General features: G+C 36.0%; 4 protein-coding genes across 4 annotated transcripts; 2 read left to right on the forward strand and 2 right to left on the reverse strand.

Moving 5' to 3' along the window:
- Positions 1-40286: 40286 nt before the first annotated feature.
- Positions 40287-66643, reverse strand: LOC123525235 (protein mago nashi homolog 2). Its single transcript, XM_045304106.2, has 5 exons — positions 66505-66643; positions 50700-50758; positions 44592-44702; positions 43797-43879; positions 40287-40974 (listed from the first exon to the last, which is right to left on the reverse strand). The coding sequence occupies exons 1-5, from the start codon at positions 66596-66598 to the stop codon at positions 40875-40877; spliced, it is 447 nt and encodes a 148-aa protein (XP_045160041.1). The 5' UTR covers positions 66599-66643; the 3' UTR covers positions 40287-40874.
- Positions 66644-66788: 145 nt separating this feature from the next.
- LOC123525234 (WD repeat domain-containing protein 83-like) lies at positions 66789-83271 on the forward strand. Its single transcript, XM_045304105.2, has 7 exons — positions 66789-66948; positions 75668-75892; positions 76916-77028; positions 78098-78230; positions 79482-79590; positions 80861-80975; positions 81438-83271. Exons 1-7 carry the CDS (start codon positions 66870-66872, stop codon positions 81582-81584), a joined length of 921 nt encoding a protein of 306 aa, XP_045160040.2. The 5' UTR covers positions 66789-66869; the 3' UTR covers positions 81585-83271.
- A 10224-nt stretch (positions 83272-93495) lies between these two features.
- On the forward strand, positions 93496-152266 carry LOC123525231 (serine/threonine-protein kinase RIO1-like). Its single transcript, XM_045304102.2, has 15 exons — positions 93496-93641; positions 109684-109724; positions 116954-117087; positions 117884-117980; positions 119305-119383; positions 120217-120403; positions 122996-123138; positions 126714-126800; positions 128771-128908; positions 139637-139740; positions 142009-142181; positions 144811-144903; positions 146767-146820; positions 147543-147779; positions 151519-152266. Exons 1-15 carry the CDS (start codon positions 93577-93579, stop codon positions 151627-151629), a joined length of 1743 nt encoding a protein of 580 aa, XP_045160037.1. The 5' UTR covers positions 93496-93576; the 3' UTR covers positions 151630-152266.
- A 5248-nt stretch (positions 152267-157514) lies between these two features.
- Positions 157515-194580, reverse strand: LOC123525873 (uncharacterized). The gene is made up of 9 exons (XM_053538044.1): positions 194425-194580; positions 175775-175984; positions 174329-174489; positions 173459-173662; positions 173038-173219; positions 170729-170903; positions 162701-168433; positions 162143-162301; positions 157515-161722 (listed from the first exon to the last, which is right to left on the reverse strand). The coding sequence occupies exons 2-9, from the start codon at positions 175981-175983 to the stop codon at positions 161568-161570; spliced, it is 6978 nt and encodes a 2325-aa protein (XP_053394019.1). The 5' UTR covers position 175984; positions 194425-194580; the 3' UTR covers positions 157515-161567.
- Positions 194581-206324: the final 11744 nt, after the last annotated feature.

The raw sequence follows: 206324 nt of genomic DNA on the forward strand, positions 1-206324 counted from the left end.
TTTTTGAATTATAAGCATTTTGTCAGCAAATCAAGGGAAACACCCTGCTTTTACTGGAACAAGGAGAATAACAGTAAATGTGAGCGAAGTCAAGGACTAATTGATAATTATGTGTTGTTTGGAGATTCTAGTTATATCAAGAGCTTGTAGAACACTTGCATGAATTAACTGACAAGGAACAGAAATTATTTGGTCACTGCCTACTGGACATTTAACGTATTGATCTTAAATCAGTAATCATGGGTGGGTCATTTACCAGTCTTAAATGACCTCCGTATCAAATGTGATCTTAGACCAAAGCATAATCTAGTTTTCTGGCAAAAAATATTCTATTGTCAATGTGACATTGACCTTTGACGTACTGAACTCAAAACCAATAAGGGTCATTTGCTGGTCATGACAAATTTCCCGGTCTCATGATCCTAGGCCCAAGCGTTCTCCAGTTATCATCCGGAAACTGATTTGTCTACAGACCGACCAACATCCATCATCAAACATTAATATTTAAAATATACCCGGACCCCCTCCTTCGAATGAGGGCAATTAAATTTCAAAAAAGAAGATGGCCATGTCTCCCTAGTACCCAATGCATAGTCGTAATAGGCAAAAAGTCAATAGAGGATAGGAGCGAAAGACAAAGAGACACTAATATACGAAATAGAGATCATCTACTTGGCATGTCCAGTCACCCTATGAAGTTACAAAATTCTGGGTCAAATGGTTCTCAAGTAAACCGTGTTCCATGTTCAGGTCTCTGTGACCTTGATCTTTGATCGAGTGTGTCCAAAATCAATAGGGGTCATCTACTTTGCATGTCCAATCATCCTATGAATTTTCAACATTCTGGGTCAAGTGATTCTCAAGTTATTGATCCAGAAAGAGTTTTTCCAACTTCATGCCTCTGTGACCTTTCCCTTAAGCCAAGTGACCCCAGAACATTAAGGGTCAACGACTTTGTAACTCCTATCATCGTGATTGAAGGTTCTGGGTCAAATGATTCTAAAATTACTGGTTGGAAACTGTTTTTAAAGTTTTGGTTCTTTTGATCAAGTGATTCAAAAATCAATAGGGGTCATCTACTCAACATGTCCAATCATCCTATGAAATGTCAACATTCTGGGTCAAGTGGTCCTCATGTTATTGATCAGAAACGGGTTTCCATGTTCAGGCCCCTGTGACATTGACAGGTGATTATTTATTTTTTTTTTTCAAATGAGATCTCATCTTGGTAATAGCAGGCTATGAATATATTATACATAAATTACATAGATAAAAGACACTTCAGAATAGTTCTTAAACTAAAAGCAACCATAAAAGAATATTTACAATGAAATTAAATGTTTCATTCAATTTCAAAACAACCAAAACAACTACTACTATCTCCAGTATCAGCACACATCATGATCTTTGGGTCGCATTCAGTCATTTTTTCAGCTGTAGATTAATATAATACGCTTCATAATCATGACAATATGCATCTTTTAGTGTTGTTAAATCTCTGGTCCTTTGGGATCATGGAGTCCATTCAACATATGTAACAAGAAATATCTTTAAAAATGATGGTCGGCGAATTGTAATAAGGAAAGAAGTTTATGAATTTTTCATCTAACATTCATCTTTCATCTAACATTTTTCAAATTGCAAAACTAAACACCGCACTTTAACCATTTAAATGGTTCTCTTTTAATTTTTTTCAAAGGTTTCGTAGGGTTGCAATTTTGTTTCGTTTATCCTTAGACAAATAATTACAGCAGTAGTTTGATGAAGATTCATGAAGCGGTTCATGAGAAGAGGTCATTAAACGTGTTTATATTTTTAGCTAAATTGGTCCCTATCCCCATTTGTAACAAAATAGCAGGAGACCTTACGATATTGTTACACATCGAGTTTGATAAAAATCCATTACATTTTAGTGGTTAATGCGAAGAAAGGCATATCTACTTTTAGCTATAGTGGTCCCTAATAGGGCCCAAGTTCCTATATAAATAAATTTGGAGGAGGACCTTATAATGATGCTCCAGACCAAGTATGACAAAGATCCACCAAGCTGTTCATGAGACGCTGTATAAAGGCATTTCTAGTTTTTCAAATGTCCCAGCTGAACAAAGTTGGCTGCGAGCCTAATAAAGATGCTACAAAATCAAGTTTGATTAGAATACATGAGAAAAAATCAATTAAAGGATTTTTTTATTTATTATTTTTATTTATTTCTAAAATAGGCCAACTGGTCCCGCTTTAACAAATAGCATATTCGCTATTCATGAATCTTAGGACAATGACGTCACACCTATAAAAAAGTGAAGGTCAAGCAAAACATACAATTGTAATTTATTTCAATATTTCTATTTCATAAGCGAAGTTTGACCGTAGTCATATCACATAGATAAACTGTATGCAGCGTACCTTCATTTCAATGTAATGAGATTCAGTCATTATATAGCATATATATAATAAAACAGATTTCAACTGAGTTCAATATTTGCATACCATACTAAAGAAACATATTCATATATAATAAATCAGTTAAATAATTTGTAACAAATATATCAAAGCAAACAAGTACTCATTTTAATATGCAATCTGAATAAGTCACAAAAGCAAGAAGCTTTTTTCATATACAGACGACAATTGTAACAAGGAAAATCTTTTAAAAAACACTTCTCTACATAAAAGACTCTTATCACACCCTTATTCATGTGATACGCAGACCGTATTCAGCTCTTTCTTTAATTTGATATATGTTGGTATTTGAACAGGTTTTTATCATATTTATTAAACTTACTTATCATTTTGAGATATATCAATATTCTTGCTAAATATACTGAGCCAAAGTCAGCTTTAAAACTGTGAACAGCGTCGTTTAGGATAAACGCTTTGTCTACATTTCACTCAGCGTAGCACAATCAACAGAGTGAAAGAAATTGACACTCTCATCCAATTAGGCAGAGTGTTACATAAATCTTCCATTTTGATAAATGAGCCGTGCCATTGGAAAATCAACATAGTGGCTTTGCGACCAGCATGGATCCAGACCAGCCTGCGCATCCGCGCAGTCTGGTCAGGATCCATGCTGTTCGCTAACAGTTTCTCCAATTCCAATAGGCTTTAAAAGCGAACAGCATGGAGCCTGACCAGACTGCGCGGATGCGCAGGCTGGTCTGGATCCTTGTTGGTCGCATACCCACTATGTTGGTTTTCTCATGGCACGGCTCAAATTATCTATAATGCGTTATCAAGTAGTTTGATTTGCAAACTGAAGTCACGTGGCATGGGTAACGAAAACGAATTTAGACGGCGTTCGCCGAAAAAAAAATTCTTCGTTGACAGAGGTTACCCACATGATGTGTTAGACCGTGCCTTCCAAAAAGTAGTCAATATATCTCAGCAAGAAGCTTTACAGACTCAAGTTGGGGACAAAAATAGTGTAATTCCTTTTACTATTGTGTATGATCCAGCACTTCCACGTATTGGTAACACTATTAATAAATACTGGAATATTTTGAACCTATCCAAAAGCTTTACAACTAAATCCGTTTATGAGAATTGTAAACCTGTTGTTGCTTATAAACGTCCGAAAAATTTACAAGATTATTTGATAAGTTCAGAGTTCAATAAGCAAAGTGATAAACTTTATCTCTCAAAGAGATGTAATGGTAGCCGATGTTCTCATTGTACCAATATCGAAACAGGTTCAGAATTTACCAGTCAAATGACTGGTCAAGCATACAGTTTACACCATAACGTAAACTGTAATAGTAAATGTGTAATTTATTTGATTACTTGCAAAAAATGTGACAAACAGTATGTGGGGCAAACTAAGCAACCTGTATGAACAGTCACCCATGAACAGTCACCGATTTGATATTAATAGTTTTACTGACCCTACCTTTTCCTCAATGGTTGCATCACATTTCAATTTACGTGATCATTGCTTGAAGGACTTCTCTTTTATGCCTATTATTATTCACAGTTATTTACAATAACTGAACAGACGCTTTGTAAAGGGAGTAAACTCTAAGAGAAGCTAGTGCGTACATTGATGGGGGCAGTACGTTTGGGGTTGGAAACTGATACAGCTAAACATACTATGGATTACATTGTATCTATAATGCTACAAGAAGAGGTTATTATGGAAGAAACAAGATGCAGATGCCAAATATCAGTCTGCGCAGAAATACATACATACGTCCCTGGCAAAGCATTTCAAAAATAAAAATCATGTATTAACAGCACGTGAATTGCCTTGTTTGCACTCGACTTTTCTCCCGTTTATACATGGGCGGATCCAGTGAAAAAAGTAGTTTTGATGCAAGAATTGATATTAATTGACCAATTAACTATTTGTATTGATCTATATATATAGATATGTAATGCCGAGTATATTGTAGTTTTTTCTGTTTTTTAGGAAATAAGTATAGGAAATTATGTATAAACATCATCCGACATTTTACTCGGTTTGTTAAATTCGTTTAAAGAAACGTTATTTTGAATTCATTTAACATTGTAAATAATGTAGATCTAAACTTTGTATACATTTTACCGCCTTTTTACGCGACGTTGTTTAACGACGTCACGTCCGTTGTTTTTATTGTTATTCTTCCCTGATGAAGGCTTAACGCCGAAACGTTGGAAGTTAATAATTATCTATGAAAAAACGCTACACGTGTTGTTGTTGATTTTTCCTGTTCATTCAACATATGTATAATAGAGTTCTGCTTAAGCCGGTGTAATGAAGTATTTCGACCCCCATAGAATAACGACCCCCCAGTCATTATTCTATAGAAAATGTGACTCCTTTCCTGTAAAATATTGACTCCCCTTATAGAAAACTGACTCCCTTTGAAAGCTCTATAGAATAACGACCCCCCGGTCATTATTCTACAGACAAACTGACCCCTCCAAGTAAAATACTGACTCCCTAAAGATGACTCCTTTCGAATCTCATAGAATAACGACCCCGGTTATTATTCTATAGAAAAAGTGACTCCTTCCATGTAAAATACTCACTGCCGAAATTACTACATTCGAACTCTCATACAATATCGATTCCCGGACATTATTCTATTTAAAAAAGTTACTCTTTCCGTGTAAAACACCGGCTCCTAAAAAGACTTTCGACGATAATATCTATTAAAAAGTGATCCCCACCAAACCTAACGGACAATTTAACTAGATCTACAACTCTAATACCTTCCATTGCCAATAGTTAACATTTTGATTGTACTACTACTACTGGTGCCGCTACTTCTATTGTTATTACTGCATGTACTTCTTCTTCTTCTTCTACTACTACTACTACTACTACTACTTCTACTACTACTACTACAACTGCTACTACTGATACTACTATACCTGCTTCCACTAATACGTCTTGTACATCTACCTCTTCTTCTCCTGCTGCTATTGTTGCTGTCACTTATTCCTCTGCTGCTGCTGCTGCTGCTGCTGCAACTGCCACTACCACTGCCACTACTACTACTACTACTACTACTACTACTACTACTTTCTATTGTTGCCGCTACCGTACTTTACTGCCACTGCTAAGTATTGCAACTTCTATTAATACTAAGTTCTATGCTAGCAGTTTCTTGTGCAGTTTTCTTACCGAAGTTTGCAGGGATTATTGACACTGGTGTGTTATGTGAACGTATTGTGAATTGTTATTTTCCTGAAAAAAATGTATACACCAAGATACAGCGTCTAGAAATTGAATCCCTTTTCCCGTTGCGGAATGCTCTGATTTCTGTGTCATGTGATGGTATCTGGGGCTAATGGTCAAACGGAAGGACGGATGGACAGACGGACAATGGCAAATCTATATGCCCCCCCCCCCCCCTCCCCCGAGCGGGGGCATAAAATGCAGCAATTAGGCCCTAGATACATGAGTTATCACTAAATTTGACCAAATGACCGGGGGTCGTTTTTTTTATGGGAGTCAATATTTTTCGTGAGGTTCAGTTTACTTCACGTGGGGGAGTCATAGTACTATGATCTGGAGGTCATAATACTATGACCGGGAGTCACTTTTTCTATAGAATAATGACCGGGGGGTCATTATTCTATGGGGGTCGAAGTACTTCATTACACCGGCCCGCTATTGTATAATTATCCGAGAAGAAATCGTACGCCAGAATGTGAAATATTTGGGGACGAAAACACCGCAAATCTACCGGCGATTGAAAGGCGAATTTGTTAAAAATAATGTTAAATTTCTTTCGAATAGCACCCTCTCGTGTTCTATAAATAGAACATATAGCAGTTATACCATAATGCAATGCGCAAATTGCGGACAAGGGAGCGTTTTCTCTACATAATGAATCATCAACTATCTGGGTATTAAAAAAAGTAACATGCCACCAGTATAAAATTGTCGCACCTGTTAACAGAATAAATAAAAGAGATGAAACTATAAATAACTAATTAAAGAAATATATTGAAACGAATGTAAGGAATATACAAAACATACAGACATATTATTTTAACAAAACGATTCAAAACGGACCTATGTAGGGATAATACACGATTTTTTTGTGTATTAACGTCTGCAGATGCCCGCGGGATTGTTTGTGACCGAGACCGAAGGTCGAGTTCACAAACATATCCCAAGGGCTTCTGCAGACGTTAATACACAAAACAAACGTGTATTGTCGCTATTCTTGCATAAAAATATATTTCACGACGATTTATGTATTGTTTTCATATGTGATGACTTGACGATTCCGGTACATTTTTTATTTACCATTCCAGTTGTTCTTGGAAACGGTAAACATGTTTTTAATATCCGTATCCAGGGCCCGGAAATAAACAACACTATCAAAAGCACATCCTGAAGGTTTTTAAGCGATTTTTTTTTTATCTTTTTTACAAACATAAAATGACCAATAACTGTTCATATCATTTCACAATTTGGTGGACTCGATCACAAGTTCAAGAATAATAACTTTACATTCGAGTTATATTGAGTACGGACACGCAGTTGCAGTACGGATGAGTACAAACGTAGTGTCAAGTTTCCAAGCTGTTTATTTAAATTCTTCGAGAGATTAGATAAAAATATACTGATAGATACTTAACAAAATCATAAATATGATACCTAAAAACAAGGAATCGCACAGGTAAACACACGATTCTTTAACATTCACGGTTGTCTACAAAATCTGAATTGACGCAGAGTTCTAAAAGGGGAGTAAACAAGGGAAGAAACGAGTACGAACAATGTTGGGGGTAGCGCATTTGGCGTTAGTTACTGATACAGTAAAACATTCTACGGTTTAGATTGCATCTTTAATGCTTCAAGAAGAGGTTTTTATGAAAGAAAAAAGACGCAGATACCAGATGTCAAACTGCGCAGAATCACATATACGTCCCTGGGAAAGCATTTCAAAAATAAAAATCGGGTATTAACAGCACGTGAATTAAAATCTATCTACAATCACTACACGCATTTCACTTTAAACAACTAATTCACACAACACAAGACACAAACTTGATTATGATCCCCGATGTCAGCTGTGGTCGGTGTGGACCCGTCAAACATTTCCTTATTAAAAATACACATAGTTTATTTAGTTTATTTACATCTCATCAACACAATACAAAGAGGTCGTACATAAAACATATATAAAATAAATGTGTTGCCACTCATAAATTTGAGTTATAAGAGATGGTTCATTTCTAATTTTAACTCAAATATTCTAACATACAGTATGAAGGCATAGATACCCAGATCCCAACTACAGTATATAGATATTAAAGTATAAAAAGAGCTGCCCATAAGACAGCGGGCTCAACTTTTCCCAGTGCTTGACTCTGAATTAGAACTTTGCCAGTTAAAAAAAAAAATCTAAGTCAGAAAGGGGGAATTACTCTGTCAAAATTCAAATCAAAGTTATGGGATTTGTTTCTATTTTAAGATTTGGAAGAAAATAATGGTGTTGCATTAGATTCGAACATGTATCAGATAACATCTAAATGTTACTATCAAAAGTCAAATATCTATAATTTATTATGTCACACTAAGGGGTCATTTGTAATAAAACACAACAGATTATATTACAGAGGTGTTAATTGTTTCAACGAATAACTGAATGTGTGGCCGAAAATAATAATGTTTATTTTATGCTAAATAATGAAATACTGTATTCTATCAGTTAAATATATTCATATTTCATCACTCACACTGTGCAAAATGAAATCTATATTTTCACACTGTGAGAGATATAGCTCCGCCCCCTCATTACATTGTGTATGAATTTTAAATTATTTGCTTAAAACAGGATGAAAATTGTAACCGCACTTTGTTCTTTATAGTATATTTCTCGATTCAAATTATTTTACTTAAAGAGAATTTCATACCGTTATGAAGCAAAAAATAAAACAAAATGGAACTTTATGTTGCATGCATCTTTATAACGTCACAGCACGTCTGACGTCATGTCTGTTTACACGCGTCTGTTTCCCGCGCTGAGATTAAAATAGTTGCAAAATGCACATCTCAACGTAACTGAGCATAAAATAAAAAGAAAATTTGTTTGTTTTTCGTAACTATATAATATATCTAACCTCGAAGTGAGAAAATTTTCACATTTTCACATTTTCACTCGCGCTACGCGCTATTGAAAATATTTGAAATTTTCTCACTTCTCAGTGAGATATATTCCATATTCACTCAAAAGAAACAAATATCCTCTATGTATGACAGTTTACTTTAAAATATACATGTTGTTCATCACATTTCGGAATTTCAATTATACCCTTTAATGATATGACAACTACCAGCTGGAACGTATTTTTTTTTTAATTTATTAAATCAAATTGAAGTGTAAACGTTCGTATTTTCGGGAAACTTTTTAAGTCGTGCAAATAAAAAATTATTAACGTAAATATTATGAAATGATCGTATCTTTCTCTTTAAAAAAATATATAGGATAATACCTCATCTGTTGATTTCATGTAATATATCTTTTCATAAACCTATTTCTATGCTACGCAGTTCAGCGGATACACGGGCGCAATTTTATCCGAAAATAGAACGCACGCCTAGCTACTAATAAGCTTTGATAATGTGGCAGTTGAGTCCAGTAAGTCCAGGGGTGTTCAATGATAATCCGTCATAGATCCATTGTAAAACAAATATTGGATTTACCTGTATCAGAAAATAAACAGTGTCGATTGTATTTAGGTCAACTGCCACATTATCGAAGTTTATTAGTAGTTAGATGTTTTCTGATCATGTGACCAAAACAAGCTCTTTGGTGTTGTTATAATAATAAAATTTCGATTAACATTTCTAGCAGGAACTAAGTTTTAATTTAAAATGTTTACAAAAGACGCAACTTGGTTTTAATACCAATTATAGATCAACGCGGATAGTGCTGAATAGAAGTACTATATATATTACTATTTTTGTAGATTATTTATAGTTTATTTTGGTCACGTGATAAAGAATTGTTTTGGTCATGTGATCAAAGCAAGCATGCTCATTTTCATGCGCGTTGTTTTTGTTATAAAATATAGATTACGACAAATTTATACTTAAGCAGTGCATTTTTTGATAAAGTTTAATCTCAGAAGCTTTCTGAAAGTTAAACAGACTTGAATTACGTAAAATATATGGAGGACATGGAACTATACTTGTTCTTCGGTTTAGGATAAGAATTTTGACCGTAAATTTGTGGTATGGGAAATCTGTGGTCACGCTTCACTGCCCACATTCGCTGCCCACAAAAATGGTTGGAAAACATTAGACTGAGAGCGAGTTAATTAGCAGCTATAAAATCAACATAAAAACTTAACTAAGTGCATCATTTATATAAGTAAATTGACGTCTTATGTTTATTAAAAAGCAGGCTAAAATTTTACTCACATTGTTTTTTTTTGTAAAAAGAATTGTAGTTTATCAGCAAATATCTCTAAAAGAAGAAGCAAAAACTATGACTATTTCTTCTATCATCATACAGACTGCATTCCTAAAGAACATTGCATTCATTTTCAACAGCATTTATAGAACATATCTCTATCAACTGGAAGACCTTATAGCTCCCTGTTTCAAGTCTGAGTGGAGCTACTCCACATCTAAATTACAATGTACTGATCTATGGCTTTTTGACATATTCAATGTACAGTACATTTCAGCATTAAAATGTCACTTAAAGGTACAGCAAGTCCTTAGTTTGTTTCCACCTCTACCTGAAGTACCATGGTGAGACTTTATACTATTCAACCAATCTCGTTTATATTTCATAAACATTTTTAATTCAATATGTTTAACAGTGTTATGCTTTGATATAGGAAGCCGTACATTCTTGTACTGCTGCAAATTACATTTATGAAGGTATTTGCACACACAGTTTTCCAGTGTTCTTAGAGTTAATGGCACAGGGTGAATAAAATCTACAGAAGATATTTTATCCGAACCAAGCAAAGTAAAAACAGACTCGGCTTGACTGATTTTGATCACGAGAGGAAATGACATATGCAACACCCCTTACGCCCCTTGCACCTCTAATTTGAATGGGCTCCATATTTCAAAAGATCCAGGAAATGGACAAGGAGACGTTTACAGCCGCCACTCTGCAATTTACCATTGCTGTTGTGACAGTTGATAAAATCTGTAGACCCTTTGGATGTATAGAACACAAGCAAGCAAAATAATATCAGACTCGGTTTAAGAAACCATCTACCTATTCAACTGGCAATGTCATTCATGAGAAAATATCTTTTGATCGGGAAAGATGAAAAATTAATAAATATTTTTCCTTGGTGTATGAAAAATATAAATTCGTACCTCACTGACTTTAGTTGTCCATGAAATTCCCGAGTTGATTCGATATCCTATCGGAATCTTACACTACCGGCAAGTCTTTCCAGCTGCTTTGCTATGTAATCCCGCTTGGAGTAATGTGTCTTCCTCGTGGTGATTCGCTTTTCCGTTGAAATGATACATGTATATCATATGTAAAATAGAAGACTTGTATCTGTATTATGAGATGGAACGATATGAGCATGGAACTTATGGCCACGAAAACTGAAAAAAAACACGAAAATTAATTAGGTATACAAGTTGTCGGAGGAAAGCATTTTGTAAGGTTTAAAATGTCACGAAAAAGCATGGCATCATAGATCTTAGTTAATTAAATGAACAAATATGTCTGATTAACAAATAAACCAAACACACGTCTTCTGATTTTAGCTGATTGGAGGACATTTCTTTTCTGGGCATGTTTCTGTAAGTTTTGAGCATGGTAATTTTTCTGGTAACCATTCACAAGAATATTTTATTGAGTGCATGGACATTAAAGTTTATTCCTTTTTAATATACGATATCTATGCTTTGATATGTAGCAAAATGAGACATTTGCTACTTTGATAGATGCAATGTCAATTGTTCACCGTTGTATACTGAAAGCAACTGGTGAACAAATTGCTACTGAAATCCTAAATAAGTTTCAGAAAACAGAAGATGTAATTAAGATGTTCCAAATGCATGACTATCACGCGATATGTACACGCACGTTGACGTCTTATATTTCTTCATTGATGGAAAATATTTTTACAACAAATGCTCTTCTTGATATTGAAGCAGTCACCCAAGTACTTTTGGACAAGTATTCGGTCGGTTCCTTTTACACTTTCGTAAAAATGTTCTCTTATCAGTACATACTGCCTAAATTTGATACTGTAAATTGTACTAAAATTAGCTTGTAACATAATAATTATGCTGGATATTTAATACATACATCCGACTGTTTTACGAAAATCGGAATACTATGAGTAAGTAGACGATATTATAAATGTGTGTCAAATATTTTTCACAAAAGTCAGAATTTCGTAATTTCTTTTCACTTCAGTCGTTATCTTACATTATACACACATGTATAAATAAAGGCATAAAACCATTTTTCAATTTCTATATTTAGTTGCTTAGAAAAAAGTTTCATTTTTTTCATTTTACTAAAATTGTATAAAACAAAGAAATGTTATGTTTCTATATATATGATCAATTTTGTTTGCTTACTAGATTTCCGATACTCCTTTTTTACTGTAAAGCATATGTATTTACAATTGTTCCGAATGATATGATACTAAACCATCTTCGACTAAAACAAGGGCGAAAAAGATATTTGCAACACACTGTATTTGTACCTTTTATAGTATTATTGGCATGTGATCAATGTTTTCAAGATGGCATTTGTATGGTGGCATATTTCTTCCACGAGATAGCTAAGTAACTGTAACGATAATTTGTTAACTTTCCAGGAAATGTGTGCATTTTTTTCTGAAAACATTTCGCGTTAATACTTGGAACTGCCACGTACGGAAACGTTTATGGGCCTCCCAATGTCGCGTTAGATAACGCAAATATCGACATATTTTCGCGAGAAATCAACATATTATCACAACAAGTCGATATATTTTATTGACTTATTGCATTCATTTTTTCAATGTTTAATAATTTTTCTCGAGATCCGCGTAAGCTATAAAAGATATCTCGACATAGTATGGCGATATAAAACGCCCCTTTCTTGATTTACTAATGTGAGTTCTCGTAATATATTCTTACACAAAACTGCTGTTCTTGTCACTTTTTGGGGGCGTTTTAACAAGAGAGAAGACGTGTGCTAACAGAGAGATTTTCGCGCTCATGTGCTGTTATAACACCTTTGTAGGGATAACGCATGTTTTTTCGTGTTATAACACCTGCAGAATCCAGAGGGATTGGTTGGTGCCCGAGCCCATTAGGGCGAGGGTACCAACGTATCCCGAGGGATTATGCAGATGTTATAACACGAAATGAACATGCGCTAACGCTATTCTAGCATAAAACGCGTAAAACTGATAAATGAATACAATGTCATTCAACGTCATTAAAATTCCACGAAATGCGCGGGAATGTCTGAGTTTTTTTTTACGTTGACGTCATTTCGTTTTGAATTATCCGTTTTGGGGCCGAATGACGTTTACGCTTTGCCACAGAACGCGCATATATAAAAAGGTGTTATAACAGCACGCGAGCGCGAGAATCTCTCTGTTAACACACGTTTTCTCTCCTGTTAAAACACCCCCGAAAAGTGGCAAGAACAGCAGTTTTATGCTAGAATTTATATATGCGCGTTCCGTGGCAAAGCGTAAACGTATTACGGCTCCAAACGAATAATTCAAATGGAAATGACGTCAACGTGAAAAAACAACTCAGATATTCACGCGCTTTTCATGGAAATTTAATGACGTTGAGGTAGAATGTATTCATTTATTAGGTTTTTTCCGCGTTTTATGCTAGAATAGCGTTAGTGCATGTTCATTTCGTGTTATAACATCTTCAGAATCCCTCGGGATACGTTGGTACCCTCGCCCTACGGGCTCGGGCACCAAACAATCCCTAGGGATTCTGCAAACGTTATAACACGAAAAACATGTGTTATCCCTACATAGTAATTGCTCTCTTTAGAAATATGAAATTTGGGTTTACAGGCCCGTAGGAAGTATTTTCATATTGGGCGGACATTTTCAATATCATGCTAGTAAGACAAATCAAATAGCTGGAAGTTTAATTAGTAGAATAAATGCAATTTTGGAAATTATTTTGGGAATTGTAGCACTGACCCTGTTCCTAGAAGCATGGCTTACCACCAATATAAAGTGACCGTAGTGCAGTTTAAACTGTTCTTTAACAATTACAGCACTTAGTTTGCAATTTTTGGGAGCGCAATGTCATAAGAAGCGGTTCCTTAAAACCACAGTAACCATGATTCCTTTGAATTCTGACAACACACAAAAGATATATGAATGTACATAAAAACAAGTTCCATATTTCCTGCCTTGAAGAAAAGTATACACTATTCAAGTTGACCACTTATAGTATGTAAGCTCCTAATCCATGTGAGGTGACAGATAGCAGACAGTGTTACAAACACATTGGTCCGTCAAATGCAATGCTACAGATATTTTAGAATATCCAAGCAGTCTTAATTTATTTATTTCCTTTAATCACCTTTTTAAGGAAATCCGACTGTATTCTAGATGAACTTATTTATATTTTTAATTAAAAAAATTGTTGTTATTTTCGGACGTTTTTTTAATGAAATCCATTCATAAAACATAATCATTGTATTTTCTTTTAATTTGAATATTCACTTTTTCTTATGAAATCCACGTTGAACCTAGATCTGCTTTATGAAAAACATCATTTTTGTTATTTAATACAAAGGTTTCTTGGTGTTCATTTATGAAATCCATAAAAATAGAAAAAATCATTTTCAAAGAATTTCTTCTCTTTCACAACATCTGACGGACGTCTGTTGTGAAAATAAAACTGTGGATATTTTACTGTGAGGTTGTTTTCTTTTTTAATTTTCTTTATCTGTTTAATTTGTTTGCTGTTGCTGTTTTGGAAAAAAATATGAAAATATGAAATATTTATAAAAATGTGTTATGTACTAGTGATATGTTATTTGTTCACAGACAAACCAAACTGTGTATGCAGTTATTCTCTGCTTCATACTATCTGTCAACGAGTAGCATTAAAGCACTTACAAGTTGCCATAAACCAGAAATAAATTTTTAGTCTTGCTATAACTAGCAGCTTTACCGAGTCCCTTTATAGAAAGGCAAATGATCCGCCGAGTGAATATTTGGTGCCTAAGTACTCGTAAACTGCCTATACACAGTGAATCCGCATTTTATTCTGAATTACTATACGTTTTTATTTTATATTTATGTTCATTGTTTACTCTGCTTGACAGTCCTCCAGCTTAGCTCAGTAGGGAGAGCGCAGATCTACGGAACGTGGGGTCGTGAGTTCGAGCCCTGGGCGAGGCGTATGTTCTCCGTGACGATTTGATAAAAGACATTGTGTCTGAAATCATTCGTCCTCCACCTCTGATTCATGTTGGGAAGTTGGCAGCTACTTGCGGAGAATAGGTTTGTACTGGTACAGAATTCAGGAACACTGGTTAGGTTAACTGCCCGCCGTTACATAACTGAAACACTGTTGAAAAACGGCGTTAAATCCAAAACAAACAAACAAAACTCTGCTTGACGAGACCCAAGATCCACGCATACATACTGAATCCTTAACCCAACCTCACCTTTCCTACGCCCCTGGTCACTGTCATTGAAGTGACTTTGTTTATATATAGTCGGGTTAAGACGAGAACTTGCGTTAGAAAATCAAGAAAGGGATGGTTTATATCGACATAATATGTCGAGATATCATTACAGCTTACGCGGATCTCGAGTAAAAATGATTAAACATTGAGAAAAGGAATGAAACATGTCAATAAGATATATCGACTTGTTGTGATAATATGTTGATTTCTCGCGAAAATATGTCGATATTTGCGTTATCTAACGCGACATTGCCAGGCCCATAAGGTTTGAAATGTCAAGATAATTTCTGAAAGAATCGAGAAAGCTTATCTAGCTAATAAATGGCAGTTGTGGGCACTAACACAAAGGTACCGAGAAAATAATGTAAATTATCGCAATAATATTTCCAGGAAACCTTCCACTATTGATAAAATCTTTTCAGAAAACTTCGCTTTATCAAGATAACTTTTTTTTAAATATCGCGATAGCTACATAGCTATCTCGTGGCAGAAATATGCCACCATAATGGAGTTTTTAACCGATTCAAAGTAGTTTTACTAAAAAATATTTTTAAATAGAATATTACAAAAAATTAAAAAGGTATGACACTAAACATTGTCATAGTTTAAAATAAAAGATCATATTACCATGCAGGAACATCTTTACCTCTCATTCCGTTTGCCATTTTACACAAACGCTGCCTGTGCTCTTCTGACCGCGGAACTCCCAATGAGCACAAAAATGCATCCCCGATTTGCTTTATATCAGGTCCAATTCTGCATGAAAAATGTCAGCTTTTAATAAATCGCTTTAAAGTAAATGTGATTTTCATAAAGCAGAATAAGTCCAAATATAACTTATAACGTACAGTATTACTATCATCTTGTTCTTCTATGATGAACTTCTAGAATATAGTGTAAATAATCTCAGAGCGCCATTGTAATAATTATGAATCATGGTGCAATATGTGGTGTTCCATTTCAAAAAGACACTGGAGTGCGACATCAGTACTGAACCTTTCAGAAAGTAATGAAATTTTGAATACGACTTGATCCGTGCAGATATGCGGTATGAATGTTTATTTGTGAAGTATTTTATTTTTTATAAAGCTTTGCCCTTTTCAATGTTCCTTAGAGTTCTTTTTATTTGCCTAATACATGTCTTTATGAAACTATGATAAATTGGCAAATTCCTGAAGCTCGTAAGAAGTTAATCTCAATTACAAGTGCAGAAAGAATATATAATCTATCCACCGTGATCAAGATTGGCAAAAATCGGGAAATACCCATAAAAGACAGGACGTTGGGAAATACTGGGAATTCCCAGGAAATACTGCCTTTTACTGGGAAATACTCAGTGATATTTAGTACCTTGCAATAAAAAGGTTTTATAAACATAATTAAATCATTTTTTTTATCTTTATTCATTGAATCTTTTACATTTTAAACAGTAACTGATACACTGGCAAAAGTTATAAAGTAAAAAAAAAATCATCGAGTATTTTGAAGATGAAATTACGAGAAAATAGTAAATTGCAGCATTCAGCTCACTGCATTTCTGTACTTTAACATGTTAAATGTATAATTAAGCCTAGCCACATAGTGGTTTAAATGATTATACAATGTATTGTTGTCGTAACAATGATAAATAACAAGGTGCTAAAATATATCAAAGGATGTCATAATGATCAGACTGATTCAGTGTGTTTAAGTTTGCAACCAAAAATCAATTGTTATCAAGTTAATACCTCGGCTGTTTTCTAGCTAGCTGTTAAATGTATTTTAGCCTTGTTTAGGGATTTGACCATGCTGTACAATGTACAATAGTTATTACAGACTTTTGTATCAAAACTCTTAAATTTAGTAGTCATTAATCAGTTTTGAAAATGAAACCCAAAGATGCTATTTGGCTTCACTTTGATTTGATTGAAGAGAATAGGAAACGGAAGGCCACATGCAAAGACTGCTTATCTATTGTCATGCAAAATTGAACTATTACTATTGTGCTCCCCTTTGCTATGGATAGATATCAAGTGTCACGTGCTATTGCTTTCATTAACAATTTGTCTATAACTATCATTTTATTATAGTGTTATTCTATATTTTAGCCAGTGTTTTCCCAGTATTTCCCACTTTTGCTGTTTTGGGGGGTATTTCCCCCGGGAAATACCGGGAAATACCAATGGGAAATACCACCCCGGGAAATACTTTGCCAGCCTTGACCGTGATTTTAACACTCTCTGCGACGCCTAGGGCCTTTTTCAATTCGCATGCAAAATATCTAAATTGCATATTTTGCGATTAAACTGGTTAGCTAATAACTAAATAAACAGTTAACTAAATAAAAGACTTGTTATAACGTATGTTTCCCTTCTAGGTAGTCGTAGAACACAATGAATCGAGAAATCGAGGAACTTAGAGAGTTGGTAGATCAGCTGAAGGTCGAAGTGAAAGTTGAGCCAATCAAAGTGTCGGATGCACTAAGCGAGCTGATGGAATTTATGGAGGCGAATAAACAAAGTGATAAACTAGTCGTTGGATTTCCTAATTCAAAAGACAATCCATTCACAGAAAAGGGAGGAGCAGATGGGTGTACAGTGATGTAACGCGGAGATTGCTCTCATTCTCAAAAATTGTTATTATTTTCATTTTATCAACTGATTACTACGTCAGTTAAAGTTTTTTTTTAATTTTGTTGAATAGGTTCATTAACAGCCAGGTTATAATACAGAAATACTAACGTGGTGATTATATTTGAATAGTGTAGTTGATAATTTGTCATGAAGAACAATTGTAGTCTAAATATCAGAAGTTGAAACAGTCGAAAGAAAAGAGCTTCCCACTGGTTGGTGGCCACGTATGACACAGTATGATAATGTATATATTCAGTACCTTCATTTACCGCTTTTACAAATTATGTTTATTGAAATTATTCAGGACCATATGGGTCCTCTTGTTTATATTGATATCATAAACAATTGCAGTGAATTGCATATAACTTTGAGTGTAAAAATAAAGAATATTTATTTGAAGGCTTCTGATTTTTTATTTATTTAACTTCAGTGTTTGCCTTGAATTTGTACCAAATGAATTAACTTGAAGGCATACTATAAAGAAATTGGAGAATAAATTTTTCATACTTGTTAACAGCAACCAATTCCTGAAATTTGCATTTTAAAGTTGTGGAAGTTGACGAAATGTTGACATGTGAACACATACACTTAAAGCGGCTTAATAACGGTTTTTCATCTAAACCCTTGGAAAAAGGTAGGTACCTGGGACATGCCAATCAAAACGCAAAATGCCATTCAAAAATTGATTGTGGTCACCTTATGCCATCAGACAATTAACATTCCATGTTGTATTAACTCGGTATTACTTGTGTACGTGTATGAAACGATATTGACTGTGTTTGGATTAAACTGTTATAGGACTGCTAACTGATAAGTAAGACAATTCTTTGAAGTCCGTTTGATGAACCACTTGATACATGAAACACTAAAAAAACCTGAGGGTACAAAAAAGGGTCATTTCGCAACATGTTAAAGCCCTAGAAGCTCTGGCTACTCTCTGGCGGAAGTCCGTTTTATGAATCACTTGATACAGAAAACACAAAAAAAAATCAATCTTGAGAGAACCAAAATAGTCAACAATCTTCTCACACCTTTCCAATATAGCTTCCGTTCCAAACATAGCTGTGAGGCTCAACTATTATCCCTTACACAAGAAACTTTTGACAATCTCCAATCTGGAAACAAACAGGTCTCATTGTAATGGATTTCTCTTAAGCTTTCGACAAGACCGATCATCAACTCCTTCTCTATAAAATCGTGAACTTTGTGTTTACAGAATCTCTCTATCCTGGATTCAATCTTTCCTTAGTAACCGTTCTCAATCTGTAGTAGTTGAAGGCTCACACTCTTTACCAGTCCTTTCAGGGGGTTCCTCAAGGTTCAGTGTTGGGTCCTTGTCTCTTCCTTTGTTTTATCAATGACCTTCCTGACTCTGTTAAAGGTAGAATACGCTTATTTGCTGATGACACTATCATATACCTCAAAATAGACTCGTTAATAGACTCTTACAAAGTTCAAGATGATTTGATAAAATTAAAAGAATGGGAACGTAATTGGTCTATGGAATTCAATCCTGATAAATGCGAAGTAATAGGAATCTCAAAGAAAAGAGGGAAAAAATATCATCTTTCCATATAAATTACTTAATCAAGAACTAAAAACTACAGGAAATGCTAAATATCTTGGGATTACTATTAGTGATGTCTTAACTTGGAAACACATATTGAAAATATATCTTCAAAAGCTAGTAACACTCTCAGATTTATAAAACAATATGTACAATGTAATAACAATAATAATAAAGAAACTGCCTAAAAGCATACGTTCGCCCATAATTAGAATACTGTAACACCATATTGCATCCATTGCAGAAAAAACTTAGTATATGAGATTATTATCATTATTATATTATCATCATCATCATCATCATCATTATTATTATTATTATTATTATCATCACCATCATCATCATCATATTATTATTAGTATTAATCCAGATTTGATGAGTGCCCATTTAATATAAAATATACGTTCAAGGGCGCTTAACAATTAAACATGTGACATATCGCAGATATTTAGGAAAATCACAAAAACATGGCATATGCAATATTAAAACTAAAACTGAATGATATATTTAATGGTTATTTGTACAACATTATTCGGGATGCATGTATTCTTCTATGTTCTAGTGTCTGCCATTTAAGTTTCAAGCATTGATGTTACGTTGCTTTGGTATGAGTAGCCGGAACATGTTAAAATCCTAATAAAGTCTTGTTACTCTGGCTGAACTCTGCCTACTCTGGCCAGCCAGAGTAACCAGAGTTCTGGCTACTCTGGCTGAACTCTCCTACTCTGGCCAGCCAGAGTAACCAGAGTTCTGGCTACTATGGCTACTATAAATAGCCAATTGAAAATAGTTATTAACTTGAAATTCAGTTTTAAACATGCTATTTAGAAAGAAATAACATATTAAGTTTCAAGATCGAATTCAGCTAAGACTGAAAATGTTTTGCGAACACGGGACCTTGTTACTCTGGCTACTCTGGCTGACCAGAGTAGCCAGAACATGTTAAAACCCTAGAAACTCTGGCTACTCTGGCCAGCCAGAGTAACCAGAGCTACTTTAATTAACCACTTGAAAATAGTTATTAACTTGAAATTCAGTTTTAAACATGCTATTTACATAGAAATGACATATTAAGTTTCATAATCAAACTCAGCTAAGACTGAAAATATTTTGCGAACACGGGATCTGGTTACTCTGGCTACTCTGGCTGACCAGAGTAGCCAGAACATGTTAAAATCCTAGAAACTCTGGCTACTCTGGCTGAACTCTGGCTACTCTGTTAGAAACAGCCAGAGTAACCAGAGCAAATGATATCCTTGTGACTCGGGCTACTGAGGCTACTTTGGCTGACCAGAGTAGCCAGAACATGTTAAAAATCTAGAAACTCTGCCTACTCTGATTGAATTCTGGCTACTCTGGCCAGCAAGAGTAACCAGAATTCTGGATACTGGATGAACTCTGGCTACTCTTGCTGAACTCTGGCTACTCTGGCTGAACTCTGGCTACTCTGGCTAGCCAGAGTAACCAGAATTCTGACTTCTCTGGCTACTCTGGCCAAACTCTGGCTGAATTCTGGCTACTCTTGCTAAACTCTGGCTGAACTCTGGCTACTGTGGCTGCTCTGGCTAATTTCACGCACATGATTACTTTTTGATAATACGGCTTTTACGCAAATTTCTTATTACTTGACACAGTATATAGATGTACAGTAATATGTTAACCTATTGTGGTTAATTTGTGCCATTTCGTTATTCCGTTCTGTCGCACCAACACAACGACAAACGTCGTTATGGCGCCCCGTCGAACGTCACTCCCCGCCGAATTTTGCCCCCGCCAAATGTCGCTCCGCCAAACGTGGCCCCGCCGAATGTCACCCCGCCAAACGTTTCCCCGCCGAATGTCGCCCCACCAAACGTCGCCCCGCCGAACATTTTTTAGTCTTTAGTTAGCGGTTAATATAGTGGCTGATTATGAGAATATGTAGCAATCGAGTTAAGTAGATTCAATCACTGTTGGAGATGGGGTCTTTACACAGTCAAACTTATTTACATACTAATCATAAAACTAAGGAGTAGTTGCTAATCGATTAATTCATGCCGACGAAATTAAATGATCTCAAAGTTATAAGAGATACAAAGAATTAATTTAAAAAAAGAAAAACATTAAATCACTGATTTAGACAAAATAGACACTAGATATCGCGCATTTAAGAAATGGTTAGAAAATATCAGACTGGGAGTGAGTTGATACCTTTCAGGTGCAATAAAATCAATTCTGTATTTGTCTAAATATAAACTTAAGTGCATCATTTATATGAGTAGAATTGTCGTCTAATGAGTATTGAAGTTCCATAAGGCGTTTAATTTTATGTACAGTACAGTTAAAGCTACAAAGGGAGGTAATCAAAGACAACAGACTCAATAAAACCTTCTACTTTATTCATCAATATTCAAACTTTTGTCTAACATTATAAATAACAATTATCATACATAGGATTCAAAAAGAAATTAACATATTTTATGTTAATAACGAAAAATGTGGCAGCCAAATTTTAAACAAAGGCATTATGAGCCTTTAAAAAGCAGGTTTGGACTTAATTTCTAATATTACCGTATTTTTTTATTTTTTTTATTTTATTTTTTTTTTTTTTTTTTTTCAAAAGGAACTGTAATTTGTCAGCAGCAAAATCTATGGCTATTTCTTTTATCTTTATACAGACTGTATTCCTAACGAACATGGCATTCATTTTCAATAGCATTTATACTACATAGAACATGTCTATCAACTGGTAGACCTTCATATCTTCCTGTTTCAATTCTAAGTGGAGCTACTCCACGTTTAAATTACAAAGACCTGATCTATGACTTTTTGACATATCCAATGTACAGTACGTTTCAACATAAAACTGTCGCTTAAAGGTACAGCACGTCCTTGGTGTGTTTCCACATCTACCAGAAGTACCATGGTGAAGGTTATTACTATTCAGCCAGTCTCGTTTATATTTCATAAACATTTCTTGTTCAACATGTTTCAGGCTTAGCCCAATATTTTGACAACAAAAATTCAAACAACAACAAATAATAGAAAGAAAGGGTTGTTTTACTTGAAAATTGAACAGCATATACAACATGTATATTACTCTACAAAACACTTGTCAAATTATTGGTATAAACATTGAATTTCGGAAAAGAACTGCATAAAGAGGCCACACTTTCTAACAGTTGAACGATTTTAAAAACTCACTATTTTCAAAGAACTGTTACATATCTTAGTTTTGATGAATTTGCAATAATGTCCCAGTGCTGAAATTTAACATAACTAGGTAGAACTTAGTTTTCAGCAATTGTGTATTTTTATCTCTTTAAAAATGACATTAATTTTTAAAGAGGGACAACTTTTTGAGAATATTTTAAGCATCCAGTGGTACGGGACAGCACGCAGGAACATGTAATGGACATGTTGATTGTTGATAAAGATATAGTTTGTTTACCAAATATTTCCTTGTTTTGATGATATACCCTTAAACCTTAACACTGTTATGCTTTGATATAGAAAGCCTTACATTTTTGTACTGCTGCAAATGACATTTATTAAGGTATTTGCACACACTGTAAAACCAATTCTTATTTCTAGTGGCCTTTGAGTTGGCCCAAAGTGAATAAAATCTACAAATTGAAAGAGTAGACCGCAACCAAGCAAAGTAAATAACAGACTCGGCATGAGGAAATGACATATGCAACACCCCTCACGCCCCTAGTACCTGTTTAAGCGGAACTCTATACTGAATGGGCAGATCCAGGAAATGGACGGGCGCCACTCTTCAATTTACCATTGCTGTTGTGAGAATTGATAAAATCTGTAGGTCTGTTAGATGCATAGAACACAAGCAAGCAAAATAATAGCAGACTCAATTTGAGAAACCATCTACCTTTTCAATTGGCGATGCCATTCATGAGAAAATATCTTTTGACAAGGAAAAATGAAAAATTAATACACATATGTCTCCAACGTGTATATAAAATATAAATTCGTACCTCACTGACTTTAGTCGTCAAATAAAACTTCCTAGTTTGTTCGGTATCCTTTACCGGTAACAGTCTTTCCAGCTGCTTTGCTATGCAATCCCGCTTGGAGTAATGTGTCTTCCTTGTGGTAATTCGCTTTATTTCGTTGAAATGATACATGTATATCATATGTAAAATGCAAGACTTGTGTCTGTATTATATGTTCGAAAAACACGAGCATGGTACAGGGTCACAAAAACTGTAAAAACGAAAATTAATTAGATATATGTTGTCGAAGGAAAGCATTATGTACGGTTTAGTCAGAACAAACATGGCATCATTGATCTTAATTAGTTAATTAACAAATTTGTCTGATTAGCAAATAAACCAAATGCCGTCTTCTCGTTTTAGCTGATTGGAGGACATTTCTATTCTGTGCATGTTTCTGTATGTTGAACAGTGTGATTTGTCTGCTGTCCTTTAATTCCTTGGTAACCATTCACAAGAATGATATCTAACATTGAGTGCATGGTACTTGACAGTCAAGATATAGAATATAGCTTATAGAATTTCATATCACACTGAATACGTTAATTCTATTAAAGGCGGAATTCTCCGTGATTAACAATTCTTCGTTTAATATACGAATACGTAGCACGATGAGACATTACTTCTCCGAGCTCCCTGGTGCGTGCACATCGCGGAGGGGGGACATATGGCGCTAACTGCGTTAGCGCCCTAACTAGGTCAACGCCTGGTCTAGTTAGCGCCACATGACGAAAACCAGGGAGTGTCGCCCTAAAAAGGGGATATTCATCGCCTGAGCTGCATCTCGCCGGCGTGTCATCGGTGTTGGACTTCTCTTCAGAAGCCGGAGGGGGCGGGTCTGGAAGATGCCTTTGGGCATTACTGATATGACTTCCAGAAGCGGGCTTTCCGGACACGGCTGTCTTCGGGAGCGACGAACAACGCAGAGACAACGCGGACGGGATGGTGACCAGACGACCAGGCCGTTTGAAATGAAGAAACTCTAATTGTAGAAACCACATCTAAAAGGACACATATCAACGCAGTCACAACATAACAACGCAGATCTACGATAACAACGCAGTACAGAAAATTGATGAATCATAAAAGGAGGAAGATAATTGTAGTACTAGTCGCCATAATTATGGTTTTTAACCGGTGGCGACTATAAACAAAATCATCACACACACGATGAGACAAATAGATGCAGTGTCAATTCATAACCGTTGCATACTGAAAGCAGCTGGTGAACAAATTGCTAATGAAATCCTGCATAAATTGCAGAAAACAGAAGATGTAATTAAGATGTTCCAAATGCAAGACTATCACGCGCAAAATGTAAACGCACTTTGACGTCTTATATTTCTTCATTGATGGAAATTATTTTTACATCGAATACACTTCTTTGATTTCGAAGCAGTCACACAAGTACTTCTGGACAAGTATTCGGTAGGTTATTTGTACACTTTTGTAAAAACTATACTCATAAGTGTAAACTGTTCTAAAATTAGCTTGTAACAATAATTATGCTGGATATTTAATACAAACATTGCTTTACGAAAATCGGAAAACAGTGAGTAAGTAGACGATATTATACATTTAATGTTTGACGAAAATATTTTGCACAAAAGTCAGAATTTCGCAATTCATTTTCACTAAACAAACCAAATGCATATTGTTACTTAATCTGCGATTGAAACATTCAACATACCTCCAGTCTTTATCTTACATTATACACACACAGTTATAATTAATTCAATTCTCTGAAAAATAATTATTAGTTGTAATTGTATCATTTTTCATTTTCTATATTTTGTTGCTTGGGAAAATGAATGCAGCTGCTTTCATTTGTTTTTTCATTTTACCAAAATAGTATAAAATAAAGAAAATTTAACGTTTTTTTTTCAACTTTGGTTTTGCTAACTAGAAAATATCATTGTATTTTTTCCTCAAATACACTTGCCATTTTACACAAACCCTGTCTGTGCTCTTTAGACCACGGAACTCCCAATGAGCACAAAAATGCATCCCAGACCAGAGACCTGCTTTTTACTAAATCGCTTTATATTATAAAAAATTGTCAATGTTTTTTATTTTCCCGTATCATGACTGAAAATAAAACAGCCTTTGACATTTGATTCACGTTTTAAACAACGGAATATATTGTGTATGCCAATCACTTAATAAGTATTTAAAGCTTTCATTAAAAAAGCCGAATATTCGAATATGGCAAACTGAATATTCGAATATGGATTTCAGTATTCGTTCCCATCCCTAATTGCAATTGTAAATAATCTCAGAGCGCCATTGTAATAATGATGAATCATGGTGCAATGTGTGGTGTTCCAATTAAAAAAGATACTGGAGTGCGACATCAATACTGAACCCTTCAGAAATACGACTTGATCCGTGCAGATATGCGGTATGAGTGTTTATCTGCGATGTCTTTATGAAACTATGATAAATGTGTAGGACTAAAAAAATCTGAAAAACTCAGTAAAGGGGGTTTTGTCCTCCTTGTAAAAAAGATGAACGGGGTTTTGTCCGCCTATGCAAAAATGACCAAAAAGGGTTTTGTCCGCAGGGTTTTTTGTCCGGATCCCTGCCAAATTGGCAACTTCTTGATTCCTGGAGCCCGTAAGACAGTTAATCTCAATAATTGGAAGTGCAGAAAATTCGCATGTAAAATATCCAGACTGTATTTTTTTTGCGATTAGACTGGCTAAGAAATAACTAAATAAACGGTTAACTGAAAAGACGAAAGTAATGTTAATAACACGTTGTCGCAGATAGTGTTTGTGTAATTGAAGCAATCACTTGTCTATAACGTATGTTTCCCTTCTAGGCAGTCGTAGAAAACAATGAATCGAGAAATTGAGGAAATTAGAGAGTTGTTAGATCAGCTAAAGATCGAAGTGAATGTGGAACCAATCAAAGTCTCCGATGCACTAAGCGACCTGATGGAATTTATGGAGGCGAATAAACAAAGTGATCCACTAATCGTCGGATTTCCTAATTCAAAAGATAATCCATTCGTTGAAAAGGGAGGTGGGTGTACAGTGTTGTAACGTGGAGACTGGAAAAACTCCTTTTTTGCTCTCATTCTCAAAAAAGAATTATTTTCATTTTATCAATTGTGGATTGCTACGTCAGTTAAAGCTTTTTAATTTTGTTGAATAGGTTCATTTACAGTCAGGTTATAATTCAGAAATATTTAAAACTAACGTGATGATTATATTTGAATAGTGTAGTTGATAAATTGTCATGTGAAAATATCATAAGTTATGACAGTCAAAAGAAAAGAGCTTCCCGTATGACACAGTATGACAATGTTATTCAGTACCTTCGTTTACCCCTTTTACAATTGTGTTTATTGAAATTATTGTAAATATTTCAATTTTGCATACAATGACAAACAGACCGAGATAAAACAATACTGTGCCAGACATTTTATTCTATGGTCGTTGATTATAGTGTATTCCAGCAAGTATAAAATATGCACAATAAAAAACTAAGTTATACAAGACTTTATCATTATTATATTCCTAGGGTAACATCGCCGCATTTAAAGTACCAAAAATATTTTCCTTAGGTGTCAGAAACGTCCACTTCAACTTTCAAACAGGTTGGAAATGTCGAATAAGGTTTCGGTGGAAAACAATTAATGCGTTTATTATTTTAGAAAGATATAATATATAAAAGAAAAATATCTACAATAGCCTTTTTAGCTCACCTGAGCCAAAGGCTCATGGTAAGCTTTTGTGACCGCTCGATGTCCGTCGTCGGTCGTCAGTCGTGCACCCGTCAACAATTTCTAAAAAAAAAATCTTCTTCTTCAAAACCACTGTGTAGATTTACACCAAACTTCACAGGAATGATCCTTGGGTGGCCCCCTTACAGAATTATTCAAAGAATTGAATTCCACAAAGAACTCTGGTTGCCATGGCAATCGGAGGGAAAAACTTTTTTAAAAATCTTATCTAACACCGCAAGGCGTAGAGCCTCAATATTTGTCAGATGACATCACCTCTATTAAGATTGTTCAAATTATGCCCCTGGGGTGAAAAGAGGCCCCGCCCCGGGGGTCCCAAGTTTAACATAGACTTATATAGGGAAAACTTTAAAAATCTTCTTGTCTGAGACCACAAGACATAGGCATATTTAGTATGTAGCATTGCGTTGTGGTCCTCTACCAAAAACGTTCAAATTATGCCCTTGGAGAAAAAAGAGCCCCCGCCCCGGGGGTCTCAAGTTTTACATAGACTTATGTAGGAAAAAATCTTTAAAAATATTCCTGTCTGAAACCACGACCTGGGCCTTTGATAGTTGGTATGTAGCATTTCGTTGTGGTCCTCTACCAAGAACATTCAAATTATTACACTGGAGTGAAAAGAGGTCCCGCCCCGGTGGTCCCAAGTTTAAAATAGACTTATATCGGGAAAAAACTGTAAAAATCTTCTTGTCTGAAACTGCAATGTCTAGGCTTTTGATATTTGGTATGTTGCATTGCCTAGTGGTTCTCTACCAAGATTATTAAAATTAAGCCCCAGAGTTGAATAGAGGCTATTCCAGGGGGTTCCAAGTTTTACAAAGACTTGTATAGGAAAAAACTTTAAAAATCTTCTTGCCTGAAACTGCGAGGCTTAGGCTTTTGATATTTGGTATGTTGCATTGCCTAGTGGTCCTCTACTAAAAGTGTTCAAATTATGCCCCTGGGGTGAAAAGATGCCCCGCCCCGGGGGTCACTTGTATATGAGTTTTATAGGAAAAAATACTTCAAAAAATATCTGATCATATTTCCTAGACTCTTTAATTATAAATACCTGATGACCCCAAGTAATTAAGGGTCATTTGAATGTGACCTTGACCTACTTTCTTGTTTTTGAAGATACAGCCTTGAAATTTGGATGACATACAGTTTTGCACACCGATCTTAAAACTGACTTTCAGTGACCATGAATGTGACCTACTGACCCTACTTTCTCAATATTTTAGCATCAGTTTGACATTTGAAACATGTAGCTCATATTACTCAGATGAGTGATCCAGGGTCATTATGACCCTCTTGTTTCAAAGTTGGGTAAATCAAACATTGGCATTTACTTTTTTCTTGACAACCCATAAAACTCATCGTTTAACCGGAATATCCCCCAACATAAAAGCTATATGAAACTTCCGTCTAATTTTCTTTCATGATTTTCCTCTGACTTGCAGAACTTTAGACTAATGGAATCTAAGTTCGAGTCTTTAAGAAATAATTGTGTTTAAATTTGCAGTTATTGATTCAACTGCTCTTACTGAGCGCGTTTTCAAATTTTGAGGCATGTTCTTCCACGGTTTATGTAGTCTGTCGTAACAGTTCTAAAAATACATGTGCATAATGAGAATTTAAACTTTTTTCTTGATAGTAGTTTAAATATCTATTCTTGAACTGGCTTTAGAGATCGTTCTCAAAACTCATGGCTGGAATCAAATTAGACCAATGATAAAAAACCTTCTGATCTCTAGACTCAGTTTAATAGCCTTAGAATCTGACCTTACAGCTAATTGACCTTACATCTAATTGTAGAGGATAATTGTAGTACTAGTCGCCATAATTATGGTTTTTAACCGGTGGCGACTATAAACAAAATCATCACACACACGATGAGACATAAATAGATGCAGTGTCAATTCATAACCGTTGCATACTGAAAGCAACTGGTGAACAAATTGCTAATGGAATCCTGCATAAATTGCAGAAAACAGAAGATGTAATTAAGATGTTCCAAATGCAAGACTATCACGCGCAATATCTACACGCACGTTGACGTCTTATATTTCTTCTTTGATGGAAATTACTTTTACATCGAATACACTTCTTTGATTTCGAAGCAGTCACACAAGTACTTCTGGACAAGTATTCGGTAGGTTATTTGTACACTTTTGTAAAAACTATATTCATAAGTGTAAACTGTTCTAAAATAAGCTTGTAACAATAATTATGCTGGATATTTAATACAAACATTGCTTTACGAAAATCGGAAAACAATGAGTAAGTAGACGATATTATAAATTTAATGTTTGACGAAAATATTTTGCACAAAAGTCAGAATTTCGCAATTCATTTTCACTAAACAAAACAAATGCATATTGTGACTTAATCTGCGATTGAAACATTCAACATACCTTCAGTCTTTATCTTACATTATACACACACAGTTATAATTAATTCAATTCTCTGAAAAATAATTATTAGTTGTAATTGTATCATTTTTCATTTTCTATATTTTGTTGCTTGGGAAAATGAATGCAGCTGCTATCATTTGTTTTTTTTTTTCAATTTACTAAAATTGTATAAAATAAAGAAAATTTATGTTTCTTTTTCAACTTTGGTTTGCTAACTAGAAAATATCATTGTATTTTTCCTGTAAAGTATATGTATGTACAGTCGTTCCGAATGTTATGATACTTTAACAATCTTCATCTAAAAACTTAAGGATGAAAAGATATTTTTGTTATTGGCAAGCATCTGTATCTTCAAGATGGTGTTTGTACTATAAAGCCGTTACTTTTACTTGATTCAAATTCTTTTTTTTTCTCAAATACACTTGCCATTTTACACAAACCCTGTCTGTGCTCTTTAGACCACGGAACTCCCAATGAGCACAAAAATGCATCCCAGACCAGAGACCTGCTTTTTACTAAATCGCTTTATATTATAAAAAATTGTCAATGTTTTTTATTTTCCCGTATCATGACTGAATAAAAAACAGCCTTTGACATTTGATTCACGTTTGAACCAACGGAATATATTGCGTATGCCAATCACTTAATAAGTATTTAAAGCTTATATTAAAAAAGCCGAATATTCGAATATGGCAAACCAAATATTCGAATATTGATTTCAGTATTCGTTCCCATCCCTAACTGCAATTGTAAATAATCTCAGAGCGCCATTGTAATAATTATGAATCATGGTGCAATGTGTGGTGTTCCAATTCAAAAAGATACTGGAGTGCGACATCAATACTGAACCTTTTAGAAATACGACTTGATCCGTGCAGATATGCGGTATGAGTGTTTATTTGCGATGGCCTTGTTTTAAAGATTTTTTTTTTATAAAGCTTTGCATTTTTTCAGTGTATCTTAGAGTTCTTTTTATTTGCTTAATACTTGTCTTTATGAAACTATGATAAATCTGTAGGACAAAACCCACTGTCGCCAAATCCCTGTAAAACTTAGTGAAGGGGGTTTTGTCCTCCTTGTAAAAAAGATGAACGGGGTTTTGTCCCCCTATGCAAAAATGACCAAAAGGGGTTGAGTCCGCAGGGTTTTTTGTCCGGATCCCTGCCAGATTGGCAAATTCTTGATTCCTGAAGCCCTTTAATTTCAATAATGCGGAAGTGCAGAAAATTCGCATGTCAAATATCCAGACTGCATATTTTGCGATTAGACTGGCTAACAAATAACTAAATAAACGGTTAACTGAAAAGACGAAATTAATGTTAATAACACGTTGTCGCAGATAGTGTTTGTGTAATTGAAGCAACGACTTGTCTATAACGTATGTTTCCCTTCTAGGCAGTCGTAGAAAACAATGAATCGGGAAATTGAGGAACTTAGAGAGTTGTTAGATCAGCTAAAGATCGAAGTGAATGTGGAACCAATCAAAGTCTCGGATGCACTAAGCGACCTGATGGAATTCATGGAGGCGAATAAACAAAGTGATCCACTAATCGTTGGATTTCCTAATTCAAATGATAATCCATTCGTTGAAAAGGGAGGTGGGTGTACAGTGATGTAACGTGGAGACTGGAAAAACTCCTTTTTTGCTCTCATTCTCAAAAAAAAAAATATTTTCATTTTATCAGTTGTGGATTACTACGTCAGTTGAAGCTTTTTATTTATTTTGTTGAATAGGTTCATTTACAGCCAGGTTATAATTCAGAAATATTTAAAACTAACGTGGTGATTATATTTGAATAGTGTAGTTGATAAATTGTCATGTGAAAATATCATAAGTTATGACAGTCAAAAGAAAAGAGCTTCCCACTGGTTGGTGGCCACGTATGACACAGTATGAGAATGTTATTCAGTACCTTCATTTACCGCTTTTACAATTGTGTTTATTGAAATTATTGTAAATATTTCAATTTTGCATACAATGACAAACAGACCGAGATAAAACAATACTATGCCAAACATTTTGTTCTATGGTCGTTGATTATAGTGTATTCCAGCAAGTATGAAATATGCACAATAAAAAACTAAGTTATACAAGACTTTATCATTATTATATTCCCAGGGTAACATCGCCGCATTTAAAGTACCAAAAATATTTTCCTTAGGTGTCAGAAACGTCCACTTCAACTTTCAAACAGGTTGGAAATGTCGAATAAGGTTTCGGTGGAAAACAATTAATGTGTTTATTATTTTAGAAAGATATAATATATAAAAGAAAAATGTCTACGATAGCCTTTTTAGCTCACCTGAGCCAAAGGCTCATGGTAAGCTTTTGTGACCGCTCGATGTCCGTCGTCAGTCGTCCGTCGTGCACCCGTCAACAATTTCTAAAAAAAAAATCTTCTTCTTCAAAACCACTGTGTAGATTTACACCAAACTTCATAGGAATGATCCTTGGGTGGCCCCCTTTCAGAATTGTTCAAAGAATTGAATTCCACAAAGAACTCTGGTTGCCATGGCAATCGGAGGGAAAAACTTTTTAAAAAAAATCTTGTCCAACACCGCAAGGCGTAGAGCCTCAATATTTGTCAGATGACATCATCTAATGTTCCTCTATGAAAATTGTTCAAATTATGCCCCTGGGGTAAAAAGAGGCCCCGCCCCGGGGGTCCCAAATTTTACATAGACTTATATAGGAAAACCTTTAAAAAATCTTCTTGTCTGAGACCAAAAGACATAGGCATTTGATAGTTAGTATGTAGCATTCCGTTGTGGTCCTCTACCAATAACGTTCAAATTATGCCCCTGGGGAAAAAAGAGCCCCCGCCCCCGGGGGTCCCAAGTTTTACATAGACTTATGTAGGACAAAATCTTTAAAAATATTTCTGTCTGAAACTGCGACTTGGGCCTTTGATAGTTGGTATGTAGCATTGCGTTGTGGTCCTCTACCAAGAACATTCAAATGATTACCCTGGAGTGAAAAGAGGCCCCGCCCTGGGGGTTCCAAGTTTAACAGACTTATATAGGGAAAAAAACTGTAAAAATCTTCTTGTCTGAAACTGCATGGCCTAGGCTTTTGATATTTGGTATGTTGCATTGCCTAGTGGTTCTCTACCAAGATTGTTAAAATTAAGCCCCACAGGTGAGAAGAGGCCCTACAAGGGGGTCCCAAGTTTTACAAAGACTTATCTAGGAAAAAACTTTAAAAATCTCTTTGCCTGAAACTGCAAGGCTTAGGCTTTTGATATTTGGTATGTTGCATTACCTAGTGGTCCTCTACCAAAAGTGTTCAAATTTTGCCCCTGGGATGAAAAGAGGCCCCGTCCCGGGGGTCACTTGTATATGACTTGTATAGGAAAAAATACTTCAAAAATATCTGATCATATTTCCTAGACTCTTTAATTATAAATACCTGATGACCCCAAGTAATTAAGGGTCATTTGAATGTGACCTTGACCTACTTTCTTGTTTTTGAAGATACAGCCTTGAAATTTGGATGACATACAGTTTTGCACACCGATCTTAAAACTGACTTTCAGTGACCATGAATGTGACCTATTGACCCTACTTTCTCAATATTTTAGCATCAGTTTGACATTTGAAACATGTAGCTCATATTACTCAGATGAGTGATCCAGGGTTATCATGACCCTCTTGTTTCAAAGTTTGGTAAATCAAACATTGGCATTTACTTTTTCTTGACAACCCATAAAACTCACCGTTTAACCGGAATATCCCCCAACATAAAAGCTATATGAAACTTCCGTCTAATTTTCTTTCATGATTTTCCTCTGACTTGTAAAACATATCAGAACTTTAGACTAATGGAATCTGTGTTCGAGTCTTTAAGAAATGATTGTGTTTAAATTTGCAGTTATTGATTCAACTGCTCTTACTGTGCGCGTTTTCAAATCTTGAGGCATGTACTTCCACGGTTTATGTAGTCTGTCGTAACAGTTCTAAAAATACATGTGCATAATGAGAATTTAAACTTTTTTCTTGATAGTAGTTTAAATTTCTATTCTTGAACTGGCTTAAGAGATCGTTCTTAAAACTCATGGCTGGAATCAAATAAGACCAATGACAAAGAAACCTTCTGATCTCTAGACTTAGTTTAATAGCCTTAGATCTGACCTTACAGTATATTGTACATACATAAGATAAGATATGTTTATTATAGTCTCACTCTGCATGAATACAAATATAATGCAGTTACATTTAAATATAAAATATTCATGCAAACCTTTCTTAAAAGAAATACGAGAGACAAGGAGAAGATATATCTATTACAGAATTGAACTTTAAAATAGTTTTATATTAATATTCTATTATTAAAACTTTAAAATGATTTCATACCATTCACAATAAAATCTCCATCTATGAAATGTATTCCCTTTTAAAGTGTGTTGTTATTATGTTAATACAGACAAGATCAGTATAAAACAAGAAATATCTTTAAAAATGATGGTCGGCGAATTGTTATAAGGAAAGAAGTTTATGAATTTTTCATCTAACATTCATCTTTCATCTAACATTTCTCAAATTGCAAACTAAACACCGCACTTTAACAATTTAAAAGGTTCTCTTTTAATTTTTCGCAAAGGTTTCGTAGGGTTGCAATTTTGTTTCGTTTATCCTTAGACGAATAATTACAGCAGTAGTTTGATGAAGATTCATGAAGCGGTTCACGAGAAGAGGTCATTAAACGTGTTTATATTTTTAACTAAATTGGTCCCTATCCCCATTTGTAACAAAATAGCAGGAGACCTTACGATATTGTTACACATCGAGTTTGATAAAAATCCATTAATGCGAAGAAAGGCGTATCTACTTTTAGCTATAATGGTCCCTAATAGGGCCCAAGTTCCTATATAAATAAATTTGGAAGAGGACCTTATAATGATGCTCCAGACCAATTATGACAAAGATCCACCAAGTTGTTCATGAGACGCTGTATAAAGGCATTTCTAGTTTTAGCTCTAGCAGCCCCTAAAAGTGGTCAAATGTCCCAGCTGAACAAAGTTGGCTGCGGGCCTAATAAAGATGCTACAAATCAAGTTTGATTAGAATACATGAGAAAAAATCAATTAAAGGATTTTTTATTTATTATTTTTATTTATTTCTAAAATAGGCCAACTGATCCCGCTTTAACAAATGCATATTCGCTATTCATGAATCTTTGGACAATGACGTCACACCTATAAAAAAGTGAAGGTCAAGCAAAACATACAATTGTAATTATTTCAATATTTCTGTTTCATAAGCAAAGTTTGACCGTAGTCATATCACATAGATAAACTGTATGCAGCGTACCTTCATTTCAGTGTAATGAGATTCAGTCATTATATAGCATATATATAATGAAACAGATTTCAACTGAGTTCAATATTTGCATACCATACTAAAGAAAAATATTCATATATAATAAATCAGTTAAATAATTTATACCAAATATATCAAAGCAAACAAGTACTCATTTTAATATGCAATCTGAATAAGTCACAAAAGCAAGAAACCTTTTCATATACAGACGACAACTTTAACAAGGAAAATCTTTTAAAAAGCACTTTTCTACATAAAAGACTCTTATCACACCCTTATTCATGTGATACGCAGACCGTATTCAGCTCTTTCTTTAATTTGATATATGTTGGTATTTGAACAGGTTTTTATCATATTTATTAAACTTACTTATCATTTTGAGATATATCAATATTCTTGCTAAATATACTGAGCCAAAGTTAGCTTTAAAACTGTGAACAGCGTCGTTTAGGATAAACGCTTTGTCTACATTTCTCTCAGCGTAGCACAATCAACAGAGTGAAAGAAATTGACACTCTCGTCCAATCAGGCGGAGTGTTGCATAGATCTTCCATTTTGATAAATTATCTATAATGCGTTATCAAGCAGTTTGATTTGCAAACTGAAGTCACGTGGCATAGGTAACGAAAACGAATTTAGACGGCGTCGCCGAAAAAACTAGTACTAAGAGTTTGGAGGCCAGTTCCTAAGCGACAGCAGCTGACTGGTTGTTTCTTGTCTTGAGACAGACCAATGGCAAACTTGCATTCCTATACTGCTCACCAAATCAAATATAAGATGGCATCTTACCCTACATGCAGGTAACACTGAAATGACTCCACGTTACAAGATGACCGATTTAAGAAGCAGAGCCTTGTCAAACCATCAGGGAGAACATTTGCTTTACCTAGTTGTGAGCAAACGGGAAAGACAAGCGACAAGTAGTTATAGAGAGAACAGTGTGCATACAATTCTCAACAAGGTGTCTACATCAGACATCGATGGTATAGTAATACTGTGAGGCCAACCTACGTGACATTTCGGTATCGTTCGATTCAGGTAACGACTTTGCTTATAATTTCCTTATTATTTAACTGATTTTGATAATATAAAAAGCACCAAAGACTGGAAGACGAATGCTTTCCTCGGCATAAAGCTTCTGCAAAACATTTTCAATACTTCTCTCAAACATTTTGTCCAAATGTTACTTTTTACACGGACCAAAACTGTCGGTACACTGTGCTTTATGGGAAGTGTTTGAAGAAAGTATTGAGAATGTGTGGCAGATGCTATGTGCCGAAGCACTCGTTTTCCTGTCTTCGGTGCTTTTTATCTTATTAAAATCCGCCAGGTAGTAAAAAGATACAAGCAAAAATGTTACCAAATGTTTCCTCATGTGCACGATACCTAAGTCACATGGGCGGTTCATTTTGGTTAACTGGTAATAGCTTTCTGGAGTTTGGTCATGCCTAGTATTAATATAATATCAACATGTATTGTTTAAATATATATAAGGACATTGTGACGCAAACATGCATTTTCTTTGATTTGACCTAGTGACCTAGTTTTTGAACCCACATGAACCAGATTCGTACTTGTCCAAGATTTCATGAAAACAAACATTCTGACAAAGTTTCGGGAAGATTGGAGCAAAAAGGTGGCATCAAGAGTGTATACAAGCATTTCCTTTGATTTGACCTGGTTTTTGACCCCACCTGACCCAGATTCGAAATCATCCAAGACTTTATGATCTCTCTGTCATCCATCTACCTATTTATACTTTAGCAGACGTGAACTTTGATTGGTGCTATTTATAGAACGTGTTCTGATTGGTCCAATTTATACATAGTATTGTACAACGAGTACTTGCTCTAACAAATATCTGGTTCCCTTTAACTATTGTATATGACATAATGTGTGATGCTTGGATCCAATCATCGACATAATGAACCCAAATCAACCACAAATGACCCAGCAATTCAACAATAATTATAGCAATGAAAGCATGGAAAGGGGGTCAAACACTATCCATGCCTATGTATTACGTTATCAATATATCAGATATACAAATTATTCTGACAAGTTTCAAGCTTAAATTGTGGTTTCTAGTGTTAACAAGATTTTCATTTTATCTGACCTAGTGACTTAGTTTTTGACCCTGTATGACCCAGTTTCGTACTTGACCTAGATATCATCAAGACAAACGTTCTGACCAAGTTTCATAAAGATGGAGTCACAACTGTGGCCTCTAGAGTGTTCACAAGCTTTTCCTTTCGTTTGACCGGGTGACCTTGTTTTCGACCCAACATGACCAAGTTTCGAACTTGACCTAGAGATCATCAAGTTTCATAAAGATTGGGTTACAACTGCGGCCTGTAGTGTTCACAAGGCAAATGTTGACTGACGACGGGCGGTCACAACAGCTCACCTTGAGCACTTTGTGCTCAGGTGAGCTAAAAATGCAAAACACAGTTATGAATACTGTGTACTGCATGTAAGATCATCACAGTGAGCAAGTGTGTGAACATAAATGGGTACTGAGATACCAGCTTACATACAAAACCTTAACCAAAAATTGCTAAGTTGGAAAAGGGTCATAATTTTGTAAACTAGAAATGTGTCCATGGGACACAGATGCCCCAACTATATGACAAAAGACACAAATTTTTTCCTAGGTCAGGGGCCATAACTCCTACAATACTGAATGAATCCAGACGCGAAATCCCAGGTGCACAACTGCACATGCTTTGGTGACTCTAGGTCAAATACTTTTGGAGCTATGTGCGACACAACATTAAAATGACCAATTTTTTACTAAGTCAGGGGCCATAACTCCTACACGACTGAATGGATGCGGATGTGAAACCCCAGGTGCACAACTACACATCATGCTGACCAACATTCCTGTAAAGTTTTGTGACTCTACGTCAAATACTTTTGGAGCTAGGCGCGACACAACACAAAAAAGACCAATTTTTACAAAGTCAGGGCCCATAACTCATACACGACTGAATGAATCTGGACGCAAAACCCCAGGTGCACAACTACACATGCTGACTAACATTCCTGTTTTATGACTCTACGTCAAATACTTTTGGAGCTAGGCGCGACATAACATTTTTGGAAGGACGGACGGACAAGGGCAAATCTATATGCCACCCCCCCCCCCAAAGTGGGGGCATAAAAAGGCAAAATAGAGTTATGGAACCTGTGCAATATAAGTCAGTTTATCACAGTGAATAAGTGTGTGAAGTTTCAATCCATTGCTGCAAGTGGTAACTGATATACCACCTTACATACAAAACCTTAACCATTGTATGCAATGGCGAGTCCAATAGCTCTTCGAATAGTTAAGCTAAAACAAGAGGGCCATGATGGCCCTATGTCGCTCACCTGAGTTTAGTTGCTTGCTTGAACAAATTTCTTTGCTAAAGCTTCAGAAACAAAAAACTAGGCGAAGAGGTCATGGTAAAGATTATTCAAGATAACTACTGAAATCTGTTAAAAAATTATACAGGTGGTCCAAATCTCTTTGCTGTAGCTTTAAAAACAAGAAAGTAGGTCAGTAGGTCAGGGTTAACATTATCAAAGATGAGTATTGAAATCAGAATCAAAACTTATACAGGTGGTCCAAATTCCTATCCTGTAACTTTAACAAGAATATACAAGTCTGTTTAAACCATGTGCCCCCCCCCACCCCACCCCGGATGGGCCAGTTTTAACACTAGGGGATAATTTGGGCAATCTTCGTAAAAGACTACTATACAGTGCTACATAACAAATATCAAAGCTCAAGACCATGTATAAGATTTTCAAAGTTTTCCTTATATAAGTCTATATAAACAATGTGACCCCTAGGGCTGGGCCATATCTGACCCTAGGGGGATAATTGGAACAATCTTGGTTGAGGAACATTTGATAAAGTTACGTACAAAATAACAAAGCCCTAGGCCCTGTGGTTTTGGAAAAGAAGATTTTTCTTATATAAGTCTATATAAACCATGTTACCCGCAGGGTGGGGTCATATTTGACCCTAGGGGAGTAAGTTGAACAATCTTGGTAAAAGCCCACTAGATGATGCTACATACCAAATATCAAAGCCCTAGGCCCTGTGGTTTTGGACAAGAAGATTTTCAAATTTTTTCTATATACAAGTCTATAGAAATCATGTGACCCCCAGGGGGGTGCATATTTGACCCTAGGGGAGTAAGTTGAACAATCTTGGTAGAGGCTTACTAGATGATGCTACATACCAAATATCAAAGCCCTAGGCCCTGTGGTTTTGGACAAAGATTTTCAAATTTTTTCTATATACAAGTCTATAGAAACATGTGACCCCAGGGGGGTGATTGACCTAGGGGAGTAAGTTGAACAATCTTGGTAGGAGCTCACTAGATGATGCTACATACCAAATATCAAAGCCCTAGCTGTGTTTTGGACAAGATTTTCAATTTTTTTCTATATATAAGTCTATAGAAACCATGTGACCCCCAGGGCGGGCCTAGGGAGATAATTTGAACAATCTTGGTAGGAGCCCACTAGATGATGGTACATACCAAATATCAAAGCCCTGTAGTTTTGGACAAAAAGATTTTCAAAGTGTTTCCCTATATAAGTCTATATAGAAACCATGTGACCCCTAGGGTGGGGGTCATATTTGATCCTAGGGGTATAATTTGAACAATCTTGGTAAAAGCCCACTAGATGATGCTACATACCAAAAATCAAAGCCCTAGGCCCTGTGGTTTTGAACCAGATTTTCAAAGTTTTCCCTATATAAATCTATGTAAACCATGTGATCCCCAGGGCGGGGCCATATTTGACCCTAGGGGGATCATTTGAACACTCTTGGTAGAGGACCACTAGATGATGCTACAAACCAAATATCAAAGCCCTAGGACCTGTGGTTTTGGACAAGAAGATTTTAAAGTTTTTCCTTTTGGTTGCAATGGCAACCAGAACTCTGTATGGAATTCAATTCTTTGAACAATTTTTAAAGAAGACCATCCAAGGAACATCCCTATGAAGTTTCATCAAAATTGGCCTTGCTGTTTAGGAGAAGATATTTAAAGGAAAGTGTGGCCTGACGCCAGACAGTGAGTGATCACAATAGCTCACTCTGAGCACTCTGTGCTCAGGTGAGCTAAAAAGGCCATGTTTTGTGTAAAATTCAACCAAGAGTTATCTTACTTGGTTATTTCATCAGGTTTGATGACTAGGAAGCCTTATTTGAAGATTCACTCATTAAGAAGATATGATCTTGCATGCAAAACTGTAACCAAGATGTGACCACAGTTGAAATCACTTATTTGTACGTTGGATGTGGAATTCTTTCATGTGAGGAAACCATGCAGCCTGGTTACAGATGATCAGCAGTACTACCAAGATGTCCACATATGCCTGGAAGAAACTTGTCTTTCTCTACCATCAAAAGCTCAACAGATGCCAAATGACCTTAAAACTGTGTCATTGTGACAGAAAATCCAGTAAAAGGAATTATGAAAGGCACACCTTACAACATGCCACATAAAAGGAGTTTTAAAGAAATAAACAGCTAAACAAGTTTTATACATTTATACCTTTATTCAAATTTCTTTATCATACAAGAAAATGAAATGGATGACAAATCGCAAAACTAATCCAAAGGCCTTTAGACAGCTGACCTGTTAAGCCTAGATCAGCCATGTGTGCAGTATGTGTACCAAAAGAATGAACTTGATGAACTGACAGTGATGTAGGTATACATTCTACAAATTAAAAATCTATGGCCTATCGTAGAAAAAAAACATGTCACTTAAATATCACATTTACACAATTCAATTAGAAAAATACTAAAGACACTGATAGTTCTGATCAGTTTGAAATTTTTTAAAATGCCTACAATTAGGGAGACATTGCAAGGATCACTTTTGATTCTGTCACTACTTAGAATTTAATATAACATGGTCAAGTAATTTTACATTTTTTTCACACAAAAAACACAATAAACATTTATCTTCAAGATTACAACAGATCTAGAAGATGTTTTTTTCTTTCAAAGTGGTCCTTTTGCACAAATAAAACTAGTGAAGTTTTCCAGTATTAAAACCTTAAGACTGCTGCGCCATGAATGGTATGTGCTACTGTTTAAAAAACTTTTCTTTCTTAACACTTATATAGGTTTTATCTTAAAGTGTAGTCCAATCAGAGAGAACACAAGACATTTGAGATCCTGAACTAGATAGTAGAATGTTCTTAAGCCTTCTGGATCCCTGAAAATAGAAAAAAAGGAAAACATTCTATATGAGCAAAAGTAGTACTGTAAATTCACTTAATTTTGTGAAAAAGAAATTTTGTGGTTTGGGCCAAAACAGTAATTTCATAGGGGTATGAATTTGTGGATTTAAGATTTTTAATACAAAATGACGGAGAGTTTTACTTGTTTACCTGTTTGTTGGGCTTTAATTTCGTGCATTTATTCGACCATGAAAATTAGTCCCCAATAAATATTAACAACACTACTGTTCATTCATTATTAAAAATGTACACTGTCTGAAAAATGGCATGATTTGTCCGACATATTCATCTAAAATATAAACAAGAGGGCTAAAGTGGCAGTATAAAACTCATATGACAAACACAAAATTTCCTAGGTACTAACTGAAATAGATTTTGATGAAATCTAGACATCACACAGCAAATATTCTGACATGGTCTCGTAAATATCAGGTAGAAAATGCAACCTCCAGAATGTTAACAAGGTTTTGTTCATGATGTGACTGAGTGACCTACTTTTTTAGCCAGATGGCCCAGTTTTCAATTAAATCTTACTTTTATAAAGATATGCCATCTGACAAAGTTTTATATAGATCAGGAACTAACATGTGTCCTCTTTAATATGATCTAGTTTTATCCACAAAACAAACAGGTGTTCAATTAAACATATATTTTATAAAGACAAGTATTCTGACCATGTTTCATAAAGATCTAGTTGAAAATGTGGCCACTCTCAAGTTATTAAGGATTTTCTTTGATTTGATTTAAGATCTTGTCTTGACTTCAGAAGAGAAAGTTTAATTTGACCTAGATTTCATAAAAACATTTTTGACTTGGTTTTAGCAGATCAGGTATGAAAAGTGGCTGCTAGTGTTAACAGGAGTTTACTATGATTTGACCTAATGACCCCCAATGACAGTCTCAAACTAGTCTTACTTCTTGGCGAAAATATTCTGACCAAGTCACAAAAACTGGACCTGGAATGTTAACAGTAAAATTGTTGATAAAAGGGAACAAGAGATTTCGTGATCACAATACAAACTTAGGAGAGCTCTTTTTCATCGATATAAATCACATGCTTTGAGGTCTAGTCAAAATTTATGCAGAAATGATCTCGCATGTTTTTCTTTACCTTGAATTTATATATTTATACTGCATAATTTAAATTAAATTGTAATTTATCCAGTAAGTCAGGAAACAGCACATCTTTGACTGATAAATCATGCAAATAACCTAGAAAAAAGCTTTAAATCGAAGTGATACATCGTTTCCTTGAATTTACAATATAGAACTTCCTGAGCTATTCTCTACTATGTGTCTGATTACATAGATGAACACATAGACAACTGATCATATACTTCATTAAGCTTATCTTTCCTAAATCATCTAATCTGCCTTCGAGACATGACAGTATCGATTACATTTACCATTAGACAAACAAGGGGGCCATGATGTCCCAAAGTCACTCACCTGACCTTGATCATTGGACCTTGAACACGACACACTGAATCTTAAGAGTAACAACTGTGTTAAGTTTGAAAAAACCATGAATCAGGTCAAGTGCCCGTTGTAAAAAAATTGAGAGAGGCCTTACAAGGATGATACAGAACAAGATAAATGAAGATGTGCTAAGTGGGTGAAGAGAAATAGTTATAATTTAAAGATATTTCAATTTTTAGATCTAGCGGCCATTTAAAGGGACCAAATGCTCCCATTTGAAGAAATTCAACAAAGGACTTTATGAGAATGCTACAGACCAAATCTGATGAAGATTCATCCATGGGTTAATGAGAAGAAGTTGTTTAAATTTATTTCTATCTAATGCCGCCATTAGAATAAAATGAAAACAGGACCTTAAATGATGCTACTGATCAAATCTGATGACCAAGCGGGTCATGAGAACAAGTTATTTCAAGGTATTTCTATTTTTAGCACTAGCAGCCCCTAGCAAGGCCAAGTGCACCTATTTGAACAAACCTGGGAAACAACCTTATAATGATGTTGGCTCAGGTGAGCTAAAAAGACACATCATAGGCTTCATGAAAATAAGTCATTTGATTTTTAAGGTGTTTTCTGTTGTTAGCTCTAGCAGCCCCTAAAAGGAGTAAAATGCCCCCATTTGAATAATAAAAGTGGGAAAGGCCTTTATAGTGATGCTACAGACCAAGTTCGACGAAGATCCATCAAGCAGTTTATGAGAAGAAGTTGCTTAAAGGTATTTCTACAGTACTGTTTGCTCTAATGGCCCCTTAAAGTGGTCAACTATCCCCACTTGAATATCTTCAAGACAGGACTTTATCTCTAAGCTATAAACCAAGTTTGATGAAGATCAATAAAGCCATTCATGAGAAGTTGTTTAAAATATTTTTTTCTATTTTTACCTCTAGCCCCCATTTGAACACACTCTGGAGAAGATCTTATGATAATGCTACTGACAAAGTTTAAAGAATATCCATTAAGCAATTCATTAATTGTTTTTAAAGACTTTTCTAGTTTTAGCTGTAGTGGCCCCTATTTGAACAAGTTTGATATGTTAAATGAATGACTACAGTGACATAACAAATACAAAAGGGCGAAACAACAAAACTTTCCCCTCTTATGCTTAAGCAGATATCATCTAGAATTTTATAAAAAAGCAAAACATTGAACCTGTGTATTGGCATGTAAGACCATAACAGTAAACATGTGTTCAAGCTGCACTCCATATCCACTAATGGCTACTAGATACAGAACCATAACCAACCAGGATGCCAAAGAAGGGGTGTGCAAGGGCTCTACCTATTCTTAGATTAGTCAAACTAAAACTTGTGCAACTTACTTGCTCTGGTTAACATCAACTAGAGACCCAATTTTGGATGTGGTGAATGATATATGCTCATCTCCAATAACTATCTCCAGTTCCTAAAAGAAACATTCACATTGTATGATATGATTGTGTGTTTTTCTTTTCAGTTTATCAAAATAAACAGAAAGAACTCCTTCTATTGAACAACACTTATTCTGTAAAAGCTGTTTTATGATGCAAATATATGTGACAGACTATCAAATTAAAATCTGTATAAGTGTACAGAAAATGAAGGCTTTATGCACTGGTATTAATACAGGAGATAAATGAAAACTATCCTTCATTGTAAAACTTACTGTAAAACTATCCATTTATTATTGGTTTTTCAACATATATTTCAAAATATGAAGTTATCCCTAAATCACGGAAACCTACCACACAAGGTAAAAAGGTAAACTTTAAGAAATGCAGTGTTTCTTACTTCAGAATGCCATCCACATTCAAAATTTGAATTAAATGTAATAATCATTTATGATTAGGTGAGAAAACAGTTATTTCTATGCCATAAATTTCTTAACTTTTGAAACCACAGGCAAATTTGTCTCTCTCATTTTGATGTTTTGTTGCAAAAGATTGGACCGTTGTCAAGACGATTATCCTGATCTTCAATGTTCTATGGCTTAGTGGAAACAAAGCATCAATTTTGGGGACAAGGCAGTTTTCAGATATTGATACAACTGGGATATGGGAGGTTTCTCTGCTACTGGCCAGTATATACCAATTGCGCACTATTAAATTTGAAATATCAGTAAAAGTATAAGACTATACCTGTCTGCCCACTCTGTCAGGTGGGGGCCACAATGCATCATCTTCATGCATAATCTCAGAATCATCAATAATTCTCTTTAGTTCTTCCATCACAGACTTGTGTACGTAAGCCTACAAAAGCAAGAAAGATAAAGTTTTAGACTACTAAGAATGAAATAAAAACAAATTTCAAATGATGGTGCTAACGAGATTGCATACAACCCCATAAAGGCAGAATATACTAGTAAGTTCATAGCAAAAGTTATTAACATCATATATATAGCAAAACTAGAGTTTACATTTGTAAAAGCACATGTCTCCCCATAACACAAAGTAAAAGTGTTTGGAGATAGAACAAAGTTAACAACCGTAACATGTTTGTCATACAAGTTAACTTTTTTTGAAAACAGAGAGGGAAATGATTTGAAAAAGCTTTCTCTCTCAAGGTCACTTTGATCCTGACCTTATACTCACTGGCCCCTATAGCATTCAGTGATCATCCTATAATGGTTGAAAGCTGTAGTAGGCCAAAGGTTTAGATATTCAGTTATGGAGAAAAACCATTGTTAGTCTCATGATCATTGTAAAATTAAACAGCTTAGGACCTCTTAAAAGTTCTTCTTTTTTGGTAAGTTTGTTCCAGCCAAAGAATACTGTAGTACTAAAGAGACTATTATACTACTGGTAGCATTGCTTTGCACCACAACAAAGCATGTACATGGTCACCAATGACATTTAAGGGGCCATTACACTGTTAAAAATCCTCCAACATGGCAATGTTGTCAATTTGCAAAACTAGTGCTGGTACTATTCCTTCTGTCAAAATCAATATACTGTATCTTCTCCTCATACAAGAGCTGTCTGTAAGACAGCGTGCTCGACTTTTCTCAGTGCTTGACTATGAATTAGAGCTTTGCCAGTAAAAAAAAATCCAAGTTAAAAAGGGACATAACTCTGTCAAAATTCAAATCAGAGTTATGGGAATTGTGTCTCCTGGTGTAGACTTTGATAGTAAATAACTATTTTGAGTTTCAAGTCAAAAGCTTTAATAGTAACAGAGATATTTGACTTTATAAAAAATAAAAATAAACAAGGGTGCAGAATGTCACAATATACGCCCGTCACAGCAAATTTGTTTACACTAGCACCTGTATTTGCAAATGGAATTTTAATTTTCTAGTTGTTTACAATGTTGTTTTTTTTTAGAAATTATTGTAATTCTTTTATTTTTCTAAGTCCACAAAAAAAATCCTTACCAGGTAGAGATACCTTAAAATACACCCAAAATTTGAAAGTAACATCAATGTTGTACCACAGAAAAGTGGTCTTGGTTTTTCCCTACGGTCAATTATAAAAAAGTTACAATGTAAGTTATTTATAGTAACAACTAAGGGAAGTTAATCTTTAAAGAAAAAAAAAAAAAAAAAAAAAAAAATCGAAAAAAAAATAATTACCAGTCCACACAAAAATCCTTACCAGGTAGAGATAGCTCAAAATACACCTCAGAATTGGATGTAACATGCATGTTGTACTACAGAAAAGTGGTCTCGATTTTTCCCTACGACTTGTAATGAAAAAGTTACAATATAAGCTATTTATAGTAACAGCAAAGGGAAGTAATTCAAAAGAAGGGACCAGTGCATGACACTCCGTCTCATGATGGTGTACAATTGTGCCAAGTTACATCAAAATCCCTCCATGCATGAAGAAGAAATGCTCCGGACAAAGTCATTCTTGTATCTGACCTTTGACCTTTAAGTGTGACCTTGACCTTAGACCGAGGGACCTGGTTCTTGCGCATGACACTCCGTCTCATGCTTGTGAACATTTGTGCCAAGTTGTATCAAAATCCCTCAATGCATGAAGAAGAAATGCTCCGGACAAAGTTTTCATTCTTGTATCCTTTGACCTCTAAGTGTGACCTTGACCTTACGCCTAGGGACCTGGTTCTTGCGCATGACACTCCGTCTCATGATGGTGAACAATTTTGCCAAGCTACATCAAAGTCCTTTCATGCATGAAGAAGATATGCTCCGGACAAAGTTTTCATTCTTGTATCCTTTGACCTCTAAGTGTGACCTTGACCTTAGACCTAGGAACCTGGTTCTTGCGCATGACACTCCCTCTCATTATGGTGAACAACTGTGCCAAGCTACATCAAAATCATTCCATGCATGAAGAAGATATGCTCCGGACAAAGTCATTCTTGAATTTTTCATTCTTGTATCCTTTGACCTCTAAGTGTGACCTTGACCTTAGACCTAGGGACCTGGTTTTTGCGCATGACACTCCGTCTCATGATGATGAACAATTGTGCCAACTTTCATCAAAATCCCTCCATACATGAAGAAGATATGCTCCGGACAAAGTCATTCTTGAATTTGACCTTTGACCTCTAAGTGTGACCTTGACCTTAGACCTAGGGACCTGGTTCTTGCGCATGACACTCCGTCTCATGATGGTGAACAACTGTGCCAAGTTTCATCAAAATCCCTCCATGCATGTAGAAGATATGCTCCGGACAAGGTCTCTGGACGCCGCCCGCCCGCCAGGGGCGTTCCCATAATACGTCCCGTTTTTCAAACGGGCGTATAAAAAATCTAAGTTAAAAATGGACATAATTCTGTCAAAATTCAAATCTGAATTATGGGGATTGTTTCTCCTGGTGTAGACTTTGATGGTAAACAAGTATTTTAAGTTTCAAGTCAAAAGCTTTGATAGTAACAGAGATATTTGACTTTATCAAAAACTTAAACCAAAAATTCTAAGTTAAAAAGGGGCATAATTCTGTCAAAATTCAAATCAGAGTTATGTGAATTGTGTCCCCTGGTGTAGAATTTGAAAGTAAATAACTATTTTGAGTTTCAAGTCAAAAGCTTTGACAGTAACAGAGATATTTGACTTTATCAAAAATTTTAACAAAAAAATTCTAAGTTGAAAAGGGGCATAATTCTGTCAAAATTCAAAACAGAATTATGGGGGTTGTTTCTCCTGGTGTAGACTTTGATGGTAAATAACTATTTTGAGTTTCATGTCAATAGCTTTGATAGTAACAGAGATATCTGACTTTATCAAAAACTTTAACCAAAAATTCTAAGTTAAAAAGGGGCATAATTCTGTCAAAATTCAAACCAGAGTTAGGGGAATTGTTTCTCCTGGTGTAGACTTTGATGGTAAATAACTATTTTGAGTTTCAAGTCAATAGCTTTGATAGTAACAGAGATATCTGACTTTATCAAAAACTTTAACCAAAAATTCTAAGTTAAAAAGGGGCATAATTCGGTCAAAATTCAAACCAGAGTTAGGGGAATTGTTTCTCCTGGTGTAGACTTTGATGGTAAATAACTATTTTGAGTTTCAAGTCAATAGCTTTGATAGTAACAGAGATATTTGACTTTATCAAAAACTTTAACCAACAATTATTACAGCTCTACTTATTCTTCGAAAAGTCGAGCTAATAAGGAGACATAACTGCTTAAGGCTTAAGCAGCTTTTTAAAGCTACTTGTTCACAAAAAATACTATTTTTTTCTTCAACAACTGTTGTGTTAGGTATAACACCTTGTCAAGTACTAATATAAGGTTTCAAAATACTTAAGTGCTTAGATGAGCTAAAATTAACTGTTGCAGATTAACATGAAATAACTCTCTGCCTATTTTGCATGATACAATCTTAAGAAATGATGCTGAAAATAATAATGCTGTAAATTGGGATTCAAAAGTTAGGGATTTATTACTTCTTTGTTTTTATATAAAGAATTTAAACCAGATTTCGAAATGTCAGAATATATTAGTAAAATGAATTGTCATAGTTTAAGAAATATTTTAGCTAAATTACGTTTATCTTCACACCAGCTTTCTATTGAAGCTGGTAGACACAGAAATCTAGAAAAAAACGATAGAAAATGCACACTTTGTCAAAGTAACAACCTTGAAGATGAGTATCATTTTGTTTTAATATGTCCAATGTATGCCTTATTAAAAGCACAATATATTCCTAGATATTACTATCGACACCCAAGTATGTTAAAATTTATTCAATTGTTAAATTCTACAAAAGTTAGTGTTGAATAAATTGGCTCTGTTTTGTAAACAAGAGGGCCATGAAGGCCCTGTATCGCTCACCTGACCTATTGACCTATAGATCATCAAGATCAACATTCTGACCAAGTTTCATTAAGATATGGTCATAAATGTAGCCTCTAAAGTGTTAACTAGCTTTTCCTTTGATTTGACCCGGTGACCTAGTTTTTGCCCCCACATGACCCAGATTCGAACTTGACCTAAAGATCATCAAGATTAACATTCTGATTAAGTTTCATGAAGATACAGTCATAAATCTGGCCTCTAGAGTCTTAACAAGCTTTTCCTTTGATTTGGCCTAGTGACCTAGTTTTTTAACACACCTGACCCAGATTTAAACTTGACCTATAGATCATCAAGATTAACATTCTGAACAAGTTTCATTAAGATATGGTCATAAATGTGGCCTCTAAAGTGTTAACTAACTATTCCTTTTATTTGACCCCCGTGACCTAGTTTTTGACCCGACATGACCAAGATTCGAACTTGACCTAAAGACCATCAAGTTTAACATTCTGACTAAGTTTCATGAAGATATAGTTATAAATGTGGCCTCTAGAGTGTTAACAAGCTTTTCCTTTGATATGACCTAGTGACCTAGTTTTTGACTCCATCTGACCCAGATTTAAACTTGACCTAAAGATCATCAAGATTAACATTCTGACCAAGTTTCATTAAGATATGGTCATAAACGTGGCCTCTACAGTGTTAATTAGCTTTTCCTTTGATTTGACCCGGTGACCTAGTTTTTGACCCGACATGACCCAGATTCAAAATTGCCCTAAAGATCATCAAGTTTAACATTCTGATTAAGTTTCATGAAGATATAGTCATAAATGTGGCCTCGAGAGTGTTAACAAGCTTTTCCTTTGATATGACCTAGTGACCTAGTTTTTGACCCCACCTAACCCAGATTTGAACTTGAGCTATAGATCATCAAGATTTGACCAAGTTTCATTAAGGTATGGTCATAAATGTGGCCTCTAGTGTAAACTAGCTTTTCATTTGATTTGGCTTGGTGACCTAGTTTTTTATCCTACATGACCAGATTCAAACTGGACCTTAAGATCATCAATATTAACAATCTGACCAAGTTTCATGAAGATACAGTCATAAATGCGGCTTCTACAGTGTTAACAAGCTTTTCCTTTGATTTGACCTGGTGACCTAGTTTATGAACCCAGATAACCAATATCGAACTCGTCCAAGATTTTATTGAGGGTAACATTCTGACCAAGTTTCATTAAGATTGGGCCAAAAATGTGACCTCTAGAGTGTTAACAAGCTTTTTCTTTGATTTGACCTGGTGACCTAGTTTTTGAACCAAGATGACCCAATATCGAACTCGTCCAAGATTTTATTTAGGGTAACATCCTGACCAAGTTTCATTAAGATTGGGCCAAAATTGTGACCTCTAGAGTGTTAACAAGCTTTTCCTTTGATTTGACCTGATGAGCTAGTTTTTGACCCCAGATGACCCAATATCGAACTCGTCCAAGATTTTATTGAGGGTAACATTCTGACCAAGTTTCATTAAGACTGGGCCAAAAATGTGACCTCTAGAGTGTTAACAAGCTTTTCCTTTGATTTGACCTGATGACCTAGTTTTTGATCCCAGATGACCCAATATCGAACTCGTCCAAGATTTTATTGAGGGTAACATTCTGACCAAGTTTCATTAAGATTGGGTCAAAAATGTGACCTCTAGAGTGTTAACAGTCAAATTGTTGACGACGACGGACGCCGGACACAGGGTGATCACTAAAGCTCACCTTTGAGCACTTCGTGCTCAGGTGAGCTAAAAAAGCCTTTAAGCTAAGATCAAATTAATTGATTTCATTGCAATAGATTATATATTTTTTGCTCGCATTAATTTATTGTTATCATTTGTTATTATTTATTACATTACTGCGTGCATGTATGATTTTATTTGTATGTAATGATGAACTGTAAATGTTCAAGTTAGATATAATAAAATGTCTGTTCTGTTCTGTTACAATTCAAATAAAGCATAAAAGTACTGTAAAAATAACAGATGGAAACAAACCTCTTTTCTAATCATTGTGTCATTTTTGTAATTGGAATTGTTTGCATATCTCAGTTTTCCTGAAAATAGAAAACACATTTTAGAATTTTAAATACTTTCATGATTCAAGTGAAAAATAGCCTGACTGTACAGATAATTATTTGATAATTTTGATTAATGATTGCGACATTAAACAAATGAAAAAAAAACACAAATTAACATTAATTGGCAAAGTAACAGTCATCAAAACATTCAAACTCCCCAAAAACGTTATACAAGATTATAAAGACGGAGGCTTAAAAATGATTAATGTTAGGTCATACATTGCATCAATCAAATGTAGCTGGTTAAAACAAATATTTAAAGATGATACTGCAATATGGAAACACATTTATCTAAAAGGAATTAAGGCTTATGGTGAAATTCTTTTATTTGCAGGAAACTGTGCAAAAGATGATTTAATAAAAAAGATACACAACAGATTTTTAAAAGATATTGCAACCAGTTGGGCAGAAATAAACTTTGAAACCGACGTAACAGAGATAAACAATCAAATTATCTGGAATAATTCACATATAAAAATAAATCACAAAACAGTCTATTTCAAAACATGGCACTCTAAAGGCAAAAAATACATAAAAGACCTATATGATATAGACAATAAAGCGATCCATACATTTGATGGTTTAAAAAGACTGTATGGTATCCCCACAACTGATTACTTAAAATATCTCTCTCTTATTTCAAGCATCCCTAGACAAAAGATAGAATTACAAACAAAAAGACTTGAACAAACAAAAAGTTCCTACATTCAATAGGTCATATGGTTACATAAACCAAATAAATTTTTGTACCTGACACATTTGAAACGCAATACAAATCTGAAAATAAATGGAATAATTTATATGAAAGCTTAGAATGGCCTCTTATCTACATGAACCCCTTTCGGAGTACCATTGACACCAAACTAAGAGCGTTCCAATACAAGTTCATAAACGCATCCTTCCTACAAATGACTTCCTTCATAAATTCAAAATAGTGGACATGGTGGATTCAAGTCTTTGTGACCTGTGTAATATGCAGGAATAAAACAACAAAAACAAACTTAAAGTATCATAGCACAAACTAAGAATAATATAGCTATGCATAATGCTAAATGGAGCGATATAACTATTTAACAGAATATTATACATATAAATACTCGTTTCGAAACACATTAACAACGCTCAGATTAGAAATTCACATAAACGCCACCACTCTTCTACTCTCCTTTCGTAATTCTTGTACTACTTTTCTTCTTTACTCTGTAAGCAAAACCATCTTCCCGGTAATTCTGTTGACAAGACCCTACGCATGTATCTTTCAGATCCCGGTTGGATAATTTTCATGCTGTCGTTAATTTCTGAGAAATAAGTTTTTTTAAAATTGAAAAAAATTGACAACAGCATTCAAGGTTGTGCCTAATTATTTTATAAAATAATTAATTAATTACAATTATTTTGGCAATCTTCTCAATTAAATTAAGTTTGTTTTGTTTTGGGTTTAACGTGTGTTTCAACAGTATTTCAGTCATATAACGGCAGGCAGTTAACCTAACCAGTGTTCCTGGATTCTGTACCAGTACAAACCTGTTCTCCGCAAGTAACTGCCAACTTCCCCACATGAATCAGAGGTGGAGGACTAATGATTTCAGACACAATGTCGTTTATCAAATAGTCACGGAGAACATATGCCCCGCCCGAGGATCGAACTCACGACCCCGCGATCCGTAGACCAACGCTCTACCTACTGAGCTAAGCGGGCGGGCCCTCAATTAAATTAAAATTAATTACTTGGTTTGGGGGGCAAATAAATAATTAATTACAATTAATCAGGACAAGTAATTAATTATAATCAATTTTCATCAAATCCTGCCTTAAAATTTCCACTTGTATCTTTCGGCAAAATAAAATGTGTCAATGCAGCCAAGTTCATGGTGTGCCTAAGCAAACCAGACTAGTAATGTGTTTCCTACCAGTATTATACTACTGTATTCATTCAGAAATCACTCTTCAGTTATATAAAATCATTTTATATTGGTTAACAGTACTGAACAAAAACTGGTTCCTTGCTATTTTTTCAATAGATTGAAAAAAGGCCAAAGCCAATTACTGTCATATTATTTTCATCAATAAAATACTTTCTAAAGAAAAGTAAAGCAAATGACAGATTTTGTGTAGCAACCACAACTAAAGTTATTACAGTCCAGGCTATAAGTGATGAAAGAATACAAAAGGTGTTGACACCTTTTAATTTAGAGCACATGACTACTTTACAGTGTGAAATTTCAAGTCAGCATTAATAGATGAGGCACAATAGTTAAGAATAATTAGATTTAATTGACAATAATTGGTCAAATCTGAGTCAGTAATTAATTAATTACAATTAGTTTAACTGACTTTTGTCTCAATTAATAATTACTTTCAATTATTTCAGATTTGTTAGTTACAATTAATTAAATTATAATTATAATTAGGCACAACCCCGAGTCAGCATTATCAAAGAAACGATTGTGGCTATGTGAATGCTCCGACTAAACAACCATTTAGAAGCTTCTACAAATAGAATACAGCCCGTACGTGTAACTTATAACAAAATTAATGTTACAAATACATGTACATGAAATTTACTAAAGCTTATCTTACCTTGCATGTGCCATACCGACAAAATAATTTAAATTTGACTTTGTTATAATATTGTTCAATTTGCTCTATTTTGTGATAGTCGGAACCCTTTTTGGCAGTGCTAGTGAATCGTCGCCAGTGCAGCAGACCTGAGGTCCAGTGCACCGTCATTTTTGTTATATATAAAATACAGCCTTTATGTGAAATAACGCCGTTGTCAGTTTTTATTTCAATTTTAAAAAACTTATTTCTCAGAAATTAGTGACAACATGAAAATTGTACACCCGGGATCTGAAAGATGTGGATATTTGGCCATATCTTTTTTGGTTGAAAAATGACACCGAAATGGTCACCGTGAAATGCAGCACTGCAAAGTTATTTACCTTCAATCAATCTATATAGAGTAAATGGGTTCTGGATTTATTCTGGTGTCCTAGACTGTTTTATATTTCTTTTTTATAACACATAGCATCATTATTGACCAAACAAATCAAAATTCTGCGCCGAATGCCTATGATTTAGGGACTTTGATGTTGTACTAGGGTGTTAACTATTTATTGAAAGTGTTAATATTCTTTTTAATTTTTTGTGTGTTATCAAGTTATTTATAAGGCATGTTTCTTTATCATGTATAACAATTTACAATCTTTACTTTCACAGTTTGCCAGTTAATAACAGCATTTAATTGGTATTTGTATTTCAATTAATGCTGTTCATTATTTAATTAGGAAAATTGCTTCAGATCTACTCTGATACTTACTGTAATAGAAAAATATATTCTTTGATTTGTTTTATCTTATTTGTTACTCCCACCATTCTATTTTAACAGTTTTTTTTTACTCAAAAATCTAATTTGTATAATTTTGGGTATAAAATATAAGAAAATGCAAGAAGGACATCACATCATTGTATGTTCTTTCATAATGGAAGTCATTCAAAGTAATAAAGGTTCTCGTAAACTCCTTAATGCTGGCTTTGCATACACAAAGAAGAGTCAGTCAAAATCCACAATAAGATGGGAATGCTCTCAAAGAATAGCCAAGTCTTGCAAGGGTGCACTTGTCACTGATTTATTGGTGAGTGAATTTTTATGTTTATGTGTATGTATATTTGTAAAACTTCTCTTTATTATCACAAGTTTAAAACACATGTAACAGTCTGGTTTATATTTGACAATATTTTCACCGATACTCTAACTGGAAAGGAAATAATGTGCAGCTGGTAAATACACTACATAAATTTTAGTTTCTCTGACATATTTCACAAAACTGAAGACCTTTTTAAGACACACTGATATTATGCATTTGTAACTTATGTTACTTTTGTTACATTTCTTGTCAGCTTACGGGACTATATTTTACCAAGAGGACAAACAGCATAAATGCATTGCTACTTTTCCTGTATCATGTTCAAATCAAAATTCTTCCACAATGTAAAATTTGATGTAGCACTGATCAGCAAAAAAGTCTGTTTTTGAAGTGCAATTTAAATGGTAAAAGTAACTATAGATATTCCATATATTTTAGGTTACAGACATCAAATCATCAGTGGGGCATAGTCATGAGCCAGATTTCTTTGCCAACCAGGCACTCAGAGTTAGAGCCGAAATCAAGTCCAGTGCAGAAGCTAATCGTGGTAACCCTGGTCAGATTGTTACAGACAAGCTCTCTTTACAGTCCAAAGAAGTGAGTATACAGTCATATAAATGTCAAGTCTGTACATTTTTTTGTTCAAAAGCCTGCTAGTATTTTAGTTTGCATAATGCCTGTTGCACAAATGTTCGAATCAAAGTGAAAAATGAAGTTCAAGATTTTTATCTATTAGGGTGTTGTTGTTTTTTTCAGCTTACTTTACGTTTAATTTAAGGTGCTGTGAAATATTATGGAATTTCTGAATTAATAGCAGTTTTAGGACAATGATTGTAATGATCGTTTTAAATTCATTTAAATAAAAATATTATCCAAAATCAACATGAATAATTAATGATATATATTTAATCTATGCATTAATTATTACAAGTTTATTTCCTTTTTGATGGTCTTTGTTACCAATGCTTTTTTATTTGTTTATTTTAAGGTAATTGTAGCTGCTGGTTCGAAGAATGCTCTCAAGCAGACAGCACGGCGCGCAAAAAAGGGAACATCACCAAAGGACCCATCCACAATAGCAGAAATCCCAGTCCCGTTTCCTGAGGAATATGCTGGTAGTGCTTTTCTTAGCATACCATTCATCAATATTGAATAGATTATTTTTGCACTGGCCATCAGAATTGGTTGCATCTAATAATTGACCTTTATAGAAAACACTACTTCATCTATCATTAATGCATTGTGTAATTTTCTACTTTCAGGGATGCTTCTATCACCTGACTCAGGCTACATGGCGGCGTGTCCAGGCAGAAGGTCTTCAGGCAGCCTACAACTCTGACGAGGGAGTCAAAACATTCTGTGGGAAGTTGGACAGTGTGGCGTTCTTACCGACTGCTGACGTTGCCAATGGTATGGAAGTTCTACGCGAGGAAGCACCTGAGAACATGACCTGTCTTGTCGATTACTTTGATGCTAATTATGTTAATGGTAACTTCAGATCTGTGGTGGCACCAAATGGAAACTTAAGACTACGCAAGACGTCTCCAAGATTCTGCCCAACAGTATGGAATGTACATGAAGCTACGCTTCAGGACAGAGACAGAACAAACAACCAGTGCGAGTCGTGGAACCATAGTTTCAAACATCTTGTAGGTCATTCAAATCCATCACTCTGGACAGTAGTAAGCTGTTTGAATAAGGATGCAACAATGGTTGAAGCCGACATCTTGAGGTGTGAGCGTGGAGAACCGCCCAAGAAAAGAGTGAAGAAATCAACAAAAGCACACCAGCAGAGACTGAAGACTCTTTGTCAACAGTATGCCAATGGCCAAAAGAATATTCAGGAATTTCTTAATGCTATGGGACAATTTATTAGAATTAACTAAGTGTTATATAACAGTTTATAGTAAAGCAGACACAGGAAAATGTGCTTTAGTTTACTTAAGAACTCTTGTGCTAATGTTATAAATGAGATAATAATGACATGAAATAACTGTTATACTTGTTGTATTTTATGAACATTTTAGTGACTAATTGAAATGTGATTTAGTTTAACTAAGAACTCTTGTGCTAATGTTATAAATGAGATAACAATGACATGAACTGTTATACTTGTTGTATTTTATTTATTTTTTAGTGACCAATTAAAATGAATAGAAACTGATTTGTTGTCATAGTTGTATTGTACTGCTTATCTTTCATATATCTATATATCTATAATGCTGGTTATTATAACTTTATGAAAATAGAAACCACACAATTCCCCAAAGAGGGGATTTCAATCAGGGGGATTTTGATAGCCCTGTAATTTTCATGAAGGGGATTATGATAGCCCTAACATTTTTATGAAGGGGATTATGATAGCCCTGTAAAAATCACAGAGGGGATTATGATACCCCCTTCAAAAGTGTGAAGGGGATTTTGTAACACCCTGTCATTTTTCAGCGGAGGGGATTTTGATATACACTCATGATTTACACCTGGCACACTGTTTCGAACTCTCTTCAAAACAGGATTTCATTTGAAGCTTTTTTAAAAATCTGCTCTACATCAATGACCTCCCTAGTGCTGTCAAGTCTTTCTGTCGTCTCTTTGCAGATGATTGTGTCATTTACAGGACTGTTTGTTTGTAGTGCTCCGACACAGATTTTTAGGAGTGGGTAGGTAGGTAGGGAATTTTTATTTTTAGTAAGAACATGTATGGCTGACAAATTCTACCAGTAATTTAACAGAGCACAAACCTGCACATGCTTGCATGCAGACATTTTTTGACCAGATCTTACATTTTATAATCAGTCAAAATTTTTGTAAAACTGAATGACACTACTGATGATATATAGACTAAGAATGCACCAAATAATCTCGACACTCCCAACCCTAAAACCTTTTACAGGACAGTTGTTCTCACTACAGATGCTGTCAGACCCTTTGTGTATGAAATGATGGCCTCTGATGCATTTTTGGTCTAAGTTTTGAGTATTTAAATGTCATTAATCTGGACACAGGTAGAAACAGAAGGTTTATAATGACCTCCAATGCTGTCCAACCTGTTGGTGGTGAGGTGGGGATGGGGAGAGATAGGTAAGGAAGAATGTTCGCTGTCCTTCCCCCATGGAAATGTTTGAAATATATGAATGATTTGTTACATCTTTTAACAGGAATGAAATGGTGGCCTCTGTTACATCTTTTGATAGGAATGAAATGGTGGCCTCTGTTACATCTTTGATAGGAATGAAAGGGTGGCCTCTGTTACATCTTTTGACAGGAATGAAAGGGTGGCCTCTGTTAAGAGTTTTTTGAGTATTCAAATGTCATTTGGACACAGGTAGAGACAGAAGGTTTATAATGACCTCACTGCAGACCTCCAAAGTTGTTCAACCTGGTGGTGGTGGTGGGGTTTGGAAAGAGGTAGGTATTGAAAAATGTTTGCCATCCTTCCCTGGCATGAATGAAATAGTGGCCTGTTTTACATCTTTTTTTAATGATAGAAATGAAATGGTGGCCTCTGTTATATCTTGTGACAGGAATGAAATGGTGGCCTCTGCTACATGTTTTGATGGGAACGAAATGGTGGTCTCTGTTACACCTTTGCTAGGAATGAAATGGTGGCAACTGTTACATCTTTTGTCTAAATTCTGAGTATCTAATATCATTTATCTGGACATAGGAAGTGATGGATGCACAATTGTAAAAACCATATTATAGTTCAACATTTGGCGGTAGGTACAGAAGACTGAGAATCCATGAACTTTTTAAATACAAGTGTGAAATGGTGGGTTCTGGTGCATTTTTTTTTTGGTCAAAACTTTGGTCAATAATTAAAGGTCCTTTCTCAGGCCACTAGGGGCAGGGGAGCGACATAGGCCTCCCCCATCCCATCCTTAATTCTGGTCTGTGTAGACGAGGATGACTTTGATCAGCTGTGGAGCTTGAACTCATGCTTGCTTTTTTTAGTCTTTGTTTAGAGAAAATTGAAAGGCTTCACTTTTAAACACAATCTGAAGTATGTGGATGCATGTAAAACTAGAACTGTCACAGGAGTGACTCATACCCCCACCATACGGTCTTGTCACAGAAGAATGGCAACCATAAGGAATCTTAAAAATACTTTGGAGTACTTCATCCTGGGCTTCCACATATAAGTAATACTAGTATAATACTAGTATAGTAATACTAGTAAATATATTAAATCTCTAATATTAGAGATACACTAAAAGTGAATACAAAAAAATGTCTTACCGACCCATGTTACCACGGAAAAATGTTTTTACTTTTTACATAGGACTTATAATAAAAAAAGTTAGAAAAATACCTAAAATATTGAAAATCTAAAAATAGGATTTCTAAAAATAGACTAATTCGTGGAATTTAAGGGGAAGAAACTCAGTACAAAGGTTAAAAAAGGTTACTTCCCTTTGGCTCTAAGCCAATCAGAATGAGATATAGTGAAAATACATCAAAATTAACCTTAAATTCTAGGAAAAAAGGGGACAGAATTCAAGAAAAATAGTGTCAGAGTTATGTACCTTGTGTCACATGATGTGGGTGATGAGGTGGAACATCTATTTTAAGTCTGAATCAAATCCATTCAGTAGTAATTGAGATATAGTGAAAATACATCAAAATTAACCTTAAATTCTAAGTCTGAATCAAATCCATTCAGTAGTAATTGAGATATAGTGAAAATACATCAAAATTAACCTTAAATTCTAAGTCTGAATCAAATCCATTCAGTAGTAATTGAGATATAGTGAAAATACATCAAAATTAATCTTATATTCTAAGTAAAAAGGGGCATAATTCATGAAAAATTGGTGTCAGAGTTATGCACCTTGTGTCACATGATGTGGTCGATGAGGTGGAACATCTATTTTAAGTTTGAATCAAATCCATTTTGTAATAATTGAGATATAGTGAAAATACATCAAAATCAACCTTAAATTTAAAGTAAAAGGGGATATAATTCATAAAAAATTTATATCAGAGTTAAGCACCTTATGTCACATCATCTGGGTGATGAGGTGGAACAACTATTTTAAGTTTGAATCCAATCCATTTAGTAATAACTGAGATATAGTAAAAATACAACAAAATTAACCTTAAATTCTAAGTAAAAGGGGACATAATTCATGAAAACTTGGAGTCAGAGTTATGCACCTTGTGTCACATGATGTGGGCACATGATGTGGGTGATGAGGTGGAACATCTATTTTAAGTTTGAATCAAATCCATTCAGAAGTAACTGAGATAAAGTGAAAATACATCAAAATCAACCTTAAATTCTAAGTAAAAAGGGGCATAATTCATAAAAAAAATGGTGTCAGAGTTATGCACCTTATGTCACATGATGTGGGTGATGAGGTGAAACATCTATTTTAAGTTTGAATCAAATCCATTTAGTAATAACTGAGATATAGTGAAAATACAACAAAATTAACCTTAAATTCTAAGTAAAAGGGGACATAATTCATGAAAACTTGGTGTCAAGAGTTATGCACCTTGTGTCACATGATGTGGGTGATAAGGTGGAACTTGTTTTTTAAGTTTGAATCAAATCCATTTGGTAATAACTGAGATAATAGATTTCCGGACGCGACGGGACGCGACGCGACGGGACGTGACAAAACTGACTCCTATATACCCCCCTCAAACATGTTTGGTTGGGGTATAATTATGATTTAGTTCCTTAACGTAAGGTAAAAGAAATGAAATTCACAGCACTTCAACTGCAAATCCATAAATTATCTAAGCCCTTTTAAATCAATAGTGTATTAGTTAATACATAAATTGTACAAATCGGGTAGAACTAGGTTAAATTACATCATATACATCACAACACTTAGCTGTCAAACAGAGCTTCCTTTCATCCTACATCAAAGGCTAAATGCCGATCGGCACCTTTCCTTTGAACTTTAGCCTGTGTTTATTTCAAGATGTTAATGCAATTTTGTCACCAAATGTGTCAGATAATACTTGGATATATAAAAGTTCAATTATGTTTGAAAATACTGGAAAAGTAGGATTTACAAAAAAACCTCGGTAAGTGGCTTTATTAAAGTGTTCGAAAAAGGTCTCAATTAATACATTATGTGAATAGTTATCACTCAAGTTGCCTATCTTTATGTTGCTTGATAAAAAATGTAGATGTCTGTTCTCATTTATAAACTTTTAAATGTTGAAACTAATTAACAGAAAAAGTTGTTTATCAAATATAAATAGGTCACCGTAAAACTAAACGATCTAAGGTCATGCGAGAAGGTTAAGTCAAGAAGGTCTGAGCGACTTTCTCTCTGGAATCGTAACTTGTGACAAGAAGTCGGCGGTCTGTGGTCGCGTACTAATTTAGGAACTAAATGCTGAATGATCTGTTGTATATTAAGATACTGATGCTAAAATTGCATTTTGCATCAGAAAGGATCAAAACATGTAAAAAAAAAATTTTTACCCCCTGGAATGCCTAAAAAATTTTTTTGGTCTGGACTATTTTGATGGGTCGGTCGGAGCACTACAAACAAACCATTTTTTAATTCAGGCCTAAAGAGACTTGGATAGCCTGGCGACGTGGGAGCAGAAATGGAAGACGTCTTTCAACATTGACAAGTGCCATATAATGCACATTGCTAGTCGATCCAGGAAAGTCACTAAGACCCAGTACACCTTACACAATAAACCATTTCAGACTGTTAAACAAGCCACCTATCTAGGGACTGAATTAACTTCTGATCTATCCTGGGACGCCCATGTCAATAAAGTTACATCTAAAGCTAGTCAGACATCAATGTGGGGTTTCTCAAACGTAATATCCATTCCGCATCTAAAGAAACTAAAACGGCAGCATACAATACATTAGTTCGCCCAACTTTGGAATACTCATCTGCTGCCTGGGATCCTTATTTAAAGAAAGATAAGGATAAAATTGAGTCAGTGCAAAAAAGGGCAGCTAGATTTGTGACAAATAATTATTCAAAAACTCCTGGCTCTATGACAAACATCATGTCTTTGTTAGGTTGGCAATCCCTAGAAGATAGTAGATTCACGGGTGGTAATTTTGCTTTTTTTCGAAAGCACTCTTAAATGTGTCATTATTTACAAAAACAAAAACCCACCTACCTCGATTTTGTATATTTTGATGCGCAACACCAGCACCGGACGTTGCGCAACCCATTTTAAGCGTATTCCCGGCGGGAATTGGATTGCGCGTTTACCACCCGTGAGATTAGTTCTTTTTTACAAAATTGTAAACAATCATGTTGATCTTAATATGAACCAGTTCCTAAATCCACAAACAAGATCATCCAGGCATTATCACAACCAAGCCTATCAACCTGCCTCACCATCAAATGACATATACAAATATTCATGCTTTCCACATACTGACTGCCTGTGGAACTCTCTGCCACAGAGTGTAGTCTGCGCTGACTCGGTCTCCGGATTTAAGTCAGTGCTGGCTGCATGTGTTCGGACTGCATAATTTCATCCTATCTGCTTTTAATTTTTAACATTACTAACTCTTTGTTTTCCCTGCACAAAAACCATACTTGTACATGTTGTCGATTATTATAGCGAGCTCGAAGAGCAGGCCCAAAGGGCCTGCTCGAGAATCGAGCTTTACGGTAACGCAAGCATACTTCCACACTTGGTGATGGATTTGAAAAGTTTCGTCGAAAGTTCTTAAAAAGCGCACCCTAATGGATAGGTGCTCACAGGAAGTAGAGCAAAGGAGGCAATTATCGACCCCTTAAGACCATAATCTATCGTACATATTCTTACTTTCACTTTCGGAGTCAAAGTGACACATATATTTGAGACAAACTATCATTGGTCGATTTCAACCAATAAAAACACTTGTTACATTACAGAATACGGTATGGTCTAATATTCTGTCTCGTGACATGTGTCTGCCATTATCGACCCACTTCTGCTATTATCGACCCCCTAGTTGTTTTTTTTTTTTTAATTTGAAAACACTGAAAACCAAGCATAATATTATTATTAACTTAATATTAAGTTAATTTTTATTTGTCCTTTATTGTCATAATTGCAATTTGAAATTACGCAACTGAGCATATAAACAAAGCATAACTTTACTACGATTTCATGGAAAATATTATTTCATGTGTGTTTTTTTTTATTTATAAATTTGGTCTTTCATATTATCACAGTTTCATATATGGTCTTTTGACTGACAAATTGTAAATGTTAGATAATAGTTATTTGTAATATAACATTAGCCACACACAAGAGATAAATAATTCAAACATTCAAACAAAGTTGATTATCCATTATTATCTACAGCCTTAACAACATATTTTAGCACTCAATTTTTATACATTTAAAATTAACTTTTTTTAAGTCCTCTGGAGTCAACAAGTGAAGTTCTGGTTGCTTAGTACGTTTAATGTGCCACCTTCCTGGGCATTCGTCACAGCCTTTTCACTCATTTGGCTTCCCATTAGACTGACCACACCCCTGACATTGGTCTAAGCTGTCTGCACTGTCCATCATCATTTTGTCCATCAGAGGAATCGTCAAAATCGTCATAACTGTCACTATCATCATAAATGATAGAAACATCAGACTATGACGAACTTTCAGAGACTCTGCGCTGTTTTTCTTTTTATTTTAGGAGATTTTTAATCCTTGTGATCAACTAAAATGTGCATTCATAACTTTATCATGAGTCATCACAGAACATTAGGGTTTCTAACTGACCAATCAGAGAGCTGCATTTTAGAGTACCTGCCAGTTTCGACTTTGGTATAACAAAGTATATTTACAATGAACATAATAGTGACTTTAGAAATAAATATCACACTATTTTAAAAATCAAATCAAGATTTTTCACTGCACATGCTTCAGATGATGCTACAAACAACAAAACTTTGAAGTTTCATTGAAATGTTATATTGATTTAGTACCTTTATTTTAGTTAAAAGTTTGAGATTTTACACTGAGAGTCTATGATAAAGTCCGAGTAAAATTTAATCAATACCCAAAGTGAAATAAGTATCATTCCACAATGTTTTGGACATGTTAAAGTTATGAATTAAGTGCTTTTCTCAAAGCAACAAGAAATTATATAAATTTAATTAATTGGGGGTCGATAATAGCAGAAGGTCATATTTTCAATCTGCTATTATCGACCCCCACATAATCTTTCCAGAAGTTGCAAGAGACTACAAAAATGGCCGATAGAAATGAGTTCTATATGTGTGTAGTAGGATTAAATACAAAATTAAACTGATTCGATCCATAAAAACGGTAAATTTGATTTAACAGAAAGATACCTACCTTAACGGACGATGTAGTGGTTGGCACTGAAATTTATCTCATGCAGTCACACTGTATGTAAACATTCAAAATGGCGCATGAAGAAAATTTGTGACGTAAAAATGACAGTGAATGACATGATCACATGATTTCTAGTAATAAATGTGATTAAGTATCAATTAAGGGTGGGGGTCGATAATAGAAGAGGGTCGATATTAGACTCCTTTGCTCTACTTCTTTCCGGAGTGAATACAGAACTTCATTCAATTGCTAAAAAATATTCATCACTCAACAGTAATGAAAGAATGCTTTCCAGTTGTTTGAAAAAAATATTATTTTCATTTAAAAGATCAAGCATCGGCCAGAAAATGGAAAAAAATGTCATTAATAAGCAGAAAGAAACGGGAACGCGGTGATGACGTCACCGTGACACCGGTTTCCCATAATTTTTGCAACGTATGATATTCACTGTTACAGGTATGGTGTCACTAAATGTAGACTTTTTCAACTGAATGGGTTCTCCTGAATTCTTGTGAGTAGGGAATAGTTTCTTTGTGACAAATAAATGATGTATAATATTTTTAGCTAAATCCGATTTCTTTGAGCTCGCTTTGAGGCTTTGCCTTATTTCATATTAATAACTCTAAAAGTATACAACGTACATCATCAAGTAGCCAATCTAAGCATTAGAGCGGGTGCTCATATTTCCAACCAGTATCTTATACCAAACAATTTTCTAAACTCATTGATAACGAGCTCGAGAATCGAGCTTTACGGTAACGCAAGTATACTTTCACACTTGGTGATGGATTTGAAAAGTTTCGTCGGAAGTTTTAAAAAAGCGCACCCTAGCGGACTGGTGCTCACAGGAAGTACTTCTTTCCGGAGTGAATACAGAACTTCATTCAATTGCTAAAAATTATTCATCACTTAACAATAATGAAAAAATGATTTCCAGTTGTTTGAAAAAAATATTGTTTTCATTTAAAAGATCAAGCATCGGCCAGAAAATGGAAAAAATGTCATTAATAAGCAGAAAGAAACGGGAACGCGGTAATGACGTCACCGTGACACCTGCTTCCCATAAATTTTGCAACGTATGATATTCACTGTTACAGGTATGGTGACACTAAATGTAAACTTTTTCAAGTGAATAGGTTCTCCTGAATTCTTGTGACTAGTGAATAGTTTCTTTGTGACAAATAAATGATGCATAATAGCAGAGCTACCAGCGCCGCAAAGCGGCGCTGACAGCGTCGCATTACGGTTAAACGTATGAAGAATAAAATGAATAGAGAGATCTAACTGTGTATACTATCGAGTTGAAAATTCGTGGTACTTTTTGGAATCGGTGTTGTTCGGATTTTTTCAAGTACACTATGCACATAGTAATTAATCAGTAAAGATGTCAGTACACGCTTACTGTTTACGGTTGACAAAAGCGTCTCGCTTACTGCTTTGAATATTGAATAAAAATGCAAATGAGCGTTTGATAATAAGAAATTAATGCTAAATACATTTTCTACGAAGAAAAAAAGAAATAAAACACAATATTTTCATTTTGAAACGACTTTCGTCACGCTGCCCTTACTGAACTTTATTATATATACTTATGTTTGTTTCATAACGTCATAACTCCACAATGGTGTAGTGGTTAGTGAGTTCACGTTGTAATTCAGAGGTCGTGAGTTCGAACCTCACCAGGACCAAATTTTTTTTTAATTTTTATTTTTTATTTCATTTTTTTTTTTGTATTATAATGAGTTTTGAAAATATTGTATAACTATAAAAGTCTATTGTAATTAAATTTGGAATTGGAACATTAACTTTTTACATTAAGTCCTCATTGCCCAACATTCACATGCAAAGACACAGAATTCCTTTGGCTATTGGCCTAATGAGATTCTGTTAGGTTTGAAATTTTAAAAGTTCAAGCTTTTCAATTTGAAGCAGTTATCATTTTGTGACTGGTTTCCAGTATGATAATAAGTTATGTAAAATTGTTGATGCAGTGCGTTTTAATAAGAATAACATAAATTATTCAAATACGTTTTTTTTTTCTTTATCTTGGTGCAGATGTTAATCTATACCAAAGTTTCTTTTGATTATATACAGAATATTTGTACAGTTTTCACATGTCGAGAATTAATCTTGATGCAGTCTAAAACATGCATTCAGAAATCATGAATTATCATTAATAATTTTAATAGATCTAAAGAACATAAACTTCCTAAACGAATCCATAATTCCAGATAATTCCAGCACCACTCCTTTAATTTTTATCGGGCACTGGTGATTTTTCATGGAAGCTCTGCCTTTTAGGTAGCACCTACTTTCATATTATTTTTAGCTAAATCCGATTTCTTTGAGCTCGCTTTGAGGCTTTGCCTTATTTCATATTATATTTAAGGCTTTTAAGGTGTTAGATTTTTGCACCTTTTTTTTTTTATCACGTTGCTATGGTTCTCCTGGGTGGATTGAGTAGCTTGGGAGTCCTAGCACTCTATCACTTTTACTAACCCCCACGCATGGCCATTATATTCTGTCAAGAATGTTTGCCATTACTATAGATGATGATGAATCTGCTTAAATTAATTTCTTGTTACAGCTCTCCACAAACTGACTGATCAATCTCTTCACATGAAAGAGTAAAACAGTACTTTTTGAATTTCTCATACAAAACAGGATTAACTCCCCTTACACTGAAAATTATGTGCCATCGGATAAGGTTCAAAATTGAATAGTTTTCAAGATTTGTATAAAAAGCGCAAAAGAGCAGCCAAATATGAAGGAGAATACATTTACCATCAGGACGAAATTCAAATTCCAAAAATTCGTGGCCAAATTTGCCTTTGTGCCCTACATAATAACGCAGGTAAAAATCTGTGGAGGCAGCCATTTTAATTGCAGAGCTAGTATTTCTTTGACCTGTATACGTTCGTTTTTTTATTTTGTTAAAGTTTTGTTAACAGTCCATATAATAAACACAAAAGAACTAGCAAGCATATAAATGATGGCACTTACAAGAATTGAATTTCATAAATAACGATAATTTGATACAAAAAATGATATATTTTGAATTCGTACAAGTGGCTACAGCAATTCAGCATTTTCTTGAGACGTCAGTCAACGTTTTCTTTGGAAAAATCAGCAAGCAAACCGTAATCAGAATGACAGAAGATATACCAACTAAACTTATTTACGCTCAGAACTGTAAACAAGGCGCTGTCAGGGCTGTTAGATTCAATGGTACCTTGTTGAAATGCAATAGTATTAAAAATTCGGTTGTTTTTTTCGGATAGTCGGGGCTCTAGCTAGACTGTTATCCCCTGTGGAAGCATTTTTTCTCAGAAATTACCCCTCTCCTGAAGACATTTATACCCCTCTCCCTCTTTCACACTCAGTCTATACAGTATTTAATTAATAGACCTCACACCATACCATGTGATTTCTTCAAAATACCCCCTCCCCTTCCTCAATCCCCCACTACCCCATCTGGTCCAAATACCCTCCACCCCCTCCAGTTTATCTGTAACCCCCCACTCCCAGCTTAAAAACTGCTTCCACACTATACAAACAACATAATAAATAACACCCCCACTCCTTCCCTCAAATTGCCCCCTGTTCCCTTTATCTGTAAATTACCCAACCCTCCTTGTCCCCAAAACAATGCTTCCACATGGGGATATTTTCTGGAATAATCATTATTTAGATCATTTTAAATAGTGCTATATGGTTGCTTTATTATAGTTTTCAGTTCATACTGCCTCGGTAGCCTAGTGGTAGAGCGTCGTGGGAGGTCGTGGGTTCGACTCCCGGCCACGTCATACCAAATACGTAAAAAATGGTACTAGTAGCTTCCTCGCATGGCGCTCAGCATTAAGGGGATAGCGCTAGGACTGGTCAGCCCAGTGTCAGTATAATGTGACTGGGTGGGGTATCACGTCACTTGTCTACAGCGTGATATTCCAGTGAGGCAGCACTATAAAGTTGGGCATTGTGCTCACTGCTACAAGTAGACACCGTCGTTTATATGACTGAAAAATTGTTGAAAAAGACATTAAACCCAAACACACACACACACACACAGAGTTCATACAGCACCACTAAGTAGTCGCAGAGGGACCACTAAGGACCACTTAGAAAATTAAACTCCAGACTATTAATTCCCTTCTTCATCTGTAATACACCAATTTTTAGCTCGACTATACGAAGTATATAGAGAGCTATCCTACTCAACCTGGCATCGGCATCCTTCCGCGTCCCCACTTTGGTTACAGTTTTATTACACTTTCTCTTTTTTTTCCTTATCTCTGTAATTACTTGATGGATTTGTTTCAAACTTATAATAGTTGTTCCTCATCATCACCCACATTATATGGCACAAGGGCCATAACTCGCACGCCAATATTTCATGAATTATCCCCTCTTTTTACTTAGAATTTCAGGTTTAATAAAGTTTTGATGCACTTTCACTCTATCTTAATTATTACCATATGAATTTGATTCAAACTGAAAGTAGTTGTTCCACATCATCTTCCACATCATATGACACAAGGTTCTTAACTCTGGTACCAATATTTAATGAATTATCCCCCACTTTTACTTAGAATTTCAGGTTAAAGTTTCCATGCACTTTCACTTTATCTCAGTTATTACTAAATGGATTTGATTCAAACTTAAAACAGTTGTTCAGCATCATCACTCACATCATATGACACAAGAGCCATAACTCTTGCACCAATATTTGATGAATTATCTCCCCTTTTACTTAGAATTTCAGGTTAAAGTTTTGGTGCACTTTCACTCTATCTCAGTTATAATTACTAAATGGATTTGTTTCAGACTTAAAATATTGTTCCACCTTATCACCCACATCATATGACACAAGGTGCATAACTCTGGCACCAATTTTTCATGAATTATCAGAGCAACAGATAAGCTTTCAAAATGAATTGGGTATAACCCCATCATTTTGGTTTTAATTGGGTATTGCCTAAAATCAATAGGGTTTTCTTACACATATTACCCCATGATGTTCACTTTTATTGGGTTTCCTTGCATTCTCATTTCGTTTGACTTGTCTTTAAATAGTTTAATCAGCAGCCATGGATACTTGATTTCCCATTCACTCAAAGCTTTTTATTGACACGATCGCCAGAATGTGTTAATTTTTTATAAGAATTTTTGTTTACTTCCTATAACACATTGTCCAGTAGTTGGTCCAGTAGATCACTCACTATTTCGTTTACAGGTGAATAACTTACGCAACTAGAAATATCAATATTTAATATACGTATAACATCCTTCTCCCCATCTGAGACCGACTGGAAAAGATTGGTTATTACACTAGACTGCTTTAACTCCTCTGGATTTTTTCCTACCCCGTTTTAACGCCATTTTGCTCATAGACGCTTATTGTGAGCGCATTATCGATACAGATGAAAAAGTAGGATTACTTCAGACTGCATCATTATCGAGTGCCCGAGACTGATACAGCTGACAAATGTAACATTATTCGAACGGTAGATATACATGGACGAATCATTTAGTATTTCAAAGATGCGCACACATTGGGATGAGAATCGGGTATTTTGTTTTTTGTTTGAGTTTTGATACGCATTAAAAATAAATCTATTGGGTATTTTGCAAATTCTAATTGGGTATTCAAAGAATAGGTAGAGCTATTGGACTCACCCATGCGTCGGTGTCCCGATATGGTTAAGTTTTTGTATGTGAGCTGGTATCCCAGTAACCACTTGTGGCAATGGATTGAAACTTCACACACTTATTTACTATGATAAACTGACTTACATTGCACAGATTCCATAACTCTAGTTTGCTTTTTTGCGAAATAATGCCACTTTTTCGACTTAGAAATTTTTGGTTAAAGTTTTGTATGTTAGCTGGTATCTCAGTACCCAGTAATGGGAATGGATCTTCACACACTTATTCACTGTGATGACTGACATGCAGTGCACAGGTTCCATAACTAGGGATTTTTCTAGACCTCTCAAAAGGGCAGGGTGCTGCTAAAAAGGGGCAGGGTGCCTTTTTAGCGTTGCACACCTTTGTCTACAAAAATAAAAAGGTAGATTTTCACGGTTTTCGGTTATAAATGTCTATTTTGTAAGTTACTGCATTGTATATTAGGTTGTGCAATACAATCGTTATGCAGAACTTAAAATTTTATGGTATTTCTAATCAAGAAAACTTGCAAGACAAAAATAATGATTGCATTCTTAAAACAAACAGTATGCATTTATAAATGATAAGCATGTCATATAAACAAACAGGAATACAGTCGAGACTGTTTTAAGAGACCGACTTTGGGAAGCAGCAAAAAAGGTCACATATGACAGGGAGTCTCTTAAAACAGTCTCACTTAACTGGATGACGTTGGTTTCATATATTTTTCCAGTTAAAGTACATGTATATCGGATACTTATATATAGACCTCTTTTAAGGTATGCGTGAAAAATGATTAAATTCTATTTCTTTAATTGCATATTGATAAAATATAAATTTCAAATAATTTGCATCATTCGTATGATGTTGATAAAACAAATATAAGCTCATGATCAGGCGAGAAAATAAAGGGGAGCAGTAAAATATAAATGTTCCATTAGAACTATTTTACACACTGAGGTTTATGATATTTATATTTTTGTGTATTAATGGTTCATTGACATTTATCCGTTTATTGACTGCATCTTTAATCCGTGTTTTCTTCGTCGTTTCCTGTTAAATACCGCCATCTTTTTGTTTCACCAGGAACATTGTTAATTTATGCACCGACTCCGAATTCTTCACCGCCTTTATACGCTGGTTTTCCCCAATCGAGCAATTCAAGTGCATTAACACGCTGTTCTAATGTCAAAACAGTTCTTTTTTATGTTTTTCATCCACCATTGTTTGTAAACAAGTAAGTTCTCGTCACAAACAACTTCACGCGAGATAACGAACGGTAACTCTATCGTGTAAAATCTTGCGAGGGAGCGTCTCAAAGTCGCTGAAAACGGTCTGATAATCGATTCGGGAGCCTGATTTCACAGTCGCTTGTCGCGTAAGGCAGGGGGTTGCTTAATTAAGACTCTTTTAATAGTAAATTGCGTCCGGAGCATAAAAAAGGGTCGCATATGACAGGGAGTCGCTAAATTCAGGGGGTCGTTAAGGCAGTCTCGACTGTAATGTTTTTTTTATTCAAATTCCTTGCAAGTTTCTTCTACTATCTAGTGCAAATCCGAATACATTTTCAATAAATGTAATTATGCATTCATCATATTAATGAACATACCGTTGACAGATACTCGTGTAATATGCGCAGATCTTTGACCCACGGACCACCCCCGAATCGTGAGTGCGTAGTATACAAGGGTATAGACGATTTTCCAACTTAAATTAGTTAAAACGATTTTCGCCATTTCTGTTAAGGGAAACTACTCTCCGCGCTAACTGTCTACGCTAAAATCTAAGATAGCCGTTACGTTCCGTAAAAGATTTTGTTTTGTTTTTTCTTTCTTAAACAATTTTAATTTCATATAAATTTAGTATTATTTTGATAAATAAAATATAAAAGAAATCATAAATATATTATGATACTACTTAAAGATAGAGTATTATCTTCAACCGAGATCAAACTGTGAACAACAAAACTGACACAAGGTGTCACGCTAATTGCCGATAATTATTGACTTTGTTCTAAATTATGTTTTCTTCCTCCCCTTTTTATTCTGTTTTCCAGTTTGCTTTGATTGCAGACCTCTCTAATTGCTGTTTGTTACGCTTCAGTCGGTCATCGTCTTTCAATCATTTTAATTATCGTTACTCTGCTTACACACCTCGGGCAAATACACAGCACCTGTGTGTAGTTGGTAAGTGTCATATCTGCATATTGACTGACAGTTTTTTCGGGACCTCTGCTATTCCACAAAGGATTGGCGGGTAGTTCAAAGGGGTGGTGCTGAAAGGGCAGAAGGGCCCTGAAGAAAGGCAAAAGGGCGGTGTTTCGGGCAGAAGGGCGGTGCTGAAAAAGGGCAGGGCGCGGCGCTCTGCTATTCCGCTCTAGAAAAATCCCTAATAACTTTACTTTCAATTTATACAAGATTATGCCCCTTTTTCGACTTAGCAATTTTTGGTTAAGTTTTTGTATGTAAGCCGGTATCTCAGTACCCACTAATGGGAATGGATTGAAACTTCAGGCACTTGTCCACTGTCATGATCTGACATGCAGTGCACAGGTTCCACAATTCTACTTTGCAGTTTTACAAAATCATGCCCCTTTTTTGACTTAGAAGTTTTTTGGTTAAATTTTTGTATGTAAGCTGGTATCTCAGTACCCACTAATGGGAATGGATTGAAACACACAATTGTCCATTGTCATGAGCTGATATGCATTGTACAGGTTCCATAACCCTGTTTTGCAATAATTGGACATTTTGGGACAGCGTGACAACTTAGAGGGCTGTACTGGTTCTTCCCAGGAAAGACGGCTTCGCGTGTAAAGGTGCTATACACCGGGCACGTTAAAGAACCAGACTGTCTGTAATCAAAAAGAGCTAGGCTAAGTTAGCCAGAAAGGCCTGTATCTAAAACTCATTTCTCTCTATCTGTTCTTGGGGTTTTATCTCACTCTGTCCCTCTGGTCAGATCGCTCTGTGTCTGTACTTGTAGAGGATGAATTTCGTGCCTTGTCACTGCCAGGCTGCGTTTGCTATAATGTAAAGTGCCTTTGAATGTGTTTATTCAGGGTTGCCACTACCTTGAAAAGTCAGGAAAAAATTTTTTTCAAGGTCAGTGAATTGTCAGGGAAATCTTTATAATGGTCAGTGAAAAAAGAAATTTTAGAAAAATCAGTTAAAAGTCAGGGAAAAATGAAATTCTAGGTCAATGTTTAAAATATTCAGTGGCTATGGCAGTCTTCAATCAGTATTTATAAGTATTTCCAAACACAGTTTGGTGTAATTGTGTATAAACATAATTTGAATGTGTTTGAATCAATTTTGTTTAACTTTGGAATTTTGAAGACTGGAAGGCTTTGCAGCCCTTGCCTCCAAAGCAGACAGTTAAATCTGAAACAAAATCAATATAAAAGGGTAGATTGGATGGCTGTGGGGGATTAGGAGGACGAAAAAATAGTATTGGTCAGTGAAAAGTATGGTTTAGTCAGGGAATGTCAGGGAATTTCATTTTCTCAACTAAGTGGCAGCCCTGTTATTATGAAAAGGGTGCTATATAAATCTGGTATAATAATAATAGTAACTTTTGACTGTTGCTGTCAAAATATCAGATCATGAACTAAGCCGAACATGTAAGGCTTACACCAAAAATTTTCACTATCAGCACCAGATCTACAAAACTCATTCCAAAAACCATTGAGTATCACACCTGCTGCCCCAGCCAATACTATTAGTAACACTATCAGTTGTTTCCCCCCGAAATTACCAGAACCAGTTACCTTCCCCAAATCTGGAACGAAATCCCTGCCTTGTTTTGTTGTACTTTACAGTGTTTACAGTACTTGACATATACCATTGGGCTGAAGTTCACCAAACATCACAAGTGGTCATTAGGAGGCATAGTTGTGCAAAAAGTCTTTGATGTCTGTGCTACTTCTATACCACTGTTTGGAATTCCACAAAACTTCACAGGAATGATCAGTGCCAAGCTTAGTTGTGTAAATCATTGAAATTCACTTTCAGTATTTTTACTTAATGGATTAGATTCAAACTTAGTTGTTCTTCATCATCATCTGCATCATATGATGCAAGGACCATAACTCTGGGAGAAATAATCCTTTTATACTTTATAGAGTTTGTTGTTAATGTCATTACGCACTTTCACCCTGTCCCTGCTATTATTTGATTTTAATCTACTTTTTAAAAGAACTGTTCCTCATCGTATGTGACAGGGTCTATGGAGTGTATCGGTAGATGTGCATTTCATATTTTTTCTTGGATTAACGAAGCTTTAATAGGGACATTGATACTCCCTAGGTTTCATTACTTTTTCAATTTATCTTGCCAGTTTAGAAATGTCACACGTCAAATGGTTTGTTTCCACTGCTTCTGTGTTAGTTTTCTCAGATATGCCTCATTTCACTATTCAGCATTGAAATTGTTGAATAAACTGTCTCTTTGACACCTTGTTTCATCCTGTTACCGATAACGTGTGTTAAACTTGATAGTTGTTATTTCTGAATAGTTAATAGCAAGAAAAAATTTGCTAAAATGACTCTTACACTGTATATATTTTTATGCCCCCAAAGGTGGGCATATTAAAATGGCACTGCCCATCCGTCCGTCTGTGCATCCGTGTAAATTCTTGTCCAGGCTGTAACTCTGCCATCCATAAAGGGATTTTGAAATAACTTGGCATAAATGTTCACCATAATGAGACAACATGTCATGCGTAAGACGTTGACCTCAAGGTCAAGGTCACACTTAAAGGTCAAAGGTTAAAACAGGGTCTGTTTCGTGTCCGGTCCATAACTCTGCCATCCATGAAGGGATTTTAAAATAACATGGCATAAATGTTAACCATAATGAGACGATATGTCTTGCGCAAGACCCAGACCCCTAGCTCCAAGGTCAAGGTCACACTTAGAAGTTGAAGGTTAACAGGGTCTGTTTCGTGTCCAGTCCATATCTCTGCCATTCATCAAGGGATTTTGAAATTACTTGGCATAAATGTTTTCCATAATGAGATGACATGTCCTGCGCAAGATCCAGACCCCTAGTTCAAAGGTCAAGGTCACAATTAGAGGTTAAAGGTTAACAGGGTTTTTTTTTCTTGTCCAGTCCATAATTCTGCTATCGATGAAGGGATTTTAAAATTACTTGGCATAAATGCTCGGGGGCATTTGTCACTAATAGTGACCGCTGTTGTTCACTTTAAAACAGTTTTATCAATTTTGTGTCAGTGTTTTTCACATTTATAAACCATGTTTTTACTAGTGGTGTCATGAAAACACAAAGTCATGTAGGCCTACAGGCATTAAAAGTTTGTCACTTTGAAATTATTTTTTTTTGGGGGGGGGGGGGACTTCAAGATGTTGTGGATGTGTAACTTAAACTTGCCGGAAAATAAACAGATTAACAGGATGCCTGTGACTATTTCTACAATTTTTGAAATCTTGGCCGTATATTGCTTTTAGCAAATGCAAATTAAAAACTGCCATGAAATATTTTACACTTTCAGTTTCTTTTGTCTTGTGTTAAATTTTGATGATGCCCTTTTAATTGAACATTATATTTGATGGGGATTTATAATTGTATCTTGCTTACATTCTTTTTGTAATAGTGGTGACCAAGTACTTGGAGTACAAAGACTTACCGTCATCATTATGTCATTTTCAAGGTTTTACATTCAAAACTTAAATAAGACTTGTAAACAACTTCTGATAATCTTTTCTAGCATGGAAATTTATGAAAATTTTGAATTTTGAAGATATTTATTGGCTTATTTTAATCAAAACTCATCATCTCTGCAGTAATCAAAAATCATACAGTATTCATGTATTGATTACCAGACCTTTAGACAGTCCATATACAGGCTGACAGGGTTTGGCACATCTAGTAGACACAGTAGTTTTGAATAGGAGGAAGAGTACATTTTTTCTGTAACCATGATGTGACCCATCAAAATGAATTCATGTTTCTGATATTTTTAGTCTGTTGGCTATACCATCATGTTATAAAAAATGCAAGTCTTATGCATCCCAGGTCCGTTTTATCCGAGAGATTATCTCTTTCTTTTTTTAAACACACTGTATTATTTATTTTGTCAAAGAGTTACAATTATATGGTAACCATTTAGCATCAAACAAAACCTCAAATAGATTGAAATTAAAGAATATTATTATGTTGAATCTGTAAAAACCTGATCAGATTTGGAAAAACACACCACCAGATGATCCATTTTAATGTGAAAACTCGTACATAAAGAAGAGTTTATCTCACCATTTCAGTTGATGGCTCATACTGCCTAAGCTGTGGAAGTGATAAAAGTGTCAAACTGTGGAATCCACACAGACAGCTGTTGCTTAAGTCTTACATTGGACATGGGTATGAAGTTCTGGATGCCCAGAGCTCTGGTGATAACAGCCAGATATGTTCTGGTGGAATGGATAAAACTGTCATGGTGTTTGATGTTGCTTCTGGAAAATCACTAAGGAAATACAGAGGTCATGCAGGTCAGCATTAACCCTAACCACGCTAAATTTGTATAATGAACTTGCCCATCTTCCAATTTGGATAGTACCATTAACTGTTAAAAGGGGTGCATACCAAAAAGATACTGGCTGAATAGCGAACAGTGCAGATCCGTGCAGTCTGATCATGATCTACATTGGTCACAAAGGTAGAATTAATTGTGTCAAGCATGGTAATAGTTAATACTTTTTGTACATAAAGACAGTGACTTATCTTCATCTAGACTTCATGGCTGTGAATCACAGAGGGGGAATTGATTCACCAGTTGGAAAACTTAAGCCAGCGTAATTAATAATCATTACTGATGTATGTACTGGTCAGCCTGACTATTTGGAGAAAATTGAGAGCTATTTTACTCACCTGGGCATGGTCATCAGCATCACGCCTTGGTTAAAGTTATGGGTGCAAAATCATATCTTAGTAACTGTTGGATGTATTGGATAAATATTTCTCATGGGGCTGCTTAGTCTATATAGCTACTTTAATAAGCAAATTAGGTAACTCTGGGTTGAGTGTTGTACAGATTATGGCCTGTTTTGACATAAAAAATTTGGTTAAAGTTTTGTGTATAACTATTTATTATGCTGTTTCTCAGTAACAAATAAAATATGATATTGAAATTTCACACAAGTCATCCTTTTCATCCAACATATATTCATTTACAAGTTAGAGAACACTTGAGTGAAATTAAATCAATTAATGACCCTTAATAGATTAAGAATATTTATTTGAAGATTTGCATACCATTTGTTATCATTGATATTTTAATTTGTTATGAATTGTAACAGAATAACTTAGTTACGTAAGTCCTTCCAAGTTATTGCCTCTGTTTACATAGAAGTTGTCAAATAGTGGAGTGTCCTTTGTTATGGACTGCTCTTGTTGTAGTTTTTATTTTTAATTGTTTAGAATATTAAGTTTAACAATTCTTTCAAGAAATAATGTTAATTTTCTCTTTAGATTAAACTCATTTGTGATGAGTTATTTCTTTTCATTTTTTGTAGGAACTGTAAATTGTGTACGATTTAATGAAGAATCAACACTTGTTTTGTCTGGTTCCATAGACTGCTCTGTAAAGATATGGGATTTGAAATCAAGGAAAATGGAACCAGTCCAGGTATTTCTAGAATTAAAAAGATTTTTTACAGAAATCCATTTTTTTGTCGAGCCCACTTGCAGGAGGGAAGACATAGTTGTCCAAATGGCTGTTCAGTGTATGTGCATGCGTGCGTGCATCACTCCATGCGTGCGTCAGTGTGTGCGTCCATCCGGATTTGTTTTGTTCGGACCATAACTTTGACATGCCTGGAGCAATCTTGTTTATATTTGGCATGATTGTTAACCTTAGTGAGACGGAGTGTTCTGCACAAACCTCAGGTTCCTATCTCAAAGGTCAAGGTCAGATCTTGTCCGGCCCATAAGATTGACATGAATTGAAGAATCTTGTTTATATTTGGCATGAATGTTAACCTCAGTAAGACGGAGTATCAGGCATAAACCTCAGTTTCCTATCTCAAAGGTCAAGGTCACAGTTGGAGTCAAAAGTTATGTCAGATCTTGTCCGGCCCATAACTGACATGCATTGAGGAATCTTGTTTATATTTGGCATGAATGTTTAACTCAGTGAGACTGACTCTGTCTCAGAGGTCAAGGTCACAGTTAGGGGTCAAAGGGCGGGCTTGACATGTTGCCTGTGCTCATTGAAAAGAGTTTACTTCTTTTGAAGTTATGTATATAATATTGTTTGAAGTTAAACTGTAAATGATGAATTTTTAGGAACACATTTTACTGCTGTTTCACTGTTGTTATTACTGAATACTATTTAATGAAGAAACAAAAAGCAAACCAAGTTTTCGATATTTTTCACTTTCTGATTTATACAGTTTTTCAAGGTCTACAAAATGCCTTCATTAGTTATTATTAATTGTATTTGTTTGCAGCCCAAGTGCATTAAACTTTTCTTATACAGCTGTTGCATTCCAATTCCCTTACAGAGTCAACTGGGTGAATAGATATTAGTCCGTCTGTGTAGCTCAGTAGGGAGAGCACGGGTCTGTGAATTTTCATCGCGGTATTGTGAGTTTGATCCGTTCTCATAGCGTATGTTCTCAAAGACATTTGTGTTTGAAATTCATCCTCCACTACTGATTCAGCTTTAGAAATTGTTTGTTTTATTTTGCTGACAGGTTCTAGATGAATCCAAGGACAGTGTTACATGTATACAAGTATCAGATTATGAGATACTCACTGGGTCAGCTGATGGCAGAATTAGGAGATATGATTTACGAGTTGGCAAACTTTATGCTGATCTTATTGGAAGTAAGTAGTTATTATGTCTCCCACCACACAGTGGTGTGGGAGACATACTGATTTACCCCTGTCTGTGTGTGTGTGTGTGTCTGTCACAAATCTTGTCCACACTCTAAGTCAAACATTTCTCATCCGATCTTCACCAGACTGGAATAAAATGTGTTTGCCAATAAGTCCTCAGCCAAGTTCGATAACTAGCCAAATCGGCACAGGCACTTGGGATTTATGGCCCTTGAAACTTGTTTTTTGATAATCAAAGCACTGAAAGTCTGATAAGGCAGTTGTAGGAGACATGGGCTTTTCTCAAAAGCAGCTCTAGTTAAATTTAATTTGCCAAATAATTATATATTATCTACATTCAAGATAAAGAGCTTCTTTATAAAATGAAGGAGAAATTGTGTAAGCAGACCCAGCAACTTAATCAGTGGATAGAATGGTTCCAAGGCGTTTGATTCTTAGTGTAGCTACACTCATTATTTTGGCACTTAACCTGATTCCATGAATTTCAACTTTCTATCTAAAGCAGTAAAAACCTGTTCTTTAATTTATGTTAGATAATGAAAGTCATATCAGTTTCACATTGCGTTAATCAGATATGAAACAGACATGGCAGAAGTAAGCAACTACATTGAAAATTATTTTTAAAAAAATTCTTAGATTAACCAGTATGACTGTCTGCCTAGCTAAATTCTTTAATTTTGTCGGATCAGGGTAAAATAAAAAAAAAGACATCCCAGTCATAAGTTAAGCACATAGTGCATAGGTAAGGAGTACAAAATTGTTAAAGCACTTTTCATGGTAAGTGTTAAAACACTCACAGTAAATATAGCACAGTAAATGTATCACAGTAAATATATCACAGTAAATAATGATATAGAGTTCAGTAGCATGATTTACACTTTTGAAAGTCTTCTATATATACAATTATTTTATGAACTAAAAGAGTGTTATTGTAGATTAAAACTTTTAGAACTGAAATTTATTTCTATCTTTAATTTAAAAAATGACATAAATATAGAGCTGTGCAGCTTTTAATAGAGGGGATGAATAGTATAATGTTATGAAATCAATTGTAAGGGGGATTTATCTCTATAATTTTAGTGAGGATTTTTTTTAAGAAAAGAAAATCAGTAAGAGAACTGGCATATAAAACCATAGAAGTTGATTGATTATTCTTGATTTAGTACATTTATTATACTGCCTTGAGATTAAGGAACTGATATTCCAAATACCTAAGCAAAAACATCACTTTATTCACAGATTCTGTGACTAGTGTCAGCTTTACCAGAGATGCACAGTGTGTTTTGGTATCAACTCTAGACAACAGCTTGAAACTAATGGACAAAGATTCAGGAGAAATGCTGAATGAGTAAGTCACTTAGTCTGAACTTATAAGCAATAAATAACTAAATCAAAAAGCATCCCACATATTAAGTTTATTGCTTTTTATTTTAACTTCATTATGAAGAAAGCTTGAATTCTAAAGTCCCTTCCAGGCAAGAAACAAGAACTGATGTCATATTAATTTTTTTATTATTAGGAGATACACAATCATGAACCCAGTGGGGTTTGAAGCTACTGCCTCCTGGATGAACAACTCGCTTTTAACCTCTGCTCCATTATTTCTAACATCAGTATTATTTGAGTAAGGTGATAAAATAGATATTTGTGAGTGTAGCTGTTTAATAATATGTTTTCTAATAAGCAAAGGGTCCAATTCATTGAATTTTTTTCTTGAATGGGAAGAGTCGTTGCTATTGAGTGAGTCTACCTTTGGTGCTGTCAGAGTAAATTTAAGTGGGGTTTTGACCTTTACATTTACATGTAGAAATTATAAGTCTTTTGCAGTTGTTTTTACCAGTCATACAAATTTTGAGCTTAATTAGTTCAGTTAGTCAAAAAAATTTCAAGTGGCAGAGGTTTTGTTGACACTTTCGTTAGCATCAGCATCCACATCACGAAAGTGTTACATGTAAGTTGGTTTCTCTAAAAATGTTTTTAAACATAATTATGTCTTCTGTTGTCATGAGGTGACCTCAAAGGGCAAGTTGCATAACACTAGCATTTATTTTGTCAAAATTTACAGTAGAAATTCTGGTTAAAGTTCCACATGTAAGCATGAAACTACTTTGTAGAATGCTTTCAGACTCCACACAAGTCTTTGACATTATGAAATGACCTGCGAGGTCAAGAAACATGACTCTAGCTTTTATTTTGTTAAAATTATGCCCCTTTTAACATAGAAACTGTTGAAAGTTTTGCATGTAGGCATGTTTCAAATGAGATGACCTGACAAAGCAGGTTTCATAACTCTGCTTGCATTTTGGCAAGATTATACCCTTTTTCCCAAACATTTTGCATATAAGCAGCTTGCTCAGGAACTGTTGTACTGAATGCTTTCAAGCTCCTCGTAAGTCATTAACATCATGAAAATGCTCATTCTTAGACAAGGAGTTTAACTTGGGTTCAGGTCAGATGATTTTTAACAGTTATGGCCTTTACACATATAAATACTTGTTTTGTTTGCAGTTGTGTGATAATGATAGACTTCAGTCTCAGCATGATGATTTAAAGTTTGTTTAAGAGTATTGGGAAACAGGACATCTTTTTCATTGTTTTTACCCCGTTTATACTTGTAGATACACTGGACATAAGAATAGTGATTACAGGATTGACAGTTGTTTAAACAGTAAAGACACGCATATACTTAGTGGCTCAGAAGATGGTGCTGTTTATATATGGGATCTAATAGAGGTATAGTTGAAACATAAGTACAGTATTTAAAGTACCATAAAGCAAAAAACAACAACAATATATTTATGCCTCTGTCTCAAGAAGATGGAGTAAAAAATTTTACTCATGGCAGTATGTTAGTCGGTCTATTTGACCAGTGTTAAAAAACAATTACTGGAGTAAATTTGGGTTGACAATGGTCAAACTGTACTGGATAAGGGAAGCAGATGACCTGTATTCTTTAGGATTGAGTATGTAAAAGACTGAAAGGATTTCCGATCAGTAATTGAAGAATTTTGGGTCTTAGACTGTCAAACTTTATAGGATGATTGCCTGTGGTCGTTACATGACTTCTGTGTTTAAGATCAGCAGGCTACAGGTTCAGTTAAACTGTTCAGTCTAACAGAAGATGTATCATTGCTAACTTACTTTTATAGTACTGAATTATTCTTTGTTCAGTTATAGCATCTTAATATTTTTCAGGCCAAGGTTATACATAAACTTGATCATGAGGGACAGAAAGCTGTGCATTCTCTAACATATCATCCATCAGAAACTTGCCTAGTAACAGCAGCTGGAGATAAAATGTTTGTATGGAAATCAAAATATGCAGCTAGCCTTGATACTTGACAGGAGTATAAAAATCAAGATATGCAGCTAGCTGTGATACTTGATAGGAGTATAAAAATCAAGATATGCAGCTAGCCTTGATACTTGACAGGAGTATAAAAATCAAGATACGCAGCTAGCCTTGATACTTGACAGGAGTATAAAAATCAAGATACGCAGCTAGCCTTGATACTTGACAGGAGTATAAAAATCAAGATACGCAGCTAGCCTTGATACTTGACAGGAGTATAAAAATCAAGATATGCAGCCAGCCTTGATACTTGATAGCACAAAGGAATATTAAGTATTGAAGTCAGAATATACAGCACGCCTTGATTCTGAAAAGGCAAGGGGGTATTGATCCGTGATAGACATTGCTTTATACCTTGATACACACAGCAAAGTCTGTGGGTGAAAATTTTGTTGTATTAAATTCTGAAATGAAGTGGAAAAGATGAATTCAGAGAAGAATTATGTTCAATAGTGGATGGAAAAATGACGGATTGTTTTATAGAAAATTACAAATGGTATTGTGTTCTGTTTCCTTTTTTTAACACTGACTGTGATATACCATTTGAAAGGTTATTCAGTGTTCTAATTCCTCAGATTATTTATATCTTAAAATCTTTATGGCTGTTATACTTATTGCGTATTCTTTTATATTGTATCTCTATAAAAGTCATTTCTCTAAATCTTACTATGTCCTAACTCCTTGATAACCAGTCAGATATGTTGCAGAGAGCCATGTGACAACAGTCTAAAAAAACATACCTTCACTGAAAATGATGGCCAAAGAAATAACAAAAGGCCATACATCTCCCTGAATAATGGTAAAAATATCTGCCTTTTTAGCTCGACTATTCATAGAATAGTAGAGCTATTGGACTCGCCCATGCGTCGGCGTCCGCATCCGCGTCCCGATTTGGTTACGTTTTTGTATGTAAGCTGGTATCTCAGCAACCACTTGTGGGAATGGATTGAAACTTCACACACTTATTCACTGTGATAAACTGACTTATATTGCACAGGTAACATACCTCTATTTTGCTTTTTTTCAAAATTATGTCCCTTTTTTGACTTAGAAATTTTTGGTTAAGGTTTTGTATGTAAGCTGGTATCTCAGTACTCACTAATTAGAATGGATTGAAACTTCACACACTTGTTCACTGTCATAATCTGACATGCACAAAGCAGGTCCCATAACTTTATTTTCCTTACTTACAAAATTATGCCCCTTTTTCAACATAGAAATTTTTGGTTAAGTTTTTGTATGTAAGCTGGTATCTCAGTATCCACTAACGGGAAAAGATTGAAACTTCACACACTTGTTATTTGTCATGATATGACATGCAGTGCAAAGGGTCAATAACTCAACTTCGCATTTTACAAAATTATGCCCCTTTTTGGGTTAAATTCTTATATGTAAGCTGGTATCTCAGTACCCACTAATGGGAATGGATTGAAACTTCACACACTTGTCCACTGTCATGAGCTGATAAGCACTATACAGGTTCCATAACCGTATTTTGCTTTTTATGCCCCCGAAGGGAGGCATATAGTTTTTGAACCGTCTGTCGGTCTGTCTGTCAGTCTGTCCGCAATTTTTGTGTCCGGTCCATATCTTTGTCATCGATGGATGGATTTTCAAATAACTTGGCATGAATGTGTACCACAGTAAGACGACGTGTCGCGCGCAAGACCAGGTCCCGTAGCTTTTAATGCCAAGGGGCAATTAGATATTAAAGGCTCGTTGCATTTGATTGGTGTCCGGTCCATATCTTTGTCATCGATGGATGGATTTTCAAATAACTTGGCATGAATGTGTACCACAGTAAGACGACGTGTCGCGCGCAAGACCCAGGTCCGTAGCTCAAAGGTCAAGGTCACACTTAGACGTTAAAGGATAGTGCATTGATGGGCGTGTCCGGTCCATATCTTTGTCATCGATGGATGGATTTTCAAATAACTTGGCATGAATGTGTACCACAGTAAGACGACATGTCGCGCGCAAGACCCAGGTCCATAGCTCAAAGGTCAAGGTCACACTTAGACGTTAAAGGATAGTGCATTGATGGGCTTGTCCGGCCCATATCTTTGTCATCGATGGATGGATTTTCAAATAACTTGGCATGAATGTGTACCACAGTAAGACGACGTATCACACGCAAGACCCAGGTCCGTAGCTCAAAGGTCAAGGTCACACTTAGACGTTAAAGGTCATTTTCATGATAGTGCATTGATGGGCATGTCAGGTCCATATCTTTGTCATTCATGCATGGATTTTAAAATAACTATGCATGAATGTGTGACACAGTAAGACAACGTGTCGCGCGCAAGACCCAGCTCCGTAGGTCAAAGGTCCTAAACTCTAACATCGGCCATAACTATTCATTCAAAGTGCCATCGGGGGCATGTGTCATCTTATGGAGACAGCTCTTGTTTACTAAATTATGCCCATTTTTCGACTTTCGTACTCATTCAATTGACAAGGCTGTTGAATAGTCGAGCGTTGCTGTCCTCCGACAGCTCTTGTTACATAGATACTCCTATTTCAGTTATTTTAAGCAATTACATTGAATGGAATTTTATGCATTGTAACACACTGAAAGTAAGGAAGAACAGAAGAACTCTGTCATGAATATTTATTATATTATTGTTCTTGTATGACAAACTTTTTGTAACTTACTTTTTGTGTCCCCCATGAGTGGTGGGGGCATATAGATTTGGTCTTTTCTGTGCATCCGACTGTCCGTCTGAAGTTCGTGACGCGCCTAGCTCAAAAAGTATTTGATATAAATTGATGAAACCTTGCTTGAGTCTTTATCATACTATCTTGCGCACCTGTCCTATTTTTCGTCTGGCTACGCCCCCCTATTTCCAGAGTTATGGCCCCTGAAATAGTCAAAAATGCACATTTTCACCTTGTGACACGCCTAGCTCAAGAAGTATTTCATATAAACTGATGAAACCTTGCATGAGTCTTTATCGTGATATGAACTTATACACCTCCTATTTTTCATCTGCCTCCGTCCCCTATTTCTAGAGTTATTGCCCCTGAAATAATCAAAAAGGTATATTTTCACCTTGTGACGCGCCTAGCTCAAAAAGTATTTCATATAAATTGATGAAACCTAGCATAAGTCTTTATTATGAGGTGAACTTGCGCACCTCCTATTTTTCGTCTGCCTCCACCCCCTATCTCTAGAGTTATTGCCCCTGAAATAGTCAAAAAGGTACATTTTCACCTTGTGACGTGCCTAGCTCAAAAAGTATTTCATATAAATTGATGAAACCTAGCATGAGTCTTTATCATGAGATGAACTTGTGCACCTCCTATTATTCATCTGCCTCTACCCCCTATTTCTAGAGTTATGGCCCCTGAAATAGTAAAATATGCACATTTTCACCTTGTGACGTGCCTAGCTCAAAAAGTAATCAATATGAATTGATGAAAACTTGCATGAGTCTTTATCATGATATACTCTTGTGCAACTCCTATTTTTTCGTCTGGCTCTGCACCCTATTTTTAAAGTTATGACCCCTGAAATAGTCAAAAATGCACATTTTCCCCGAATAACCTGCTTAGCTCAAAAAGTATTTGATGTAAATTCATGAAATCTTGCATGAGTCTTTATCATGATGTGACCTTGCACACTTGGCATTCTTCTTAAGAATTTTGGCACTTATTATAGAGTTATGGCCCTTGAAATAGCCAAAATATTGGATTATTTGTGATGCTCATAGCTCAAAAAATATATGGCCTAGAATAATGAATCCTTTATATAAAATGTTTGTTTGGCGCTATACCCCCTTAAGACTGCAAACATTTAAATTATTGCCCCTTATTTGTGACAAATGTACCAATGGGGGCACACCCTGTGTCCTACAGACACATTCTAGTTTCTCTAATGGTTTAAGGCAATAACATTTAATCAAAGAAGGGAATAACCTGACACAGTGGTAGATAAAAATGAAATAAACTGAAGAGAACTACAGCTCTTTTTTTTAAACAAATATGAAATTATCTCCCAGATTGAACATAAAAGGTACAGAGAATAGCATTCAGAAAGATGCAGCAAGTATTATTTATTACCAGTTTACCACTATAACTTTTTTTCAAACAAGGCTTTTAACAAGGTTTGCACAATCTTAAAACGTCCTTAAATTCTGAAGGCTGGCCTTAAAAAGTCCTGAAATACGAATGGCCTTATGAAGACCCTAAAAGTCCTTAAATCAATCTATAAGGCCTTAAATGTGGGCTTATTCTCCTGCCAATTAAGAGGCTTTGTAGCGTCCATGGTTACAATGACATAATTCATGCATTGCCCGGTATTAACCAATCAGCAAGTTGCTTTTATGTTAGTCTGAGTTGTTTTTCAAGTATTGGAAGATTGGCATACGCCGTCACAATTTACCTACTGGGAAGTCCCGAAGTAGTGCTAAAAATGTGCGGAAGCCTGAAAACAAGCTGAAAAAATGGGCAAATCACCGGAAAAACCCAATAGTGACCCAAATTAAACAAGCTAATACAAAAATTTTGATAATCATAAACTTTTCCCAGTTTTATGTGTTCATCTGGGTACAGTCCTGTTTTTGTTTTAGATGGCCTGGATATGGATAGCAAGACCGTGAGTTTCATTCATTCATTTTTATATAGGTTTCATATTAAGCCTTTCATGCTACAAGGTTTGGACTTCATTTTTTATCCCCTATACTGAAGTTTAGAAATAAAAACCGATACAGTACTTCGCTGGTAACACATCGGTCACCTTACTGGCGTACGCCAATTGCATCAAAACAAATACAACTATAAATGCAAATGGTCGACAGTGACCATGCAAAAAATTGAATAAAATGCCGGGAAAGTGCGTGTTTAACGTGAAATGGCTGGAGGAATACAAGACTTTAGTGGTTAAAGGAAGTCAAAGACTAGATTTAAAGTTTCAGTTTCAGTTTATTTTCAGTACAAGGCCCCTAAACAGTCTCAAGATAGTTCAAACATATTTCAAATAATAATTCTATCTGTGTGTAAATATATGAAAATGTAAAGTTATGTTATGTAGGTGGAAACATACTGTCTTTGCTGTCGAAAACAATTTGATCTCGGGGGGTGGGGGTGGGGGGAATGGGCGAATTTGCTGTTAAATCGCATTCGAAACTTCAGAAACTGAACGAGTGTTGAAACCAAGCACTGGCAGAACAAGGTAAAATTGCCGGTAATTTAGGGCTCTGAAAATGGATTTTGGGCCTTAAAAAGTCCTTAAATTTTTTGTTTAGCTTTCTGTACGAACCTTGTTTAATGGAGGTATGAATCATATTTAGTGATAGTTATAGTTTTATTCTTAAAGAAATATATTGTTGGTACTCTGCAGAATAAAACATTTATTATAAATGCAGTGTTGTATCTTTATGCATCCTTTTATTGTTGACACAACCATTTTTAGAAGATTTAAATTTGATATATACTCTAGACTATTATGTGAATAATCTGTCCTCAGTAATTAACGAAAAAGAAAAGGATAGCTATGCTCTTTGAAGGTATTTCAATTAAAACAAAACCCTAAATTAGTCACATGAGAGCAATTTATTCTGCCATTTACTTATAAATATTGATTTTGATTTGAACGGGATATCTCCTCACTGAAGTTGAATTAATGAACAGCCTTTTGTTTCAGTGCTTCAGTCATTACAGTACAGCAAAACATATAGATACAATTACACAGAAACCCCTCCAAACCAGGAACCTTGAGAGCCCCGCCAAAATATGCGGACCTGAATTGTCTTTATCTTATAAGAGCAATACCTACTGTTGAAAAACGGCGTTAAACCAAAAAAAAAAAAAAAAAAAAAAAAATTGTAAAATGAAACTTTTTTTTTGGGAAACTGAAAGATTTTTCCAGACCAAATTTCTATATATCAACAAAATTACACCTGGAAGCCTAACACAGCTAAACCCAATCTGACTTAACATTTGCCATTCATCAAGATAACCTGAATTTACTCTGATTGGTAGAATATAGAAGCGTAATGTAGTAACTAGATAAGGTCACGGGTTTAAAATGTATTCAGTTTCCATGTTGTATAATTATTTTACGCTCATCCACTTGCAAAACCCCTCTTAAACTGAAAATTCCTAAAACCCAATTTTAAACTTTGGTCTTGAGACCGTTCAATTCAGAAGCCCTGGGTCCCTAAATAAAAATGAAGGTGATCTACACTGTCTAAAAAGATTTTAAAAAGGAATTTAACACGTATATTAATTTTGTACTGTCAAAAATAAACCTTCTGTCTTAATTGGTGAGCACACAATAAACTTTAAATGGAATACATTTACAAATGATAATTTACCTGGCTTTAAGAACAAAATTTTTGAGAATGTAACAGTTATTCAAAATAGAGCATGTTTGAATGTGGTAATCTCTAAAAGTTTTGATTGAGCACTCAAGGTATGATGGCAATGGGACTCCAGCTAGGCCTGAATTAACAATTTTGTAAAAAGTAACAAGTCTTGTGTCAATTTGTCTAACTCTTAAGTTCTGCTGTCCAAGTTTATTTCTCATAGAGGTAACTCTAGTACTGTCCTGATATGAATAATATTTCTTTACCAGATAGATGGTTCTATATTGGACACTATCAATTTTATCAATATTATAAATACTGTGTGTAAGGGGACAAGACAGATGAAGAGTCTTAAAGCGTCTTTTAGGCAAGTTGCCTAATCTTTTAATTTTTTGGTGATGATGTTCTTAATATGAAGAAAACCAAGAGTTTTGTTAGATATTATACTATTTGCGTTTGTTCCAAGAGATGTGATCAGAGATATCCAAGTCAAGGTGATTCATATCCTGAAGTGTTTCCAAAATATGTCAATTAAGCATATATTGTTGGGTTTTTGTTGTTTTTTTATATTTCTAAATATATTTAAAACAATACATTACTGAGAATGAACTTCATTTTCCAGTTTTCTTTCCATTTTTCCAGTGATAGCTGAGTGTTTAAGATTGCTGACTTCAAATCACTGGCTCTCTGAGCCGATGTTGGTTTGTGCCTCGCTTACAGCATTGAATTCTTCATGTGAGGAAGCCATCCAGCTGGCTTATGGAAGGCTGACGGTTCTACCAAGGTGCCTGCCTGTGATAAAATAATGCACAGAGGGGTACCTGGGGGTCTTCCTCCACTATCAAAAGCTGGAAAGTCACCATATGACCTATAATAGTGTTGGTGTGATGTTGAACCAAAAAATCTGAATCTCTGTACATTATATCAAGGTAAACAGCATTGTCATCTGCAAAGAAACAAATTTTGAAGTTGAGGGTTTCAGGGAGGTCATTTATATAATACTCAAACGCAAAAGAAAGTGTGCATTCTTTAAATTTGAATATTCTCGATCAGCAGAGTGTTATTTAATTTGTCACTTACGTGAGCAGTCTATGTCTCCTTCAATTTGAAAAAGTGGAGTAAAACTAGTATTATCTTTTCCGATTTGCATTTGAATTTTTACACGGTTCGGCTCTGTTTAATGTGAAAGAAAAAACATAGAAAATCTGTGAAATAAAATCACACATGGAACTCAGAATTACATAAAGGGACGTTTTAAACGCGCTGGCAAATATGTCATATTTTTGCCGCAATTTATGCAATGCAGGTTGCTTTAGAAATTCCACACCCCTGTGCCCACATGGCGTAAGTATGATAATTCGGTGACCCTCCTTTACTGTACATATAGGCTAACGTGCTTTTTGTATATAATGTCACCTCGTACTTTAACAAAATATTAGAAAATTTACATCTGACAAAAAGATTACAACTCTTTGACCTGTTGGCTTTGATAGCGAATCCCAAATTGCTAAAATTTAGAAATAATCGAAAGCAATCAAAATCGTCCCTAACGCTAATTTTCCATCCACAACATGGACATATTTTAGAACAATAATTACATCGAACACACATAAACCGTGCGTAGTGCACATTTCATTTTTGATATTTCGTGCAAGTTCCAAATCCCTTGAGTAATAATACTTATTGCTTTCTATACTGATTTTATTTATAATACTCGAGTAATATTAGCAACAATGTGTCTAAAAACCCGTTCGAATTTTATATATCATTGTAAAAATTCTAAAACCAGGATCTAGATTCATTTTATTCGTTTTATACAGTAATAAATATGATATATGGCTAAAATTTAATCTTTTGGCCAAAAGTTCAATAAAAAAAAAACATAAAAAAACTCTGTAAAATTAGAATAGGTCGAATTTACAATACATGAGTAAAACGATTTTGGCAAACAGATTTGTTGTGCTTGCATAAATAGGTTACTACCCTGTGAAGTGGAAATGCGATTTAAAAACATGGCAATTGATCACTGCGGTATTTAATAAGTTTAATGATTTTAAAGTTTTTTTGATCAACACAATTTATTCGTTTTCTGTCTTTACAATAATGTAAATTCTCGAGGACTATAGTCACAGAGTAGATATCCACTTAGTAAACTTCGTTTGGACATTTTCCTTTATATTTATAGCACATTCGCTTTTATAACTAATTAAAGAAGAATTTTTTTATTGCATTTTATTTCACAGCAATTTTAAGAAACCGATGTGGTACATCAGACAGTGATACATGCACATGGCGCGAAAACATGACGCAATGCATGACAATCTCGAGCAAAAATACCGCTTTGATCTCCGCTTCAGATGTCAAGATACTGACACACTTCTTTTAGCTCTTAGAGGGGGTGTAAATTGATCATGAAAACAAGGTCAACATTACTTGGTTTATCACTGAATAATTACCGATAATCTTTAACGTTTTTTTCTCTCTCTTTCTACACGGGTGGATGGACGATGATTGTGTCCAAAATTTTTTAGACACTTTTCAAAATATATATTTTTCGGGAAATAATACTATTGTACATAATACTCATTTCATAAAAGTGACAATATTAAAAGTATTAAATTGTCTAAAGATTGTCTTACTCACATTTTGTTTTCAATAGATTCAACTTACAAGTTTGCCATAGAAAGGTAATACAATATCAAAGGTGCTCTGACATTAAATTTTATTCAAAACATTAATTAGTTGTTTGCAGAACAAATAAATGTTTGTAACATTAGATTTTTTTTACATTTTTATTTCAATGGTGACCCCTCACACTTTACACAGGCTTGGGACTGTCTGGCATAAAGCAGCTGGTAGTGTTGGCAAAATCTCAGACAGATGGTCCATTTCTTTTGTAACTTCAATAGAATTCATAAGTGTATAAAGAATAATAAAGAATACTTTTTATTGGAGACAATATTTTGACAAAAAGTGATGCAACTTCAGTACTTGAACTTAGTGTAGTATAAAAAGGTGCAAATTACAGAAGCAACTTCAGTACTTGAACTAAGTGTATTATAAAAAGGTGCAAATGAGTTAAATGAGGTAAATTTTCAGATTACTTTTTGCTAGATTATCTTTCGTTTTTCATCACTGAAAAAAAAATCTTGCCCTCTGCACTGTGACTGTTATTCAAAGTTATTAAATACTTTATTTTGCTGATAAAATCCAGTATATTATGAGCTGGCATAAACTGTAAAGTTAGCTCATTAAAGATGATATTGGTGAAAGATACAATAAGTAAATATTATGTATAAAAAGCAGAGGTTACACAGCAGAAGATGCAAGCAAACCAAACCACCAAAACTACTATACTACTAAGCCACTTTATACCAGACGTGTTTAGTCTCTACTTGCTGTCACTGAAATTTACTGTGGCTGTTGTAACAGATAAAATAATTTTTGTCTTCCACTTAAATTAAGTAAAACAAGCTTTCTGAATTTTAAAGACTTGCCAGTATGAGTTACAGTGCCTGAAGCAGTTTATTCACAAGTATGCATGAAACTTTTATTCAATGTTCATCCTGTATAAATGGCTTTTATAGTCTTAAAACATAACAATACATCACAATATTAAATACTGGACACAAACACAAGTAAACAAAACTTAAAACGAAAGTTCATCAAAATAAAAAAAATCTTAAAAAATTCTATTTTATTTTTATTTTTTTCCGAGATGCTGACTTTCAAGCTTTTTATTTTTATTTTTATTCCCTCCTCCCCCTGCTCATTTTTCAAAAATCTCCCGTAAAACGAAAGATAAAAAAACTCTGGCCTCAGTTCTAAAAGTGGTACCGGTCTACAATTTGCAACATACTTTGCTCGAAGCATGTACTATTGATCTTCCTTCAATTTTACGATAAAAACTGGGTGGAGTCAAGATAACTAGCGATAGTTGACTTTTGCACGATTTGCACATGCTGCCCATAGGAAATGTACATGTCTACAAAAACGGGTTTTGTCAATTTTCTTATTATATGGTGAAAGGAAAAACACATTAGATTTCAAATCTGTGCCGAAATAAAATGCCACGACTTAGTGAAACTCAGCGAATTGAAGCATTAACAATATGGGGTGACAACGTTATTTACATCAGCAGAACGCTTGGGTGCCAAAGTAATGTCATAATTCTTTTGCACAAGCAATTTTAGCAAACTGGTCGAGTTGCTTTACGCCATAGATCCAGCCGACCTCTGGTGAAAACCACTACTCAAGAATGGAATAAAATTTCTCGTGACATCATTCTACTGTTACATTAGGCCTAAACGTTGCCATATCAATACTTGAATAAATAGTAGAGGTGGTCACACCCGATATTTAAACAAAATAATGTTTTAGGAACAGGCAGCTTTTTTATCATCTGACAAGAAAGAGATTTACAACTTCCGTTTTTGACCCCTGTTGGCTTTGAATAGCCAAGAATCCCCATAAATGTCAAAATTTTGAAATAAATCGAAACACATCAAATTGGCCATAAACTGCACTAAATTTTGTACCAAACATGACATACTTTTAGACAAAATAATCTACTTCAAACAACATAATCTACTTCAGTTGACGAAAACCTGAGTGCACATTTTCTTTTTCGTTGAGTATATAATAAGAAAAGCAAAGCCCAAATAAAGACCCATGTGGTACACTAGATGTAATAGCTACTTCAGCTGATTGTTCACTTTCCATAATAGCTGACTGTGTATGACTTATATATAAACTAGATGTGTGTCCCTAGGACACAGGTGCCCCCACTCCTCTTTATGTGTATTTTTCACTTAGTGAAGGACCGTAACTCTGGCCTAGCCGAGTAAAATCCCAAAGAGAACATCCGACGCAAAATTTCATATGCTATCCTCTAATGTTTTATGACTCTAGTTCAGGTACATTTTGGCATATATGCAGCACAAACTTTTATTTTTTTACAAAGTCAAGTGCCATAACTCTGGTCTTGCAAAGTGAAAAAAAAAACACACAAAAAAAAACTCTCAGTGCACAAATTCACATGATGGATAATATTCCTACATTATTTCATGACTAGGTGAAAAAAAGATATATGCAACACAAGCACTTTGTGTGTACTTTTCACTAAGTCAAGGATCATAACTCCAATCTGCCTGAGTGAAATCCCGAACAGAACACCAGGTGCGCAACTTCACATGCTATATAACAATCCCTTAATGTTTTATTCTTTTTTTGAGATACATGTGACACAAAATTGCATTCCATTTATGCATATTTTTGACAATCAAGGGCCATAACTCTGACTGACTGATTAAAATCCAGAACAAAATCCCATGTGCACAACTTCTTATGCTGAATAATATTCCTATGATGTTTCATGACCCTAAGTCATACTTTTTGAGATATTTGTGACACAACTTTTATGCTTTTATGCATATTTTTTCACTGAAATAGAAAAAGTGAAGTCAAGGGTCATAACTCTGGTCTGACTGAGTGATATCTCTGACAAAACTCCAGATGCACAACTTCGCATGATTTTAACCATTTCGCGAAATAATATTCATTTCGCACTTTCCACTAACCGGAAGCACATTGACTTCCAATTGTTATCTAAAATCGCGACCTATTGCGAAATTTTACACGACTTTATCCGGCGACAACAATACATTTAGGACAAATGGAGGTGGTTGAAGGACAGTTTGAAGATGCAGAAGATAGTACACTCTGTGGTGATAGTTTTACGTAGGTGTTTTCATTCAGATTTTGTTCAGATATTAAACTTTAGTTTAGTCAAAATAATTAGTCAAAATAATTTGATGTTTAGTAGATTGTTTTACATTTGTGATGGGCAACTTCGAAGGACTCAAATAATGTGGGATAAATCACAGTACACCATCGTGTAAAGTTATTGGTTTTATTGCTTGCGCAAGCCTTATTTGTCTTATCAGGATGACATTTCTAGGCCAAATGATAGGAAGTTTTGGGACAACGTATGAAAACTTTTGGCTGTCGCTGTCCGGTCGGTGTAAACACCCCGGGGCACCCAGGGATACCACGGGACATCCCGGGATACCTTTATCTTATAGAAAGCTTTGAATTTAATTGTTTTTATTGCAGCTTTATCATATTAAGCAATAGAGTATGTATATAGCTGTATCATAAGTAGAAAACTCATAACACGAACCCCGGGATGCCCGATTTTTCGTCGCGATTATAGTGATAAACTGCATACACTGGGACACCTTAAGAAAGCTTGCAAATACTTATTTTGTTATGAAGATGTACTTATTTCTTAAATAAATAAAGCATAAATTTAAGAATATTCTAAGTAGGCTATACTCACGCTATGTACCCGGATAATCCTAACTCTGTTCAGCGACCCTAACTCAGTGCCAACATGGCTGACAGAAAGACGATGTATGCAGTTAATTTCCTTGTCTTTTTTCATGTTTTTATGTTAGTATGCAATGTTAGCGTAAAACTTTTGATAGTCATAATATCCTGTATTGATAACATGTTTTGTGTACTAAATATTTCTATCGAAAAGTCACATTATTTGGCTGGAATTCATTAAAATGTGCTCAAAGAAGTCTTCAAAATGAACATGTTTTATGTTTCTAACTGTTTTAAAGTACCAGAAATTGCAGTAAGACCTTACTTATCAACTGTATTAGTCCCATAAACATCTCTTTGACAATGTTTAACAGTATCAAAGTTTGAAATGGATTTTTATAGCTTAAAAATTGTATTGATTATCAGGTGGGTTTAAATTTTCGGATAATTCCTAACTGGTATAGGAAACAGTGCTGGATAAATACGAACTTAGAATTGATAAACACCTAACCAAACGAAAACATAGCTGTTCGTCTGTGCTTTATTTATGGACTGTAGAGCTTTGACCTACCCACCCCTGCAGGGATGTGGGATTCCTATGTCCACCTTATCCGACTCGTGATTTTTTGCCTGCAGACAAGTGCATTTTTCATTCTGTGTGTCCGCGGGCAAGCATATTTTTTCAGGTATAAAATGAGAAATCAAAAAATATCATTTAGATTGTGTGTTGCTTCAAGTGTATGGAGGTGATAAAGACAATGGGTTCTTTGACTAGGTCTCGCGCACACTGTAACTCGGTGACTATGATAAAATATCAGAAAAGATTTAGATACAAGAAGATTTATTTAACGTCGGATAAGTATAAACATATAACACAAGCTTAAATTTTCCGACAAACACATGTAAATAAGCTCAACATAAGTAAAACAGCTGTTATAAAATGCATATATGTTATAGCACTTAAAAGCAAATAAAGCATCTGGCTCTTAGTAGATAAGAAATAGATCACAAATTATCACATACATGTTACAGCGCATTAAAACAAAATAGCACATAGACACTAGCAAATAAAAGGAAAAAGGTAATTTACCACATACAGATTTAAGCACATTTAAAGCAACATAAAACAGATTAGCTGACACTACACAAAAATAAGAAGTCACATTTTACAACATACATTTAAAAATCAAACAACATAAAAGAAGAAATCATATACATGCTAAAGGGAACATAAGAACTACTTAAAGCAGCTGAAGAAAAACATTTGCATCATCAGCATATAACATTCTGTAACTAAAACTAAACAAGAAATATCTTTAAAAATGATGGTCGGCGAATTGTAATAAGGAAAGAAGTTTATGAATTTTTCATCTAACATTCATCTTTCATCTAAATTTTTCAAATTGCAAAACTAAACACCGCACTTTAACAATTTAAATGGTTCTCTTTTAATTTTTCGCAAAGGTTTCGTAGGGTTGCAATTTTGTTTCGTTTATCCTTAGACGAATAATTACAGCAGTAGTTTGATGAAGGTTCATGAAGCGGTTCATGAGAAGAGGTCATTAAACGTGTTTATATTTTTAGCTAAATTGGTCCCTATCCCCATCTGTAACAAAATAGCAGGAGACCTTACGATATTATTACACATCGAGTTTGATAAAAATCCATTACATTTTAGTGGTTAATGCGAAGAAATTTAGCTATAGTGGTCCCTAATAGGGTCCAAGTTCCTATATAAATAAATTTGGAAGAGGACCTTATAATGATGCTCCGAACCAAGTATGACAAAGATCCACCAAGCTGTTCATGAGACGCTGTATAAAGGCATTTCTAGTTTTAGCTCTAGCAGCCCCTAAAAGGGGTTAAATGTCCCAGCTGAACAAAGTTGGATGCGGGCCTAATAAAGATGCTACAAATCAAGTTTGATTAGAATACATGAGAAAAAATCAATTAAAGGATTTTTTTATTTATTATTTTTATTAGCTCACCTGTCACAAAGTGACAAGGTGAGCTTTTGTGATCGCGCGGTGTCCGTCGTCCGTCGTCCGTCCGTGCGTCAGTGCGTCCGTGCGTCCGTGCGTCCGTAAACTTTTGCTTGTGACCACTCTAGAGGTCACATTTTTCATGGGATCTTTATGAAAGTTGGTCAGAATGTTCATCTTGATGATATCTAGGTCAAGTTCGAAACTGGGTCACGTGCCATCAAAAACTAGGTCAGTAGGTCTAAAAATAGAAAAACCTTGTGACCTCTCTAGAGGCCATATATTTCACAAGATCTTCATGAAAATTGGTCAGAATGTTCACCTTGATGATATCTAGGTCAAGTTCGAAACTGGGTCACGTGGGATCAAAAACTAGGTCAGTAGATCTAAAAATAGAAAAACCTTGTGACCTCTCTAGAGGCCATATTTTTCATGAGATCTTCATGAATATGGTCAGAATGATTTTATCTTGATGATATCTAGGTCAAGTTCGAAACTGGTCACGTAGGGTCAAAAACTAGGTCATTAGGTCTAAAAATAGAAAAACCTTGGACCTCTCTAGAGGCCATATTTCTCAATGCATCTTCATGAAAATTGGTCAGAATGTTCATCTTGATGATATCTAGGTCAAGTTCGAAACTGGGTCACGTGGGGTTAAAAACTAGGTCAGTAGATCTAAAAATAGAAAAACCTTGTGACCTCTCTAGAGGCCATATTTTCATGAGATCTTCATTAATATTGGTCAGAATGTTCACCTTGATGATATCTAGGTCAAGTTCGAAACTGGGTCACGTGGGTCAAAAACTAGGTCAGTAGGTCTAAAAATAGAAAAACCTTGTGACCTCTCTAGAGGCCAAATATTTCACAAGATCTTCATGAAAATTGGTCAGAATGTTCATCTTGATGATATCTAGGTCAAGTTCGAAACTGGGTCACGTAGGGTCAAAAACTAGGTCATTAGGTCTAAAAATAGAAAAACCTTGTGACCTCTCTAGAGGCCATATTTTTCACAAGCATCTTCATGAAAATTGGTCAGAATGTTCATCTTGATTATATCTAGGTGAAGTTCGAAACTGGGTCACGTGGGGTTAAAAACTAGGTCAGTAGATCTAAAAATAGAAAAACCTTGTGACCTCTCTAGAGGCCATATTTTTCATGAGATCTTCATGAATATTGGTCAGAATGTTCACCTTGATGATATCTAGGTCAAGTTCGAAACTGGGTCATGTGGGGTCAAAAACTAGGTCAGTAGATCTAAAAATAGAAAAACCTTGTGACCTCTCTAGTGGCCATATTTCTCAATGGATCTTCATGAAAGTTGGTCAGAATGTTCACCTTGATGATATCTAGGTCGAGTTTCGAAACTGGTCATGTGCGGTCTAAAACTAGGTCAGTAGGTCTAAAAATAGGAAAACCTTGTGACCTCTCTAGAGGCGATATTTTTCAATGGAACTTCATGAAAATTGGTCAGAATGTTTACCTTGAAGATATCTAGGTCAAGTTCGAAACTGGGTCACGTGGGGTTAAAAACTAGGTCAGTAGATCTAAAAATAGAAAAACCTTGTGACCTCTCAAGAGGCCATATTTTTCATCAGATCTTCATGAATATTGGTCAGAATGTTCATCTTGATGATATCTAAGTCAGATACAAAACTGGGTCACGTGGGGTCAAAAACTAGGTCAGTAGGTCTAAAAATAGAAAAAACCTTGTGACCTCTCTAGAGGCCGTATTTCTCAATGGATCTTCATGAAAATTGGTGAGAATGTTCACCTTGATGATATCTAGGTCAGGTTCGTAACTGGGTCATGTGCGGTCAAAAACTAGGTCAGTAGGTCGAAAAATAGAAAAACCTTGTGACCTCTCTAGAGGCCATATTTTTCACGAGATCTTCATGAAAATTGGTGAGAATGTTCACCTTGATGATATCTAGGTCAAGTTTAAAAGTGGGTCACGTGCCTTCAAAAACTAGGTCATTAGGTCAAATAATAGAAAAACCTTGTGACCTCTCTAGAGGCCATGTTTTTCAATGGATCTTCATGAAAATTGGTCAGAATTTTTTATCTTGATGATATCTAGGTCACATGTGCTCAAAAACTAGGTCACTATGTCAAATAATAGAAATAAGGATGTCATACTCAGTTGAACACTGGGTCATGTGGAGATAGGTGAGCGATTCAGGACCATCATGGTCCTCTTGTTTATTTCTAAAATAGGCCAACTGATCCGCTTTAACAAATGCATATTCGCTATTCATGAATCTTTGGACAATGACGTCACACCTATAAAAAAGTGAAGGTCAAGCAAAACATACAATTGTAATTATTTCAGTATTTCTGTTTCATAAGCAAAGTTTGACCGTAGTCATATCACATAGATTAACTGTATGCAGCGCACCTTCATTTCAGTGTAATGAGATTCAGTCATTATATAGCATATTTATAATAAAACAGATTTCAACTGAGTTCAATATTTGCATACCATACTAAAGAAAAATATTCATATATAATAAATCAGTTAAATAATTTATAACAAATATATCAAAGCAAACAAGTACTCATTTTAATATGCAATCTGAATAAGTCACAAAAGCAAGAAACCTTTTCATATACAGACGACAACTGCAACAAGGAAAATCTTTTAAAAAGCACTTATCTACATAAAAGACTCTTATCACACCCTTATTCATGTGATACGCAGACCGTATTCAGCTCTTTCTTTAATTTGATATATGTTGATATTTGAACAGGTTTTTATCATATTTATTAAACTTACTTATCATTTTGAGATATATCAATATTCTTGCTAAATATACTTAGCCAAAGTTAGCTTTAAAACTGTGAACAGCGTCGTTTAGGATAAACGCTTTGTCTACATTTCAATCAGCGTAGCACAATCAACAGAGTGAAAGAAATTGACACTCTCGTCCAATCAGACAGAGTGTTGCATAAATCTTCCATTTTGATAAATTATCTATAATGCGTTATCAAGTAGTTTGATTTGCAAACTGAAGTCACGTGGCATAGGTAACGAAAACGAATTTAGACGGCGTCGCCGAAAAAGGAAAACAAGGGTTACACACACAGAACTAAAAGGACATTTAAAGACATCAGAGACGTAAACAACTTAAAAAAAGTATTATGACAAGTTTGTAAAGGCATCAGAAACGTAAACAACTTAAAAAAGTATTATGACAAGTTTGTAAGTAGAATTCCAACTGCTGAGACAATCAATAAGTCACTGTCAAAGGAAATATTGGAGCCAGTAGTCAGCCAAATTAAAATCAAAAGCACACAGAGATCGCAAGTATGACTGAAAACAATTCGGAACGTTTTAAGAGTCTTTCACTCAATTCATCTGGCAAGTTTGCACCATTGCGGGGGCAGTGTTTCGGGCATGACCTCAAAAGATCCCGAACCCTGCTTACGCGATTTCAGACTTTTATAAACTTTAAAAGGCATATAATTTAACAGCTTTTTTTTACCACAGTTACTGTGATATGCTTTTCTTTTCATTGTCCTAAATAAAGAACTCGATCTCCAGTCTATTTGCAGTTTCATGAAGGTTTAATATTACAAATCAGAGCAAGTGAAATTTGACTATGGACAAGTGGATTTTTAAGTGTCCGTGGACAAGTGAAAAATGTAAGGATACCTATAATACACCCCTGTCCTGTCAGTCCATACATCCCCCCCCCCCCCCCCCCCAACACCACACACGCACACACTTTTCTGCCCTATTTACCGTCTGAAAAATATCATATTTAATAATTAATCATAAATCTGATCCCATTTAAACAATATCAAAAGTATCCCATTAGCACCTCTATAAAAATCTCTTGCACTATACGATATACAAGATTTGAAACAAACACAATTCTTCTGAAACATACACATGTGTGTGAGAGAGAGATGGGGGGAGAGAGGGTTGGGGGTTACAGAACTTCGAACATCGGTGGTATTAAATAATTTCTTATATAATAATATAATAATTTTGACTTTCACACTGAGTTATTTTTGAGGGTTTATCTAGATTTTTGCAAACATTGCTATTTGCATAATATTAAAATTATGAAAGAAATATTTGACTTTAGTGGGCATTATATAACATCTTGTAAAATTAATGACAAAGTTTGAAGACAATATCGCTTATAAAGTAATGTTTACAATAATCAGACCATGTTCATGTCAACTCATTCATTTCTATAGAATACTAGTCAGTTAGGTGTTTATCCGTCACGCAATTTCGTGTAAGTTAGGTTTTTATCCATTCCTCAAGTAAACTTAGTTCTGTTTTTATCAACTCAAAGTTAGGTTTTTATCCCTTTTCTCGCTGTCAGTACATTTGGACATGTATTGTGTCAACATGTAGTGGGTTAACAACATAGTGTAATCGAGCCTATAAAGCATCCGCCATGTTGGCACTGAGTTATGGTCGCTGAACAGAGTAAAGATTATCCGGGTACATAGCGTGAAGTCACCTATATAAATGCTCATATTATTGCTAAACATGGAAAACATGCAACAAAAAAGTTAAATGAAAAACTTTCTATGTAAAATAAAGGTATCCAGGGGTGTCCCACGGTCCCGTGGTGTCCCGGGGTGATTACCCCGACCCGTCGCTGTCCAGTCACGTCCATATTTCTGTTAGGAAATCTCCAATGAAATCCATTGGGGACGTTTTCTGGTACATGTACTATGTATTTGTAATGATTACATTTCTGTCAATGAATTTATGTTGACATTGAAGCATAAAATTGCCTTAATTTTGCTGACATTTTTTAATGTATATTTTGTGTTTGGCAGTGGCTAGAGAACCGGTATACTGCGAACTTATTCGTCCGGAACTGGTTCTCTAAGCAAAATACCGTGCATAGGCTAGGGAACTGGAATTTTATTTCTATGCATAATGCTGCCGAAATCGACTTTGTTTTTTTTGGTAAGTGTCATGCATATTTTTATCTTAATTAATTTTACCATGCCCTTGCATTTATCTGCGTCTACTATCTCCAAAAGTGTACTCGCTGCATATATACCGTGTCTGCCGTATTGGAATGATATAAACTAGTACGATCGAATGAATGCGTGAAAACTACTTTGCAATTTTTAAATGTTATTAAATTTTGCTTTAAACTTGTACTATGTTTAAATTATTTAAATATAAAATAATATCGGTTTGTATTTGCGTCATTACATGTTTATAGATGAACAAATTAATTTAATTGCCCTTAAAACTTCATACAGGTTCTTTGATCACTTTAAATACTGGTTAACAATGTATCACCTCGGCATTTTTACGTTCAAAGATATAATCAATACTAATTAACAGAAATGACTTAATTTGTCTTAATTGTTTCTTTTATTGTCTTATACCTTTTAAGTTTAAATTTCAAGTTTATATCGGCTCCAGTGTCGACGATTTCGCATTCAGTGCTAGCCCTGGCTATTATAAATTAATAGCCACTTTTTTTTCAGGGAAAAAATTAATATACAAACTTGGCGTGCTCGTTATTCGCGTGCGCTTTCGCATTTCAATAAAAACATAAAACAGGGTATTTATAACTATTTAATCTTTTTTTTGTTCATGGACCACTTAAACACACTTTATTTTTCAGTTATCATTATTCATGTTTATCATAGGCTTTGAATTATCAAACATTTATGCATCTTCAGTTCAGTCATAAAACAGTATGTATTTATTAAACAAACAGGAATAATGTTTTGTTGTTTTTGTTTTTTGTTGTTGTTTTTTTTTTTTCATTCGAATGCAAGTTTCTTCTACTAAGTTCTAGTGCAAATCTGAATAGGGCTACATTTTCAATAAATGTCATTATACATTCATCATATTATTGAACATACCGTTGATACTCATGTAAAATGCAAAGATTTATGATGAACACTGTGTCGTGAATGCATACTATTCACAGGTATAGACGATTTTCCAACTTCAAAATATGTTCATTTGCGATTTTCACCATTTCGGTAAAGGGAAACTACTCTCAGCGCTTACTGTCTACGCTAAAATCTAAATTGCCGTTACATATCGTAAAAGAGCGAGTGTTTATTTTTTCTTAAACAATTTTAATTTCATATAAATTTAATATTATTTTGATGAAAGAAATATAAAAAATCATAGATATTATGATACTAATTAAAGATCGTGTATTATCTCCAACCGAGATCAAACTGTGAACAACAAAACTGACACAAGGTGTCACGCTAATTGCCGATAATTGCTGGCCATTTAATAAAAAGCAGTGTGTTTAATTAAGCGTGTCAAAGTCACCGTTTAGAGGGGGTAATTATGCCTCTGGGCAAATACATTTCCTGCAACCGACTTCGCACGTTTTTGTCGATAAAACTTCCGTTTATGGACAATTTTTTGCAATATTTTTTGTAGCATTTTTATTAACAAATCGCCAATTTCTATCACCAAAAATTGCATTTTAATCGACTTTTGAATAGAATAATCGCCATTTGGTGATAATGTCGATTGGCAGCAGGAGCACTGCGCATTCATTCGTACTAGTTTATTTTATCATTCCAATATGGCAGACAGTATGCGGCGAGTACACTTCTGGAGACACGGTAAACACAAATAAATAAAAGGGCGTAGCTTGCTGAAATGGTAAAATTAAGAACATGCACATGATACTTACCAAAAGAAGAAACAAAGTGAATTTCGACAGTTTTACGCATAGAAATAACATTCCGGTTCCCTAGCCTATGCGCGGTACTTTGGCTAGAGAACCGGTTCCGGACGAATAAGTTCGCTGTCTAGGAAACCGATTCCAGTTCTCTAGCCACTGCCTTTGTGTTTTGTTTCAAAAATTTAGTGTCATCGGCAGTCTGCTGTGTTTTGAAACCGGTGTCAGGGTAGATATCTCCTCGCACATGTTTACACATATTTCCGAAGATTTAAGTCATTAAACTCATTTTTAGCTCATCTGAGCACAAAGTGCTCAAGGTGAGCTTTTGTGATCGCCCTGTGTCTGTCGTCGTCGTCCGTCGTCAACAATTTGACTGTTAACACTCTAGAGGTCACAATTTTGGCCCAGTCTTAATGAAACTTGGTCAGAATGTTGCCCTCAATAAAACCTTGGACGAGTTTGATATTAGGTAATCTGGGGTCAAAAATTTGGTCACCAGGTCAAGTCAAAGGAAAAGCTTGTTAACACTCTAGCGGCCACATTTATGACTGTATCTTCATGAAACTTGGTCAGAATGTTAACCATGTTGATCTTTAGGTCAGGTTGAATCTGGGTCATGTGGGGTCAAAAACTAGGTCACCAGGTCAAATCAAAGGAAAAGCTTGTTAACACTACATTTATGACCATATCTTAATGAAACTTGGTCAGAGTGTTAAGCTTGATGATCATTAAGTCAAGTTCAAATGTAGTGTCAACGGCAGTCTGCTGTGTATTGAAACCGGTGTCAGGGTAGATATCTCCTCGCACATGTTTACACATATTTCCGAAGATTTAAGTCATTAAACTCATTTTTAGCTCATCTGAGCACAAAGTGCTCAAGGTGAGCTTTTGTGATCGCCCTGTGTCCGTTGTCATCGTCCATTGTCAACAATTTGACTGTTAACACTCTAGAGGTCACAATTTTGGCCCAATCTAAATGAATCTTGGTCAGAATGTTACCCTCAATAAAACCTTGGACGAGTTTGATATTGGGTAATCTGGGGTCAAAAATTAGGTCACCAGGTCAAGTCAAAGGAAAAGCTTCTTAACACTCTAGCGGCCACATTTATGACTGTATCTTCATGAAACTTGGTCAGAGTGTTAACCATGTTGATCTTTAGGTCAGGTTCGAATCTGGGTCATGTGGGGTCAAAAACTAGATCACCAGGTCAAATCAAAGGAAAAGCTTGTTAACACTACATTTATGACCATATCTTAATGAAACTTGGTCAGAGTGTTAAGCTTGATGATCATTAAGTCAAGTTCAAATCTAGGTTAAGTGGGATCAGAAACTAGGTCATATCAAAGGAAAAGCTTGTTAACACTCTAGAGGCCACATTTATGACCATAACTTAATGAAACTTGGTCAGAATGTTAACATTGATGATCTTTAGGTCACATTTGAATCTGGGTCATGTGGAATGTGACCTACTGACCTACTTTTTTGTTTTTTAAGATACAGCCTTGAAATTTGGATGGCATGTACAATTTTGCACACCGATCTTAAAACTGACTTTCAGTGACCACGATTGTGACCTACTGACCTACTTTCCTGTTTTTAGCTCACCTGATTGTGATCGCTCGATGTCCGGCGTCCGTTGTCTGTCTGTCGTCTGTCAACATATAGCTTGTGTATGCGATAGAGGCGGTATTTTTCAATTGATCTTCTTGAAATTTGGTCAGAATTATTGCCTTGATAAAATCTAGGTCAAATCAAAGAAAAACCTTTGTATGTTATAGAGGCTGTATTTTTCAATTGATCTTAATGAACTTGGGTCAGAATGGTTGCCTTGATAAAATCTAGGGCAATTTCGAATATAGTCATCTGGGGTCAAAAAGTAGGTAACTATTCAAAAACTAGGTCACTAGGTCAAATCAAAGAAAAACCTTGTGTATGCAATAGAGGCTGTATTTTTCAATTGATCTTTATGAAATTTGGTCAGAATGATTGCCTTGATAAAATCTAGGTCAGGTTCATATATGTATTATCTGGGGTCAAAAACTAGGTCAAATCAAAGAAAAACATTGTGTATGCGATAGAGGCTGTATTTCTCAATTAATCTTCATGAAATCTGGTCAGAGTGATTGCCTTGATAAAATCTAGGTCGAATTTGAATATGGGTCATCTGGGGTCAAAAAGTAGGTCACTAGGTCAATTCAAAGAAAAACCTTGTGTATGCGATAGAGGCTGTATTTTTCAATTGATCTTTATGAAATTTGGTCAGAATAATTGCCTGGATGAAATCTAGGTCGAGTTTGAATATGGGTCATCTGGGGTCAAAAAGTAGGTCACTAGGTCAAATCAAAGAAAAACATTGTGTATGCGATAGAGGCTGTATTTTTCAATTGATCTTCATGAAATTTGGTCAGAATGATTGCCTTGATAAAATCTAGGTCAGATTCAGATATGGGTCGTCTGGGGTAAAAAACTAGGTCACTAGGTCAAATCAAAGAAAAACATTGTGTATGCATTAGAAGCTGTATTTTTCAATTGATCTTCATAAAATTTGGTCAGAATGATTGCCTTGATGAAATCTAGATCGAGTTCAAATATGGATCATCTAGGGTTAAAAAGTAGGTCACTAGGTCAAATCAAAGTAAAACCTTGTGTATGCGATAGAGGCTGTATTTTTGAATTGATCTTCAATCTTCATGAACTTTTGTCAGAATGATTGCCTTGATGAAATCTAGGTAAAGTTTGAATATGAGTCAACTGGGTTCGAAAACTAGGTCACTAGGTCATATCAAAGAAAATACTTGTTTAAACTCAAGAGACCACATTTTTGGTCCAATCCTACTGAAAATTGGCCAGAATATTTGTTTCCCTGAAATCACTAGGTCAAACATATTTACACTGTTATGGTGTGTTTCTCAAGTGAGCGACCTAGGGCCATCTTGGCCCTCTTGTTTAACATACAGCCTTGAAATTTGGATGACATGTACAGTTTTGAAGACTGATCTTAAAACTGAATTTTAGTGATCATGAATGTGACCTACTTCTTTTTAATCCCCCGCCGTGGCGGAGGGATTATAGGAATGGTCTGCGTCCGTCCTTCTGTCCGTCCGTCCTAAAGGTCCATATCTCCTAAACCCCTTGAAGGATTTTCATGAAACTTGGGTCAAATGATCACCTTATCAAGACGATGTGCAGAACTCATGAGTCAGCCATGCCGGCTCAAGGTCAAGGTCACAACTCAAGGTCAAAGGTTTGAGCCTGCCATTTTGTGTCCGCTCTATATCTCCTAAACCCCTTGAAGGAATTTTATAAAACTTGGGTCAAATGATCACCTTATCAAGACGATGTGCAGAACCCATGAGTCAGCCATGCCGGCTCAAGGTCAAGGTCACAACTCAAGGTCAAAGGTTTGAGCCTTCCATTTTGTGTCCGCTCTATATCTCTTAAAACCCTTGAAGGAATTTTATAAAACTTGGGTCAAATGATCACCTCATCAAGACGATGTGCAGAACCCATGAGTCAGTCATGCCGGCTCAACGTCAAGGTCACAACTTAGGGTCAAAGGTTTGAGCCTTCCATTTTGTGTCCGCTTTATATCTCCTAAACCCCTTGAAGGATTTTCATCAAACTTGGGTCAAACAATCACCTCATCAAGGCAATGTGCAGAACTTATGAGTCAGCCATGTTGGCTCAAGGTCAAGGTCACAACTGAAGGTCAAAGGTTTGAGCCTTCCATTTCGTGTCCCCTCTATATCTCCTAAACCCCTTGAAGGAATTTTATAAAACTTGGGTCAAATGATTACCTCATCAGAACGATGTGCAGAAATTATGAGTCAACCATGCCAGCTCAAGGTCAAGGTCACAACTAAGGGTCGAAGGTTTGAGCCTTCCATTTGGTGTCCACTCTGTATCTCCTTAACCCCTTGAAGGATTTTCATCAAACTTGGGTCAAATGATCACCTCATCAAGAACTCATGAGTCAGCCATGTCAACTCAAGGTCAAGGTCACAACTGAAGGTCAAAGGTTTCAGCTCTGTATCTCCTAAACCCCTTTTAGGAAACTTGGGTCAAACGATCACTTCATTAAGGCGATGTGCAGAACTTATGAGTCAGCCATGTCGGCTCAAGGTCAAGGTCACAACTGATGGTCAAAGGTTTGAGCCTTCCATTTCGTGTCCGCTCTATATCTCCTAAACCCCCTTGAAGGAATTTTATAAAACTTGGGTCAAATGATTACCTCATCAGAACGATGTTCAGAAATTATGAGTCAACCATGCCAGCTCAAGGTCAAGGTCACAACTAAGGGTCGAAGGTTTGAGCCTTCCATTTGGTGTCCACTCTGTATCTCCTTAACCCCTTGAAGGATTTTCATCAAACTTGGGTCAAATGATCACCTCATCAAGAACTCATGAGTCAGCCATGTCAACTCAAGGTCAAGGTCACAACTGAAGGTCAAAGGTTTCAGCTCTGTATCTCCTAAACCCCTTGAAGGATTTTCATGAAACTTTGGTCAAATGATCACCTCATCAAGACGTTGTGCAGAATTCATGAGTCAGCCATGTCTGTTCAAGGTCAAGGTCACAGCTAAAATCAAAGGTTTTACCCTTTCACTATCCATAGCAGTGGCGGGGGATTTAGCTGTCTTTCAGACTGCCTTGTTTTTAAAGATACAGTCTTGAAATTGGGATGACATGTACAGTTTGCACAACGATCTTAAAACTGACTTTCAGTGATCATAAATGTGACCTACTGACTTACTTTCTTAATATTTTAGCATCAGTTTGACATTTGAAACATGTAGCTCATATTACTCAGGTGAACGTTCCAGGGTCATTATGACCCTCTTGTTTATAATTCTTATATCTGCATTTAAATATTCATATATGTTGAATGGCAAGTACAACATGTAAATTTTGAACAACAAAAAAAGTTAAGTAATGTGTAATCAAGTTAATGTTCAATTTTCCCTGTAGGCTACTGTGTTAGTCCAGTGTTGGAAAAGAATTAATCAACCTTTGTGTTATGTAATTCATGGACAGAAAAATATTATTAGGTTATTTAACATTGTTCTGTACAATACAGAGATATATTTGGACGAGACCCAGCTGACAAGCCAGGCTAAATTTTATGTTAAGACCGCTTGAATACAACACCTGTTTGGATGAAAAATGGCGCGGACCTGACCAATGAAATTGATGACATGTATATCTGCTAGAAGATAAAAAAAAGTTCTAAAAATTCTTAATTCTTTCTATAATTGAATACTAAATAATCTGAAAGGTGATATTGTCTTATCAGTACTAAGTAAATTGTCTTACATTATATGAACAGCACTGTCTTTGTACTTAAATGTGATGTGAAAACACAACCACAAAAATGGCAAGATACCTGTCAGGCATGATACTTGTCAATACAACATAAACCAGTATCAACATTTGTTTACTGATAAAACTTACCAAAAATGTTATCTCATTCAAGATTCCTCATTTTTAAGATTGTCTGTCACATGTTTCAACAAATGTTGGCTTCACTTCAGTTTTCCATAGAAAGTGTTGGCTGCGCAGAAAGATGCTCATAAAAAATCTATAGGAATTCCCTTTAAATAACCTGTTTATTCTATATCTATTTTATTTAAGTTTAAATTAAAAATGATATTTCTGCCTTCCTCATTTCAAGACGCATAATCTAACACTGTACATAGAGCACCTACTTCACCTGATTTACATTTGGAACATTTTCATGCGTTTCGGGCTTTATCATATGTTTAAATGGGACTTTTTGAACTGTCCAAATACAGAAAAAATACAGGTTTTTGTACGCACGTGCGTCCAATAAGGTGATATATTGTACGGTCACATGTTGCAAATGAACGTTCACGATTGGAGAGATAAAACAGATACAGAATAAATATCTGTAGTTTCCTACCTTGTATTTGAAGACTAGCTTTAAAATATATGTACAGTGTTACTTAAATTAACTTTAAAGTATATGTACAGTGTTACTTAAATTAGCTTAAAGTATATGTACAGTGTTACTTAAATTACTTTTGAATTTAAAATATATGTACAGTGTTACTTAAATTAGCTTTAAAATATATGTACAGTGTTACTTGAATTAGCTTTAAAGTATATGTACAGTGTTACTTAAATTAGCTTTAAAGTATATGTACAGTGTTACTTAAATTAGCTTTAAAGTATATGTACAGTGTTACTTAAATTACTTTTAAATTTAAAATATATATGTACAGTGTTACTTAAATTAGCTTTAAAGTATATGTACAGTGTTACTTAAATTAGCTTTAAAATATATGTACAGTGTTATTTAAATTAGCTTTAAAGTATATGTACAGTGTTACTTAAATTAGCTTTAAAGTATATGTACAGTGTTACTTAAATTAGCTCTAAAATGTATGTACAGTGTTCCTTAAATTACTTTTAAATTTAAAATATATGTACAGTGTTACTTAAATTAGCTTTAAAGTATATGTACAGTGTTACATAAATTAGCTTTAAAGTACATGTACAGTGTTACTTAAATTAGCTTTAAAGTACATGTACAGTGTTACTTAAATTAAGTTTAAAGTACATGTACAGTGTTACTTAAATTAGCTTTAAAGTACATGTACAGTGTTACTTAAATTAACTTTAAAGTACATGTACAGTGTTACTTAAATTAGCTTTAAAGTACATGTACAGTGTTACTTAACATGCTTAAATTAGCTTTAAAGTATATGTACTAGCTTTAAAATATTATGACAGTGTTACTTGTATTAGCTTTAAAGTATATATGTACAGTGTTACTTAAATTTATTAGTTTGTTGTTTTCAGGAATGAGGATGGCTTCAGCAGTGAAAAGAGTTTCAGTAATGGTATGTATATAATAGCCTCTTATTTGAATGCATAATAAATTCTTGTGCCTAGAAATGTGAAAATTGACATGAGAGAAGATTACCATACAGACTGATATATTCTGATAAATAATCCAGTACAGAAATTGGCTGTTTCTGCATGGAACAAAATTCAACAAATAGTGCCATTTTTGCTTGAGATCCTAACCAGTCACATGTATCCTCAGGCGTTATTGTCAGTCTGCCTTAGCTCTTCAACACAATTTCAGACCTTAATTAGTGCACGTAATTAGTGCTTTTAATATGCCTGTTTTGGAAAAATGGAAGTATTATGGAATGGCTCTGTCATGTATCTATTGAAAAATCTGAGCCTGAGTCATCAAACCTCATAGATTTGTTTATTTAATCCCCCGCCCAGGCGGAGGGATTATAGGAATGGTCTGCGTCCGTCCTTCCGTCCGCCGTCCTTCCGTCCGTCTTTCTGTCCTTCCGTCCGTAACAAAATCGTGTCCGGTCCATATCTCCTAAACCCCTTGAAGGATTTTCATGAAACTTGGGGTCAAATGATCACCTCATCAAGATGATGTGCAGAACCCATGAGTCAGCCTTGTCAGTTCAAGGTCAAGGTCACAACTCAAGGTCAAAGGTTTGAGCCTGCCATTTTGTGTCCGCTTTATATCTCCTAAACCCCTTGAAGGAATTTTATAAAACTTGGGTCAAATGATCACCTCATCAAGACGATGTGCAGAACTCATGAGTCAGCCATGCCAGCTCAAGGTCAAGGTCACAACTCAAGGTCAAAGGTTTGAGCCTTCCATTTTGTGTCCGCTCTATATCTCTTAAACCCCGTGAAGGAATTTTATAAAACTTGGGTCAAATGATCACCTCATCAAGACGATGTGCAGAACCCATGAGTCAGTCATGCCAGCCCAAGGTCAAGGTCACAACTTAGGGTCAAAGGTTTGAACCTTCCATTTTGTGTCCGCTCTATATCTTCTAAACCCCTTGAAGGATTTTCATCAAACTTGGGTCAAGCGATCACCTCATCAAGGTGATGTGCAGAACTTATGAGTCAGCCATGTCGGCTCAAGGTCAAGGTCACAACTGAAGGTCAAAGGTTTGAGCCTTCCATTTTGTGTCCGCTCTATATCTCCTAAACCCCTTGAAGGAATTTTATAAAACTGGGGTCAAATGATTACCTCATCAGAATGATGTGCAGAAATTATGAGTCAACCATGCCAGCTCAAGGTTAAGGTCACAACTAAGGGTCGAAGGTTTGAGCCTTCCATTTGGTGCCCACTCTGTATCTCCTTAACCCCTTGAAGGATTTTCATCAAACTTGGGTCAAATGATCACCTCATCAAGAACTCATGAGTCAGCCATGTCAACTCAAGGTCAAGGTCACAACTGAAGGTCAAAAATTTCAGCTCTGTATCTCCTAAACCCCTTGAAAGATTTTCATGAAACTTTGGTCAAATGATCACCTCATCAAGACGTTGTGCAGAATTCATGAGTCAGCCATGTCAGTTCAAGGTCAAGGTCACAGCTAAAATCAAAGGTTTTACCCTTTCACTATCCATAGCAGTGGCGGGGGATTTAGCTGTCTTTCAGACTGCCTTGTTAAAATGTGAAGTTGAGCACTGGTCCTGGGTTTTGTTTTACTCAGCCAGAACTGAGTTATGGGCCTTGACTAAGTCAAAAGGTGTTTGTCACAAAGTATTTGAGCTAGAGCCATCAAACCCAATAGGATTGCTTGATTCAGACTTAAAATAGTTGTTCCACATTATCACTCACATGATATGACACAAGGGCTATAACTCTTGCACCAATGTTTTATGAATTATGCCGCCATTATAATTAAGATTAATTTTGGCGCACTTTCACAATATCTTTGCTTTTGCCAAATGAGACTTAAAATAGCTCATCCACATCATCATCTTCATCATATGACACAAGGTCCATAAACCTGGTGCAAATATTTCATGAATTATGTCTATTTTTTACTTTAATAGAATTTCAGACAGGTTATATTTGATGCATTTTCACCATATGTCAGTTGTTACTGAATGGATTAGATTCAGACTTAAGGTGGTTATTCCCAGGGCATCAAGTTACCTATATTTACCTATATTTTCCTATATTTTAGCCCTCTACCTATAATAACCTATAAAATCCTATATTTTGCCAAAATACCTATAAATACCTATAATCTGGAAATTTTGTGGTAAGCAAGGAATACAAAGGTCATTCAAACCATTAAAAAAGAAGTAATTCTATGATAATTGAGTTTATAAATATGCTGTTACCTTTTAGGCATTGAAATTTGTATTCCTTTCAGGTGTAGCGACCCTGCCCAGCCCAGCTTTAGGAAAGCTTTAAGTAATGGAAGTTCTTCTTTCAATTGGAATATTTTCCATTTCTTAAAGCTTTCATGTATAAAAATGTGAATAGGAAATGCACATTTTTTTATTTTGTTTTCAGAATAAGCAGGGGTCGCGCTGTCGGTCGCCAATGGCGCCAAATGCGCCGATTTACAAATTCTGGCGCTAGTTTAGATCAGTTGGCGAAAGTTTCTGGCGACAACAAAGCAAAGATCGGGCCGAGACAATTTTTTTTTTACTGACACCAAGGATCATCCTACATAGTCACTGTGTAGTCAATTATCGCCTGCGGGCTTAATCCGAATCGCCGAGATGTAATCTGTTTGTTTAATCAATTAAAGTTGTAAAACAGATGTCAGTTATCGATATATCCTTGGTTAACTCCGCCTACTCGCCTGTCAAACTTCAACCAATCGTAGCGTCGTTTATAAATATCGTAAGCCGCCGCCATTTTGAAAATTTTCAATTGGCGTGAAAAAGCCGATAATTTTATCGAGTGCAGACTTGAACCTTCTTCTGCATGATCTTAATGTATCAGTCTTATGTTATTTATTGATTTTATTATAAATTGCATCCAAATTTATTTCAAACACGGCCAATTTCTATAAATGAATTACCCGGGAACCGATTCCGCGTACGTCTGAACTGCTGTAAAATATTTGTAGAAATATCGAGAAGTTTGGTATTGTTTTTGAAAACATTAATAAATAAATCGAATAAATTTATAAATCTGAACAAGTTGATGCAAGAATCGGGCATTTTAAAAGCAAAAGAATCCAAACATGCACGAAAAATTCCACTGCGTCCGATCGTGCACTTGATAAATTTACGAGTTTCGGACGCGGAAATTTCGGATGAAAATTTAAAGGGGCTTTTTTCCAAAGCGCGGTTTTTACTTTACTTAGAAATGATTAAAATAACTTGTAAAACACTCGTTTTACAAAAATAATTTTTTAAACTGTGCTTTTTATTCTATTTGTTTTGTTACTTTTGTAGTTTTGAAAATCAAACTAAAATAAATGAAGTTGAATTTTAGTATTTAATTGTTTTTGTTCTTGTAGTTTATAATGCAGGTGAAATTATCTTTCAAAGTTTCTAATCTTCTTTTGGCACCGGCACCAATGTTGGCTCCAGTGGCTCCTCTTTGGCTCCAACTTTTGCCAAATGGCGAAAGTGTTGGCGACAGCTAAAAAATACCCAGAGCCACCCCTGGAATAAGCAAGCCTTAATGTTTCATAATTAAGCCTTATAATGCCTGCTAATAAGAGTCAGTTTCGAGATAGGTGGCTATCAGAAGTAGATGGCAATGGACATGAACTGAAATTATGGTGTGTCAAGGGGAAGAGTGACTCTAATGGTCACTGTACATTGTGCAAAACTGACATAAAGTGTGATAATGCTGGACTGAGACAAATTCCTCAATATGCAAAAGGCACTCAACACAAGAAATTAAGTAAAGTTGCTTTCTCATCAACACAAGCTAAACTGAAATTTAAACCTATAACAGCTGATGAAAACCCATGTTCAACTTCAGAAGGAACAGTCCATGGTAGCATTAGTGAATCACCAGCTTCCACCTCAAAGCAAAAGCAAATTTTAAGCTATTCATATGCTAAAGATGATGTTATTTCTGCTGAAGTATTGTGGGCAGCAAAATGTGCCTATTCTAACATAAGCTTTAGAGCCAATGAGCATCAGATGGAATTGGAGAAACATTCAAAGCTATGTTTCATTGTCCAATAGCAGATGGATTTAGTATGAGTTGAACAAAATTGTCATACCTCTTGTCTGATGGGTTAGGACCTTCCTTCACCAAACTGTTGCTGTATGATGTGAGACAGTCAAGTAACTATTTTTCTCTTCAATATGATGAAACTACTCAGGCTCAAGTGAAGAGGCAAATGGACCTTTTAATAAGGTATTGGTCTCCAACATACGATGAAGTCTGGTGTAGGTATTACAAATCCTTGTTCTTTGCTCATGCAGATGGAAAGACTGTTGCATCAGCAATGGTAGAGACTCTTCTTGGGGACACTGTACCAATTAAATATTTAATTGCACTTGGCAGTGATGGACCAAATGTCAACAAAACAATTTTAGGGAAGTGTCTAAACAGATTAAAGAAACTTCACCTCAGTGGGAAGGACTATTGAATGTTGATACATGTAATCTTCATACCATGCATAATGCATTTAGCAAGGGCATTGAAGAGTATGGTCAAGAAGCAGAAGACCTTGAAATAGCCTTATTTGGTTTGTACAAATGCAGGCCCAACACAATATTTTATACTTGTATTAACAATGTACTGATATATGTTGTTAGCAGTATGGCTTGGTTTGCCTAGTTCCCTGTTAAACTGATTTGAGTACCAGTATTGGTAAAGTTTTGTCTGTTGGTGAATTAATAGTTTATTATGAAAGTAAGATATATGTTAAAATGTTATTTGTTTAAAATCATAAAAGTAGCCACTTTTTCTGTTCCTTTGTATTTTATGTTTAATAAAAGAGAGTGCTGATAGGTGGTGGAGGAGGATAAAACACTTGTCTGACTTGTTTTCTTCATTATAAGCAACCTATATAATCCTATATTTCTGGCCCCCAAATACCTATATTTCAGGATCCTACCTATATTTTTGACTCCCAAAAGCACTTGACGCCCTGTATTCCACATCATCACCCATAACATAGGACACAAGGTCAATAACTCTGACACCAAATTGAATATGATATGAACTAATCTCCCTTTTTACTTAGAATTTCAGGTTCAAGTTGTGGTGCACTTTATTTTAATCTGTTTCAGCTATTACTAAACAGATTTGAGTTAAACTTAAAATAATTGTACCACATTATTAGCCACATGATTTGACACATGGTGCATTACTCTTATAGATATTTTCTATGAATTATGCCCCTTCTATTTTTATGCCCCCGGCATCTACTGATGCGGGAGGCATATAGTGATCGTCCTGTCCGTCCGTCTATCCGTCCGTCCGTACGAGGTTAACCAAATGGGACCGTTTCGTCTAGCATCAATACCCCTTACTAGAATGACTTGATACTAATGCAGATGTAACCTGTGACCATTCCTCATCTTCAGACATCACCTGACCTCAGTTTGACCTTGACCTCATTTTGGACTTAGGTTGCTTTATATGGGCCATCACTTGGTTAACCAAATGGGACCGTTTCGTCTAGCATCAATACCTCTTACAAGAATGAATTGATGCTAATACAGATGTAACCTGTGACCATTCCTCATCTTCAAACATCACCTGACCTCAGTTTGACCTTGACCTTGACCTCATTTTGGACTTAGGTTGCTTTATATCGGCCATCTCTTGGTAAACCAAATGGGACCGTTTCGTCTAGCATCAATACCGCTTACAAGAATGAATTGATACTAATACAGATGTAACCTGTGACCATTCCTCATCTTCAGACATCACCTGACCTCAGTTTGACCTTGACCTTGACCTCATTTTGGACTTAGGTTGCTTTATATGGGCCATCTCTTGGTTAACCAAATGGGACCGTTTCGTCTAGCATTAATACCACTTACAAGAATGAATAGATACTAATACAGATGTAACCTGTGACCATTCCTCATCTTCAAACATCACCTGACCTCATTTTGACCTTGACCTCATTTTGGACTTGGGTTGCTTTATATGGGCCAGCTCTTGGTTAACCAAATGGGACCGTTTCGTCTACCATTAATACCACTTACAAGAATGAATTGATACTAATACAGATGTAACCTGTGACCATTCCTCATCTTCAAACATCACCTGACCTCATTTTAACCTTGACCTCATTTTGGACTTATGTTGCTTTGTATCGACAAGGATGCCACCAGGGGCATCAAGCGTTTATTGAACGCAGCTCCTTGTTAGTTAATGTTTTGGTAAACTTTACATTTATCTGTTATTATACGCCAGTGTCTGAAAGAGCGGGGCGTATTACCTAATAGTATGTGAACACACGTAGCGGTCGGCGTGCAAAGCATCTCCGCTCTCTAAGTTGAACAGTTTTCACCCGAACTTCTCCAAACTTGCTGACAATGTTTGTGGGCATAATATCCCAGCCAAGTTCGATAACGACCCAAATCGCCCCAGGCACTCTTGGATAATGGCCCTTGAATTACTTGAAATACTGCGAATTTAGCCTTGTCCGCTGTCTAAGTCGAACAGTTTTCATCCGATCTTCACCAAACTTGCTGACAGTGTTTGTGGGCATAATATCTCGACCAAGTTCGATAAACACCCAAATCGCCTAAAGTACTCTTGGATTATGGCTCTTGAATTAATCGAAAAACTGCGAATTTAGCCTTGTCTGCTGTCTAAGTCGAACAATTTTCATCCAATCTTCACCAAACTTGCTGACAATGTTTGTGGGCATAATATCACGGTTAAGTTTGATAACAACCCAAATAGCCAAGGCCAAGTTCGATGACGGGCGTATTTTCTGACAGTCTGGCACTCTTGTTTCTAAATGCATTTGATACATTCTTAAACTATTGTCCTATATCTTCATTCACATTGAAGTCATTAAACACTCTAATTATAGCTCCAAGCTGTAGCCTCCAGCTTCCTCAGATGTACCCAACTGCTCTATCCAGCATCGAAATAGTTGAGCGCGCTGTTTGCTGTGACAGCTCTTGCCATTCATCTGAAGTTTTGAATTTATCTGTGGACACATTTCTAGTTTGAAAAAAAAAAACCCTGATAAAACTGAGTATTAAATAACACTTCTGTCACTGTCTACAAGCACTGACATGCTTTCTCCATTTTAATTGTACAACTTTGGACATGACACTGTGATTTATACATTAGAGTTAACAGCAATTAAGAGTCTTTTATTCTTTCTTTAGTAATAGAGGGTACTGGGACAATGGAAGAATATGATTATGATGAGGTAGACGACGATGATGATTATCTTGACTGGATAGATGAAAAAGGAGATCTTACAAAAAAGTATAATGCTTTCAACATGGGAAATTCAAAGGTCAGTATGTGATTAGATATTTCTGTGTTAATCTCAAAAAGTATTTGACCTAGATTCCTGAAACTTTAAAGGAATGTTGTCCAGCAAATGAATTGTCATCTTGGATTGTTTCATTAGGGATTTACAACCTATTCCTTCCTTTAAAAAAATTAATAAAAAGGAATTTACATAAAAGGTTTTATCCTTCCAGTTTCTTTTATCTTGTGTTCCTTGATGATGTTCAGTGATATCCATACACCAACCACTGACACACCCCAGCCCTCTGTAATATGAAAGTTTACTTAGACATGCATTGTAGCAAGTAACATTTAACTGTACAGTGGCAGTAGAGAGCACCAGCCTCGTATGGACATTCATCTAATTGTTAGATATATACAGCGATTTTATGAATTACGCATAATCCTTTAGATATTCCATCTGTCCATCATCCTTTAGTTATTCCATCTGTGTATCATCCTTTAGTTATTCCATCTGTGTATCATCTGTCAGTTATTCCATCTGTGTATCATCTGTCAGTTATTCCGTCTGATTAACACACAAATACTTTGCTCAGATGCTCACCAGTAAAAGATGGTTCACCAGTAACTAAAATGTTGCCTGATTCAAATCATTTAGACATGTTTGAAGAGCATGAAATCTAGACATAGAAATGGACATTATTCAAGTTGATAGTTTAAAGAAAATATTGCAATGGAAAAAAGCTTGTTTTTCTCAATTTCAAAACTTGACATCTTGAGTCAAGTATCTTTATGCCAGGTGGAACACAATGTTGAATTTTATGAATGTATTCTTTCAGGCAGGTGTGTCACATGCAAATCAACAAAACAAAGCTGGGGGACAGTTTCAACCAAATGACAAAGTCCTTAGAAAATTTATTGATAAAATTAATGTAGGTAAGGGGACATGATTTTGCGTCTGTTTTGTATTTACTGAAAAAAAAAGTAGAAGTGGTTAAGGACTATCAAGATGAAAATACAGCCATGTTTTCCTGCCAGCAGTGGTAGGTATATATATTTGATTATGATCATGTTTTCTATTGCACAAATGAAGAAGCTTCAAATCTGGTCAAACTGTAGCATTCTGGCAAAGTTTTCATCTCAACTTGAGGGTACTTTTCAACTTCTGCTAAATATCCCTTGTTTGCTTGTGTTAAACAAGTTTATTGCCATTGTTAATCATATTTTATAGGCAGTCACTAAATGGACCCAATCTTTCATGATTACTTGATCTCCACAAGTCACTGGCATATTCCCTGCATATATCAGAAGTCACTGGCATATTTCCTGCATATATCAGAAGTCACTGGCATATTTCCTGCATATATCAGAAGTCACTGGCATATTCCCTGCATATATCAAAAGTCACTGGCATATTTCCTGCATATATCACAAGTCACTGGCATATTCCCTGCATATATCGGAAGTCACTGGCATATTTCCTGCATATATCAGAAGCAGATGTCTCACAACTTCATAGTGTTATCTCCTGTCAAATAATCACAAGGAACAGTCCCTTGCCAGAGGATTGTGCTACTGGAGCTTGACCTTACAGCCTGTCATTAGATTAACTTTATATATAAATGTACATTGAAACATGCATATAAAGACTATGCTAATGGGCAGCAAGGAAGCGTTCTTGATATACTGGTGGTCTTCTAGTCTTTCTAGTTTATGCTTAAATGTATTTAGTGTTCTATATCCAGATCTTATCTGTTCAAAGGTGGCCATCAGCATAGGTTGTATTTTATACTTAAGTTCAGCATTCTTTATATTTTCTTGTTTTTTTTGAAAATGTCTGTAATTTTTAGCTGGACTACTCGAAAAATAGTCCGAGCTATTCTACTCGTCCTGGTGTCGGCGTCGGTGTCCACATCACATCATTGTAGAAGTTTCACATGCAATTACTTACTTTATACCAATCATTAAAGGCATATAGCTTTGAAACTTATTTTTTCTAGGTCAGTCACCAACCGCACTGGGTCAAGTCCCATAACTCTGACATGTATTTTGACCAAATTATGCCACCTTTTGGGCTTAGAAAAATCCTGGATGAAGTTTTGTATGCAAGTTACTATCTCCAAAACTAATGCAGATATGGAATTGAAACTTCACACGTGTCTCCGCTATGATCACGTGACTTTTTTATGGACAGCTCTTGTTAAACTGATCAATGGTTTTATTTGTTATTTTACAAAATTAAAGAATTGAATGTTTTCAGAGAAGTATACTGGCGGTCGCCTGACTAGTTCAGCATCATCTGCACTTACATCAAAAGGAAAAAGATTTGAAGATACGAGGTAAAGATAAGTTTAGAAAACCTTATAAAGAAAGTTATTTAACTGTGAACCAATGAATGTGTGTAAGCAGTTTTTTGCACAAAAATTCATGAACAGTCTGAATAAAAAATTAAGTCTCATTTTATAATGAAAATTTTAAGGATGACTATTTGAAACTAGTAGAGCTATAATTGTCAGACTAGACAGCAGCATTCTGTTTTCTGAGAAACTACCGGACAGAATGCTTTTAAACTCTTTACAAATCTTGGGCCTCATTAATGGCCTCACAGAGTCGGGTTCCATATCTCGTTTTGTCCAATATTGACCATATTATGCTCCTTTTTAGTTTGAATAAACATTTCCATGTACATAGTGTAAGTAGCTACTATAATGATTACAAAAATATGGATAAATTCAGTTTTGGTCGGGGTTTTCTGTAGTCCAGTGATGCTGCCTCTGAATTACTTTTCTCTGATCACTGTGGGTTGGAAGCCTCCATGTATAATTTCTTATTTCTTTTTAACCTTTACAATGCTAAATTTCTAAAATGGACTGGTCCATCATTCAATTTTGGCAGCAACATTTATTATTCAAAGGAATGTTAACTGAAAATTTACTGAATGAATAGCAAACAGTGCAGACCAAGATTAGCCTGCACGGATGTGAAGGTTGATCTTGGTCTGCACTAGTCGCAAAGGCAGAATCACTTGCTGCTAGCGGGCTAAAGGTTAATAGCATCAGTGGCACACTCTGAGTAATCAGTTTTCACAGTTTGATTGCTTTACTGCAGATTTAGATGCTGCTGTCTGAGAAAATTTAGAAACAAACTATTTCTCTTGTTTATGTCCTTACAGGTACCGTGGTAAAGATAAATCAGATAGGGCTACTGCCGAACAGGTGATGGATCCACGAACACGAATGATCCTGTTTAAGATGTTGAGTCGAGGTGTTATAGTGGAAGTGAATGGGTGTATCAGTACAGGAAAAGAAGCCAATGTGTATCATGCCACAGCTAAAGATGGTTCTGATAGGGCTGTTAAGGTACACAATTACAAACTTAACATCTTCCTAATGACCAGTCTGGCTTTCTTTCATAGAGAATGATCCAGATTTGTAAATTTGAACCACTATTATTTTAAAATCTGGCTGATTAAAGGAAATTCATTGCAGATAAAAACATATTTAAACAGTTATTAAAAAGATATATTAGTAAAATTGAGCCCATTTAGTAGGGGCTTTCACAGGTGAGTGTTCAAGGTACCTCATTATGTCTCCCCCAGGAGACATATTGTTTTTGCCCTGTCCGTCCGTCCGTCCGTCCGTACGTCACGCTTCATTTCCGAGCAATAACTGGAGAACCATTTGACCTAGAACCTTCAAACTTCATAGGGTTGTAGTGCTGCTGGAGTAGACGACCCCTATTGTTTTTGGGGTCAAAGGTCAAGGTCACAGGGGCTTGAACATTGAAAACCATTTCCGATCAATAACTAGAGAACCACTTGACCCAGAATGTTGAAACTTCATAGGATGATTGGTCATGAAGAGTAGATGACCCCTATTGATTTTGGGGTCACTCCATCAAAGGTCAAGGTCACAGGGGCCTGAACATTGTAAACCATTTCCGATCAATAACTAGAGAACCACTTGACCCAGAATGTTGAAACTTCATAGGATGATTGGTCATGAAGAGTAGATGATCCCTATTGATTTTGGGGTCACTCCATCAAAGGTCAAGGTCACAGGGGCCTGAACATTGTAAACCATTTCCGATCAATAACTAGAGAACCACTTGACCCCGAATGTTGAAACTTCATAGGATGATTGGTCATGAAGAGTAGATGACCCCTATTGATTTTGGGGTCACTCCGTCAAAGGTCAAGGTCACAGGGGCCTGAACATTGAAAACCATTTCCGATCAATAACTAGAGAACCACTTGACCCCGAATGTTGAAACTTCATAGGATGATTGGTCATGAAGAGTAATTGACCCCTATTGATTTTGGGGTCACTCCATCAAAGGTCAAGGTCACAGGGGCCTGAACATTGAAAACCATTTCCGATCAATAACTAGAGAACCACTTGACCCAGAATGTTGAAACTTCATAGGATGATTGGTCATAAAGAGTAATTGACCCCTATTGATTTTGGGGTCACTCCATCAAAGGTCAAGGTCACAGGGGCCTGAACATTGAAAACCATTTCCGGTCAATAACTTGAGAACCACTTGACCCAGAATGTTGAAACTTAATAGGATGATTGGTCATGCAGAGTAGATGACCCCTAACGATTTTGGGGTCACTCCGTCATAGGTCAAGGTCACAGGGGCCTGAACATTGAAAACCATTTCCGATCAATAACTAGAGAACCACTTGACCCCGAATGTTGAAACTTCATAGGATGATTGGTCATGAAGAGTAATTGACCCCTATTGATTTTGGGGTCACTCCATCAAAGGTCAAGGTCACAGGGGCCTGAACATGGAAAACCATTTCCGATCAATAACTAGAGAACCACTTGACCCGGAATGTTGAAACTTCATAGGATGATTGTACATGCAAAGTAGATGACCCCTATCGATTTTGGGGTCACTCCATTAAAGGTCAAGGTCACAGGGGCCTGAACATTGAAAACCATTTCCGGTCAATAACTTGAGAACCACTTGACCCAGAATGTTGAAACTTAATAGGATGATTGGTCATGCAGAGTAGATGACCCCTAACGATTTTGGGGTCACTCTGTGAAAGGTCAATGTCACAGGGGCCCGAACATTGAAAACCATTTCCGGTCAGTAACTTGAGAACCACTTGACCCAGAATGATGAAACTTCATAGGATGATTGGTCATGCAGAGTAGATGACCCCTAACGATTTTAGGGTCACTCTGTTAAAGGTCAAGGCCACAGGGGCCTGAAAATGGAAAACCATTTCCAATCAATAACTTGAGAACCTCTCGACCCAGAATGTTGAAACTTCATAGGATGATTGTTCATGCAGAGTAAATGACCCCTATTGTTTTTGGGGTCACTCCGTTAAAGGTCAAGGACACAGGGGCCTGAACATTGATAACCAGTTCTGATCAATTACTTGAGAACCACTTGACCCAGAATGTTGAAACTTCATAGGATGCTTGAACATGCAGAGTAGATGACCCCTATAGATTTTGGGGTCAGTCTATTAAAGGTCAAGGTCACAGTGGCCTGTTCATGTAAAATCATTTTTTGGAAATAACTTGAGAACCACTTGACCTACAATGTTGAAACTTAATAGGATGATTGGACATGCAGAGTAGATGACCCCTTATTTTAAGGTACCGGTACATTGCATATAAAATAGAATTCTTACATGTGAGGAACCTTTTCAGTTGGCTTATGGGAATTTGGTAGCTCTACACATACCGGGGCCTCTGTGACCAAGTGGTGGCTCAAACTGTACCAGAAATAATGTTTTCAGGGTAACCTACGTTTGAAACTAGGAAATCTCCAAATGACTTTAATTGTCAGTATACAGATGTTTAATGATATACATGTACTTTTATTATTGTAGTTTTTAAGGGGACCTTGTACAGTAGAAATATTTATAACTGTCTCTGAGTTTTACCTTTCAGATTAAAACGGTTTTTCTTGTTTTTATATAGGTTTATAAAACATCTATACTGATATTCAAAGATCGTGACAAATATGTAAGTGGTGAATTCAGATTTCGTCATGGTTATTGCAAACACAATCCACGTAAAATGGTTAAAACCTGGGCAGAAAAAGAAATGCGCAACCTAATAAGGTATGAATTACAAGGGTTCGAAAATACACTCAGTAAATTTTAAAAAAAAAAAAAAAACAGAATTCAAAGTTCACTGCTTGTTGGAAACGAAGGAGCTGGGCAAAATTCCATGTTTTTCTTTCATTATTTTCTCAGAAATGAGTTGAAATAATGAATCTCATCACCTTAACTTGGCTCCTACTGCATCTGAACCTGTAAACAGAACTGCTTAATGACATAAAATGAGCCACACCATGAGAAAACCAACATAGTGCATTTGCGACCAGCATGAATCCAGACCAGCCTGTGCATCTGCACAGTCTGGTCAGGATCCATGCTGTTCGCTAACGGTTTCTCTAATTGCAATAGGCTTTGAAAGCTAACAGCATGGATCCTGACCAGACTGCACTGATGCTGGTCGCAAATGCACTATGTTGGTTTTCTCATGGTGTGGCTCAAATATTGATTTAGCAGCTAAAATATGTTTCTGTGAATTGCTGTACTGGGTGCCGACCAGTCACCTGACAGAAACCGTGGTTTTTCCTTTGCCATTTTATAAAGAATGATCACTAAAACCTGAAATTTGCCCTGTTAAATCTTCAGCTCATTTGTCATCTGAAAATAAAAAACTCAAAGAATTGGACGTAAAACATTGAATATTTTGAGGCTCAAAAGGGATAATTAAACGCACTTCGTTAGTCAACATGGCGGAATAGTCACCGGACACATATTTAGAAGACTGATAATACTATTTCACAATGACATTTTTACTGAAAAAACGTTGATTATGTCCTTCTGTCCTCTGCCCCTTCCAAAAACTGTTTTCATACATATCAAAGGTTAAACTATACTCGGTTGAATAGTAACAGCAGTGTTTACCGTGTTACATTTTAAGTGAAATCCATTCTGCAAAAATATCTCGGGCTTATTCCACATATGAGCCAACAATCGATCTATTCAGTTTGTGCTGTTTTGGAAAACCAAAAAATCTATAATATGTTTAACAATTGACCCTATAAGTGGGGTAAATATATATCAATCGATTGTGTTTTTGGCACAAGTCACCCTATTCATATTCAACACTGGCCAAGCAAATGCAGACATTGATTCATTTTGTAAAAGCATATTTTACCAATATATGAACCAACTTTTCTTTTGGCTGTATGGAATAAATCAAGAAGAAAACTGTTATCTGCAGTTCTAGGGATCTGTGCTATAACAGTCTTCGTCTACAAGTCCGGGACAAGTAGAACCTGTTTCGGGCAAGCCAAAATTTTCAGTGTTGCCCGAACGGACAGTGCTTTTTCGGAATTTAAATCCCTTATTTTCTCAATAATTACTAAAGAAGCTTCATAATCTGAAATGACATCTAAATATAGCTTTCGATATTTATGCATGAATTGATGACTTACATTTGCAATATTAAGTTACTTTACAAATCACAGAAATTACATCCTATGACTGGAGTTTGACCCGCGAATGGTAAGTGTACCAAACGTCATGCCAGTAATTTTACCATTCCTCGAGCACGTGCGACCTACGTATCGCCGTTACTTTTGTTTATCGACACTACACAAAAAACGGTGTAGTGCATCCTCTATTTTTAATATAATCGCTTCAAGTTTTCAACACAGCTTGAGAAGTAATACAGTTTGAAGTCTATAACAATTTTAATAAGATATCAACAGAAATGTAGGCAAAATTCTATAAAAAGGATCGAAGTTTCATACAATTATTTGTAAAATTTCAAACAGCGCGATCTTAATTATTTATTTATTTCTAAAAGTAAATAAATAATACATACTATGGTCATAAAATTCAGACTTTTGACAAGAAAGTACAAAAAACAGAATTAAAAAATCTTAAATAATGAAAACAGCGGCAGCAATTTAAATACATTGAGTAAAACGTTTTTTGGCAAACAGATTTCTGCAAGTGCGGCAGAATAGGTTACTTGACCTCGTGAACGTAAATAAAAAATTTTAGTCTGATGTCGCTGTGGTTTTTAATAAGTTTAATATGTAAATGAATCTTTGTACATGTCTTTTTTGACTCCACACTATGTCAGATATTATTTTCAAACAATAACCATAAATTCCTTGAGGGCAAATAGGTCACAGTGGTAGGATATCTACTATTATCGTTTGACACATTTACCTGTCAGTTTATACGCGATATTGCACATTCGCTTTTAAAAAAAATTAAAGAAGATACTTTTTTACTGATTTCTTCTCAGCACTTTAAAGAACCGAGGCCATATGATCAGACAGTGATGTGTCACATGGCGCGAAAACATGCCGTAATGCCATGACAATCTTGGGCAACTATACCGCTTTGATCTCCACTTCAGATGCCATGATACCGACACACTTCTTTAGCTCTTTGAGGGGGTTTTAATTGATGATGAAAACAAGGCCAATTACTTGTTTATCAACAGAATAATTACCGATAATTGTTAATGTTTTTTTTTTCGCTTTAAACACGGGTGGGTTGATGATGATTATTGTGTCCATATTTTTTGGACACATCGCCACGGGCTGTGATATTTACTTGATAATAATGATTCAACTTTTTTTGGCCATGCCACCAGAAACACAACAGTTTTGAGGGGGGGCCTAACCAGGCTGATCCATTATTGCAGTTAAATTTGAACAACTACACTATATTTTAAAGGCCCTGGATTAAAAAAGTAAGTTTTAGAAGGGTAGTGTAAATTTGAACCCCACACCTGGCATATAACTAGATACTGGTATAGGTTTTACTTTTTTTTCTACAGTTTTCTCCCATAATTTCTGTCTGCTAGTTACTTGAATATTGCAACATGGTTATCCACTTACGTTGGCTTAGCCTGCCCATCTATAGTGTGGGTAGGTTAGTTGACTACCATTTAAATAACTGAATGTTGAATTAAGCATAAACCAAAATACATCATATTTATAAACAAAATGATTTCGGGCAAGTAAAAATGTTTTCGGGCAAGTGGTTTTCTTAACTTACTTGCCCGAAAGGACAAGTGTTGAAAAAAAATTAAGGCGAAGACTGCTATAATTGTTTGAGACCCACTTGATGCCCCTAAAAATAATGAATATTGCACATGCGCACTGCCATTCCAATGCCCCAAGGTCAGAGGACAGCATTTTGTAAACACAGGTGAAATTTGGTATGATATTCCTCGTTAATACGTTCTTGTCAGATCAATGATGTTATATGACAGTCAAAACAAAATGCTGAATGTTTCCGATTAGCCGATAACTCGGATATAATCAAAATAAAGCCGTAATTATGTTTGTCCAGTATATATTCCTATCCGGTGACTGGTCGGCACCCAGTAATTTGAGAGCAGACTAGAAATGAAAATGTTTTTACACATCTTTTAACAATGCATACAAAAGATTGTCTACCAGGATGTCTGTCTAATTTCAATCAGATTACAGATTGTGATTGTATATGATATATCAATATTTTAAAATAGATTAATTTTGGATGTCTTAATAAAGTCATTATTAATGGTAAAAAGTTTATATGACTTTTGTCCTTTTTTGCTTCCTATTTGATCTATCACAAAGTATTTTGACATTCAAAAATTTGTGTTTTAGGATACACCAGACAGGAATATTGTGTCCAGAGCCCATTATACTCCGGAGTCATGTCCTAGTCATGGGCTTTATTGGCACTGATAGCTGGTAAGTCATTTTTAGCTCCACTATTCGGAGAATAGAGGGGTTATACTACTCGGCCCGGCGTCGGCATCTGCGTGACCCTTCTTGGTTAAAGTTTTTTGGCAACCTTTGTTTTTCTGTCATATCTTTCTTACTATTGCTTATATCTTACTATAATTTCACATAAACATTGTCCAGTATGCAAACAAAATATATGTTGGGACTGGGTCCATTATACCCAAAGTCAAGGTCACCAAGGTGTTATACTTAGGTTATTTTTAAGGTTAAAGTTTTTCGGCAACCTTTGTTTTTCTGTCATATCTTTGTTACTATTGCTTATATCTTACTGTAGCTTCACATAAACATTGTCCAGTATGCAAAAAAAGTATTTACAGGGACTGGGCCCATTTTATCCAAGGTGAAGGTCTCCAAGGTCTTATACTTAGGTTATTTTTAAGGTTAAAGTTTTTCGGCAACCTTTGTTTTTCTGTCATAACTTTGTTACTTTTGCTTATATCTTACTCTAAGTTCTCATAAACATTGTCCAGTATACGAACATAGTATATGCAGGGGCTGGGCCCATTATACCCAAGGTCCAGGTCACAAAGGAGTTATACTTGGAATTATTTTCATGTTAAATTTTTTCGAAAGCTTTATTAATAGACATATCTTTGGTACTTTAAAAGATAATGACTTGAAATTAAAAAAAAATTGTTTATAATCATCATCTGCATGTGTGGTTACATACCCCATAACTCTAATTGTATTTCTGACAGAATTATGCCCATTTTGTACTTAAACTTTGTTTGCAATCTTCGCTTTCTGGATATTACTTAAATGCAATGTAAGATAAAGACTTGAAACTTAAAATGTATCTTTATCACCATCATCTGCATGTGTGGTAACACCCCCATAACTCTGATTTGTATTTTTGACCAAATTATGCCCCTTTTATACTTAAATATTTTTAACAAACTTTGTTTTCTGGACATAACTTTGGTACTATATAAGATAATGACTTGAAACTCAAAATATATCTTTATCATCATCATCTGCATTTGTTGTAACAATCCTAATAACTCTAATTTGTGTATTTGATGGAATTATGCCCCTTGGTGTATCTTCCTCTTATAGTAGAGGTCTCTTATTCAGACATTCATTTTACTGTCAAATCCCCGAATAGTGGAGCGCGCTGTCTTACGTACAGCTCCTGTTTATATTTACCAAGTTCTGATGTACTGAACTGGGTCCTAGCTTGTGCTGTATTAGCACTTATTGCTAGTGATGTGCTGATGAAATATGGAATCAAGACTTGTGAACTGACAAGTTTGTGATGTGATCATCAACTAAAATCTTTACATTGATACATCTAGTGTTATCTAATCACCTTAGTGAAAGAATTTGCCATTCTTATTCATCAGTGTGCTTGTAAAATTATTTTAATAAGACAGCATTGTGAATAACTAACCATATATGGGTTGTATGTTCAGGAAATCAGTGTTCAAAATCCAATACAATAGCTGTTTGAACTAATTTTGGACATAAGATGATTGACTCTGCTCTTATTTGGTATAGTGACTGCCTCGGTATACTGGTGGTAGAGCGCCTGCTTTGAGTGTGGGAGGTCATTTTGGATCCCTGGCCGTGTCATGCCAAAGACATAAAAATGGTACTAGTAGCTTTCTCGCTTGAAGCTCAGCATTAAGAGGATAGTGGTAATACTGGTCAGCCCAATGTCGGTATAATGTGACTTGATGGGGTATCATGTCACGTGTCTGTTGCATGATATTCCAGTGAGGCAGCGCTATAAAGTTGGGCACTGTGCTCACTGCTACAATTAGACACCGTCGTTTATATGGCTGAAAATTTGTTGAAAAAGACGTTAAATCTGAACACTCACACACTTACTTGGTAAAATGGTTAATGACTATGCTCCGATTATATATCCTCTAACTCACTGTTGTATAACTAACCTTTAATGACTATTGTTTCAGGCCAGCACCATTACTGAAGGACAGTGACATAAGTGAATCTAAGGCTAGAGAGTTATACATGCAGTGCATTCAGATACTTCGTACTTTGTACCACGAGTGTAAACTTATACATGCTGATTTTAGTGAATTTAATTTATTGTGAGTATAATTGAGTACATTTCATTCATATAAAAGAGAAAAAGCTGTTTGTTACCAATCTTGAAAAGTTTGGTAATTTTCTGTAGCTAGTCTAAATCAGAATTCAGTTACCATACAGAAAATACTTTTTAGGTTTTTGTAATAAAATTAATTTTGAGTATAATATTGGATGAACAGTCCTTGTAATGATTATGATATCATTTTGGTATGCCTGTTTATGAAAAATTGGAAGTAATATGTGATAGCATGTGCATCTTGTCTGTCTGCCTGTTTTTCTGTCATATTTTGTGTCTAGAAAACTGAATAATCATTCAAAGTATTACTTTAAACTCATCAAAAATGTATATAGGTAGGTGGCAATTAAGGGATATACAGAGCACATGAGCAAGGTTGACAGGTCAAAGGTCAAGATCACACTTAAGCTCAAAGGCCATATTTTTCCATCATATATTGTGTCTAGAGCATAACTTAAAAACTGTTTCAAGGTTTTGACTTTAAATCATTCAAGGTATTAACTTCAAACTTGACACGTAGATAGGTGGTCAAATCTGTCCTTCATATGTATTGTCTGGAGCATAACTTAAAAAGCTGTTCAAAGAATTTACTTCAGTCTTGGCATATGGATAGGTGTCAATGTGACAACGGGCAGAGAACATGAAGAAGATCAGTAGGTCAAAGGTTAAGGTAAAAAATTGATCTCAAAGGTCAAATCTGCCTACCATATTTAGTGCCCCAAGCACAACTTCATAGTTATTCAAGGTAGTGACTTGAAAGTTGTAATATATGTATCAGCTGATGGGATAATGTGCAGTGTGCAATATTCCACATTACTTCCCCACCACTGCCAACCACAACATTAATCCGGCTACACCCAACTCTACGTGCTGCTCCTAAAAAAAACTTGTGCCTTAGTATCCTATTACCACAGCCGCATAAAACCTGCCATCTGCCCTAAGCCCTACTCATCACCACATTATACCTGTACCTCAAACACAGGCACAGAAGAATGTTTCTGTTACTTCACTTCCTCCTTCTCTAATATAAGGCTTCAGGCAAATTTTGCCTTGCTTTGTTGAGCTCTTTTTTTATGCCCCCCAAAATTTTAAGGAGGGGGCATTTAGAGCTGTTCTTGTCCATCGTCTGTCTAACGGAATTCGTGTCATGTAGATCTTGAAAAGTATTTGACTCAGAGGCATCAAACCTCACAGGATTGTTATTATAAGCCCAAGGGGACGTATTATATTATGACCCCGGTGTCCGTCTGTCCGTTAGCAATTTTGTCTCCACTCTGTAACTCTTGAACCCCTTGAAGGATTTCAAACAAACTTGACACAAATGTTCAACACATCAAGACGACGTGCAGAGCATGTTTCAGATGGCTCACTTCAAGGTCACACTTAAGGGTCAAAGGTCATATGACTTTGTTTCATGTCCGCTCTTTAACTCTTGAACTACTTGAAGGTTTTGAAAGAAACTTGGCATATAAATGTTCACCACATCGAGACGACTTGCAGAGCGCATGTTTCGTATGGCTGGCTTCATGATCAAGGCCACACTTAGGGGTCAAAGGTCATATGACTTTGTTTCGTGTGTATATTACTCTGCATTGCAGTGCTCTGGTTTCTATTTGGCAGATCCCTTTTTTGATCACTTACAATGATTTTTTTGTTGAATAACTTCCCTTTTATGTTAATATAATAATAAATAGCCTATTTTGCAACTTTTTAGCTCACCTGTCACAAAGTGACAAGGTGAGCTTTTGTGATCGCGTGGCGTCCGTCGTCCGTCGTCCGTCCGTGCGTGCGTTCGTGCGTAAACTTTTGCTAGTGACCACTCTAGAGGTCACATTTTTCATGGGATCTTTATGAAAGTTGGTCAGAATGTTCATCTTGATGATATCTAGGTCAAGTTCGAAACTGGGTCACGTGCGGTCAAAAACTAGGTCAGTAGGTCTAAAAATAGAAAAACCTTGTGACCTCTCTAGAGGCCATATTTTTCATGAGATCTTCATGAAAATTGGTGAGAATGTTCACCTTGATGATATCTAGGTCAAGTTCGAAACTGGGTCACGTGGGGTCAAAAACTAGGTCAGTAGGTCTAAAAATAGAAAAACCTTGTGACCTCTCTAGAAGCCATATTTCTCAATGGATCTTCATGAAAATTAGTCAGAATGTTCACCTTGATGATATCTAGGTCAAGTTCGAAACTGGGTCACGTGCGTCAAAAACTAGGTCAGTAGGTCTAAAAATAGAAAAACCTTGTGACCTCTCTAGAGGCCATATTTCTCAATGGATCTTCATGAAAATTGGTCAGAATGTTCATCTTGATGATACTAGTCAAGTTCGAAACTGGGTCATGTGGGGTCAAAAACTAGGTCAGTAGGTCTAAAAATAGAAAAACCTTGTGATCTCTTTAGAGGCCATATTTCTCAATGGATCTTCATGAAAATTGGTGAGAATGTTCACCTTGATGATATCTAGGTCAAGTTCGAAACTGGGTCACGTGCGGTCAAAAACTAGGTCAGTAGGTCTAAAAATAGAAAAACCTTGTGACCTCTCTAGAGGCCATATTTCTCAATGGATCTTCATGAAAATTGGTGAGAATGTTCACCTTGATGATATCTAGGTTAGATTTGAAACTGGGTTACTTGCAGTCAAAATCTAGGTCAGTAGGTCGAAAAATAGAAAAACCTTGTGACGTCTCTAGAGGCCATGTTTCTCAATGGATCTTCATGAAAATTGATCAGAATGTTCCTCTTGATGATATCTAGGCCAAGTTCGAAACTGGGTCACGTGCGGTCAAAAACTAGGTCAGTAGGTCGAAAAATAGAAAAACCTTGTGACCTCTCTAGAGGCCATATTTTTCATGGGATCTTCATGAAAATTGGTGAGAATGTTCACCTTGATGATATCTAGGTCAGATTCAGAAGTGGGTCACGTGCCTTCAAAAACTAGGTCATTAGGTCAAATAATAGAAAAACCTTGTGACCTCTCTAGAGGTCATATTTTTCAATGGATCTTCATGAAAATTGGTCAGAATTTTTTATCTTGATGATATCTAGGTCACATGTGCTCAAAAGCTAGGTCACTATGTCAAATAATAGAAATAACGACGTCGTACTCAGTTCAACACTGGGTCATGTGGGGATAGGTGAGCGATTCAGGACCATCATGGTCCTCTTGTTTATTATTGGCCATAGAGAAAAAGCGAGACCACTTTTCTGTGGTACAACTTGGATGGTACCTCCAATTTTTAGGTGTATTTTATCATACCTGTACCTTGTAAGGATTTTTTTCTGTGGACTTAGAATTTTTAGCGCACCTGTCACAAAGTGACAAGGTGAGCTTTTGTGATCGCGCGGCGTCCGTCGTCCGTCGTCCGTCCGTGCGTCCGTGCGTGCGTGCGTGCGTCTGTCCGTAAATTTTTGCTTGTGACAACTATAGAGGTCACATTTTTCATGGGATCTTTATGAAAGTTGGTCTGAAAGTTCATCTTGATGATATCTAGGTAAAGTTCGAAACTGGGTCACGTGCCGTCAAAAACTAGGTCAGTAGGTCTAAAAATAGAAAAACCTTGTGACCTCTCTAGAGGCCATATATTTCACAAGATCTTCATGAAAATTGGTCAGAATGTTCACCTTGATGATATCTAGGTCAAGTTCGAAACTGGGTCACGTGGGGTCAAAAACTAGGTCAGTAGGTCTAAAAATAGAAAAACCTTGTGACCTCTCTAGAGGCCATATTTTTCATGAGATCTTCATGAATATTGGTCAGAATGTTCACCTTGATGATATCTAGGTCAGGTTAGAAACTGGGTCACATGGGGTCAAAAACTAGGTCATTAGGTCTAAAAATAGAAAAACCTTTTGACCTCTCTAGAGGCCATATTTCTCAATGGATCTTCATGAAAATTGGTCAGAATGTTCACCTTGATGATATCTAGGTCAAGTTCGAAACTGGGTCACGTGGGGTTAAAAACTAGGTCAGTAGATCAAAATATAGAAAAACCTTGTGACCTCTCTAGAGGCCATATTTTTCATGAGATCTTTATGAATATTGGTCAGAATGTTCACCTTGATGATATCTAGGTCAAGTTCGATACTGGGTCATGTTGGATTAAAAACTAGGTCAGTAGGTCTAAAAATAGAAAAACCTTGTGACCTTTCTAGAGGCCATATTTCTCAATGGATCTTCATGAAAATTGGTCAGAATGTTCACCTTGATGATATCTAGGTCAAGTTCGAAACTGGGTCACGTGCGGTCAAAAACTAGGTCAGTAGGTCTAAAATAGAAAAACATTGTGACCTTTCTAGAGGCCATATTTATTCAGTGGATCTTCAGGAAAATTTGTCAGAATATTTACCTGATGATATCTAGATCAAGTTCGAAACTGGGTCAAGTGGGGTTAAAAACTAGGTCAGTAAGATCTAAAAATAGAAAAACCTTTTGACCTCTCTAGAGGCCATATTTTTCATGAGATCTTCATGAATATTGGTCAGAATGTTCACCTTGATGATATCTAGGTCAGGTTCAAAACTGGGTCACGTGGGGTCAAAAACTAGGTCAGTAGGTCTAAAAATAGAAAAAACCTTGTGACCTCTCTAGAGGCCATATTTCTCAATGGATCTTCATGAAAACTGGTGAGAATGTTCAGCTTGATGATATCTAGGTCAGTTCGTAACTGGGTCATGTGCGGTCAAAAACTAGGTCAGTAGGTCGAAAATAGAAAAACCCTTTTGACCTCTCTAGAGGCCATATTTTTCACGAGATTTTCATGAAAATTAGTGAGAATGTTCACCTTGATGATATCTAGGTCAAGTTTAAAAGTGGGTCACGTGCCTTCAAAAACTAGGTCATTAGGTCAAATAATAGAAAAAGCTTGTGACCTCTCTAGAGGCCATATTTTTCAATGGATCTTCATGAAAATTGGTCAGAATTTTTAGCTCACATGTCACAAAGTGACAGTGTGAGCTTTTGTGATCGCGCAGCGTCCGTCGTCCGTGCGTCCGTGCGTAAACTTTTGCTTGTGACCACTCTAGAGGTCACATTTTTCATGGGATCTTTATGAAAGTTGGTCAGAATGTTCATCTTGATGATATCTAGGTCAAGTTCGAAACTGGGTCAACTGCGATCAAAAACTAGGTCAGTAGGTCTAAAAATAGAAAAACCTTGTGACCTCTCTAGAGGCCATATTTTTCAAAAGATCTTCATGAAATTGGTCAAAATGTTCACCTGATGATATCTAGGTCAAGTTCGAAACTGGTCACGTGCCGTCAAAAGTAGGTCAGTAGGTCAAATAATAGAAAAACCTTGTGACCTCTCTAGAGGCCATATTTTCATTGGATCTGTATGAAAGTTGGTCTGAATGTTCATCTTGATGATATCTAGGTCAAGTTCGAAACTGGGTCAGCTGCGGTTAAAAACTAGGTCATTAGGTCTAAAATAGAAAAACCTTGTGGCCATACTTTTGAATGATCTTCATGAAAATTAGTCTGAATGTTCACCTTGATGATATCTAGGTCAAGTTCGAACTGGGTCACGTGCCGTCAGAAACTAGGTCAGTAGGTCAAATAATAAAAAAACCTTGTGACCTCTCTAGAGGCCATATTTTTCATGGATCCTGTATGAAGTTAGTCTGAATGTTCATCTTGATGATATCTAGGTCAAGTTCGAAACTGGGTCAGCTGTGGTTAAAAACTAGGTCAGTAGGTCTAAAAATAGAAAAACCTTGTGACCTCTCTAGATGCCATATTTTTCACAAGATATTCATGAAAATTGGTCTGAATGTTCACCTTGATGATATCTAGGTCAAGTTCGAAACTGGGTCACGTGCCATCAGAAACTATGTCAGTAGGTCATATAATAGAAAAACCTTGTGACCTCTCTAGAGGCCATATTTTTCATGGGATCTGTATGAAAGTTGGTCTGAAATGTTCATCTTGATGATATCTAGGTCAAGTTCGAAACTTGGTTAGCTGCGGTCAAAAACTAGGTCATTAGACTAAAAATAGAAAAACCTTGTGACCTCTCTGGAGGCTATACTTTTGAATGGATCTTCATGAAAATTGGTCAGAATGTTCATCTTGATGATATCTAGGTCAAGTTCGAAACTGGGTCACGTGCCATCAGAAACTATGTCAGTAGGTCATATAATAGAAAAACCTTGTGACCTCTCTAGAGGCCATATTTTTCATGGGATCTGTATGAAAGTTGGTCTGAATGTTCATCTTGATGATATCTAGGTCAAGTTCGAAACTTGGTTAGCTGCGGTCAAAAACTAGGTCATTAGGACTAAAAATAGAAAAACCTTGTGACCTCTCTGGAGGCTATACTTTTGAATGGATCTTCATGAAAATTGGTCAGAATGTTCACCTTGATGATATCTAGGTCAGGTTAGAAACTGGGTCACATGGGGTCAAAAACTAGGTCATTAGGTCTAAAAATAGAAAAACCTTTTGACCTCTCTAGAGGCCATATTTCTCAATGGATCTTCATGAAAATTGGTCAGAATGTTCACCTTGATGATATCTAGGTCAAGTTAAAAACTGGGTCACGTGGGGTTAAAAACTAGGTCAGTAGATCTAAAAATAGAAAAACCTTGTGACCTCTCTAGAGGCCATATTTTTCATGAGATCTTTATGAATATTGGTCAGAATGTTCACCTTGATGATATCTAGGTCAAGTTCGATACTGGGTCATGTTGGATTAAAAACTAGGTCAGTAGGTCTAAAAATAGAAAAACCTTGTGACCTTTCTAGAGGCCATATTTCTCAATGGATCTTCATGAAAATTGGTCAGAATGTTCATCTTGATTATATCTAGGTCAAGTTCGAAACTGGGTCACGTGCGGTCAAAAACTAGGTCAGTAGGTCTAAAAATAGAAAAACATTGTGACCTTTCTAGAGGCCATATTTTTCAGTGGATCTTCAGGAAAATTTGTCAGAATATTTACCTTGATGATATCTAGATCAAGTTCGAAACTGGGTCAAGTGGGGTTAAAAACTAGGTCAGTAGATCTAAAAATAGAAAAACCTTTTGACCTCTCTAGAGGCCATATTTTTCATGAGATCTTCATGAATATTGGTCAGAATGTTCACCTTGATGATATCTAGGTCAGGTTCAAAACTGGGTCACGTGGGGTCAAAAACTAGGTCAGTAGGTCTAAAAATAGAAAAACCTTGTGACCTCTCTAGAGGCCATATTTCTCAATGGATCTTCATGAAAACTGGTGAGAATGTTCAGCTTGATGATATCTAGGTCAGGTTCGTAACTGGGTCATGTGCGGTCAAAAACTAGGTCAGTAGGTCGAAAAATAGAAAAACCTTGTGACCTCTCTAGAGGCCATATTTTTCACGAGATTTTCATGAAAATTAGTGAGAATGTTCACCTTGATGATATCTAGGTCAAGTTTAAAAGTGGGTCACGTGCCTTCAAAAACTAGGTCATTAGGTCAAATAATAGAAAAAGCTTGTGACCTCTCTAGAGGCCATATTTTTCAATGGATCTTCATGAAAATTGGTCAGAATTTTTAGCTCACATGTCACAAAGTGACAGTGTGAGCTTTTATGATCGCGCAGCGTCCGTCGTCCGTGCGTGCGTCCGTGCGTAAACTTTTGCTTGTGACCACTCTAGAGGTCACATTTTTCATGGGATCTTTATGAAAGTTGGTCAGAATGTTCATCTTGATGATATCTAGGTCAAGTTCGAAACTGGGTCAACTGCGATCAAAAACTAGGTCAGTAGGTCTAAAAATAGAAAAACCTTGTGACCTCTCTAGAGGCCATATTTTTCAAAAGATCTTCATGAAAATTGGTCAAAATGTTCACCTTGATGATATCTAGGTCAAGTTCGAAACTGGGTCACGTGCCGTCAAAAAGTAGGTCAGTAGGTCAAATAATAGAAAAACCTTGTGACCTCTCTAGAGGCCATATTTTTCATTGGATCTGTATGAAAGTTGGTCTGAATGTTCATCTTGATGATATCTAGGTCAAGTTCGAAACTGGGTCAGCTGCGGTTAAAAACTAGGTCATTAGGTCTAAAAATAGAAAAACCTTGTGACCTCTCTAGAGGCCATACTTTTGAATGGATCTTCATGAAAATTAGTCTGAATGTTCACCTTGATGATATCTAGGTCAAGTTCGAAACTGGGTCACGTGCCGTCAGAAACTAGGTCAGTAGGTCAAATAATAAAAAAACCTTGTGACCTCTCTAGAGGCCATATTTTTCATGGGATCTGTATGAAGGTTAGTCTGAATGTTCATCTTGATGATATCTAGGTCAAGTTCGAAACTGGGTCAGCTGTGGTTAAAAACTAGGTCAGTAGGTCTAAAAATAGAAAAACCTTGTGACCTCTCTAGATGCCATATTTTTCACAAGATATTCATGAAAATTGGTCTGAATGTTCACCTTGATGATATCTAGGTCAAGTTCGAAACTGGGTCACGTGCCATCAGAAACTATGTCAGTAGGTCATATAATAGAAAAACCTTGTGACCTCTCTAGAGGCCATATTTTTCATGGGATCTGTATGAAAGTTGGTCTGAATGTTCATCTTGATGATATCTAGGTCAAGTTCGAAACTTGGTTAGCTGCGGTCAAAAACTAGGTCATTAGGACTAAAAATAGAAAAACCTTGTGACCTCTCTGGAGGCTATACTTTTGAATGGATCTTCATGAAAATTGGTCAGAATGTTCATCTTGATGATATCTAGGTCAAGTTTGAAACTGGGTCAAGTGCCATCAATAACTAGGTCAGTAGGTCAAATAATGAAAAAAACCTTGTGACCTCTCTAGAGGCCATATTTTTCATGGGATCTGTATGAAAGTTGGTCAGAATGTTCATCTTGATGATATCTAGGTCAGGTTCAAAACTGGGTCACATGAGGTCAAAAACTGGGTCACTATGTCAAATAATAGAAAAAAATGACGTCATACTCAGTTCAAAACTGGGTCATGTTGGGACAGGTGAGCGATTCAGGACCATCATGGTCCTCTTGTTTATCTTGATGATATCTAGGTCACATGTGCTCATAAACTAGGTCACTATGTCAAATCATAGAAATAACGACGTCATACTCAGTTCAACACTGGGTCATGTGGGGATAGGTGAGCGATTCAGGACCATCATGGTCCTCTTGTTTTTTGAATGTCTTCCCTTTGTTGTTCCTGTCCTCTGCCTGGGCTTCAACAGTCAAGTTCTTTAAGTTCTTTAAATTTTGCTCCCATCCATCTCTGATATAACCCTTCGCGCTTGGCGGAGCTCTTGTTCAGCATGTGAAGTTGTGCACCTTCATTTTTAAGTCAATCCTAATAATATTGATTGTGAATACCGACAAGGTCTTCTTCAAGTTTAAATATGGGCCATATCAGATTAGTAGGTTAAGAGTTATATGCCCTTGAATTATCAGAACTATCATTTATGCCCCCGGCATCTACTGATGCGGGAGGCATATAGTGATTGTTCTGCCCGTTCGTTCGTTCATCCATCCGTCTGTACGAGGTTAACCAAATGGGACCCTTTCGTCTAGCATCAATACCCCTTACTAGAATGACTTGATACTAATGCAGATGTAACCTGTGTCCATTCCTCGTCTTCAGACATCACCTGACCTCAGTTTGACTTTGCCCTTGAACTTGACCTCGTTTTGGACTTAGTTTGCTTTGTATCGACAAGGATGCCACCGGGGGCATCAAGCGTTTATTGAACGCAGCTTCTTGTTTATTTTTAATACTACAGCTCCTTTATTTAGACTGTAGGAAGCCTTATCATATTCACACAGAATGTATTAACTGTAAAGTTAGATTTTAATGTAAAGTCATTACTGGTGAGTTCTGACATCTGATTTAGTAGGAGTTCTGTGCTCTTGAATTAGTGACAATTTCCATTAACATTTACATGCAGTGTAGTTCTTGTATTACTACACATACATTGTGGTTGCATCTATCATATTTACTTTTCCATAGAACATTGATATGCTGTGTAACTTTAACCCTTCACACTACATATACCAAACTTGGTGTATGAATGGATTCAAGTGTGTATTGTACTTAGATTGTGTCTGTGTGAACTTGAGCTTGAATTAAGAGCAGTGGTACTGAGGTGAGATATAGAGCTACCATGGCCTACTTTTGTTAGGTTGTTTGTTCATAAGTGATGATTGCATACAATATCCAATTTACTTTGAAGGATTTCCCTTTCTATTTTCAAAACATTAATCAGTATCAGCTTAACATTTATGTTTGTTTGTTACTAATAATTAGAATTTGATTTCAGATGTTTGAATACATGTAGATGATTTCGAGGGGTGAATGCGAAAAAGTTCTAAGTGCTTCTTTATTTATATGCACTTAGAACTCTTTTGCATTCACCCCTCGATTTGTCAGATGTTTTTATGACTTGATAGCTTGTCAGAGAAAAGCATTTATAGCCTGATTTTGTTCTTTTTTTCTTAACTCTGTAAAATATTACCAACTAAGAAAAAACGCTTGACCAATTCTTGTCCGTTCAATGCAAGTTGTGACAATGTCCTTAGCAAGTTTTACATTAGTCAGACTGGGAATATTTACTCTTACGGTATTGTTATTGCAGTTTTCAAAAACATTTTATCAGCTTTAGATAAATGTTGTGATTTTAAAGAAGTTTACCTGTTCTGTGGTGGTCATTTTGTGCGTACTCTTGTTGAATTTAGTTATCACTCTATTGACAAACCCTTTATCACATTGTTTCCAGATACCACGAAGGGAATTTATATGTTATAGATGTGTCACAGTCAGTGGAACATGACCATCCCCATGCCTTGGAATTTTTACGTAAAGATTGCACTAATGTAACTGGTAGGAACTGGCTGTGTAATATTTTATTTATACAATTTAATGATTGAAATAAGTAAAATAAAGTACCAAATTATCTTAAATTTACTTTGTAGTAAGTAAAGCTTGAGTTATCTTTTGACAGTACGTAACTGTTCGTGTGCAGTTGGGAGAAAAACGTACAAATATTGTATGAGTCTGTAAAAGTGATATGTAATCTTTGCAAGATTGGAGCAGTTTTTAGCTCGACTACTTGGAGAATAACTTGAGCTATTCTACGTATCTGGGGCTTACTGTCTTGGTTAGAGTTTTGTGTGCAGACCATATAACAGTTACCATTATGTATTGAAACTTCTCAAAAGACTTTCCAGTCTTGAAACCTACTGAAATATCATGTTAGATAACTCTTGGTAGAACTTAATTTAGATTGTAGTGTTTTTCGACTTCAGAAACTTTGATAAAAGGTTTGTGTGTAATTTACTACAAAGCTGAATCACAGTAACATCTATTTTTATAAGATTAAAGCTTCACACAAGGCTTTGTCATCAATCCAAGTTAGGTAATTTTTGGCTGAATTTAGTGGGAATTATTTGCCTTCTATGATTTGGTTAAAATTTTGTGGTACAATTAACTGTCACAGTTGTATCTTAGTAACAACATGTTTTGGACTGAAACTACACACAAGGCTTTCTTCTATAATCAATGTTAAATGTTAAAACTAGTTCAAATTATGACACTTTTTGCTTCACAAATTTGATTAAAGTTTTGCATTCTAGGTTTTATCATTGCCATAATGAAATTTTAATTTGTAATAACTGAATATAAAATATAAAATTACTATAACATAACCTTGCATGGCTAAAATGAAAGTTGAGGCCCTTGTTTGACTTAAAATTTTTTGGATAGCCAGGTTCTCTTGTTTCACTCATTCTACATCTCAGTTGCAATCACATCAGTTCTTTCGAAGCAATGTTTGATTTATCAACAGTTGTTACATAAATTGGTTTGTTTTATTAACAAATTTGTTTGACTATAAGAAGAATAGTCTGAGCTATTCTACTCACCCTGGTGTCGGCGTCAATGTCACGCCTTGGTTAAAGTTTATCATGCAAGTACATATAGCTGTCATTTAAAGGCATATAGCTTTGAAACTTACCTTTTCTTTTTCCAGGTCAATTACCAATCTCACTGGGTCAAATCCCATAACTCTGACATGTATTTTGACCAAATTATGCCACCTTTTGGACTTGGTTAAAGTTTTGCTTGCAAGTTACTATCTCCAAAACTAATGCAGATACTGGATCGAAACTCTATAGATATTTTAACATTTAGGGTAATATTCCTACTTCTGGGATAACAATTTCAATAGCTCTTGTTTCATTAGCGTTGTGGGGGGACACTCAAAATATTTGTCTTCCAGTGTCATGAGAAACATTTTTAAAACTTCCAATTTGGCCAGTTTGCTTCTGCTGACAATTATGAAGTTGTCCCTCTACCTCAGGAAAATAGTTTAGACCATTTCCAAAACACAATGAAATTACAGTATAATGATTTTTATATTTAAAAAATAATAAGTTCCCAAACATGGTTTATCGTAGAATAACCCGAGTTTTGAGTTCTTATGCGTAAGAATATATCACGAAGGCCTAGGGCCTTCGTTATATATTGTTTCATATAAGAACGAAAAAGTCGGGTTATTCTACGATAAATCACACTTGGGAACTTATTATTTTGATTCTAACACGACATACTAGTATGAAAAGTGTTAGAAATATAGTAACTACTTTTCACGACCGTATTACGCACCTGTATGGGATGACGTCATTGCACGCGAGTGGTTTATTGCAGAATAACCCGAGATAGATTTTGCTCTACATGTTTGTAGGTTATTTTGTTGGTCGTGTTAGAATAGAAAATTGATGGATTTGTTTTTTTATTTCACTCGTTATATTTGTCTGTACCACTTAACAACACACTGTTTACTGATGTAAGTCAATAATTAACTCCTTACACATCAAATTACCGGTAGTACAGAAAAAGGTCTTGTAGAATTTTGAATTGTAGATACACAGGTTCTAATGGAGACTAGCTTTGTCTATTTGAGCTTGATGACCAGTCTGCAAATGCAACCTTGTGACTGGTCAATTCCATATCTATGAATCACATGATGGAATTTGAGATGGGTCTATGAACTAAGTTTTATAAGGTCAGAGCCTGGTTGTATTTATTAAGAATTTTGTATTGATGGGAATGCATGATAATAATGGTCTCAGCTATTTTTTTATACTTCAGAGTATTTTAAGAAAAAAGGTGTGAGCACCTTAACAGTGAAAGAGTTATTTGACTTTGTTACTGATATCACAATCACTGCTGACAATTTGGATGACTATCTAGACCAGTGTATGAAGATAACTGCTAACAGAACTATAGATGATGTTACTGAGCAAGATAAAATCGATGAACAGGTAATTTGTGGGAAAAATAGCGCTAAATCTGTAGTTTGAAGGAAATTGGTCTCAAATACTAAATTGTCATAATTTCAAAACATATGAAAACTTTATTACCAATGTAGTCAATATTTTATGACTATTTACTACAGTCAATATTTTGTTTCATTACATCATGTATTAACCTTATGATCAACACTTTATTGATCTCTCAAGTTAAATCCTTACTTGCTACATGAATGCTTGTATAAATAGACACTGTAAGGGACTCAATTACTTTGTTTTAATTTTTAGCTTGCTATTCAAAGAATAGTCTAGCTGTTCTACTCACCCTTGCGTCGGCATCACACCTTGGTTAAAGTTTTGCATGCAAGTGCATATGGCTATCATTTAAAGGCATATACCTTTGAAACTCATTTTTTCTTTTTCTAGATCATTTACCAACCTCACTGGGTCAAGTCCAATAACTCTGACATGTATTTTGGGCAAATAATGCCCCCTTTTGGACTTAGAAAATTCTGGTTAAAGTTTTGCGTGCAAGTTACTATCTCCAACACTAATGCAGATATTGAATTGAAACTTCAGATGTGTCTTTGGGGTTATAAAACTAGTTGATAGCAAGACCCATAACTCTGACATGCATTTTGGCCAAATTATGCCCCCTTTTGGACTTACAAAATCCTGGTTAAAGTTTTGTGTGCAAGTACATACAGCTATTACTTAAAGGCATATAGATTTGAAACTCATTTTTTCTTTTTCTAGATCAATTACCAACCTGACTGGGTCCAGTCCCATAACTCTGACATGTATTTTGGGCAAATTATGTCCCCTTTTGGACTTAGAAAATTCTGGATAAAGTTTTGCGTGCAAGTTACTATCTCCAACACTAATGCAGATATTGAATTGAAACTTCACATGTGTCTTTAGGGTTATAAAACTAGTTGATAGCATCAAGACCCATAACTCTGACATGCATTTTGGCCAAATTATGCCCCCTTTTGGACTTACAAAATCCTGGTTAAAGTTTTGTGTGCAAGTACATACAGCTGTTACTTAAAGGCATATAGATTTGAAACTCATTTTTTCTTTTTCTAGATCAATTACCAACCTGACTGGGTCCAGTCCCATAACTCTGACATGCATTTTGGCCAAATTATGTCCCCTTTTGAACTAAAAACTTCTGGTTAATGTTTTGCATGCAAGTTACTATCTCCAAAACTAATGCAGATACTAGATTGAAACTCTATAGATATTTTAACATTTCGGGTAATATTCCTGTTTCTTTGACAATGATTCAAATATTCGAGCACTGGCTGTCTTACAGACAGCTCTTTTTATATAAGACAACTGGCAGTTGAAAGTTATTTCTGAATATGGAAATAATTACATATTTCATCTTTCATTTGATTCATTTTAATTTTTATTTCATTCTAGAAAACAGTCATGAGCAGTAATGAATAATTTCTCTGTTCGTTGTTTTTAGCTCACCTGAGTCAAAGGCTCATGGTGAGCTTTTGTGACCGCTCAATGTCCGTCATGTGTTGTGTGTCTGTCAACATTTTCTTTAAAAAATCTTCTTGAAAACCAGTGGACAGAATTATACCAAACTTCACAGGAATGATCTTTGGGTGGCCCCCTTTCAAAATTGTTCAAAGAATTGAATTCCATGCAGAACTCTGGTTGCCATGGCAATTGAAAGGAAAAACTTTAAAAAATCTTCTTGTCCAAAACCGCAAGGCATAGAGCATTGATATTTGGCTTGTAACATCATTGAAGAATATTAAAATTGTGCCCCTGGGGTGAAAAGAGGCCCCACCCCGGGGGTCCCAAGTTTTACATAGACTTATATAGGAAAAAAATTTAAAAATCTTCTTGTCTAAAACCACAGGACCTAGGCCTTTGATATTTGTAGCATTGCCTTGCGGTCCTCTACCAAAATTGTTCAAAATATTACCCTGGGGTGAAAAGAGGCTCTGCCATGGGGGTCTCGAGTTTTACATAGACTTATATTGGATAAAACTTTAAAAATCTTCTTGCCTGAAACTGCAAGGCATAGGCTTTTGATATTTGGTATGTTGCCTTGCCTAGTGTTCCTCTACCAAAAGTTTTCAAATTATGCCCCTGGGGTGAAAAGAGGCCCTGCCCTAGGGGGCCCAAGTTTAATATAGACTTATTTGGGGGGAAAAAATCTTGTCTGAAAGTTCAAGGCCTAGGCCTTTGATATTTTGTATGTAGCATTGCCTAGTGGATCTCTAATACGATTGTTCAAAGTATGCCCCTTGGATGAATAGAGGCCCCACCCTGGGGGTCACTTGATATATGAGTTATATAGGAAAAAATACTTCAAAAATGATCAGATCAGATATGTTTAATTATAATTTCCTGATGACCCCAAGTGATTAGAGGTCACCTTACTGTGACTTTGACCTACTGACCTACTTCCTTGTTTTTTTAAGATACAGCCTTGAAATTTGGATGACATGTACAGTTTTGCATTCCGATTTTAAAACTTATTTTCATTGACCATGAATGAGACCTACTGACCTACTTTCTTAATATTTTAGCATCAGTTTGCCATTTGAAACATGTGGCTCATATAACTCAGGTGAGCGAGCCAGGGTCATCATGACCCTCTTGTTCTTGATAGGTGTTCAAAAATGCATACATTCCTCGTACCTTGGATGCAGTGATAGACTTTGAGAGGGATTTTTACAAGGCAAAGGAAGGAGACACTGAGGAGGTAAAGTGTTCATGCATTTTCTCCCATTTTTATATCTCTGTTGCTTATTTAGTGCTTTTCTTTGTAGCATCATCAGAAATGGGATTTTAATAATGGATCATTATGTCTGTGCTTGATTTTTGGCATTTAATTGAAAAATTGGTTTTTAGTTCCTTACATGTGGAACACTGGAAGGAACTAAAGGAATGTCATCCGTCCAACCGTCCGCAAATGTGGATCCTGCAATTACTCAAAAGGTATTCAAGCTATGTTCATAAAACTTGGTATGTGAATAGAGGGCAATGTGTAGATTATGCATTATTATCAAAGATCAAGGTCTCTATTGAAAGTCAAGTAAAAATTGTTTCCACTCAATAACTTTTATATGCATTGATGGATTATCTTAGTGCTACAAACGTTCCCCATGATGAGACAATGTGTGAACACATGACCCATTGTCGGTCAAAGATCAAGGTCACTATTGAAAGTTTTCCACATATTTGGTTTGCAGGATGATTTCTTTATGTGTATCAAAATAGCCCCCAATCTTATATTCACATGCTGACTACCTGTTGTTCAGTATATTCAGTCGGAAATAACCTTTGCTGAAAGGTCATTAAAATGTAAACAAACACTGTTAATTTGACTGGCCGACAAAACAAAAGTTGAGAGTTTTATTGCTTCAGTGAAAGTATTCTGGTAATAGTTTTGAGTGTAAAAAACTGTTTTGTATAGAAAATGGCATAGTGGAAATAATCTTAACTTTCTCGGTAGCCTAGTGTTAGAGCACCCGCTTCAATCTCTGGCCGCGACATACCAAAGACGTAAAAATTGGTACTAGTAGCTTCCTCGCTTGGAGCTCGGCATTAAGAGGATAGTGCTAGGACTGGTCAGCCCGGTGTCAGGTGGGTTATCTTGTCACATGTCTACAGCATGATATTCCAGTGAGGGAGTGCTATAAAGTTGGGCATCATGCTCACTGCTACAAGTAGACACCATTGTTTATATGACAGAAAAATTGTTGGAAAAGACGTTACATGGTAAATCCGAACACACACTGAATTAAACTTCTTTACATAGTCCATACAACCTGTGGATAAACCAATGTGAAATTGGTGTGTGGGGGGTTGGAAGAGGGGCAGTGTCCTATGGACACAAATCTAGTTTAGCATTGTAAAGCCCCATGTGGTTCTGGGACGATCTGTGTATGAAAAGAATTGGAACCACTGTCTTACCCTTGCATGATCGTAAGAGGCGACTAATAGGGTCTTAACACTTGGTTTTGCTGTAACTGTGATTCCAGCAGGTATACAATTTTTGATTCCATACCTTGTATTTTTATTTCGATGTAAATGAGATGTGGAACAAAAATTTGTAGTCCTGTTTGGCGCCATATAACCTATACTGTGTTGGTGCACCATAAAACCCAAATCAAAAAAAAAAATCCAGAGCTATAAAGAGATAATGACTGCAATTTATTATTGGTATATACGAAAATATAGTTACTCACCTAATTTCTTACAGCTGAAAAATTAGTACGGAATGGAAGAGCATTTGATGACCTGTTTATAGCTTGGCCCTGCTTATAATGTCAACTTCTGATTGACCCCCACTCAACCTTCTCCCCCCATCCACAAAAAGAAATGTTTTCATATTTCTTATTGTAACCTATATCACTTTCAAAATTTGATTCCGTGTTATTTCTTTATACACCTCCTGCCCATGCAGACACATAAGGGTTCACAGATTGGTATAAATTTTCTGTTGCATTTAGTTTTCTGTTATTTTCACTTCTTGTATTGGCAAATGTTTTCAAGTAGTCAAGCTCTTGTATGAACAAGCATCTTGTCCCTCAATAGTAACATAGAAATATTCTTGTTTCAGTTCCTATACAGCAAGATATCAGGGTTGAAAACAGATCTGTCTGGACCACAACATGTGAGTATATTTATAACTGACTGCAGTAAAAGTCACAAAATACCTTTCAGACTGCTTCAACGTAGGCTATATGATTTTGACCAAACTTAAAAGGATTAAATGGTTAAATTTTTGCAGAGCTATGGTCTTAAAAACATGAAGTAACTAAATAATCATTGTTGAGACTACTTGGTTTGATTTCTCAGAAATTTTACGACAATGACCAGTACCAAAGAGATGGAATAATTTTGTTTAAGTTATTTGTACTTGGGCATTTAATTGCTCCAAAATCTCTCCTTTGTAGCTGATGCAGGTCAAATGTGACTACACTTTAAGAGGATTATTACAAAAACTTGCATTAACAACTTGGATGATTATTTAATAAAATAATTTTTCTGAGTTTCTGAGTCATTTTCTTCAACATATGATAATTACATGTACATAAAGAATAAGTAATTGAGCAGCCACCTCAACTTTTACATGTTAGGTGTACATAGGGAATACGTCATTGAGCTACGACCTCATCTGTACATGTTATATGTACATAGAAAGTAAGTAACTGAGCAACCGCCTCAACTTTACCTGTTAGATATATGTCGGGAATAAGTAATTGAGGTGTCACCTCAACTTTCTCCTGTTAGAGAACATAGGTAATAAGTAACTGAGCTGCCACTTCAACTTTTACCTGTTAGATGTTCATAGAGAATAAGTAATTGAGCTGCCACCTCAACTTTTACCAATAGGTACCAACTTTACTGAAAGAATCAAAGACCTCGTCTTCCTCTCAACAAAAGAATAATGACAATGAATTAGAATCTGAGGAAGGTGGATATTCTCAGGGAGAAAATGATGACGATGACATTAGTGATGGAGAGGAGATGAGCAATGATACAGATTCAAGCAGTGAGGAAGAAGAAGGAACAAACAAAAATAAAGGCACTGTAATACGCCCTAGAGATGAATCTCCAAATTCAAAGAAGGTATTTAGTTTGTATTTCAGGAATTATTTTCTTGTAGATTATATAGGCTTTTGTAATATTTTTTCCATGTACTTTTTAGCTCACCTGTCACAAAGTGACAAGGTGAGCTTTTGTGATCGCGCGGCGTCCGTCGTCCGTCGTCCGTGCGTGCGTGCGTGCGTCCGTAAACTTTTGCTTGTGACCACTCTAGAGGTCACATTTTTCATGGGATCTTTATGAAAGTTGGTCAGAATGTTCACCTTGATGATATCTAGGTCAAGTTCGAAACTGGGTCACGTGCCATCAAAAACTAGGTCAGTAGGTCTAAAAATAGAAAAACCTTGTGACCTCTCTAGAGGCCATATATTTCACAAGATCTTCATTAAAATTGGTCAGAATGTTCACCTTGATGATATCTAGGTCAAGTTCGAAACTGGGTCATGTGGGATCAAAAACTAGGTCAGTAGGTCTAAAAATAGAAAAACCTTGTGACCTCTCTAGAGGCCATATTTTTCATGAGATCTTCATGAATATTGGTCAGAATGTTCACCTTGATGATATCTAGGTCAAGTTTGAAACTGGGTCACGTGGGGTCAAAAACTAGGTCAGTAGGTCTTAAAATAGAAAAACCTTTTGACCTCTCTAGAGGCCATATTTCTCAATGGATCTTCATGAAAATTGGTCAGAATGTTCACCTTGATGATATCTAGGTCAAGTTCGAAACTGGGTCACATGGGGGTAAAAACTAGGTCAGTAGATCTAAAAATAGAAAAATCTTGTGACCTCTCTAGAGGCCATATTTTTCATGAGATCTTCATGAATTATGGTCAGAATGTTCACCTTGATGATATCTAGGTCAAGTTTGAAACTGGGTCATGTTTGATCAAAAACTAAGTCAGTAGGTCTAAAAATAGAAAAACCTTGTGACCTCTCTAGAGGCCATATATCTCAATGGATCTTCATGAAAATTGGTCAGAATGTTCACCTTGATGATATCTAGGTCAAGTTCGAAACTGGGTCACGTGCGGTCAAAAACTAGGTCAGTAGGTCTAAAAATAGAAAAACCTTGTGACCTCTCTAGAGGCCATATTTTTCAATGGATCTTCAGGAAAATTGGTCAGAATGTTTACTTTGATGATATCTAGATCATGTTCGAAACTGGGTCACATGGGGTTAAAAACTAGGTCAGTAGATCTAAAAATAAAAAAACCTTGTGACCTCTCTAGAGGCCATATTTTTCATGAGATCTTCATGAATATTGGTCAGAATGTTCACCTTGATGATATCTAGGTCAGGTTCGAAACTGGGTCACGTGGGGTCAAAAACTAGGTCAGTAGGTCTAAAAATAGAAAAACCTGTGACCTCCCTAAAGGCCATATTTCTCAATGGATCTTCATGAAAACTGGTGAGAATGTTCAGCTTGATGATATCTAGGTCAGGTTCGTAACTGCGTCATGTGCGGTCAAAAACTAGGTCAGTAGGTCGAAAAATACAAAAACCTTGTGACCTCTCTAGAGGCCATATTTTTCACGAGATCTTCATGAAAATTGGTGAGAATGTTCACCTTGATGATATCTAGGTCAAGTTTAAAAGTGGGTCACGTGCCTTCAAAAACTAGGTCATTAGGTCAAATAATAGAAAAAGCTTGTGACCTCTCTAGAGGCCATATTTTTCAATGGATCTTCATGAAAATTGGTCAGAATTTTTTATCTTGATGATATCTAGGTCACATGTGCTCAAAAACTAGGTCACTGTGTTAAATAATAGAAATAACGATGTCATACTCAGTTCAACACTTGGTCATGTGGGGATAGGTGAGCGATTCAGGACCATCATGGTCCTCTTGTTTGTTTGCTTCTGATGAAGCTGTGTGAACAGTGAAACTAGTAGATCTGAAATAGAAATTGATAAACTCATACCGGTGTCAGATGTGTTTTCTCGCAATTAGTGACTATTAAATAGTTTTGCTTTTTTAAGTTAAAAAAACAGCCCAGGCTATTATCACCTGTTTTGTGTGACACACATTCAGAGTTGGAATTGTATATTTGACATCCTTACAATTCCTTCCATGATCCCATATTTGCCAAAATGATATGTCATAAACACAGCCTAATAGATACACCAATAGGTCTGATGGTGTATTCAAAACATTGCCGATCTTTGATGTAAACTAATGACAGCTTTAGATGTATAGTGCATGACTTTTTATTGGTAAGCTTAAGTTAAAATCATCCTCTCAAGTATGTGTTATTAGTTCTACTTCACTTCCTCATTCATAACCAAGGTCAATCTATCATACCTCTGGATGAATATTTATTAGATTGAAGTTTGATATAGTGAGTGATAGTGATTACCGATTCAAACTTTTCCATAGGGTTGTGAGCTTGATCCCTGAGTGAGGCATATGTTCATGTGACAAGTGATTGAAGACATTGTGTCTGAAATAATTTGTCTTCCATGTCTGATTCATATGGAGAAAGTAGTAGTTACTTGTAGAGAACAGTTTGGTACTAGTACAGAATCTAGGAACAGTTAAGTTAGCTGGCCGTCGTTACATGACTGAAATACTGTTGCAAAACACTGCTATTCTGTGAACAAAATATTTCAAGCTAGATTGTAAATGCCTGTATAAATCCATGGGTATAGCTTTAGTTCAATGTCTTTGTAAAAATGTAAATTTAAAGTCTCCCATAATCATTAGATTATTAGCTCATCTGATTTTTTGAAAAAAAATGATGAGTTATTGTCATCACTTGAGCGGTTGTCGGCGTCGGCGTCTGCGTCGGCGTTGCCTGGTTAAGTTTTATGTTTAGGTCAGCTTTTCTCCTAAACTATCAAAGCTATTGCTTTGAAACTTGGAATACTTGTTCACCATCATAAGCTGACCCTGTATAGCAAGAAACATAACTCCATCTTGCTTTTTGCAAGATTTATGGCCCCTTTTGTACTTAGAAAATATCAGATTTCTTGGTTAAGTTTTATGTTTAGGTCAACTTTTCTCCTAAACTATCAAAGCTTTTGCTTTGAAACTTGGAATACTTGTTCACCATCATAAGCAGACCCTGTACATCAAGAAACATAACTCCATCTTGCTTTTTGCAAGAATTATTGCCCCTTTTGGACTTAGAAAATCAGTTTTCTTGGTTAAGTTTTATGTTTAGGTCAGCTTTTATCCTAAACTATCAAAGCTATTCCTTTAAAACTTGCAACACTTGTTCACCATCATAAGCTGACCCTGTACAGCAAGAAACATAACTCCATCCTGCTTTTTGCAAGATTTATGGCCCCTTTTGGACTTAGAAAATATCAGATTTCTTGGTTAAGTTTTATGTTTAGGTCAACTTTTTCTCTTAAACTATCTAAGCTATTGCTTTTAAACTTGCAACTCTTGTTCACCATCATAAGCTGACCCTGTACAGCAAGCAACATAACTCCATCCTGCTTTTTGCAATAATTATTGCCCCTTTTGGACTTAGAAAAATCATTTTCTTGGTTGAATATTATGTTTAAGTCAACTTTCCTCATAAACTATCAAAGCTATTGCTTTAAAACTTGCAACAGTTTTTCACCATCATAAGTGGACACTGTACATCAAGAAACATAACTCTATCCTGCTTTTTGCAAGAGTGATGGCCCTTTTTAGACTTAGAAAATCATGGGTAGGACAATATTTCTATTATACAAAAAAAATCAGATGAGCGTCAGCACCCGCAAGGCGGTGCTCTTGTTACCAGTATGTCATTTCCATGTTCTATTGTAGGAAAGAAAAAGATTAGTGAAAGATGCACAAAAGGAGAAAAGACAGAATAAAATGCCAAAGCATGTGAAGAAACGAAAAGAAAAGCTTGCAAAACAGGGGAAGAAGAAATGAATGGAAGTGATGGAGGTGCTTCTCTAACTTGCTTCCATAACAGCTACAGTACTGTGATGTAATAAATGACAGTGATGGAATTGATTCGCTCATCTGTCCCTGATATATGGCTATTATACATTGATGTAATAAATGGAAATACCAAAAGTGATTCTCTCTTCTATCCCTGTATGTCTGCTGAGCTCAGAAGGGAGAATGCAAATCTATGGATCGTGTTAGATCCTTGGGTGAGATGTATGTTCAATGTGATGATTGATCAAAGATGTTGTGTCTCTATTCATTCATCCTCCACATCTGATTCATGTTGAGAAGTTGGTAGTTACTTGTGGAGAACAGATTAGTGCTGGTATAGAATCCAGAAAAACAGGTTTAGTTTTAAACTGACCACCATTACATAAATGAAATAATGTTGACAAATGGTGCTAAACCCAAAACAACACAAACAAACAACATCATCAATCCCTGATTTATGCAGCTTTTATACAGCTGCTGTACATCGATGTTTTTAATTGCTAAATGTTTAAGTAGTATTTTGGCACAAAACTCGGGTGATAATTGTTGGATATATGATTTATTAAATGATTTAATATGTTCCATCAAAAAAGTTAAATTCAAAATAAAAATTCCTACATGTACACCTATTTGTATGAGTTTAAATATTTTCTTTAACAATTTACTGGCATTATGGTCTGAAAGTTATTTTTAGCAGAACAGACTTAGCAGCACATCACCTCATGCAATATTAAATTTTCTTGCACACCAGACTGTTTTTTAGCTCACCTGTCACAAAGTGACAAGGTGAGCTTTTGTGATCGCGCTGTGTCCGTCGTGCGTGCGTCCGTCCGTGCGTGTGTCCGTCCGTAAACTTTTGCTTGTGACCACTCTAGAGGTCACATTTTTCATGGGATCTTTATGAAAGTTGGTCAGAATGTTCATCTTGATGATATCTAGGTCAAGTTCGAAACTGGGTCACGTGCCTTCAAAAACTAGGTCAGTAGGTCTAAAAATAGAAAAACTTTGTGACCTCTCTAGAGGCCATATATTTCACAAGATCTTCATGAAAATTGGTCAGAATGTTCACCTTGATGATATCTAGGTCAAGTTCGAAACTGGGTCACGTGCCGTCAAAAACTAGGTCAGTAGGTCTAAAAATAGAAAAACCTTGTGACCTCTCTAGAGGCCATACATTTCACAAGATCTTCATGAAAATTGGTCAGAATGTTCACCTTGATGATATCTAGGTCAAGTTTGAAACTGGGTCACGTGCCTTCAAAAACTAGGTCAGTAGGTCTAAAAATAGAAAAACCTTGTGACCTCTCTAGAGGCCATATATTTCATGAGATCTTCCTGAAAATTGGTCAGAACTTTCACCTTGATGATATCTAGGTCAAGTTTGAAACTGGGTCACGTGCCGTCAAAAACTAGGTCAGTAGGTCAAATAATAGAAAAACCTTGTGACCTCTCTAAAGGCCATATTTTTCATGGGATCTGTATGAAAGTTGGTCTGAATGTTCATCTTTATGATATCTAGGTCAAGTTCGAAACTGGGTCCCGTGCGGTCAAAAACTAGGTCAGTAGGTCTAAAAATAGAAAAACCTTGTGACTACTCTAGAGGCCATATATTTCATGAGATCTTCATGAAAATTGGTCAGAATGTTCACCTTGATGATATCTAAGTCAAGTTCGAAAGTGGGTCAGGTGCCGTCAAAAACTAGGTCAGTAGGTCAAATAATAGAAAAACCCTTGTGACCTCTCTAGAGGCCATATTTTTCATGGGATCTGTATGAAAGTTGGTCTGAATGCTATCTTGATGATATCTAGGTCAAGTTCGAAACTGGGTCACGTGCCGTCAAAAACTAGGTCAGTAGGTCAAATAATAGAAAATCCTTGTGACCTCTAAAGGCCATATTTTTCATGGGATCTGTATGAAAATTATTCTGAATGTTCATCTTGATGATATCTAGGTCAAGTTCGAAACAGGGTCATGTGCGGTCAAAAACTAGGTCAGTAGGTCTAAAAATAGAAAAACCTTGTGACCTCTCTAGAGGCCATACTTTTGAATGGATCTCCATAAAAATTGGTCAGAATGTTCACCTTGATGATATCTAGGTCAGGTTTGAAACTCGGTCACGTGCTTTTGAAAACTAGGTCAGTGGGTCAAATAATAAAAAAACTTTGTGACCTCTCTAGAGGCCATACTTTTCATGGGATCTGTATGAAAGTTGGTCTGAATGTTCATCTTGATGATATCTAGGTCAAGTTTGAAACTGGGTCAACTGCGGTCAAAAACTAGGTCAGTAGGTCTAAAATTATTAAAATCTTTTGACATCTCTAGAGGCCATATTTTTCAATGGATCGTCATTAAAATTGATCTGAATGTTCACCTTGATGATATCTAGATCATTTTCGAAACTGGGTCACGTGTGGTCAAAAACTAGGCCAGTAGGTATAAAAATAGAAAAACCTTGTAACCTCTCTAGAGGCCATATTTTTCATGAGATCTTCATGAAAATTAGTGAGAATGTTCACCTTGATGATATCTAGGTAAAGTTCAAAACAGGGTCGCATACCTTTTCGAAAACTAGGTCAATAGGTCAGATAATGGAAAAACCTTGTGACCTCTCTAGAGACCATATTTTTCAATGGATCTTCATGAAAATTGGTCAGAATTTTTATCTTGATAATATCTAGGTCAAGTTCAAAACTGGGTCACATGAACTCAAAAACTAGGTCACTATGTCAAATAATAGAAAAAACTGGGTCATGTGGGAAGAGGTGAGCGATTCAGGACCATCATGGTCCTCTTGTTTTTCCAGTGATTTTACCCATGCTGGCAAAACCTATTTGGCATTTCTCATGCCAGAAGCCTTGTTACCATCAAAACAGTTACCCTTGAACCGGATATTCCCATCTACATCTACAGCTAGTGACAGAGTATTATAATCTTACAAATTAGACTGGTCTGTTCATTGACATTTGTCAGGATCTAGAACTTCAATAAAATAAAACTGATACTATTTTATGCTCCCACATTTATGTGGGGGGCATGTAGTGGTGCTGCTGACCATATGTACTTACGTCCCAAAATCTTGTGTGTCCAACTCCTACACTATTAGCCTGATTTGCTTCAACTTTCACAGATGAACAAGCTTGATGTGCAGATGACCAAAGGTTAAGGTCACAGTGACCCGGAACAGGAAAGCCGTTTCCGGACGATAACTTGAGGACACTTGGGCCTAGGACAACGAAACTTAATAGAGAGGTTGATTATGACCAGCAGATGACCCCTATTGATTTTGAGGTCAGTAGTTCAAAGGTCAAGGTCACAGTGACCCAGAACAGTTGAACCGTTTCCGGACGATAACTTGAGAATGCTTGGGCCTAGGATCACGAAACTTAATAGGGAGGTTGTCCATGACCAGCAGATGACCCCTATTGATTTTGAAGTTACTGAATGCATCAAGGGGGCATTTCGTGTTCTAAGAGCTCTTGTTTGCCCTAGATCAAGACATTAGATCATCCTAAAGCTTATACAACCAAACCATACATGCTTGAGCCTTACAAGCATTTATTGTGTCTAAATCATATTTAAATAGCTATAAAATATATACACTGAAAATATGAGCACTACATATATCATATCGGGTATCTAGACAGCGACAATATGCAGCTTCTTGCATCTATGTTTATGTTTCGATCTGGACTAGAAACTTAATTTAATTGATCATGTTACTAAGAGGTTTGAAATGCTTTTTGAGATAAGACGTTCAAAATGCGGCAGCGGGGAATTTGAATGAAATCTGTAAGATCCTTTTGAAGCATGGAATGCAACCAAGCAAAATGATAGCAGACTCGGTTTGATTGAGTCTGTTCATGAGAGGATATTAAAGTGCAACACCCCTCTCATCCCCTAGCACCGGCTTAAGCGGAACTCTATTACCCAAGAACCATAAAATATAATAACACTGAATCCAAGTACGGGGAGACTCTCAAGAAAGCTTCTGTCACTGATTCTGAACAATTTAGTTTATATAAAGAACAGTGGACTATGAACTTCGAGATTACCCTGCAGTACGAAGTTTTGAATTTATCTATGGTTGAATTTGTAAAATAAGCAAGTCATTCAACTTAATAAAGAGATGGCTTTATTGTGGTCAAATACTATAATAACACGTGATCTGAATGAAATGAATTGCTTCAAGACAGTATGTTTGGATCGGAGACCTAACGTTAGTTCATCGAGTGAGAATGATACGCAATATTCTCATGAGTATTTATAGTGTTCATGAGAAGAAATAAGTCTTGATGTTCTACCCATGACAGCTACTTAATTTTTAGCTCAACTATTCGAAGAATAAATAGAGCTATCCTACTCGCCAGCGTCGGTGTCACACCTTGGTCAAGTTTTTCGTACCAGTCCACATTTTGACAAAGTCTTTTGAGATAAAGCTTTGAATAGGCCTGTGGATAAGCGTGACTTTCACATACACTTAAATTAAATATCCATCACCGTGTGGTCCAGTTCCAGTGTTTACAAGGAACCATAGACTAGTTCGTGCGACTTACCCTAAAAAAAAACTTCAATCAACGATTTTGGATCTATGGAATTCAATTGGCCCCTTTTCACTCACAAATCTTGGTTAAGTTTTTTGTACCAGTTCATATTTTGTGTAAAGTGTTTGACATATGGCTTTGAAACTTTAATCACTTGTTTATTATAACAGTCTCTATCTGTAGGCAAGGGTACATAACTCTGTCAAGTATTTTGGCTGAATACTGGTAGCCCTTTTTGGATTTGGAAATTGGTTCAGTTTTCGTACAAGTCCATGTTTTGTCAAAACTATTTGACATGTGGCTTTGAAACTTTGAACACTTGTTTATCATCATGATTTCCATCTGTAGGCAAGAGTGCATAACTCTGTCTTCTATTTTGGCTGAATTATGGCCCTTTTTGGACTTTGAAATTGGTTCAGTTTTGGTACAAGTCCACGTTTTGTCAAAACTATTTGACATGTGGCTTTGATACTTTGAGCACTTGCTTATCATCATGATTTCCATCTGTAGGCAAGAGTACATAACTGTCAAGTATTTTGGCTGAATTATGACCCTTGTTGGACTTGGATATTGGTTCACTTTTCGTACAAGTCAACGTTTTGTCAAAACTATTTGACATGTGGCTTTGAAATTTTGAAAACTTGTTAAAAGTCATTATTTCCATCTGCAGGCAAGAGTACACAACTCTGTCAAGTATTTTGGGTGAATTATGGCCCTATTTGGACTTGGAAATCAATTTAGTTTTTCATACCAGTCCATATTTTGCCTAACCTGTTTGTCATATGACTTTGAAACTTTGACCACTTGTTTACCATCACAGTCTACATATGTAGGCAACATTACTATGTAGACTACATAACTAGGACAAGGACTTTAGCTCAGTTATGGCCCTTTTTTGACAGAAAATTGGTTAAGTATCGCATACCATTCCATATTTTGTCTAAACTGTTTGATATATGGCTTTGAAACGTTGAACACTTGTTTACCATCATGGTCACACATTGTCATATAGTGCAATACTTATCCAAATCCACAAATGCAGGTACATTGTTTGTCTTATTTTTATTTTTCTTTTGTCTGAAAATCTCTGGTAATATTTTGACCCAATACTTCCATCAAGTCTTTGAATAGTCGAGCGCGTTGTCAGCAGACAGCTGTTGTTATTTAATGCATTTAAATAGCACTGTAGTAAAGATATAGTCTGTGAGTACTAAATTTAAGCTTTTGGGAACCCAAACATGTATGACATAACGTAACATGCAACGTAAGTATATTATTTGTAGTAATTAAGCAAACGTGTCTCTTTATAAGGACAAAATACATATACGCACTAAAATGTTCCATTTTTTATTAGTACAAAATGCATAAGGTAGTTGCATAACGGTGAAACTGTATCTTTGAATTTGAACAATGAAATTATAAGGTTAAGATGCACTGTAACATTTGAATATACCAAATGACAAGTAGCATAATCAAAATAAAGGCTCCATTGCAAATATTTGATACATGAATATTTTCTGTAGAGAAAATTACACCTTGAGTAAGTTGTAATTTTAACATAAAGTTTGTTAAAATATTCAGAAAAAGCTCTTTATGAGTTGTAATATCTTAGTTTATGTTTTCAGGTGCATGAGAAATTTACAGCACATATATTTCTGAAATACATGAAATTGAAACTGTATATCCGTCAAACTGACTATCCAAATAATTCAAAAATGATTTGAATATGATCAGTACAAAACACAGTTGTAAAATGATTTGAATATGAAAAGTACAAAACACAGTTGTGATTTTTTTTTGTTGAACAGGTTCTAAAAGAAATTAGGTTGCAAAAGGTAAAGAATTTTATTGTTATCCGTTTGAACGACTTTAAAGCTCATTGATTTATAAGATAGATAAGAAATTTGTTTATTAACGCGACTTGTGTGAACGTATAAACATAATTATGTACAGTATTTAACAATTAAACATATCCGGCCAAGTGGACCTTTAAGTCAATACAGAAAACAAGCATTATGTCATATGAAAAAAATAACATTTTTTTTTCATAAAAAAATTAAATAGAAATAATCAATACTTTCAATATCATACATAATATAACACAGCAATGACATTGAAAAGCATAGCTTGTCATTGAGGCCTAAAATTTTGTTTCCGGTAACATGCTAAAAAAATAGGGTAGGTAGGTCGGAATTTCTTTTTTCTTTTTGGAAATTTTTTTTTATTGAGACTTTTCAGAATTTTTTTTTTTATGTCAAAAAATGAACACAGATAAGGGGGTTATGCCTTTAGAGCATCAGTAAGTTGATTTCTAACATCAATGACCATGTTTAAAGCATAACAAGAGGGTCATGATGACCCTGGATCGCTCACCAGAGTAATATGAGCTACATGTTTCAAATATCAAACTGATGATTTTTAGAAATTTTTTGGAAAATTTTCCGATGTACAATCAAGTAACCCCTGGGGCGGGGCCAATTTTACCCCGGGGATCATGATTTGAACAAAGTTTGTAGAAGTCTACTAGGCAATGTTACATATCGCATATATAAGATCTAGGACTTCTGGTTTATTTTAAGCAAATTTATGAAGATTTCCCTATGTACAATCAAGTAACCCCTGGGGGGGGTCAAGATTTGAACAAAATTTGTAGAGGTCCACTAGGCAATGCTACATGTCAAATATCTAAGCTCTAGGCCTTCTGGTTTATTTTAAGAAATTTTGAAGATTTTTCTATGTACAATCAAGTAACCCCATGGGGCAGGGCCAATTTGACCTCGGGGGTCATTATTTGAAGAAATTTTGTAGAAGTCTACTAGGCAATGCTACTTGTCAAATATCTAAGATCTAGGCCTTCTGGTTTATTTTTAGAAATTTTTTGAAGATTTTCATATGTAAAATCAAGTGACCTCTGGGGCGGGGTCAATTTTGACCCTGGGGGTCATGTTTGAACAAGTGTTGTAGAGGTCCACTAGGCAATGTTACGTGTGAAATATCTAAGCTCTAGGGCTTCTGGTTTATTTTAAGAAAATTTTTGAAGATTTTCATATGTAAAATCAAGTGACCCCTAGGGCGGGGTCAGTTTTGACCCCGGGGTCATGATTTGAACAACTTTAGTAGAGGTCCACTAGACAATGCTACATGTCAAATATCTAAGCTCTAGGCCTTCTGGTTTTTGAGAAGAAGATTTTTTTAGATTTTCCTATGTAAAATCAAGTGACCCCTGGGGCGGGGTCAATTTTGAACCCGGGGTCATGATTTGAACAAATTTTGTAGAGGTCCACTAGGCAATGCTACATGTGAAATATCTAAGCTCTATGCCTTCTGGGTTTTTTGTTAGAATTTTTTTGAAGATTTTCGTATGTAAAATCAAGTGACCCTTGGGGCGGGGTCATGATTTGAACAATTTTAGTAGAGGTCCACTAGGCAATGCTACATGTCAAATATCTAAGGTCTAGGGCATCTGGTTTTCGAGAAAAAGATTTTTTAAGATTTTTCTATGTAAAATCAAGTGACCCCTGGGGCGGGGTCAATTTTGACCCCGGGGTCATGATTTGAACACACTTGGTAGAGGTTCACTAGGCAATGATTCACACCAAATATCTAAGCTCTAGGGCTTTGATTTTTGAGAAGAAGATTTTTTTCAAGTTTTTCCTTTCGGTTGCCAAGGCAACCAGAGTTCTGCATGGAATTCAATTCTTTGAACAATTTTTGTAGAGCTTCACCCAAGGAACATTCCTGTGAAGTTTGGATAAATTTGCCTAGCAGTTTATGAGGAGATGTCGTTTGAAGTAAAGGTTTACGGACAACAGACGCCGGACGGTGAGAGATCCTAATAGCTCGCCCAGAGCCTTTGGCTCTGGTGAGCTAAAAAGTGAAATTTTGCAACGTTTTGTTAAAAAGTTGAAGAAAAAGATTCTCCATGGCCATAAAAACATTTAGGGTCGGGCCAAAAATTTAGGGTAGGTCGGGATACCGGAAACAAACAATTTTATTTTACGCCCGAGCAATAAACAGATCTGATAAATTATCTCTGGATAATAGATGTTTATGCACATAAAATGCATATAGTTTCAAATTTCATAGTACATGGTAATATGAGCTATAACATATATACACATACTGAAATATATAAGAGATATATAAACATGAGTGTGTCTCGTTTTGTACACAGGAGGGGGAAGACGTTTATAATAGTAGTCAACATACATATCATATGAACATATCAACATCAATTGCTTAGTTTTATTGATCTGTCACTGGTCCAGAATTGATTCATAAACGAAAATGTATAACACTTCTACTTAGAAATGTCAAATAAAATTGGCCAACTAGATAATAGGTGGCGTTTGTAACAGTGATGAATCAATAAAACCAGGCAGTGTATTGAAACAAATTCAAACATTTGCATATGATAATGCAAACAGTTCCTAAACATATTTCATAATAATTTCCTTAAAAAACAGACAAAAGTGTATATTTATCGAAGTGTTTTGTTTTGATGTTCAAAATAGATTCAAACATCATAATGTTTGGACGTCTTAAATGTTGTAGAAGTCTTGTTAATACCGACAGTTCTTTACATTCTAACAAATAGTGATATTCATCACTGATACGTCCTATACAGTTACAGGGTACATTTACGTAAGTGAAGTTCGGTTTCATTCCAACTTCCCGTTTCAACTGGGACTCCTAAATTTAATTACATATATAAGTAAGTTATGAGGTGTATCAACTAAGTAGGGTTCAAACTGGAACTTTTCCTTAAATCTATCCTCCGGGCGTTCTCCAATGTACCGTCCAGTTTCGATCCTATTGGGCAAAATCCCACTAACTCCTAGACTGAGCGAGCATTCTAGAGCGTTTATATTTTCTCAGATTAAGAAATTAAATTCAGCATATGTCCTCAGTTTGGATACATTCTTTTATCTGTCTCTCCAGATATGTTGCTCAAGTAATAGTTCAGCTTTTCATTTTGTTCTTGTATAGTTAACATTTAGGTTTAACTTTTAAATCTGTTTTTTTTACGACCGTTTGTGTAGTAAAAAACGCGTAAAGTTATAAAAGGCGGGGTAACCAGATTTGTTGTTACTGTTAAACAGTCTGCTCAAACAATTAAAAGCATGAGCAAACATTTATCAGATCTATTAGCAGTACTTTGGAACGTAGAACACAGCAATAATACCAAACACAATTTGATCCGTTCACGAGAGGTAATAAGATGTGCAGCAATCCTCAAGTTCCGGTATTAGTTCAAGTAAGCGATTCACGGGAGTTAAATCGAATTTGTGTAAGGTAAACTACAGCTTGACGCTACATAACATAAGGGTCTAAATGAACAACATTTTGGCTTCGATTAACCAAACACTTCAAACGAAAAGTTTTCAAACAGAGGTTGCTGATTCTTCCGGCGTTTCTGAGAGAACGTTGCGATCAATGGCTTCCTTCAATACTTTAAACCACCTAGTTGCTGTATTTTCAGAACTTGTTATCAAACCAATCCACTCGTCAGAGCATTTAAGAAGAATATGGAAGTCTCCTGAAATTGTAAAAATATAATATCATCTGTATTATTTAGTATGATTACATTGCTTCTACATTAAAAGCATGAGCAAACATTTATCAGATCTATTAGCAGTACTTTGGAACGTAAAAATGGAAATCCTTTTTCCTTACATCTTCATGTGGCAGAGTGGCTAAAACATTGACTACGACTCACATACCCCCTCCACCACCTCTGTACACATTAAAGTTTATTTTGTTAGTAAGTATTTATGAACATGTATTTTTCACAAACTAGTCACGTGCATTTACAATTTTAGTTTGAACTTCCAACATATGTGCATAACCGCTGAAACATTTGGGAAATCGTAAAGCCGACTTATTTCATTACTGTGCAAGACATTATGTAAACAGATTAAAATTATATAAAGTTGAAAACAATATTTAAAAAATGCACCTTGCACATTTTTTAGGTCTATTTCCATCACTAATTTGACGTGCAACACCTGTAGCTTTCTTGCTTTCCCATACCATTGCAAGAGGAGGGAACCATTGTCTCTGGTAAGTGATACATGTACATTTTTATCAAATATGTTGTTCTGGATGACAAAGTAGTCTGAAAAAAAAGCAAAATAAATGTATGCATTGAGAATATGGTTTACACAACCGCCCCAGCTACATGATTCTACATGAAAGTTACTAATAAATTCTAATTTTAAACAGCATATATAACAAACAGTATCATGATATGTACCTGGTCCATTAATTCTGTCACATACAGTTGAACTACCGGAAATTGTTAAATTCCTTGAATATTAGTATAAGATAAATATTTTTATCCTCTGAAAGGTATATTTTGAATACACACGTACATAAATTATTATACGGATGGCATACATGTTTGTTTAATATGAATTTGCTTTTTCTGATAAACACTGCAAAGGTTTCCTTTTCTCTTGCAGTAAACAAAGTACTGTCTTGACTGATTTTGAGTTTATAATACAGTATATATTACCTGAAAAAATATTTTCAGATGTATGACTTCTCAATTTTCTTTCCCCTGCCATCATCAAATCTGAATCTATGGTTGCTTTAGTTGTGATTTCGCTATCTATTTGGACACCTTTCGCCGGAGTATTGGCTGTTTCATTATCAGGGTTTGATCTCGTGGTAAGCGACCCCGATTGTTCTTGCCAGTTGATATTCCGTGTATGGTTAGAGTTTTCAGGACTCTTTGTGTTGTGGGGAATATGTTCGACGATGTACTTAGTAACTGTTTCAACAGTTGAGTCATTGTATATTTGATCAAGTGGTACTCGGACGCGAGTAGCCTTCACAATGGAATTAATGAAGCTTGCTGCTGTCATTGAGTCGATACCCATTGCAGTGAAGCTACTGTGCTTTGTAAGAGTGAAGTTATCAATCACAAGCATTTCGGATATTGTTAATTTTACTAAACATTCAATTATCTCCCTTTGTTTCTCGGCACTGGACTCGTAGTATTCCTCAAAGCAAAACTGATTATCTCTCAAGCCAGAATGTTTTGTCGATTGTATTTCTACTTTCGCAAAACTTGCAAATTTTGCTGAATTAAATTGAATTGATCCATTTTCTTGAAGACTTTTCCAGTCAAAGCGTCCAAATATTACTTGAGGATAATTTTCCATCAAAGCTCGAATGAAGCATTTCCTAATATCGGCTGAGCTAAGGAAATGAAAACCTTGACTTTTCAAATAGCCTTCTAACTTCTTATTTTCTATTGCCATTCCTACAGCTAATGTACTCCAATTTATACTTTGACCACATAAGCCAAGACTGCGACGGTAGTGTGCAACGGCATCTTGAAATGCATTTCCAGCAGCATAGTTACATTGTCCTTTATTGCCGAAGATTGAAACAATCGAAGAATGCATCACAAAGAAGTCAAGAGCCATGTGTCTGGTCGCCAGATGTAGATTCCAGGTTCCTAAAATTTTTGGAAACAACGGCTTTTCAACATCTTCCTCGCTCATATCTTCTAACAACATATCACGTGTAACGGCTCCGCCATGGAAAACACCTCTTATCTGGAAATCACCGTCGATTTGCACTTGAAGCTCTTTTAACGCATCTTCCAGTTGACGAATGTCTGAAATATCAGCTTGAAGAGAAATAACTTTACAACTATATCTGTTTTGTACGTCTTCAATATCTTGTTTTTTTTGCGATGATGGAACCTTTCTTGATATAGTTGCAACACAGCCAGCACCAAGTTCTGCTATCAGCTGGAGAAGGTCCCATCCTAACCCAGTCAGACCGGCGATTAAAATATAGCATCCGTTTCGCCTGAATAATTCTTCTTTTGTTACCATTACAGGAATTTTGCACTCCAACAGTTTCTCATCAGTAACTAGCAGGATCGGGAAAGGTAATTTCAGCACTTCATGTGCCTTGCTGTCATGATTACTAAGGCAAGCGATCTGCTCTATGGTCATCGACAAGGTACTTGATCTGAACATTTTGTTAAGCTCCGGTACAATTTTTGTCAGTCGAGATGAGGTAAAGAAATCTTCTGCTTTCAGGACATGGATAGATAAACTCTTGTACTGATGTTTCGTGGCCCTTTCAACTGCCCTTGGAAAATATGCTTCAATACTGATAATACTGATCACATTTGGATATCTTACAGGTATGATATCGGCACATGCATTGTGGTCCACAATTTTTCCGAGGATAACTAGGGTTCTTGGAGCAACCGCTTGTACCGAGCATTTTTCTGATAAACTTTTCATGTCATCAATTTGCACAATTTTCCCTTGTCTTTTAAAGATTTCTGTAATGGCATCTGTGCAGAATTGCAACTCTTCATCTAAAATAACACAAATGCTGGAAGACGTATTGCAAATATCTGCTATACTCCAGACGATTACACCAAGTGTCATCATACCGGGCACGTATATTGACGGTTCTGCAACGTCAAATGTACAATTGCTAGGAACTGAAACAGTAGTAGTGACATCTGTCGGAAAGCAAAACCCAACCTTTGGTTTAGACATGTGTGGTTCAGATTTAAAGGATCGATCGACCATTGTGCCGACACCTTCAAGACATAAAACTGGAAACCCAAACTCGTTGCTTTCTGGCCAGATGGATGATCCACTGCTGTCCAAAACTGTCGAAATTGGATACAAGTCAGTGTTATGAATACAAACAAAATGAACAAGAATATCGCGATAATTTTGACGATTTTGTTGACTTTCCGCTTTGAGCATGTCCGTTTCTTTATGCTTGTGTTCCAGGTGAACATTTGTCACGATGCTAGGACAGTCAGACTTCACGATCATGGTTTCAGCGGGATCAAATGTTATCCTGCGCTTACTTGGTACAGTATTGAGCACGTCAACAAGGTCACTGTGAAAAAGTTTACCATTGTGAATGAGATATTCATGGAAATCGACATTATCTGACCAAAGGACATCATATAAAACGGTGAAATTGATATCTGATATTGTCATATCAACGAGTCTTACATCAATGAAGGAATGTTCCCTAAGTACAGATCTTACCAATCCCCAGAGCTCCGCTCCACAAATGTTGGAAGAGCTGATTTTCAAATCCGGGTCGGCCATAACTCCTTCTGTCACAACAAACACTGGTACTGATGTGTTCGCTTCTTTCAAAACTTGTATGAGAAGCGCTAAATTTTGAAAATTTGTCTTAGATCGAAGAAACACTTCCATGTTGTCGCTGCTGGTATTTGCGATGTGATGAAACGGCGCAAAAATGATTCTGCTTGTTGTAGAAACACTCATGAGAGCTTTTCTGAAGACAGATGCATCATCTATTGTGTTGTCAAGGATGACTTTGCCACTGACTAATGTGTCACCAGGGGAATTGAAATTATCTATGAAATGCTTCGATGCAAACACGAGAAGTCCGTTTGTATTGTCGTTACCAGGTCTCTCAATTTTGTCAGGTACTCTAATTTTTTTCCACCGAAGATTATAAACAATGCTATCATCCAACGTACCTGGCGCTTTTGTCGTATTTGGGTAAAAGCCTTTGATTTCTGCAATGGTGATACCAGTTGTAGACAGCAGAAGTAAATTGTAATGTTTGGTCAGTGGTGTTTCTTCAATCCTTTGACAATACGCATACATTCTTTCCTGTGGGGGCATGTATATTACCAACGAACGGAAGGCTTTAGGCAATGTAATACCTTCTATCTCCGTTGTGGTCACGTGCAAAATACCAAATGCTTGAAATAAAGCATCTATAATTGAAGGATGAAAGTGGGTCATTTTGATCTGCTTTTGAACGGTTTTCGGAACAAGTATCTCAGCAATGCATTCCTTAGAAGACGTCCATGATTGTTGAATGAGTGCTAGGGACTCGCCATATCTAAGGCCAAGTTGTCCTAAGCATTTATAGCTTTCAACATTGTTTCTATAAACCTTGCATCTTGAAATGATTGGTGCTAGATCAATCTCTGACCTAGTATGATTTGTGCGCGGAAATATATGTCCTTGACATATTGTCTCCCTTTTATCTTTGAAGACATAATGATATCCATTTCTGTCAGTACCAGAAGTCACTTCCGCTTCTACCAAGAGCTGCTCGTCGTTTTCGAGACTTAAGCGATGACAGAACTCACTCGAGATGCTAAGCTCATAAACGCTTAGTTCCGTCTTCTTTTGACCAATGTCAAATGCTGCTTCAACGAATATAGCCCCGGGTACAATCAGACTGTTTAGGAAGTAATGATCGAACACAAAGGGTGTCGTTTCCCTGTCCAGTTTTATCTGAAATGTTTCCCGTTGGCTACCAGTGTCTCTAACATACATATGCATGTAATTGCTTGTTGGGACGCCTCTCATAACCTGTTGTTTTTGAAATGGAATAAAAAGCAATTTTGATTTACTGAATGTGTATCGTGGCACATCGATTGATGTACCACTGATATTTAGGTTTTCCCATTTGATATCAGCACCAAGCTCATATAGTAAACCAAGTGAGGAGAAGGCAGTCATATTTTCTTTTTCCATATTCATTGAAGGAAGACTAACAGCTCTGAACTTGTCTCCAAGAATGTTTTTTAAATGAGCTTTCAGCACCGGTCTTGGTCCAACCTCTACATAAACATTTGTCACATCTTTTTGTGCCGCAGCCTCTATAGCTTCCATGAAACGAACCGGCTTATACACATTGTCCGCCCAATACTGCCCTGTCTGAAATTCATCAGCGGTAGCAAGTTGTCCAGTAACAGTTGAATAATGATCGATTTCCCTCGTTCCTTTTCGGATAGCCTTCAAATGACTTCTTATCCTAACCATACTTGCTTCTACGTAGTGACTGTGATACGCACATGGTACGGAAAGCCGCTTGATCAAAATATTTGAAGAACACTCACGGTTCAGGACTTCAATCTGATCTACAATTTTGTCCATCACATCAGCATCACCTGAAAGCGTACATGAATATGGACTGTTATACACAGCAATAGTTACACGTCGTGCGTATTGATCACACATTTTTACTACATCTTGAATGGGAATGTTTCCAACAACTACCATCACTCCTCCCAAATTTTCAGCTAACTCTTTTGATCTGTAGTATATAACAGAAACAGCATCTTGAAGACAAAGAGCTCCAGACGCATAGGCGGCAGCTACCTCCCCCACAGATTGCCCAACAATAGCGTCTGCGTAGATCCCCCAACTCTTCCATAATTCATACAAAGCTACTTGCGTGCAAAATATGGCGATATGGTTTACAACAGGATCAGAATAGTCTTGCGCCTCAATCCTTGCAACAATGCTCCATCCAGCTATTAGTTTGAGATGCTGGTCAATGTTCATCAGCTTCTCTTTGAAGACTGGTTGTGTTGCTGTCATTTCTCTACACATACCACTCCATGTTGTACCTACTCCACAAAATACAAAGATTGTCCGAAATTTCTGTTGAGTTTGAATTTGATCCATGTTCGATAATTTGAGTCTCAGTTGTTGTGTGATTTCCTCTTTACTGGTGCCAAATAGTAATGTTCTGCTGCTGTAGTGATCACGGTGAAATACTGACGTAAATGATACGTCTTGTAAATTGCAAATTTTAGTGTCCAGGTGTGTGCTCAAAGATTCCAACACGGATTTTAAGCAGTCTGTTTTTGGAGCTGATACACAAACCGGAAACCATAGATTACTTTCTGTGGTATTTGGGCTTTTTGATCTGTGTTCTGGTATCTGGATGACTATTGCATGACTGTTGGACCCTCCAAATCCAAACGAGTTGACGCAGCATATCCTCTCCCCAAGTTCGTTTGTTCTCCATTCGTCAGTTTCCATAGCAATATCAAATCCGTATTCTTCAAGCTTAATGTTCTTGTTAAGATTTGATTTGTCTCTCCGTATATGTATACTTGGTACATAGCTTCCATTTTTCATCATTAGTAGTACTTTGATCAGTCCAGACATTCCAGCTGCGGCTTCCGCATGTCCGATATTTGTTTTCACTGAACCGATAAGAATTTTCTCCCTTTCCTTATATGGGTCTGCATTATTGTCAGTTCCATGACTATTCTGTTTTATTTCTTTGTTTAATCTCTTTTTGAAGACGATACCTTTTTGCCCGGGACTATTTATTTCATCAGCATCATCATCATCATCATCATCATCTTTCTTCAGATTTGCGATCTTTGACTCATTCCTGTACTTGCTGATGAATCTCCCCAGAGCGTTTACCTCTGTTGGATCCCCGACCCGAGTTCCTGTTCCTGTAAAATACATACATGATTATGTCACCTATAGATGGAGACTCCGGGGCTGACTGACTTAGAATCACTTACCTTCTCCGCTGTGGAATCCGAAACTCAGCTTAGTAGGTTGCCTTCTTTCATGTGCTGGAAAACGGAAGGCCTTGAATAAATCCGGACGAGTACCAGGGTGTTCTCCTACCATTAAAGCTGCAGAATTGACGCTTGGCCCAAAATTGTGTCGGTGTGATTTTCAATACAAAGTAAAATTCATGTTCCGAATCAATTGTACGAGGGGTGTTCGAAATACATAGCTAACGGAAACGCCATGACTCGCGACTGTTGAGTAATTTAATGCATAGCACTATTCAGTAGCTGCAAATTGATGTGCAGAGTGTTCCATACCATACGATACCATTTCGTGTTTCCATACTGGCTTTCTGTACATTTGTATATAACATGCAGTCAGATATAACTTTTCTGCAATTTTTAAAATTTCATTGATATATATAGCATATATATATTAATCTATGAATAAGGAAGATATTCAGCAGTTACGAAAACTTAATTTTAGGGAATATACTCCAAAAGGGCGTCATTTTACACAAAGTAGGACGTTTCCTAATCTGATCTGACATCCGAAGAAGAGATGTTTGTATAACAAGTATGCCACCCCATGATGGGTTGTCACATTTTCAGTCCCATGAGTACTATGACCTTGACCTTTGGCCTGCTAACCCCCAAAACAATAGGGGTCATCAAATTCATAAGTTCAATTATGATATCAACTTTTACAATATTGGGTCGAGTGGTTCTCAAAATGTCGAGTGGAAACCGTCTTCAGACTCCTGTGACCTTGACCTTAATCCTACTGACCCCAGAAACAATAGTCTTCTACTTCAATACGCCTAAATATGCTACCAGATTTGAAGGTTCTAGGTCCAGTAATTCTCAAGTTACTGTGCAAAATTAGTTTTCAATGGTCTGGTCCCTGAGACCTTGACCTTTGACCTAATGTCCTTAAAAACAATAGGAGTCAATTACTTCATAAGCCCAATTATGCTATCAAATTTGAAGGTTTTGAAGGTTCTGGTCTGAACAGTTCGCGAATTATTGGGCGGAAACTGTTTTCAAGGCTCAGACCCCTGTAACTTTGACCTTTGGCGTATTGATACTGAAAACTACAGGGGTCATCTACTTTATAAGCCCAATCACGGTACCAAGTTTTAATGTATGGGTAAAGTGGTTCTCAGGTTATTGTGCGGAAACAGTTTTCAAGGTTCAGGCCCCTGTAACCTTGACCTTTTACCTACTGACCCTATAAACAATAGAGGTCATATACTTTTTTATGTTCAATTATATTTCACGGAAACCGTTTTCAAGATTCAGGCTTCTGTGACCTTGACCTTTGACGTAAAAAATGTATATAGACAATACAAACCTACAAAATGGTATCACATATATATCGTAGGTATGCAAGTTATATTTCAACACTCGTAAAATCTTACGTAGGACTACTGTCTTTTTGACAAGGGCAGTCAGTAAGCATTGTGTCAGAATTATTGATACGGCAGAAATAGTTTACTAAATAAACATTCGCTCAAAATAAGGTTTGGGGTGGGGTTGGGGTAAGATATGGGGTAATTAGTTTGCATGTGTTCAAAAAGTATCAAACAAAATTTTAGCTACGAAAAGTAGTCGGAAATAGTTTGTAGCTAAAAGGTCAATCAGTATAAAAGGTTTTATGTGTTGTTTTCTTTACATGTGTGATGGTAATTTAATTCCTATTTCAGCCAATAGGGAGAAAATGATACAATACTTAGAAAACAAAAGAAATAATATATTTCTAGACACATTAAGACTGGTTTCATACATGTTCCACGTTTTTGTTACGAATTCCCAGCACATACGTCTGGCACTGTGGAGGATTATTTGAGATCTGAAGAAGGTCATCAACTTCTTCATATTCCCAATCAATGTGCGACATTGTTTGTTTTTTAAGTTTGTCGAAATTTCTCGCTAGATGCCGTTGTCTCTCAGAACGCATTCAAGAAATAAACTTTCAGGCTAAAACTTAGCATAACTCAGCAAGGATGGAATACTTGGAACAAATGAAAAAGCCGTTTTGACTTTATTGGTCAGAATATCTGACACTAGCTAACATTACATTTCGAACACACCTTGTAATGGATTTATTTGAAAAGTTTACATTTTGGGTTAACGGCGAGCACTCACACTTTTTAAAGATTATACTGAAACTCGTGGTAATTTACTGTAGGTTTTCAGACTGGTTTGAAATAAACGTTTAAGCCATACCATGCGCTTCAATGTACTGAAGATCTGTTGGATTAACGTCATAGCGAGAGTATACTTGTTTGAATAGTTCTTCGTGTTGTTCGCCAGATGGTGTAGTTATTGGTTGAACAGAACGTCCGTCCTGGTTTATTCCGGTTCTTACAACTCCCCAGATTTTGTTTTTATCTTGTAGTGCCTGTATAGAGGAGAACCGTTTGTTAAATATATTTTTGTTGATAACAATACTACAGTTTCCTTACCCTACTTTGAAACCAGGATTTATTTTCATTGAATGCGTTTCTATACGACACGGGCGTACATAGGTCGTAACATTTTACTATTAAAAGATATTAATCTGATATTTTGTATACATCTAATTTTATTCATGCGACATAAAAAATTCAATTATTAATAATATATAAATTGATTTAAATCATTTGCAAGCTGTAGACATTTAAATTTTGCTAGGATGGTGTTGCAGTGGTCATGACGACGGCGTCTTTGAATGTACATCTTAATAATTAAAGTTAAAGTCCAGGTTTCTAAACTTATCATCCATGGCTATTGTTCAATATTTTACAACGTGTATATGCATAGAATTATGAAAGCATTGTAAAGTAATTACAAAACAAATATTATTTGTTCTTGCACTGAAAACTTTTTCATTGCAAATGACGCTAATCAGAAAAAACGTCATGACCCTTGCATCATCTAGATTGTACATGCAAAATAAATAAACAAGAGTGCCAAGATGGCCCTAGGTCGCTCACCTGAGAAACACACCATAACAGTATAAACATGTTTGACCTAGTGATTTCATGGAAACAAATATTCTGGCCAATTTTCATTAGGACTGGACCAAAAATGCGGTCTCTTGAGTTTAAACAAGTATTGTCTTTGATATGACCTATTAACCTAGTTTTTGACCCCAGATGACCCGTATTCATTTTATCAAAGCAATCAAGGCAATCATTAATTTCATAACGATCAATTGGAAAATACAGCTTCTATCGCACACACAACGTTTATCTTTGATTTAACCTAGTGACCTACTTTTTGAACCAAGATGACCCATATTTGACCTATCTAGATTTCATCAAGGCAATCATTCTGACCAAATTTCATGAAGATCAATTGAAAAATACAGCCTCTATCGCATACACAAGGGTTTTCTATGATTTAACCTACTGACCTACTTTTTGAACCAAGATGACTCATATTCGAACTTGACCTAGATTTTATCAAGGTAACTATTCTGACCAAATTTTATGAAGATCAATTGAAAAATACAGCCTCTATCGCATACACAATGTTTTTCGTTGATTTGACCTTGTGACCTAGTTTTTAAACCCAGATGACCCATATTCAAAGTTTTTCCTAGATTTTATGAAGACAATCATTCTGACTAAATTTCATGAAGATCAATTGAAAAGTACAGCCTCTGTCACATACACAAGGTTTTCCTTTGATTTGACCTAGTGACCTAGTTTTTGACCCCAAGTAAGACACATTCTAAGATGATCTAGATTATATCAAGGCAATCATTCTGACCAAATTTCATGAAGATGAATTGAAAAATACAGCCTCTATCGCATACACAAGGTTTTTATTTGATTTGACCTAGTGACCTAGTTTTTGACCCCAGATGACCCATTTTCGTCTTTGGCCTAGATTTTATCAAGATAATCATTCTGACTAAAATTCATGAAGATCAATTGAGAAATACAGTCTCTATCGCATACACAAGGTTTTTCTTTGATTTGACCGAGTGACTTAGTTTTTTACCTCAGATGACCCATTTTCAAACTTGGCCTAGATTTTATCAAGGACATCATTCTGACCGAAGATCAGTTGAAAAATACAGCCTCTATCGCATACATAAGCTAAATGTTGACATACGACAGGCAGACAGACGACGGACGAAAGCTGGACATCGAGCGATCACAATAACTCACCTGAGCATTGCTCAGGTGAGCTAAAAAGAGCTATAATCTTTGCATCGCAACCCCTATTTCATTTTTAGAATGCATGTAAAACGTTTTTATGTGAAACACAATTCTGACTATCACTGTCTTACATTTTACATCATCATGAGAGTCATGCTGTGCTGAATAGTTCTAAAGGGTTTCTACTTTGATACTAGTTGAGCCTGTTAGTGAAAATAATGAATTAAGTAGAATATTGAAATACTTCAGCATGAAATACAGATTTTCTCAAAAGAGACATAATTATTTTGGCATCGTATCATTACTGGTTGAAACTTTTACTTTTCTTTTTTATTTACTTTTTCGGAAGTTAACGAAGTGTCGTTTAGTCTGTGAATATAATACCTTTTTAAGTGACTTAATGATGACAATACCACACCCTTCAGCTCGGGCGTAACCATCAGCTGAGTCACAAAACGTCTGGCACTGGCCGGTTTGTGACAAGATCTTGGCACGACTGAGTGTAATGAATACATCCGGACAAAGTAAACTATTCACACCACCACAAATAGCCATATCACAATCACCTATTGTAGATACATTACAGAAATATTTATTAAATTTGTGTTAGTCAAATGAATGGAAAACCGCGACAAGTAAACGCGTGTAGACATGTTGATTATTTCAGACCGGGTATAAACTACTTGCACTCATCAAATACTCGCCATTCATTTAATCAAACTTCAAGTAAAATATACTGAACAAAAGATAAAAGTTGCCATTAAGAATGAAATTTTTACGAGCGGGAAGCTAAGATGAACCTTACCTGATCTGATAGCTTCACTTGCAAGATTTATAGCCGTGATGGAAGAAGAACACGCTGTATCAACCACCATGCATGGACCGCGAAGATTATAAACATAAGACACACGTGATGCTATAATTGTAGTGCTCATCCCGGTGGCAGTGTAGTTTGTATCTTCATCATGGTCCAGATTTGACAAACTTTTATAGTCATCATTCATAGCACCTGAAAGTACGCGATTGAAAATATTTTGAATCATGATTTAAACATGACGTTGAATTATTCATTCATTTTCTGGATTGCATAAAACGAAAACTAGCCGGATGTTCCAGGCGAGCTGTGAACGAGGAATCAACTTCAAAAAAAAAAATTCAAACATCTATTTTTTTCACAACATTTCTCCGCATACGATGTCTTTAAGAACATATACACATTAATATGATTCAGAACTATTTTAAAAATTAAAAGTAAAAAATTACTAGGCTGCATAAGCAATAATACGAATAAGCGTACAATGAAAAAAGAAATTAATTGGTTGAAGGGTTTCATTGAAATTACGGAATTCCACTTCAAGACAACGAATATTTACTGGAAGTCGGAGTTCACGTAGCGAAATACACACCTATATCGACTTTCCATTGTTTCCAGCTACCAGAAGAAAAAATTCTGGACGATTATAGTACTAAGCTCGGAGTTTGCAAAGTGACTCGAATAAATTTTACTAATGTTAAAAAACTATAATGTTTTGCCTTCCAAGATACACTTAGGATAATCCTAGATTCAAGTTCAAACGAAAAGTGACTTAGCGCTTATCTAATGTTTATATTCCATCCGTTGATGTACACACTATACATTGGAAACGATTTTTTCGAACAAACAGCTTAAACTCACCAATGTAAACTCCAGTTTTTGTTCCTGATATGTGTTTCCTGGTGATACCACCGTCTTCCATCGCCATATGTGTACACTCCAAGACATACCGATGTTGAGGGTCAATGCGCACTGCTTCAGTATCGCTGATACCAAACAAACTGTTGTCCCATTCGTCATGCCTGTATAATATTATTGTCATCATCATCATCATCAGCAGCAGTAGCAACAATAACAACAACAACAGTAACAAAATGAGCAGCAGCAGCAATTTGAAAAGGAGCAAAATGAAATAACATAATAAAGGACAGTTTCGCATAGTAGAGGTATTGTTTAGCGTGGATAGTCGACTCAAGTCCCCATCTTGAATGTATGGAACAACAAGTTTCTTTTCGAGCAGGTATCATATTACCCCACCCCCTCCCTCCCCCCAGTAATGCTGGAAACAGTACCAACTTAGTAAATCACCCAGCACAAAAAACACTCGATATATCAGCCGTGAAAAGGAATTTGACCTGGACCGCTAGCGATGAAGTCCAGCATGGTAACCACTCCGCCACTGACTCTGCAGACGACTAAATCGTTAACGCTACATTAATACTTTAAATACTTTTAGAACAATACACACACAGCATAACTTTATTTTTGTTAGTGGCATGCACAGTGGGTAAAAGCGTGCGACTGTCCTCACGATCAGCTGCATAGCAGCAACATAGACGGAAATATTTTAAGTCAGTGATTTCCGGTATTCACCTACATAACCTTAAAATAGGAATTTCGCTTTACTAAGAATATCACTGACTCCTCAACTAAAAATAAACCGGTTCGAAACTCTGGATGTAGCATTTTAAGATTTTTAACAAAAAATCTGAGAGAAATTGTCGCTATGTTTAAGCATTCAAAGTTAATGCATAATAACTCTATAGAAGTCACGATGGGATAGAAAACAACAATTTTATATGCTATCATAGTCAGGACTTACTGTTCTGCTTTTGGTCGCAACTAAATTTTAATATTTAAATATTTTGTACATCAACAGGTAGCTATATAAGAAAATCCTGTGCTATCGTAAAACGCAAACGAGCAACATATAGAAGACTGGGTTTGATAGAGTCTGTTCAATGGGGGTAATGGAAAATAAAACACCCATATGCCCTCTAGCACAGGCTTAAGTGGAGCTCTAATAATTATACAAACATTGAACGGGCCCCATGACTCAAAGGACAAGAAATATAACAACACTGTGTCCAAGTACGGAAGATTTTTACAGTCATCTCACAGAGCTTTTAGCCCACTTTTGTGATAGTTGACAAAATCTATAAAAGCATAGAACGCAAACCATCAAAATAATTAAGAAGACTTAAGAATTTTGATTGTTTGTTCTTTAGGTGTTCTGGATAATGCGAAACCATTAACATACCATAGCATCGGCTTGTAACTTATCGAACCAGATATAACTTTATTCACCTATTAAGGAATCCAGCTTTCTTTCCATAATATTTTCCCGGTTCGTCCGGGTTATCGCTATAAAAGGCAGCATTGTTCCATCGTTCGGGTGGTATATCCACGACATGATTTTCTCCATTAACTAGCACTCTCCAGAATTCATCTATATTATCCGCACCAGGAAACCGACACCCAATTCCAATGACAGCTATATCAGTGTCTGTCTCCATACTAAAATACAATAGCAAAATAATTTTGAATATCAACATTTTTCTGTTGTTTGTTTTCAGTGAATTATTGGAAAATTTGAGTGCAACATATATCTGATCATTTCAGAAGTAAAACCACCAAATATAATTTATGTGCGTGAAATTAGCCAGAGTAGCCAGAGTTCAGCCAGAGTAGCCAGAGTTCAGCCAGAGTTTAGCCAGAGTAGCCAGAGAAGTCAAAACTCTGGTTACTCTGGCTAGCCAGAGTAGCCAGAGTTCAGCCAGAGAAGTCAAAACTCTGGTTACTCTGGCTGGCCAGAGTAGCCAGAGTTCAGCCAGAGTTCAGCCAGAGAAGTCATAACTCTGGTTACTCTGGCTGGCCAGAGTAGCCAGAGTTCAGCCAGAGTTCAGCCAGAGAAGTCATAACTCAGGTTACTCTGGCTGGCCAGAGTAGTCAGAGTTCAGTCAGAGTAGCCATAATTCTGGTTACTCTGGCTAGACAGAGTAGCCAGAGTTCAGCTGGAGTAGCCAGAACTCTGGTTAGTTACTCTGGCTGGCCAGAGTAGCCAGAGTTAAGCAAGAGTTCATCCAGTACCATGAACTCTGGTTACTCTGGCTGGCCAGAGTAGCCATAATTCAACCAGAGTAGGCAGAGTTTCTAGATTTTTAACATGTTCTGGCTACTCTGTTCAGCCAAAGTAGCAACAGTAGCCCGAGTCACCAGGATATCATTTGCTCTGGTCACTCTGGCTGTTTCTAATAGAGTAGCCAGAGTTCAGCCAGAGAAGCTAGAGTTTCTAGGATTTTAACATGTTCTGGCTACTCTGATCAGCCAGACTAGCCAGTGTAGCCAGAGTAACCAGGTACCATGTATTTTCAGTCTTAGCTAAGTTTAATTATGAAACTTAATATGTCATTTCTATCTAAATAGCGTATTTAAAACTGAATTTCAAGTTAATAACTATTTTCAAGTGGTTAATTAAAGTAGCTCTGGTTACTCTGGCTAGCCAGAGTTTCTAGGGTTTTAACATGTTCTGGCTACTCTGGTCAGCAAGAGTAGCCAGAGTAATCAGGTCCCGTGTTCGCAAAACATTTTCCATCTTAGCTGAATTCGATCTTGAAACTTAGTATGTTATTTCTTTCTAAATAGCATGTTTAAAACTGAATTTCAAGTTAATAACTATTTTCAGTTAGCTATTTATAGTAGCCAGAGAAGCCAGAACTCTGGTTACTCTGGCTGGCAAGAGTAGGCAGAGTTCAGCCAGAGTAGCCAGAAGTCTATTACTCTGGCTGGCCAGAGTAACCAGAGTTCAGCCAGAGTAACACGACTTTATTAGGATTTTAACATGTTCTGGCTACTCATACCAAAGCAGCGTAACATCAATGTTTGAAACTTAATGGCAGACACTAGAACATAGAAGAATACATGCATCCCGATTAATGTTATACAAATAACCATTAATCAAATCATTCACTTTCAGTTTTAATATTGCATATGCCATGTTTTTATGATTTACCTACATATCTGCGATATGTCACATGTTTAATTGTTAAGCGCCCTTGAACGTATATTTTATATTAAATGGGCGCTCAACAAATTTGGATTAGTAATAATAATAATAATAATAATGATAATAATCTCATATACTAAGTTTTTCTGCAATGGATGCAATATGGTGTTACAGTATTCTAACTGTGGGCGAACGTATGTTTTTAGGCTGTTTCTTTAATATTATTGTTATAAAATTGTACACATTTTTGTATAAATCTGAGAGTGTTACTAGCTTTTGAAGATGTAATATTTCAGTAAGTGTTTCAAAGTTAAGACATCACTAAGATATGAAGCATTTTCTGTAGTTTTTAGGTCTTGATTAAGTAATATATATGGTAAGATGATATATTTTTTTTGAGATTCCTATTACTTCACATTTATCAGGATTGAATTCCATAGACCAGTTACGTTCCCATTATTCTAATTTTGTCAAATCATCTTGAACTTTGTAAGAGTCTATTAACGAGTCTATGTTGAGGTATATGATAGTGTCATCAGCAAATAAGCGTATTCTGCCTTTAACAGAGTCAGGAAGGTCATTGATAAAATAAAGAAAGAGACAAGGACCCAACACTGAACCTTGAGGAATCCCCTGAAAGAACTGGTAAAGTGTGTGAGCCTTCAATTACTACAGATTGAGAACGGTTACTAAGGAAATTGAATCCAGGATAGAGAGATTCTATAGACACAAAGTTTCACGATTTTATAGAAAATCTTGTCGAAAGTTTTCTAGAAATCCATTACAATGAGACCTGTTTGTTTCCAGATTGGATATTGTCAAAAGTTCCTTCTTTATAGGATAATAGGTAAGCCTCACAGCTATGTTTGGAACGGAAGCTATATTGGAAAGGTGTGAGAAGATTGTTGACTATTTGGGTTCTCTCAGGGTTGGTTTTTTTGTGTTTTATGTATCAAGTGATTCATAAAACGGACTTCTGCCAGAGTAGCCAGAGTTTCTAAGGCTTTAACATGTTGCGAAATGACCCTTTTTTGTACCCTCAGGGTTTTTTAGTGTTTCATGTATCAAGTGCTTCAAAGAATAGTCTTATCATTTAGCAGTCCTATAACTGTTTAATCCGAACACAGTGAGTATCATTTCATACACATACACAAGTGATACCGAGTTAATACAACATGGAATGTTGATTGTCTGATGGCATAAGGTGACCACAATCAATTTTTGAATGGCATTTTGCGTTTTGATTTCATGCCACAGGTACTTACCTTTTTCCAAGGGTTTAGATGAAATACCGTTATTAAGCCGCTTTAAGTGTATGTGTTCACATGTCAACATTTCGTCAACTTCCACAACTTTAATAAGCAAATTTCAGGAATTGGTTGTTGTCAACATGTATGAAAAATTTATTCTCCAATTTCTTTATATTATCGTTATGTCTTCAAGTTAATTTATTTGGTACAAATTCAAGGCAAACACTGAAGTTAAATAAATACAAAACAAGAAGCCTTCAAATAAATATTCTTTATTTTTACACTCAAAGTTATATGGAATTCACTGAAATTGTTTATGATATCAGTATAAACTACAGGACATTTGTGGTCCTGAATCGCTTACCTGGACTTTGTGGGATATGACAGTCATAGTAAAAATTCACAATTTGTAATTGTCAACTCTAAATTCTGGGTATTCTGGAAATTTTAAACTTATATTGTATAAGATTAAAAGTATACTTGATAATCTACAGAGAGAGACTTATATAGCCCCGGGGGTGGTGATTCAATCAAGTTTGAAAGAACTGCAAACATGCAAACTATTTCAGCTCTTACTAGTACCCTTGTGGCTCTGAAAGATGTTTGCTATGTAAGTATATCATGTTTTTTTCTATGTAAAACTTATGTAGGATCCATTTTGACTCTTGGGTATTGGTTTGAACATGTAAAATATCTTTACTCTTGTCATTGCAATTCTTATGAGAAGATTTTAAAAGATTTTCCTGAAAGACTTTGCAAGCTCATTAGCACAAGCGGGGGCAATTTTGATATCAGGGGACATGATTTGCTCAATTTTAAGAGAGGCATTCACTAGGCCATGCTACATACAAAATATATATAGTCTGGGCCTAAAGGAAAATAAGACTATTTTATAGGATTTAATATATTACTCTATATGAAACTTATAGCCCCAAGGCAGATCCAATATGACCCCGAAGTCCATGATTTGAACAATTTTGAAAGAGATGTACTTGCCAATGCTTCTTGCAAAATACCTAAGCTCTGGGTCTTGCGATACTTGAGAAGATTTTTAAGGTTTCACAATACAAAATGGAATAAGTACCGAGTTCAGTCAAAGAGCCTGACTCAATCTGATAGACAAGACAAAAGTTGATCTTAAAACCTCACACAGTGACAAAAGCTAAAAAATTTAAGTATAGTGTATGAGGGTCACTCAATATATAATGGTAACTATTAAATATCATTTAATCTGACTTAGTTTTACCTATTAATTTTGTTCAGTAATGTAAATTGACTTTTCACCATTTTCACACTGTTACGTTCGGCGTTCCGTTTGGACAATCGTGACTTTTTATTTAATACTAAACCGCAATGCACGATGGTACGATGGCGAAAACGCGATGGCGCGATGACACGATTGATGAAACAACGATGGTACGATTGTAAAAACGCGATGGTACGATGCTTCAATCGCGATTTGCGATGTCGATGTAATATCGCGTTTCAATCATCGTACCATCGCGTTTTCAACATCGTACCATCGCGTTTTCACCATCATATCATCGCGTTTTCACCATCGTGCCATCGCGTTATCATCACCGTACCATCGTGGTTTCACCATCGTGCCATCGCGTTATCATCATCGTACCATCGTGGTTTCATCATCGTACCATAGCCTTCCAGTTAGAAATGCGTAGTCCCGTACACATTTTTTTTTGTCAACAATAGATAAATGTATCTAAATGTATTTTGAGAGAAGAAATTTACCATTTAGATTCTGTTGTTTTCCAAAATGTTCAGTGCTCTGTTCAATAAAACTGTAAAATTGCAATGTGAAAATGAGATTGTATCAAGCCTGTATTTTACTGAAACATGTATTGTACCACTGCGCATGACCTCCGGATGGTGACAATGCGATGGTACGATGATGAAAACACGATGGTACGATGACGAAAACACGACGGTGAAAACGCGATATTACATCGACATTTCACCATCGCGCCAGTGTTTTCACCATCATACAACCGTTGTTTCATCATCGTGCCATCGCGTTTTCGTCATTGTACCATTGTGCATCACGATTTAGTATTAGATAAAAAGTCATGACTGTCCAAACGGAACATCGTACTTATGGGGAAATATCTGTACTGTTTGTATGACAACGCTGTTTTCAAGGCATGCTCAAAACTGGACATTGACAAAATTTTTTAAAAAATTGTGCTCCATTAATCGTCGTGCCGTGCCGGGCTTAGCCTTTATTCGCCATGATGTAATTTTGACCCCAACATGGCAGGCACATATATGTCCGTTTCCGCCAGGGCTCAAACTCGCGACGGTCGGATTAGATGACAGACGCTCTAGTCACTGAGCTATGGAGGCGGAATTATTTAAACAAGGTTTCTCAAAAAGGTGCAACATCATACAAAATGGTATTTGCAATATATCAATTAGTAACTTGGTTTTAGCCATGGGCAACCGGAATGTAGCTATCGTGTGGATGGTTGACATCGTGTGTAATAAATAAGTTGCCAGGACCTGTATAAACTGTTAAAGGATATTCTAAGAACTTGTATCGGAAAATACCTTTTGACATGATACAGGCATATTACTAGTATAGTATAGCCTTGAATATCCGGACTCGCAATGTTTTTACGACTTCTTAGTTTTACATTAAGAGTCCTGAGAACAATGAATTTGGAAATGCATTGTATAAGCTTATAGAAAACTGTACAACCCGATTTGAGGTACGTTGAAACTAAAGTCATTTTTGAAGAAATTTGAAGGAATATCAAAATTTTGTTTTTGTATCTTAGTAGTCAATTTAATATTTTGTTAAAATATTTTCAAAAGTAGTGGATTGAAAACGTCCAAAATCCTGGACGCCTACCAGTTCAAAATAAATTAGATGTGGGCTGTAATATCAAATATCAATGCTGATATATTCTGCCACAGACCTTGCAGGCTACTTTGTATCATTACAATTACAGAAAAAGAAAACATACGTATAAGCATTATTTACAATGTATACTCAGCGTCACTGAAAAGTTACCACCTAATATATACCTCTTTACTATTTTATACAATATCGACGTCACTTTTTCATGGCCTGTGCGCGGTTTATTACTCACAGACCCTGTCTGATCATGTCTCCTAACCCATTTCATGACTGTCAGGTGAGAACAGCATATACGACGTGCAATTTCGCGACATGAAAGTTCGGCGTCAACCATGCCAATGGCCTGATGGCGTTGATCGTGCCTTAAACGTGGCATTCTTAGCAAGGATATTCTGGGTTTTTTGACGTATTCCTTTTAGTCTGTCGACTAACTTTTAAGTGCGATGAATGATTTGCGATAGAAAATTCGTACATGTCAACATTGCTGGAAAAAGTCATTTTGCAAGTGCAGCCCGTGCCTCAAATGGAGTTAATCGAATTTGACAAATCTTTACACCAGTGACGTCTCAGCTGCGTCAAAAATGTAGTCGTGTTATACCTTTAACACAGTCCAGTGCGGTTTTTAAAATATAAGGATCATTATGGTGGTAACTTTGAAAAAAAGTGACGCTGAGTATATATAAACAAACAGCCTTTGCATATACCCTGTTACTTTTTTTTTTTGGAAAGTGTCATTTTCTGTTTCGTGTTACTCTTAACTTTGTTCGAAAATCATGCCGTCTTACAGTTTCTTTGTTGTTGTTGTTGTTGTTGTTATTTTATATTTTTAGGCGTGTTTTAAAGACTTTCAATCTACCATAAATATATAGACCTGTCCGCTTTAATCTTTGTGAATTTCAGCCTTCATATACCACACACACAAACGCAACAGGTCTAACTTTTTATTTACATTATAATTATATACAACAGTTAGTGCAGCCTAATCATGTATAATATGATTTTTATGAAAAAGGGTCATACATTTTAAAAATGGCTCTAGTTAACATGTTTGTCTGTATTTTCTCTGGCTTTTCTGGCCAGCCAGAGTAACCAGAACCCGTGCGCATTTCAGTTATTACTGGTTACTCTGGCCAGCCAGAGTAGCCAGACTATGTGAAAATTATTAAACAGACTGTCCTGGTCAGCAACAGTAACCAGAGTTCTGATTAATCTGGCTACTCTGGCAACAGGTTTTACTGTATTTTCTTTGGCTATTTCTGATTAGCAGGGTAGCTTGTACCAATGGCCATCTCGAAAATTCTGGCTGTTCTGGCTAGCCAGAGTAGCCAGACCAAATGAAATCATGGTCACTCTGACTACTCTGGCTGACCAGACTAGCTAGAACATATTAAAATCCTAGAACGTCTGGCTACTCTGGCTGCAGTCTAAAAGATAATACAATTCTTTGAAGTCCGTTTTATGAATCACTTGATATATATAAAACACTCAAAAATCAAACCTGAGAGAACCAAAAGGGTCATTTCGCAATAGGTATTACAGTATTTTCTCTGGCTATTCGGGCTAGCCTAGGTAGCTAGAACCAATGGACATTTCGGAAATTCTGGCTGTTCTGCCTAACCAAAGTAGCCAGAGCAATTGACATCCTGGTTACTCGGCCACTCTGGCCAGCCAGAGCAACCAGGTTTCTGGCTACTCTGGCTGAACTCTGGATATTCTGGCCAGCCAGAGTAACCAGGACTGGCTACTCTGGCTGAACTCTGGCTACTCTGGCTAAACTCTGGCTGAACTCTGGCCAACTATAGTGACCAGAGTCCTGGCTACTCTGGCTACTCTAAATAGCCACTTGAAGATAGTTATTAACTTAAAATTCGGTTCTGAACATGCTATTTAGATAGAAATGACATATGAGTCGTGCCATGAGAAAACCAACATAGTGGGTTTGAGACCATAATGGATCCAGACCAGCCTGAGCGTTAGGATCCATACTGTTCGCTAACAGTTTCTCAAAGTCCAATACGCTTTAAAAGCAAACAACATGGAAGCTGACAAAACTGCACGTATGCGCAGCCTGGTCTGGATCCATGCTGGTCCCAAAGCCACTATGTTTGTTTTCTTATGGCACGGCTCAATTATTAAATTTCATAATCAAATTCAGCTAAGACTGAAAAACTTTTGTGAACATGGGACCTGGTTACTCTGGCTACTCTGGCTACTCTGGCTGACCAGATTTGCAAAAACATGTTAAAATCTTACAAACTCTGGCTTCTCTGGCCAGCCAAAGTAACCAGAGCAAAAGGAATCCTGGTGACTCGGGCTACTCTGGATACTCTGGCTGACCAGAGTAATCAGAACATGTTAAAATCCTAGAAACTCTTCCTACTATGGCTGAATTTTGGCTGAACTCTGGCTTCTCTGGCTGAACTCTGGCTACTCTGGCCAGACTGAGTTACAAGGGTTCTGGCTACTCTGGCTACTCTAGATTAACCAGATTTCTAGCTACTCTGGCTACTCTAAATAGCCACTAAAAATAGTAATTAACTTGAAATTCAGTTTAAACATGCTATTTAGATAGAAATTACATATCAAGTTTCATAATCAAATTCAGCTAAGACGGAAAATGTTTTGTGAACCAGGTTACTCTGCCTGCTCTTTAAATCATAGAAACTCTGGCTACTCTGGCCAGACTAACCAAAGCAAATAAAATCCAGGTGACTCGGGCTATTCTGGATACTATGGCTGACCAGAGTAGCCAGAACATTTTAACATCCTACAAACTCTGGCTTTTCTTGCTGAACTCTGGCTACTCTGACCAGCCAGGGTAACTAGAGTTCTGGCTACTCTGGCTGAACTCTGGCTACTCTGGCCAGCCAGAGTAACTAGAGTTCTGGCTACTCTGGCTGAACTCTGGCTACTCTGGCTGAACTCTGGCTACTCTGGCCAGCCAGAGTAACCACAGTTATGACTTCTCTGGCTGAACTCTGGCTACTCTGGCCAGCCAGAGAAACCAGAGTTTTGACTTCTCTGGCTAATCTGGCTAAACTCTGGCTGAACTCTGGCTACTCTGGCTGAACTCTGGCCGAACTCTGGCTGAACTCGGGCTACTCTGGCTGAACTCTGGCCGAACTCTGGCTGAACTCTGGCTACTCTGGCTGCTCTGGCTAATTTCACGCACATATATAATTTTACTATTTTCAATTAACTTAAATAATATGCACCCATATTTTGTAAGTAGTGGAGCAGTAAAAATCGTATCCTGTTAGTGATGAAATATGATCTAGATGAGATTTTGGCAGAATATTTGAAACGTTTCATGTTGTTATGTGCAAACAACATTGTTATTGTTTCTGATGCATGGATTTATATGAACAATATTGTGAAATGTGGAAACGCACACCAAATATCTCAAAAACTAAAATTTTAGGATTTTCAAATCACACTCAGCGTAAATTGTTTTATCTTTAAATGCTATTTTGGAAGTTGATGATGGGTACAGCCAATAATAGTTCTTTCTTTAAAGCTAATGGTCATATTTCCACGAAAGGATATACAGCTCTATTGTCATCAAAAAAGGCAAACGCATTGTGTCACCTATTGGTACGCTAAAAGAACGTTTTTCTAAAACACTCAAACCTACCTGTGGTAATAAAGATACTATAAAAAGTGGAACGAACAATTCAACACAGGATGATTTTAACTTTTGTTTACTGAACAATAATCATTTACAGAATTTTTCATTTTTTTCAGTTTGGGCGCCTCCGGTTCCGCCCCAGGCATTGCGTTTTGGATCGGACCGGGTGGCCATTGTAGAGAGGGTTGTCCCCCACCTATGGGATCTTGAGTTCGGGTTAAGACCGGGTGGCCGTTGTAGAAGGTGTCGGCCTAAGGGGGGGGGGGGGGGGGGGTGCAGCATAGTGGCTATTCCGGGAAAACTCTTGTTTACTCGTGAGCGGGTCTCACGTTGGTTTAGGCCATTTTCGGAATTTTGCATTGTTTTTAGTTTTGGCGCCCCCGGCTCCGCCCCAGACCTTGAGTTTTGGATCTTGAGTTTGGGTTGAGACCGGATGGCCGTTGTAGAGGGTGTAAGTTAGTTGGGGGCCAGCATACTGGCTATTCCAGGAAAACTTTTACTCGTGAGCGGGTCTCAAAGTTGGTTTTAGGCCATTTTCGGAATTTTTCATTTTTTTTCACTTTGGGCGCCCCCGGCTCCGCCCCAGACCTTGACTTTTGGATCGGACCGGACTGGCCATTGTTGAGAGGATTGTCCCCCACCAGGCACGGGTGGCCGCCATTCCAGGAAAATTCTTGTTTGGGAGAAACCCGGGTCAAGGTGTGAGGCGGGGTGGGTCGGGGTGGCCTAAAATCGTTCCAGCAGTTAATAGGAGGTTCCTATGGGATCTTGAGTTTGGGTTGAGACCGGGTGGCCGTTGTAGAAGGTGTCGGTCTATGTGGGCCAGCATAGTGGCTATTCCGGGAAAACTCTTGTTTACTCGTGAGCGGGTCTCAAAGTTGGTGGCCGCCATTCCGGGAAAACTCTTGTTTGGGAGAAACCCGGGTCGAGGTGTGAGGCTGGGGTGTGTCAGGGTGGCCTAAAATCGTTCCAGCAGTTAATAGGAGGTCCCTATGGGATCTTGAGTTTGGGTTGAGACCGGATGGCCATTATAGAGAGTGTCGGTCTGTGGGGTGTGGGGAGGGGGCGGGGGGGGGGATCAGCATAGTGGCTATTCCGGGAAAACTCTTGTTTACTCGTGAGCGGGTCTCAAAGTTGGTTTTAGGCCATTTTCGGAATTTTTCATTTTTTTTCAGTTTGGGCGCCCCCGGCCTTGAGTTTTGGATCGGACCGGGTGGCCATTGTAGAGGGTGGCCGCCATTCCGGGATTTCTCAGAAGTTATGTCACTTCCCTCTCGTTTATTCATATTCTTTTTTATTTCATGTTTTATATTATTTTTTTTAAGTGCTGTTTTAAAACAGACCCTGAGCGGTCATGTTTCAGGGGACACTGATTCTATGTTTTTGAGACAGCATAGGTCTTTCATATTTTATATTTCGGTTCATTCATATCATTCGGTTTTTGTTTCAAGCTAAAGTTTAAAATGATAGCGATTTAGTGGCTATATCCAGCCATAATATTCACGTTTTTTTTTTTAAATTTGAAAAACAAATACACATACTAACAAAAACTGTGGAAGTTTTTATCTGAGTGTTAAACATGAATATGGTGAAATGTTGACAAAATCTTAGCAATATATTCACTCTACACATATAGTTTTTTCAATGCGTTCATTCTGGCTTTGATGGAAAAAAATATATATCAGAAAATATATTTAAAGTGGGCAGTAGTTACATCTACTCCTTTTATGAACTACAAGTAAATATTTCATTGTTTGAAAATGATGAAAAACTGGATGCGAAATGAAATATTTTGCACACAAGCTGTTTGCCGTCAACGCTTAGAAAGCAAAGACGTGTCGTCAAGCGTAATGTTTGACGTTCCATTAGATGGCGCTCTATTACGCCTCCTTGACCTTAATATGAAACTAATAAAACCTAATAAATTCAGGAAATGTTTATATCATACAGTAAACAGATAAAACTGTTGAGTGAAATGTATGTACATGTATATAAATAAATGAAGAAGCTGGTCGTAGTCTAGAAACATCATTCACCTGCTGGCAGTAACATTTCCGTTCATCAACAGGTAGACGTTCATGGAACACAATTTTATATTCTTATTCAATGGAAATATAATATGCAGGTTTAACTCGTAATGATCTATCAGTACAATTTAAGCAACTACATGTATAAATAAAACAAGACAAAGTAGAATCTAAGTGCACCCTAGTTTATTTTTAGACCAGTAGAGGTAGTGAAAGGTGCAGAAAGGTCAAACTTGAACTATGAAAGTACAGCTTGTATTGAAATGAAACTAAAAACATAATTTGATATTTGAGCCGCGCCAAACGTCTGGTCAGGATCCATGCTGTTCACTTTCAAAGCCTATTGTAATTAGAGAAACGGTTAGCGAACAGCATGGATCCTGACCAGACTGTGCGGATGCGTAGGCTGGTCTGGTTACATGCTGTTCTCAAACCCACTATGTTGGTTTTCTCATGACACGGCTCATTTATCTATTTGATCCGTTTATCTTGTATGCAGTCCCTGCTTTGGTAATTGCTCCGCCTCCTAGAATGTGGGAAATCCATAGTAGGCGGAACAATGAATACTCATTAATTTTGAACTACTTCATGATTAAGTGGATCAGATTCTTCAGTTATGAAACAATATGAAAATAAGTTGGTTACTTTTTAGCTCACCTGAGCAATGCTCAGGTGAGTTTTTCTGATCGCTCGATGTCCAGCGTCCGTCGTCTGTCGTCTGTCGTCTGTCAACATTTAGCTTGTGTATGCGATAGAGGCTGTATTTTTCAATTAATCTTCATGAATATTGGTCAGAATGATAACCTTGATGAAATCTAGGCCGAGTTCGAAAATGGGTCATCTCGGGTCAAAAACTAGGTCACTAGGTCAAATCAAAGAAAAACCTTGTGTATGCGATAGAGGCTGTATTTTTCAATTAATCTTCATGAATATTGGTCAGAATGATAACCTTGATGAAATCTAGGCCAAGTTCGAAAATGGGTCATCTTGGGTCAAAAACTAGGTCACTAGGTCAAATCAAAGAAAAATCTTGTGCATGCGATAGAGGCTGTATTTTTTAATTGATCTTCATGAATATTGGTCAGAATGATTGCCTTGGTGAAATCTAGGCCAAGTTCGAAAATGGGTCATCTCGGGTCAAAAACTAGGTCACTAGGTCAAATCAAAGAAAAACCTTGTGTATGCGATAGAGGCTGTATTTTTCAATTGATCTTCATGAATATTGGTCAGAATGATAACCTTGATGAAATCTAGGCAGAGTTTGAAAATGGGTTATCTCGGGTCAAAAACTAGGTCACTAGGTCAAATCAAATAAAAACCTTGTGTATGCGATAGAGGCTGTATTTTTCATTTATTCTTCATGAATACTGGTCATAATGATTATCTTGATGAAATCTAGGCCGAGTTTGAAAATGAATCATCTCGGATTAAAAAGTAGGTCACTAGGTCAAATCAAAGAAAAACATTGTGTATGTGATAGAGGCTGTATTTTTCAATTGATCTTCATGAATATTGGTCAGAATGATTGCCTTGATGAAATCTAAGCCGAATTCGAAAATGGGTCATCTCGGGTCAAAAACTAGGTCACTAGGTCAAATCAAAGAAAAACCTTGTGTATACAATAGAGGCGGTATTTTTCAATTGATCTTCATGAATTTTGGTCAGAATGATTGCCTTGATGAAATCTAGGCCGAGTTCAAAAATTGGTCATCTGGGGTCAAAAACTAGGTCACTAGGTCAAATTAAGGAAAAACCTTGTGTATGCAATAGAGGCTGTATTTTTCAATTGATCTGCATGAAATTTGGTTAGAGTGATTGCCTTGATGAAATGTAGGTGGAGTTTGAATATGGGTTATCTGAGGTCAAAAACTAGGTCACTAGGTCAAATTAAAGAAAAATCTTGTGTATGCGATAGAGACTGTTTTTTTCAATTGATTTTTATGAAATTTGGTCAGGATGATTGCCTTAATGAAATCTAAGTCGAATTTGAATATGGGTCATCTGAGGTCAAAAACTAGGTCACTTGGTCAAATCAAAGAAAAAACTTGTGTATGTGATAGAGGCTGTATTTTTCAATTGATCTTCATGAATTTTGGTCAAAATGATTGGCTTGATAAAATCTAGGTCGAGTTTGAACATGGGTCATCTAGGGTCAAAAACTAGGTCATATCTAAGAAAATGCTTGTTTTATCGCAAGAGACCAATTTTTTGGTCCAATCTTAATGAAAATTGGTCAGAATATTTGTTTCCATGAAATCACTAGGTCAAACATGTTTTACACTGTTATGGTGTGTTTCTTAGGTGAGCGACCTAGGGCCATCTTGGCCCTCTTGTTTGAAAATCCCTCGTTTGTCATTGGATAAAAACGATGTTTGTATAGGTAAGAGGTTCTGAAGCCCGGTTATCAGAACTTCTTACCTACTTATTGGCAAATATGTGAGGGTGAAGAAATCTGACCTTCCTAATTAACCATGAAATTGCTGTTGTCGTCTTCAGAAGTAAGCTGAGTGCGAATTACGTCATTTATTTTGTCTGTAATTTTTGGTGCCAAAACAGATGTGAATGTCTAGCAAAATGGTGGACCGTTTTCAGTTTGGTTCAAAGGATTCTGCTGAGCAAAGAATTAAATGTTTAATTAAATATTTTCACACTTCATATCATAATATCAGTATGTCATTGCATTCCTGTAAAATACACCACAATAAATGAGTCTGATAAATAAATTGCCTTTATCACCTGATTGTGGTCTTATCATGACCTTCCCAATTAAACCTGTCAGTTAAAAATTACGAAATAAGAACCGGGTTCTTACTGAATTTTTGGGGAATCATGAAGAACACACCATTAAGAGGCAGTTTGCTAATAAGAACTATAAAGTGTAGTATCGTACAATCTTGAAGAATACATTGTATGCAATGTAGCAATGGTAAGTGTATAAGCGTGTAATTAGACTCCACCGAAAGAGGTTTAATTTTAAATCGGAAAATTGTTTCGCTACTCTTCGTGGTATAAAAGTAGCTAAATGCGTTTGCCATTTCTGCAAGACGCTGTCTTCAGGCAATCTTTTGAATTTCACATCTTCCATTAAATCATTTCATTTACAGTACGAGGCTGCTGTCTGTTTCTATTATTCGAACGGAGTTATCAGGTGCTTTTTATTCCTATTTTATTTCACAAATTCAATGACACTCTTGTGCCCGTATAATGATCGACATCCAAACTAAAAAAAGGCATAAAAACTTACTTTGCGGCATTCACTACGCTTCATATATTTTAAGATCATTTTTCCCACAGTATTGTATATACTTTATTTAGTATTATATTTGGTAAATCGTTTGAAGACTATTAAAACTTCCTTTCTATACTTGCGTGTCTGAATCAAGAAATGATATCTTAATATGTCAGCCTGACATATTAATATCAGCCTGACATAGCCTTCAGTGCTATACTTAGATTTTTAATCTTAACTACAGTCAAACTTGCTCGAGAGACCACAACCTTCACAATGCATCAATGACTCAGATAATAATCCTACCTTGCATTCATCCATACATCTGTATGACACAGCTTAGTGAAAAGTCATTTAAATATAATGTTTATTTTCATGGTAAATATTGAATAGTTTTTCTTATTTTTTATACATGATATATGATATGGTTCGAATAACATTATATCTAAATTTCAGATTAAATAATCGATCTGAATTTATTTTATTAGACTTACAACATTTTCTGATATCATACAATATGCATGTATCTTACAATATTCCGCCATTGAGAGAAGTTATTCCCGCACTAATTATCAATAGCTTGAAAGGTAGGACTATCTGCAGGAGCGGCTACATGGAAATTAAAAAACATTAAAACAACATGCTCAAAATGATCAATTCAATATGTTTTGGTCTTGCATATTATATATGAGCAACAAACATGAATTTTTCAATTGCTTTTCAAAATTTAAAAATTGGGTACTATCTCTATAATATGAGACCACTTGCATTAAGATATCTGAAATGCGCGCACCGAGTATGATACTGAAATATCTCACAAATATCGGCACATAATTATAACGTCGTGTCGTGTTTTTACGCTGTTGTCATATAACATACCTACTCGAAAATGAAAACTGAAGACATATTTGTCACACCCCATATAGCTCCCTTTGGATATAGCTTCCCGGGGAGCTGTATATATATATATATAGCTCCTTGGGACAGAGGAGTTGTATACGACAAACTCGAATATGACTCCTTGTACATGGAAAAATTAAAATACTATAACAGTACTGTTCGGGTAATAAAAACATGAATATTTGGCAGAGTGTCATTTTGATATACGATTTTCCACACCATTTGGGAGACAGGTGGGGATTTTATTTCTCGTGGCATTCATACGTATGAGCTAGAGAGCGAGAGTACGTAAGTACACAGTCCCGAAAACGGATATAGTTAGTCCAAGAATCGCCAACCTGTACAAGAAAATAATAACTGGCAATCTAAGTTAGAAACATGGGTTAAAATTTTGTATCTGGTCTAGCAAATATGACATTGAGTCCAAATACATACTTGATCATACTGTGACAGGCACTAATCTTCTGTACTATGATTAGAATTATCAAATTTGGAACAAATGTTAATTAGGTGTACCTGAAGATTTTAGTTTTTGTTTGTCGGACTTGACGAAATAAGGTAGTTGCCCCAAAGTTCCAAGACTGTCCAGAAATGTTGACAGGCAAATAGTGGTTTAGTACTAGTTATGACCCTTGCACCAGAATTAAGGCATCATGTTTGAAATATCTGACACTATCTGGTCTTTAAAAATGCGACATAACGAAATGTCCTAATAAATAAGCCACGTGGTCCATGTTGCAATAAAAACCCCGAGGAGCTATAATTATACGGAACAAAGCTACAGGTGTTCCAGTTACAGCTCCAGTTTAAGCAAGGGAGCTATATACGGAGAATATAGCTCCGCAGGAGCTATATACGAAAAGGTGCCCCGAATATAGCTCCCCGAGGAACTATATCTGAAGAGAGCTATATCTGATGTGACACATATTACTAAACCTAGATTAGACACTACTGGAAAGCCTGGTAATTCATACAGCTGAGGCAAACTGAAAGACGGAGACTAAAGATAATAAAAAAAAAAAACTACCGAGGCAAATGAGGCGGAAAAATGACCAATGCAAGTGCCTCGCTTGCCTCAATAGTCGCTACGGCCATGCTATATAGCAGTTTTCGCACAACCTATGCGCCCGTTAGTTTATATTCCAGTTTACACTGTCGCTGTCATTTGGTTCATGTTCTTGCGAAAGAAGTTTTATGTTATGGATACCTAAATAAAACGTGGCGCTTATCTGACTGAATGTTGATGTATTTTCTAAATTGATTCATTTTGACATTACAACAGAATGAAGTCTTGCAATCATGAGGTTTTGTTCTTAACACGTCTTTGAACATATCATTGCTAAAAAGTCACGATTATAGATCTACGTACAGCATCTCAAATTTCTCTCAAAAATATATGGCCACTTAAAAGTAAAGAACTTATATCAGACACACTTATTTATTGTTCGTAAGTATGGAATCTTCCCGTTTACACCTTTTTATATATAAATGTGTGACATTTTAGATTTTGATTAACTTATAAGTATAACTTTATGACAACATTTGATCTTTTAGATCTGACATGTGATACGCACCATTTATCCAAGTGCTGAAAAAATGTAATATTATTTTAAGAAGATTGACAAAATATATTATGTACTAAGTACATTAATTTTGTAATACATTTCTGTATTGTATTTGTATATGCATAAACTGTGTTGCTTCTTTCAAATTTTCGTTTCACGTCAGCCATGCTAAAAAGATTATACATGAACATATATACATTTACTCAACTGAAGATGTAAGAACCAAGCAAACATGACCATATGCCTTTAAATTAGCGTTTTAGAGTGACAATAATCGCAAATACGTTGGCTACTTCAAAACGCTTGTTTTTCTGTAACTATATTAACTAAAATGTACGCGAATCTTTTTAACGTCATTTATTTTTTTCCGAAATCGGTATCTTAAAAGTAACAAAAACATGTGTGAAATGCGGAAAAACGCACGAAATGGCACCCTCGAAAAAAATCATATATCAGTCCAGGCCCGTAGCCAGAGGTAAAAAAATAGGGAGGCATTTGGTAGGGGGCCCGGGGGCATGCTCCCCTGGATTTTTTGTCGAGGGTGATATATAATGATATGCTACAACTGAAATAAAAATTTTCAACATAGCACTTTATATTCTCCAAGAAATATAAATTAAAACAATATTTTTCTAAATAAATCTCTTAGATGCGCGGTGACCCCAACTTTTTTTATTTCCATTTTGAAGCATTTTTACGTGTCATTAAAGCTGCAAAATATTTTTAAAATCTTAACGTCAGCATTTCTTTTTGTAGATTTAAAAACGTTTATTCCATTAAAAATAATGTTGGTGGGGTAATAATGTCAGCATGTAAAAATGAAAGAGATTTGTTAGTGACATTTATCCTTATAATTATAATACTGATATCACCTTGTATTCATAGTATCCGATAAGACCTGAAATCCCTATAACATTTAGTGGGATATCATATTTTTATAAAGTACCCCATTATTTCATTTTTACAAAATTTCAGAAATGCTTAAACAGTGGGTGAAGAAAATGTCCTATAAAATTAAAACGAGTTCGGTGACCTGTGCTTTTTCTTCTCTTATATTTCTTAAAAGCTAGTGTTCTCCAAGCTCACAATGTATGAAAAAATTCTTAACGTTAGAAAAAAATATCCTACATCCTTAATTAAACCAATATATCATAGTGAAAATAATGGATAATTTCATTCCCTTAGTTTAAACACAGCCGTAAATTGATAAGACATCTTTGGATTATATGTATCGTACGAATTTTTGTTGCGTATTTATTTATCTATTACCACCATAGTTGTGTCAGAGATTGATATAAATGTTTACAAGATATTTAATGTTTGAGGTTTTCTGAGTATATATACAATTAAGCTAACTTGATACTTGTTAATTATTGGCAGCAAAACAAATTAAACAATTAAAACAATACCAGACAGTGATACAAAAACACTGATGTTTAACAATTTTCAAAATAGGAAGAAGTAAAGCTCTAACCTCACAAAATTTGATCATTTCTCCTTCCTGCGAATGGGACTCCAACTGATATGCCTTCTTCTCACCCACAGTTGTATTTAAAGCGTTTGCTTTCATCCTATTGGATAACGAAACGAAAATAGCGGAGGTGTAATTGTGTACTTGAAAGAGTCAGTAAGTTTACGCGCCACGTCATTTTGAGATCGAAAGTGAAAGTGAAAAGGTGAACAAAACTTATAAATCAGGGCGTAAGTTTTTTTTGTTCAATATATTGTGTTAATATCATGCACATGATTCGAAACCTATCAGAAAGTGCTACCCCCGGTACTAGGATTTCCCCCACGAAAGTTAAGATTGAGTGGAATTTATGAATTTATGACTTTCGAACTCCACTTACACTCCCGCAAGGTCTACTCGAGGTCCACTTGAGTGATACTTACCCAAGTTTGAGTCAAGTGTGAGTTTGAGTGACGACTATGAATATAGCCCATTGTCTCGGCCTAATATATGTCACTGTCAATTTGAAATTAAAATCTTGTATATCTCATATTTTTCATGCAAATCATATATAATTACCGTCATGGAAATACAAAAGAATACAGTTATTTTGTGGCGCGTCTTTAAACCGACATTCGTTTGAATAAATTTTAAAGACCTGCTCCAGTCCTACCTTTAACCTTAAATTGTCACTGAAAAAAGCATGAATATCCTGCCTATGAACAGTGCCGCCTCTCAAAATAGAGTCTATTTTATATAAAATTCAGGGCAGGGCTTTTAACAACTAGTTTATAAACAGTAGCTCTTTACTCAAGTAGACGCACTGCATTGAAATCATATAAATCTTAGTATCCAGATTTATATGACAAAGTTTTAAATAGTTGTTCTTTTATATTAACAATGGAATGTCAGCAATGTCTGTATTAAAATCACAGGTTTTACGTATACGCCACTGATATGTATGTACATTACCAATAGTCTCTTGTAATTCTTTAAAGAATGGCCATTATAAACAATTAGTATATTTTTAAATGTAGTGTATAATTTTATGCAATTAATTGTATAAACTATTATAAAATGATTTGTTTTAATACCTGAAAAGACATAAATTGCTGATTTCAGAAAAAGATTATAATTATATCAATGTTTACCAGATGTGCAAGGGTTTTCATGCAGTATAAATGTCATGCCAGCAAACATATTTACAGGTGCGTAACAAGTTGGCCATTTTTTATGTTACATATTATCCGACAACGTTTAGAACGTGATGGTATTCCTTCCTTTATTTATATGTTTTCAATCACACATATAATACAACGAATGTTTTACAAACCCGAAACCAATATGAACTGTTTAAAACAAAGGAGAATGTGCACGTAGGTAAGTCAGTTATGGGTATGAAATTATACCTGCATGTATAAAATTGTACCCGCGGGTACATTTCCAATTTATACCCGCAGTTATAAATTTATACCTGCAGGTATAATTTTATTACTACCTGTGGTACCTGGAAACTTTCGACCCAAATGGTACGACATAGTAATTAACATCTGAGTTAACAATTGCAAAAGTGTAAAGCGAGGCGAAACAACACATGACAAAAATGGTCTACGGCTTTTCTAGCTTTGTTTGCAAAGTAAATATATTTTGAGAGGTTAATAAGAATCGTTTTGGAGGTAGAATTTAACAGTAAATCGAATTTTGTCAGGGTAGGCCAATGACAAAAATATGGTTTGAAGAATTTCTTTCTTAAACTAATAGGAAATGGAACTCTGATTCAATCTGGTTCATATTACAGGATTTTCAGAGTTTTTGAGCCCTAGGTGTGTCATTATATCTCCCAGTTTCTATGAACAAATTATGCGCAGATACACGGAATTTAGAAGGTGACAGTACATACTTCCTGTCTTGTATACAATCAAGATACGTTTCAGCATGCCATGATTGATAAAAGTTATCAAGAGTCTGTTGTTTAATGGACAAAAATGTGCTTCTGTTTATATTCTGGGCCTGCCATATATAACCGAAGCCATGCTCTTCTAGTATGCTTTTTTACATAGGTGGCCCAGTTTTTGTTTTTATATGGTATGTTGTTATCCGCATTGTGTTTCAGCATCGTGTGTACTTTGAAAATCAGCGAAGAATTTTCCTTGGATATCAGGTTTTTTTCCCAGTATTTCAGCATTTCAGAATAATAATTTTCCGGAATACGCACAACAGTACTCGGCCGAATTCTCCGTAAAGGGCGGAAGTATTAGGGTTTTCATTTTTTTTTTTGCGGGGGGAGGGGGTGCGTATTTTTATTTTTATTAACATGAAGAAAGTTTTTATTAACATGAAGAAAGTACATAAAATGTATTTTACAATACAATACATTTTATTAGCATTAAACATAATATACAATGTTTATAGCTATGAAAACAAGAACTCGTCGAACACGAAATGCTCCCCCCCCCCCCTCCTCCCCACCCTTGATGCATTCAGTAATTGCTCAAGGAACAGAAATTATATGCTCACTGTGAACAAAAGTTCTACTGTTCTGGTCCAATCTGACCTGGACCTTTAACCTGTTAACCTAACAAGAGATCACAGAGTGATCTTGGCACTGACCACTGAGCCATTTTTGAATGTTCCAAATTTCAAGACTAGCTCAAGATCAAAATCAAGGTCAAATTTCATTTCGGTGCAAAATACTGTGCATGTGGTCCTAATTTGAAAACTGCAACTTGAGAAATGTGAAAGTAAGTCACTAGATCAATTTCAAGGTCAAAGTTCATTTCGGTAGACAGAACTATGCATGTGCTTCAAATTTGGAAGCTGTAGCTTGAGAAATGTGAGAGTAGGTACTAGGTAAAAATCAATGTCAAATTCCAATTCAGAACACAAAAATATGCATGCATTCCAAATTTGAAGCCTGTAGTTTCAGAAATCTGAAAGTAGGTCGGTCACTAGGACAATCTCAAGATCAATGTCCATTTCGGTACACAAAGCTATGCATATGGTTCAAATCTGAAGGCTGTAGCTTGAGAAATGTGAAAGTAGGTCAAAATCAAGGTCAAATTTTATTTCAGAACACAAAACTATGCATGTGGTCCAGATAAGAAGCCTGTACCTTCAAAAATGGGAAAGTAGGTCACTAGGTCAATAACAAGGCCAAAGTTCGTTTCGGTACACAAACCTATGCATGTGGTCCAAATTTGAAGGCTGTAGCCACAGAAATGTGAAAGTAGGTCACTAGGTCAAGATCAAGGTCAACTCATGTCAAGGTTCATCTTGTCACTCAAAACAATACATGTGGTCCAAATGTGAATGATGTAGATTATAGATATGAAGATTCCTTTTTCCCCCTACTAGTATATAAGTCTATATGAACCATGTGACCCCCGGGGTGGGGCAATATTTGACCCTAGAGGGATAATTTGAACAAACTTGGTAGAGAACCACTAGATGATGCTACATTACAAATATCAAAGCCCTAGTCTTTTTGATTTGGACAAGAAGATTTTTTAAAGTTTTTCCTATATAAGTCTATGTAAACCATGGGACGCCCAGGGAGGGGCCATATTTGACCCTTGGGGAATAATTTGGACAATCTTAGTAGAGGACCACTAGATGATGTCATATACAAAATATCAAAGCCCTAGAACCTGTGGTTTTAGACAAGAGGTTTTTCAAAGTTTTTTCCTGTATAAGTCTTTATAAACAATGTGACTCCCGGGGTGGGGCCATATTTGACCCCAGGGAAATAATCCGAACAATCTTGGTAGAGGACCACTAGATTTTGCTACATACCAAATATCAAAGCTATAGGCCCTGTGGTTTTGGACAAGAAGATCAGAAAACATTTAACTGTTCCTGGCAAATGTGACCTTGATCTTTGACCTAATGACCTCAAAGTCAATAGGGGTCATTTACTGGTCATGATCAACCTCAGTATCAATTTTCTTGACACTAGGCCTAAGCGTTCTTGAGTTATCATCCGGAAACCATTTTACTGTTACTGGTCACTGTGACCTTGACCTTTGACATACTGACCTCAAAATTGATAGGGGTCATCTGCTGGTCATGACCAATCTCCCTATCAACACTCATGATCCTAAACCCAAGAGTTCTAAAGTTATCATACAGAAACCGTTTAACTGTTCATGGTCACTATGACCTCGACCTTTCACATACTGATCTCAAAATCAATAGAGTTCATCTACTGGTAATGACCTACCTCCCCGTCAACTTTCATGATCCTAAGCCCAAGCATTCTTGAGTTATCATCCGGAAACCGTTTTACTAATCAGGGTCACTGTGACCTTGACCTTTGACATACTGATCTCAAAATCAATAGGAGTCATCTGCTGGTGATGACTAACCTCCCTATCAATTTTCGTGATCCTAGACCCAAGCATTCTTGAGTTATCATCCGGAAACCGTTTTACTAATCAGGATCACTGTGACCTTGACCTTTGACATACTGACCTCAAAATCAATAGGGGTCATCTGCTGGTGATGACCAACCTCCCTATCAACTTTCATGATCCTAGGCCTAAGCGTTCTTGAGTTATCATCCGGAAACGGATTGGTCTACATACAGACCGACCTACATCTGCAAAACAATATACCCCTTCTTCTTCAAAATGGAAAGGGAGGGGCGGAGCATAATACATAATAAACTAACATAATATGCAGTGAGAGCAACAGTTTATATATTTCGGAAGAACAAAAGTTATGAATGAACAGAATAATATTTTTTCATCTTACGGAATTTATTTATGATGTGATAAGTTTTTTGTTTGCAAAGTATATACATTTTGCAAGGTTGCAAATAATCTTTTTGGAAGTAGCTGATGTGCGTGAAATTAGCCAGAGCATCCAGAGTAGCCAGAGTAGCCAGAGTTCAGCCAGAGTTCGGCCAGAGTAGCCAGAGTTCAGCCAGAGTTCAGCCAGAGTTTAGCCAGAGTAGCCAGAGAAGTCAAAACTCTGGTTACTCTGGCTAGCCAGAGTAGCCAGAGTTCAGCCAGAGTTTAGCCAGAGTAGCCAGAGAAGTCAAAACTCTGGTTACTCTGGCTAGCCAGAGTAACCAGAGTAGCCAGAGTTCAGCCAGAGAAGTCATAACTCTGGTTACTCTGGCTGGCCAAAGTAGCCAGAGTTCAGCCATAACTCTGGTTACTCTGGCTGGCCAGAGTAGCCAGAGTTCAGCCAGAGTAGCCAGAACTCTAGTTACTCTGGCTGGCCAGAGTAGCCAGAGTTCAGCAAGAAAAGCCAGAGTTTGTAGGATGTTAAAATGTTATGGCTACTCTGGTCAGCCATAGTATCCAGAATAGCCCGAGTCGCCTGGATTTTTATTTGCTTTGGTTAGTCTGGCCAGAGTAGCAAGAGTTTCTAGGATTTAAAGAGCAGGCAGAGTAACCTGGTTCACTAAACATTTTCAGTCTTAGCTGAATTTGATTATGAAACTTAATATGTAATTTCTATCTAAATAGCATGTTTAAACTGAATTTCAAGTTAATTACTATTTTTAAGTGGCTATTTAGTGTAGCCAGAGTAGCTAGAACTCTGGTTAATCTAGAGTAGCCAGAGTAGCCAGAACCCTTGTTACTCAGGCTGGCCAGAGTAGCCAGAGTTCAGCGAGAGTAGCCAGAGTTCAGCCAAAGTTCAGCCATAGTAGGAAGAGTTTCTAGGATTTTAACATGTTCTGACTACTCTGGTCAGCCAGAGTATCCAGAGTAGCCCGAGTCACCAGGATTCCTTTTGCTCTGGTTACTTTGGCTGGCCAGAGAAGCCAGAGTTTGTAAGATTTTTTTGCAACTCTGGTCAGCCAGAGTAGCCAGAGTAACCAGGTCCCATGTTCACAAAAGTTTTTCAGTCTTAGCTGGATTTGATTATGAAATTTAATAATTGAGCCGTGCCATAAGAAAACAAACATAGTGGCTTTGGGACCAGCATGGACCCAGACCAGGCTGCGCATACGCGCAGTTTTGTCAGCATCCATGTTGTTCGCTTTTAAAGCGTATTGGACTTTGAGAAACTGTTAACGAACAGCATGGATCCTGACGCACTGGCTTGTCTGGATCCATTATGGTCTCAAACCCACTATGTTGGTTTTCTCATGGCACGACTCATATGTCATTTCTATCTAAATAGCATGTTCAGAACTGAATTTTAAGTTAATAACTATTTTCAAATGGCTGTTTAGAGTAGCCAGAGTAGCCAGGACTCTGGTCACTATGGCTGGCCAGAGTTTAGCCAGAGTTCAGCCAGAGTTTAGCCAGAGTAGCCAGAGTTCAGCCAGAGTAGCCAGAGTCCTGGTTACTCTGGCTGGCCAGAATATCCGGAGTTCAGCCAGAGTAGCCGAGTAACCAGGATGTCAATTGCTCTGGCTACTTTGGTTAGGCAGAACAGCCAGAATTTCCGAAATGTCCATTGGTTCTAGCTACCTAGGCTAGCCCGAATAGCCAGAGAAAATACTGTAATACCTATTGCGAAATGACCCTTTTGGTTTTCTCAGGTTTGATTTTTGAGTGTTTTATATATATCAAGTGATTCATAAAACGGACTTCAAAGAACTGTCTTATCTTTTAGACTGCAGCCAGAGTAGCCAGACGTTCTAGGATTTTTATATTTTCTAGCTCTGGCTGAAATCTGGCTACTCTGTTAGAAACAGCCAGAGTGACCAGAGCAAATGATATCCTGGTGACTCGGGCTACTGTTGCTACTTTGGCTGAACAGAGTAACCAGAACATGTTAAAAATCTAGAAACTCTGCCTACTCTGGTTGAATTATGGCTACTCTGGCCAGCCAGAGTAACCAGAGTTCTGGATACTGGATGAACTCTGGCTACTCTTGCTTAACTCTGGCTACTCTGGCCAGCCAGAGTAACTAACCAGAGTTCTGGCTACTCCTGCTGAACTCTGGCTACTCTGGCTAGCCAGAGTAACCAGAATTATGGCTACTCTGGCTGAACTTTGGCTACTCTGGCCAGCCAGAGTAACCAGAGTTATGACTTCTCTGGCTGAACTCTGGCTAAACTCTGGCTGAACTCTGGCCAGCCAGAGTAACCAGAGTTTTGACTTCTCTGGCTGAACTCTGGCTACTCTGGCTAGCCAGAGTAAACAGAGTTTTGACTTCTCTGGCTACTCTGGCTAAACTCTGGCTACTCTGGCTGAACTCTGGCCGAACTCTGGCTGAACCCTGGCTACTCTGGCTACTCTGGCTGCTCTGGCTAATTTCACGCACATAAGTAGCTGCCATAAGAGCATCAAATTTATGGAGATAATAGGGTTTTGAGATATTTAATTCTCGATATTGCAGACTTACAAGAAGGTAGTAAAACTCCGTTTCCGATTTTTGCATTGTACATGATTTACAGATTCTTTCTTTGCGCGGGATATTATGTTATCTTCCGGTTTCGATAAACACGTCATGTGATGATACTTAGTACAATAATTTTCCTCTGTTGTTAAATATTCTAGTTACAAATCAAAATCACGTAAAGTATAATGATGCTATAAAAGAGGAAGAAATGAACTTGTGCGAAAATAAACTATCACATAGAAATGAAAAGCATAATCCGTTGGAAGACATTGTCTGCTAGACAATACACGATATTAAACTAGAATTATTTCGCTGCCAAATAAGCTATAAAATTTAAAAGGTAACGTTCAAGCTAACAGGGTCAATGCTTAGATCTGTTATGTAAACTTTTAGAAACTGCCATGTTTTTACGAATCAAAAGCAAATCAGTTGTGGCTGCGTAATGATTTACAGAGACATATTGCCACCTAAGAATGCACTACTACTTCCCAAAACTTTTATCCAGTAACAGTATTAACATACATGTATAGCAACTACTGTATATGTAGTTCTTATATTCTCTGCAAGTCACTGAAGGAAGTTTCAATCAGAGGTGGACGAGGAGTGAGATTAGACGTGGTACATAAATCACCATGTAGAGAATGATTTCAAGTATTTTGTTTTTTCCTGTTGAGCTAAGTAGATGATAGAGATGTTTTGTAATAAGGACACATATTTTCCATTCATCTGATCTTTCTTCACCTCAACCAGAATGTCAAGCTACAACTTCTTGATTTTAAGTATTTTGTTTTTTCCTGCTGAGTTAATAGATTACAAGTAGATGCAAGAGATGAACTGTAACAATGAAACATATCTTCTTTTTTTCAGTTCATTTAAAACAGCTATGGCATTCTTTCTTTTCATTTTGTTACATGTTCTCTTACATAAGTGTGAAAGTCTGAAAGAAAAGAAGAAGCTTGTACGCCTTTAAATAAGTAAGACAGGGATTATATGGCGTTAACACAAAATGCATGGAATTGAAATAATTGAGAGTTGATTAATCGCAATCGTTGAGCGAAGAATGTTTCATATAACAGTTCCGCATACCTGCAGGAATTAATCCCTCCAAACGGGCAATTTCATATGTAGCATGTATAAGTTATTTTAGAACGAAAAGCCGCTGTGTATACGCCACTATATTGTCTATTTCTGTAAACCGCAAATGTCTATTTACTCGGTAATCAGGCTCCAGTTGAATACTCTTTTTTCCCCCAAAGTCGTTTAGATATAAAAACGAGACATTTATTTGTGTAAAAAATGCCGTTGAATCATCTGACAGATGTTGTTTGAAATACGATAAACATGACTATAGAAGCTATGTATTTTCTTAAACATGAAGACCTTTTTTAAAATTTGGAATATCAACCCAATTATCTCCAATTTAATATTCACTGAGAAAAAAATATATAATTAAAATCCAGCAAATCCAGCAAATTAACTTAAACACTCAAATAACATATCAAAATTTGAGTGTTTTATAAGGTTTATTATAACGGCAACTTTATCAAAGATGTAGTATTCGACTCTAGTAAATTTTGCCAGGCCCCGATCACAAGAGTCGTGCAAGCGCCGAGTTTAATCCTGCCTTGTAAAATCCACAAGAGCCGAATACTGCTGTTATTTTTGCTGCTTATTAAAAAACTGATCTGATTATAGAACACAACCGAACAGGTAACAAAAGATGACTGAAACAACACTGAAACAAACAACTATATATCTATCAGGTGATGATTAATGAAAATACTCCAGGCACGTGTATGATACGGATATCCATCAAGCGCATACGGATTTTTATTTCTGTCAATTCGTGCTTTTTTTGTGAAAAACAAGCCACATTTTAACAAAATATTTCAAGGTATTTATAGTCACATTTGAATGTCTTCAATCAAACAACTGCTTCCTATCCAATACATTTGACCTGCAATTTTCCGTAACGCCATGTTTTAACGATATTGCTCGGAAACGATTTTAAAATATTTCTAGCTTTGGAATTAATTAAGACTTTCAATAATTCTTACTGAGTAGTAAATTTGGATAAAGTGAAATGACGACTACACGAAATTATTGTTAAAATGCCTGAAGTAAATATCAGTAAATATATCAGTTAGGTTTTCAATGACTGCATACACTGGTAACCATAACAACAAAGTGCGAGTATTATTTAGTTCAAGATCATATTTCTTTTCTTTTTTACAGTTGTAATATATATACACCAAATTTTATATAAAAACAAACAAACAAACAAATGCAGATTTCGTGTTTGTATAACTATAACAAATTTGAAAATGTTTCAAAGGCAGTCTACGACAGGTTAGGACATTCCTTGAATAAAGACGATGAAAAGAAAAACCTTTCAACAAGATACTAATTTGTCCTTTTCTTTTTTTAAAGAACATGTATTGTGTCATACTGTGAACATCTACTGGTCCGACAGTGTGTCGATCGTTCATTTTTAATGAAACGAAAGAATTAAGATCATCCTAATTTGATATTTCTTCTTTAAAAATCGAAGTTTCTATAAAAAGTTGTACTATAAGAAGATTTCTTCGGTCGGACGTATTACACTCAAACGACTGAAATCTATTTATTATTTCGCGGGAAATACTATTACGTTGACAACTCTTGTGTAACGTCATCTCAAAAATGACGTCACCATATGCTTGTAACGTTGTTATGTTTTCATATCTATAGGAACAAAATTATGTTTCTGTGTTGAGAAAAAAAAAGAGTTCAGCTCATTCTATGAACGGTGTAAATGTTCTGTACAGATCGGCCCGAATCGGCCCTTGGCATTCAACGTAGTAAAAGCAATCGGCCCAAAATCGGCCTGTGGCACAGAAGTGGTTAAACAAACAACACGATTCATTTTCAATTGTTTTAAAAATAACGCGATAATTGATGACTCGTGACAAAATATAGGACAAACAATTATATGTTTTATTTACACTAAATGAACGCATTTTAGTAAATATCTCATTTATATTCTTTTAGGACAAATAATATTTAAAATATATTGACAAATATTTGAAAATATCACACAAATATAAGTATGCTAATCCTAAAAATTGGAGTATCTCATATAAATTGCCTTTGTTACACTATTTTTTTTTTCAACCTTATTAGTATTTCTTTATGTGACACCGCCCGTTCCTTTGTTTGTAATGTGAAAAGCAGAAAGGACTTAAATTATCAAGTGAATGTCTGCGAAGACTTGCATGCAGTTTGCAGTCTTTGGGTGACGTAAATATTACCAGAAACAGAAGAAAATCGGCATCTCATGCACAAAACTTGCAACGCGTGACGGTCAAGTTTTCATCGTCCGTACTTGACACAAGGTTTTGATGACATATTTATTGGGTTTGTTTTTTATAAACATTCTGCCTTTTCTCAGTCATTTTCTCCATTATATATTTTTGTACATTTTACTGTATATCAGTCCATGACTATAATATATCCATGGCCATTTATGTTGTTCTGTTAAAATAAAGCAAGTATAAATATAACCGATTTAAAGTCAGACATCTAGAACAAACATTCCATCTTACATAAAAATAAACGCCATTGAAATCACACTTATGTGTAACCCACTTATGTTATGAAACCTAGAAATATGATGTATCTAAACGTTTTTCGCAGAAGTACTTGAAAATATCTTGTCCTTTGAGCCCATTTAAGTTTTTTGATACCTAGAAAAATGATGTAACGAGACTTGTTTCATATAGTGTGCAACCTACTTTTTCTATCCGTGGTAAAGATTAATCTGCTATCTAATAGAGCATGCGGGATCTTGAACTTTCGGTAATGGTTCAGCAAAGGAGACAGGATGAGAATAGAAGTATTAATAAACAGAAAACGCTTGTGAATAAAACGATTGTAGCTTTTTCTTGTTTCTTAAACCATTTTACAGTAGTAACCGATGACTGTTTTTCACAAAGGCCACACCAAATTGAAAAGTTGTTCATCGGATTTTTTTTTCTGAAAATATTGAGGCGGCTAGCGAGCAAATAATTTAAATATTGTTTTTGTTTTTGAGAAAATCAGGAGCGAGCGAAGAGCGAAGAAATATATTTGTCTTGTTTTGGCTCTCGATTAACTAATGAAAACCTCAAAATAGAATGTACAGCCCTTTAACATTAAAAATAATTCGCCAGGGATTAAGAAAACATGGGTACGTTTTGGTTTTGGTACGTTTTGACCTGCAGGCGAACTACAGAGCGAGTTTGTAAAAAATAATATTGGCATACAGAACAATGTAATCAAAAAATGTATGTGTTTGAAAATGCTGTTTAACAGTTAGAAAATATGTAATATCCTTAGCACAGCGGGCACATATTTATGCTATTTTTTGCTAGATCTAATCAAAGAAGTATAAAATACTTTTTTATAGCTCTTTGATCTAATGGGGAGTCAATTCACAGTTTCTAACGATTTGAAGTTACCTGGGCTTTAGCACGACATGTCAGCTTTTCATCTGCGAAAACATATTTAAACTCGGGATAAACATAATTCCCGTAGGGGTCCGTAACGGAGCATGGGTACATAGAGATTTTTGGAACTTCGTCAAATCGCTCAAAAGGTCC

This window comes from Mercenaria mercenaria, chromosome 3, assembly GCF_021730395.1.
Source record: "Mercenaria mercenaria strain notata chromosome 3, MADL_Memer_1, whole genome shotgun sequence".
Taxonomy (NCBI): Eukaryota; Metazoa; Mollusca; class Bivalvia; order Venerida; family Veneridae; genus Mercenaria; species Mercenaria mercenaria.

What these genes read in the sequence shown, in the direction of transcription:
- LOC123525873 (XM_053538044.1), bottom strand. Translation starts at nt 175,983, where the DNA reads ATGGAGACAGACACTGATATAGCTGTCATTGGAATTGGGTGTCGGTTT. An exon ending in AAAAACTGGAGTTTACATTG is followed by an intron (nt 173,663 to 174,328) that starts GTGAGTTTAAGC and finishes GCGTACTTTCAG; the next exon opens with GTGCTATGAATGATGACTAT. An exon ending in ATCTGAAAATATTTTTTCAG is followed by an intron (nt 162,302 to 162,700) that starts GTAATATATACT and finishes CTTTTTTTTCAG; the next exon opens with ACTACTTTGTCATCCAGAAC.
- LOC123525234 (XM_045304105.2), top strand. Translation starts at nt 66,870, where the DNA reads ATGACAGAAGATATACCAACTAAACTTATTTACGCTCAGAACTGTAAA. An exon ending in CAGGGCTGTTAGATTCAATG is followed by an intron (nt 66,949 to 75,667) that starts GTACCTTGTTGA and finishes TCACCATTTCAG; the next exon opens with TTGATGGCTCATACTGCCTA. An exon ending in TTATGCTGATCTTATTGGAA is followed by an intron (nt 78,231 to 79,481) that starts GTAAGTAGTTAT and finishes CTTTATTCACAG; the next exon opens with ATTCTGTGACTAGTGTCAGC.
- LOC123525235 (XM_045304106.2), bottom strand. Translation starts at nt 66,598, where the DNA reads ATGGCTGCCTCCACAGATTTTTACCTGCGTTATTATGTAGGGCACAAA. An exon ending in CTGACAGAGTGGGCAGACAG is followed by an intron (nt 43,880 to 44,591) that starts GTATAGTCTTAT and finishes TGTTTCTTTTAG; the next exon opens with GAACTGGAGATAGTTATTGG. An exon ending in GTTGATGTTAACCAGAGCAA is followed by an intron (nt 40,975 to 43,796) that starts GTAAGTTGCACA and finishes TTCTATTTTCAG; the next exon opens with GGATCCAGAAGGCTTAAGAA.
- LOC123525231 (XM_045304102.2), top strand. Translation starts at nt 93,577, where the DNA reads ATGGAGGTGGTTGAAGGACAGTTTGAAGATGCAGAAGATAGTACACTC. An exon ending in TTTAGTGAATTTAATTTATT is followed by an intron (nt 128,909 to 139,636) that starts GTGAGTATAATT and finishes CATTGTTTCCAG; the next exon opens with ATACCACGAAGGGAATTTAT. An exon ending in AATCTCCAAATTCAAAGAAG is followed by an intron (nt 147,780 to 151,518) that starts GTATTTAGTTTG and finishes GTTCTATTGTAG; the next exon opens with GAAAGAAAAAGATTAGTGAA.